At 37.4% G+C, this 288,358-nt stretch overlaps 1 protein-coding gene and 2 long non-coding RNA genes across 12 annotated transcripts; 2 read left to right on the plus strand and 1 right to left on the minus strand.

Moving 5' to 3' along the window:
- The first annotated feature begins 4,773 nt into the window (after positions 1 to 4,773).
- On the plus strand, positions 4,774 to 208,143 carry sall1a (spalt-like transcription factor 1a). Of its 10 annotated transcripts, none has more exons than XM_073859047.1 (6): positions 4,774 to 4,871; positions 4,959 to 5,011; positions 10,911 to 11,053; positions 47,575 to 47,722; positions 202,638 to 206,047; positions 207,096 to 208,143. In XM_073859047.1, exons 4-6 carry the CDS (start codon positions 47,674 to 47,676, stop codon positions 207,534 to 207,536), a joined length of 3,900 nt encoding a protein of 1,299 aa, XP_073715148.1. In that variant the 5' UTR covers positions 4,774 to 4,871; positions 4,959 to 5,011; positions 10,911 to 11,053; positions 47,575 to 47,673; the 3' UTR covers positions 207,537 to 208,143. The 10 variants fall into 10 exon arrangements, with proteins under 10 accessions (XP_073715148.1, XP_055061675.2, XP_055061716.2 ...); XM_055205741.2 differs by lacking the exon at positions 10,911 to 11,053 and adding an exon at positions 45,954 to 46,005 and having other exon boundaries at positions 4,796 to 4,871; XM_055205673.2 differs by adding an exon at positions 45,954 to 46,005 and having other exon boundaries at positions 4,798 to 5,011; positions 10,911 to 10,992.
- LOC129445489 (uncharacterized) lies at positions 20,026 to 22,031 on the minus strand. Its single transcript, XR_012360282.1, has 3 exons — positions 21,750 to 22,031; positions 20,464 to 20,523; positions 20,026 to 20,340 (listed from the first exon to the last, which is right to left on the minus strand). It is a non-coding gene; the product is annotated as an uncharacterized lncRNA (long non-coding RNA).
- Positions 71,752 to 78,292, plus strand: LOC141352919 (uncharacterized). Its single transcript, XR_012359976.1, has 2 exons — positions 71,752 to 73,164; positions 77,746 to 78,292. It is a non-coding gene; the product is annotated as an uncharacterized lncRNA (long non-coding RNA).
- Positions 208,144 to 288,358: the final 80,215 nt, after the last annotated feature.

Consider the following 288,358-nt stretch of genomic DNA (forward strand, 5'->3'; position numbering starts at 1 on the left):
TTGACACGGACACTACATCCATATTTTTTTATTTTTACAGTCTATGGCTCCCACACCCAAAACGAGCATTGCGTAGCTGGCCATGCTACAACGCCACAGAACAAACTCACTAAAGTAGAACAGGATACTGAATGGCGTTCGTCCCGGACTTGTATAGATGAATGGCTGTGCCCGAAAAGGCGGGCTTGAATGCCATTGGTCTGTGATTTTCAAAGACGTGAACCAATAGGAATCAGAGAATGCTCGTTCCTGTTATCTCAGGGAACCGGGGTTACTGAAGTAACCTTATTGTTTTTTGTTTGTTTGTTTTTTTGCTTTCGTTTTTTGTTATTGATTATTTCAAAACTTTAAAGTGCACCTATTTCATTGCTAAAAACAATGTCAATTTGTGTATTTGGTATAATACAATGTGTTTGCATGTTTTATGGTTAAAAAACACATTATTTTCCACATACCATAAATTTTTGCAGCTCTTCCTCAAATGCTTTGATTTTGTACAAAACTCATCGATCTAAAAAGCTCTGTGTCCCTGATTGGCCAGCTAATCTGTACGTTGTGATTGGACCGAATCCCTCTGACATTAGCCGGAAATGTGACGTTCCTAACCATGTTTGAAAGATTCGCTCACAATGCAAAGCTAACAGGAGTTAACTTACGAGCTGTGAGTCCAAGTGGGAGAAATTATGATAATAACCGTCGAGTCCACGTTAACCGGCCCAGGAAGTAAATTGTTGCTCACATCATCATTTACCTAGGGGTTTGTACCTTTCACATATCGTTAACATGTACTAAAACACACCTACACACCAAAGGAAATGTAAAATCGTGAATCGGACCATAGTTGCTTAAAAGCAGTTGACTTCAGTTGGATTTTTACTTTATAGTACTTTTAAAAATGTGCATTGTTGCAAGCTTTTACCAAATTGTTTTACACCTTGAAATAACTGTATTAAATGTTGGTTAAATATAATGGTACAAAATATATGCCTTTTTAATAATCATAAATACACTGTAAAATCTAAAAGTTAACTCAACTCAAACCATTTAAGTAAACCGGTTCCATTAGTTTTAAAACACATACATTTGAGTAGTGTGAACTTAAACAAATTGAATCATATGCAGATATGCACTTATATTTAAGTTCACACTACTTAAATATAAGTGCATAATTGCACATGACTCAAGTTCACAGTACTTAAATGTATGTGTTTGAAAACTTAAATGGCCTAATGCAACCGGTTTACTTAAATGGTTTGAGTTAAGTTAACTGTTAGGCTTTACAGTTCCACAGTAAGCAAGTCATAGGTGACTGTAAAAACCTCCACAATGTGTGGGATAGTTCTCCTCTTGCCAGTAAATATAGTAATGTTAAATTGGCTATAATATTTGTGATTGTTTTAACCAAACTACATTTTTATTTAAAAATCTATAAGGTCCTTCTCATGTTGTTTGCAGTGGTAAATGTAAGCAATGTGTCTTTTGTTGGTAAATTGCATTCCTGGAAACAATGTAATGTTGCTCACATTAGTTAAAGCGTAACTAAACCCTGGTCAGAGCCTGACTCCACCCACTGGCAATATTTGAAAAATGCAAGAAAAGTGGGCAGATCCCAACGGAGATAGACGGGACGAACCAAGCTTGTACCAAGTGAGATCGTAACAAGGGCGTGGTGAGCTTGAACCTGCTTACGTCACGAGTTATTTTTTTGGACCCAACATCCAATAGGAAAATTCAACTGCAGTAGCCACCGTTCAACTTGAGGAGGGCAGCACTCAGACGTTTTTACACCATATATTGTAGTATTGAAACACTTTATATCCAAATGTCAAAAAACTTACTAAAATCAATGAACAGCACTAATAAAGCATCATTCTTACAGATCATTAACTAAAAAAGTTGGATTTGGGTTTAGTTACTCTTTAATATATCAATACATTTTTGTCAGTTGGCATACAGTCATTGTCCTTTGATGTGATGCTGAAAAATCGGAGCAAGATCTGTAAAACTGGAACTGGCACACATATCCCTAACCCTCATCCCAACTTTCTTTTTCAGTTTGTATTGTAACTGAATACATCATACACTCTTAAAACAAAGAAGGAACACAATACCATAGATAGAAGGAATACTTTTGACTGTATGGTTCTATAAAGAACCTTAAACATCCACAGAACCTTTCATATTATAATGCAGATTTTATATGCATTTTGCACTGTGCTCAATCGTAAAGCTTTCATTGGAAAATACTGAGTAATGGCTCCATCCTGTGGTGGTCTGTAGTATTAATAGAAGGAAATAGGAAATAGTAGGTATTCTGTTTTTAATTAGATTTTTTGTGAGGTTGTTTGTGCACACATTTGTATGTTTATTTGGTATTTACACCGTTTGAATCTGTTTTGCTGAAGGTCTGACTCATATATAAAGAGACATTCGATTTAAGGTTTGGTTGATGTATGTTTTATATAATTAAAAAAAATCTATTTTATAGTTTTTAGTTTATTGTAAATAAGCTCTCATATAGCCATACTGCAGGGTCTGTTGTAAACTAAAACCTGTATTTAATTATTAAACATTTCCTTTGATAACATGTTGCCCTGTCAGTGCTCACTACTCAACCATGATGTTTACCACAAATAATGGCAAATCAAAGTCTGGGAGTCCCACACGTTGCATAAATATTTAAACATGTTTGCAATCTAGTTGTTATTAGCAGTCAATGGGCCTTTTAAAGTCCAATTAAAGTGAGTTTAGATGTTTTTGCTTTTATTGTGTAGTTTAGCAAACTGAACAACTATTTTGCTAAGTATACAGTCAGTAGTTACTGGACAAATGACATTTATTACAATATTACTTAAAGGTTGCTATCTAAAAGCTGTATTTTAGTAAATTCTTTAGGGAGAAACCAAAGTAAAAATGCATTTACCTTCAATTGGAGGAAATTCATCTTGATATGTATATGTGAATTTTAACATATAACCATATAGACTTATCAGCTAAGGTATATTTATTATATACTGTAGGCACAAGCAATGAAGCCTCAGTCTGATACACATAAACAAACCCCATGATCTGCTGTTATCAAAAGAACCAGACGAATCCTCTAATCCAGAATACTTCCATGAAAATACTTAAATGCTGACCTTAGGGAGACAGATTACCAGGGTTTGCATTTCAAATCTCCTTTCTCACGAGGCCCTTCAATTACTAGAGATGGAAAACAATCTCAAACTAATGAGGGGGAGGTTTTCCAGGCCCCACACATCAAACTAAATGCACAGGGATGGTAGGATTATTCATGTTCTAATTGGCAAGAGATTAATTAAAACTGTTTACCCCACCATGAAGAATGCTTTTTTCTTGTGCATGTTTTAAGCCATTTACTGTACACCATAAAACAATTGAATCAAGGCAAATCCACCAGATTAAAGTAAAACATCGAAAAGTAGATTTTCTTCACTATTTGGTCTAATTTAGCCATTTAAAGTATTAATAAATAGGTTCAAAATATTTTTAAATATCCAAGTTTTGTCTAATCTGTTCAAACTTTGGATCGATAGTGTATGCTTAATAAAACAAAACTCTTGAGATAAACTCTTAACATTTTGGTCTTATTGCACCAACATTGCAATTGTAAACTTAGATTGTTTGTTTGTTTGTTTGTTGCTGTTATAGGTAATATTTATTTATATATAAAAACAACAGCAAAATGGTTGTATACCATGTGCTAAACTATGTAAGTATGGCATTACACTGCAAAAAATTACTTTTTTTACTTAGTATTTTTGTCTTGTTTTCAGTAGAAATATCTAAAAATTCTTAAATCAAGATGTATTTTCTTGATGAGCAAAACGACCTGAGAAAATAAGTCTAGTTTTTAAACAAAAACTATAGTGAATTTGTGCTTAAACAAGCAAAATTATCTGCCAATGGGGTTTATTTTTAGATTTTTTTTTCTCACCCCATTGCCAGATATTTTTGCTTGTTATAAGTTTAAATTTACTTAAATTGTATATTTTTTGTCTATAAACTAGACTTATTTTCTTAGATCATTTTGCTCATCAAGAAAAAGCATTTTTTTCATATTTCTACTGAAAACAAGACAAAAATACTAAGTAAAAAAGTTATTTTTGCAGTGTATCAAGTGAAGCAGGTGTGGTGTGACTGATTTTTCATGTAATATGTTACATTTTTAAACTCTGCTCAAAGAAAAACCTATTCACTTTATTTTTTAAATAATTTATATTACAGTATTAGTTTATATGTGTTAAACTACTATTACAATAAACAAGGCAGGTAGAAAGAAAATTGACAAGAGTAACATGAGAGTAGAGAGTGAGTTTATTAAAGGTCTTTAGGTTTATATTTACTCCGTGAAAAAGTTAAAGCTTTGACTTTATCATTACTGTTTAAAGTAAGAAAGTGCAGTGCCTGTGCACCTGATAGTCTTATATTTCACCAAATAAAACATTGATGCAGCCTCTAAAGGTGCCATCCTTCTTACGAGCCAATTCTCAGACAATAGCACTTTGTGGGTAATTTGTTTCAGCCAAGATTTATGGCATTGTAAATATTTAAAATCAAATTTGGCAAAAAGACAGAGATGAATGTCATACCCTAGGGGTGCTGTGGAAGCCTCTCTCTCTCTCTTGCTCGCTCGCTCTCTCTCTTGCTCGCTCGCTCCATCCCATTCAGCCACCCATGCTGTAATATCTTGAAATCCTGTTGTCGCGCTAAAGCGCTTTTACTCTTGATTACCTCTAGGTGGCAGCACAGCCTAAACACTGGTGTAGCAGGGCCTTGTCCTGGCATGTACTGTAAAGTCAGACGGGGAAGACGTCGTCCAAACAGACCAACTGTGCGCGTTTATGTGTGTAAGTGTGAGAGGGCTACCACATTCTCAGCATTGTTGTTGTATGTGTTGGAAGATGCTGAAACTATAAACACACATCATCAAACAGGAACTTTACCCGAAAATCGAGACGCTACAGACTACAGAGAAAACCAGCTTTAGGTAAATATACATGGCCTGTTAATGAGGTTAACGGGATAGTTAACCCAAAAATGAAGATTTTGCCATCATTTTCTCACTCTCATGTTGTTACAAACCTGTATAAATGTCTTTGTTTTAATGAACACAAAGAAAGATATTTTGAGGAACGTTTGTAAACAAACCAATTATGAGCCTCACTCACTACCATAGTAGGCAAAAAGAGTACTATGGAAGTTGATGGGTTCTCAGTTCCCAAGCATTACTTTTCACCCGCATAAATTGACTTTTCAGTCGGGTGATTGGGTAAATAACCCAAAACCGCATTATGATATCGTCCAGTGGGTTGTAACACTAGAGGAATGGTTATATTAAGACCAGACAGTGGCTTAATGGCAGCTATAGGTGTTTTAAAATCAGTTGTGTTTGATGTATGGCCACAGAAATACTTCCTCATCTATCTCAGGCCAATAGTAAATGCTGAGTTTTGGGGCTTGCCCCCTGGCCTGCTATGATGGATGACCTGTGTGGAGATGGAGGATAATGGTAGTGTATGAGTAATGTGCATCACAGGCTGAGTGCACTGTAAACCTGTGCAGTTTCTGTATGTGTTATACTATGTGGTGACCAGCACACACATACACCTCAATAGAGACTGAACTAAAGTGAGACGGTCTCGTGTTGGGATGAGTAAAATGGCTCCTTTATGTTATAAATCAGAAGTCTCCTCTGTGTGTCTTTGTTGTGTATTCCCTTAATGAAAGTTGCATGTGTGTTTTTAGTGGTGAAGAATGTACCTGTGGCTGCTTCAATATTTAATATGTCATAACAGCTTTGTTGAGAAAAAAGTTCACATAGATGCTGGAAATATGTTACTGCATGCTTATCTCTGTTCATTTTTGCCTTTCGAAACCATGGCCTGTTGATATCGACTTATTAAATGTATTGATTTGTGTTAATGTTTTCAATAATGGGTTTTTAATAATATCCGACTATAACTTTTACTCTCCTCATAGCCTAAAAAACACTTATTATTATAACACAGCAAATGCTTCTCTCTTATCTCAAGGACTTTGCCACAGGGGGAGCCATGCTGTATATACTGTCATTTTCTACTTATATACCTACTCGCTTAAAAATGATTTACCAAAAGTGCAACTCGGGCAAGATTAAATGGTTCCATGATGTGTTAGGCATTTGGTAAACAAGAGTGTTAAGGAGGGGATGGCACGTGTTTGACTCCCGCGGAGTGGGCACACTGCACTGAAGACCAGGCTTGGCTCTGCCCCCTGTAATTAAACTCAGCCTGGAGCTCTAGCAGGGCCATGTTGGAGACATTAAGGCGTATGACGTGGTAATCAAACTGCATAAGGCCTTGTGATTAAAAGTGTGCCTGCGTGTCTTTAAATGCACTTTGGTTTGAGCCTTTCGAATTATGCATACTGTATATAGTGTATACTAAAAAAATCCAAGCGGCTGATTAAAGGAACAAGTATAAGGTGCCATTTTTTTGTGTTCCGCTGCCCAATATGGCAAGAGTCTTAAAGCAGCATGGAAATTGCATCTTGCGAAAGCAAGTGGCTCACCTTTTTGAAATCTAATTTGTTTTATAAATTGTCTAATAATAAGCTTTCCTTTGATTTACTTGGTAGAGCAATATTTTAGCTGAACAAAGATCTTCAGTTCGATTTTTAGACAACGCACAGTCTTTTTGGAGAAAATTGCCTACAAAATGTAAATGTAAAAACGAGCAGCATTCTGGTGGTTGTGTGTTCTCATCAGAGTGACCATAATGAAGACAGTACTGTTTAATTTTTTAATTAGTGATAGACGTCTTAAATTTTACTTTGTGTAGGAATTCAGATGCAAAACCCTGTAAGTGTGTCTGACATGTTTTCTTGTAAATGAGCTGTTTTATTAGGCTTTTATGTTTAGGTTTAATAATTTCACTTTAATAGTAATAGAAAGGTTATAAGTCAATAATTGAAATGCCTTATTTTCACAAATGTCACTTTAGTCATTTAATTGACAAATTTTACTTTTTTGCTACAAAACCCTCTAAATGCATGAAACAAAGCAAAAACCTCAACTTAAAAGAAAACGTCTTTGGACAAGACATACTAAACAGTTTCAAAATCACTAGAGGCGTGAATAAAAACATTTCAAATAATGAGTATCAAAATTGTAAAAATTAAGAAACAGAATGACATGTCCTTCATCCAATTCCTCTGTCGTGCACTTAGAGGACTTTGCTGAAAAGTAGCATTTTTTGGTATTTGATGAATATATATATATATATATATATATATATATATGCGCATTAAGAGCATGCAGGTAATATCATTAACTCATTTTTTTAGACAAAATTTCATTACCAATATGTCTAAATGTACACCCTAAAAATGCTGGGTTATTTTAAACCCAGCGTTGTGTCCTAAGGGGATGAGCTCAGTCCCTTGGGTTGTAATTTTACCTATGCTGGGTTGTTTTAACAAATTTTTGGGTTAAATATAACCATTTTCTGGGTTAATTTAACCCAACGTCTGGGCTTGTCCCTGTGTTGAAAATAACTCAGCTTTTTTTTAAGAGTGTACTGTATACTCACTGGGCTCAACATAAAGGACTGCCCGATGGCCCGGGGCCAGTGTGAGAGATGCTCAGGCCAGTAAACAGTATTGTCACTTGCCCGATCGGGCCAGTGCTTTACTTTCCGTCACTAAAATATATTTTCTGCATGTGGCCGTTTGTCTGTATGTATTCTTATACAATGTTACCGTCGAGACAATGTCATGAGGTTTGTCCTCTCTAATGGTTGTTGTGGACCCTGTTGCACATGTAATGTTACGTCAACTGGTAGAGCAAAATACATTAAGACGACAGCGCCATCAAATTATAAGGCCAAACAAAAACGTAATATTTTAACATCTTGGAAAGCAGACGTTTAACTGGGGTAAAACACAAAAGAAATTATGCAATGTTTTGCAGTTTACCATCAGTTTTGAGGTAAAGCAGACAAGTTGGGAGCCATTTTTGTTAGAACAAGCAAGTAACGTAAACAAAACATTGCGTGCATGGTGTCTAAAAGGGTTGCCTTTGGTCCACTGCCATCTGGTCCACTGAACCTAATGGCGAGACGTATGAATGAAGACAATTTTAAGCGCATCGGCAGACATATCGACACAGCCTATTAATAACACTGTTTTATTAACATTGGTTCATTATCTTCCATAATAAGAGGGCGCTGCCATCTTAATGTCTTTTTGCTCTACCAGTTGACGTAACAGTTAAATCCTGATATATCTGCAACTATTTATCATGATAAGAGTATTGTGAAATTTCAGAATTAGAGTTTACATTTAAAAGTGTCAATTGTCTTAACAAATGATGAATACAATGCATATGTATACAATTATATTTGACTTTTAAAATATAATTTAAAAAAAATTTGTGGGGCCAGTAAAAATTTTGTCCGGGCAAGTAAAAACCTAAACCAACTGGCTCGACCTGGCAAGTATAAAAAAATTATTTGTGTTGAATCCTGCTCGTAGCCTTATTTTATGATGTTAGCCTATGTTTAATGTATTTTGTTTTTCCTTTCCGAATTAAAACGGTTTAAATGAAATGGAGATAATTGAGTGGCAATGAGAGGGTGATGTAACAATTAAAGTATATCTTTAAATGATTTTTTTTTTTTGCTAAATCTGATAAATTTAAGAGACAAAAGAAAACTTAATTTATCACTTGTGACCCTGCCTGTGAAAACCCAGCTAAAAAGTTTTTTTTTGTGATTTACAGTTTTTCTTTTTACTTAATGTAAAAGCATTCTGTGAAATATACACCCTTGATATCTGTAATATTGACTGAGTATGAGGTCATGTCAAAGATTGAAAACAACTCGGACTGATTATTCTCATAATTAGATTGAGAATTTAGCCTGGATTTTACAGACAGGATCACGTTTATTTAATAAAGGAATTCTATGTTGTCTATGCAGATCAGTCAGATTTACAAGTAGTTTTACAAGTTTACTTAAAAGTAGTTTGGCAGAAATTAAAAGTTTGACCTTAAATTAAGACAAACACTAAAAGGACACCTTAATATAGTTCTGATATTTTAAGTGGTAACATTTCTTAAAGAATATTAACGACTGCTAAAAGTATAAACCAAAACACTTAATACCATACGTTTGATTTGACAAATCCTAGCACATATGACTAATGCTGTACGGACATGCAGTTACTCAGTCACACACACACACACACACACACACACACACACACACACACACACACACACACACACACACACACACACACACACACTCTCTCTCATGTGTTAGTTTGTGTGTGATGTAGCAATCCTTCTTCTGCAGATAAAATCAGAGAGGGCACACACACACATTTACCCAGACGACCTCGTCTTTGAGTCGAGAACGCTTTATTAAAGCAGTTTGTGACACAGGACACAGGAAATGGATGCCAGACACGATAGTTCCCTGACCTTATTATGACCTCTGTACTGGCCTCTGAACGTCTCTATAAGTGTGTGTGATTCTAAGGTGTGATTTATTATTTATGTATCGGATGACTCTTCACACATGTTGTATGTTTGTAGCGCAAAATGAATTTTTACATTTATTCATTTAACAGACACTTTTATTCAAAGCGATTTAAGGATGAGGAAGCACTCAACATTGTGCTTTATTATTTTTAAGCAACATTAATAACTGTGTAAGTTATTGGAAAAAATCCAAACATTTTGCCCAAACTTTGTCAATACTTCTGGTTACAATTGTAGCTTATTGCAGCTTAAATATATAGATTACATACAGTATCACAATAAAGCAGGTTAGCTATTTACAGTAGTTTCTTTTTATTCAGTTTTTATTTATATTATTTCACAAAGGACAAAAGAGAAAAGACATTGTCATTGATGGCTCTGAAACCAAATGAAAACGAATACGGTGATGCAGTGATTGTAATGGGAATGTATTTTCTTTAACGTCCTTTTTGAGAATGAGCTGTTTTATTGCGTGCGAGTGGCCGATGAGCAGGCTCCAGTCTCAGAGTCTCCAGTAAGGGGACGAGAGGTCAGGACGGTCTCTTCGTGCATCACTTTGCGAGCCGAGCGCAGAATAAAAAGCAAATATACTCGATTTCCTCTCTAAACTCACAGTATCAAAACATATGCTCTGTTTTTCTGTCTTCTTTAAGTATGTTAGTGCTGGTGAATGTGAACATGGATGAGAAAAGAGGGCTGAAGGGGGAAAGAGAAAGACGAGTGAAGGAAAAGAGGAAAAGGTGAGAGAAATCGAGGGAGGAGGCTTTTAAAGCTCTCCGTCGCATCTCTCCTCTTATCTTAATAAGTAATGAGACTGCCATCGGCTGACAATGAAGTATTCTCAGAATAGTTGTAATGTATGGATGTGAATAGAGCGGCCAGGCAGTGATATATAGAGTAAACAGGGATGGAAACAAGTGAGATATTAATGACCCGTTTCCCTGCCAGTTAATGTGGGAGTTACCTGATTACTGGTAAGGGAGGGGCTGGTGGTTGGAGGGTCATGGATGGCTGGAAGGTGAGATGGAGAAGTTAAGAGAGCCCAGGTTCTGTCTGTCGTTGTGTATACACGCAGGGATACCCGATCTTCCCCATCCCGCTCGGTTTAACTCGCTTTTCCACGGTCCATATAAAACCTTTCATGGAACAATATACTTACATTACCTGCAATTAGCATGAGCTGTTCATCATTACTCCTGTGATCTGCTCGAGTATGACAGTTGGACACAGTGAAAAGCACTGTGGGATGTAAAGTAGATTGAGCAGATGTTTGTTGGTATTCATTAGCCATAGTCTAACTGAAAATAATCAGATGTTTGCTGCTAAACACATTACTTAAAATATATGTTACTCTCTCCCCCAGGGTGTACGCCGGAGCATTACGCCTTCAGATGTGTACTCTGTAAAGCCCTCAAAAGAAGAACCTGGGGGTCTTGGTGGTCGAGGTGGGCAGCCGTTTTACAAATGTTTTTGAAAACTGGGTGGCCAAAGCAGGAAGTGAATGAGGTAGGCAAGCTGTTGGTATCACGACAGTCAGTAGAAGCACAGCACTGGAGGAAGAATGCGACCAGAGCGATTGTGAGGGAAAGTTGGTAAAACAGAATTCAGAAATCATATTTTCAAAACAAAAAGCTTTTCATTAGAGTGATGTCATTTTCTAATCTTATTTTATGTTATTGTCAAGTCTAACTGCTCTCAGCAGTGATAAACTTTTTGACAGGAGGTATAGTTGACATTCTTGACATTATGTCATATAATGTGTGTGAGTGTAGCATTGGTCATGTATGCCACAGGAGGGCAGCAGTGTGACAGGTTGCACGAATGTGTTTATTAACTTTGCTCCATTTTAACCTGCCTGTATACTTGTGTCCCACATTCAAACACATTCTGACTGTTACTTACCACTACAGAATATTTTATATATATATATATAGGGGTGGGCGATATGACCAAAATCTTCTATCACGATAGGATTAATTTTATATCATGATAACGATATGTATCACGGTAGAGGTTTTTTTATGTTTTATAAGGTTTAAATCTTTAATACCATAGAAATGTTCATACTTCTCACAAAAAACATATACAAGCATAGAAAGAAGATAAAAAGCAAACAAAACTCAAGCTCTCTGAAGATAAACAGTCATATAAGAATGATAATAAATAATTATGCATGTATGTATAAGCTTATACATATTTTTATTTAAGGTAGAAAAGTGATTTAATCAGGAGCAGTGAGAGATTTTCTCTCAATGCTGTTTGATTAACACGAGTGACAGACGGGAGCAAAATTAGGTAACTTCCCCTTTAAGACCAACGTCCAGATCCAATACACTGTCACACATGCGCTTTCTGTTTTAGCTGTTTACTTTCTCTTAAGACCTGACTGGTCGTGTTTATGAGGATGCTTGCAAAGACGGGAATTTTGACGCATATATGTATTTAAGGCCAATAAAGCGGGAAAAATGCTCGCGAGCTTAATGAGCAGCAGTCGCGCGACTTGCGCGTTCCTCACAGACAGAAAAAGCAGCGGCTGCGCGACTTGTCCGCTCCTGACACACAGAAAGAACGCACGCATACAGATCTGTTGTCTGTGTTTCAATGGCTTAAAATAACTTGTTTTAAAACTGCAGTGCTTTAATACGTGTACAAACGTTACGTTTTCGCGACCACGCGCACAGGAGCGTGTCGTGGGCACGTAACCTCGATAGAAACGATAGTCCAAAATCTCTACCGGTTGACAATTTTCTACCGGTTAATTATGTCTACCGGTTTATCGCCCACCCCTATATATATATATATATATATATATATATATATCCATGTATTAATAATTATTTTTTTATTATTTTAAGTAATAATTGACGACGAGCCATTAAATGATTCATGTGTATTAGTAAAAAAAAAAATGGAGTCAATTATTCCACTTATACCTCGATTCCCACAAACATTGCTCTGGTAGTTATTTTAAGACATTTGATAGGTCAGGTGTGCGGTTATCAAAAATAATGCATACCCGTGGAACAGATCTCAACTAATCGGAATAAAGCATTCAAAAGCCCTGTGGTATAAATACCAATATTTGAAATATTTGCTTATTCTGTAAGTGATTCCCAGACCTTTTGGACCACACACTTCCACCTTACTTTTGACAGCACCCCATCATGCTCTCACCATAACTTAATCATGGCCTGTTTTAGCTGTTATAGACAATACATTTGGGCATAATGATGCACATTTTGTTTTTAGGAAATATTCCCTTTTTCGTTATAGACAGTGCATATTGTTTAAAGTCAAAGGACATGAATGTGTGCATAAAGTGCAATCAGTCGGTACTAATAGTTTTACTCGTTTTAAATGATTAAATTAATTTATTTTTAGATTGTACCCGAAAGTGTGTAAAAAGATGTGAGGAAAATGTTAGCTAGCGTAATCATGGAAAATATATATAAACTTTGACATTTAATAGATTCAATTACAACTCTTTACTTAGTGATACAATGTTTATGAAATCTGCTTTGATGGAATTATTTTGGGTCTCTCACTAGAACCTTTATCGTCCTTAGTAGTAAAACAAGCTTACACCTGCCTTAATTTGATCAGCTTCTCCTAGCACTTAACTAACCAATAACCATATATAAACGCACCCAACGAAACAATTCTTCAACCTTCTGCTTTGCTATTTGACTTCTCTAGCTGTTTACTATTCTGGTTTACTATTAAAATAGTTTTTTGGCATTGCTAATATTGTGGTTCCTCAATGATAAATTGCTTACATTTTTCCTCATTTGTAAGCCGCTTCGGATAAAAGCATCTGCTGAATGAATAAATGTAAATGTAATTTGTTTTCAGAAAATATGCTGACGACACAGATGTAACCAGTAGAACCATTTACATCGTATTGAAATATTGACAAAACAGTACAGCGGTTTTTGCATTCATAGGTCCAAGAATTACACTTTGGTTTAGAATTGCATGCATAATACATTTTTATAGATATTTATTTTGTTTTGTGTTATTTAAGTATTTATTTCCATAATTGATGCATTGGGTTTGGTGTTATTTTATATAAGAATAATGCTTTGCCATGCATCCTTTGTGCTACTGATGAAATAAGAAATAATCATGCCATGAGAGGAACTGTAATTTGTTTGAACAGCAGCAGTCAATAATACTTTTTGTCAATAAAACATTGACGCATAATATCGAGCAACCATGTCAAGCCGTTAAACTTATGAGCCAAACTTTTTTTTGCATTGTATGTACTCCAGGAGTGTGTCTTCTACGGTTTAGGAACCGCCCATATACAGTATAGCTGGATTGCTGTATTGGTCTCATGTGGAATATGGAACATGAGGCTCTGAACAACACTGACAATCTGGATTGAAAAGTTCCGTTCTGTAATAACAGTGGCACACGGGATGCCTGGAAATGCCATTCAAGCACTGTAGAGGTCAATAGTTACAATAACTTTCTCTGTGAAAAAGAAGAAAGAGGAAAAAAGAGCAAAGAGACTTGGCCGCACTATCACAAATTGCTTCCAGATTCTTTCTCAAAGCAAATTATTTCTGAAATTGAGTGCAGACTCTAACACTGTTCCTGCGGAATCAAACGGAGCACTTTGAAGTGCGGGGTACAGATTCGTCTATGGAATTGGAGAGCTACGCAAGCCCTTAAAGTTCTGCCTCATTTGCACTATCATTCGCTTACCCTCCTTAACTCCTCAGTGTAGTTTGCTTTCATTTTCAACAACAAAGGGAAGATCAGGCATGATTTTTGATCATGGAAAATTTGTGGAATGCTATAAAAATTGCTCCCACTTTTTCCTGCCATTCTACGTGAAGGTGGAATATTCACTGCATATTTGGGTGGATTGTCTGATAAAGCGCTATCTTATCAAAGGTACAGAAAGAGCCGTTAGCGCAAGTTGTTTTCTAAGGACAGACTTAAAGCATTCCACATGATAACCGCTACATGCAAGAAAGTCTTTGTGTATGTGTGTGTGTATTTTTGGGGGTTGGTGGGACATCTATATGTCTTCACATGCCCCTTGATGGAAAATGAATTGAAAACGGCATGTTTCTTACAATAGTTTGCTCTGTGCGTTCTTGGAATTTGTCAGATTTAATTTCAAGAGAATTTAATGTGCATGACTGATTAGGTTACATGATAACCACATCTAATAGATTATCTTTTCAGAGGTATGGTACAAGTTTACATTAGGGTTGTCACGATTATGAAATTTGGCTGACGGTTAATTGTTTAATAAATTGTGACGATTAATTGGCTGTTTTAGAGCTTTGACATTTAACTCTCATACATTTTTTTAAATAATTTTTTACACATTGTTGTGATTATTTGAATTAAATATTTTGCAAGGTTTACCTGGCAGTAAATATTAATACACATAACACATATTTAAAAGTAAGTATTTAATTAAAATATATTTCAAAAACTGAAATAAAATCCCTACATTTTAAATTGCTGCTTTGGAGATGTATGTTTTACTTGGCAATTCATACTGCTTATCAAAGTTTTGCAGCATTTCTTTAAATGCTGTTTTTACATTATATTCTATTATATTAAATGATTACACTGTCAGTCAAGGAGCGCCATTAGATACTGTCTCATTTATACAGGTGCTGCAGCTCCGCCTTGTGTTTTTTAAAGAGATATGCAATCATTGCGGTGATCTGAAATTATTGCGATGAGGTCAAACAATCGCGATGAGACAATTATTTAATCATTGTGACAGCCCTAGTTTACATAAACTGATTACAGGGATAGTTCACACAAAAATTAAAATTCTGTTATCATTTACATACCCCGATCTTGTAATAGACCTGTATGAGTTTCTTTATTTTTTTTTAAACATAAAGGAAGATATTTTGATAAATGATGATAAGCAGTTGATGGTTCCCATTTACTTCAATAGTATTTGTTTTTTTTCCTACTATAAAAGTCAATGTGTACCGTTACAATTATTTGTCAAAATATCTTCTTTTCATTCAACAGAATAAAGAAACTCATACAGGTTTAAAGGTGCAGTGTGTAATTTTTAGAAGGATCTCTTGACAGAAATGCAAAATAATATACAAAACTATATGATCAGGGGTGTATAAAGACCTTTTTATAGACCTTTTGTGAGTCGACATCACAGTTACGTCACGCGCGCATGTGGTGGCAGAAAAACAGTGGAAATGAATGAGACACGAGTGAAACGAACAATATAACTCACTAAAAAATGTTTTGTGCTGTTGAGTGTCAGAATAGGAATGCCAAAATAGATGACCTTTATTTTTATAGTATACCGTCATCGAAGACACCATTTGAAGATAAACGTAGGTGTTTATGGTTGCAATAAGCCCCCAACCGGACAGACTAGAGTGATGAAATCATTTGGAAATCTTTTAATAATTTGAATATAAAATAATTAGAGAAGATATCCGGTGTTCTGTCGAAGTCTGATCCCTCTTTGTGTTTCTTATAGCGTTTTCATCACGTTACGTTTATAATTTATTTAGAAAGATTAAAGATTTGAATTAGTTCATAATATCAATAATATTACCATTTATTAAAGTTTTCATATTTTTTCGTTTTCTATTACTACTTTTTACCTTATGTCTTAGCCTATGTCTTCTTCCTGTTTGTTCTAAATTATGATGTTTACTAATAAATATATAAACATAGCACACACACACACACACACGATGTAAAGTGTTAATAATATATAAACAGGCCTATACAAATTAATTTGTATGTAAACATAATGGGGCGGTTTCCCGAACAGGGATTAGACTAGTCCTAGACTAAAACATTTTTAAGAGCTGTCCAAACTGATAACAACTTGCACTGACATATCCTAAAATACATCAGTGCTCTTTGTTTCACCTCAAAATGCACACAGGTAATGTTTTTAGTAAAGCATGTTTGTTAAAACTAGTTATTTTTCCAAATTAATCTAAGGCCTAGTCCTGGATTAAGCTAATCCCTGTCCGGGAAACCACCCCAATAGTTTTAGAACAAACACGTAGGCTATAAATATAAGGAAGAAATTGAAAACAGGAAAATGATGAAATATTTAATAAATGATATTATACAGAATACATGATAGTATTGCTCTTATAAGTACGTCAGCGATTCATACTGTAAAAATAATTGATTTACCAATAAAGAACAATATATACACATTACATACATGCACATAATTAGTAGCCAAGCCATTTAAACTTTTAATTTATTAAAAAAAATAAACGTAACTTGGTGAAAACGTTATAAGAAACATTCTTAAGAGAAATATAGGGGAAACAGACTTCTACAGAACACCAGATCCATAAAAATCACAGTTTAACGCTAAAACAGTTCACACAGCTATTGAGAAGCATTCACTTTCTGCCACCAGTTGGGCTCCGCCCACAAAAAACGTCATCTCTGCTTTTATCTACATACACAGAGGGTCTCCCTACGTGGAAGTCACCATTTTGTGCCGCCATGTTTCTACAGAAGCCCTTAATGGACAACTTTTTTTTACTAAGTTGTCTCCATCGATAAAAATTTTTTTACGGTGGCGGCTACCGTAGCTTCTCTGTGAGTTTCAGAAGCGAGGGGTGAGCAGTGGACTGAGCCGTTGGTTGCAATTTTCAACCTCACCACTAGAAGCCGCTAAAATTTACACACTGCACCTTTAAAACAACATGAGGCTGAATAAATGAATTTCTATTTTTTGTTTTCCCCAAGTAAAACGACTAAGTTTTGTACTTGAATAGTTTAGGCTTCTGTTCTTTCTTTCTTTTTTTACTTTCTTTCTTTGATACTCTTCTAAATACTGTACTGTACCACATCAAGGATGTGTTTAGCAGGACGCTTTTTTTTTCATCACATGGTAGCGACCCTAACTGCCTGAGAGTAACAGTGGAAAAACAAATTTAAGGGTGCTAAAAAAGGCAACACGGCACCCTAGCTTTAGCAAACATCTAAAGAGGGGGAATCATCTGTGTTTGTGTTTTAGTGTTTTATCTCCTCTGAATACAAACAGCAAAGTTGCTAACTCCACACACAGTGCTGTCTACTCCCACATAACGATATTTAGGCTTGTTTTTGCTGTTATGCCCGCAGACGTTTTTGCATCATCAAGTTGATGCACATTAAAAAGGAAGAACTTAATCAAATAACAACAGCCCAGTTTGTTCACCCGCGTGGGTCGTACACATTTCAGCCGTAATATCCTGCTCCAGGGTCACGAAATCTCGGAAGATCACACTCCTGCCCTGTGTGGTTCCCGTGGCTGAAATGAAAAGCAAATATTAATAACAGCTGGCGCTGGGGAGTTTAACAACTAATTTCTCCTCGCTACTATAGTAAATATATTTAAATGCTGAACAGACATTTTGAAAAGCTGATTATATGGTTGGGAGTCATTATAGAGGTTTCGAATAGAAGAGCGAAATCAGTGTTCCTTATATCGGAAAATCATGTTTACATTGGGATGACTTGTGAGCCCCCGAAAGAAAACAATTTGTACCGGTTTGGACCAATGTAATACAACAGTTTATCTTCTCTGTGTTTTCCCAAGTCATTTTGACACATTTTGGAAGAAAGATGACCAGCTCCCCGTAAAGATGTAACCAGGCAGCTCTAAGCCATAATCTCGGAGGGCGTAAAGTGGGTTAGTATTGGACTGTCTTTATGAGAGAGAGTAGGGACAGGGAGCAGTATGTAATCTTGGATCCAATAGATGGTCCTCACTTCAGTGCTCCCACATTACTACACCAATTACTATGTCTATGTGTGTGTTATTAATGGAGATAACCTGCCGGATTGAGAGCGCTCCATATTACCCAATCTGTCTGTGTCCATGGAGACAGAATTAACCCCGCCGAGGTTGAGCGGGTCAAAGAGTCAGAATAACCACTAACCACTTTCATTGCTGATACATGGATGCGAGTGTGTGTGCCTGTTGAACACTGACCCCTGTCACCCCTTGGCCTTAGCACGCAATTGGCAATCATTAACAAAAGGGAACAATTATGGTAATGGCATACAGCAAAAGCCTGTACGACTGCAATAAATGCATTTCGCGAGGGTTAATGTTGCAGTACGATTAATGACAGGTCATGCCCACATTCGTCACTTTTATTCGTGTTGACTTGTAAGAGTTTGATCCATATGCATTTGTTAATTCGTACCCATTACCACTGCTAAATAGCTTATGTTTTTTTATGAATGGTTTAATACAACATTTGGCGACATCGAAGAGGCCTTTCTAGATTTCACTTCTCTTATATATGCCAGTCACTCTCCTTTTGTCTGTTCTGCGTATAACATACCAGTTAATAGAGTGACCGGATTGGCTATAACAAGGTTTATTCATATTAGCATGGCAATGGAGTCCCCACCCTGTCAGCAGGCTTTGAGTTATTATGTTCACTCTCTCCCTTTGCGGTTTTTAAGTTTTGCCATCCAGGTTTAAAAACATATTGGTGTTTATGCAATGCACTCTATAATGATCCATCATATGGTTAGAGTGTGTGTAAATGGCTGTGTGTGTGCGCGCGCTTGCCCCGCAACACATAAATAAGAAGCAATAGGACCATCTGCTTGAATTTCTCTCTATCTCCCAGGAGATACCCATCTGCTTTTACATTATCCATTACAGTTCACACACACATACACACACTACCCCCTTACTGTGACTGGCAACATCACAGCTCTGCTAACACCCCACAACCTCCCAGACACCCTCTATCTCTCACACACACATAAACACATACATACAAATCACTCTATCTTCCCTATTTGAGAACACGACACTCGTCTCACCCTCCCTGTATGTGGAACATGTTCATTTGAAAGCAGATGTCTGGCTTCCTGCTGGCATGCTTAGTGAATTTTCTCTCTTGCCAAGAAAGGTTTAAATGAGATAAAAGTAAAAGCCATTGTGGTGTTATTTTGCAGTAGTCAGATTTGAGGTGTCACCTATATCAGCACACTGTTTACAATGTTTTCAAAACTGTATTTGCACACGTCTTGATTAAAGAAAAGTTATTTTTAGTTTTTCAAATGAGAATTCTACCTGCAGGGTACAGGATTAACATTTGCCAAGCACTGCAAAATAGTTAATGGTGAAGTTGATAGAAACTTTACTATGAACTGCAAATCATACCGAGCATGCTTTAAAGGTGCAGTGTGTAATTTTTAGAAGGATCTCTTGACAGAAATACTAAATAATATACAAAACTATATTATCAGGGGTGTATAAAGACCTTTTTATAATGAACCGTTATGTGTTTATTACCTTAGAATGAGACGTTTTATCTTCATACACCGAGGGTCCCCTTACGTGGAAGCGCCATTTTGTGCAGCCATGTTTCTACAGAAGCCCTTAACGGACAAACTTTTTTACTAAGTTGTCTAAAACTATGACATGTTTGTCCGGTGGCAGCTACCGTAGCTTCTCTATGTGCAGGGCCGTTTGAAGGAATTTGGGGGCCCCAAGCAAAATGGACATGGAGGCCCCCCCACACGCACGCAAAGCCTACAGGAACCACAGCATAGCCATACAGTTTAAGGTTTACAGTTTAATGTTTATTTACACAGTTTGGTGGGAATTCAATAGTGATTTGCACTGTTTTTTTTTCTAACAATATGACAGCACACACTTATCAGTTTAAACTTTGGGCTGTGCATGATTTTAGCTATAATTATAGAGCTTGTGGTACCTTGTGCTATAGAGGAAACATCAGCACTGAGAAGTGATGCATCTGTTGATGTTGAGGATGACGTTGATGGTGTAGCTGGGAAAATAATTTTAAAAAAAATCTGAAATTACCTGTTAAGTACATTTCACCATTTCACTGTTAGCATATTGAAAGAGGTCACTATAAACAGCTCAGCTCAGTGAGAGAAATTCACTCTACCTTCATCAGTGGATGTATCTTTAGGAAGAGCCTGCGCGCTGAGAAATTTAAGCAAAGCACCTTGAGAGAGAAAGAAAAGATGGTAACACTTTATAATAACAATCAGAAGATTGATAGTTAATTAATCTTTAATTGTCATTTAGCTGTTAGCAAACAGTCTTTTTACTGTTAACAAACAATGAAATTATAATTAAATGACTAATTATTAGTAGTGTTGTAAATTAACAGTTTATTGTAACACACATATCTATCATATAATATATTAGGTATCGGGTAATGATTAAAAATGCTTGTAGATCTTTAAGAAACCATTTTTAAAACATCTATAAACATTACATAGATAGACGGACCAAATATTCCTAACACTTTGTTAAGGGTTACTAACTTTGTTGGTTTGTAAACTGTCTATAAACATAGACAAAGTTGCAACAAATGACTATAATACTTTGTTAAATAGTTAATAAACAGTACCAGTGAAACATGTGAGTTGTCCTGATACTGTACTTGTAACAGTGTAAACATTGCTACACAGAATAAAGTAACTGTTCAAAATCTGTTGGTAACTAATGTCATATTTGCATAAACTGTCACTACTGTATATCCTGACACTAGCACATTAAGATAAGCTATGAAAAAATAATGTTCCTCTGCCTCTTTCTGGTAAATAACGTATAGATTGTTTACAAAGTATTTATTAAGTGAAACGATCGGTTTGCTAACAGTTAAATGACAATAACTAAAGATTAAATAACTAACAATTTACCATCTATTAATGATGGTTATTATAAAGTGTTACCGAAAAGATATTTTAGCAATAGCATTTCCATATTTTGATATTTATAAGGGATGCGGCTGCTTTCACAACTACCAATGCTTAAAAACTTCCCAAGCTATTGTTTGATGCACAGAATTTATCGTGTCGTTTTCCTAACCCCATTTGGTAGATACATTATTTTGTTAAATAGATTATCATGGTGTGGAATAGTTCGTTTCATTAGCACTTTCATTTAAACCTATTACTAAGCTACATCAACGTCATGGAATTAAACAGCGATTTTGAAACAGATCTGCGTCTTCCTTATCTCGTTAAAAAACATATTACAGTATATAACCATATTCCGTTTGTTCGAGAAAAAAGTTGACTAACTGTTCGTTACAAGCAGCATTTGCCATCAGGCAGGTATAGCTAACATAAACAGACTTTTGCTACTGCCTACCTGCTGCAAAATTACATCATTTGCACAAGAGAAGTAGAGCTATTTCATCCAATGTAAATTATTACTTACCACTATCTTGTTTTTTCTTATACTCCTCTTCCTTTCTTTATTGGCTTCCAGAAGCATAAATCCGCTTCATGATGACTGCCGAAGTTTTGTATTTTGCCGGTAGCAGAGATCACATGGTTGGCTGGCTGCCTATTGTCAGCGACTAGTACTGAGAGGGGGCCCTCTTGAGGGGGATTCCGATAATAACAGTGTCATTGCACTTTACTGCATTGCATTGACTATCAAAGGGACACAGTTTGTCGTTGCATTTATTCTCAACCAGTCGTTGTCTTGGGGCCCCAGAAAATTCCGGGGCCCCAGGCAATTGCTTGGTTTGCCTGCCTTGTCGCGACGGGCCTGTCTATGTGTTAAAAAACAAGAGGTGAGCAGTAGACTATCGAGTTGATTGCAATTTGCAAACTCACAACTAGATGCTGCAAATTTACACACTGCACCTTTAACTGTTAGATCCAATCAAAGGCATAACTGTCTACTAAAGAAAACATCTGTTGGAACTCACAATGTATTTTACCCAGTTCATGCTTTAAATAAATACAGTATCAAATATGTTTCAGCCACATGGAGAGAAAATTGAGTTCTGTAGTATTTTTCCTCTCCAGAACTGCATGTGGCTAAGCAAACAATGCAATGCTTTTAAAATGAAAATTCTGTATACTGTAAGAAAGCAAAATCCTGTTTTGCACTCAATCTTGTTTTTGTGAAGTTTAACATCTTTCCCAGGTGACTATGCAGTGACCTGCGCTGTTTGTCAAAATATAGTTTCATGGCCGATACGAAATATTAAAGGGGATATTTCACAAGACTTTTTTAAGATGTCAAATAAACCTTTGGTGTCCTTAGAGTACGTATGTGAAGTTCCAGCTTAAAATATCATATAGATCATTTATAATAGCATGTTAAAATTGTCACTTTGTAGGTGTGAGCAAAAATTTGGGTGTGCCTTTAACATGCAAATGAGCTGATCTTTGCACTAAATCGCAGTGGCGTGGTTGGATAGTCCAGATTAGGGATGTTAACAATTAATCGTTATTTGATTAATTGTCGATAAGATTTAAATCGATAAAACTTAACGACTGACGGAAAAGCAAGCACGTTTGTGCAGCGCCTGCGCAAAGCACATACAGCCGGTGAAAAAAATGAAACAAGCGCGCAGAAGTTAAACTAACAATGATCACAGTGATGCTCGATGCCAAACACACATCTGGGCTTTTTAACCTCATGCCAGACGAGGCTGGCTGCTAACGCAAGGAAATGGCATCATCAGTGGATCTGAGAGAGTCAGATGCAGAAAATGTAAATATGGTTAGGAAACTGAAAGCAAAGACTTCAGGGAAGCAACCATGATTAGCATAGCCAAGCTGCTATATACAGGGAAGGAGAAGAGAAGCTGTTTTTAATAAACAGATTAAAATGGTATCTTAAATTTTAACAAGAAACTAAAATGTAAACTGTAAATGACTGTCGTTATACTTTGAAAGTCCGCAACATATATTATTGATCATTATTATTGACTGTCTGAGGCGCTACACGCTAGCCAAGTTGACTGTTGCGGGTTTTCTAATGGAAGGTTGAAATCTTCATAATATTAGCACCTAAAGAAAAGTGCCCTTCGTGTGCTTCTTGAATATAATTACAACAAACGGTGTATCAACGACACAGAAAGTGAGGTGAACAACTAGAAAAATAACACTTGATGATAATGAAACTTTTATTTTGTCATGGATGCACAGACTTTCATCCGACTGTGCGGAGTGCCTGTTATGAGCAGGATACTGTGTCTATTAGGGGTGTAACGGTACGCAAAAATCACGGTTCGGTGCGTACCCTGGTTTTGAGGCCACGGTTCGTTTCATTTTCGGTACAGTAAGGGGAAAATGCAAACATTAAACTGCAGGTTCTTTACTATAAACTTTTTTACAATTCGTTTACACTTTTTAAACAATTTTTATTAAAATATAATATATAAAATATATATAAAATGAAAAAAATAATAAATAAAATACTACTGCAAAGTTCTTTTTTACATTATTTTATAACAGTAGGTAACTCTTTTCTTAACCTTCTCTTAAACTTTTTCTACTTAAACCTTGCACTAAACTAACAAATTCAATTCCTGAATGCATTTATGAACTATTAGCCAACATTTTTGCCACCAAACATTTTCTGTTTTGATTTATTTTGGATTGTTTAACTCACAGTATTGAATTGGCTATGTACCATCTCTGTATAAAAATAATATTACTGCTCTATGTGTAACTGCATAGCAAGCAACATGATGATATACTTATTATACACTCATTTTGAGATTAGTGAGTTGCATACATAGCCATCTTTGATCTTTTGCACGTTTCTCCTAAGCTTTGCTTGTGTTGTCAATGTAAGCTGTGATTTAAAATAACAAACCCCTCCGCAGCTGAGTAACAGCTGAGTAAGCCCAGGTTACAGCTCTTCTCGGTCCCGACCAGCTGATCGCATTGGGACATTGATATGATTGACGTGAGGTGCAGATGAAAAATCTGATCAAGCATTCCTTATTCTCGCTGTCACAGAAAGCGCGTCTCATGATTGCGTAGCAACGAAAGATGTGCATCCTCTCACTCACTTTTGAAAGAACAAAACAGCGCGTTGACACGCGTTTAACATGCGCTTTTACACACGACACGTAAACGTTTACATCAATAATCAAACGAATATACAACTAAGTAAATAAAAACCTTCTGCGGGCCGAATTATGTTATATGTTTGACAGAAGACTTGCGCTGAACACGGAGACTTCCGCCACTTAATATGTTCGTGTGAAAACCCACGTATTATGTTCCGCACAGGCGCACATAAAAGATTGCATGCGGCCTTTCGGTGCACGTGTGCACCGTGCCGAAAGCCCTGAACCGAAACGGTCCGATACGAATACATGTACCGTTACACCCCTAGTGTCTATTAGTCATTATATTTTTGATTACGAGATTAAATTGATTATTTTTATTAAAACACCAACTACATTTACTTATTTTACAATCCCACTAGCATGTTATTTAGACAAAATAAAATCTTTGAGAGAAGCTGGCTTTTTGATGCACACTTTCATGTCTGTATTTGCACTATTACAGTTAACGAATTTTCTATTGATTGATCGTTAATTTAAACGATCATCGAATATGGGAAAATGCATAAATTGACATCCCTAGTCTAGATGAAGGGGCGGTATTATCCTTTTTTGACATCACAAGCCAAATTTCAATAACCTATTTTTCACATAGGAGAATGGTTTACCAAAACTAATTTACTGGGTTGAACTTTTTCACATTTTCTAGTTTGATAAAAGCACTGGGGACCCAATTATAGCACTTAAACATATAAAAAGGCAGTTTTTCATGATATGTCCCCTTTAAAGGCAAACAAATTTTCTAAATTTACTTGCCATTGCCAGGTTTTGTCATAAAGTAAATTTTGGATTCTGTGTGTTGCCTGTAAATGAATGTGCATGTGGGGAAGTACTGTAAATATCAGTAGACTGTGACTCCCATTCTAAAGGACACGGGTACTTTTCAAAGGAGTTCATGAGCAGTTCAGAATTTGTGTGGAAACAGCAGTTCTTTACAACACTTCTCACAGATCCCCTACATCTAACTTATCTCAGCAAGCCAATAATCCCCTTTTCTCCATCCCTGCTTCTCCACGTAGATCAATCCCAGATCGAAACATCAAATAGAACCGTGCTCTCTTTCTTCATTTTTAGCCTTCTTTCCATTCCCCCCTGCCTTTCCAAAAAACACAAAAATCACTTACTAGGTGGTATTAGACAGGCTTGCAAAAGTGTCATTACCAGAGGGACCGCGGGAAAGAGAGGCAAGATAGATCCCTGTCAGTTTGTGGAATATTTCCCGTGCACTAAGACCCCACGTTAAGAGCATGGAATTATTGATAATACCGTTTTCTCCGGACCGTCCTGCTGCCCGGGGACTTGGAGGAGAGCAATCCACCCGAGAGCTCTTTCATGTCCATCTGTGCAGCAGAACAAAGCGAGGATTAAAGCTCTGTCTTTTATCCAGTGGTGGAGGTGTCGGGAGGTAGGCATCCGGAAAAGAGGTTGCAGTGCCACAGAGAGTGTCTGGGATAAAGTGGCACAGCAGAGCCCATAGATACCGCGAGATCCGGGCCCCCAGTGGCATTGGCGGATGGTTGAGTGAGGAGCCTTTAAGACATTCTCAGACAGATTATAAACACGCCAGAGTGGTGTTATCTGGAATACAGGCCTTTCAAATTTTTACATGGGGGATATTTACATGTTACAAATGAGGAAAGTAGTTTAATTTCAACGGATGACCCAACACAATCTCACAAGAACTCATATGTATTTAACAAGATGGCCTCTAATTTGTATGAATTAGTATGATCTATTTTTTTTTTTTATTTGCCTGTACCCCTGGGACACTTTTTCTAGTAATCATGCATTTTTGTGCAATTTACATCATATTATGTCATACAAATTGGCCACCATAAATACTCGCCTAAAGAATTATTAGGAACATCATACTAATACTGTGTTTGACCCCCCTTTGTCTTCAGAACTGCCTTAATTCTACGTGGCATTGATTCAACAAGGTGCTGAAAGCATTCTTTAGAAATGTTGGCCCATATTGATAGGACAGCATCTTGCAGTTGATGGAGATTTGTGGGATGCACATCCAGGGCACGAAGCTCCCATTTCACCACATCCCAAGGATGCTCTATTGGGTTGAGATCTGGTGACTGTGGGGGCCATTTTAGTGCAGTGAACTCATTGTCATGTTCAAGAAACCAATTTGAAATTATTCAAGTTTTGTGACATGGTGCATTATTCTGCTGGAAGTATCCATCAGAGGATGAGTACATGGTGGTCATAAAGGGATATACATGGTAAGAAACAATGCTCAGGTAGGCCGTGGCATTAAAACGATGCCCAATTGGCACTAAGGGGCCTAAAGTGTGGCAAGAAAACATCCCCTACACCATTACACCACCACCACCAGCCTGCAAAGTGGTAACAAGGCACGATGGATCCATGTTCTCATTCTGTTTACGCCAAATTCTGACTCTACCATCTGAATGTCCCAACAGAAATCGAGACTTAGCAGACTAGTCAACATTTTCCCAGTCTTCAACTGTCCAATTTTGGTGAGCTTGTGCAAGTTGTAGCCCTTTTTTTCTTATTTGTAGTGTAGATGAGTGGTACCCAGTGGGGTCTTCTGCTGTTGTAAGCCCATCCGTCTCAAGGTTGTGCGCGTTGTTGCTTCACAAATGCTTTGCTGCATACCTCTATTGTAACGAGTGGTTATTTCAGTCAAAGTTGCTCTTCTATCAGCTTGAATCAGTCGGCCCATTCTCCTCTGACATTTAGCATCAACAAGGCATTTTCGCCCATAGGAATGCCGCATACTTGATGTTTTTCCCTTTTCACACCATTCTTGGTAAACCCTAGAAATGGTTGTGCATGAAAATTCCAGTAACTGAGCAGATTGTGGCACCAACAACCACGCTCAAAATTGCTTAAATCACATTTCTTTACCATTCTGACATTCAGTTTGGAGTTCAGGAGATTGTCTTGACCAGGACCACACCCCTAAATGCATTGAAGCAACAGCCATGTGATTGGTTGATTAGAAAATTGCATTCATGAGAAATTGAACAGGTGTTCCTAATAATCCTACTGTACGTACAATTTCTTTTGAGGTTGGGTTGGATGACATAACAGATTCAGAAATAAATTTTACAATTATTACGTTTAAGCTGTCATAAGTACAGCTGTCATAGTATTTGTGATACCACAGATATTAAAACAAATAAGTTCTGTTTGCACATGTGGCTTAGAAAAACTTAGTATGCATTTAAATTTTGAGTTCAAGAAAAACAGCAGGCAACCAGCAACAGAGCAACCTCTATATTATTAAACGTTCAATTAAACTATCTCACGCTTTCAAGCTGTTTACAGGTGTCAGTAGTCAAAGGTCAGCACAAACCTACGTCTTGATACCTACTTAAGTTAAGTGTACACTGTATGCCCAAAGCTAAAAACATTATTTAGACCTTTGCTGACATACGTTTCGGCTTAAGTCTGTTTGTCTCGTCAGTCAGCAAGCATTGATGAAGTAAATCGATTAAAAAGGCAAATCCCGGCCTGATTCAGAGTGGAAGCACAGATATGGAGGAAATCATGCTTCATCCATACGGGTGGTTCATAAGTAGATTACCTTTCGTAATTCGTTTTGTTACAGCAGTCAATAAGCGCCCGATGCAAATGTGGTTCATTTGTATCTGAATTGATGTCCTGTCCCCATTAGCTTATGCCTTTAATGCATTCTGCTACATTAGTGAATAGACCTTAGCCGGATTAATCACAAGTTCATTGGGATCATTTGCTTTCCCGCTGCCTAATCGAATCTCTGACATTGGTAATAAGGGCAAATCTCACCTGTCTCCTCAGCCTTTCACAAACAAACAAGACTGATTCTGACTGCCGACTCCCTATCCGTTTCCATTATTCCCCTCCAACAACATTTTAACATTGATTTTTGACACACAGACACAAAGAATGATATCAGAGTATGACTTCGGCGATTCCCGCAGCTGTTTGTCATTGTTTGCGTTGTCGTTGTTAATTTTGAATTTGATATTCAGGTGGACATGCGCTGCCCGGAGTTGAAGTAGCACTTAGTGTCTCTTATCAGACTCTCTTGCCGTGAGTGTTATAATTAATGACTTTTATGTCTGGAGAATAAAAACCTCTAAATAGGTTGCTCCCACATTATTTATTTAGGGCTAATTAATTAAAGTGGACCTGTATTGAATTCAACAAGGCATAAGGGGAAAAAAGAGAAAGGGGGAGAAACAAAATTAGAAAGAGGAAGAAGGGCTGAGGTCCTTTACTTTACAGAACAGGTGCATCTCGGATTGTAGAGGTGGTGTGACTTTCCTGCAGCACTTCCAATGGTGGTTTCAAAAACAACTGAGAAGTTGTTTTTGGACTTTATTCAGAAGTCTAGTCTGTTAATATGTCTCCTATTTGCATTTTTATATAAAAAATGATATTAGCAGTTAATAAAGGTTCCTAAAAGCTTTTTTGTCTAGCGCCTTTTATATCCACAGAATTGTTTTGTTGCACAAACACGTAAGAAAGAAATGCTTACTTTAGGAACCTAAAGATCGTCAATGCGGGCTCTTGACAGGAACTGCATGTTTGAACCAATTTGGACTGTGAATATTTACAACAGGACAGATTGACCCAATCGGCACGCAATACATCGCTAATACGCCAATTTGCGGCTGCGTGTTGAGATGCGTGTGGTGAATTATTTGGGTCATTTCAGTGCGTGATTTGGACTAAGCAGCTGAATCAATGCGTCTCTCTCTGATGCTCTTTGTGAGGTCTGCTCACTAATGGCAGTTATAATGGCCATGCAGCGGAGCCACGCGACAGTGTTTTATGCGTTATGGTCATGCTCGGTGGATGCTTTTGGGCAAGGGGAGAGTGTGTCTAGAATAAAAAGACCTGCGTATTGTAACTCACAAGACCATAAAGAACATGACCAGGAATAACTACAAAATAAACCTCATGCTTCTTGCCCCGTTACCCACCACAGACCATTGTAGTACAAATCAGAGTCTAAGATCAATGACCATATTGTCAGGTAGGATTTTGTAGATTTTCCACAGAAGAATTTCCTCCTTGGAATTACAGAAAGGAAATCCATAATCCATACCCCTGCTATTTGGTTTCAGCCATGAATATCTTTCACTGTATGATTGTGTTAGTCCTCACTTTTCAATATTTTTATTAAGATTTTTTATAATATTATTACTGAAATGCCCTACTTGATTAAATGTGAAATAGAAACCCCTGCAGAATTTAATCTGACTGATCCTAGCATGCTTTACTGTTGTCTTTGGCAGCTTTGCTTTAGGGACAATTTAAGAATTTATTGTTTATTATTCTTATTTCTTGCTCTTTTATGCGTTTATAATTCTGTTTACCGGATTTACGTGTGTCTGAGGGTGTGTGCACTCCAAACAAAAATCAGAGATTTTCTTAATATCTAAATTATTTCTCCTAGACATAAATGACATTACTGTAAATGAAGAGCGAAAGGAATTGTTTAAGTCTCCTGCCACTCAGAAAACTCACAAATGTCTCAATTGAGATCTTTGCACACTGTAGTCGGTAATCTTCGTATATGTTTTTTCGTATTCATTATCCTACAAATTTGTCACGCACACAAACCTTGCACACTGTGTGTGATGCGATGCGAATCATTTCATTAGTTGCGAAAGAATTCGCAAAACAATACAAAATGTGAATGAATCCTGTATGACTTTAATTTGACTAGCATGTGATTCAATATAAGATCTTTAAATGTTTTGTATATAAATATCAGTTATTTCCTATATTTTCTACTTATAACATACACCATTGCATACTGTTATCATATAGAACTCATATAAGATTTCTTACAATATTTATATATGACCCAAAAGTCCCTTACAAGTTTTATGTGTGCTTTAGTATGAAAGTGGCCATAATCGGTCTGATTTTGTATAGGACACATATTGGACTTACATGAAACAATGAACCGATTTAAGGAAGAAAGATATATGTTTGTTGGATATGAACCATACATTTATTTTTCATATAGGCTTGCATTACCACTATTCCCTGTGAATGGATGAATAGCAACAAGCTATCGTTTAGCTAACTTAAGCATGGCAGCTTTCCTAATTGCTTCTTGTTCCGTGTGTGTGTGTGTGTGTGTGTTAAAGGAAAACATCACAGTTTTTCAATGTTTTACTATGTTCTTACCTCAACTTAGATGAATTAATACATACTTATCTTTATTCAATGCTAGCACTTTTAATCTTTGTACAGCGCCTCGTGAATGTGTTAGCGTTTAGCCTAGCCTCATTAATTCCTATGGCTCCAAACAGGGATGAATTTAGAAGTCACCAAACACTTCCATGTTTTCCTTATTTAAAGACTGTTAAATGAATACAGTAGTTACACAAGTAATAAAACTTTTGTTTGGAGCCATAGGAATGAATGGTGCTAGGCTAAATGCCAACACATTCAAGAAGCGCTGTACAAAGATTAAAAGTGCATGCATTGAAAAAAGATAAGTAGGCCTATGCATTAATTCATCTAAGTTGAGGTAAGAACATATAGTAAAATATTGAAAAACTGTGGTGTTTTCCTTTAACTATACTGGAATGAGTTAACTGCAGAGGTCACATTTCGAGTGTGGATTACCATACCTGAAAATCATGGCACTTTGTATATGTCTTTATACTCCGTCTCTTTGTTTGTCATACTTTGAGCTGCGTGATGATGTGGATCAACTTTAAGCGCTATTCTTGATGTTGGCGTTCACTTGTAAAGTGGCTCTGATGTCAAAACGCCTCTCAAAATTCAAAATGCTTGCTACGGATGCGAAAAAACACAAATCACGAACTTGATCAGTTTTTTTATGACAAACAAAAGTTTTGGAGGCAGTCTGTAAACGTGATTGACACAACATGTGGTGGTATTTATTTTTTAACATGCAGAAATTTTGGACGGGTATTTCGGACCCAATGTGCAAAGATCTTTAGTGTTTCAGAAAAGACCTCAACAGTGTCACAATCTGAGTTCAGATTGACCAAGTCTGCAAACAAAAATCTAATTTATTATAGATTTCAAACATTTCTCATCAGATTTACCAAAATCCAAGATTATTTTAACTACTTGATAGAATCTACATTCATTTCAAAGCTCCGTACTCTTAAAGCATTTTAACAATTGTCTCATTTGTTTCTTTTTTATTTATCCTAAATTTAAGATAAAAACATCTGAGACTGAGTTGATACATAAATTAAACACAACTAAAATCTCCGTCAAATCTCCTGAGCATTAAAACAGTAAGCGCTGAACGATACATTTTTCCTCTGGGCAAAAGGCTTTGTATTTAGTGATTTCGTGTTTTTATGGGCGGGGTGTTATCTCATCTAATGTATCTGTTCATGTCATGTGGTTTCAGGCCGTTATGCTGTGTGCGTGTGGTATCTTTGTAACCAACAACATCCCTAACAACAGCTTCCATTGTAAAAGAAGCCATTGCCCATAACCCACCAATCAGTGCTGTGGGTTCCCTTTGTTTTAAAACCAGTCGACCATCTCCCTTCTCTCTGGCCTGCGTGCCTTCCACATCCATCAGCGTAATGGAGGCATGGGAGAACCTCACAGACCAGGAGCAAAAGAGGAGACGTGCAAAGAAAACAAGACCACTTCCACCCTCTAAAAATCACCATAAATAACTGCTACTCAAATGATGTCATAGTTAAGTGTTTGGTGTTGTGTTTACACACCAGCGTGACTCTCTGACACATGCACATAGACATACACACACAGTAATGTATACTTGATGAAAGATGGTACCAGAAAATCTTGACGCTAATGCATCAGTGAAAAAATATTTGAAATTATTAGTCATCTTTACACACACAGACAGGCATGCATGTGTGCACACATATCCAAACACACACTGTGTAGGCGTTACTGCCAAGCCCTGCTCGTGACATTAATACAAAGGCATACTCAATGGAAATATATGTTTAATTTCTTTGAAAGATATATGAGGGAAGAATGGAGATGTCTCAGTTCTGAGGGAAAATGAAGAAAATGATAATGAGACATATTAATGATGGTTGACTTTGACTGGAGCTATGTATAATTCATAATAATTGATTGCCCTGTTTTTAAGGAATACCTTTTCCCATGAAAAATGATCCCATTAGCGAGTGTTTAATCCAATCAAAGCTGTCAAAACACACAGGTTCAATCCCGTGTCTCACTCTGTTCATCGTCATAAGCGCCTTAGATTGATCACCCTCATTTCACCGTTGCATTTGGATGTGACATTTCATTCATAATTTTGGCGTATTCCCCTGTCGTATCGAAAAAGCTGGTCTGATCCATTTTTCCCATTTTGCTAGCTTGAGGGAGATGTTAGCTAAATCACTTGGAAATCAATCTGAAGATATATTTTCATGAAGGAAGCTTCTATTCATTTGAAATCTGCTGATCCTTTGACTGGCTTAAAAGGATTTATAACTTTCAGGCCATTCCGAGTTGAATTATTTACCGCTTAAGGTAGCTGCAGTGCTTCCTTTTTTTTATCAAAATAATGTTGAAAAACACGACCCCCATGTTGAAAAATTGAAAAGTGGAGTCTTTCTTTAAAATTGTGGCCTCGTAAATCTCACATAGTGACCTAATGTTTCTGGTTTCAGAGAGTAATCATCAAACATTTTTCCATTTCTCTATGTTGCCTGTGTGTGTGTGTGTGTGTGTGTGTGTGTGTGTGTGTGTGTGTTTGCACTTAGGCCTTTGTCTTTATTGCCTTTGATTGCACTCTTCCTTTCTATCAAATCCTACCCGTGCTGTCTTTTAACAATGCAGCCTATAGTTCATGCACACTCTGTGATCAATACCTGTTACGAGAGGTGTGGGAATGTAATAACACTGTGATTCATGTGTTTTAGGGTCCAGCTTTATTTACTATTCCCCATCTATCTCTTTTGTTCGGTGCCTGTGTTTTAGATCGCTACAAAATTGATTGGCACACAAGATAATCAGGCACGTATGATCAGATGGAAACAAATGCTGCCCTGTTCATCAGCCTATATTGGGAGCAAATTACAGCTTAGTCCTGACCTTTGAGCTTTAAATTTTTGACATGGACATGTTTGGTCAACTGGGATGATGTGTTTTTGTATCTCAGTTAATCTAGTGCGCCATTGCACACCGCCTCTAGACTGACAGCAGGAATAAAATACGCAGTTTACATGCGGTTTAATATTGCTAATAAATTTTAAATCCTGTTTCTGAGCCAAACAGGACTCGGAATGGTTTTAACCCGTTTACCTCGTCCTCCATTACAGTTGAAAATCACTACTTATTTGATTGACTCCAGATCACATCATATTAGAACATTGCAATAATGCTGTGTTTGTTTTTAGGTCAATCATCTTGGCACCTGCGATGAGGCGGCGTTGCGTCGGATTACGGCCGTGAGTTATGGTATAGTTTGCGCAAAGATTTGTGACTCTTGCGCATGGCACTCTGTCCGACCGGGCAGTTCTGATAAATAAGAATCGAATTTAGTAGCGGCTTTGACACGTTGATTGATAAAAAAGCTCATGGCTAAAGCCTCCCCTCTCTCCCATCTTATTCAGCTCGCGTCAAATGGTTTAAAAATCAATACCGGCCTTGTACACAAGCATCTGTGTCGGTGCTCTGGGGAGGGGGAAAAAGGAAAGAAAAGAAAAGCAGGGAAAGAAAAACACCTGCTCTCACCATGATGATTACTAATTTTTCCTGTCAGAGATGTTTGAAGACAAAATAATCATTGTGCGTATGGTTTGAGGGCAGGAGAGATTATTGTGTGATCCATTCAGATATCCGGTGAGAGAGGAAATCGCCCCAAAGCAGATGGATTGAGCTGTTGGGTAATACGTCAGAGAGCTGAGAGAATAACTCAATGAATAGACACAATAAAAAACGCACAAACACACAGTTTTATTACTGTGAGAAACTGATGCTTTTTTACAATTGAAAAAGTGAGATGAGCAACATGATAATACTTAGGACTAAGTCAGAACCACAAGAGCATTTGAGAAGGATTCTGTGCCATTAGTGTGCCTTGGTAATGATTAGAAAGAAGCGAGTCATTTAAAGAGCACCAATAGTCTGATTCGCGATTTTACATTTCCTTTGGTGTGTAAGTGTGTATTAGTACATGTTAATGACATGCAAAAGGTACATACCCCAAAGTAAAGGATGATGCGTCTCCAACGTAAATCTCTTTTCTTGGACTACAACAAACACACAGATTGTAGGCAACAGTTTACTTCCTAGGATTGGTGATGTTGAAAAGACCGACATTATCATAATTCATCCCGCTTCGGACTCAGCCTGTAAATTAACTCCTGTTAGCATTGCTCGCGAATCTTTCAAACGTGGTAAAGAGCGTCACATTTCCCGCTGATAAAATGGGTGCTCTTTAAATGAAGTTTTGTGTTTTCATGTTTTTTTTTTTTCTTTTATAGTTTCATTAACCATTGTTAGTCAAGAATCCATAAGCTGGAATGATTGCCTTTCTTTACCATCCTTCTCTTTAATTGTGTAATGCAATATCTGGTATAACTGTACACCAGTACAATACATACAGTACAGGCCATTGTCATTAGACATGCTTATTGTCCTTTTGTACTAGCAGGATTGGGATTTAACCCTAAAAACTGTTTGTATCTGTATACTGCTTGATGACAAATATGGCCTGTTGAACTGAAGAGGTCTTTTGTAGTCCAGTCAAACAGCAGCGTCCCCTTCTCTCACAGCTGGACTTGGGTCCTCGGGGGCCAGTGGATTAGGTGCCTGTGGATAGAGAGGGGAGCTATGCTTTATTTGTGAATCTAATGGATGGGCCTGTCTAAAAGAGAATTGCTGCAGTCAGGAGTGACTTAATGGTATAGGTAATTTAGTTTTGACAGTGGAAAACTGACAAGGCCTTTTTTAAAGTGACATTTCGCAGTTTTTCAACCTTCATAATATATTTGCAAGACCCTTGTGATAGTACATCGACTTAAAATAGGTTTAATGACATGTCTACCATAGCCTGACGGGGTCTGTATCGCTTTTACTCCTACTTTTAAACTTGGTTTTGGGTAGTAACCCAAGCACAAAAACGGACTACAAAATTCGACTGCTTTACTGCATACGTCACTTCCTCCACTTCCTCAAATTCGGACGTGAGAGCGCAACTATTAATTTTCCTGGTGTTTTTGCCATGGCCGAAGCAGCAACTAAGAAAAAGAAACCCAAGGTTTTGTTGGAGGAGACCAGAAAGAGAAAACGGGAGAGTGACAGAATTAAAGGAAGGACGAGGATCAATATCGAACCAGCGTTCACTTGCTGGCATGAACTAATGGAGGAGGAGTTCCTGACCGATGCTGACTTGGCCGTCATGCTTTTTGGATATATAAGTCCTGTCTGGGACCCGAACACAATTTTTTTTTACGTGAATTTTGCTGAAGGCTATTTGGGGAGTGTAGAGAGTGACTTATATCACGTGACTCTGTGGCACCATCTGTCACCTGCCTACACCGTTATGACTGGCTTGTAAACTTGAGCTACGCGATCTTTTGGCGTTTGAAAAAAATGTAACCCATGAAATTATATTTATATGAGATGCTGGAACCAACGTGATCTCACAAAGTTCCGTGGGATAGTCACAGAATTTTTTGCTATTTTTTCCGTGGCATTCTCGCGGATCTCTGCACTTTCCCGTGGCCCTGCCACGGACTTTCCTTTCCGTGGCATTCTCACGGATTGGTGACTCAACTGCTTTTTCCTATTTTCAAACCATTGTCGTTTTGGTTTAGGGTTAGATTTGCTGTTTGCGTTAGTATGTCACTTTATGTATTGGTTTATACTATTTTTTTATGATGTATTAATTTATATTTTTTAAACTTTAAAAAATTGTCGCCTGGCGTTAGGGTTAGAGTTGGGTTTGGGTAGGGATGTCATTTAATGTAAATCTAACCCTAAACCGAAGCGACAATGGTAAGAAAATAGGACAAAATAGTTGAGTAACCAATCCATAAGTATGCCATGGAAAAGAAAGTCCGTGGCAGGGCCATGGAAAAATGCGGAGATCTGTGAGAATGCCACGGAAAAATTAGCAAAAAATTCTGTGACTATGCCACGGAAATTTGTGAGATCAGGTTGGCTGTAAGGCGCACCGCAGAATTTGTGACCTAAAGAGTTGTCTTCTTTTCCTTTGCGACAGTGCTGCACCGTTTCTGGCCTCTAGGGGTGCTAGATGTGAAAAATGCATGTCTAGTGCCCCCTAGTGGCCAAAAAGTTCTGCGTTGTGCCTTTAAATAAAAGGCTTTTTACTATAGAAATGCAACTTTATGATTAAATGATTGCGTAATTTGGACTACTCTGGCCTCTGAGTAAGAGTTTACTGCTGTATCTACTAGTAGGTCTGGTCTTCTTTTCTGCATCCTTCTTTGAACTCGATTGCCAACTTTTTTGCCCAAGATGGAATAGATTCAAAGCTGAGACCGTTTTGTGTTTGTCTTTGTCCTCTGCCCATGCTCCATAAATAACTTTGATGATGTTTATGAAAAGTAATGGGTATTTATGAGAGTCTCTTAAAGCTTTGAAACTGGGGGAACGTAGAGGGAGACCCAACCATTGCAATGATTTTATTGAAATAAAAGTTGAAACCTCTTGGGATATTACAGTTAACCTGTCTACACTGCAGGGCTGTGTCGTAAAACATGCGCCCGCCGCACACTTGCATGTAGACTCCTGCAACCTTTAATGGAAAACTGAGATGTTCATAGAGAGTGTTTATCAGACTGTCTGTCTGTGCCCCGAGGACAACCCTTCACCGAAACACTATACACATCATAACGCTGTCCCGTCCCTTGTATGGAGCTCGTCCAACTCCTAATGGCTCAGAAATATTTATTTATTATCCACTCACTGCTGGAATGGAAACTAAATTGCACTCGTGTGATGCAGCTTTGCGCATTAAGTTCCACAAACATGGTAATGAAAAATGAAAAGCATATTTAGCTATAATTGCCACTTGGGAGATTTGCCAGATTGTGTTTCCTAAGTAAATGCTAAGAGAATGTAATGACTGCTTACAATTTACCACAAACCAAATCAATGCCTTGGAGGATCAGCTGTCATAAAATGTAACAGACAGAACTGTTCAAGAGTTGGTGTGTATGTTCACGCTTGGACAGAGAGCCAGCAACAAGATAAAAAAACAAAACTTTTATAAAAAATGAACCAGGAAGTCCCTTCTCACTCAGCACTTAATTAGCCTGAAGTAAAATGGTGCATTAAATAAAATGCCCTCTTTATTATAATAATTGCAGAATTTCCCCTGCAGCACATGTGTGTTTGTTTTAGGGAAATGGCCTTATCATTTTTGGAGGCTATTTTTGCAGCTGTCTGAGCAAAGTGCAAATAAAAGAAAGAGGAGGGGGCATTTTGTGAATGGGGGAGATTTCTATATCCAAATGTGGCAAGACAAAAAGGCACTTTAATAAAACTTTTTCACAGGGTAGTGTTGGGCGATATTGAGATCTTGAGCCTGTGAGATCAATGAGTTTACTTATTTATTTATTTGTTCATGTTTTACTAATTTATTACTTGATCACTTGATTTGATGGAAAAAAAAAGCCAGGGCAACACTGTCATGACTGCAACCTTTTTCAAATTGATGCCATTAATCCGAGCGCGGAAAAGCCCAGGCGCTCTAAAATTTCTTGCGTGCCAGGGAGTGGGAAAAACACACTTGCTGGTTTTAACCACAGACTGTAAAAATAGATGGACGTAGTGTCCTTGACTTCACCCATAGGTTTCTGAAGATCGTTTTTGAAGCTTAAAGTAGACGGTGTCTTCCGTCGCCATCTTGGCCGCACATCACTCGCGGATATCCGAACATGGGTAAAGAGGCGAGACGTGGGTGAAGCTGAGGTGACTGGTTGCTGAAACCACGCCCGCCTAGGTCGACTTCAGTGACATCACTGGCTGTGTAACCGTCACTCAAGTGGCCACACCCTGAATTATGCAGAACTTTAGGCTTAATATAATTTAAATGGATGAGTTACAAAAAAATCACCCCCCTCACAATTGTCATGAAGGGCAAAATTAGCTATACAGACCAAAAACACTTTTTGTACCAGGCTGTAAACATATTTTTTCCTATTGTAAAGTTGGCCAATTTAACATGGAGGTCTATGGGAATTGACTCCCTTTTGGAGCCTGCCTCTAGCGGCCAGTCGATGAATTGCAGTTTAAATCACTTTCGTATTGGCTTCATCAGAGAGATCGAAAGGTTGCCCCTCGGTTTTAACCCTCTGCGCGCTAACAACCTCTCTAGTACAAGGAAATGTCAGAGCCACCCGTATTACAATAATAACCATTGCCAACTATGGTCATAAAAGCCTGCCCATGGCGATATGTCTGACGTTCGTCGATACTATCGTCCATCGGCACAAACCTATAACAGGGTCTGATCTACTTTTTGTATTTGACATTGTAATTAGACTTACAGATTTTCTGAAATAGAATAATACAGTGGTTTTAATAAGTGATACACCGTGGCCTTCTAAAAGTTGAACTTTTGGAAGTTCTGTCCAATAGACAAAAATACTTGTCTCTCTTTGTAGGCAAATGAGGACTCCTGGCTTAGGAATTATAAGCCTGATTCTTGGTGGTAGATATGGCTTTATTTCCTGTAGCAGGATAACAATGACTTATCCATAGCTGCAGGGACGCCCATTCCTCACCCAGTGACATCATCATTTATCATCAGAATTCTGGATCTCTCAGTGTGGAGTGCTGAAAGACTCCATCATGATTTCCGAAACATCTGAGTCCCACTGTATTCATCTGCACAGCCTAATGCTGCTCACTATTAATGAAAAAATAACATATCAAAGAATACAAATGAGTGCTATAGGACTGCAAGTGCTTCAGAAATGGAGAGATAATTAGACTGTCCACCGCAGATTGATGGATGCGCGGTAATTGCCTTTGTGTTATTATTTCTGCTCCAGACAAAAAGAAAACGTACTTCTCTTGTCTTCCCACTATTGAAATTCATTAATCTCATTAATGTGTGGAATTAATATCATTTTATCAGACATTCCAGAACTGCTTGATGTGTGTGCAGCTACGCTTACAATCCAGAGACTGATCAATCAAGAGCTGCCCGCATCTGTGTTTGTGTGGATGTGCGATCGTACGAATGTGTGTTTATCGGCTTTGGCAGCTCTGTGCCAGTTTGTAAACAGATGAGTGTGTTTTATATCTCAAACATGTTTTGTGTATGATTTCTTGTTAATTCATGAAGGCCTACAGTATGCAAAGAATTACATTAGCACTGATTACAGCTGTCTGAAAAACATCTGCTGTGAATACACCTGTTTGGCATGCATACATAATGGCATATGCAGGTGCTGGGATGTGTGAATTAGTTTGCTACTGTAACTTCAATTTTTTTCTATGTAGTTAATTTCAAGAACAGTTTGAGAGGCTGTGAATAGAATAATAGATGTAATATATTGGGGTGCACCGATAAATGCAGATATACACTAATAATACATGGCCGATAACTATTCTAAATCGCACAGCCGATATTATTCACAGCTATTTCATGTACTATGACTTTTGATCAGTAAGTCCTTATCGATCTGAAATCACTGTTAGTTGGAGTCGTTTATAACATGCATTTGAAAAAACAACACTTGTCAAACATAATTATTTTACATATTCTTTATTATCATGAAAATACCCGAAAAGATTTGAAGTACAGCGATATAAATATATAACCTTAAGCCATTTCCTGGAGCTGCTTGTCATAGCTGCATGTATGGTTCTTCGTTTACAGCACATATTGAGTTTCTGGACGAGAGCGCTCCCTGGCAAATGGATGTAGCGGCATTTCACAATAATCCATTGAGAAGCATGGCAAGCATCATCGGCCGATATATTGGTTCACCCCTAATATATATTGCACAGGTGTGCATTATTTTCCAATAATGGATGGGACTTTGGAAAATAATGCACACCCGTTATACTTTAAATAGTATACCCGTTATGCATTATTTTTTAAATAATTCAAGGGACTGGAGTCAATTATTCCGCTTATACCATGGTACTGTAACCACAGACATTGCTCTGGTGGTTAAGACATTTGACAGGTCAGGTGTGCGGTTATTGAAAAATAATGCATACCCTGTTGAACATTTTTCAATCACTCAGAATTAAGCAGAAAAGCCCTGTGGTATACAGTAACAAAAATAGAAATAAATGTAATATATAGGCTACGATAAATCTGTACATGTACTGAATACATGTGCTTGTACTTCAGTTTGTATTCTAACTTTATTATAAAATCTAATCTAATAATTTGTTATTCACATTTTCACAAGTTAAATAACTAAATAAAAAAAGTAATGTACATTAAGTATCATATAATGGAGACATTAAGTCAGGTTAGATTGGTTTTCTTATATGGCATGCAGACACATATTGTGCCAACACACAGCAGTCCTTTTGTTCTCCTAACACAAAAATCAGTTTCTCATTGTTTGATAGATTTTCTTCTTTGTCTGTTTATGTAGTTTATTTTTGATAGATTTTTGATTAATGATTTTTATTTTTTGATTGTCTTAATATCCACGTACTTTCTGCATTTTGTTAGAAAGTGCAGCTCTGTCGGGATTTGATTTTGGTCACAGTGTGGACAAAACTTCTCTTCCTTCGTCAGCCATAGTTTTCCGTGTCTGCCATCTCTATAGTGAGTTTGTTTATCTGGTCAAGATGGATCTCACTTTTTGATCTGTCCATTTGTAAAGATATTCTGCCATTCTGTAACCCTATTTAGGGCCAAATAACATTGCATTTTACTTTGTTGTTGTGTTTGAGTTTTCTTTTTTCCAATTATCTTTTTATTGATTTTTAACATTTAAAAAGAGAGAAATAAAGAAATAAAATGAAAAGAAATAAAAATGAATAAATAGTAATGATAAAAAAACAGAAAAAGAATACAGCAAATTAAATCAAGTCAGTCCATGGTCACAGATCACGATTCATTTTTTAAAGTTATGTAAACATGCCAAACCCTGTTATGACATGGCAGCATGACATGGCAGCGTCAGAGGTCCATAAGCGGTTTCTATATCCTTCGGAAGGCATCTCCCTTATTTTTTAGGTTGTTCCAGTTTTAAAGTTTGTGTTTGATTTTTCCAATGACTGAATCAATTTTCTTTGATTTGTGTTATAATTTGGTTAACTTGAATAAGTTGATCAGTATTGTTGTTCAGATCATCAGTGTTATTATGAGTATCAGTAGATGTTAATGAGACATCAGGAAGCTCTAAATTAGTTCAAAGATGGAATTTGTTTCTTTACCCTGGCTCTTATTTCACCGCTTTATGGGAGTGAGGGGGTAGGTGTTTGTAGAATTTCATTGCCCATTTTTGAACTTTTATTATTAGTGGATATTTACGTGGACTTTTATTATTAGTGGATTAGTCAGCTCTCCATACACTGTTTGTTGTGTGCTGGTGCACTTAAAGGATGTTTTTACAAAGTTCTGTATGCAGGATCTTAATTGGGTGTTTTTCCCATTTGCTGAAATCTTGATTTGGATTTGTCTATGAGCCCCACACCTCACTGATACGGAGGGCATTCGGTTCAATCAATGATTCTAATATTTCCAGGCAAATTTTAATACGGGTCTCTATAAAGATTGACGTTTTTTGACCCCAGTTTATTCACTAAAAACAGTGAAAGTTTCCTGTAGATGTGATTTTTAAACCTAGGTATAGTTGTTGTTTGATGTTTGAGTTATGTGGTTAGTTCCTAAGTAAATATGTGTTGTGTTCCCTGGGATCTAGATCTTTTCTTGAAGGTGATCATTTTATTTTTGTTAAGGTTGACTGTCAGGGCCCAGGTCTGAGAGTATTGTTCTAGCAGGTTCAGATTCTGCTGTAAGCCGTGTATAGTGGGTGACAGCAGAAACAGATCATCAGTATACAGTAAAGATTTGATATCTGATTAGTGTAGGGTGAGACCAGGCACTGATAATCGCTCCAGACTGGTTGTCAGTTCATTAATGTAATCAAGCAATGTTGGTCCTAAACAGCAACCTTGTCTCATTCCAAACTCCTGAGAAAGGTATTTTGTTCTTTTTGTTTTGGTTTTCACTCTTCATTTACTTTCAGTGTACATTGAATTGATAAGGTCATAGGTTTTACCTCCTTTACCACTTTCAATGAGTTTATAAAATAAACCTTGGTTCCAGATTGAATCAAATGCTTTTTAAAGTCAATAAAGCGTGCACATATTTAGCCTTTTTTCGATTATAATATGTAGATGTGATCTGATTTGGTAACAATGCAATCTGACTTCTACTCAAGACATTTTGTGTTGACATCTACAAATCTACCGTTTTTTTAAAATACAGAATAACTTTCAGGGAAGTAAAGGCACTCAGAACTAGGGATGCACTGCAAGGAAAATTCTTGGCCGAAGCCGAATAAAATGAAAAACTGAGTTGAAGGCCGAATACCCAACAACCGAACAATTTTTATTTAATTTTTCATTTTCCTAATTATTTAGCCAATTTCCTCACCATTGCACAAGTTACATTCAGAATGTCCTTTTTAATATATTTATTTCACATTATTTAACAATAGTTTTTTTTTAACATTCCAGCAGTCATTATAGGGTCTTTTTACACCTGGTCAATTCTCTGATCAAATAGCTATAGATAGACTGTTCCATTTATATTCCACCACATAAATGAGTCTTGGCTTTTATTATTAATTCGATCTATTCCATTCCTGCGCAAAATGCAAATAATCTATTCATAACTATGCCTTAAGAAACTTGCAACAATGCTTATATGGCACTGTATGCTTATATGGCACTGTATGTTAAGCAGCGGATGTACGCCTGCGTGCGCGGTAAAGCACGAGCAAAGGGAAAGAGAGAGATGGCAGCAAGATTGACAGGAGATCATGACAGAAGAAAAAGTGTTTATTATTATTGTTAATAAACGTTTTATTTCTCATTTAATATAAGCGTGTTTGTCACTATAGGACTTTACTGGTTTTAGGAAGTTTTTATTACATCCTGCTGATGCTTTTTGTTGTTCTATGACATGAGATGAAAAGTTAAAGTCTCTCGTTCTCCGTGCTTGTGCATTTAGCAGATACCCAGTATTGCCACCACCGTGTCTTTCTTATACACTACGTGGTGTTCAGGATGTCTTGATTTTAAATGATAAATGAAACTTGTAGTGCTGTATGTTTCTCGTCTTTTTCGGACACTTGCTTTTACCAACTTATCTTTGATCCTTGATTTTTTAATCTTTTGCCAATTCTATTTTTTTGTGCCTGTGTGTGTTTAAATCCTATCGTGGTGGTTCTGCATTGAATGATAAGTTTGTGCTGGGAGGACAGCTCCCAGTGAAGGCCATGATAAGAGAAGCGTGTCATGGTAGATGTTTGGTAGATATACTTTAGAGTGACACTTTAACACCAGTTCAGGATGTATTCTTATTCCATCACTACTTCTATTGAACATGGGCAGGTATAAGATGAAAATGCACCTGTTAATGTGACTAGTGACTGGTGAAACATTTCCTGGTATGCAGGTGAATAATTGAATTTTTTTTAATATTACATAAAAAGCATGTTTTGTATAAAGCATATGTATTGCATTTGACCTTTTTAACTTTGCTTGAGCATATCCAAATCCATAACAATTAAAAAACGTCCAGTGTTTTAGAGGGATAGGATAGGTGGTGTGGTTGATCTCTTTATCCATGTCACAAGATATGCTGTCGGTTTCTCATTGCTCTTCCAGTGGTAACACACAGGGCGCTGGACGCAGCTCTATCACAGCGACACAGGCTGATTGAGTGCCGTGACTGCAGGCCATATCTCGCATGTCAGCGGTCACAGCCCAGCTCCTGTGATTTAGTGCAGAAAAGCATGTCAGGTGAAGCGGGATTGTGAGGGTGTGTGGTGTCAAACAGGCCTTGGGTTGTAAGTTATTTCAGGGATAGCTGAGGTATGGTGAAGAATAAAAGCGAGCGTCTGTTTATCCATTGTGTCAGGGCCGTCTGATTTATAAGTCATTAATACAGGATTTCAACAAACGTGCTGTAGATTTTGCAGCTGGAAAGTTCTGAAAGTGCTAAATCGTCAAAAGGTAGTAAAAGTAAAGTCAATTTCCACAGATTATAAAAGTTTTTTAATTTCTGTCATATGATGTTGTAGCTGCAAGTGTGTACTATATACAAATTAATTTGTCATAAGTATAATGGTAAAGACGGCTTGTAATGGTACTATAACTGTTTCAACAGTTTTAATTTCTTAATGGGGACATAATGGATGCCAGGGGATCTTAGCGATGTCATATTCTGTCCTCGGGCAGGTGTTTCAGTTTGTGAATGAGAGGAAATGGGATCTTTACACCCAATTTGAAGCGAAGTGAGTGTGCGTTTACATGGAGGATATCCCATGACCCCGGTGTAATGACTTGCAGACTACAGGTGGGCTTGCTCCTGTGTGGCACTTATGGTTCATATAAACACACTTTATCACATGCCAGAAGGCTCTTCATAGGACTGGGAAGTGCTTACCAAAATGTGTGCCAGACTATTTCAGGCACAATATTAAAAGATGCTTCTATTCAAATCATTGATTACAAATGACACAGATAGTTTTATTTCAGGCTAAAGGTTAACTTGTATATGTGGAGTCTATTACAGCCAGCACAAACTGCTTTGGTGGCCAGAAGATCAAACTGCCGTTAGCCTAACTGTGTCACCACAACATGAACTGGCACAAGGCTACTGTAAGCATACTAATAATTTAATAATAATAATTCACCCTCTGTGAGTTCAGGCTTTCTCAGTGTTTTGAGCACTAGCACCACCAAGATCATTAAGTTGATTTCTAGGGGCACACATACTGACAAAAGCATATACTCTGAATGCACTGTAAAATACTTTGTATAAATCTGTGTAATCTATGTGGTGCGGAGTGTATCCCTGGCATGTGACCACATTAGCAGGAAATGCATTTTTTCTTTGAACATAAAATTGAATTTGTAACGTAGTCACTTTGAGCGTTTATAATTACAGAAATAAGTTGCAAACCACAGTGGATTTTTATTGTATACTAATTTACCAAACAGTAATTGTAAGAGATGCCCTGTCTTGGACTTTTACTTGGTTACATTTACTGTCCTCTTCTTTTTCCTCCTTTCTTTTCCTGATCATGTGTTGGCCATGTGAGGTGTAGTTTGGCGGGCGTGGCAGGGGCCTGCGGTATTCCTGCGCTGTGACTACAAAAGGGAAACATGGCAAGCAGTGTAAGCCAGCACTGAAAACAGCTGTTCACGCATCCTTTCTCCTTTTAATGACACTTCCGCGGCTGCCCACGGGCAGCTCAGGCTCTCAGTACAACAGCTACTTTTTCCCCCAAGTATGAACGCTGTCTGTGTTTAATTGTTGGCAGATTTGGTTTCCCTGTCTCCCTCTTACTGTATGCTCTCTTTTTTTCTCTCTCTCACTTCTTCCAATGTAGCCATGGGGATGGTTGAGGGTGTCTCAGACCGAAAAACAGAGACAGAACTTTGGTAATGTGTTTCAATCCTAAGTACATAATCTTGCTCTCCTCTCAGATCCTTAAAGCATTGGGGAACTTGCCCGAAACCAAATCAAATATTTCAGTGTATCGTGAGCAAATCTGTTTATGTGTCCTATAAAGCCCATAATAACTGTATTTATGCTGTTTTTATACTGCACTGAATTTATACTGCACGTATCCACAAACATTATTATAAAATATACAGAATATTAAAGCTAACAATGGCAATTGGCATGCTATTATTAACATTTTTGCGGTGGGCACAATCAAGATTTAGGGTAAAATTTATATAATTGTATAATGAAAAGCATGTACCTTAGGTCTTTTTAAAGGGTGCTGCCCCACTGACAGCTAGGGTACATATTTTGACTTTTTTCTAACAATGTAGGTCCTCAAGGTATGGTAATCTACCCAAAATTGTATTCTGTTTTGTATTCCTGTAAAGGAACCAAACGAAAACTTGGGGTACAGCCTTATTGACAGAAAAGGTACAGTTTTGTACCTTTATTTCTGACAGTGTAGGGGTGCACCGATAAATGCCAATATACACTAATAATACGTGGCCGATAACTATTGCACAGCCGACATTATTCACAGCTATTTCATGTGCTATGGCATTTGATTAGTAAGTCCTTATTGGTCTGAAATTACTGTAAGTTTAAGTCGTTTATAACATGCATTTGAAAAAGCAACACTCGTCAAACATAATCATTATACATACTCTTTATTATCATGAAAATACCTGAAAAGGTTTGAAGAACAGCAATATAAATTTATCCTTAAGCCATTTCATGGAGCTGCGTGTCATCATAGATATGTATAAAGGCTAAATGTCTTCCCCGCGCCGCTGGCCAAATGAGTGGAACTTCCACTTTTGGCGGCCATCTTTACCACAGGCAGCTCGCTCACTTGTAGCATTGAGTTTTAATGGTGCAGGTACTTTTAAATGACCATAACTTGCTTAATTTTCTACCGATTTTCAAACGGTTTGGTTTGTTATAAACGTCAAAGATGTACCTATGACACTGCATACTTATACTAAAAAAATCATGAAACATGTTAAAGCATCCATAATTATATCCACGTTAATAACATTTGTAAGAAACCAAACCGTTTGAAAATTGGTAGAAAATGTAGCAAGTTATGGTAATTTAAAAGTACCTGCACCATTAAAACACAATTCTACGAGTGAGCGAGCTGCCTGTGGTAAGATGGCCACCAGGTGATGACTTTATAGACTCCGCCGTAACACATCTAGTCTTTATACATATATGCGTGTCATAGCTGCGTGTGTATAGTTACTCGTCTGCAGTATATGCACAAGAGCGCCCTCTGGCTTTTGGATGTAGCGGCATTTCACAGTAATTCATTGAAAAGCATAGCAAGCATCATCGGCCGATAATCGGTGCACCCCTAGATAATAGCCACACTAAGAAATGATTATCACAGGCTAGAAGGGCTTATTGGATGGGCTACTGTAGGTTGTGATTTCGCAAAGTTCATGTCGCTGATGTTAAAAAAGAGAAAGTTGATGACCAGTTCCATTTTTCATGTTTAGGGGTGCCAGTTACGACCATCTCGAAGTAGCCAGTAATGGAGCAGTGTACAGTACCAGCAGTCTGAAAGACACATCAGCAGTATACTGTAAGACATCTGTATGGAGCTTCAAAGTTGGACAAAGGAGTTTGGCAGGTCACGGCTACAAGGTACGTTTAATACTTGGTTAAGGGTCAAGGTTTGAGGTTCCCACATTACAGTTTGAGCTTGGAGAAAAAAGGTCAGCAGCTGTCTCTAAAGGATGCCAAAGATGGGAACATTTACCATTTACCATGGAGGATGAATTCAGGATGACACCAGAAGTGCGGCTCTGAACACTAGTGACCCAGAGGTACAGTGCAAGCCTGGGTGATAAAGTAGTTGAACCTTGGAGGAAAGGGGAGGGAAAATTAGTAGGGGTTTAAATCGGACAGTTTATTACGATGCAATACGATATGTGATACGGTTTTGCCGGTACATCGAACGCTTCTTCGCTCTGATTACGATTTGAATCCGATTTGATTCATTTATCGATATTTCTATATTACGTGCCTACTAAAGCCATTACATTTTTCCTTACAAATGCAACCAAAATATATAATACAGACATTTAATTAAACTCTTTGAAAATGGCACAATCTCTGTCCAAATTGAAACATTTACAACAGCAAACAAATACACTTTTATTAAATAAAGACAAATGAATAATGATGGGCAAAATGTCACATAAAATCAATCATAATTGTTTATGATGAAATAGAACGGTTTTGACTGAAATGTGGACATATGATGCTTGCCCCAGAATTTTCGGGTGTTTGTTGTATGACCCCCCACCTCTACAATGGGTTTATAGGAGCACTGGAACAATCCTTCCTAAAATGCATTAAACTTTCATTTACAAAGACGTGAAACTCACGAGTGGTCAGGGTTGTTCACTGATATGCTCACACAAAAATCGCTGCAAAAGATGCTTTAAGTGTAAAATACCGAACTTGTCCTTTAAAGATTTATTCTGTCACACAACATCAGATCTAACAGTCAAACAAGTGCTGCAGTGGTCTCCTTTGAGAGATTTTTCTTAAACTGATCAACATGTCAGGAAAGAGAAGACTGCATTTTGCATGAACAGTATAACCTGCAGTGTTGCTGCATTGCATTGACTTGTTGATGTTAGCAGATGGAAAAACAAGTAATGCACGCTTTGGTGGAAATGCATAGATAGACGTTGCATCAAGGATTAAGGATGTGGAGAGTGTCAAAATAAACTTCCCTTAAATTGTTTTTTTTTTTATGTGTGGCATCGATGCATCAGGTCTTTACAAATAAAAATTATGTATTGATCCATATCCATACCATACCCCTAACAATTCGGTCATCCTACAGTTAGAGACTCTGCAGTGTTCTTGTGGTGATCTTGTTGACATTGAATTGTAGATATGGCATTGCTTTATAAATTCAAAGTTTGATGTGGAACATGCTCCCTTAATCATTTCATATTAGCTACCGCTGTATGTGTCAGGCTGTCTGCTTGGACACATCTGGTATATGTCCAGCCTTTGAAGACTTTATCATATGAATGAGTTAAATCTGCCTATTCCAGCTTTTAATTGGAGGTCATTAATCATGAAGCTCATCCTGCAGTTAACAGACCTATGTTCAGGTTCCTGAAGGTTTACCCTGGCTTATATATGCATGCACGTGTGGCTCGGCCCTGCTGTGCTGTTTCCCATCTGCCTTACAAAGTTATTCATTTGTAATGATTAATGCACGTTTAGTTTTTATCCCTTGCTAATTTTAAAGCACCCTTCGAACCTCTAATAAATTTACCATCTTTACAGCCATCATGAAAGTCAGAGTTCCTGATCATAGATTGCAGAAACCAGCAATTACCCTCCATAATGAGCAGTGCCACGTTAGAGGTGATGCGTCCTTAAATTTATTATTTCAAATCATTATGCATCGCATTAACGCATTTAACAAAGCCTCGTTTTAATTCTTTGGTATAAATTTAAGAGTTCAGGCCAATATCATGACCCTCAACTCAGCACAATAGATCCCTTAAGCAGATAATCCATAGGGGTTGATTTGCGAGTCATCATGGGGTGAATTAAACCCAATCATGCCTGAATTAATCATTTCTACACTTCTACAATATACTACTGGACCTTGCCTTAAACATTTAAGGCCAGTAAAGACAGCAAAGTTGATCTATAGCGAATGAAAAATGAGTGTACACTACAGGGTTATTTTTAACACAGTGTTTGATCAAAAAGGGACAAACCTAGTGATGCACCGAAATGAAAATTCTTGGCCGAAACCGAAAACCGAAAAAAGGAAACCAAGGCCGAAAAACCGAAACCGAAACACCGAAATAAATTATTATGCCAATTATTAGTACAATTGCATTTATGGCTATCACTGTGTGCTAACTTTACTAGGGGTGTGTGACGGATAAAAAAACTCACAGTTCAGATCACATTACAGTTTTTGAGGCACAGATCAGATTATTTTTCGGATTAGCAAAAAGCAGGTGGGAAAAATCTAATAAACAATAAAGAAATTGCAAACATTTATAAAAGAGAACAAAGTTGTACATTAATAAGGTCTGAAATTAGCATTAGGTACAGAAATCAAATTAAATTAATCATAACACAATAAATTAAATATATTATTATTTTTTAGAGCTATTTGTCTCTTTGTCATGGGTTGTTTGATCAACATTAATGACACAGACTTCAGTAGGTTAATCTGACTGTAATCTATACAGACATAAACAAATGTTTTTATTAGAAAAAGAATACTGTGAAGAGAATTTTGTTTATATGTGCCCTGTCAATAACACAGAGAATTTATGTTTGCTTGTTTTTTTTTTAAACGCGTCTCTATTCAAATTATTACTCTAGTGCAGCACTGATTTGGAGACATTTACAGTACATTAAAACATTAGGATAGGTGAAGAAAAGAAAGCGATCCACCATTGCAAACACAGTTTAGAACAAACAAGAAGACAACAAAGAACAGGAATCAAACAATATGGTAACAAACATGCTCCACAGCTTTCTGTTTATGGATGAAATAAAATTAAAGAAGAAAAACGATAGTATGTGTGCAAATGCTGTCTATTTCCTTTGTATAATTGTTTGTAGTGGAGTGTCCTGTCTAAATATTTTCACGCGCATGCGATGTTGTACGCGGACTGTACGCGCACTGTCCGTGCGGTCTCAAATTTTGGGCTGCCTGATGACGAAAATGATGGCGCCCATACGCGGACGTCCCTAGTATACTTTCGGCTTTAAGGGCACAAACGCATGCATATACAGAGACTGATGGTGAATCCCAAACAGCGCAACAGTCCCTCCACATAAAAACGTTACGTTGTGTTTCATTGCTTTATTCGCCAAATGTATGTTAATGGATTACAGTAAGAGACACATAGCGCGACTCTCTCTAAAGTTTACACATCAAGACATTCTTAATCTTTGCAGATGCGTGCAAACAGCTGGACCCTGAGTGAAACCTGCTTGAGCACGAAGGGGAGGGGTGGGAGACGACTGATCACCGTGAAGGCTGAGTGAAACCCGAGCGCTCGCGCACAGATGAAAGGGGCGCGGTTGACATTCATTTTCGGTTTACATTTTCGGCTGGATTTTTTATTTCGGCCCGAAACCGATAATGCCATTTTCGGCCGAAATTTTCGGTGACCGAAATTTCGGTGCACCCCTAGACAAACCCAACCCATTGGGTTGTAATTTATCCTATGCTGGGTTGTTTCAACCCATTGTTGGGTGCAATATAAACATTTATCCCCTATTTCACAGACAAGACTTAAGGCTAGTCCTAGACTAAAATTCAATTCAATTTTATTTATATAGTGCTTTTCAAAATAGTTAATTGTTTCAAAGCAGCTTTACATTAATAGATGTATGAAAAGCATAGAAACATTAGCATAGTAACAATGTAACGAACAGTAAAGTAGTTAAGCCAAAGGTGGCGGTCTCTCCAGGGGATGAAAAAAACCCTAGGAGAAAAACACTCCTGGCTAGTCCAGGGGGAAAACTCCTAGGAGGGAAAAAACCCTTGAGAGAGATACATATATATATTTATGTATATAAATACTATCGGGGTATGTGAACGGGTAAGCGAATTAAACTGGTTTCGCCGGTGGTCGCTGGTCAGGCATCGGCTGGGCATCTCGTAGCAGGACGGTCAGTAGATCAGCGGTGTGATGACCTTTACGGTTGCAGGAACTGGGTCTGTTTGTCTCATTGTCCTCAGGGTCGAGGACGAGACAGGGAGAGAGAAACAGAATCCTATTAGCGTAGGGGCTGTTCACATGTAATGCAAGTGTCATACAGTATAGTGGTTTAAGGCCCAATCCCAATTCTACCCCTTACCCCTTCCCCTTTCCCCTTCCCCTTTGTTTCGCGCGTTCACGTGAAGGGGTAGGGGTGTCTCAATTCTCTTTTGGCTGAAGGGGAAGGGGTAGGGGTAAGGGCCAGATAGCCCTTCAAACAAAGATTTTTCAGGACCACACTTCAGACGAAGGGGTATGATAAATTTCCAATATGGCCCATAAATTTAAGTATTTTTGGACATTAAAAAGTATTTTAATAACAAATAATCACTTGTTTTATGTTGCCTTTAATCTTGTGTTCATGTATACGGTATGTTCTCAGAAAAAAGATTTGTAAAAATCGCCATGAAAAAAAGTTTGCTAATGTTATTGACTTATATTTTTGATTTATAATGTTATTGACTTATACAACATATATTATTTTAATAATTTCTTGTAATATTACATTTTATTGTATTATTACATCGGAGCATCTATGACGTAGGAGCTAGCAACGACTAATGATGACGTGTAACGGTCTAGTAGTGGTGTCCCATTTCTTAGGGGAATATTTTCAGCCCTACCCCTTGACTCTGTTTCAAGGGGCAAAGGGAAGGGGTAGGCGTAGGGGTAAGGGCAAGGGGGAGGGGTATAAAATAGAATTGGGATTGGGCCTAAGTCAGCTCGGTTCCAGACAGGCTAACTATTGCAGCATAAGTATATTACCAAATATCAGGTATGTTTGAGCTTTCCCAACTAAAATTAGCTTACAATGACAGATCTCAAAATATTCCAGTGCCATTGTTTTGTCTCAAGATAAACCCCAGTAATGTCTTTTTCTAAGACATGCTTATAAAAGACGCTTAGTCCTGACTTTAGCTAAGCCTTGTCTGTGAAACCGAGCCTTAGTTAGTTCATTTAAGCCAACAACTGGGTTTGTCGCTTTTTGACCCAATGTTGGGTTGAAAATAACCCAGCATTTTTAGAGTGTGACTTTATAGTGAATGTACTGTATTGTAATATTTCAGCAATAGAAACCCTATGGGGCGGTTTCCCGGACAGGGTTTAGATTAATCCAGCACTACGCCTTGGCTATATTACAGGCTCGGACTGGCCATAGCGAGGACCGGGAGAATTCCCGGAGGGCAGCTCTGTTTTTTTGGCCACGAGGGTCGGTGTTCTCATGCCACCGGGTTGAAGGTTGCTGTCCCTAGGCTGCCAGTAGCTACTTATCCAGCCCCATTCGCGTAATTTGCGATTGGAGATGTCCCTGCCGCTTCATGCCCAAGTTGATTGTGTCCCAAATCCCGCTTTCTTGTGCTTTTCAAAGCGCTCAGCTGTGTACACCAGTTTTGTTTCAGACACTTGATGTGAACAGCCTCTAAAAGTAAAAGGATCTACAAATCATTTCGTAGATGTAACAATGAATCGTCTATGAATACCCTAACAGAGTAACAACAATTTATTTGCTGCAAAAGCAAAGTTTATTGGGAAAAAGTAAGTTTCATATGAATATCTCAATTAAAACAATAATTTGAAAGTCCATTATATATTTGTTCTTTTTGACACAAGATAGGCCTACCTTACGTTATTTGACAATATACATGATCTAAGTAATAAAAATTAAGATAAGCATTTTTATTTTTTCATCTGTTTCCCCTGCATACTTGATAACATGCTTGTGTATTGTATATAAGGGGTTTCCAAAGTTTTTCAACCCAACAGGTAATCTCATGACCCCCATTAAAAAAAATAGAAATATAGGGGGAAAGACAAAGACATTAGTTCCCTTTCAGTAGTTTTTGAATAAGTTTAATTGAATAATATTAAAATAACTTATGGTAGGGCTGCACGATTATGGCAAAAATCATAATTGTTTGATTTGCACTGAATTGGAAATTATATACAACCCCAAAACAGAAAAAGTTGGGATACTGCAGAAATTGTGAGTAAAAAAGTAATGGAATAATTTACAAATCTCATAAACTTATATTTTATTCACAGTAGAATACAGATAACATATCAAATGTTGAAAGTGAGATATTTTGAAATGTCATGCCAAATATTGGCTTATTTTGGATTTCATGAGAGCTACACATTCCAAAAAAAGTTGGGACAGGTAGCAATAAGAGGCCAGAAAATTTTAATGTACATATAAGGAACAGTTGAAAGACCAATTTGCAACTTATTAGGTCAATTGGCAACATGATTGGGTATAAAAAGAGCCTCTCAGAGTGGCAGTGTCTCTCAGAGGTCAAGATGGGCAGAGAATCACCAATTCGCCCCATGCTGCGGCGAAAAAGAGTTTTCTGAGTTTCTTAGAGAAAAATTGCAAAGAGATTGAAGTTATCATCCTCTACAGTGCATAATATCATCCAAAGATTCAGAGAATCTGGAACAATCTCTGTGCGTAAGGGTCAAGAAGCGAAAACCATACCGGATGCCGGTGATCTTCGGCCCCTTAGACGGCACTGCATCACATACAGGAATGCTACTGTAATGGAAATCATAACATGGGCTCTGGAATACTTCCAGAAAACATTGTCAGTGAACACAATCCACCGTGTCATTCGCTGTTGCCAGCTAAAACTCTATAGGTCAAAAATGAAGCCATATCTAAACATGATCCAGAAGCACAGGCGTTTTCCCTGGGCAAGGCTCATTTAAAATGGACTTTGGCAAAGTGAAAAACTGTTCTGTGGTCCAACGAATCAAAATATGAAGTTCTTTTTTTGAAAACTGGGACGCCATTTCATCCGGACTAAAGAGGACAATGACAACCCAAGTTGTTATTAGCCCTCAGTTCAGAAGCCTGCATCTCTGATGGTTTGGGGCTGTATGAATGCGTGTGGCATGGGCAGCTTACACATCTGGAAAGGCACCATCAATGCTGAAAGGTTTATCCAAGTTCTAGATCCATATGATCCCATTCAGACGTCGTCTCTTTCAGGGAAGACCTTGCATTTTTCAACATGACAATGCCAGACCACATACTGCATCACGTACAACATCATGACAGCTTGGTAGAAGGATCCGGACACTGAAATGGCCAGCCTGCAGTCCAGATCTTTCCCCCACAGAAAACATTCAGCGAATCATAAAGAGGAAGATGCGACAAAGAAGACCTAAGACAGTTGAGCAACTAGAAGTCTGCATTAGACAAGAATAGGACAACATTCCTATTCCTAAACATTGGGCTTCCTCCAGCTGTTCCTTATATGTACATTTAACTTTTCTGGCCTCTTATTGCTACCTGTCCCAACTTTTATTGGAATGTGTAGCTCTCATGAAATCCAAAATGAGCCAATATTTGGCATGACATTTCAAAATGTGTCACTTTCAACATTTGATTTGTTATCTATACTCTATTGTGAATAAAATATAAGTTTATGAGATTTGTAAATTAGTCCATTCCTTTTTTACTAACAATTTCTACTGTGTCCCAACTTTTTCTGTTTTGGGGTTGTATTTGCTGCAGAGAATAGTGCACTATTGCAGACTTATGTAGACTACTAAGGATTTAATGATGATATTATTTGAATATAGTCAGTCGTGAACTAAAGTGGGCCAGTCTAAGGCATGAAACGTCAGGGCTGAAAATGAGGCCCACTCCGGCCCTGCTATATTAGGATATTTAAGTCATATTTACAAACATACCTTACAAAAAACAATACTGGTGTGCATCTTGAGACAAAACAATGACACTGATGTATGTTAAGATATGTCATTACAAGGTGTTTTTTTAAATTAAACATCCATTGTAGTCTGGATATGCCCTGTCCGGGAAACTGCCCCTATAAGTTTAGAACTGAGTTTAAAGAGATACCTTTATAAAACTTTTTTTTATTACTAAATACAGTGCAACGGTAAAATGGTACAGTATGACTGTCTAACTGATTTCAGTGTTATTACAAGTTCATGTGTTTAAGACAGGATGACCTGCACTCATTTTTAAAATGTGTTGCGTTTCAATAATACCAGCAAATGAATTATTTGACTTAGTTAGTTAATGCATAGTGCCCCAGCTACACTTAGTCAGGTAGCTAATGGTAAGGTAACAGCAGTGTAATGTTTAGAATGTAATTATGAAAAGAGTCATCAATCATCTTAAGTTCACAATTCTCACCCGATAAAGTGTCACCCCGTCCGCTGAAGAGATTTTGGAAATTAAAAAATTTGAAATAACATTCCCTCAATGACTCCTTTTCACGCGCTGCTTTGATCTGACGTTATCCAGTTGGAATGTGGGAAATATTATGGTTATGAATACCTCCTCTTATTACTAACCCAGAGCGTTTCTAATGTGTGAGGTGGTGCATAGCTCTGGCCTTGTCTTTCTCTTCAGGTGGTCAGCCAAGGGTCATTTCTCATGCCGGCTAAGCAGATACCTGCCCATTATTTGCTTTCAATTACCGTTATGAACTGTGCAAAGAAAACATATGCCATATATTGAATAAACCTAACAGCAGCTGTCATGCCATGCGACGAATAAACCGGTCCAGAAAAAAATCTAAATATAAGAAACATCGCGCAAGGAAATCTAAAATTAAGATAATTAGTTGATTTTAAAATACTGAACCATTACAAGGAAATGTGTCACAGAAGTGATGAGAAGACATTAATCATGAGCTGAAACACACACACACACACACACACACACACACACACACACACACACACACACACACACGCTGCACTACAGAGCTGTTACAGCATGCACAAACTTAGCACACTGAACTCCTTTGAGATCTTTATTATGGTTTTTCACGCACATTTTAATTTAAGCTCTGCATGCTTTGGCTACATGATCATACCATCTTGGACAGACTGCACATTGAGAAATTTTGGGGGTCTGGACACCAGCATGTGACTGTAGTAATTAAGGTGCTACTTTAGGTGTGTGTGCGTATGCGTGCCGTGTTTGTGTACAGGTCTGGCTGTATGTCGAATTTTTTTCATGAATATAGAGATAAACCAACTTGTGAGGTGGTTTATGTATAAATCAGGCTCATTTATAATGTTTTAAATAAAAATAAAGGCATAGATTTAGATTGAAAATATCATTCGTATTGTACATTATGCAAATACTGTAATTCAAGTCTGGGATGCTCTAACTAATACACTGGAACAAACCTGTGTGTGTGTTTTGGGAGGTTGCAGGCTCTTGTGTAGAAAGAGACAATTTTTGCTGAACAGGTACAGTAGTTAAAGTAAAGAGTATTTGATTTATAAATAATCTTAATTATATAACATATAGTAATGTTTAATAACATAAGGATCGTGAAGATGACCACTAGCAGATGATGACCACATCTGGCTGAGCATTGTCTGTGTGTGTACGTGTAAATAATGGGGGTTTGAGAAATTAAGAAAAAGAGAGATGGCCAAGTGTGTGTGTTTAGGAGCTTGAGAGTTCATTTTGGGGTTAATTTTCCATTCATTTTTCATTTTTGTGATCATTTCTAATCACTGGGCTGATGAGAGCAGCCTCCGGGCAGTTTGATAACTGTTATTGCATACTGAATAGCCTCCATTTTTAAACAGAGGATGTTATGATAGCTGAGGTCAAATGGAGGGGTCACTCTTCATTCAGATAAAAGAAGAAGGAAATGACACGTTAATGGCCGCTGCCTGTCACGGTGGTCCTCACAGTGAGTCATCCAGCTGTTGCTTGGGTCAAGCAGAGGATTATGGGTAAAGGATTAAATATTATTAATGCCCCCGTTTTTGCTGTGGATCTGTGTGACAAACAGTACAAGTTGCTTTTGTTTGTGTGGAATGACATCCAGTATGTAAGCGTCAGCAGCAAACATTGCCTTTAGCTTAAATATGTAATGCAATAATTGCAATTTAAATCTATTAATTCATGGTTAGGGTATACAATAATAGTGTTGTCATGGACAGTTTTTTTCCCCTAAAGGAATGAGGGACGTTAATTCAGTTAAATTTAGGTTTTAAAGGATTAGTCCATTTTCTTAAAAAAAATCCAGATTATTTACTCACCACAATGTCATCCAACATGTTGATGTCGTTCCATGTTCAGTCGAGAAGAAACCACGCTTCTTGAGGAAAACATTCCAGGGCCCCTCTCATTCTAATGGACTTTAATGGACCCCAATACTTAACAGCTTTAATGCAGTTTAAAATTGCAGTTTCAAAGGACTCTAACCGATCCCAAACGAGGCATAAGGGTCTTATCTAGCGAAATGATGGTCATTTTTGGCAATAAAAATAAAAATAAGCACTTTTAAACCACAACTTCTCGTCTTCCTCCGGTAGTGTGACGTGCCAGGGTGACCTCATGTAATATGTCATCACGTCAAGAGGTCACGGATGACATATCGAAACTACGCCTCAGTGTTTACAAGTGTGGAGAGAGAGGACCTTTCCGACGTTGTTGTATGTGGAATGATATTAATTAATGTCTTTGTGTCAGTTTATTATTTAAAATGGTCAGCAAATGTGCGTTTCATATATGTAACACGTGACCTTTCTACATCATTACGCAATTACGTGAGGTCGCGCTGGCCCGTCACACAGCCGGAGGAAGACTAGAAGTTGTGGTAAAAGTGCATATTTTTTATTTTTCTTGCCAAAAATGACAATCGTTTCGCTAGATAAAACCCTTATGCCTCGTTTGAGATCATTTAGAGTCCTTTGAAGCTGCGTTGAAACTGCAATTTTAAACTGCATTAAACCTAATAAGTGTTGGGGTCCATTAAAATGTTTTTCTCAAAAAACATAATTTCTTTTCGACTGAACAAAGAAAGACATCAACATTTTGAATGACATGGTGGTGAGTAAATTATCTGGATTTTTTTTTAAGAAAATGGACTAATCCTTTAAAGCATTAGGGTTAATAAAATGTATGCCCATCATGGGCTGTGTGCTGCCAGACCTCTCTCGAGTCCATATCGACACATGTGCTCCATGCGTGCCTACACACGCACAGATGTACATACACAAACAAACATGCTCACAGCTTACAGCCCTGCCTGTTACCTGTCCCATATGCACAGCCAAATGAAAGGCTTGAGTTTGGATTTGGTTTGTTGTATACGCAGTCTTTAATAATGCCAGCTTACCAAACGTACACTCTTAGCACAGCCTGCTAACACTCCTCTAGCCTTCTCCAGGCAGCGGCCACAGACATACCATAATAATCATCATCCCGTGTCCCGGCCTACGGGGTGCGTTTCCCCTGCCTCCCTGGTCTATGATGTGTTGAGTGCCGTCCTAATCAAAAATCAATGCCCCCACTTGAGTGGTTCGGCCTGGTCTCATGTCAGCCGCTTATGTAATCTGATAATATCAATCATAACTGCGTCGGAGGCCATCCGTTCAGTTCCCACTGCTCTGGGGTCAGTGGGGGGGAAGTCATGTCTCCAGAGCCATCAATTATTGCTTATTATGGGCTGCGGCTCAGGCAGAGAGCAGAGGAGCTTCTCCTCCATAAATAATATTAACAGCCTCACCCCCATCAATCAATAGCTGTATAGTTGTACAGCTGCAGAGTTAATGGATGTTCTATCTCGCTGTCACCTTTCTTTCTCTCTTTCTTTTTTTCTTTCCTCTTTCTTTCTTTCTTTCTTTCTTTCTTTCTTTCTTTCTTTCTTTCTTTCTTTCTTTCTTTCTTTCTTTCTTTCTTTCTTTCTTTCTTTCTTTCTTTCTCTCTTTCTCTCTTTCTCTCTCTCTTTTTCTTTTTTCTTTCTTTCCTTCCTTCTGACCTCTTTTTCTTTTTTCATTCTTTCATTTTTTCTTTCTTTCCTTCCATCCCTTTCTTTATTTTTTCTTTCTTTCTTTCTCACCTATTGCTCTTCATCCATCCATCTCTCTCTCTGCCATCCATCCATCCATCCATCTCTCTCTCTCTGTTTCACTTCCCCCTCAGCCGAGATCAATGTATGTGGCTCCGAAGTTGTTCTGGAGATGGGTAAACTGGGTAAATCAAACCCCTCCACTGACTGTGACGGTAATAGCAGATGATCAGAAAGGAGGATGATCGGAGTTCCTTTCTTTCTTAGACAGTCAGTCTGTCTCTTTCCTTCTAAATCTTTCTCTCTGGTCACCTCATCATCAATGTTGGTGTCTTTCTGGGGGAGTTCACCAACAATTGTGTTTGATGATAGCACTGTTGACTCTATGCATTTTTAGAGTCTTGTTCTGCACTCTTAAAAATAAAGGGCTTGCGTTAAAAGGTTATAAATTGTCTGAAAATTATTTTTCACTGCAAAGAACCTTATTTGAAACAGAATGGTCTTTTGGATGTTAAAGGTTCTTTATGGAACCATTCAGCCAGCAATGGTTCTTCAAGGGTCTTGTGAAGTAGGGGAGAACTGGGGCAAAAGTAACGTGGGATTGAAATAGCAAAACGATTTTCTCAGAGCTCTGATAACATTTGCATCCCAAACTATGACAGCATCTTAGGCACAAAACCCTTGACAGACATGACAAATATTGCGTTATTTACTCACTGTTTTCCGCGATCCAGAAAGGTGTTTTCAACCATTTTAAGTAAATTCCTCAAGTAGTCTTTTTTTCTTATAACACGTTTTGTTTTTCTTTTTATTTGTTAAAGACTGATCAATCTACAGGTTATTTAGTGCTCTAACACATCGTGGAGTTTGACCTCTCTGAGTTTTTCAAAATAAAGGTAATCGGGTTTAAATGCAAGGAGGTCCTTTCGGGACGAAAGTAACACTTGTTACTTTTGTCTTGCTGCTAATGCTGTTGTATATGTTTAAAATTTATATTATTCTAATTTGATTTAATTTCATTTTTATAGTGTTCATTTTCTGTTAATTTTTTTTATTCTCAACAATTTAAGTTTGCACTGTTGGTTGCTTGTGAAACATTTGATAAAACTGAAATGTAAAATTAAAATATGATTTAATTATTTTTAACAAAGATAAATGACAAAATATGTTTGCAGTTACATATGAACAAGGTCATCGTCATGTATATTTAATAAAAACACATGTAGCACAAAAATCTGTCTTGTTTTGTTTTGTTACTTTTGACCCACCTGTGTGTTACTTTCGTCCCTCCAGGTGGGGTCGAAAGTAACAATTCACTACTTATGTTTTAAGTGAAATTATACTGAAGTCGTTTTACATTTTTTCAAAATTCCACGTGGTATTGATAGACCACACTTGTGAGTTATGGACCACAGCAAAAATATATCTCTGCTTATAACCAGTGTTGGGTGTAACTAGTTACTAAGTAATAAGTTACTGTAATTTAATTACTTTTCCCTTGAAAAAGTAAAGTGAGGGATTACTCTTATTTTTATTGTAATCTAATTACAGTTACTTCTGATGTAACTTAATACTGTGTATGGACTGTAAAACAATTATGTATACTAAAATACAATAGTGGATTTAACATGGTTTTAGTTTACAATTCTCACTATTAACTGGTTGATTCATATTAATGAGATGTTGGCTGTTTATTAATACTTAATTGCACATATTAATGCCTGATTCTGCAAAACCTTATTCTACATCCTTAACCCTCCCCACTCCTACCAATACTTAAAATTAACAACTACTTTAGCATTAATAAGCAGTAGTTGGAGTATATTGAGGCAAAAGTAGTTAATAGTTAGTTAATAGAGAAAATTTGACCCTAAAGTGGGACCAGAATAATTGATATACTTTCATTTATTATTTCTTTGAGCCATTTCAAGCCTATCCTTGTATCATGTACTAATAGGATTTAGAAAGTAATTAGTAATAAGTAATTAAATACTTTTTGAAGAGAGTAATTTGTAAAGTAATCTAATTACATGGTTGAAGATGTATTTAGTAACTAGTAATTAATTACTTTTTTTGAGTAACTTACCCAACACTGCTTATAACATTATCTTAATTAAGTTTTTTTCATAATTAAGTTTTTCTGAAAAATTTTACTTTCGCCCCTGCTCTCCCCTACCTTTATTTTTAAGAGTGTGTTTTCTAGGTTGCGGTGAGTTCAGAAAACGAACCCAATAAATATAAATGAGCTAGAAAAGGTTCTTCACATCAGTTTCATGGAAAAACAATTTCAAGTTCCCCATAGAACCTTTCAGTCAGGTTCCTAAAAAATGTCTTTCTTATCTTTTCAGTAGAAATTTTTCCACTACAACAAACCAGAACAGTCTCCGGTTCATCAGGTGTTAGAGGGCCTATATTATACAAATTGGACAAGTGTGTTAACAATGTGTGAGCACAATCACCCTACAATGATAAAAGTCCCACCATTCCTCCTTTTTTAATCCCTATTTTAAAAAAGTCTCATTAGACATGCTGTTTTGATTATTTTGGTAATGTGATGTCACACTGACAAAGCCCTGCCCACAGCCACTGACTGACTGGTTAACTTTACCCAAAAGCTTTTCTATAGCGCTTTTCCATTTCATAGGACCCCACGTTTTGGTTTGGGTCGGGTCAGCCTACTTTTGGGAGCTTTTCCACTGTGTTCAGTTCTAGTACCCGATACTTTTTTCAGAACCACCTCGGTCGGGGTTCCAAGCGACCCGAGCTGATACCAAAATGTGATGCGAAAACCCTGTAGATCACTGATTGGTCTGAGAGAATCATCACAACCAGCGTCATCGCTATAATGTAAAGATTAGCTTTACCTTCATGCTAGCTTGCACTGTCTCGAGTAAAACTGTTGTCATCTGTGCTCTGCTATAAGTTCCCAAACTCCCTTTTAGCAATGAAAAACATTCACAAATTGTAAATCAGGAACACCATAAAAAAAATCCAGACCTGCAGTTTGTGGTGGCACATTTGCGGCACGCACGTTCGCATATATGCTTAAATGCAGCTTAAATGAGGTTCAGCGGAGCGCGTCGACCAACACCACGGGTGTTTGTACAGAAACTGACAGAGGTAGTGATAAACGCTATGTGTAAACATCTATTTGTGGTGGTCAATTTTAATTTTGTAGTGGCCTTAAACTTCACAGACACAATCTAGACACGCCTGAGACTTTATATTACATCTTGTAAAAATGGGCATAACAATTTCGATCTTTAAAGGTTCTGTTTGAACCATACAAAATGTTATTTCTATGGCATCATGTAGCACCTTTATTTTTAAGAGTGTAGCACACTTTACTAGAACTGTATAATATTGCTCCACTGCTCCAGTCCAAGCACTGGAAGTGCATTTATCTACAAAGCACGTATAGGTTATTTTTCTTACAGTGACTTATATATGTGACAGATATGTCAACTGTATCGCAGATGGTTTGAAAATAAGTCATTCATCAGCAAAAGTGTTGCTAATGTTTAGTGGATTTACTTAAAATTCTCTTTTCGGTGGATCAGTATAGTGTTGGGCCCATGTTTATGGTCAATGAGCTGTAACACTAAAAGGAAATGTCAGAAATGGATGTCATGGAGAATAATTATGGGGAATTAATGAGTCACTAAAATCCCCATCATCTCCTTTCCTGTTGGTGCCTGCTGAAATGGTGCGAGGCCTTGCGTGTGTGTGCGAGGCCCTGCGTGCATGTGTGTGTGTGTGTGTGTGTGTGTGTGTAAGTAAGCTTGTGAGTCAACCTAGCACGCACAGCAAGAGCCACGATATCAGGCAGGTGTGACTTGAAGGTGTTTTATGTATGTATGATGGAAGAGGCGGAACGAGTGTGTGTTTGATAAATGCTTTTTTTTTATTTAAAGAGATTGAGAGAGAGCTCTAGATTACAGGGTTACAGGATAAAATAATAATTACGAGTGTATATCATCTCATGTACAGTTCAACATTTTCCTGGATACATTTTTATCATGTGAATGACAAGAAAATGAGACACACACACAAACATCGCTGCTAAACAAACCAACCTCACCAGCAAATTTTTTTCCCATGGCTATGCTGCTCTGCCACTAAGACCAGCACCAAACTAGCAAGGTCTAGCAAAAAACACTTTTAAAGGTCCCGTTTTTTTCTGTGTTTTTGAAGCTTTGATTGTGTTTACAGTGCGCAATGTAACTAGCCTGGCTCCGCCCTCCTACGTGCTTACGTTTAATTTTCATTTCGCTTCAGTACTACGTCTGGGACTGCTGTGTAGAGTTTCGTTTTCTCCTGCAAAAATGTGCAGGTCCAATCAGCGAACAGAGGGGGGTGGCTAAGAACGATGACGTAGAGGTCGTGCGTCAGTTTGAGTTGTAGTTCAGTAATGGCAGCGGAGATTGACGAGAGACAAGCTATTCGGTCCGTTGTTGCAAAACTGCCGAATATACAGAAGTTAAAGCCGGAGCAAGAACAATGTTTGCTAAGTTTTGTTGGTTTGATCATTCGGACTTGTTGTTTCTGGCTGGTTTCAGCCCATGACATACGTCACGACCAAACAGCGATTGGTTATGGCAGATTCAGAGGGACTCTGGGCAGATCCAATAGTTTTAAACTTAAACAGAGGACCCTCCTTAACGGAAGTAACGCTTTGCAATGGAGCGTGACCAGACTCTCTGTACAAATGAAATGAATGTACGAGAGTCTGGTTGGACCAGGCTACAATATAGCATGTATATGTTTCACATGTAAAAGTAGTAGTATTTTTCACACAATTTACTTATCTGTATAGCGCTATTTTCACTGTCCTAAAAACGTGCTGATGTCTTCCTTGTTCTACGAAGTCCCTCCTTCAGAAATACGTATTGCTGTTAGCTTAGCTGGCGACTGATGTATTCCTGTGGGCGGAGTTTAGTAAAAAACTGTTCTAGTGACGTCATTAAAGCAGGAAGTAGAGGGCTGTAGTCCAATTCGGGCTGTAGACCAAATTCTGTTAAAGAAAATATATCGCATGGCAGTGAACTTTGAGCTTTATCATTTTACGGGTATTATTTATGCTATTATAGCAACATTACACACTAACTAGGGTTTAAAAAATAGGATCAGGAAGAACGTGACCTTTAACCAGTATTGTTATTCATAAACTAGCTTCAGGAGGGATTATATGGATTGTCTTTTCCAAGTCACATTACATACAAGGCAAAATTAATCTTGGCTGTTGTGACGCACATTCGTAGATGCAGACATTATTTAATGAACAGTAGTTCATAGAGATTTTTATTTCAATTTCATGTTTAATAAAAAAAATTCTGCAGCCATTCATGGCATTATTATAATTTTTTACCATGCTGTTACAAGCCTCTTTATATTTTCTATTACCTTTTTTTTATTCGGTCTGTCTGTCTGTCTTTCTGTCTGCCTGTGTTCTGCCATCTTCATGCCCATGTCAAGTATATTAGCTCACCGGGGCCCTCGGCAGTGCTTTCAAAGACAGATGACCTCTTACTGACTTGCTCACATCAAAGCCAGATCAGCTAACCCAGACTACGCATCCCTGTACCAGCAATTTGTTTAACAGGGTAGGGCTTTTGAGAGAAAGAAGGGAAACTGGGAAGACAAAGTGCAAGACGAATGTGTGTGCGCGCACGTGTGTGCAGGATGCCCTTCTAACCTAAAGCACATATTCCCAGCATGGTCCTCCAGTATCCTTTCTGTTTCGCAGGATCTGTATGGATTTGGATTGTCATTTATGTTGAGCCTCCTGGATTAGACCATGGCCACTACTTTGCTCCCAGGAAAGGTGAATTCATTAGAAGTGGTTTCTCAAGGCAGATGGGCTGTGTGTATTTACTGAGTGTCAGGCCGGTGTGAATAATGAGACCTAAACTATTAATGTCTAAAATCTGTGACAGAAGATTATGCTCTCTCTCTCTGTCTCTCTCTCTCTCTCTGTCTGTCTCGGTCAGACGTTTGATTCTCCTTTTGAATAAATAAGGGTTGGACAAGGAAGGACACAAAATTGCATTCATAATTAATGAAAGGCACATTAGTGCTTAGACGGTGTGATCCATAAAAGCAGGAGCAAAAATTAGAGAGAGAGAAAGAAAGGGAGACACATAGCATGTATACAAGAAGAGCAGTGAAAGTGTCTGAGTTCCCACTGGCGGTTTCCAATCCATATCTGGAGCCAGTGATGTTCAGATGAAGAGGTGTTTGTCAGTCGTCTGTCGACTCCAGTCTCTGTGCCTCCAGTGTGCCATATGAGCCCATATTGACTTACATCAACTCTTCTGGTGGCTCAGTCACTGCATCTACAGGCAGCCTGTCGGACTACCCTAGACTTATTTTTGTCTACACATTATATTTACTATGTAAACTTTTTGGCTCTTTTTTAGTATGTCAAAATTATACAGAATGCAAAATTCCTTTTAATCTGTGAAATAAATGTGATTTTAATAACAATATTCATCTTATAATCAAAATTAGACGGCTTGTTATATAATCCTCTGTGTCAGCGTTCATAGTCACATCACAAAGTGTGTAATACATAGTCAGCCACTAGCAATCAGTGTCTGCAACATCTACAGTAGATGGAAATCTAGACATTAGTAATCACCGCAGGCTTCTAGATGAGAATACAGTGTAAAGCCTCGTCCTGTATTTACGTCTGCACTCGTTACAGCTGGCTGAGAGCTGTCAGCTGAAGATGTATGACTGGGGATTTCAAATGGACATAATTTCATGCTGAAGATGGAAACTGTTATTGTTGTTTGATTGTCGAACATTTTTGGGGCAGGCGTATAATGCCTTTCTGCGGACGAGGGGTCAATTTAAGTCCCGGTTATTTATGTGCTCAGGAAAATGATGTTTTGAAATCTGCCTCCTCTTTAAACACTGTAAACAAAGGTTATCAATCATAAACGTTGACAGCTGTAATTGTTACCAGAGCACCGGAGGATGCTGATGACCATAATGCAGTTTTCAGCATACATTACAGTACACGTCTGTATATGTACAGCAAAGCTGGATGTAAAGACTTTTAAATGTAATGGTTTAAATCTTCAAAGCAAAGTATAATAGTATGAATGATGAAAGCTATCAGGAGTCTTTGACTACATTTAAATACAGTAAGAATGCTTAATCATTTCTTTTTTAGCTTATTATATTTAAAGGGACACTTCACGCTACAGACCTATTACAGATCAGTGGGTGGGACTAAACGAAACGAAAATATACGGACACAGACGGGATAAAACGATCAGCCACCATCTTTATGCTAAGCTAAGCTAACAGACGTTGTGGGGCGAGCCAGACTTCACGTTACAATAATAGCGGAAGGTAATCGATATGATATGGAAGAGGGTGATTTCGCAAGCATGATGCTCTAATCCGCTGTTTGTGGCACCTTTATGAGCCACAATACAGCAAAGAGCTGAGGCAGATGGAGGAACAGAAGCCCGAGGAGTAGGCTGGGGCTTCGGCTGCGTAGAGGAGCCCGGGGAAGACGCCGCAACCCTCGGCCTCTGCTGCGTAGAGAAGCCCGGACTGGCTTAAGCTTGGACGGACTAGTAATGCCTGTACTCTCGCTGTGTGCTTTCTATATAACATTTCCGCATCAGATCAGGATGTGGACGTTTGTTTGGTTAATGGTCCCGGGCAAGAGAGGTACTTTGCTCGTGTTTATTTTACAGACGTGTTTCGGCTTACAAACACAAGCGCTGCCCAGCGCGTCTGTGGAGTATATATTTTGTGCGGTGGATGCTTTGAGTGCAGGATGCAGCATTTTCTTTTTTGGGAATATACATGTTTGTCCAAGCACTCTTTTAAAAATATATCAGAAACTTAATGAAGCTTGCTTCTACCCAAGCTTCGTACCGTATATGGACAGCGGCGTCATGGATACATATTTTAGAATCCTAAACTGAAATATCAGTCAAAGCCTGCAGGGATAAACAGACGTCTGACTATAAAGTGAGTGTTTCTATTGTCTTTGTTATACTAACGTGCCATTTATGTACACAATAGCATATCTGAGCGGTGTTCCGATTAATGGGAATGGCTTGCAAAGCTTTGCATTGTGGGAGTTGTAGTTTTCTCAACAAATGCGCCCTAAAGTCACATTTCTGTCTGTTCTCGGTCAAATAGGCACAAAATTCTAAATTTGTTACATTTAGACTACAAATATAACCCACTTTCAATAAAGATGAATGTTTCTACTGGTGAAATGGCCCTTTAATCAAAAATGGCGATGCCTACACAGTGAGAGTGAGAGGCATGAGGATATATAAATGAATTGCTTTCAATTGTTATGATCATGTTGACAAATCTTACAAAATAAAATATATTTTTGCTATCAGATGCATTAAAAGGGTTGCATATTTTGTTTTTTTACCTTGCACGTTTCTTCCTTTGGGCAGGTTTATTAAAACTATCAGCTGTCATTTTCTCTTTACCAGCTTCCTCATTCCCTCCCACAAAATTCTGTCTTTCTGGATCACTTTTTTCTAAAGCATCTTTAGTCCCTGATTGGCTATTGCTCCTTATTGATCATGTTGCGGATAATGTTCCACGCTAACTCAACTCTCGGTATGTGTGTTTGTGTGTGTGTTTTTCTGCAGTTAAAATCATTTTTACTGTTGTCATGAGCCTTGCTAACCCTAAACACTTGATCAAACTTTTCTGAATGGCCTTTTATGTGAGGTTATATCAATACCATCCAGGCCCCAGAGAGATGGCGATGATCTGTGTTTGTGTGTGTATATAAGAAAGTGAATAATGTGCTTATGTGTGTGTGCTCTTACCATTATTGAACAGACGAGTGTGGATTTTTATGGAGCCTGAGGGCCTCTGTATTGACCTGTGGCTGACATCCACTTTTTACTTTCATAACATAATCAGCGTTTGACATATGATTATAATAACTCCAATTCCCTTTAATGCATATACTCTACCAACAAATTGATTTTTTTCCAGGCCTTCCAAACAATTACATAAATATGTGTGGCATAATTAGTTTACACGTTACTGAATTACTGACAGATTAGACGTGAAAACCCACAATTCATACAAAAGCACATAACTGCCAAAGAGGAAATTAATATGGATTCAAACCCTCCTTAGAGACTCATGCACACACACACACAGTGAGAAAAAAAGATCTGGCTCTGGTTTAAACTGGATATAGAGAATCTTAAGAAACTTAAGATAGGGAGTGTGTGTGCGTGTGCGCGTGCATGCATGCATGCATGCTTGCGTGTGTATGCGTGTTTTGGGGGTGTGTGATATAATAAAGGGGAAAAAGAGCAAAAATCTTGGGTAATGGGAATTGTGGGGAAAAACACTGTTTGCTGCTGGTTTCCAGTTTCCTACTGAATCTTTTAATCTGGGTAATGTAGGTCATAATGAGATCAGCATATTAATAGAGAGAGAGAGAGAGAGAGAGAGAGAGAGAGAGAGAGATGCAATTAAAGGCAAAGCGAAAAGAACAGATGAAGATTTTCATGTCCAAATCTGTTCAAATTGAAAACTTTGAAAAAAGTGTTGCCAATCTTTATCTTACATTTATTCAGAATTAATAATTGATATTGTACTGAAACAAATACGGATAAAATGTCACTCACTCAAATCTAGCCTGATAACAAAGATAAAAACCGCATTACGCATAACCAGTGTTGGGGAAAGTTACTTTTAAAAGTAATGCATTACAATATTAAGTTACTTCCAAAAAAGTAACTAATTGCGTTACTTAGTTACTTTTCATGGAAAGTAATGCTTGCCTTACCTTTTAGTTACTTTTGTGCTACTTTTTCTTGGCTGAGGCTTGATCTCTTTCAGGCCTTGCAGGTGTTCTGCATTCAGAAATTGCATATTTCCATCTCAAAAATGTTGACCTCTAACCTGCAATCTCAGTTTCTGACTCAAACTGTTCCCACACAGGCGTGTACGCATTGAGTGCATAATGTGACTATGTTTAGTTTAATTCAGTACATATTTTTTTTATCGAATTTATTATACTAAAAAAGTAACTTGCATTACTTTTTTTTAAAAAGTAACTCAAATATTAATGTGTACATTTATAAAGTAATGCGTTACTTTACTCGTTAATTCAGAAAAGTAATATTATTAAGTAATGCACGTTACTAGTAATGCGTTACCCCCAACACTGATTGTAACATCTACAGTAAGTTGCTTCTCCGGTCTTCTGCAAATATACTTCTACACACACAGTGTTTCCTTGTTGTTCCTTGTTGCCTGGATCTTCCTGACCTTTGCTGGTGGTATTGATCCAACTTCTTCCCCGGCCTTCTCCGTTCGGACTAACACATATAATTGCTATTGGGTTCCAATGACCCTCTCTGCATGTCTGGGGATGCTTTACTGCTGATATAAATCAATTCACACTCACAGAAACAATATGTGGCCATTACTGCTGACGAGGGTTTGAAAAGGCTGCAGAGGGAGAGAGGCTTCAATAAAGGATGATTAGAGCACACAGATCTATGCCGGAGGAAGTGATAGTAAGCAAAAAGCAAGCAGAAGACAAGCAAAAGTCAATCATTCTTGATTTTAGCTTCCGTGCGTGAGCAAATGTGATTGAACTGAAGTTGTTTTGAATTAATGTTAAGATAAACATCTAGGCCTTGTGTTTGATCTTTTCCAATAAGCAAACGGCTTTCAAGATATATTGCTACAGTGAAGGGAATGAAGACGACTTATGAACTTGTTTGTAAAGCACTTTGAAGTTTAAGTTATTACAAGTTAATGTGTTAAGGTTTACCACTGTAAGGTTTGATGAATATGGCGCCCACGTTGTAGCATCCCAACAGGTGCGACTGTTGGAAAGAGAAAAATATTTTTGTTTACACTGTAGATGCATCGTACCCCCTCCCTTTTGCTTGCATATCTCTCACTCTTCCATATGTAAAAAGGCCTCTAATATATTTATAAAAGGCGTTAGGCTGTGAAAACACAGCCTTGGAAAGCGTTCGCATAATTATTTTGCATAATTATTATGCATGTAATTTATACCACATTCTTTTAAAAGTTTTTCGTTGTCGTCAGTGTAACCTTTTTTCAAGTAGCATAAATTATAACGTATGTGCTAATGTTTTTTTCTTGCGGTTAAATATGTGTTATGGGAATTCAAAACGATTTTCACTTCTTACCTAATTATGTCACATTTCAGTTATTGTTTTTGAGCATATGAAGAAAATGTAGAGAAGTGTTAATTTGTTCAAAATCATTTTGTCATTTACTGCGAAAAGTTGAATTCTTTATGAGGAATAATAATGTAAAGGGACATTTCACAAGACTTTAAGATGTAAAATGAATCTTTGCTGTCTCCGGAGTACGTACGTGAAGTCCTAGCTAAAAATACCATATAGATAATTTATTATATATGTTAAAATTGTCACTTTGTAGGTGTGAGCAAAAAAGTGCCGTTTTTGGGTGTGTCCCTTTAAATGCAAATGAGCTGATCTCTGTACTAAATGGCAGTGCCGTGGTTGGATAGTGTGGAATAAGGGGTGGTATTATTATATTAAGATCCCCTTCTGACATCAGAAAATGAGCTAAATTTCAATTAACTATTTTTTTCACATGCTTGCAGAAAATCGTTTACCAAAACTAAGTTATTGAGTTGATCTTTTACACATTTTCTAAGTTAATAGAAGCACTTGGACCAAATTATAGCACTTAAATTTGGAAAAAAATCAGATTTTCATGATACGTTCCCTTTAATATAAATGCTAGGATTTTTGGATACATATCGGGTTGGTAATTTCTGATGAGTTTAATGGATTGGTCTGCAGGACCCAGATTTTATTTTAGACATCAAGTAGCCCAACATAGATAAGGTCAATTTTTTATCTTGTATAGTTTTTTTTTTGCTAGTTTGTGATTTCATGCACCTGACCATAACAGCATCTGTCTACTGTGTCTCCCTGTGTTAGATAAGCTTTTCTTTTCAGCTTTTTTTCTTTGGATTTAATTCTTTTGGATTTATGATGTTTTTTTTTTCTTCTGTTTGCTAAATTTTGTATGCATAGAATTAGTTTTATATTTCTCAAATTGATCAACTCACATTTTTAAAGAGGAGTTTGCTTATATTAGTTGATTGCTCTGATGTCTACCTTATGTGTAACACACAAACACACACAAACGCACAGAGTATAAGATACCTGCAAGCAGTTTCAGTTTTCATGTGTGTGCCACTTGCACGGAAAGTTCTCACGTTCAGAAATGAATTGATTTATTCATTGTTCTGTTCTCTACATGAAAACATTCTGAGCGTTCTGACGTCACCGATTCTCTTATTTTTGAACAGCGCACCTCCTTATTAGCCATGACAACACCATTACCGTCGTATTTTCAATAATTAATCATTCAGGTTTTTAATATTTCTCCTCCATTCATTCTTTTCAATAGCACCTTAATGGTTTGGGGCTGTTGCAGGTTTAGAGTCGCTCTTGTACCTGTCCACAGAGCGTTCTGGGTGTTTACACAGCTGCCGGGTGACTTGCTGTCCTCTTGCAGGCCATAGGACCTGGACCCAAATATTTCATTTCCCAACTAAAACACACACACACACACACACACACATGCCCAACACACACATGCACACAAACGGTGATGAATGTGTAATCACGCTGATTAAGTTGTTATTAGAGGGCAGGAGATCCTCTGTAGGAAATGGGGGTGAGACACACAGATGATTATTTACATCCCTCTATACTAACCACAGCTGGAACAGAGAGGGGGCCGGGAAAGAAATATGAATGAACAGCTTGATGGGATCTAGATACGTTTTCTGTGTTCGGTGAGTACCGAGTATCATTTGATGCAATCACTGTAAAGTTTATTTGGTTTCTGATTCTTTTTTTTCGGGGATTGTTCACACTTTTTCTGTCCTTTTTTATCGCTCCCCCCTCTCATTGCATCTGTTTTCTCTGTGCCTTTTGCTTTCCAGCAGGTGGTGCTCCTGCATCTCAACTATGCATTTTTTTAAGCGCAGAGATAGTATTATAGAGCTTTCCGGTGCTCACCATCATACTCGTATCAAGTACAGTACACCTTTCTCTGAGTGGGGATAAAGTAATAAAGAAAAAAGTTCTGTTTCGTTTCTAACGTAAAGTTTGTTTAAATAAGAAGAGATTTTCAGTCCTAATGAAAGGAGAAAAGAAATTTTTTTTTTACTGTAATTACTGTCTGCAGTTCATGTAGTGATTTTCTGACTTTTGCTCTTTCTCGCTCGCTCTGTCTCTCTCTTTCTCTCTGTTTCTGTGAGATCCTCAGCGGTGTGTAATGCAGCAGTAGTTCTTTTACATTAACGCCAGAAAAGAGATAGAAACTGAAAGAGAGCGAGAAGAGCGAGAGAGAGAGAGAGAAGCAGAAAAAGACAGGCGAAAGAAATAGTTGTTGGTCTCAGAGACAGTGAGGGTCCGGTGGAGCAGTGATGCAGATGGAAGCAGCAGTATCATGGAGTTCTCAGTATGTAGAGGTGTGTATATAATGTATAGATTTAGTATCTTTACTGGTTATCATGCATTCAGTACGTTCCAGCTATACTTCTTGATGTTAGTATGAGGCTGTCTAGTCATTTATTTAATTGATGATGTTAGTTTTAGTAATTTTATTGTGGTTATAATTAGTAATGTATTAAGAAATATAACAATTTGGATGTTTAAATCGCATGCTATTAATAATTGTGGCTTTAGGCCGCTAGGTTGTTTTTTAAATGTTTGAGTGTGTATGCATAAATGATGATGGTTGAACAAGAATTTATAGTATGGTCGACTAAAACATAAAAAATAACAGAAGAATTCTCTCTCTCTCCGTTTCTCTCCCTGTATGTCTCTCTCTCTCTCTCTCTCTCTCTCTGTATGTCTCTCTCTCTCTCTGTCTTTCTGCCTGTATGTCTCTCCGTCACACACACACAGACAGGCAGCTACGTTGGTAGGTTTGACCTGTCACATGTCTCTTTACAAATGGGTTTAAAAAATATACATCCTTAATCTCATCATTTACATTCTTAGTACTGTACAAATATAACAATATATTTGTCATTAAGGGGGCGTGTACACCAAAGCTTTAACGTTGATGGCTGGCGTATGTTTTCAATTGTTTCCAATGGAAGCAATACGTTTTTAAAAAAAGCCAGCAGTTGGCATTTTATTCTGCGCTGAAAGCCGGCTCTCTGCGTTTTTTCCGTGCGCAGCATTGAGCGCCTAGAGAAAATATTCAACTTAGGATGAAAAGGGCAGCTCGTCAATGTCAGATTTCACACGGCCGTCCAATTTCAGTGGAGAAGGGGCGGGACAAATATCACAACAACCAACCGGTGCATCGTACAACGACTGATAAACAAAGCAGAAGTACCACAGTGACCAAAGCGCTCGGCTGAAAAAAGCTGGCAGTCGGCTTCTGCCTGGCGTTTTCAGCCGCGTTTAAAAGCTTTGGTGTGCACAGCCCCTAACACTTTAAGTTCTTGAATTCTAATAAATTTGTTCCTGTGCAGATCTGGCATTTGCTAAAGAAAACCCACGCTCAAATTTAATTGATTTCATTACAATAACGTCATGCCTTTGTGTCTGTGCGTGTGTGTAAGACAACTGTTATAACCTTACCTTTGACATTCACCTGCATGCTGCCAATGACTTGAGCAGGTTTAACAACAATTCTCCGAAGAAACCCTCTTCACAGTTTGGCTGTCTTAGTGTTGATTGTGTGGCTGTTCTGTCACCAGGTTTCTCTTAGCTAATGGAGTGTATCTTTGGAACACTGCAACTGTATTTTAAAGTTACAATTAGGGGGAAGTTGTCATTACACACTACAGTCATTTTCAGGAAGTTAATTGGAAGAGATTCCTAAACTTATCTTGGCTCGTCCTGTAGTGAAAACGGTATTCAACGGACTAATTTTCCTGTCTTAAACTGTGTGTTCAGGTGTGCTGGAAGTCGTATAACCGAGGGGACATGCTAGACACGCATGTCAGTAGCTTTGTCTAGATTTGGTTGTCACAAGCCTCCAGTCATGAGTTTTCTATCTTAATTATCTTGTATACCAGATTCCACAGCCATATTAAATCTGGGGTGGGGGGTCTCTTATTGAAGGAAAGATCTCAAGTAATCCAATTGTGCAATTAGAAAAAGAACAGGGGGTGAAGAGAAGCAGTGGGTGAGGATCTTGGCCCCTACCATTGACCTTTGACCCCAACATGAGCTGAGCTAATGTCTTGTACAAGATGAGACTCACACATAGACGAATGGTGACAGTTATTAAAAATATCTTAGAAATACAAAAAAAGTTACATTTAAGCAAATAATTAATCATAACATAGGTGTTATTTTTTATTTTTCAAATATTTTATACATTTTAATATTTATTTTGTGTAAATATTTCATATGACATATGGTATTTATTAATATGTATACTTACAAATTGTAGTGCTTTTTTAAACAATTCTTAATAATCAATAATTTAAGCATTGAAATAATACATTTTACAGTTTTGCATTTGAGAGATTACTTTACACTAAATTAAAATATCACACATATATAAAATGTCATGAGAAATATCCTGTATATGTAATCGCAAAGTAATACAAGTATGTAGCTTACAGAAAAAATGTTAATGCATATTTGAATTATTCTGTATAATAACATGAAATTTATATTATGAACATTATTTAGATTATAATTATTTTAATTAAAACTTATAAGATCCAGATTTCTTTATTGCTTTGTCTATCTGTAACCTTTCACATACATACAAAAGCTATAGGATTGCAATAATCCTATACAATCTTTGAGCTCATCACAGGGGTCCATTTGTGGTAATTGTGTTAGACAAAATTTTTTGTGTTAGACTATACGGAGTACTATATGTTTACGTTTCACACGTTCATCTTAAAGTGCCCAACAAACTGACCTGCTTTGCCCAATTTTCAAAATATATTCTTCAAATTATTTAACATTTGATGTAATGTAGGTGAACAACACATAAATTACATAGTTGATTCAGTTACAGATTTTGTGGTGGCATTTATGAAAAAATTGTGTAATGTATTTTTTATTGGATGGCTTTTGTTAGTTTATATATTTTTCATTTAGTGTTTTTTGGATTATCATTTTATAATTCTATGATTATAAAAACCCTATAATTATGTTAATAAATTCAACACAAAAATATGTGTATATGTCTGTCTGGGTTGTATCAGAACACTCCAAATACTCATAACATTTGAATCAAAAACATGTTTGTATCAAGATAATAAGAAATTTAACCCCTAAAAATGTTGGGTTAATTTCAGCCATCTAATTGCTGCAGGGTCGTTTTTATTGCTTACTGTCTGCTATGTCTGTTTTAGTACATTAAAATCCAACGTAAGCCAACATGTGTGTAAAGCTGCTGTGGGCTGAGGTCAATACGATAATTGTTAAAGATTACTGTACCGTAAAAACCGAACCCCTTAAATATCATGTGATATTTATTTGAGGGACCAGAATTACTAAAATTTCAGTTGAAATGCCAAATAAACGCTTACCCTCTTGACTTGCGCTCATTTATTTGAAAAAGGATCAGGTGAGGTCTAGGTTTCACTGTTTAAGTCTGGTTTACATTTGGGCTCTTGTTTGTACGCGGCTGTGTCTTAAAGAGCAGACCATCTCCCACCCTGCTTACACACATTCTCTTACTGGGCTACTACAGCATTTCTGTACCTGACACTGCCAAGTTTCCCTGCTGAGAGTTCTGTTAGCCCCTAACCAGCATTTAGGTTAATCTATTATTAGTAAGGTTCATTTTCTGAAAAAATCAGACCTGCTAGTATAAGAGATTATAAAATAGCATTTTTACTTCTTTAAAATAATTACCTATACCTCTTTTTGTCGATATTATACAATTATGCTTATATATATTATTATGTGTATAAAAATCACACATTTTTTATATGCTTTTGCTGTATTTAAAGTGTAAAAATATATCCTCGGATTTATACACACATATTTTTCAAAAATTAATGTTTAAAAAGAAATTACAAACGCACCAAAAAGCTTCCCGCTTGCAGGAATAGGCGCCCGCTTGCTTTCTATTTCTCTGTGCTGATGCATCTATGAAAACTATTGCAGGACAAATAGTGTTTACTGGAGACTAACCCTGACATCTGTTGCCCCTAATGCCCAACAGACCAAACAATATGGTTTCAAATAAGATTATGATCGGTGAATAAGCCTTATCTGTGTAATTCAAAATATATATATTGACTTAAATATGCTTTGTAGATGTAAGTAGATTAGGTAATCTGGAGTCCCTATCTGCTCTCAGGTCTGTCCTGGTGGGGGGGCAATGTTATAATCCTATGGAATAATCCTATGATTTCTACAAGCTGTTTTCTGTTATTAAATGTTGAGTGTCTGAGTTGATTTAATGTCATATTAATCCCGTTACCCACCATTTGCTGTCTGCAACACAGGAAATAGACACGTGCTTGTTTAATGCATGTCTGCATGCCCAGTAATTAATGTAGTTATTAATTCAAGGCAAGCATTGCCCTGTTCGATGCAGATATACTAATCTGAATGTATTATTACTGACGCACATGTTATAAAGGTCAAAATCAAACAGAGGTTAAGACGAGATTAAGTTTATGGTGTAGCTTGAGTCATAGTCGATATCTTACAGTATGTGTATTTATTTGTTTTACTAAATACATTTTACAATTTTACATTATTTCTATTTTGTTTAATTATCGTTATAGTTTTCTTTTGCTTTTAACACAAAAATAATATATTAATAATCATGATAATAAAGAATTATTAATAATAATGATTAATTATTACTGTCACACTTGTGCAATGTTTTTGCTAAATTTAAATATATATATATATTTTTTAATATATAATCTAATCATATATGATATAAGTGATTAATGCAAATATTACATTTATAATATTTAATATTTTATTTTATTTAATTCTTGACTTTTTAGAGATGGAAACAAATAAAATGTCTTGCTTTAGTGCCTGTCGTTGCAGCATTTTACTGTAATTAAATGCTGACCTTTCTGTCTTTAACTTCACAGTGACGGCTTTGCTTTGGACATTACAAGAACCAAATCCATCAGGTGGCCAATGGAATTGTCCTAATTGGTTTTTACAATCATACCTTGTTTAATATAATTGGACTGTCATACAAGGCTTATCCTGGTTGTTATGCTTGGCTATTTTTACTTTGTTTATTGTAAGTCAATTCTGTTCCTGGAAGATCCCTTTAATGCCCCGACTTGCATGTCCAATATTATTAGGTGCTATGAGTTCAGCTTGTGCAAATCACTTAATGCATAAGTCGGTAAGAGGCTCTGTGCTGGCAGGTCAGACCGAAGGTACAGCAGATTAATATTTGATCATGCAGGGTTTGTAATCACAGCTGATTGATCCTTCAGCTGAGTGCACTGGCAATTATCATAATTGTTGCCCACCGTACTGACCTCTCGCTTTGCCTCCCGCTCGTCTTCCTCTGCTCTCCTCTTATCCCGGGCCGTGGGTTGAGAGTGTGTGCCGGCATACCCGGATTCCTGTACAATACTGTGCGCGTTTGAGTGAATAAAGCAGGAGAATGGTGCATAAGAATTGTCAGAGGGGACATTTCCTTGTCTAAGATGATGACTGTGTGTGTTTGTGTGTGTGTGGGTGTGTGTATGTGTGCACGTGTCCACAGGGGCATTGGGAAGTGGTTTGCTTGTTTTAGTGTTTCCGAGGACACACACATGCTCTATCCGGGCAGCGTTCGGAGTTAATCCCCACTCAGCCACGCTCCACGCTCACACTCCCGCTGTGAGACACACATACTGCGCAATCACACAGAAACATGCAAGAGGTGCATAAGATAGACCAGTGTCTGTATGCAAGACGTGGGATCAAGTTATGGGATTTGTTTTATATATGTTTTAATGATTTGTCTGTTTATTTTATTATTTATTAAGCCATATGGTGCATAACCTTTTAAAATAAAGGCTGTATGTTATCTCAGAAATTAATATTGTGGATTTAATATGTTCAAACATCACGTCAAGCAGTGCTCTAAAATATTTTCACTTCATTTGCCAGCCTTCTGAATGTGATCTTTAAAGGTGCTCTATTTTATTTTATTTATTTATTTATTTTATTTATGTGCACATCTAAAATTAACTGTTAGTATACTGACATAAAATACAAGTGTCACAGATGCAGCATGAGCCCGAAGCAAAAGTTTTTTCCTACTTTGTACAAATGCACTCATGATTGTTTTTCTGTGAGCGAATATGCAATGTTGGTCATGTGAACAGCTTTTGGTCTGTATAAATATCATATATATATATATATATATATATATATAACTATATATCACATATAACTACATAATTCAGAACTGTTGTACTTTTTTATATAAAACTTTTTATTTTGGGAAAAATGTGTGGTGCACCTTTAAAAAAACCCTCTTTGTCTACATGGAATGTTTTTCGAGTTTGTCTGCCTTTGAAGCTGATGGGTATAAGTGCCAGTGAACGTGTGAGGCGGGCACTGCTGTGCCACACTGTGTGAGTACTTCCTGTGCCATGTTTTGTGAATGTCTGCTTTTTCAGTACGACCCAGTGGACGGGCAGGAAGAGATTTTGAATGCCAATGCGCTCCTTGTGAAAGGATCCAGCGGAGGAGATGTGACTTCAGTTCTGAGGTATGAAGCACTCTGTTTGTCCCTGTGTGTGCTTCCGTAATGCACAATTAGATGAAAGACTGACTGAAGACCGATGAAGTTTTGCCAAAAAGGTCAATGCCGCACAGGCTTACCGTAGCCCGCGTGCATGTACGGCCTTGTAGAAGTAAAATAATTCATGGGCACGAGGCGTTTTTCTTAAGCATCATTATTTAGCTTGGTCATAAATATTGTATTGTGTGTTTTTTATATTATTTACACTCACCTGTGTGTCTATATTTTATCATAAATATTCAGCCTTGCAAACTTGTACTGTATACCTAAATTCTTATACGACTTTTGTTTGATTTACTACTGTAGTAAAAAATTGAGCTGTATGCTGTTCATATTTTTAATAAAACAACTTTTTATCTTAGTCTTTGTGTTTGGATTATCATTGTCCTGGTCTCTCTGATTAAGTTATTTGCTGTCAGATAATTTGTCATAAAACATGTTTTCAAGAAAGTCAGTCTCCCTTCGAGAGAGTCATCTGTCTATACACACACACAGGCACACACGCAGTCGCAAGACGCAGGACACACTGCGAGATGGGTTGCCATTAATCTGCTGTGACTGGGGGAAATAGTGTCTTTGTAATGAGTATTAGGTGTGCATCTACATGAATTAAAGCTAAATGAGTGTCTGATTGATCACCAGTACCAAATGACACAGAGCATCATTATGCTTTAACAGTGACTGTATCATATCGGGATGATTAAAACGCTCAGCTTGTCTAAAGAGCATGTTATTGTAAACAAAGGAGAAATGTGCTTAAAAAAAGTATTTTGCCGTTTGGAAATGGTAGTGAAGTGACAATTTTTGATAACGTTGTAAATCCATTTTTTGATTCTTGTATCATGTGTGTCTTTTTATCACATGGATATTATTAATACCTCAGATACACCAATTTCAGCATTTTATTGCAATTTAGTTACAATAGGTGTTAATATTGTTTTTTTATTTACTTGACTTCTGTTAGCAGGTGTTTCTGTTTATCCTGTACTGAAAAACTATTAATTTAAAAAACATAAATTATTTTACATATTATTATTTATATTTTAACATGCTGTTTCCCATAATAGCATCAAAATTAACTGATTTATTCTATTTAAAAATAATATTTAATATGACAACAACTACATATCGACAAAAGTAATTTAAAAACGGTACATAATTCTTTCAGATGTTCATGCGAAGCTCCATCTAAATCACTGTATCGGTGAGAGAAACAAGAAACTCTGTTTTCTCCGTAATCATTGGCATTCTGACAGACCAGTTAGCATATGTAGTCCACGTTTGATGTTTCAGCCAAATTCTCTCAGGTGTTTTCATGAACAGTCAGGCATTTTTTGGTCCAAACGTTTTGTCTGGAACCACCTATAGCACTCCAGCTTCTGTTACTTCATAAAGTCCAGGCAAGCTGAACCAGCCGATGAGCTGTGCTGTATTGTGATGTATTAGACCTCCAGTGTAGGAGGTCTGGAGCTTTACTGGAAACTACGGACACACCGCATCTGTAACTTGCAAATCCAATTGTTGGAGATGTACAATTAGGCACAAGATCTTTTTTAAACCGGCGCTTTGTTTAAAGAGATAAAATGAAAATAAGGCCCATGGCAGACACTGTAATTTTCTAAAGCCCATTAGGACACGAATCCAGAAGGGCAGACAATTTAGTACATATCTAGATGCCGACTGTGAGAGGTATAAGGTCCCGTCACTTCATGTTCTGACATATTTACTGTACCTGGACACATTAATGCTCCGCTATAAGAACGGATACCATAATTATTCTGTCTTGCTCCCTGTTGGGCTAATTGTTCTAAAAACCATAATTAACAGCCATCAAGACGCAACCCCTTTTCCAACTTCCTAAAACTCATTTAAAGCCTCATCCCTGTACAGTACACACACACTTTTACACTTTATCTCTACATCTTTATTTCTCAGATTACACTTTCCAGTAGCCATCTCCTACCTTTTGAAAGACCAATGCCTCATCTCACAAACCAATTTTAATCTTTTAGATGCTCTAAACATATTTAATTATGAAGAGATCTAAAACAGTGTATTCATTTTCAAAATTTGATGATTTTTTTTATTTTAATCAGCAATATCCAAGATTTTGTGATTTTAATGTGTCACATTGTTTTTGATGAGTAGACCTACAGATGGTTGAGTTGTTTTATTTTAAAATCAAATCAGACACTGTATTTGTAGTGAATTTCTAAAAAAGTAAATAATGCATAAATAAATAATGAATTCATTTAGCAAATTTTGTTTAGTGCTTTTTATTGAACACTAATAAGTGGAAGCGATGCCATAACAGAATCATTTTCTGTCAACTTTTTAGTCAAAGTTTCTTATTTTTAAAATCCTGTCATTATAGGTTGTTACAAACCTATATACATTTTTTGTTCTGCTGAACACAGAAATATATTTGTAATCAAGCATTAAGCAGGAGCATCACTGACTTCCATAGTGGGAAAAATAATACTATGAAAGTCAATGGTGCTCCAAATCTGTTTAGATATAAACATTGCACAAAATGTCTTCCTATGTGTTCAGCAGAACAAAGAAACGTATACAGATCAGTAACAACTTGAGGGTTGAGTAAATGATGACATAATTTAAATTTTTGGGTGAACTACAGGTATGCCCTTAAAGGGTTTCTATGGAATGATAGTCCAACAAAGACCCTTTTGGGAACCTTTATGTTTAAGAGTTTATCATGTATAATTATGAAATAATTTAATAATAATTATATACTTTATATAGTAATATACTTTATAGTCAAAAAAGAATGAAGTCAGGATGAATAAAAGCAGAGGTCTTGTTCGATGCCTTCACTCATTTCGTCCTGCTTTTGCTCACTTTAAATTATTCAGTGCTTTAGGTTTTTTGTCAGCAACTGTGCGTTTCCCAATGACGATATTCTGGCTGTGCTAATCGTTTCCTAGCATCTGCCGTTTTATGACTGACATAGCAATAAGCAGATTGTCCTGATATTTATGCCTTGTGCGGCTTAGAGAGATAATTAAAGTATATAAATTAATCAAGTGCAATTAATTAGGAGCTTTATGTTGGCAGCGGTACATCTTCGCATGTATAATTTATATTTATTGATTTGTTTGCTTTCATTAGCCTATGAGATAACAGTTGAAATGCATTAGCGAAGAGGGAAATGCAGAATTAGAATGAGGAGTGCGGGCGGCAGGCGAATCGTGTGGTCGGTTAGTAATTGATAGATCAGCGGCCGCTCAATGCTAATACGCTGCAGTGTTAACTGTCATAAGTGCGCGCGATCGATGACTGATATTTTCCCCCATATCTGCTCCTTGATTAATGATGTTTTTGAAAGCAGCAACCTGGTTAATGGTAAGTTGATAGGCATGCTAAATTTACTGTTTAATCAGCTTGTGGATTTATAGTGGCAGTACAGCAAGGATAGCCGGTCTGAAGAGTGCCGTGATGCTCGAGAAGAGCATTTGCACCAGTCAGCAGCCTGTATAAGCATTTAGGACTGCGCTGGTTTTGCATTGACCCTACTGCTATCATTTTTTAAAAACCTGTTGAGAACGGTAGAACTCATTTAGATGGAGAAAAGGATATTGCTTTGTGTCTCTAAATCATTAAAAACTTTAAAATTATACAAAGAAGAAAACTGTGTGGAAGGCCTCCCCTCAAACATAGTTTTGTAAAAAAGACAAAGTGTCTTATGTTGCTGTTGGCTCTACATTTAAGTGACAAATGTCCCATGTGTCTGGTCAGAGGTCGTTGTCATGGTAACCTGCAGTAAGACAGATGATGGTGCCTTAGGCCTCATTGTCCTAATTGCCCAGGTAGAATGCATGCGTTCCTCTCTTCCTTTCTGTATTGATTGTATGTTTTTGATAAAGAAATCCAAATATGCATCCATTCACCTGATCATATAAGGTATATAATAATAATAATAATAATAATAATAAAACAAGAAAATTATTAGTATTGTGATACTCTTGTATCCTTGACTTATATTGTATTTTTTCCCCAGCGCAAATAAATGTTTAATGAAGCTGAATATGGATGGTGTTGATGAGTTTTGTATGAATAATACAGAAACCTATCTGTTTGGCCATCAGTAACACAACCCTTTTAACCTTTCCTCTCCGGCACGAGAGCAGAAAGGTTACCCTGAGAACAGCTGGACTTGTTGGGTGCGATGCGGCCCTGCATCTGTCCTGTATCAAAATGTGAGTGTATGTGGGTGGCTGAATAGTATAAGAGACCATATTGACAATACTAGAGCTAGCTGTTTTTTTTTAAATCCGTCATGGGCTATCAGGTTTCCCACTATGGACCCCCCGGGATTAACGTGGCTTCCACTTTTTTTTACGGCCGTGGAAGTCGCCGTCTGAAACCAACCAGGGGGTCAAATCAATCAGAGTATTTATGACTCCGAAATGTGACACTGTTTCTTAAATGCTATTGTTCCTGTTTGAATTAGCCTTAAAGGTGAATGCGCACGTGTGTGTGTGTGTGTGTGTGTGTATAGATTCTTTTGACTGTGTGTGTCAGCGTCTCTGTTTGTGTGTGCCTGGCAGAGTCTGAAGAAGATGCTTTATGGCCATTGCACCAAATTGTCTTTTCCCCCGTCTCACCCCTTGTAAACAAAGATGGGTTAATACATTCTTTTGATGACAGTTTTATGGAAAGCTTTTAGTCCTTGAGTATGTATCATATTTACTGTAAGTATACTTCAACTACAAAGGCATGTCAGAGGCTCATAAATTGACTCAGGGGGGTTGTTACACACAGCTAGTCATTTATTCAAATATAGTACGCAAGTATGATTGTTATCTTACTGGCCCATAACATGAAACCCTTGTGTTTTGCTGTATCATATCAAAACAAGGAATTGCACAGTGACTCCTCTCGCCACAGGAAATGATGCAACAACGTTACTCCACAATAACTGGCTTATTTGCAGCTAGATGGTATTAGACTAAAGTTCTCATCCTGTCTTAATTAAAAACAGATCTTAGAGAAAAGGTGAACAAGGCCATCAAGTTCTTTGCTGTCATGTAAGACATTTCACCGTACTGTACTTTAGTCTTTTCATTAACTTATCTTTTTTGTACAATTTGCATTTACATGACATTTACATATATGCATTTAACAGACACTTATATTTATTTCAAATCAACTTACGTTGCATTCAAGGTTAAATATTTTATATTAGAAAATGTATTTACCCAAGATTTTGTGCTGCTAATGCAACAAAGCTACAGGACTTAATCTTGGTCTGACTTTAAATACACTGTCTACATGTGCTGGATTAATTAGAATAAATCCTTTGTTTCTTTATGTTACATGTAAAGTAGGATTCACATGGAAAAACAGGTGGAAAATAATAGAGCCAGAAGAAGAAAATAGAAAAACAGTAGACAAAAGAGAGAGAGATAGAGAGAGCTACAGCCCAGGGGCGCTGTGTGAGGATGATTTTGAGCGGCCCTTGGAGCTTATTGAAGGAAAGGCAGTCTGACAACTCATCAATGTTCTCTGCCACTGCACTAAACTAATGAAAGTGCTATTTGATCTCAGCCTGAAAAGGTTCAATAACACTCCTGCTATCATTTAAGTTCCAGACCCCATCCAAATCTGTCTCCAGATCCCCAGATATCAAGCCAATACTTGACTGAATAATCTGTATTTGTAACAATCACAACGTAAGTGTGAGGCTAATTAGAAAAAAATAGTATTTAATTGTGTATCTTATATTTTATATTATTACACTGTAAAAAAATCTTGTTGCACTTAAATTAAGTTTAATCAACTTAATTTACAATTCTTTTTTTAACTTTCTTGAGTAAGGAGTTGCTATAAATTATTAAAATTCAAGTTATTTAAACTTTATTTTTATAATTTATAGCAACTCCTCACTAGTCAAAAAAGTTTATTCATTGTAATTGATTAAACTTAAAAATTTAAGTGCAACAAGGAATTTTTACAGTGCATGAGATTTTGGCACTCAGTAAAACCTTTTGCAAGTAGATGTCACAGTTATGTTTATATTTAGAAGAGTTAAAGATTTAAATTAGTTTATAATATCATGATTTATTAAATATTTCATAATTTTTCACTTTTCTATTACTTCTTTTTACCTCATATCTTAGCCTATCTTCTTCCTGTTTGTTCTAAAATTATAATGTATGAATAAATATAGCACACACACACACACACACACACACACACGATGTAAAATGTTATTAATATATAAACAGTCCCATACAAATACATTTTTATGTAAACATAACAGTTTTATAATAGTTTTAGAGCAAACACGTATGCTATAAATATAAGGAAGAAATAATAGAAAACATGAAAATTATGAAATATTTAATAAATGATATTATAAAGAATACATATTATTGCTTTTATATGTAATTTAGCGATTCACACTGTAAAAATAATTGATTTACCAATAAAGAACATTACATACATGCACACATACATATCAGTACCCAAGCCATTTAAACTTTTAATTTATCTAAAAAATAAACGTAATGTGGTGAAAACGCTATAAGAAACATTACATTAAAGAGAAACATAGGGGAAACAGACATCGACAGAACACCAGATCCATAAAAATCACAGTTTAACGCTAAAACACTTTACATCGCTACTGCAGAGCATTCACTTTCTGCCACCAGTTGGGCTCCGCCCTCAAAAAACGTCATCTCTGTTTGCAAACACGCAAAAGGTCTGTAGACACTAACTACTACTGATAGATGCTAACCAGTGATGCGCGGGTTGATCCGCGGTTACGATATTCGGGTCGCGGTCAGTCGGGTCGTTTGAAATAAAGATGCCAATTAACTATTTTAAACAATTACTACTTTTAAAAAATGCGGGCCAGGAAGCGGGTCGAGTACAATATATATTTATTTTTTTTTTTGCAGTCCGAGTTGCGGGTGGGTTAGTTGAACACGTCGGTCGGGTGCGGGTTGTTTATACATAGACCTGCCCATCACTAACTACCTCTCTGCCTCTGAAAATATTTAATGTTTTAAGCCTCATCACTCAATGCATACAATACCATTTACTAAATGTCATCCCAAGGATTTTAGAAGTAAATAATGTGTGCGAGTGCAGTTTTGGCCTTGTCTGGTAGTTTTCCTCTAATTTCTCTTATCTATGCATCATAGATCACATTCATAATCTTGTCTTCTGCTCTTGATGGCTAACACGCTAAGTTTTTCCACACGGATGCATATAGAAAACAAAATGTTTTAAGTGGATGAGTACAGGCCACCCGGTTGTTAAGAGAAAGAGACACTCAAAAGCTTTCTTAAGAAAATCAAAGGAACGGAGAGAGAGAGAGAGAGAGAGAGGGAGACTAAGATCTGGCCTAACTCTGGTCCAAGGAAACGGGTGATGCGTCATCACCATACCTCAGTGCTGCGAATGAAAACAGCCCCATGCCTGCACTTGAACTGAAGTGTTTCAAGGTTATGCTAACCGAAACATGGTGAAGTAATAACATAAACAGCATGATAACCAACCGTGCGGGAGATTTCTGTCAAAACTCATGTTCATAGCTGCCTTTTTTCACAGCTCTAATGTTTGGAACGACCAATATTTTTATTTCAGAGGTTTGTTTGACATTCTTTTGGTTGCATGTTCGTAAACATAATCTCCTCATATTTGATGTTTTAGATAATAAGTTATTGCTGCACAAGCCTCTCATATTTGATTTAACACCCAGTTGATAAGAAATGTTTGGGACTACAAGAGCTCTCGTTAACTTTTATAATGTATAATATTTTGTTGTTTGCAAGTTCCGATTTGTGTTGTCACCCCACAAAAGAAAAAGAGGAAAGTGGTGTGATAGATAGAAAGTGAGAGGGAAATAAGAAGATGTACTGTAGTTACGTGATGTCTGTTGAAGTGTTTTATTCAATAGTTTATTCTATTGACAATTGTATTTCCAAAGTGAAATAGTAATGAAAGGCTTGCGTGTTTATAAGTTTCATATATTTCTTCTTCATTGATCCACAGCACATGTGTCTTAACAGAGTCGGAACACACACAGAACACATATCCCAGGAGACGATCTCAGATGCTTGCTGTCTTATTAACCAGTCGCAATTCAGGACCCCCGTTCGCCACCCCCATTAACTCAGTCAAGGTCAATCCGGCAAATCTACTGGTCACAGATGAGGACCAGGCCAACGCACTGATAACTGACCTGCCCCTTTCCGTCCGGGTCAGTGGTGTTGAGCGGAAAGGTCGTCTGCCGGTTGACGCCGAGAAGCTTAACAAATGAACTTGGCCCGCTGGCGTTGGGGGTTCCGCCATCCTCGTTTACGCCGGCCTGTCCTGAGAGATGGGATTGTGTGATGCCGAGATTGTTTCCTCGATTAGGCAGTGGCAGAAAGAGAGAGAGAGATCTCTGGATCTGTAGTTCTGTCCTCACGGAATCAGCTCCATTCTTCCGACCTCTTGGAAAACAATACCCAGCTGTCCCTCTCTACTTTGATCAGCCAAATGAAAGATGCTGGCATTTCTTATAGAGTGGAGATTGCTTATCGATCTATATCAAAATATTCATGTTAATCTGTGGGCAGACTGAGCGTATTTTCAGGCCAGGTTAGCAATCAGTGGTAGCTGGTCTGTCTGAGGCAATTGGCAGAGCCATGGAAGATAATCAGACTGGGGTCCAGCAGTCAAATGCACTTTGCTGTTTAAATTTAGACCCCTGACAGTGATGGAGGAGTCCACAGAAAGGTGTTGACAAACCAAATTGTTTGTTCCAGCATTATTTTGCCAGAGATCAAGTCCAGAGTAATGTTCTGTGGATTTGTTCATTACAGGGGCTAGCTATTGAAAGGGATGGGATACAGAGGAGGGGGGTCAAGAGTAGCCCTAGCAATGAGTGTATTTGTGTGGGTGTTTGTGTTTGTGTGGCTGGCTGTGACAAATATGAGACTAAACAGTTTGAAAGGCTAAGGAGGACATGAGCTCACTTTGTTGTGTGCAAAGATGCCATATGCGCAGTTTGAAAGGTGTTATGAGAAAAAAAAAATTAAACACATAGAGATAAATTTAGTAAACCAAGGTTTTATGAATGACAATATAGAAACAATATGGGGCAAGTTACTTCACTAAACATACAGAATCCACTTTACACCGGGTGTTAAATGCAAGAACAATTCTCTTTTTTAAATTATACATTGTTTTTTATAGACTGACCCTTATTCACAAAGCACAAAGTTTCAGATTAAGCTATTTTGTATCATTTTTATTTTATTAGTGGATTTCACTGTTGCCTCACAAAAAGAAGGTCCATAGTTTAAGCCTTGGCTGTGTTGGGAGGTCTTTGTGAGGGGTTTGTATGTACTTCTTGTGTCAGTGTGGGCTTACTTTGGGTACTCTGGGTTTTCTCCCACAGTCCAAAGACATTCAGGTTAGGTAAACTGGAGAAGCCAAATTGTCCTTGTGTATAAAACTTGTGTAAAGGCGGTTTCAGCAGTAATAACATAAACAAACGGCTTTAACACACGTAACTTCCCGAAAACGTCCACAAAGAATCAATAACAATAGAGTCCTTTCAAAGTAGTTTGTTTAATAAATAACAGGTAGATTACCTTAGTTCAAATCATAATTAAAGCGTATAAAAAACTACACTGAGCTAACATTACCGTGTTACTGAGTAAATGCAGATCAGCTGCCAAACCTCCCTTCACATAGCGTTCATCCATGATCGCCGTTCCCTTGACTTTAGGAAAACAAAACATTTGTTGTTTTCAATTAGGTATTTGTTCCAGAGTTCAGTTTAGCCACTAGCGAGACCATTAAACAAACAAGCTGTGTCCCAATTCAAAGGCTGCAACCTTCTAAGGACATATTCTACGATATTCTGACGATTTCGTCACAGCAGCATGAGTTAAGGGGTCGTGCACACCAAAGCTTTTACACCTGTGGGCAGCGCATGTTTTCAATAGTTTCCAATGGAAGCGTGGCGTTTTTCAAAAAAGGCCACAGCCTAGCGTTTTTTTCGTGCTGAAAGCCGGCGCTCGGCGGTTTTTCGCACGTTCAGTGCTGAACGGCGAGAGTTGAAAAAGATTCAACTTTGGGTGAAAAGCTCCGCTCATCAGTGTCAGTTCTCACACGGCCGTCCAATCACAGTGGAGGAGGGGCAGGACAAGCATCACAACAACCAACCAGCGCCAGTTTTCAGCGCGGAAGAAAACCGCTAGCTGCTGGCTTTCATTGGAAACAATTGAAAACATGCGCCAGCCACGGGTGTAAAAGCTTTGGTGTGCACGCCCCACTAGGGTTGTGCCGATAGACGATAGTATCGTGTATCGACGATCTTCAGACATATCGCCAATGACAGGTTTTCATGGCAATAGTCATAACGATAGTTGGCGAATGGTTAATATTATTATTATTATCATCATAGTTTTACATTAACACCCACATTGCATGCTTTTCCTCGCACGAGGGTTTGTGGGCTTCACTTTACGCGGAGGGCTTGTAAAGAGAGAATTCCTTCTTGCACGTACCTGCACCTAATGCGCGCGTCTTGGACTCCTTCTAGCACCCGCGTCATGACCAGCTGCGCTTCTTTCTGTTTAACGTGCATGCGCTCTCGCGTCTGTCCGAAGTCTAAACATAAACTAAAGTAGTAATCCTTATGTCTTTGTTCAGTTTAATGCGTTTCATGCGAGCTGAGGCAAACTTTACTTTTTGTTTAAAATATGACCCGCTGCATGGCGCCTCTCTCACTCTCGCGTACGTGCAGAGAGCTGCGCTCTGTCTGAAGTCAGATCACTATGTATTAATCCTGTTTATGATATGCATTTCAAGGAGGTTGTAGCAATACATCCGTGTTTAATATATGATTGTGTTTAAAATATGATCGCGTTCCGCTGGACCGATGCGTTTTAAAAGGCTCATCTGAGAGCACCACTGATTGACACGTGTAGCCTTCTGAAACAGCACTAAACAAATGCATTGAATTGTTTGTATGTGCGCGCACTTGTGTGCATGCGCAGATGCATGTTTTTACAGTTATTAAGTAATCATGGTTTGGGTTTTAATGACGCGCTCGCATTAATGGCATCAGTTTTAAGAAGGTTGCGAAGGTTGTCATGACGGTGTTGCTCTTGTTCTTTTTTGTCCACCCATCAAGTGACTTGTTATAATGAGTAAAAAAATAACAAATAAAAATGAGTAAACTACTGCCCCGCACCCCGATACTATCGTGTATCGCCGATCTCACAGGCTGACGATAGGACGATCTCAAAATGGGGCATATCGCCCAACACTACGCCCCACACATCCCAATTAGAAGGATGCTTAAATTGAAGCCTCAAAATGTCCTGTGTTTCTCTGTGCTGTTAGGGATAGAATGGATAGATTCTTCACAGCCTAGGCAATCCCGAGATTCATTGCGCGCCGGTAACGGCTGGATATTTTAAAAAAAAATTAAAACCTTTATTAAATCAAAGTGTTTATTTTGCAGAAACAAGGTTTTTGTCACTGTATTACAAGTTATGTTTTGTATTAATATTATTCTGTTTATGTTGATTAGGTTGATTAATTTGATATATGCTGTTGGTTAGTTTAAGCTACATCAACGTGTCATATTTTCTAAAAATATATATATATATTTTTCTGGTTCCATATTTATTTTAATAAGTCAGAATAGTTTCCGCTGTGTTCTGCTGACAGGCACAGTGGTCGCGTGCAGCAGGTGACGCAAATTATGGGTCCTTCGAAGGCTAGGCTCTTATTTCAATTCTCTTCACGAACTTTAGAGGCTGCCACCTTCAAAGACCAAGTGCTCGCCTTTTAAGGTCGTGTCCTTAGAAGGTCACAGCCCTGGAATTGGGACACAGAGCTACAGAGACCGGAAGTTAAGTTCCGTCCAGACGCATAACTGCGACAATGCGTGTGCGTCCAATAAAACTGTATACTATAGACGGTTTCAGCAGTAACAACATAAACAAGCGGCTTTCATGGAAAACACGTAACTTCCGCTAAACTCTGGAAAAAGAATAAATTACAACAAAATCAGTTTAAAGTAGTTTATTAATATAACAAGCAAAATAAACAACACATAGATTACATAGGAAACCAAACATTTGTTATTTTAGACGATGTATTTGTTTAAGAGTTCAGTTTCAGCAACTAGTCAGACCATTAAACAACCAGAAAACGAAAATAAAGTTCGGACCAGACGCGTAATCGTATCACCGCATGTGCATCCGATGAAACCGTCTACAGGTACTGTAGAATGTATGGGTTAACTTTTTCTTCCCATTAATATAGCTAAATGCTGGTATGACATTATAAAATAATAAATAAGTAAATATACTGTAAGATCTTTGTATCTCATCAAGCGATTCAAAAAAGGTTTGTTATGTTTACCACTCTTGTCTAGATATTTGTATCCTAGATTACAACAGATTATGTATCCTGATTTTCTCTCACGAGCTGGATTATGCCCCGCCCTCAGCCGTGACGAACAGTACGGTAAATCTGCCACAGTTCGATAATACTGTCATGCAATTATTGCTCTAAAGAATCTGTGAAGAGCCAGCAGTGCCAGAAAGCAGAAGCTAATCCTGCTGAAGGCCAAAGGCTAACAACTAGCGCCATATGGCTGTACACGCATAATGACGAGCGTCCTGCTTTTAGGTCAGTCATACAGAAGTATTAGTGTCAGGTGCAGATTAATGCAGCGATGTTCCTTCACCCACAGGAAAAAAAAAACATTATCTACCTGATTCTGGCATATCTCCATGTTAGTCTGACACCGGTACAGCTGTTTTTAGCGCTAATGCTAAATCTTGAATTGTAAGCCCTGATATGGCAAGACTTAAAACCAATGCTGTTGTTGTTGTTGCTGTAGTTTATGTCTTGTGGAAAAGTGTGCCGGGGGATTATTTGTGTGGTTGTTTATTTTAAAGCAAGGCATTCCAGTTAAACATGATAAACAATTCACTTAAAAAGCAGTAAAAATTTCCAGGCCACCATTGCGGTGCTGTGATATGCCATATCAGCTAATCAGGCTTCACATTTTTATTTCACCACTGTTAAACATATCTCTTTAATGTCCTATTTTTATAATTATTATGAGTATTCATACTGGAAAACATTAACGCAAGCTTTAATATATTGTAGTTTTATACAATTACCTTTTTCACATTTTCCATTTATTGTGATATCTTAAAAGCATATTGCTCATTCTGTAATATCTCATTATGCTTCATTTATACCAGATTCTCTGCTAGAGCAAAAAGCAGAAGTGGATTTTGTCTTATGCCTGGTATCACACAGAACTGCTTAAAGGGATAGTTCACCCCAAACTTTTGTTGTTCTGATGTACACAAAGCAAGATATTTTAAGAAATGTTTGTAACCAAACCTTTCGTGGACCCTATTTACTTCCATAGTATTATTTTTCCTACGATGGATGTGAATGGGGTCCACAAACAGTTTGGTTACAAACATTTCTCAAAATATCTTCCTTTGTGTTCATCAAAACAAAGAAATTTATACAGGTTTGTAACAACACAAGGGTGAGTAAATGATTCTGGTCCAGATTTGACTAACAAATTAATTTCTGTATTGTTAAAAAGTTGAATATGTGTAACCCTGTCTGTAAAAACCCAGCTAAAGTGTATTTTGTTTTACAAAAAATCATCCTACATAATGTAAAGAACATTGTGTAAAGATATAAAAAGACTGATATCTTTAATATTGACACTCTTAGACAAAAGGTACAAAAGCTGTCACTGGGACACTATCTTTTAAAAAGGCCCTAATTATGCACCATTTAGGTACAGATATCTATACATTTGGGATCAATATGTACCTTTGAAGAACTAATATGCACTCTTTAGGTACAAAGGAAAGGGTACAGCCACAGTGACAGCTTTTGTACTTTTATTTCTCAGAATGTAAGGTCATATCATAAATGGAACTTAAAGTGAAACCAATTTGTGAAATCAAATTTTAATGCTCTAATCTCAAAATAAGACAACATGATCTCACGCAAAGTCATGTTATAGTCACGAAAATTTTAATCAATTAATTCGTGTCCATGGCCAGAAATGCAGCTTTTTTCGTGTCTTGAGCACGAAAGTCTTTTTCGTGAGACACAATGTCTAGTTTTTCGTGTCCGTGGCACGATTTTCTATTTTGTGTCATTTTTATGTATTGTTTTATGTATTTCCCTATTTTTAAAAATTTTGGGGTTTGGATGTACTAGTACGAGTTAGGTTTAGAGTTGGGGTTTGGGTTAGGATTTCTAAAAATGTAACAGAAAGTGATTCTAACCCCAAGCGACAATGTAAAGAAAATAGGAAAAAAACAATGAGAATACAATACATAAAATGAAACGAAAAAGAAAGTCGTGCAACGGACACGAAAAACTATTTATAGAAATTCATGCACGAAAAAGACATTCGTGCTCAAGGCACGAAAAAAGCTGAATTTCGTGTTATGGACACAAATAAATTTATCAAATTTTGCATGACTACAACACGACTTTCTGTAAGATCAGTCTGAAATAAGATTATGAGACCTTGGTCTGGGTTTCAGAGGCAGGGTCACATTTGTGTTACATTTTCTTGCCTACACTGTTAAAACAACTTGGTTTTGCAAGTCAATTCAACCTACTATTTTAAGTTTTGACCTGTGAAAAGTTGACATGACTTATAAAAACAAGTTGAAATTGTTAAACTTATTTTTTTTTAAATATAAAAATTCTTTGTCATTATGGTGCCTTTAATTTCATATAAAATGTACATGTTACACTATACAGTGCCCTCCATAAGTATTGGGACAGTAAAATGCTTTGTTGGCTGTGGAGACAAGACATTTCTAGGAGGAATATAAGGCAAAAGTACAGAAGTAATGTTACATTTTATTAACATGTTTCAACACATGCATGCTTTACCAACAAAAAACGACAACCTTTCATTCTGACTTGTGTGTGTTGTCACCAAATGCAAGACTCCGACTGCATAAGCAATGAATCAAACTCATACCACACATTCACTGCTTTTCATTTGTGAACAAAATTGTGTTTGTTAAACAGATGAAAATATAATGTGACATTCTGTACTTTTGTCTCATATTCACCTTTTAGACATTTCTTGACACCACAGCAAACAGAGCAATTTTGCCCTAATTGTCCCAATGCGTATGGAGGTCCCTGTATTATAATGCATAAACAACAGTAGGAAATTATGTATTGTATACATAAGCAATATAAAAAAATCTATTTAGTGCACTTTTACTGAAAGCTTTTGTTCTATGTAATCTCTAAATATAATGTATTGTACACGCAGTTTTATGCCTGATGTTAACACAGGCAGATGAGGGTGGCGTACAAACACACTCACAAACACGCATATACAGATGGGCATGCTCAGGATATTAGGTGTCAACAGCCTGTTTCTTTGTCACCTTATGTGCTCAAGTGCATCTGTGTGTATGTGTGCCTGTGAATGTGCATGTGCATGTGTGGCAATGTGAGGTGAGACTGATTCTCAGGAGCAACTGTGTGTGATAACAGATGGATATGCTTTTGCATACATGTAAATACCGCAGTGAGCTAACATACCTCTGTACAGATGGTGAACCATAATAAAAAATTAACTATAAGCCCACTTGCTTACAAATGTCCCGATGGTTTATACTGTATGTTTGATCAATGTTCATAGTTCTCATAATTATTAGGCACGTGTAGTGTATGAATACAGAAAATGTATGATCAGATGCGATGCACTTACTGTACTGTGTGCTGGATAAGTGCAGTTTGGTTTGGGTGTGGGGAGAGGGTTGCGTGCCAGGGTAAATGAATGGGTGTCTTGGTGAATATTTTGATGTGGACGACACACACACTTAAATACCACACAATTCATCATCACAACATCCCACAAACATGCAGGTCACATCATCTTCATGCAACATGTTCAATTACCCTCATGTAGCGCACAAACTGCACATACACACCTCTAATCTATAAACCCCACGTATACTGCACATCTTCAACAACATTGAATCCAACTCTGCTACATAAATAGCAACAAAAAAATCTGTTTATGTGTTAAACAACTTTAAATAGTTAATATTAGTTTTGGAAATGAGATGGTAAGAAGGTTAAAGGTTAGGAAACAACATATCTTCCAGTGTAGATGGAGAACAGATAGTATAGATAAAAAGGTTAAGTCCTCAGACATTGGCTTGGAATAAATTATTTTTATTCAATTTGGCATTGCATTTCCTGTGTACCCTCATTAGATATTCAGATTGGAGGTTTGCCAGTGGCTGGCACTGATCTTTCATGTAAATGAATATTTAACAACATGTTCCAAAAAAAGCTTCAAGATGAAGAACGATACCTCTAGGAAGTGTTGTTCATTAAATGTGTAACTTTTCTTCCATGCACACACACACACACACACACACACACACACACACACACACACACACACTACTAAAAAATTATCTCTCTCTTTCCCTCTCCTTCTTTCTCTCTCTCCCTCTTTCTCTCTCTCCCTCCTCTGACAGCATTTGAAGTGAAAATTGGCAGAGTTCTTTACACATTTCCGTGTCTTTTCGCCATTTCCTAAGAATTTCCAGAGTCTTGTGTGATGCCTGCCTCCCAGCTATTCTGCATATGTTAAGAGTTAACCACAAAATACCAAATGCAATGAAAGATGCAGCTAAACAGGTTAGACACGGCAATCTGTTTGATGTTTACTAACCGTAATGCCGTCTTAAAATTTGATAATGTACATAATTATGCATCATTTAAGATTTACTGGAAATGAACAGTGTGGAACATTATTTCACAAATATTTTAAGCAATTACACGTGATATAGAAAAGAGCAACCAAGCAGCAAATAGACCTTTAATGTATTCATTTTTTTTTTACGATGACTGATTTGCTCTGATAGTAAAGTGTTGGGCGAAATAATAAAGTGTCAAGTGATGCAATCTGTCATCTTGTTTTTGATATCTTTAAACTAATGAGGCATTTCACGTAGTTACATCATTTCCTGTAATGCACTGTCATGTTGGCATGATTACTGGGCTTTTGGATTATTGATAGACGAATTAAGGTAGGGGAGAGACAAAGTAAAGCCTGTACTAAAACACTGCCGCACTGATAGACTGTGCATTCGATGTCTGATAGATTTTAGCATTCAACAGGTACAGTGCACACACACACACACACACATACTTTGACCCACACTGCCCTGAGACCTGTCTGCGACACACACACACACACTTTTCATATTACCGATTATTCTGACAATTAGTCATCAGGATATTCCTCTCTTATACTGTGATTAAACACATTCAAATCTGTACCAGACATGCTATTAGTGAACTCTGTATTTGTGTGTGTATTAACTAAAAAAGAGAGAGAAAGAGAGATCTGGAGTCACGCCTCAGAATATGGCTGCCTTTGATATCCACCAGTTCCGTTTGCAAGACCTTATCTGCCTCTATGAAGAATTATATCAGCGTATGAATCTCGAGCTTTAATCACGTTAACCTGCGATAGGACCTTCATTGCATAATGAGTTTATGGGGTTTTTAATAGACCTTGGAGGATTACTTTTTGTTCTTCCTCTCCTGTGCAGCGCCTTCCAGGCTTATCTATTTATTACATGCAGAAGGTTAAACAAACAAAGTTTCTTTTTTCTTCTCATTTGGTGTTAATACAGACTTGTAATGGTATTAGTTTCATTGATTATGTGTTGCGTGTAAGGCCGTGTTTAGTGAGCTGTGCGCTTGGTGTACAGCAGAGTGTGTACACTTATAAAATGGCTTTGTTAATGCAGTAACATGGAAATGGTTTTATTAAAGTCAAACATATTATTATGACCGCATCAGCTTGATTACAGTACATTAGATGACGGTAGAATGCGTTTTTAAGAGCTGGATAACATCTATAATGTAACAATTACCAACTTTTAGCATATAGTGCAGCGTCGACTGCGTGTTTGTTGTAGTGTGTGTTTAAATTGCTGCGTTTTTATGATGCAGGTTGTCGTGTGTTTTTCAATGCGGTGTTAATGGTGCTGTGCGCAGACATGTGGTGCATGCTTTTTATTAAACATTTTTAATGTGCCATGGCTCATAGCTGGCAGCATTTCCCAGCTCAGTATGGCTGGCTTGTGTGGATGCCATGCATTTGATGCCAGGCCTCCTCATTTCCTATCAGTGGTTGTTGGGGTGTTTCCGCTGTGTGTGCGCTTGCGTTTGTGTGCGTGTGTATGTGTGTGTTTGGCAGTGTAATGTTTTTGGTAATACTTGAGAAAGGAAACCAAAGCAATATGCTTGACTTGGACCATCTAAGCACACTCAGACTGATAGAGGAAAAAGTTGTAGCACATCTAATGACCTCGCAGGAAACGTTGTGTCGCAAAACTTTAAAAGGGATGTTCCTGAGAGGGTGATGTTGAGGTCTGCTGCGAATCGTTTGAATGACGGCTTATTCACCGGCTGATCTCGGAGCAGGTTGAGTCTGTGTCATTATGCGATTTGGTAGAATAAAACAGGAGTTCAAGAAGACTTTCGGTTTTTTAGATGCTACGCTTTCATCGTGTAGATCCCACAGATTTTCGTTTTCAAGTCTGACAGGATCTAGTTGGAATGGATCCATCTACCTGTTAAAGCAGTCCTTAATTCAGTACGGGAGAGCGGGGCACAACCTAACGCTTTTTGGTTTTGGCTCAATCATTCAAAAAATATTGGATTTTGATTATATTTTTACACAAGCAACACACACATCTCTGCTACAAATGAACATTTGAAGTTTGTTTCTAGTACTTACCATTCTTGAATTACACCAAACATGACAGAAGTGCAAACGTTAAAACTTACCCCATAGGCGGGGTTAATTGTAACAGGCAGGGGGTTAGTTGTAACACTTGCTAAAATTAAGTTTGCAGGCAAATAATTCAATACTATTTTGTCTATATACTTGAAGTGGATATCGTTTATATATCTGTCTAAAAACACACTGTATACATTTATACAGCCCTTTTCTTACGATAGTTCAATTATAAATGAATACAAATGTCTAAATATGTGAGAAAAATCAGCACAAATATGACAAAACATTTTTATATGTGACCCACTCTACAGTTTCAAAATCAATGTCTGGTAATGAGCATCATCTGAGTTTAGCCATTTATTTCATTATGATTTCAATCTTTGACGTGACCTTATTCAATCAATATTAAAGATATGAACAAAAATCGATTTGACACACGATTTTTGACAGGCACATTTATTTTGTTGGCAGCCAGCAATCATTCGTGTGTAGCCTTTTTAAAACAACGGCGAGGATTACGCTAACGTTAGCGGTTTTCATATTGTAAGTGCTGAAGGGTTAGTTGTAACACAGTGTTACAATTAACCCCGCTGGGCCTAATTTTTTGCAAGCCCACCAAAACAAGAGCTGCAGACATAGTTCAAAACGATGCTGTGTTTTAGTCAACAAGACACTGATTAACTCTTTTGCCGCCATTGACGAGATAACTCCCCAAATAACTCTTTCACCGCCAGCGTTTTTTAAAAAAGTTGCCAGCCAGCGCCAGCGTTTTTCATGATTTTCACCAAAGTTTAATGCCTTCCAGAAAATGTTCTTCTTCAAATATTAAAACATACAATATACCACATGAAAGAACAGACCCTCTGCTTTCAAACAAGAAGGAAACGTTTCATCCTACCTTCAGCAGTTCTTTTGCAATCGGCTTTTGAATGTGGGTGGGTTTCTGCAAGGGCACCACATTTTGAGCAAAAAGCAGAGATAATTCCGTTTTTGTGACGGACTTTTCATAGAGATCCCATTCAGAGTGATCTTTAAAACAGACACGGACATGCAGCAGCTTGCCATAGGGCAATACTTCCGGTTTTAAAAAGTTGCTGAAGGGCGCCACCTAGTGGATAATAGCGGTATTGCGGAAAGACGGAAATACTCGTCATTGGCGGGGAAGCGTTTTCTCTTGATTGACGAGATATCTCGTCAATGGCGGGGAAAGAGTTAAGAGAAAACGCTTCCCTGCCAATGACGGGAATTTCCGGCTTTCTGCAGTACCGCTATTATTATTACTTCCGCAACTTATACAAACCGGAAGTAGCGCCTCACGTGAAAGAGAAAGAACTCTGTGTATGTTTTGAGGATCGCTCTGCATCTGCGTCCTTCACAAAAAATGGAATTATCTCAGCTTTTTGATTAAAATTAGGTGTTTTTGAAAAAACCTACCCATATTTGAGAGGTGATAAAAAAACTAATAAAGGTAGGATGAAACGTTTTTTTTTTTTTTTTTTTAAAAAACAGGGTATGTTCTTTCATTTGTTATATTGTTTGTTTTAATATTTTAATAAGAACATTTTCTGGAAGGCATTAAACTTTAGTGATAATCATGAATAATGCTGGCTGGCAACTTAAAAAAAAAAAACTGCTGGCGAGGAAAGAGTTAATATGACATAGCATTGGATTTGGTATCTTAGACGCCCAACTTAGAAACCGAAAAAAAAACATAGGATGAAAAAATTTCCTTACATGCCACCAAAACGCTCGTTCATCAATAACTCTCTGGAAAAACATTATACATTTCCAATAATTTGCGGGAGATTGTCTTTTGGCAGCATGAAAATATACCGGGAAAAACAAAATGCCCAACCTTGTGCAGTAAACAGTCCGTGTTACGACTAACCTCGTGTTAGTTTTTGCCCCACGCACCCCTACTTCTAGAGGAAGCATTTCTTTGACCTGTCTGGTGTAAAGGCACCCATTTAAAGTGGCCTTGCCATGTATATGGTGAAACCATAATCTTCTAATACATTTAACTCCTTAAAAGCGATATAATATATTGTGTCACAATTAAGCGAAGGCAGATTGCTGCAGTCTTACAGATCAACACTCAGGCATATTGTCATTAGATTAATGTTTCTTCTCGGCACAGCGGCCCTGCTTCTCCCCCCGGTGCCTCTCTTGCTGTGAAATATGTTTAATAAGTGCATAATTATGACATCTGTTAGCCTCATTGTACCTTTCAGTGGGAAGTGAATCACAGGAATAACAGGTTTAAGCATGTGTTAACACTACGATGGCATGTTTAATTGAAATATGACTGGGGAGCAATGAAGATTAAATTAACCCTGAAGATAATCGCCTCGCACAAAGATAATTGAGTCGCAATCATCCTGGCTGTGCAGTGAAGAATAGGAAAAAGAGGACGAGGGAGAGATGGAGAGTGGGGGGGGAGGCATAAATAATCAGGGATTTCTCCATCAGAAATAAGCCTGTTTCTCGCTAATAGAAGAACGATGATTTCAGTCGTCAGATTAAAGTGTGATTAATCAAAGAGTTAATCCTGCATTTGAGCGGGAATGAAGAAAAGCATATGTCGGTTTTATGTAATTATGTTGCGCAGAGAACGTCAAGGGCTTTTTGAGATCTCCTCATCATCTTTGCATTTGAAGATGAGTTATCCGATTGGAAATGGTTCTGTCCCACCCTCTTGGTCTCTGTCTCTCTGTACCCACTCAATATAGCACAGGAGGGCCTGTGTTTTTCGAGCAGCATTTGGTCAAAGCACAAGTGGCTGTGATGGTTGAAAAGAGTTTGGAGAGGCACTACATCATAGCTGATGCTCTTTGACGCCCAGGTCCCAGACATTCCTGTTCACGTGTACTGTAAATAACTCATCTTTACATTTTTAAGTTACTTTGAACTTATACCACAGGTCTGTTGAATGCTGTATTCTGATTGGCTAAGAAATGTTCTGATAACCGCACACCTAACTTGTCAAATGTCTTAAAAATAGGCACCAGAGCAATGTTTGTGGTAACCGTGGTATAAGAGCAATAATTGACTCCGGTCCTTTTAATTATTTAAAAATAATGCACACCCACATTATTGCACCTTGGGTGTGAATTATTTTCTTATAATTCAATGGCCCATCGTCAATTATTCCTTACTTAGTATATTCTCTCACCCTCAGTCTAGACACTATCTACATATTTCAGGTCACATCACAGAATTTACTCTATTTACACATGCTATCAACAAGATGGAAGATAATATCGATTTTTTTGGCCTTTTTAGTTTAAATCTCATTTATACATTTATCTTTATGGCAGTGTAAATATTACAATGTCAAACTGCACTTTTGCCAGTAAGAAATGCTTATAATGTACAAATCCGTAAGTGCCATGCGTTCATACAGTAATTCATTACGATCGTCCCCGACAACATGACGCATCTCCTGCAAGCATTAGCGTTTCAAGCTGACTCTCGACGAATTGAATTCCTTGGGCAGATTGCTAAAGATATATAGACAAGCTGGGTCAGAAAAATCATTCTATAAAGGTCAAAGGTCACATTTTATTGGCCGAACACACAACTATAAATGAATTAAAGGGCTCACACGCATTGTGGAGTACTGAATATTATCACGGTGTGTTTTCTGTGTCGAGTGGTTATGTTAATGTCTCATCTGTCTGAGCAGAAAAACTGGCAGCAGTAAACTGGCTAATCTTTTACTATTCCGCAGTCACATTTTCACAGCCTGTTTCTGTCTCTCTGGCTCATGCATTAATTAGCAGTATTGATTGTCCGGACATTTCTGTGGAGATGAAAATCATAAACACCAGGACAAAGGAGGACACAGCCTCACTGTCAAGACTCATAATCCCTGAGAGTCTGATTAGACCTTACAGATATACATATATATGCCCACCAATGCTCATGTACTGTATACCCATAGACAGAGCACACCGAGTAGGAAATAAAGACCGGGCACAGTCTCTCACACGCACAAATGGAAAAGAGGGGAGTTATCAGCGAATCGACTGCTTCCTATTGATGTGAATGTCATTATCTGTAGATTGGCTCTGAATTAGAAGAATGGCCACTCCAAGCCCATGTCCTCTGGGCTGAGCTGCATATGGAAGACATTAGAGCGCTGTCATTAGGCCAGGCTGACCAGGTCAAGACCGTTTCTCTGTACACTCAACAGACTCTAATTGACTGAATTGCTGGAATGTTAAAATGAGAACATAGATAGATAGATAGATAGATAGATAGATAGATAGATAGATAGATAGATAGATAGATAGATAGATAGATAGATAGATAGATAGATAGATAGATAGATAGATAGATAGATAGATAGATAGATAGATAGATAGATAGATGTTTTTTAAAGGTGCAGTGTGTAATTTTTAGAAGGATCTCTTGACAGAAATGCAAAGTAATATACAAAACTATATTATCAGGGGTGTATAAAGACCTTTTTAATAATTAACTGTTATGTTTTCATTACCTTAGAATGAGACGTTTAATCTACATACACAGAGGGTCCCCTTACGTGGAAGTCGCCATTTTGTGCCGTCATGTTTCTACAGAAGCCCTTAACTTTTTTTACTAAGTTTTCTCCGTCAATTACATGTTTTTCCAGTGGCGGGTACCATAGCTTCTCTATGCGTTTCAAAACGAGGGGTGAGAAGTGGACTGAGCCGTTGGTTGCAATTTGCAACCTCACCACTGGGTGCCGCTAAAATTTACACCCTGCACCTTTAATGTGATGATCTAAAATGCTGTGCAACACAGTGGTCAGTGGTGCATTTCCGCAGAGACAGAAAGCCATCACAGAGTTCACGCCTTATATGCGTCATCCGAGACATTGTACAGAATCATAAAAGCAGTCCAAACATTGTCCCGTTACCATGGCACCCTGACATACACACTTCTGTGTCCTTTTTGAAGTCACTCCCTCAGGGGGGATTCACTGCTCTGCATGGAAGTGTCCGCCAAGAAGCAGCAAAGACTAAGCCCTGTTCCCAGGAGCAAGGCCTCGGAGGCTGAGCAGACACGGCCACGCTCTCCCCTCTATGGCTGGGAACCAAAACGATAGCAGCAAATCAGTGTTTGTTCAGCTTCTCCGCAAATATCCCGTGTGCAGATTAGTCAGGTTTCAGGAAATAGCGGCGCGTCCACACTCGGAGCATAGCACGGTGGCTGTCCATTGCTCTCCAGAGTGCTTGCGCTAAACACGCTAATAAATTTAACATGTCCGGCTTTGTTTTGGTTTCATTAGAGCTAATCTCCAGCGCAGAACGGAGAGTGTGTTTACTCTACAGGCACTGATGGATGGCTATAGCTGGCTCTCTCTTCTCCTTGCATTTCTATAACTATAATGAATGAAAGACCGCCATTGTTAGAAGAAACTAGCGTCAAATATCTATATATTATATTATATTGTATTATATTATATTATATTATATTATATTATATTATATTATATTATATTATATTATATTATATTATATTATATTATATTATATTATATTATATTATATTATATTATATTATATTATATTGATCAGTTCTTTTGACCTTTTTAATACTACAATCTGAACTGTATATCTATGTATTAAAGGCACTGTCTGCTGTAAGGTACGCAAGAAATTATTTGTGTCTATGCTGGAATATATCTGATTAGTGAAGTTAGGCAGTAGATGAGATTTGAGTATTTTTGTGTCTGTGCTTATTTATTATAATGAACACAAATCCATTAACAGTAAAATTTTAATCAGTCCTGGTTGCTCTTGCCTAATGTTCATAATGAGAACATGTCTCAAGTAAAAGGCTATTGATTGTTTTCCTGTTTGATGCTTGTAATGATTAGTTTAATGACTTCAGTCTTTGGAAAAATTGTGTAGTATTCCCTGTGTTTGTTTAGCATATCACCCGTGTGTTTAAAATTGATAACAATTTCTAGTTTCTCCATTTAAAACAAACATGCAATTAAATCAGTAGATGAGCAAATAATCTCTACAACAAAATATCTCACGATCACAAAATGTACACCACCTGTTTGAACGGTCAATGTTATGTGAGGGTCACATGATGTCTTGTTTGATTGGCTAGGGTCAAACAGAATCTGACTTGATTGGCTGAGGCGATGGGTCAGACTGTGCCACGTGGCCTTTGTGCTAACTTTTAAAAATGTTCAGGAAGTTCGCTTCACCCTTTACAGCCTGGGACATTTCCTACTGCAGGAGTTAAGCACTCTGGACAGGAAGCTATTCACTTCAGCTGTAAGATCTTCGTAATGAGTGTCTAACTGGAACCAGATTGCCAGAGAGCGGGACAGAGAGAGAAATAAAAGTGTAACTGAGAACGAGCTTTGGGTCTAAACCCCTTTTCATCCTTTCTCCAGAGTCTTTTTTGACACGGGAGCAATAAAAATTGCCGGGAGATCATTTTTTAGTGTAGTCAAGAGAATAAAAAAGGGATGAAAACAACTTACAGATCTTGCTTGAGCTGCACTGTGTAATGTTTGTGTTTAAACAGAAGAAAGGTTAAGAGGGGAACACGGGCAAGAAAGTCAAGTGGTCCCAGAGGAATCTGATTTGTTTGTTTCCTTTCTAATAGTTTTCCACTATACAGGACATATAACAGACAAATAAAGTTCAGATCAACACAGAAAGAGAGAGATGACAATATTAAAGAAGTTGTTTTATTTATATGCCTTTACTTAGCTAAAGGTCGCTTCACATAGTGCTATACAATACATTTGCACATCCACATCCACAATACAAACACATAAGGCCAGATTTAGCCTCATTATCCAAAGTACACATTTAAAAAAGAAATGTTTTTAGCTGAGTCTTGAAGGTAGGCAAGAATGATATATTACGAAGTGTATGGGGTAGTGAATTCCATAATTTTGGAGCATTAACACTAAATGACCTACCACTTACAGTGGACAGCTAAAAACGAGGAATGGACAAAAGACCAAGCTCGGAAGATTTGAGTGACCGGGTAGGAGAGGAGAAGTAGAGTAGGTCAGACAGGTATGACCATTTAACGCCTTAAATGTTAGAATTAATATCTTAAAGTGAATACGTAATGCCACAGGTAGCCAAGATTGTGCAGTAGAGGAGTAATGTGAGCAAAACGCCTAGTGGAGGTGAGAACTCTTGCTGCTGAGTTTTGAACATACTGTAACCTTGCTATTAGTTTTTTTGGCAGACCAAGAAATAGAGCATTGCAATAATCCAGACGTGATTTGATCAATGCATGAATTAAGATTTCAGCAGAAATGAGTAAGAGAAGATCAAAAACTTGCAATATTATGAAGAAGGGAAAAAAATGTTAACGACAGAAGAAATATGAGAGGTAATAGAGATGAGTCAAATAAGACACCAAGATTACAGACATATGAAGAAGGCTTAACTTTAACCCTGTCAATTTCAAAGCACAGGTCAATTTTTTGACTAAGGTAGCAGGACCAATAATCAACATTTAAATTTAGTTATTATTAATTTTAAGAAAATTCAAGCACGTCCAATGCTTGATATCCCTGATACATGCAGTGAGTAAGTCAGACAGGGATAGCCTATCAGAGTGGGTGGTAAGGTAGATTTAAATGTCATCAGCATAGCAATGAAATTGAAGTCCATGGATGTGTACGATGTCACCAAGTGGAGAAATATAAATGATGAACAGAAGTGGACCCAGAATCGAACCTTGAGGAACACCCTTTGAGACTGGAGCAGTGGCACATTTATACCCTTGTATGGTGATATAATATTTTCTGTCGCTGATGTAGGAAAGAGCTGAACCAGTGATACCCATTTCAGAAAGGTGAGAGATGAGTATTTCACGGCAGACCCTGTCAAATGCAGAGTTTAGAATCAAGATATTTATTAACCCAGAATCCACAGACAGAAAAATTTAATTAGCCACACAAAGAAGAGCAAAATGCTGACTGAAAAGATTCAAAAAGGCCATTTTCGTTTAAGTAAGGTCTCAATTGTGAAGCCACAACAATTAGGGATGTCATATGCACAGTCTAACTGAAGCTTTTAAGCTTTTAAAGGACACACTATCTTTAGATATTAAGTCTTTTTCTGCTTTTAACAATTGATACAATTACAATTTTTACAGCTTTACAGGGTATTTATGTTTCATTAATATGACATCCCTATTAATTTATCGAAAATTATACTAAATAGATAATAATATAATATATAATAATTTCAATTTCTGAATTAGAGCTTAAAGCGAAACATGTCTAGGTTATATTATGTAATACAACAACATAAAAAAGTTACAATAAGGTTGTATTTGTTAACAATGTGTTAACGCATTAGCTAACTATCAATGAACAATACTTATACATCATTTATTAATCTTAGTTCATGTTAATTTCGGCATTTACATATATATTTACAAAATCAAGTAATGTAACATTAATTAATGCACCATAAACTAACATAAATAACTGTATTGACAATAACTAACATTACCAAGAATTAATACATGCAGAAAAACTATATTGTTGAATGATTATTAACATTAGTTAATGCATTTACTAATGTTTACTAATTCAACCTTATTGTAAAGTGTTACCAAATGTTAAGCAGTTAAAGGTAATCATTTATTATAACTTCGTAAATACAATAAGGTCACACAAAGCTTTTTAATGAGGTCAAATTCCAAGTAAGGCATTTTCAAAAATAGTCTCAAGAATGACTGTAAAAAACATATATTATTTATTTATATTTATAAACATATAAAATTTTGTAAAACTTCTTTTTAGCAGAAGTCACTGACTATATAAAATATAGTATTAATACAATAGGTATTTTCAAACCTGGAAAACCCTGTATTAAATCATTGTTTGAAGATATGACCAGAAAGATTAAAGTACTGGAGAAACCACAACTGTGTCTTTGAGTCACAAAGTAATTGTGTCTGTGTGTGTGTGTGTGTGTGTGTGTGTGTGTGTGTGTGTGTGTGTGTGTGTGTGTGTGTGTGTGTGTGTGTGTGTGTGTTTAAATTAACTGTGAACCGAGACCACCGGAAGGTGTGTGGTGTATGTCGCCCCCCAGCATACTCGATGAAGCCAAAAGTCTCTCTTTCAAAAAAATCTGACCGCTTTTTTCCCTAATATGCCACCCTGTCTGTCTGTCTGGTTTGAGGTGACACACTTCAGTACTTTAGTTTCACGGCATTTGGTCCCTAGCTCTACCTCCAAACCCCCCCACCAGCTTTCTCTCTCTTCGAGGATTTAAACAAACCCAGTCAGAAGTAATTAGTGAGGAGTGAGAACAGCACAGGGAGAACTGGCTCATGCTAACTTTGTTCAGCTGCTACCCGCTGTGAGGAGGCCTCCTCTAAATGATTCGCTCAATAACCATCAGAAACACCCGCACGATGGGGGGGGGGGGGTGCAGAAGGCCGACGGAAGGGGCAGGTAAGTGAGGTCTGAACTGACCACTGTTGTTTCAGGAAGTGGCATTATCAAAGCACAAGAAGCACTTTATTGCACGCGTCCATGTTTGTGAACTTTACGTGCCATGTATTAAAGCGGAGATTTCACAAGACTTTTTAAGATGTCAAATAAATCTTTGGTGTCCCCAGAGTACATATGTAAAGTTTTAGCTCAAAATATCATATAGATAATTTATTATAGCGTGTTAAAATTGCCTCTTTGTAGGTGTGAGCAAAGATGTGCCATTTTGGGTGTGTCCTTTAACATGCAAATGAGTTGATCTCTGAACGTGGTTGAATAGTGCAGATTAAGGGGCGGTATTATCCTCTTCTGACATCACAAGGGGAGCCAATTTTCAATTACCTATTTTTTACATGCTTTCAGAGAATGGTTTACCGAAACTAAGTTACTGGGTTGATCTTTATCACATTTTCTAGATTAATAGAAGCACTGGGGACCCAATCATAGCACTTAAACATGTAAGAAGTCAGATTTTTATGACATGTCCTATTTAAAAGGTTGCCTTTTTGAACTGAAATATGGAATCAAGGCCATTTCACAGTAGACAGCTGGCTTCTTTCATTAGCATTATATGCAAAGGTATTTACAGCCAGATACACAATTATACACAGACACTTTCGCCCGGTCTCACAGACAAGGCTTAAGACTAGTCCACAGACTAAAAAACATTCTTGAGCTGTCCCGACTGAAAATAACTTGCCCTGACCAAACTTAAAATATGCCAGTGCCATTAATTGGTCTTAGGGGCCAGTCACACCAAAAGCGTTTATGGCAGTTGCAGGCGCCTGTTTTGAATGATATTCTATGGGCAGGGCCCGTTTGCGTGCTGTTTATGCGCGCCGAGCGCCTTGCGGTTTTTTGCCGCCTGCCCCGCACGCGTTTTTGAAGGAGCGCTTTTGGTGTGACTGGCCCCTTAAGATACACACCATTAACATCTTTTCTAAGGCATGTTTATAAAAGCATCATAATTTAACTAAGGCCTAGTCCTGGCTTTAGCTAAGCCTTGTCTGTGAAAACAGACCTGTGAGTACTAGCTTAGTCTTGCTTAGTCAAGTAGTCAACTACTTCAGCCACTAGTCAACACTGTCAGAAGCAATCGACTTCTCGTGTGTGCATAAACCACAGTGGCAGGTGGACATTAACAGCGAATTGTGTCTATTATAAACTTTTCAACCAACTAAAAAAAGATCCAATTTGTTCTTGTTTTACTGTTGAAAACTTGTTAAATATTAAGTGAAGACTCGAATGCTTCAAGTTCCTGTTACATTTTTTTTTTTTTATTAATATGTACACAGATATTTTTCACTACGAAAGACGCAAGACGATGTTAAAGGATTAGTCAATTTTCTTAAAAAAAAAAAAGATAATTTACTCTACCCCATTTCATCCAAAATGTTGTATGAAGAATGAAGAAATTGTTTTTTTTTTTTTTTTTTTTTTGAGAAAAACATTCCAGGAATTTTCTAATTTTAATGGACTTTAATGGACCCCAACACTTTACAGTTTTGATGCAGTTTAAAATTGCAGTTTCAAAGGACTTTAAACGATCTAAAACGAGACATAAGGGTCTTATCTAGCAAAACGATTGTCACCTTTGGCAAGAAAAATAAAAAATATGCACTTTTAAACCACAACTTCTCGTCTTCCTCCGATCCAGCGCGACCTCACGAAATACGTCATCACATCAAGAGGTCACAGATAATGTATCGAAACTATGCCCCAGTGTTTACAAGTGTGGAGAAAGAGGACCGTTCCAACATTTTTGTATGTCAAATGATACAAATGAATGTCTTTTTGTCCGCTTATTGTTTGAAATGGTCCGCAAATGTGCATTTCATATATCTAACACGTGACCTTTCCACGGCATTACACAATTACGCGAGTTGTTGTTTAAAAGTGCATTTTTTTTCTTGCCAAAAATGCTAGATAAGACTCTTATGCCTCGTTTGAGATCTTTTAGAGTCCTTTGAAACTGCAATTTTAAACTGCATTAAAACTGTTAAGTTTTGGGGTCAATTAAAGTCCATTAAAATTAGAAAAATCCTGGAATGTTTTCCACAGAAAACATAATTTCTTCTCGACTGAACAGAGAAAAAACATCAACATTTTGGATGACATGGTGGCGAGTAAATTAACTGGATTTTTTTTTTTAAGAAAATGGACTAATCCTTTAAGTTATTTAGTTGTGTGTCAATCTGTTTACTTTCTTTTTTCAGTCTTAAATATAACATTTTATTTGTTAAAGTAGTAATTCTTTATGTATTTAATAAAAAAATAATTTTATATTAATAAACATAATTACTTTATACTGTAACATAAACACACGAGTATTAAAATATATTGAGCAGATATCCATTGTCATGCAACCTCCAGTGAGTGGATTCTGTGGCAGGTACTAGAGAAGAGATGTATAACATGCATCTCATTTAAGAAAGAGGAAAATAAGAATTAGGAGTATGTGGAAGTGCGCTGAAGAAAAAGCAACAGTACGATAAAGAATAAAGAACTGTAATGAATGAATGAAGGATGTTATGTGTGTGAATGTGTGTGTGTGAGAGAGAAGAGAGTGTGAGTTCTTGAAACTCTTTGATGTAGTGTGCGTATTGTCTTGGCCGTTCTGCTACTGCAAGGCTTCCAGCAGATGGGCCCTTTGTAAATGGAAAATAAAAATCCAATAAAAATGGTAATTATATAAAATGCATCACATTGCTGACAGGCTCTACAGAGGGGTCCTGTAGTTTGGAGTTAGTCCAAAGATTGACAAATACGTCTCTCTCTTTTTCCTCTCTCTCTTTCTTTCTTACTCTCTTTCTCTCAACACAAGTCATAACACAGTGAGAGACGTTAAGAGAATGCAGAACAAATTATTGCACCACCCCCCTTGGCCACTTTGGCTCGTTGTCTTAGAGACTCATTGAAAAACGAAATGAAAAAACATCGCCGCAGCTTGGACATGCAGCACTTGTTACTGAAATACTACAGGCGGATTAATATGCCATAACTAATTGCTCTGGGGAACGCGCAAGTCTGAACCAGAACAGACACACGGAGGAAAATCACTGATATTTGACACCTCACACTAACTCCCGTACACATGTACATGCAAACAAATGAGAGAGAGCTTGACTGTGATGGGCAGTTAATGATCCATAAGGGGAATCGTGGAAATATCAAAGACTTCACACATCTCCTTTATCTGGAGTTTGTTCATTACTCTTTCCTTTTAATAATGTCTCAGACTTCAGATGGTGCTTTAAAGGTGTGATTTGTGTGGTCATGGGTCAAAGATGACAAACAATAAATGCAAGCCAACAATGTGCTAGCAACCTCAACTGTATGATGTGACACTCTCAGATATAAAAGTAGAGATACATTCTAATTTGCTCTTTTGTTAAAAAGAGATTGTTTCACGCTGCCAGCCGTTTAAACAAGACCGTTGGAAGTTCGGTGTGTCATCCTAAACCAACGCAGTTTATCACCAGCTATATATTTTTTTCTCTTCTGCTCTTTTCATTTAATGTCATCTCTATGGGAACCGACAGCACCCTGGAAATAATTTTCAAAACAGCGTATCTGTTGAAAGGGGCCGATTGGGGGTGAAATATGTCTTTGGCACAGAACAGGACATGGTGGCAGGGTCTGCAACAGTGCTGATGCATTAATAACCAGAGCTCCAGGAGGGGAGAGGGGGCCCTGCCCACCCGGCCCACACACCAGAGGTCTTTGTCAGAGTAGGGCCATTATAAAAACTGCCCCTTTATTGGTTCTTCAGCCACGTATTGCCGTGCCACAATACATGTATCCTGTGCCTTTCTTAGTTTTTAATGTGTGAGAGAGGGGTAGATTTCTCAGACGGTGGAGGGAGACGCTCAACAAACAGAAAGACAGAGAGAAACTCCACAGACCTGGTGGCACCACCTAAGTTTACTTTATCAGTGGCCTCTCTCGTTGTAAAACCCTTTTTGTTATTAAACTACATCTCGTCTGCCTCCCAGCAACTCCACAACCTCATTTACAGGGCTAAACATAATTATGATGTATTCAAAAATGTATCTTGACATCATCAAACTTGCCCACCTCCATCCAGTTTGTCAGCCCAAACTGTATTGCTCTTGCAGTTACAAAAACGTGTAAATCAAACAGATGTTATGATGGGCAGAGGCAAGCACAGCTGCTTTAGAGGCTGTGCGCGTCTCTGTGTGGATGGGTTATAAAAGCTCACCTGGGCTCTGTTTTAGGCTTGGTTTTAGTGGCACAGACGTGGACTGGCATCTGGGAGCCTTATTTCCCACTCTTGTGAGGATGTGTCTCTTGGCGTCGTTCACTTCAAGCCCACTTGTGACAAGAGGACCTCCTTATGAGTTTGCCAGCAGAAGACTGTGAGATCTGATTGTGGCAGATGAATACAATTGTAATCGCGTTCATGTAGTACTGTAGTAATTATATTTTAAGCTAGGTTCTTGTTTTATTTCATGTATTACACTAAGTATTAATGGTGGCTGATGATATTATTGGATACTTAAATTAGTTATTTTAAAAGTATCTTAACAAATATCTTATGTATGAATTGTACAATTGTGTCTGCGGTGAGGTTATCTATTTATATTATTTATTTGATTTTTCTTTCTTCACCGAGAGCAGAGATGATGGTGAAATGAATACCCACATCAGAATTGCATTTTATGTAAATTTGACGGGTTTCGCCAAACAATTGGGATGCATACAGTATAGTTTGGACAATGCTTTCATACCCGGTGCAAATCAGTCACCCCATTATAGGTTTTATTGTAACAAATTGTAATATTTTAGTTTAAAACACTGCTGCAGTGTATTCAGCTTGTAAACCCTAAAAAGATCTTGAGTTGACCAGCTCATTGATTCATCCGCTCTCTTCTGAGATGTGGCTCTCTAGTAAGGAACTCCACCTCTAACCTTACCAAGCCTACCTGTGACCCTGCTGGTCTTTAGGGAATTAACCAACCCTGCAGGTCACAGTGGAAGAGACTTTATATATTGGTTTCTGTTACAATTTAGGCTTCGTCTTTCACGGGTCAAGTGTTACTGAAACCATCTGAGAAGAACTGGATGTAGAACCTGAGCTTTAACAACTCCACTTCAAAACTGAATCACATTTATTTAAAGAGCATCTATTTTAGGTGCTCACTATTTCCTTTGTTGTGTAAGTGCATATTAGTACACGTAAATCTCTTTTCTTGGACTACAACAAACACGCAAATTGTAACAGTTTTCTTCTTGGGATTGGTGATGTAGACAAGACCGACATTATCATTAATCCTCCCGCTTGGACTCAGCCTGTAAGTTAACTTCTGTTAGCATTGCATGTGTGCGCGAATCTTTCAAACATGGTAATGAGTGTCACATTTCCGGCTGACTTCAGAGGAATTCGGCCAGTCACGATGTGCAGATTAGCTGGCCAATCAGGACATGACGCTAGACTTGTCGCGATAGTCGGTGAAACTGTGATTACCGGTGCTTCAGCCTCTCACCAGTGAGATCACTTGCCCACCGCAACATCGTTGTTCACCGTCGTTTTGATATTTTCTTGTAATTAAATTATTTAGTTTCATTAGAGAGAGCAAACAATAACAACTGAATGTGTCTGCTGCCTGAATTCAGTGGAGCTGAACACGTGTCACATCACAGTGCAGCAGGTGTCAGATTTAATTTATTCCTGTCAGAGTGTGCGAGGCGAGCTGACTGACCAGACAATGGCAGAAAGTCATCGGTTGCGGTCTGCCTGAAATTGAAGATATATACACCAATGCATGTAAGATCAAAGCTGTAAACATTATGAAAGACTCCTCCCACCCTGCTCTTCCTTCGGGACAGAGGTTGCGTAGCATCAGAACTAGAACATCAAGGTTAAAAAACAGCTTCTATCCAGACGCTGTGAGACTTTTTAACACTGCCAATGCTAGAATCTGATAAACTGAACTTGCTGTCCTGATTTTTTTGATTTTTTTGATTTATTTTTTTTAACCGGACCTCAGAAACTAATTTCGTTCCAGTTCATGTAAATGTTTTGGAATGACAATAAAAGAATCCTAATCCTCCTAGAAGCCATGCGCGTACTCATTTTTGTTATAATATATGATGCTTAAAGGAACAGTATGTAAGAAATTTATATAAATTAATCATAAAATTACCCTGATATGTCACTAGACATTAAGAAATCATTTTAATTTAAAATAATTATATCACTGACAACAGTGTTATGGCCAGGATATTTTCATTTAAAAAGTGGAGTTGCAGCCCTCAACTGATGTTTATGTTGTCATTTTGTGTATTGGGTGATTGCAGTACCAGTTTTAGCCACAAGTTTTGTTATTGCAATACCAGTTTTGACCACAATCCTACATACTGTTCCGTTAATATAAGCGAGATTGTTTTGTTGTTGTGTTTTTCATCTAGAAAAATAACAAACCCATCATTCAAGCAGCGCTTTATGGAGAAGTAGCTGGTTGCTCTGCTTGGGACTGGCGGGTTCTGTGAGAATTACCTGTGCACATTGACTTAAGCACTTAATTAAACCAGCTGTTGCACTCGCATTGCACTCAAATTCATACGTGATTTAACGCAGTTTACGCAAGCGCTGCATTTGAACAGTAGCGTAATTCAAAAGTGAAAGTAAAACGCGCACGTCTGCATGCGCATTTATAAGCCCCTCCCACCCGGTGATACCGGTTTGTCACGCGCTGATTAACCGGTGGGAAAATTCTATCGCCGCAGCAACCCTACATGGCGCTTTTCAAATCGATGAGTTTTGTACAAAATTTGTGCGTTTCAAGAAGAGTGAAATCTGGAGCTACAAAAATGTACGTTATGTGGAAAATAATGGGTTTTTTTAATCATAAATCACGCAAACACATTGTATTATACCAAATACACCAAATATCGTAAAATAGGTGCACTTTAAACTACAGTAGGCATGATAAACTGACAACTTGTGCTGATTTAGACTTTGAATCCAAAAGTAAAGACTTGAGTAGGAAATGTTTATGTAAATGTTGAATAATTAGATTATGTAGAAAAAATCTACCTTATATTGCACACAACGGTTATTGCAGTGCTATTATTTTTATACTTGTAGTGCTTAGATTTTAGTAAACATTATGTCTTCATTCTACTGTAACCACAGAAGTGTTTTGTTTAGCACAGGGCCAGACACAACAACACACACTTGCTTTGGTGTTCATCTTAGTCTATGTCTTAGCTGAGTGGTGCAAATATGTCACTAAAATTGTCACTACACTAAGGGTCCTATAAGGTGTTATATCGGAGTGTATGGCTTCATACACTAGGACATGCACTTCATCCTCTATTTGACACTAAATACATGAAGGGGATGTTGTTGCTGTCTTATTAATGTATCAAATAAAATTCATTCACCAAAATTGTTTAAACAACTATTCTTTTCTGGCCTCTATGGTTCTTGTAATAATAATGCTAAGCAGTTCTCACAGTAGATTATTGTCATTATCACTCATTTATTTGGATTATATAGTTCTATTAGGACATTACAGTGTTTGTACCATTGCATGATACGTTCATTAGTTCTTAATTTTGCATATCCCAACCAGTTGTGCTTGTTAGCATACTAACGTTATGCTATCCAGTCCTATTAGAGTAAACATGTTACGCTAATTAATTCTATTAGTGCATTAAGCAGCTATCAGTGTATTAACCTGACAACCTAACTCACTCTGGTAAAGTCTTAAAGATATTATTGTTTTATATTAACCAAATCTTAGTGTGTAGTGTGTTTTACCTGCTCACTATGGCTACAGAGTATCAGTTTATTAACATGTTATGCTAATCAGTTCTGTCCGTGTGTGTGCCGTGCATGTGAGAGTACAGCTGGTTTTAGTCTGTTCGCTTGAGTCAATTATGCATATAGACCAGGACTGTGCCACCCTGTCAGATCATATGATGAATGGACCAAGCTGACAAGATGCTGAGGAGCAAAGGCCTCTGTGATAATTGGATTATTTACACACAAAAGCTCAAGAGAACAGTCCACGTAACATGCCCACGGCTCTGCGCACATAGAGAGGAAGAGACTTATAAAGAGTTTAAAGACTTAGCGACTTTTAGCCAACTGTGTAAATTAATAATTGCAAATTATTTTTTAAAATATTATACATTTTAAGATATGATTTGTGGTAATATGTGTATTTAAATTATAATATATAAAAAAACACTTTATACAGACTGTTCTCACAGAAAGTCATGTTATAGTAAAAAAAATTGATTAATTTATTTGTGTCCATGGCACGAAATGAAGCTTTTTTCCTGCCTTGAGCACAAATGTCTTTTTCGTGTCACTCGGAAAACTTTCTATAAATAGTTGTTCGTGTCGGTTGCACGACTTTCTTTTTTGTTTCATTTTATGTATTGTTTTCTTATAGTTTTTTTTATGTTTTTTTACCATTGTCACTCGTGGTTGGGGTTTGAATCACTTTCTGATACATTTTTAGACATCCTTACCCCAACTACAGACGAGAATAGTTTTAAAGCGGAAGAAAAACTTGTAAAAACCAATATATAAAAATACATCCAAACCCCAAATCCAACCCCAAGTGATAAAAATAGGAAAAAAGTAACATAAAATAAAATAAAACGAAATAACACGAAAAAGAAAGTCATGCCACGGACACAAAAAAACGATTTATAGTGCGATACATGAAAAAGACATTCGTGCTCAAGGCACTAAAAAAGCTGAATTTTGTGCCATGGACACAAATAAATTAATCAAATATTTCGTGACTATAACATGACTTTCCGTGAGATCATGTTGCTTTATATTAGGTGGCTTTAACTACTATGTACTTGGCCATTTGATACAATTTGGTGCCTTGTAAATACATTTAAAGTACTGGCACTGCATTAATATATGTAGTTACACTGTAACTGTTACGCTTAACCATAACCCAAACCTGTCTCCAAAATCTATAACTCTAATCCTAACCCTAACCATGCCCTTACTCCTAAACAGATCTCAAACTCATTATATGTTATCTGTTATTTCGGCCTATGCTAGAGTAGGCCTATGCTTTTTGTACTTTTACAGTAAATCCATAGTCTTGCCGGTATTTAATGTTAGTACATAGTAGTTAAGGCCACTTAATATAAAGTGTGACCCAACAACATGAAAAATTATTTAGTAGTGCAATATTTTAGCACACAGGCCCTTACTTTTTTCATGAATTTATTGTCTTGGTTGTTTTAAGGCCCACATGTCCTCCTGCAGTACAGGGGGTTTATGCATGCATTGCATGTTCGATGCAATTCATTCAGCCCTGGGTTACCCCACACTACCTCGATTTTGTTGTCAAGCATCTCTGTTTTATTTAAGCCAATAAAAGTTTTTAACGCAGAGTGATTTTTAACATTGGATTAATATGTAAATGTCCACCTGGCTCCCTGTTCTATGCCAGCTCATATGATGTTTTTATGAGTTCGCTTTTGAAAATGAACAGAACTCCTGCAATATAAAGAGTGATGTATTAAAATGACAATGAACCAAGCTTGCCCTCGAAATCTTAAAATTGAACAGCTGGCTATTTTTAGCATTTCACATTAATATGATGGAATTCATGCACTGAATATACAGTTTGAGGAGACACTTAGCGAGTGTCCTGGGCCATTCAGAAGCCGATTCTTTTACACAGTCTCTCTCTGATGCCGGCAGGAGACTGAGATCATTGTAAATCTGTCTGTGGAGAGCCTGTCTGAGAGCAACTTGAAAAAATTCAGGAGGGTCTAGACAGAGTCCACAATGCTTTGCTGTAGCTTTGTCACACGATGCTTAAGTTCTTCTTCTGGCGATAAGACTAAACGCGCACGAGCCTTGATGTTATTTTTTCTTCCTAATTCAAAGGAATGGTCCCGCTGATGCATCACCTAATTACCTGCATACGTAACCATCCACCGAACAATTTTCTTGAAGGATATTTATCATCCACTGCTCCCAGGTACCGTAGGACCACAGATAGTGAGCGTGCTTACATGCTGTTTCTCTAAGTGCATAAATCCAATGGAAAATTCCTTAGGATTGTTTTTTATTAGGCCGAAGTTCCCAGGAGCACAGTGCCCAATAAAAGGCAAACCAGATAAAAGCGAGCGAGGGATTAGAGGAGGATGAAAGCTGTAAAATTTTCCATATTATATTGTGAACCGCTATGCTATGTTCCTCACCAAACACGAGAGGTCTCGAGCAAGAAGCGGCTCTTCTGGTGCTTGTGTTACCTTGCGTGCCATTTGAAATTCATTTGTTTGATCGGTGGAGAGGGGCAGGGAAGTCTTAAGCACAGATAAATAAGGCCCATTGTGACACAAAGGCAACCTGCCCGCATTAGCGCCCTTGGCCCGCCTCCCACCCTTCACTATTGCGTGTGTAGGAACCACATGGCGAGTCCTAGTGCCTCGTAAAGAGAAGGCAGAAGAGACATTGAAATATCTGAGCCCGGCAAAGATAAACAAACTGAGGTATTCATTGCACACTTTATGGGCTGTCCAAAGAATCCTGTCCTCTGTCAGAGCTAAAGGGGAGAAGAGCCAGCGTGCGTGTACGCATCAACTGTACTCGGCATCCTCACTGATATCCGCTCACGCAGGTCCTTTCTGATACCATAGTGAGGCGCGCACACATCAACATGCAATAAGTAGTTTAGTGACTGAATAGACAAATAGGCTGTACTTTTTTCCCCATTTAAGAATTGGTTTTCTCTGGCCTCCTCTATAGAACCATCTGGATCCCTCCTTTTCAGAGTTCTCCGCACTGCCCAGATGCTTCTATTGTAATGCCCTCCAAATCTTAATAAGCAGTTAAAATATTTACTGAGGCGCCTTTCTCTCCCACACCATTTCTTCCCTCAGCTTTTCTCTTTTTTATCGTTATTATTATTATTTATACCTTTTCAGGGACAAAAAATGGAGATGTCCACTAAATGTGATTGATTGGGCCTAAAAATGGCCATTATTGCCATTAAGACCCACATGTCAGCTGCTGCTTTTGTGCAGGCTGTATCTCTAAGCTAACCACTGATCCATGAGAGGAGGTGGGGGAAGAATGTACTGCCCTGAATGAAATGCCCATTTCTCTATGGATCCTGGTTGATTCAAAATACAGCTGCGAGGAGGAGGAGGAAACTTATAGAGAGAGCAAGGGAGAAAGAGAAAGAAAGGAGAAAGTTTAAGAAAGGGGGTAAAGAGTGAGACTTTTTCTTCAGCGTATACAAAAAAGCTTGCGACAAAAAGATTAATAACTCTGGCAAGCTAATCAAAATTCAACATGGTGATAAGCTTTGTGACTCTTTCCCTCGCCCTATCGTTTCACTGGTAATGTATTCATGTGTTTCACATGTAAGATGTAACTACGTTTTATCCACATGTATGAGTTGGCTGTTGGGCTTGTGTGCAGTATAATATAGTGTACAACAGCAGGTGTTCAGCATGTTGGTAACAAGAGCAAGCATACATTCAGCTCCACGTGGGGCCTGTACTGTGTGTGTGTGTGCATGTGTGTTTGTACCTGGAATAAAAGAAGAGTATTAAAAATAAGTCTGCTGAATAATGATAAAACCAACCATATTAATATCTAAATAGTCAAATCACATTAGTTATGTGTAATGTTACTTCAAACAAGTATTTACTTAAACAGTCTATGATAAAGTGCTCACTAAAGCTTTAAGATGCACTGTATATTGTGTACACTTAGTGCACATTCATTCTGTCCCGGTGATGTGACAGATATTTGCACAGCAGTTCTGGGCATGTTGTGTATATTGAGTGCACTTAACACATTTACCTAACATTTATCATTGTGATGACATGGGCAATGAACACAGATGAACGGTGCCATTTCTGACCTAATGAATCACAGTACACACAACCTCTAAGTTACACTTCCTTTGCACTAAGTGCTTGCACATTTTCACATCATGACACAAATATGGTGTGTGTTTGTGTGTGTGGTCAGTCTAAAAGCTCCTATTAAGAAATATGTTTTATGGGCATTGTTAAATAAAGGAAATAACATTTAAACAACTTGCCAAAAAAAAAATCTGATTTTTTGGTATTAATATTTAAGCCACCTCATTGTTTGATGTCTTTAAGACTTTTTGGGAGAACTTTTAGTCTTTGTATAATAAAAACACCCGCTGTATTATTTGTGTGTCAAGGTGACGCGTGGGCTTGCTTGGTAATTATTAATACGGATATTTCCCCTCTTTGTTTGCACTTTGAAATTTGTTTTTAAATTGTTTATTGGACTTTGAACTGTGCGTAAGATTAACTACACTCAATGTAATCAGGCAGTCGGTATTAAAGTTCACTAATACATACAACTGCAAACAGTTGTGTGTCTCTCTATGTTTCATTCCAAATAATCCCATTGTCATCTATAGGCTACTGCACACTGGATTGAGCAAAACCTGTGTATGTAATTTATTGTATGATCACTAAATTGTAATTATATCAGTTTTATTTAGTCTGATGATTTCAAACTAATTTAAAAAAAGTTGCATTGTAGTGGATGCATTTATCCACAGCATCTTAGAGTAGGCTTATGCTTTTTGTTAGGCCAGTTTAGTTTGATTAAGTTAAGCGTTTTACTCAATGGCCCGTGGATTATGACCTCTGTGACCCTCTAGCGCTCACTCACCCCTCCTTTATAGCAGCTCAAAAATAATTTCAGTCCTTTTATTGGTTACAACTACAACATTTTCTTCCATCTTTGCAGGAATTTGGTTTTCAGTCTATGTGAACTAAAAATTTCTGTCCAACCTCTCAACTTGAATTTTTGGAGCATATATAGCTTATCTGGTAGCCCAGATCATAGGTTTCATTTTGGAACACACAAACTGATAAAAAAATATGCACTGTTATTAGTCATTTTGTATTAACACATCTACCAAACGCATAAATGTAAATGGGTGATTCTCGCGAAATTAGACTTATGAGATGTCATGAAACATTTAATAAAAAAGCTATCAAATGCTTTCCAAATAAGAAGCATAAAGTTACAAACATCTCTTCATGTACTATTTTGCACATGATTTCAAATGACATCATACAAACCAATTTTGTTGTTTTTTCCACATTTAAGGGGAACATTTTCATTACCGCAACGTGTCCATGACTGGTTCTTTGGGTTCTTTGACAAGGAAATATTTATAATTAAAAAATAAAAAGCTTCAGTGCATGTTATACTATAAACATGTACAGTAAAGAAACATGTGGTATTTGGTGATCATTGGTAAATATAAGGAATATAAATGTGTCCAAGACAAATTTTCTCATCCTTCGCAACAATTTTCAATCATTGTTTAAGCCTTCAAGGAACTAACATTTTCAAAAGAATTAGTTGGAAGGGACATAATTGACTGTGACACTCAAGATGGCTACCAGGTAAGCAGTTCTTATTTTTTTCTCTCCAGATAAAAGTTAAAATTTTGTTTGTCATAGTACCTATACAACTTTTTAGTTCTCATTACCGAAACATGAGTTTGTAAATGCATATATTTAATGTAATATCATGTTGCGGTAATGATAATTTTTGATAATGATAATCTAAAAAATTAAAAAAATTCTATAGGAAATATTTTTAAAATACTCTAAAAATAATGGTTATAGTAAGTTTAGACCTTAATCGTATATCTGCAAAAAAGTGGCTTCAAGAGCTTTTAAATTTTTTTGATGTTGGACACCTTCTAAATCTGGATTTTGTGAGAATCACCCAAATGCAGTTGCCCTAACTCCTAGACCACAGATTCAACTACTATGGATTTATTTTCTGGCCTTTAACCCTCTGGGGTCCGACCATTTTGGGACACTCTCAGAGGTTCTGACATGCTCTTACATTTGGTCTTTTTTCAGTTGCTTTAAAACATAATAATGGGAAGTGTCTCATACCACTGCGTTCAGCACAAACTGGGCTAAAATATTATATGAGCTACATGTATGTACATGTTTGTATTTTTGAGAGAAAAATGTTTATGCATGGTTTTTAAAAAAGCAAAATTTTTAAGTCACTGATATAAGTCCACAAAACCCATACTAAACATGTTTTAACAAGACTTTCCTAAACATAATCTAGTAGTCTAGAGTTTTTTCTTTAAAATGATGTGACAATCACCATGCCTACTTATTCACATAAAACAATGTATTGATTTAGAAATTAAGACACTTTTTGTTTAGACGGGCTGTATGCGAGAAGGATTGATTGACAGCAAGCAAACAAAGGCTCGCATAATGAGCTGCATAATGAGGCAGGAATGTGAGAATGAACTACACTAAAGAATGTGAGGACAAATGTATACATGTTTGTTTGAGGTTTATTAAGTTAACAATATAATCAAAATAGAAATGATGGTTAGTAGGACATTTTAAGTTTATTTGGAAACATACCCTATTCTGGGGTAAATGTAATGTTCTGATTTTAAAGTGCATCTCCGACTATATGAAATCCATGCATAGTGCTGCCCCAAGAAATGAAAACATTTTTTAGTACCTGTGATGATTTTTACAAGATGTCCAGTAGTCCAGTGATCATCAATCAATCTGGTTTACTCGTCTGTCTTCCTTCTCTCTTTCACTCACTCCATTAATCCCAGCTGATGAGGTTTGAACTGTTTTAGTCTAATATCAGCAGATGCAAGCAATGCTGCTGTTGGGCAAAAATGTGCAGTATCACTACTGTAATTTGAGTTGTGGTCAGCTGTGTCAAAGATTAATCTATACATGCACTGTCAGCCACACACACACACACACACACACACACACAAATGGCGCTTTTCCATTGCATAGTACCCCACGGTTTGGTTTGTGTCGGGTCGAGTCAGCTTACTTTTGTGAGGTTTTTCACTGGGTGCAGTACGTTGTACCTGATACTTTTTTAGTACCACCTCGTTTGGGGTTCCAAGCGACCTGAGCTGATACCAAAACGTGAGGCGAAAACACTGTAGATGACTGATTGGTCTGAGAGAGAATCGTCACTACCAGCATCATCGTTATAATGGAAAATATTAGTTTTACTCTAGTGCTAGCTTGCGCTGTCTTGAGCAAATATGTTGTTGTCTGTGCTCTGCAATAAGTTCCCAAACTTCCTTTTAGCAATGAAAAACATCCACAGGTTCAGAATCATCACTGAGCGACACACACTCGTTTGATGGGCGTTCCTTGGCTGGTATCTAAAAGCGGTATCAAAAGTCACTTCAGGGGTATTGTTAAGTTACAAGAACAATGTTTTTGGATTTTAAAGTATTTTTCTCGATAAAAGTAACAAAATATATGAGATAAAATTTCAAACTTATTAGATATATACAGAAATATATACGCATTTTCGGCCATCTTGAATCATTTTCTTGACTCAAGCCACTGACCTACGTCACGTTGCCCCTTCACTCCGATTGGCAGTCGCTTTGTCACATCGCTAAGCATTTGCATAAAATTGCCTTCTTGTCTATTTTGGGCCCACCTTGCTCGTCGCAGCGGCGAGCTCCTCGCGTGTCGCTGGCAAACGGCCACTCCCATTGAAGATGGGGGTAACCGTTTTTTCCAGACTTGCAGTATGTGGTGGCACATTCGCTATGTGCATGTCCGCATATGCTTAAATGCAACTCAAATGAGGTTCAGTGGAGCGCATCGACTAACGCCACAGGTGTTTGTACAGAAACTGTCATGTGATAAACGGGATGTATAAACATCTATTTGTGGTGGTCAATTTTAATTTTGTGGCAGACTGAGAAATAAATGAATGTATGGAATGTAAAACAACGCTCTCACTTGTATGATGTCACAGCAGTAGGCAGCGCAAATATAACGGCACGCCTATAATCCCTCCCACTCTGAAGTGTTACTAAACTCAATGGAAAAGCTAACCAAGCCAAAGTGAGGTGAGCTGACCTGACCTGACCCAAACCAAACCGTGGGGTACTATGCAATGGAAATTCGTCAAAAGAAAAAAGGAATAAGAGGTCTTAAAATTACAGACAAACATTTTTCTAGATCAAATTTTTCATGATCATTTGTTTTCTTGATGAAGAATGAGAGACCCTTGTGTATTGCCCACTGTACGAACTGAATATCTGTCTTATGAAAACATCTGCAGATCTTCGTCAGTCAGACCTCCTTAGGAAGAGAAGCTTTAAACTGAATGTACATGGATGTGCTACAGTATAGAGACAGACTGTGATGGTGGTAGTGGTGGATTCTTCTCATTACATCATATCTTTACTCAGCTGGGGAAGTTTCAGAGGGCCACCCGCCTTTATTTACACCATTGGCTGCTGAGCTGCTCCACCAGAGAGGAGACTCCTACTCTACCTTCAATGAGACCTGCCTTGTATCTCCTCTCTATTACTCTTTTATTTTATCTCTTTCTTTCTCTCTCCCTTCCTCACTTTACCTCCCCTACTATCACTCTTCATCCCTGCTTAGTGAGTGTGTGTGCGCTCCTCGTCTCTCTTTGTTTCTGAGTATAGGCAGTAACAGTTTGTTTTAGTTATCTGACGTCGCTTCGCCGTCGCATGGAGGTTATCTTCTGTCTCTCTCCACGGATCGCATTACTGCCTGCACCGGGGCCTGACCCAACGCAGAGTTCACCTTAGAATCTGATTCTTATCATTACCTCTGTGATAAATAGAGCTGGCTTACTATGAGATTAGTCTCTTTTTCTTTCCCACACATACACGCACACGCCCCTCCCTCCCAGGGCTCGGCTGTCATCGTCGGGCTCTCCTAAGGAAGACGCACACTCCCTTCGGTTCCTCTTCAGATTTGGGGACTTTAGAGGGAAGACGGGGAAAAAAACACAGTCGTTCCCTGGTGTCCGCTCTCAGATCCTGCAGGCATCAACATAAAGCCTCGCTCGTTGCCACCGAGTCACACGACAAGTCGGGCTCTGACAAGTGATCTGAAGCCATCGATTTTTCACACGAAGATTATCACCTGCGTTTCTGAGAGAAGAAAGAGCGAGAGTTTGTTACTTTCTGATGCAAGGGGAAACTTGTCACATGTTCTCACAAAATGTCTATCATACTCCCCACAACTGCTTCTTTTAATTGTATCATTAGAATATTGTATTTTTTTGCATTTGCGAAGTCATCCATCTGCGTGCGCGTTAAAATATGTAGGAGATGTATTGGTTCTCTTTGACTGATCTGTCTTGGCTGAATCATTCTTCGTTGATTGATTGGTCTCTAAGCGCTCTCTTTCGCACACACACACAAACGCACACTACTCCATTCTGGCAAATATGGAATTCATCAATAACATTCCCTGCAGATCCCTCATCCTCGACGGGTCAAAGGTTAAACTGGAACCGTGATAAAAAGAGCTCAGGGGCAAGATTAGGGTCTGAAACTGTCGCGCACACTTACACGCGTGCACGCAAATGCCCCACACGCAGTTTTTTTCTCTCTTGTAGACGCGCGGCAGCTGGGTCCGCTCAGCTGGCAGTTTTAATACAAGGCTGATTGAGAGTGTGACTCTTCTGATGCATCTGTTTTATGAAACAAAGGTCATACTACCTGCCCAAGGTCCTGTCTGAGAAACAAAAAACACATGCACTCCCTTGTCTACACATGCTTTAGGTCTGTCTCTATCTCGTGCACACACACACACATATTAGAACAAACACTATGTTAGCCCTTTGAGATAAGCCAGCTGTTTTTGGCCACACACACACAATTTTAATGTATTTTTGTCTGTCTTTCTCGCTATCATTTTCTCCTATTGTGTCTGTCTAAGTACTGTATATGTTTGGCAACTCGCTGAACTGGGCCAGGCCCTTTGACCTCTGATGCCTCAGCCATATTTGGCCCAATTATTAGCCAAAATGACAAATTTGATGTCCTTTCAAAAACCTCCATGCAAAAGGCAGCATATCCCCATAGCGTATATGGCGAGTGACTAATAAGGGTGAACTGGTCCTTTAACGATGAAAGATACACCACACTGCTCCTTGGAGAACAATCATTCCCATAATCCCCTACTGTGTTGTGACCCTTTGCCCTCTCTACGGACACACGGTGGAGGGATCTATAAGTTGATTTGGGGGGCAGTAGTGACCAGCGGTGAGCAAAGCCGACCACTGTCGTTGTCTGGACATGAGTTGTGTTTGCTGGGCAAATATATTCCTGCCTGCTGGGGATCTAATCCCTTATTGAAGCAGTCCTGTTTTAACACTCAACTACTATGTGAAACACCATACAGAAAGCAAAAAATGATGCTTTGCGTGTGTGGGAGTCCTTTGAGCTTATTGGGCCAGTAATGTGCCAAACACCTGCTCTGATATATCTATAGGCTGCAGATCTGGTCCTGTCGTTTATTATTTTACACTTCTTCCAAATGGGCTGCTGTCTTTACAAGCAAGGTGATAATCCCACTTTTTATAGCTGTTAAGATTGCAAACTGCCCTGTGTTTGGAGTGTTAAACCCTTGACTGGTTTCTGGAAGACAGGAGATATCCGAACAGCAGTCGGTCAGGGCCTTCTGCAACTCTCTGCCAAACTGGATTAAGTCCTAACCTAATTTTTACTGCAGGATTCAGTACAGGAAACATGACCATGGTGGGACAGAGTGTTTTACTTGAATAAGACAAAATTGATATATTGTCAGCCAAATGTTCATTGTGAGATCTTTGCAACCACTTTGCGAGACGACTAACTGAATGCCATTGTTTATCTGCATGTTGTTTTTTTGTGTGAGGTCGTATATTGATGTTGCCTCTTATCACACCGACGCAGGTCAGTTTCATCTGAACAGCATTAAATGGAGTCTTTCATACGTGTACCTCAAATACAAACACGCTTCGTTCAAGGCCAAATTGTTTTCCATGAAAAACTGATAAAAAATGTGTTCATCACTGTGTAAACGTTGACCAGTATTTACATCTGCGAGGGGGGAAAATCCATTTTGGGTGGAAGGAGCAACGATTGATGACTTATGCTTGACAGGGTGTGGGAGGTGTAGTTCATTCGGTAGGGCTACTTGTTTAGTGTCTTTCTCTCGGTTTCTCTCTCTCACCATTCTTCTCTCTCTCTGTATGTGCATAGAGTAATATCACAGGTTACATTTATTAACCTTGCTGGTAGATGATTTCAAAGCTGCTCAAGGTCTATTGGACATACAGGAGAAACACAGATGGGAAAATTCCCAGAATTCCAGAAATGTTAGTAGGCACTTGCTTTATGAAAAATAACAGTTTAGTAAAACGTTTTGTAAAACAACACAACATAGGAAACGCACACAATGCCGTGCTGTCATTCAGTCATCAGATATTATAGTACAGTAATATTGTTTTGCCAGATGTTGATGTTGTTTTTCAGTTTTGCCCTCATATTTACAACAAGCTAGGTAATTATAGTGCATTTTCCAGGAAATGGTTTATTTGTCATCTAACTAAGTGAACTGACTCATAGCGCAGCATTTAAACAAGCAGCAATATAATAGTGTGATTCACATAACTTAGGGCATTTTTTTTTATGAAAATCCTGTTTTTGTTGCCCAAGTCTACATTTCAGACGTGTCCAAATATGTCTTTATATTATTATGTGTGCTTATATTCTGTATATTTGTTTGATTTAAATTAATCTAATGAACAAAAACCAAACAGAGAGTGGGTGATTCTCACGAAATCCAGACAGGTGTCAGCTTCAGATTTTTTTTTTTTAAAAGCCATTGAAGCCAATTTCTTTTGCACATATAAGATGAAGGTCTGAACTTATTATAACTATTACTTTTAGAGGATTTAAAACATATTTCCTATATAATTATTTACATTTTTTAGATTATCATTATAAAAAGTCATTACCGCAACATGATATTACATTAAAGGAACAGTATGTAGGATTGTGGCCAAAACTGGTATTGCAATCACAAAACTTGTGGCTAAAACTGGTACTGCAATCACACAACTGGTGGCCAATACACAACATGACAACATAAACATCAGTTGATGGCTGCAACTCCACTTTTTAAATGACAATATCCTGGCCGGACCACTGTTGTCATAAGTATTTGAAATGAAAATGATTTCTTAATGTCTAGTGACATATCAGGGCCATTTTATGATTAATTTATATAAAATGTCACAGTCAATTATGTCCCTTCCAACAATTTTTTTTTGAAAATGTTAGTTCTTTGATGGCTGAAACAACGATTGAAAATTGTTGCGGAGGATGAGAAAATTGATCTTGGACACATTTATATTCCTTATCATTGTCTCTACATTTACCAATGATCACCAAATACCACATGATTCTTTACTGTAAATGTTTATGGTATAACATGCACTATAAGCTTTTTATTTTTTAGATTTTTTAATTATAAATATTTCCATGACAAAGAACCCAAATCCAGTCATGGACACATTGCGGTAATGAAAATTTTCCCCTTAAATGTGGAAAAAAATTTGTTTGTATGATGTCATTTGAATGCTTCTTATTTTGATACTCTTACTTTGCATTTACTTTTTTTATCAAAATGTTTCATGACACCTCATTAGTCTAATTTCGTGAGAATCACCCGAGTGCTTGGTAAGTGCTTAGTATAAAGTACTGTGGTCTCACTCCATCCCAGGATGCCAGTGGTGGATCTATAGTAGCTATAGTCTTGTAGGTGTCAATGTCAGACAGAGGCTGGATGTTCAGGCCGTCTGTTCCCAGCTGAAGCTGAAGCAGACAGGTGTTCAGAACAGAAGCACAAAGGCTCTGCCATTGATGTCAACATGCTGGCACACAGAAATATCTATAAAATAGATTCCTCACAGGAGAAAACACATCAGGAGGTGTGGACAAAAAGGTAATCTATACAACAATGATGCTAAGGGAAAAGCACTGTTCCGCAGATATATTATTGTATGCATCAACTTAAGCTAATTTGTGCGAATGTGTTAAAGCAGTTGGAGTACGCCATAGCTTGAAAGCTAAAAGCCACAGAGCTATCACAGTTTTAACATTGCACTGTGTTTGTATGTGTGGAGGCGAATGTGTGTGTGTTTGTAGGCTATAGCGTGTCAGCAGAAAGACACAAAGCCAGATATCGTAGTCCTGGAGAATTTGCCACCCTCATAGAATAGCCACCCAACTATGTGAAATGAGTGTTTTCTGACGTAAAAAATGTCAGAAACTTTTTGGTATACACTGTTGCTTGTCTATTTAATTCAGTTAAATTTTCCTGAACTTAAGACATAAGTTTTGTTAAGTTTTTGTTAAAAAATGTTAAAAAAATATGTTTTTAGTAAGGCTTCCAGCTTAATTATAATTTGGTAAAATTATAATTATATTAATTATAAAAGGTAAAAATAATAATTCTGCACACGTCCTTATTTAGATAGCTAGGTATAGGCATTTAGGTACATGTGTGTATTGATACAAATTTCCCACATAATCACTTCTGCAGTTTTGATTAAATAAAGAAGGAGAGAGAGAGAGAGAGAGAGAGAGAGAGAGAGAGAGAGATGTTTTAAGAAAAGATAAAGCAGCAGTTTACAGCAAGCGATACTTTGCTTTATCCAGCATTGTATAATTTTAAACTAAGGAGTTAAGAAATTAGGAAAGAGAGAACGATAGAGAGAGAGAGAGAGAGAGTGTGAGAGAAAATAAATGTAGCTCGCTCTTTCCCAAGCATTTCTAAGATTCATTATGTGCATAACTTACTTAATAGCATTCCATTCATGCTGGCTAGGCGCTATGTCTTCCCTACATGCATTGCAAAGCCTTTATATTCTCTTGCAGTGAAGAAGAGGGGGATGAATGGAGGCAAGGAGGGAGGGAACAAGAGGGAATAAAAAAATGTTTTAGACGTTCAACATTTTCATACTTTTTTTGTTAAACAAGCTCCAAAAGTGGAAAAACGTACTATTTGATGTATTGTCCGCATATACACACACATGTGGATACATAGTAAACATAAGATGAAGGGTACATTAAGTTTTTTGAAAATTACACTTGTGGTGAAAAAAATGTCGTAATAAAGGGGATGCCACAGCAAACAGAGCTGATTAATCCCCAACTCCCTCCCTTTCTTTATTCTCTCCCCCTCTTACGCACACACACACCTCTGAATTGGTTGAAAATGATTCAACACAGGCTGTGGAGCTTTTGGCTGTGTTTAGAGCAAATGTAATTATGGTCTTGGGTAAGCGGCCTTCTTTACCCTGCCCCACACTTCACTACCTGATGATGTCATTGGCCTTTGTATGATCGTAGCAACTCTTCGAATCAACTGCTAGCTGTGACCTTTTCTTTTTCTAAAGTGCTTATCTTCCTTGCTTCCATTTCTTTCCTTTTTCTCTCTACCATTTATCTTAAGCGAAGTCTTTAAATAGTATATTAGGCCTCCGGTGTTGTCCTCTTTCAATCTGGTTGAGCACTTGATGTATTTCTTCTTTTTAATGACCTGATAATTTTAATCTCTTTAGCCTGGCTCAGAGGTTTGTTATCATTATGCATGTATTTTTAAACTGCAACCAAAAAATGTTATTGTATATTGACTTTGCAAAGGAGTACAAAATAAAAAGTAGTCTAGCATTTATATAGTGTGTAAGTGCATTTTGTTGCCATTATAAATTTCTAAGTACATCAAAGGAATGCAGAAATCTGGTAAACAAATGTTGTGACTATTGGTGTGTTAGTCTGGAGAGATTTAAAGAGCGTCTGCCTGTTCAGTCAGCGGTTAAAACACATCACACACATCTGCCCATTAAACCAGCGGTTCAGCCATATCACACACATGCTTGAAACTACATTCCAACCAATCTTGATAAAACATAAGCAGTGTAGATCAAAATAACAGAAAAACAGAGAATCAACAATGCAAATTATTCCAGAAAATATATTTATCATTGAAATTAAAACATATTTTAATTATTAAGTAGTATTGACTCTGTTTTCAGATGTGTTAAAACTGTTGAAACATTTAATGCAGTCATAGTACAAGGCTATCTTATTAAAGTGATCTTACAAACATGGCAATACTTCAATATTTCCAACTTGCATGGTGGTGTCCAAGATAGTCATGTAATCTACAAAAACTTTCTTCATTGAGATGCTTTTCAGGTGAGCAGCTTTATTTCTTATCAGTGCTCATTACACTCTAAAAAATATTGGGTTGTTTTTAACCCTGGACTGGGTAACTATAGGACAGAACACATTTCTGGGTTAAAGTGACCCAAATAATGGGTTGTTTTAACCCAACTGCTGGGTTGTTTCAACATGGTTGAGTAACAATAACCCAGCAGTTGGGTTAAAACAACCCATTATTTGGGTCAATTTAACCCAGAAATGTGTTCTGTCCTATAGTTACCCAGCCCTGGGTTAAATATTTTTTAGAGTGTAAGCAACATGATCTAATTGAGAATACGTGTATTTTTATGTAAAGTGTGATTGCACCACACATACATTTACTTACGTTTGTATACACACTGAAACATATAATATCTACATGTTGACTGGACTAATTATTTACGTATTAATAACTTTACAGACCTGTCCTATTCATAAATATTAAAATTGCAGGTATTAATGTTTCTAACTCATATTAATGACATGTTTTCATATTTTTCCTAATAGGTTCCTGACTTTCAGAGAATTACACAGTATTAAACAAGACTACACTTTAAAACCTTAAAATGAATAACATTTCTATAATAATTTAACCATTTTGTTATATTTAGTTGGTTTGCCATGACACAAAAAGGTGTTTTCTCCTATTCTCCTATGCCAATATAATTACACCAAAACACAACATAAATTCACAAAAGATGTTAATTTTATTAATTTGCTGTAATCCACATCTTTAAAATTCATACGATTGCGAGAAGCAGATCCAAATTTAGCCCTTTATCCAACGATCTTGATTCCAGTTCTCAGCAGCTACCGGAAACGTCAAATCTTGCGTTTATTATGAATCTGAATTCAAATTTTGCGCCTCAAGAAGCTTTTCGACACATTTATGGCAGTGATATCAAATAATTTTAACTACTTTTGGTACTGCTAAAACTTCGCAATAAATAAAGTATTGTGATTACACTTGCTGTCTGTTATGCTTTTTATTTCTAATACTATTATTTCTAATAGAACATGATTTTAATAAACTGTTTTGAGTAGGGCTGTATATTGTTACTATTGTTACAAAAAATAAAGAAATTAAAATAATACATTTTATTTTTTCTTTATCTTTATGGTTTGAAAAATGAGTAAATGGTTTAGGTTTTGTAGCTTTTAAAACGTAATAATGCTATGATTAAGTGTTGCAAATACGTATATGTTGTACATTTCAGCATCTATTTAAATGTTAAAAAAAGTTTTGTGTTTTTGAAAGTTACTTATTAATACTACGTATTAACAGTGAGACCATGCTGCTATCTCTTTAGCCTTGTCCATCTCAGAATAAGTTATAAAAGACCTCCAACATTACTAATTTGGCTTAAAGTTTATAATTGATACTATTATCAGAGGGCTTCTATTCTTGCCTGTTGAATCGTTTGTGAGCAGGAGAAGGCAAACAGCTTTCAGCGCAATTCATAACTTAAAAAGCCAGTTATATACCCTCTATACACCTGTTGTCTTTCTGTTATCCTCCTCTTATGCACCCCTTTATGTTTTCTTTTTTATTAAACATTTTTGCTATAATATGAGATATTTATGTATACAATAGAAATATAGATTATTTTTATGCATAAACTGACAGTAAATGTGTCTAATTTCTTGTACCTGAGATTATACATATATTTGCAGTAGCGATTTTCTATGGACAAAATTAAATAAAAATCTAAATGTCTAAATCTAAAAAAAAAAACAATTTTTAATGAAAAGTATACAGTAATACCTATAAAATAGGCATTTAAGACTTTTTTGTAAGCACATGGAGTGACAGCTGCTGGTCACAAGTTAAAAAGTAGCCTACATGACAGGTTGGGTTATCAATGATGCTTTGCCCTGTTGCTTATTTCCTTGTTATAAACTATGGAAAATGTGGTGTTTCTGTGTCCTCAGCAGACGCCAAATGAGAGGCTCTTGGGTTTTTAGCTGTGTAGCAGTACAGGATCAAAGACATCCTGCAACTCTGAGTTTAACATTTGATAGACATGACTCCTCCCCTTAATAAGCAGCCCGTTGTTTACTTCCTTTAAACTGTCTAGCTCTAGACAGGTGGACAGGAAGTTCATCTCCGCCTTTTAGTGGGATGACCTTTGAACTACCGGTAATGTGATGTTCAATCTCACTACCTGTCTCTCTCTCCCACTTTATTGACAGACAGACGGACAGTCATATAAGAGTAATATAAGCTGAATATAAATGGGACTTTACAATATGTGAAAATCCAGCCATGTCATTTTAAATAAAATCATGCTACATAATGTAAAGAACATTCTGTAAAAATATAACCTTGATATCTACTAACTGAGTAAGATTTAATTCATGGTGAAATTAATAGTTGAAATCAAACTTTGATGTTTGTTATCTCAGAATTGGATTTTGAGACATTAGCCTGGTTTCACAAACAGGGTCACATATAGAAAATGTAAAATATATAGAAATCATCGCAGTATAGTTTACATAGGCCTATGTGAATCTGTAATTAGAGTTCTCACATAGCACTAATCTGACACTTAATTTATGCCTCTTTTATCACCCTAAATGGGTGATCCAGATCCTTTGGTGACCACAACATCTGAACAATGCCATTAAAATATTTTCCCACAGCCCAATATAAAGGTCTTTCTAAAACCACCTACTTAATAATACGTGTGTAAAGTTGCGTGGCTGGCTTGAATGACTCATAGATTTGTTCACTGTTTTGAGCACATGTAGTACCAAATCATGCATTTCCCTTATCACACAACATAATACACATTATGCTCATGAAATATGAGAGTACACTGCATTCTTGTTATATGCAATCTGCGAGTGTTGTGTTTCTGGGAGTCATGCTCTGCAGGGTTACATGTTTGTAATGACTGGGGCAGGAATAAAGGGGCGTGTGTTTTGTGGTAGGCAAAATGTCGAGAACTGATGTTTAAAAAAAAAAAACATCCTGAAGTTTACGATGTTAGGGATTAACATATTTGGGAAAACTCAACCGGTCCGTTATCTTTGTGTGTGTAGAGCGAGTGAGTGAGGGAGAGAGAGAGAAAGAGAGATCCTTTGAGAGCCAGTGAAGCCAGGGAAAATTGTTTGTTGACTGCACAACAACAGTCGAATTTCAGCTGTCAACCTCTACCACACAGCCTGGAATTCCTTTGGGAAACAGATTAATAGTTTATTTTCATGGCAATTGCATTTAAAGAGAGAGAGAGAGAGAGAGGAAAACGAGCCAAAGTGGTTTTACTCAAATCTAGCTGTTGTCACCCTTAATTCACACTTTTTTCCCACCTATGAATATGCCTCATAATGCCTGCCGAATCCAGACATATCCCATGCATGGCTTAACATATGCTAATACATGTTTCTTTAGATGAACGCATTCTTTTAGTCTGTCCGTCAACGAGGAGGAGTTTTGTTACCCTCCATTCGAAAACTACATAATATATGGGAATGAACTCTGGGAAAAATTCACATGCCTTTAGAATAAGAAATGAATCGCTAGTCTAAATAGATTGCCATCAAGGGCACACTAGACAAAGCAGACTAAACAAAATTTCATTTTTGTTATACTTCCCCGTTTTTTGTTTGAAGCCATTTTAATAAGGCTATGATAAATATAAACAACACCCCGTTGAAAAGAAGCACCTCACGATATATAATAAAGCCTCAAGATTTGAGTACAAACGCTCTGGTAGCTACAATCCAGCGTTCCAGTATTAGTGCAAATGGTGGCGGTAATGACTGCAGCAATTTAAGACGTTTTGATTGTAAGAAAATGGTTAAAAGCTTTGTCTCGGATGTCTTTGGACTTTTAAGAGTGCACATGTTCTACTTGAATATTTTTGTGTCATGTTAACTTTTAAAGGTGTTAAAAAAGCCCTTTAGAGGAGGTGATCGATAAGGTGTTTGGTCGTTTACTGTGCATTAGCAGCCACATTAGCCTGCAGTGGATTTATGAGGGGGTCCTATAAATGAGGAGTGAAATCAGCATTGTGGCCCGGGTATAAATATCTGTATAATGGTAACATTGTCCTATTGTTGATGTTGTATAATGGAGCCATTATCGATAATGTGTGTGCGTGTTTGTGCTCGGTATGGGCTGGTTTTGTCAATGCTCAGGGAAGCGTACATTTTACAACCGTAATCGAGGGCCTATTCACGTGATGTAAAATATAATCATTTTATTTTCTGCATGCATATTATATGTCTACATCATTGTGTGTGTGTTGCGTATGAAGAGTAAAGAGTTCTTGTCTGAAGTGATCATTCTGTCACTGCATCTGCAGGATTTGCTCTCTGCAGATAGACAAATGGTCAAGTTGAGCTTTCTGTCATTCTAAGAATTTGTGTTAGCCTTAAGTGTTATCCTTCCACTCTTCCCTGCATTTCTGTCTCTTATTTATTGAAGGCGGCGAGAGCGGCAGAAATCCTTTCTCTCACATAGACATCGGTTATATTACACAGCGCATCACTCATGTAGATGGCTTGGGTCAGGGGGGTTTGTGTTGTGCCGGATGATGAAAAGGACATTTTAAATCTATCACAATGAAAAAGCGCTCGCTTAAATCACAACACATTGTGAGCACAGACTTAACAAAAGAAAGACTTTAACAGAACTGTAGATTAAGGATGAAAATCCTTTATAAGCCAATTGTGTGTTAGTGTAATTCTTTGAAGGACATGCGGAAACCAATCCTCTCTCTCTCTCTCTGCTTGTAAAACCCTCTTTTGAGAATGAGACTTTCTGAGAGATAACCCTCTGAGCCTGCTCAGGTTAGAGCGATTGCACACTCAGCCTCACTCTCACATATGACATATGGTCCAGATTTCTATGAGGACTGGTCTTATTTCAGAATAATCTGGATTTATCAAAGAAGTTCTTAGCATTACTTACTGTATTGCTTAGAGCCAAGGTTATTTGTTTAATTTATGAGTCTAGTGTGAGTACATCTACATCAACAAACCAAATCAGTTTTATACATATATCCCATAATATTTTATTAGTTGTGTGGCATTTATTTATTATCATGTCATAACTTTACTTGTAATGGCATTTATATAGTAAATGCTTTTAGTGTAGATCAGGGGTCTCCAATGTGGGGCCCGCGGGCAGAGCTGGGCAGATTACTTATGAATTGTAATCCGTTACTGATTACGAAGTACATGGCAAAATTTGTATTCAGTAATATAATCTCTTAGATTACACATCGTTGGTAACGTAATCTGACTACTTTTGGATTACATTTAGATTACTTTTGACAAATCGTATTTGATTTCAAGTATATTGAGAGGGGAGAAATAAATTCAAATTTATTTCACCAACAAGAGTCTTAAAAACTCATTTTTAAAGTGCAATGCATGGACAGTGAATACAAAATACTAACACTGATTTACTTAAAAAAATGTAACCGGTTGTGTACCACCTATAACGCTAATTTTACAGAACGCAGTTGTAAAAGACTGAATTTAACACATAGATTCATTGTTTGGTTGAATTTATTGCTAGGGACAATTCACTGTTCCCTGGATATTGGTAGGGACATGTCCCTAGCGTCCCAACCCAAATCAATGCATTTGCATCCAGTGATCAAACAACGCTGATTGCTGCTCCATTTTGCATCTCTATCGTTGCTCCTGTACATTTCCACACCCCTCTGTAGTTCGGTTCATTTGGTCTGGACCAAAAGCAAAAAATTATAATTAAATAAAAATTATAATATAATTTTTAGCAGTTTTGGTTCCTTTTCACACCACACTGATTGCTCTGATCCGCACCAGTTGAAACGAACCAATGTGATAAGATCCACATCACTCATTTTGAACGTATTTCCTAAACTGCTTCTTGGTTGGTCAGAATCAATGTGCGCGAAATTCCAACGGAACCCCGGAAGTAAACAAAAAGAAGGAAAATACCGCAGATGCCATGGACAGACGGCTGCAAGCTGTAATTATGTCTCCGTGGTTGTTATACATAGTTTGTATACAGCACTCTAGACAAACCGTTCATTTTCAGAATGAATCGCGGATGCCGCTTGAAAACAATGCACTACAATGCACTACAAAACAATGCACTACAAACGGCGAAGACACTAAATTTCTGAGGCTCCGCCCGCACCTCCTCGCAACTCCAGGTATGTCCGCGATCTGTCATTGTGCTAAAATTGCTAATAGAAAATGTCAACAAACACCATCCGATAATGCACTGCGCAGCTGACTACGGGAGCTGGTTTAGTCCAAAATACGCAGTACTTTTGCAGTTAGGTCAGTTAGATATCGGATTGTGTTCTCACCACAAACGAACCGCTTCAAGGCGGTCTTGGTAAGCTTGTTTGGTCCGCCTTTTGTGTGTACCAGAGTTCGATTGCTGCATTCTCACCTGCCCAAACGAACCGCACCAACTGAGCAATTGAACTCGGGTACGATTCAACCGAACTAAACAAGGCAGGTGTGAAAGCACCCTAAGTGGTAAGTAAATTTATTATGAAAATGTAAAAAATATAGGAGATTTAAAAAATTGTGAAGATCATACTGCCATAGTGTGAATAATATGTAATCATGTAATCCATTAAAAAGTAACTGTAGTCTGATTACGAGTATTTTAAAATGTAGTTTAATCTAATTACAAGTACTTGTTTTTTGGAATCTGATTACGTAATCCAGATTACATGTAATCTGTTACTACCCAGCTCTGCCCTCGGGCACCAGGTACCCCGCACAGAGTCTATGAGGTGCCCGCCAAAGCACATTCTACTAATAGTCTCAATTGTAATATTTATGTAGGCTATTACATATTTTTTATATTAGCTTGGCTTGGTTTACGTATGTTAACATTTAAAAAAAATACTAAAACATATCAACAGGTAAAATCAAATAAAAGCGACAAGTAAAACCAACAAGTTTTGAGTGGACTATATCAAAAAATAGCCCTCCAGATTGTTTTATCCGTGTGGTAGCCCTTGCCCATAAAAAGGAGACCCCTGCTGTAGATGTTGTGCCCTATTTTCCCCTGTACGTTTTTATTTTTATAAAATATATTCAAAAATTTAGCAAGAAATAATGCTTTGTTAATGTATATATCGATAACCACAGTAAATACAGGTGGCATGTAATCACGTGCATAGCCCGAGTTCGTATGGAGCTCGTGAGCAGAGCTGAATCTTTCCCTACAGACACTTAAAGAGTTTGACCCGTTGAACTCCTCTGCAATGGGACTAATGCAGATTACAATGGGACAACCGCTGAGAGACTAGACCAGCTGTTCAGAGTCTCTCTCTCTCTCATTCGTTCTCTAGATGTGTGGAACACATTGCTTAACAATATTTTAGAGTATTATAGAAATTACAGAGCTAAGAAGAAACTACAGCAGTGAGTAATTAATAGGGAGCGGTGTGTTTGTGTGATGTGAGTGGGTTGGGAACGGTGGAAAGCAATAACTGGTTAGCATTTTCAAAGAACGCTCATTTTCTAGCATTCCACTACAACGTCATCTCCTGTAACTTGTTATTTTTTTAATCAGTTTTAATGGAATTTGATAAAAAGGACATCTTATTTGCTTGTATAAATGCCTCATAAAACCAGTAGGTTAATGCTTACAACCTGTGAGGTTCACAGTAATGAGATTTTATAATTTCCCTCTAAAACTGGGTATGTATGTGTGTGGGGGGATTTTAAAGCTGTGTAATTCATTATGCTTTGTCAGTGGATCGCTCAATGTATTGAATGTATTCTCTCTAAACTAACTGACTAGTATGGCAGAGACAGGCTGAATTACGCCAATAGGCCTCAGGATAGGAAGTTGGACTTGATTTACTACTTTGAATGCTGAGCCGAATCAATGTCCCAGCCCCACAAAACCCGAGCATTCCACCACTCAAATCATTGTTATAGCCCAGAAAAGGGAGATTATGCAGCCCTAATGGCTTTCCCTCTTTCGGTGTGTTTGTGTCAGTCTCAAATCATATTTAATGCCTGACTTCTTTCTGTGTTTCTTTCCATGTCCTTTTATTTTCGAATATGAAAAATGTCAAAGCGAGAGGATTTCACATCTGTCACTTCTCACTTAATTAGCGCAGACAAAACTCTGTGCCTTATTTCCAAATAACCTTTAAGCCCTGGCCTTTTATTTCAGTGAATGTTCATTTTTTCATTCATTTGTTTGTTTGACACTCTGCAGTAGTTGCCTGGGTATGTAGATGAGAAGTGTTGTGAATGTGTATTCTGTTCAGAAAGAGAGAGAGAGAGAGAGAGAGAGAGAGAGAGAGTCTGATTCTCTTCTCTTGAGTGGAGATGTCATTTATCCTGATCAACCAAGAAGGAACCCACGATTATATTTTCGCAACTACTACTGCATTCATTTGCAAATCACTCTCGTCCTGTTTCTCTCTCGCTCTGCCTTGCTCTCTTTCATCCCTGAAATACTTCTAATTTGTAATGAGAGCTGAGGGTAGCAAACAGTTGGCTTCCTTCCTGAGTAGCCGTTCCAATTCTCCTTTCACTCTCTCTTTCCTTATATCTTGTTAGACCTAAGATTTTTTTCTTCTTGCCAAATGATTATTTTTAAACATCTTATTTTTTATTTGTGGAGGCTAAAGTGCATCTGGCTGAACCATATATCCTACTATCCCTATCAGAAATATTCCCGCAATGATGTTCTGATTAGAGAGGAAGGCCCAGCTCGCCAGGACACAGAAGACTCACAGTAGCGCTGTGTTTTCTCAACCATCAGTTCAGCGCTCAGTGTGGCTGAGGCTGGCACAGTTGAATCATACACCGAAATTTGTGTGTGTGTGTGTGTGTGTGTGTGTGTGTGTGTGTGTGTGTGTGTGTGTGTGTGTGTGTGTGTGTGTGTGTGTGTGTGTGTGTGTGAACAAGTTATAAGATATGAATGAAACTACACTGATTTAAGAACTGTGAAGTTTCTTTCTAAAAGTGCATTGTCAATAAATATATTTTTTTGTCATCTCTTTCCACTTCACAAAATTAAACCTACACAGCAAAATTACCAGTGTTAAATCAACACTGCAGGTGTACATATGTGGACGACCAGGTCTGGTGTTACTCATATAAACACCAGCAGTGTTGATTTAACACTGCTAATTTTGCTGTGTATATTTACTTTGTCCTACATTAAATTTTCCTCTAATTTCTTTTAAACTACTACACTCTAAAAATGCTGGGGTTTTGGGTCAGAAAATGACGAACCCAACCAATATAGTGGAGAAACGAAGGAGACGTACGACGGATGATAATCTAAACAGAAAACTGTAGTTATAAAACAATAACAGTAAATCCAAACACACACGTAACATTTGACAATGGCTGCGTCCGAAAACGTAGGCAGCTGACTTGTTACCTTGCTGCCTTATGATGGTACATTCACATGGGGCGAAAGCGTTAACGCTTGACGGAAGGCTTGTCTGAAGCAGGGCCAACAGCCAATCACAGTGGCCGCAACCTATGCTCCGGTCTTCCATAAACGTAATTGGCTGCCTCTGCTATTTGCATAAGGTGATCTGATTGACTGACGCACGTGTTGCCGCTTGAAAAGTTGAGAAATTTTCAACTTCTGACAACTTCTGAGCACAGCACTGACCCAGGGCCAACGGATCCACAATTCAGTTCGGCAACGCATGACGTCACCCATTAAAAGTGAATGGGAAGTGTTAACGCTTACAACCCCGTGTGAACACACCGTGAGGCAATGACTTCGGAGGTTAGAAGGCAGCTCATAGAAACGCTTTCAGACATGCTTCAAAGGCGGCGTGTTTGAAATATAAACAGAGAGCGCCTTATTGTTGTTAAACAAAGAAATGCAATTAAAAGGTGTAAAAAGTGAAAATATACATTTGATACAAGCATAAATTTGTGCTCCAGGCGCTTTCTTGGCCACCATTTTAGTTTTTCGACCAATTAGATTCCCCATGCGTGCACATGCATAGAATTGTGTGACAAGATCTCAGGAGTCAGGAAGTAAACCTCACAATGAATTCATTCCTTGATCCTTTTTGCCTTGAAATGCTGCCTCAGAAGGCAGCAATTTAGAGTTTTCGGACGCACCCAATAACGGACCATGAAGGGAAACACAGGCAGAGTATATTTAAGGGAGTCAATGAGGGTAAGGGCTGGCAGGTAAGGATATTTTAAGACAAGACACAGGTGAGGGAGCGTGGAGGATCATGGGAAATTGAGTCTAGTGGGAGATGACTGGGAAAAGAGGGAAACAGGTAGACAGACTAAACGGGACTGTGACGATGTGAACAAAGCAAATAATATAAAAAAATATGGAACGGAAACCCATTATAAACCAATACAGTCACACAAACTCTGTGTCTCAGTGGAACAACGCATTTTGCATCTCTAACCTTTAGTCTGGGCTATTAGAACTGATCCATGTGGTAATTTTCTCTTTAATGAGCACCAGGCTCATTCTATCCATTGATTATGCAGAGCTAATATGTAACAGTGCAAATCGATGAAAAGTTCATTCACAATTTACCCATCACAGAGCAAAACTAATTAGTCCTGGTATGCTATATTAATATATACCAGCTTAACACGTATAGGGAAAAACTGAAACTAATGTATGGACCGCACAAAATGCATTACCAATGTTGTCCAGTATCGAATTGTGTTTACACTGTTAGAAAAAAAGGTACGAAACTGTACCTTTTCTGTCACTGATAAATATATACCTTAAAAATATTAAAGGAAAAATATTATACCTTAAGGACCTATTGTGTACCTTAAGGAAAAATCTTATTTATCTTATAAATCTTGTGGTGTAAATTGATACAAAGTAATTTTCTAAAATAAAACAAAATAAAAAAATGAGAAACTCGCCACACTCCTTTAAAGATACACAATACACTCTCAGAAATAAAGGTACAAAAGCTGTCATAAATTACCATTTAGGTACATATATGTATACATTTGATAACAATATGTATCTTTGAAGTACTAATATACTTTTTTTTAGGAACAAAGTTGTAGTTTTTGAAAGGGTACAGTCCCAGTGACAGCTTTTGTACCTTTATTTCTGCGAGTGTATTGCGTATCTTTAAAGGGGCCATGGCATGAAAATCTGACTTTTTCCATGTTTAAGTGCTATGACTGGGTCCCCAGTGCTTCTATCAACCTAGAAAATGTGAAAAAGATCAAACCAGTAACTTAGTATTGGTAAACCATTCTCTACAAGCACATGAAAAAAATAGGTCGTTGAAATTTGGCTCTCCTTATGATGTCATGGGAGCTCTTATTATAATAATGCCACCCCTTAATCTGCACTATTCAACCACAGCACTGCCATTTAGTGCAGAGAAAAGCACAATTGAGTTTTAATTGCAACAAACCACCATCATTTTGATCAGTGTTTGAATTTCATCCAACACATGCTTTTTAAAGGGCACCCAAAACGGCACATTTTTGATCACACATACAAAGTGGCAATTTAAACATGCTATAATAAATAATTTATATGGTATTTTGAGCTAAAACTTCACATATGTGCTCTGGGGACCCCAAAGATTTATTTGACATCTTAAAAAAGTCTTGTGCCATGGCCCCTTTAAAGGAGTGTGGTGAGTTTCTCATTTTTTTATTTTGTTTTATTTTAGAAAATTACTTTGTATCAATTTACACCACAACTCTACACCATATCATTCAAAAAATAATCATATATGATCTCTGCCTGTCCTTTCTTCCCTCTCAACTACTGTATAGTGCTACAATTAGTCTGTATCTTTGTTATTAATATTATTTAGGAAAAATTGTTAAATGCTCTCTGATTTGTAAGTTGCTTTAGATAAAAGCATTTGCTATATGAATTAATGTAAATATGAGTAGTATATAAAAAGCTTAAACACATCAGTATTTTTATTAGTAGTTCATATAATTTAATAAACAGTTGCATATAAATAAATAACAGCGGTGATGGCAAAACAACAGCTTTACATCTTTTCTCTCTCAAAACCTCTTTCTTTAATAAGTATTGGATATTGGTCGGTTGTGGTGTTGTGCACTTCTAAATAAACAGAACATTAAACCTGATTAGAAAAAAAATAGAAAAAAGTGCAAAAGACGTGTAATGAAACAAAGTGAGCAATCTGCGAAATTGGAACATTGTTCTTTGTGTGCAGTTACTTACTGTTTCCTTGAGCGATTGGAGTGGGGACTCAGCAAGTGTGTGTTGGGACGTCAAGCCTTTTCTCTAATTACAGAGCAAGAGCAATTACAGGAGAGAGAACGAGATGGAAAGGGAGAGAGAGAGAGCTAAATCTGTATATTATAAGCATGAATTGCTCCTCCTGATGTTACCTGGGCTTCCAGTGGTGAGAAGTGCAAATAATCCCATCAAAGGGAACAATGGCCCTCCACCTGCTGACATCCCTCCTCCCCGAGCCAATTACACACCGCTAAACGCATCACCCCTCGTCTTGTACCTCCTCGCACACTAAGGGCATCTCCTTCACTTCCGCACACACAAACTTTATCAAATGTTCTGCCTTCGTACTGTAATTATAATATTGCAAGGTTTTTTCTCTCTTGTGCCATTTGCTTACATGCTGTGTGTGTTAAGGTGAGTGTGAACATAAAAGTAAACTTGTCTGCCTTTGTGTGTTTTTCATATTGCTTCGATGATGTGACTCATTATCATGGATGTGGGCTGTTGCCGTGGTAATGAGCTGACCTTCAGGAGCGGAGGTTAAGCTCTTTCGCAGTTGAGTTGTCAACACAGCAGGTCCATTGTGTCTGGGGTGGCAACCACAGAAGCGACACAGTGTGTGTGTATGTGTATGTATCTGAGTGTCAGGGGCTAAATGTTTTATTTGTTGTGATTCACAGGCCACAGTGTGACCCACCATTCTTTCCGTCAAGTGTCCATTAAAAGTCCTTACTACATTTTTCCAGTGGCAACACACACACACACACAAATGATATGCATACAAGGCATAATTTTTTACAGTTGTTGATATTTTCTGTATTTATTAAAGCAATGAAAAAGAGTGTTTTAATGCACATTGTGGAGTACAATTATAAACAATTATTTTCTAAGTAATATAATTCATTTTCCTAACTATAGGCTTTTATAAGATTTGTAAGAAATGTAATCATGCATTAATATAGAATGTGCAATCAATGTCATTTAATGGCATTTTACAGGCGCTTTTACAAACGTCACAATTTTATCTGTGTCATTAACTTTTGTTTTGCTATCCTTGTGTTTCCATCATTTTTGGTAGACACGGTTGGAGCTCTTCACGCTTACAAAGCGTTTCTCTACAAAACTCAAATTCTTTTTGTGTGTGTATGTCTGCTGTCTAGACCATGACACAGTCACCCCCTACACCCCACCCCAGACTATAGTAAAAAGCTTCATTTATGGTGGGATAAGAATGGGGTCGTCTGTGACTCCCCTTATTAGACTTATGGGAAAAGTCTGAGTCTATGAGTGTGCGTGCGTGCTCGTATGTAAGAGGATTATAATAATATTTTCTAAAGGCGTTTTCACATAGACCTGTTACTTCAGACTTATAACACCTACTGCATACCACTTATCACCAAGATGATTTATTTGATCACATTTGTTTACCAAAAACGTATGTCTCATCTTGTGTGTCCTCATAATATTGTTTCGTTGCTAGCCAGGTTTGGGCTTGTTTTTGGACTTTAAGTATTGAGTGTTTCCTCTGCCTGTGTTTGAAGTCTTGTCTTCTGTCAGTCTCCCTGTCTGATGCTTCTGTCACACTCCAGTCAACCTATGAAGTATGCAATTAACAACAGACGTTACAATGTGTAAGATACACCCAGTACGAGTGACGTCCACACTTATGGTGCTTTTCCATTGAATAGTATGAGTCGGTACTCGATGCTCACTTTTGGGGTTTTTCACGGTGTAGTTTTTTTTTTCTTTTTTAGTACCATCTCGGTTGAGGTTTCAAGCAAGCTGTATTGATACTAAAACGTGATGTGTAAAGATGTCAGAGAGAATCATCACCACCAGCATCATTGCTAACTGCAAGATTAGCTCACCCTTGTGCGCCGTTGAGCAAACCAAGTGATGTCGTTGGCTGCGCTTAGTTGTACAATTTCTAAAACTCCTGACATAGCAGTGATGTCAAATATCAAGAACACCATTCCATCGATATGCTCTATTGCTACTTTGTTGAGCATTTGTTTGTATTACATTTACGATGATGTCACTGAAGTGCCGCAACTGTAGCAATAAATCTGTAATCTTACCCACTAAAACGACACTAAACTGCAATGGAAAAGCAAACCGTCCTAAAGCGAGCCGAGCCATGTTGTGCCAAGACAATGAAAAGCGACTTTTAACACTATTAAATCTGTCACACTAAGGCACTTTGTTAGACTAATCAACATTTAAAGTAAATTGTAAAACCTTTATTATATTTTGTTCAATATATGCACTTGCAGAGCTTTGAGAGTCATCCAAACACAGGTGGATTTTGAAAGGGTTTTTAGCACAGGAGGAAACATTGGCTCCGTCCAAATAACCACACTTGCTGTCTTTGCTCTTGACTGCTTAAATTACGTTTTCTTGTATTTGTATAGTGGGCGTGAAGATTAAGCGTGCATGTAGATTTATTCACCCAATGGACGTTCACGCTGCCAGCGAGAGCATAAAAAAACGCTCGAATGCATTCTCTGGAAATCTCTCAAGCGGAGGTTTCCACCTTCCGATTGGTTGGCGCCGAACGTTTCCGCCTTGCGATTGGTTGGCGCCGAACTGCGCCGTAGCTCATTACCATAAAGTAATGTTAATCCATGTCTACTTAAAATGTATATAAATTTTTTTTTCTTTAAATAAAATGAATTCATTTAAACTCTACAATTAACATTAACTGAATTTAAAGATTTTGTACACTTATCTGAAACTTTCAGAAGCATAATTCTTTGCACCTGTAAAGACTAATGTTAAACTAATGTTCAGGGGTTGTACATCTTTAAAATTAACAAAGTTCTTGAGAATCGTGATCTTAATTTTAGGCAAAAGAATCGTGATTCTCATTTTATACAGAATCGTGCATATAATAATACGAAACAATATCCAATCAGAAAGCTAGAGACGGAAGCAGTCATGGCGCAGCACAAAGGCCGATTCTCAATCCGTAGGTCGCATTTCCAGGCTGCATATACGTCATCAAGACTGTCTTATTTCAGAATATGTTCTAAAATTTACTATTATTTCTAGTATATCGTCTATTGTTGTAATATACTTATGACTTGCGAATGTAATGCTCAGTTAACTTGAATAAACCAGGCTTCATGACGTATGCAGCCTGCATATGCGACCTCCGCATTGAGAAACGGCCAAAGTGAAGTTGATGTGGACAGCAGGGATTGAGGATCAGCTTGTTGATTTGTGGCAACAGCACGAATGTTATACAACGTGTCTTGTAAAAATTATTCCAAGCTCTATCATTGAAATGTCTTCCTGCATATCGTCCGCCAGGATTTTTTATCCTCATGTGTGTGGTCTATCACATTTTTTAAATCTTATAAGATGTAAAAAATCTTCTGGTGTGTACCCAGCCTACGCCATCATGTCTCTTATCACATACTGTAAGTCCTAATTGTGAATATTTTTTTCTTTTTTCCTGATGAAACTCTAATAAGCATGCACAAACAAGTTCTCACTGTTTCTTCAGTGCTAAATGAGCCTATTGTCTTATGGCAGCTAGACCGTAATCTCTGCAGCTATTCCTGTCATGGCCGACAATTCGATAGGTTTTCACGCATGAGTTTTGCCAAGGGTTTGTATTTTTATTCTCTGTAAGCCAGCTGTAGTTTACAACTAATATCTAGTCTTCCTAGAGAGCTATACAAGTGAGAGTCATACAGGGATATCAGAGATGCAACTCAACTCACAGTCCAATATGATTTAGAGGAGAGAATAAGCCTTATATGGATACTTTTTGTTGAATGTAAATTATTAATATAATAAAACTACTGTTGATACATAGATTCATTACATTTTTAAAACCCAGGTTCCCACTTGCCGCTCAAATCCACTAGTTTTGCTTTTAATCTCTGCTTTGTTTGGTGATGCGCAGAACTGATTATTGTTCTCATTAAAGGTGTACAGTGTGATTCTAGGTGTGGCATGTTTTAAACTTTAATTGAAAGAGACAGCATACAAACACGGCACAAATGAGTTTGTTTACGCTGATATTTGCACATTTATGTTGCATCTCTGTGACAGTTTCCTTTGTGGTTTTAGTGTGCGTCAACAGTAGCAATCCCAACCCTCGTATAAAAATGTGTGCAACACACAGGTACGAGCTTAACATTAGCATCCTTGATCTCTCATAGTGTAACTTCATTTTTACACAACCATTTCCTTCCTGTATCTGAGCTTAAGAATTAGGTGAAATATTTATTGTTCTTTTGAGGCTTGAATGTAAACAATCTCTTTGTATATAAAATGAGTCACGCTTCCTCAAGGGGGTGTGGCTTTGCAAAATATAAATCTTAAGCCAGCCAGACTGTTTCTTAGTGTTGAAATCCCTCAGTGGATATTCTCACTATTAGTTGTATATAAACTTGAATGAGGTTTTGCTGGTGTTATTTTACATTTAAAGCTATATAAAAATATATATAAAAAGGCACTTATTTTGACAAGACACGTGATGCACAAGGTTCACATAACGCAACAAACACATATTTTGAAAACACGAGCAACACACATGACATGTCCTAGAGCAGTCACCAGCCGCCACTGGCGTTAATAATGCCAAGACTCAAAAGTGATCTTTCTCACGCTGACTGACACATCTGAAGCATGTGCACACAGACACGAGTGTGTGACCCCGATATATAGACATATCTACCCCAGAATTACAGTTAAAAATATCTGTTTTGACAAGAATTCACATAGATACAATCTGTTATGTCTTAAGTGAATGTTTGGTTAACTGTTGAGGAAAAATATCTGATGTGTAACGTTATATTAGATCCTTGCATTACTTTAGATCTTAAAGCTGTCTGTCTCTGTGTCAATCAAACATTAAAGAAAGAAAAAAGTTTAACATATGAAGAGTTTGATTCCAAAACGCAATAAATCAATAAAAAGTTTTTTTTTCAAAATGCTATAAATCTGTTGAATCAATATATAAATGTGCATTTATCTTTGTCATGTTATATTAATTTAGTTGACTAGTGGTATACACTGATTAAAAAAATAAACATTAATGGCATTTTTCAAAACACATACTTTGTCAAATTAAGAACACTGTCATTGCTAGTGTCATCCTTGGGACATCGTTGCTGAACTTTTTTTAAAAAAAAAAGATCAGCTGTGAAATGTTTTGGTTCTGCTTGATTTTCGTTGACTTCGAGTAAAATAATGGAAAGTTTTTCATAATATTCCCTGGGGTTAATGTGTTAGCATGACAGAAGCTTGATGCTGTCATGTGAGAACAAGCAACAGCCAACATTTTTCCGTCTCTCGAGTGACTCTCGCATAAATTATTAGATTTTGATGGCTTATACGTTTCTTTCCCATCACAGAAAACCACCAAAGGTTTAGCAATGCCATCAAAGTATTATTTTGTTTTTGTTTTTGTTTGTTGATCACGAATTACAAAGTAGATGAGGAAAACTGGGATTCCATGTATTCATTGCGCCGCGATTGTTGTTTACAATGCATGGAATGGTGCGCTGCAAAAAAGGAGGAGTTGCGTTTATTGCATTTTGGGAAAAAATGGAGAAAAAATGACAGAATAACATGGCGCATATTGATACTGATTTTGGCGGTAACTCTTTTTTTTAATTGTGTTTATCTCTATTGGAACCAAACTCTTCATATATTGATGTTGTTTTTTACTTTTTGTGTGCCAAATCTGTTAGTTCTACCATTGATTTAAAGGTATGAATGTGGTGAGTTTTGTGGTAATTTTTGATTTTTTTTTAAATGAACTTGGCTGACTCTATCAACTTCAAACAGGTGTAGTTCTGTCATGTTTTGTCAGATTCCAACAAATCGTGCATTGTTTTGAAGTTTTTTTATAGACAATGTCAAAATATAAAAAAAAATGAAAATTTGTTCATTCCGACTTGCCAGAAAGAAAAGGGTCTTCTGAAAGGAAAATTCATACAATCTCAGAAAAAAAGGTACAAAAGTTGTCACTGGGGCAGTACCCTTTCAAAAAGGTACACATTAAGAGTGCATATTAGTACTTTGAACTGCCAATATGTACCTTTAAAGGTACATATTTGTACCTAAATGGTACATATTAGGACCTTTTTTAAAGGGTACTGCCCCAGTGACAGCTTTGTACCTTTATTTTTGACAGTGTATACAAACAATCTCTGATGGTTCTGTTGAAAATATAAACAGGCTGGTGTAAACATACACTTGCATAAAGCATCTATATTTGTCCACACGCATGTTGATTAGAGTATTAAAAACTTGAAAAGTGTTAAATTAAGGTACATTTAGAACAAATTAAAATGTGGGATTAATTTGCGATTAATCGGGAGTTGACTCATGACAATCATGCGATTAATTTAGATTAAATATTTAACTCTATTGACAGTCCTAATAAAAATACATATGCTTCACAATCCAATAGAAGAACTGTTTTAGGCTAAATGGTTCTGTAAGCATTCAAAGATTATTAAAAGGTAAGAAGCACCTTTATAGGAAGATTGTACATGCAAATGAGAATGCCACTTTTATCCAAAAGGAGTTACAGTGCATTAAGTTATCCATTTTATCACCATGTCAGTATATACAAAGTATATATTATGTTGTGTATGTATACAGTCAAACCAAAATTTATTTAGACAGCTTCAACATTTCCAACATTATCCACATTTATTCACTATAGTTTAGATAATGGTGATAGAATATAAGAAGAAATATTGATATTTCACTGGTTTTGGCCATCCTTCTGTTAGACTGTCTCACAAATTTCAGCTGTTAATGTAAGTACACGATTAGATACCAATACCAATTTAAGTCAATCAATTACCATAATTTTGCAATTACGAATTAAAAAAAAAAACACTTAAGCAAAACATGGTCTGGTCAAAGTGTCTGAATCATTTGTATTATTTTTACTAGTAGTCCACTGTATGAAGAATATTGGGGTATGATATTTCACAGTTTACTTTTTTTTGCTGCCTTCAATTGACTATAGTGTCCTGCACCCACTAGTGAAAACATTATATCTAGGGTCTAAATAATTTTTTAATTGAATGTGTGTATGAATCTCTATAACGTCAAAAAGTCAGTTAAAGTACACTTTGTTTCCCAGTACATCAGTTTGTTTGTCTTCTGTCTTTTTCACTTTAGTCTTTTGTCTATTCCATCTCCATTAGGCAAGTGTAATCACCAAAAATGACATTAAAGTTTATGACATGTTATGTTTACCATTGCGGTTCCTGGAAGCAACATGTTTTCTTGGGGTTTTTGGGGCTGTCACGCACACTCAGGGTTGCTTTCTGTTCCTGCTCCAAATAAAATTCAACCAAACATGCTCCTATTTCTGATGTCCATCCACTGAAATGTCTTAACAATTTTGCTTGGTGTATTTAAAGTTGCATGTTTAGGTGTATTTTAAACCTACACTAAACCAAGCAGGCCAACACATTTCTTATAGATTTCCTTATATGTGTATTAAATAATGTATTTATTTATTTCCATTCATTTTGATTGCTAATTTCTCTGTCTCTATCAAAATCTGTCTATGTATATTGTAAAGACGTCCTTTAAGTTTTTCAAAGATGTTTTTTAACATCTATATATGTATCACCGCTACAATTTAGGGTTCCCATACCTTCAAAATTCTAATTTAATTTCTGGATATGATGAATGAGGAGGTTATGAGGTGCAGAGAGTCCAAAGTTACAGTGTTGTTATTTATCCTGTTATGTACTAAACTATGATTGGTACAAAACAAATATTAATCTATGTGTAGACTTTGCCCCTGTTTTCTGGAGCAAGCATAGCTTGACAAAGCCTGCATATGTCTTTGTATTCGTGTGTGTGTGTGTGTGTGTGTGTTTATGCTGATTTATTTCATACACCCTGTCTATGGTTTAGATGACCACCACCTCCTGCTTTTGTTACCCATGTGTGAATGTAGAAGCCTTTGACCGGTGCTGACAGAACACATTTCTTCTCCCCTCTTAATATGCACTCTCATACTTCATAACAAAAACTTAACTGTAGGCGAGAAATATCGAAGGACGTTGTTCACAGTGTACTGTCATTTTAATGTCACGTGGTGTCACGCTTGAGGTGAATTATCTAAAGCGTCTGTCGTGTACTGACACCTGCGTGAGATGTGGACCACCTTGCGCCTACATCATCCCAAAAACAAAAGTCGGAATCACTTTTTTTCCTTTAACCTGCTTAAACTGCCAAATAATTTTATGTTTATGTGTTCGACTGTGCAAAGTTATGAATAGAAATGTTGTTAGGCGAAGAGGTTGATGTATACTGTAGTCATGTACATTTTTATATTAACATGTTGCTCAGTTTTAACAGGTGTCAGGTTAAGTTTGGGTCTCACAGCATTCTAGCTCTCGACACAGAATTAGGTCAGACAATCATACAAAAGTCTTTCATTGTCTTTGACTGGTTATCGTGAACAAAAGATATTTGTTATTTTCAAAGAAATCTTTAAAAGGAACATAGATTTGGGTTTAGACCGATAGTTATGGTACATTTTCTTCTTCTCATGGGCTAAACACGCCTGGGAGCAGGTGTTTCACAGGATGCTGTCTCAATTCAGCCTTGGTTTTAAATTTCAGAGTGTTTGTTTTTCTTAAAACATTTCATCTTTCCATCCCTCCCAAATAGCCTGGAGGATGTCTGAAATGTTACTCCTGCGTCTGTGTTTGTTTTTCTATTTTGTTCTTTTGCAAAATGTCAACACGTAGTTTTGGTTTGATTTTCTGATCTCCTGTCTGTAATTGTAATATAATCGAATTGTTGCACTTTAAAACGATACTATCACAGCCGGGCAAACATTTCATAGTATTGTGCAGATAGTATTATCTGAAGACAGTATTATTTAACTGTATTTGTTTGACAGTTTATGTAGTTCATTGATGTTGTGTGTTGCTCTGTAAGCTTTTTGCTCTGATCAGAGTGAAATTCGGAGTAAGAGATATACTGGTGCAACATTTAATCATTTATAGTAAACATTGTGAGCAAACATCCATTCTGACAAGCTGTATAGAGCAAATCGATGTATGCTGTAATATTTGATTTCTGAGAATGGTGGGAGTTTGCTGGAACAACATAGAGGTGAAAGAGGTTATTATAAACTGTAAAGCTCTGATATTATGTGCTCTCAACATTGCTCCAACACCATAGAGGCTTTAGTCTGATGGTCATTTAAAGATGGACAAATGCACAAAGCTGTGACTTATAATCTGACTTGATTATAAACAAGGCTTTGAACCAGATTTTTTCCCCAATTGGTTCGCTCCGAACAGAAACAGTATTTTAACGTTTTTGGTTTTCGGTTCAACCCTAAAATTGACGTTCCTGAATCAGTTAGAACAAAAAATTAAGTTCCCGAACCGGTTAATAACGTTCCATGTCAGCTGTGGCACATACAAATAAGTAGGCTGATCATTAGGACGTTAAACTTAAATTATTAGTCGATGTAATTTTCCTTAAGTCTCTATCTTGTCATCGAACATTAAAAAATATGTATAAGCGGCTTTACTGTAATTCTGACATGCCTACATTTTTTGAGTTCACTTAAACACGCGCACACACAGACGGGGGACGAATACCAAACGGCGCTTCAGGAAGATGTCGTCGCTCCAAACATAAAGTGAAAATTACGTTGTTTTTCAGTGCTTTATTCCCCAAATGTATTTTAATGGACTACAGTATGAGACACAGTAGTGCAACTCTCTCTCAAATTTATACATCAAGAGTTCTGATCTTTGAAGGGCATTGGGATAATCACGTTTGATTGGAGTTGGACCGGACACATTCAACCACATGTGCGTGTGTGCGTACAGACAATTGCTCACTTTAGCGCCTTTTGTGGTTAAATTGTTTAAAATCACTTAAGTGTTAACATTTGCAAGCCTTTGAAATACGTGCAAATGATCAACTTTCACCCTATTTAAATTTCCGTATTAATCCGCGAATCGCAAGCGAGCCGAACCGTGGGTCGTGATCTATACGAATCAACTGCGATCCGTTACACCACTAATAAGTATTAAAAAACAAACATCTTGAGATACTTGCTGGTGGCAAGCTTTTCATTTTTCCGATAAGTCAACGACGACCCGAAGTGAACTTCACTGAGTATTGCACAGAAATCTTGTCGAACGAAAAAAATAACGGTATTAACCGGTTACCATTATTTTAAAAAAAGATTCTGTTCCAAAACATATATATTTTGAAAGTTTCTGGTTTCGTTTCTGTTCCTTGCAAAACTTCTGGTTTTCGTTTTCGTTCCGTGAACCGGTTCAAAGCCTTAATGTTATATCTCTTCAATCCTGCCCCCATTACACACAGTTTACAGTAGCTATAAGAAATGTCCGAGCAGATAAAAGTTGAACAAGCACTAAAGTATTGGATTTTAATTCATACAGTGAATGTGAACCAGCAAGGATATGGTTTCAGTTTTTATTTTATTAGACCATAGACATGTTTCAGCAATTTATATCTCATGTGCTTTATTCTGGGTCATCGTGCCCACCAGCTGGGAATTAATACTGATAAAGTCACCCTTCCTCATCCCTTCCTTTCCAAACAATTTTCTTTTTCCCATAATAGGAATGTAAGCAGTAAGCAGTGACAACATGTGCTGAGAATTTAGGATTCTGGTATTTCAGGTAGTCATGTGCAGTGTGAGCTTATTGGAAAGTACACACTGATGCATGCAGCAATACAGAGATTAAGCAATTTTTTTATTTACAAACAAAAGACTCATAAGCATGTGATGATGGTTTTATGAATGCTGGAAAATGAATTGCAGCTATTTCTATTTGCTTGTAAGGCATGACATAAGGAATACTGTTTCCGGGTCCAAGCCTGCACTTATTTCAATAGAAGATATTATTTAAACAGGCATTTATGAGCACTATTTGAAGAGTTTGGTTCCAAAACGCAATAAATCCATTTTGACAAATTTTTGGTAAAAACTTGTTTTCTATACCAAGAAAGTGACAAGATGAAAACCACTATTTTCTGTTACAAACTTTCACATAGCATCTTTATGTTATAAAAACATAAAAAAATCAAATCCATAACTTTTTTTCAAAGTTTTTTTTTTCAAAATGCTATAAATCTATTGAATCAAAAGATAAATGTGCATTCATCTTTGCCATGTTATATTCATTAAGTTGATTAAAAAATAAACATTAATGGCATTAACCAAAACACTTATTTTCTCATAATAAAAACACTGTCATTGCTGCGGTTATACTTGACGTTGTCGCTTAACATTTTTCACAGTGATCAGCTGTAAAATGTTTTGGTCCTGCTCGATTTTCGTTAACTGAGTAAAATTATGGAAAGTTTTTTATAAGATCCTCTGGGGTCAATGTGTTAGCACGAGAGAAGCTTGATGCTGTCGGGAAAACAAGCAAGAGATGTATTAGATGTTGATGGCTTACGTTTCTTTCCCGTCACAAAAAACCATCACAGGTTTATCAATGCCATTAAAGTATTATTTTGTTTTTGTTTGTTTGTTGATCACGAAGTACAAAGTAGATGAGGAAAACTAAGATTCCATGTATTCAACGCGCCGCCATTGTTTGTTTACAATGCGTGGAATGGTGTGCTGTGATTGGTTTAGCGGATTTATTGCATTCTGCAGAAAAGGAGGACTGGCATTTATTGCATTTTGGGACAAAAAGAGAGAAAAGATGACAGAATAACATGGCGGATATTGTATTTTGCCTAAAATTAAGAATTTACTTTTAAATACTGACCTGATATAATACTGATATTGGCAGTAACTCTTTTTTTTTATGGCGTTTATCGCGTTTTGGAACCAAACTCTTCATTTATTAATATTACACATTAAAGGGATTTTTTTATTAACTCAGCGTATACCGCAGTCTCCAGGCTCACAGAATCACTGAAAGTAATGTATTAATCATTTATTTAAAAAAAATCCATGGACATACATAAATCCATGTCTGGTCATCACTGTTATGGAGATAAAAATAGGATCTGGTGTTTTTTGTAGGTTTGCATTATGAGTCTAGATTAGCATAATTTACTTATTTTGAGATCGGTTGGACATGGAAGTGAAGCATGACGTCAGACTTAATTAGCAGATTAAAATGTGTCAGCACAGTGTAGTGGCCATATAGCATGATCTGCTATGAATGTCTTAATGTGTCAGAGTGTTGTCAGTTTTAACTGCGCTCAGCTTATGATTTCAGCTCTATAGACTTAGCAGCAGGTCAGAGAGTTACACGGAGTGATAAATCACTCAAAAAACACACACACACGAAGACTGCTGCTATTATAGGGACGGTTCTTGCAACATAATACAGTGTAGGCTTGTTAAAGGCAACCTCTCGTAAATCCAGAGTCATTTTTGCATTCTATGTATATTATATTAAGAGATGAAAATGATAAATTAAGCATTTTTTTTTTTTTAAGAAAATGAAATATGAATCTAAATCATTCTGATTAGAGAGGTTTTAATATTAGGTCTGTTGGGATGGGGGTTATTATGGGACAGAGCAAAAGTATTTTAGACATTCTTTTGGCTCCGTACATGATGAAATTGTTGTACTCAGCCTTGAGCAAAAACCTTGGGTACATTTCTTGAAGCTGTGTCACAATATTTTTCAATCATTGACCAATTTTTGGAACATTATGAGCACTTGTTTCAAACACTGGGAAACTCACAGAACAATATTATGAAGTACCGTTGATAGGAGATTTCACACAGTCTCTCTGAGGGAGCTGTAGCTGTGTGGGCTTGTGTAGCGTGTCTGCTTCTTAATGTACCATTCTGACAAATACATAAGTATGCTTACATAACCCTCAGTCTGACAGGATACTGTTTGCCTATATATACATACATATATATGTTACTGATTCCCTACACAAGTGTTATTAGTAATGACACAGCAGTGAGTCACTTTGCCCTCCCCAAATGTGAGTAACAACAAGCGTCAGTTACAGGAATGTAGACACACGCATACACAAGCACACAGGGAACCCACATCTTTTCATACATTCTCATTACTGAATCACTCAGCAGTATTTTACAGCAACAACTCCTGTCACTTGTAACAGCAACTTCCTGAGACATAAAAAAAAATAGAGGAAGAAGATAAAAGAGAACATTTTAAGCTTTGAATCGATACACATAGTTCAGATGCAGGGTAAACAAACTCATTTGCTTTGTTAATTGTTGAGATATTTTCCTTTAAATGCACACACTGTAAACATTGTTTATGGTACTGTTACTAAAGAAATCTCATAGACATACTGTTTTTCAGACTAATGATATTTCCCCCATAACTCTCACACAGACATTTTGAAATTGTTACGTTTGGAGTAAAGCATTGTTTGACCACTATGATATTTATTATTTTGATAAAAATACTTGATATTATTATTATGTCAATTTTGGGGCACGTTTGATGTTTCCAAAGATGTAGCAATCTCAAGAATGTCCAAACCTGTGCACACACACACACACATAAACACAACATTGCATAATCTAATGAAGCAACAATCTACTATTCATTAGTATATATTTTCTTTGGTTGCGTAAATATGATCTTTTCTCATTTTGATTTCAGATCACACATCAGTAAAAATGTCATCAAACTTTGTGTAATGAGTAATCTCCCCAGGCAGATTAACTCCGTCTGAATGTCTACTAAACCAGTATCAAAATAACTCATAGTGATCGCTCACAGAACAAAGACTGGCATTGTGCTACTGTGAAGGCTGTTCACATACTTCCTGTTATTGACGGCCCTGGCATGACCAATATTTACAGAAATGTTGTAGGTTAGACAGCACACAATTAAACTTGTCATAACACAACTCGTGCAAGAAAAAGATGGGAGGAGAGGTGCGAAGATGATGTCAGCCGGCAAAGAGAGAGAGAGAGGGAATATCTGTAAACAGCTGTTATGCTTGGACAGTCCCCTCTCATTTGTGTGTGTATCTGTTTTCTGTGTGTTGGACAAAAGATCGGAGTTTAATGGGTCAGAAACTCAGTGGTTTATGACGAGGCATGTCTGTGGCACTATTAATCTGTCAATTTCAGCTCTTTGAAGTTGATCTGCTTTTTCAAAAAAAAAAAAAAACATTGCCCTGTTATGTTACAAATTTGAATTATTGCAGGGATACAAGTAGGAAACTTTATCCTGCTGTGTGTCGGTGTACAGACCACGGTTGACTTTTTACTCTGAAAGTTGTGTGTTTGGATTTGGGCTGTTGGATTGAGCTCCTTTTTAAACAGAAAACTTAACAGTTAGTGTAAAAAAAAGATAGATCAGCATTAAATAGTTATTTTGTATAGTGGTAAATGCCCCAGGTTTTGTGTAGTTCCTTGACTCTGCTGGCAATGCCTAGATCAGAAAATGTTGACTCAATGCATTTTAAGTTACTTTAATGAAATTGCCGGCTAAACAGATGTAACTGACCAAATTGTAATGCAAGTCATGAGTTTATGCAAATGCATATATATATATATATATATATAAGGACAAGAAGAGTAACATGCAGAGATGCAGAAAGCAAACAAGACAGAAAAGTTCAGCTTAAAGGATTAGTTAATTTTCTTTAAAAAATCCAGATAATTTACTCACCACCATGTCATCCAAAATGTTGATGTCTTTCTTTGTTCAGTCTAAAAGAAATTATGTTTTTTGAAGAAAACATTACAGGGTTTTTCTCTGGACTTTAATGGACACCAACACGTAACAGTTTTAATGGAGTTTCAAAGGACTCTAAATGATCCCAACAGAGGCATAAGGGTCTTATCTAGGAAACGATTGTCATTTTTGACAAGAAAAATAAAAAATATGCACTTTTAAACCACAATTTCTTGTCTATCTCCGGTCCTGTGACGCGGCAGCGCGACCTCACGTCATTGCGTAATGCCGTGGAAAGGTCACGTGTTACATATATGAAACGCACATTTGCGAACCATGTTAAACAATAAACTGACACAAAGACATTAATTAGGATCATACAACACACAACAACATCGGAACAGTCCTCTTTCTCCACACTTGTAAACACTGGGGCGTAGTTTTGCATACGTCCTCTGTGACCTCTTGACATGATGACCAAAGATATACAGTATTTTCTTGTCAAAATTGACAATAGTTTCGCTAGATAAGACCCTTATGCCTCGTTTGGGTTCGTTTAGAGTCTTTTAAAACTCTGTTGAAACGGCAATTTTAAACTGCATTAAAACTGTTACGTGTTGGGGTCTATTAAAGTCCATTCAATTTTTAAAAATCCTGGAATGTTTTCCTCAAAAAACATAATTTCTTCTCGACTGAACAAAGAAAGACTTCAACATTTTGGATGACATGGTGTTGAGTAAATTATTTGGATTTTTTTAAGAAAATTGGCTAATCCTTTAACATCCTGTTCAGTCCCATGGTAGTCGCATAATACTTGGATTATTATGATGACATGTTAGGATAAAGTTACAAGTTACATGGCGACGTCATTCTATATTCTTACTATATGATTTTATTAGATAACTGGTGTCTTTAGATTAAGTGTAAGTTCTTGAGAGAGCAATAACATGTTTTCTTTCTCTTCTTTCGCTTTTTTCTCAAGAGGGGGAGGTTTTTGGTCTTTCTTTCTTTTCGTCCTTCTTTCCTCCCTCTTTTCTAAAAAGCCAGTTGTCAGTGCATCATATAAAAGAAGATATACAAGCGATTCACATGCTAATGTTGAGACTGGTTTAAAGAGGACGTAGAGGAGAAGAGGGGGAAAGTGCTATTGATGGAGAAATGGGAAGGGGGGCAAGAGCTATGGGAGGAGGAGTATGAGTTTGCTGCTGTAGAGACAGAGAAGTATTTGTGTGTGTGTGCATTTGACGCAGACCTCTATGTATCAGCGCTACAGAATAATACCATAAAAAGAACCCTTACCTCATCTGCCTGGTACAGCCAGGACATAAATAAAGTGAATGAACAATACAGTCAGTACTGGCCTGCCCCTCAGCTGTGCCACTGTACCAACAGAGCAGAGAGATTAATACGCTCGGCTTAATATCATAAAGGGAGCTAAAGCGAAAGCAGTGTAAAATAAAGAGAGGGAAAGAAATGAAAAAACTTTGGTTTACTGTGTTGCAATTTGCATAAATTAGTGTGGTTTGTGTAGTTTAAACCCTGGTCTTTGTTGTGCTTTGTTATACATTAACAGTGCCCTCTACTAATATTGGCACTCTCAGTAAATATGAGCAAAAAAGGATGTTAAAAATATTGTTTAACTCTTTTCTTTTTCTTTTTTTTCTCAAAATATTAATACATAAAACCCTGATCCCACTGAAATAAAAAATTGCAAGCACAACAGTATTATTATAAAAACTTTTCTATGTGTGCCACAATTATTGGCACCCTACTTTGTGCTGTCTTTGATAATGGCTGATAAGATTACAGAATACATGGCAAGGGATCTGAGATCATTTCTCCATACAAAATCTCTCCAGATCCCTTTGATTTTGAGATCCACATTGGTGGACTCTCCTCATCAGTTCACCCCACAAGATTTAAGAAGTCCATCATTTCAGTGTTTTTGTAGCCAATATTAAGTACAAGGTCCCACTAAGGCACAAAAGATCTCCATACTGTCTGGCAAGTCAAACTAGTGCATCAACAGGTGCCTGTGTATCAGTGGCGACCGGTGACTTCTTTTTTTGACAGCGCTCGATACGAAGTTCGTCACAACATGTATCTAGCCCGTCATATGTGTGCTTCGTCATTTCAAAATATGTGTTCTGAGCGTTGAGTGATCCTATGTGCATCCACTGTTTTGTCAAAACAAGTGCCTGTTGCAGAAGCGTCCAAAGAGTTAATGATAAAAGAGATGCTCGCGTTTGCCAGATACTCGCATAATCTCATGCTTAATCAGAGTTTACTGTTAAGGGAGTGTCTTGCATGGATTTTTTTAACATGAGCGTCTTTTTTATTATAAACGTTTTTCCCGTATGTGCAGCAGGCACTTATTTTGACAAAACACGTGATGCACATGGTTCACATGACGCCACAAACACATATTTTGAAAACACGAGCAACACATTTGACACTCCGAACACGTATTTTGAATTTGCGCCCCTCGGAAGAGCAGTCACGAGCCGCCACTGCTGTGTATTGCATACACATTGATTTGTGTTGAGGTGGACTTTGGGAGGATAATAAAATGAACATAAAAAATTGTGATATGCATTTAGTTCCAAAATATTTTAGCAAATTTTGTAGATAATGATTTGCTTTTTCTTAAAAATTTGAGTGACTTTAGTTATTAAAGCAATGATGCTAAATGAAATCCTGTAATGTGAAGACAGTATTAAAATAACAGTCACCCATAGCGGGAGCTCATTTGATAATGGATGTAAAAGTGTAGTCCCACTTGTGTGAAGCTAGAGGAACTTAGGAAATGAAACACCCAAAAGAAACTTTGTCTTTGCTTAGTCATTCACGTTCAAATGTAATACATCAACAGATTAGTCAGACCGATCATGTTGCTAGCTGCCATTCAACGGTGTCCTCGTAACATTCAACACAAAAAAGAAACCAAAGAGTTACTCTCAGAGCAAGCGTACTGTATCTAGTTTTTTACATTACAATTTATTAATCATTTATAAAAGCGTAGTCACAAGGATTCAGTTAAAGGTGACTAGCTACAGAAATTCATTTTTACATTTCACAAATGATCTAGAGTAAGTACACTCTAAAAAAACAAACGGTGCTATATAGCACCAAAACTGTTGATTTGAATCGTAACATTAGAAGAACCGTTTTTAGTGCCATATAGCACCGGGGAAGCACCGGTGAAGCACCTGTGTAGAACCATATAGGGGCCATATAGCACCACTGTAGCACCACATTTGGTTCTACATAGCACTATATGGTTCTACACAGGTGCTTCACCGGTGCTATATGGCACTAAAAACGGTTCTTCTATGATTACGAGCAAAGAACCACTTTTGGTGCTATATAGCACCGTTTGTTTTTAGAGTGTACATTGCTTTAATAAATTAATAAAGTATCAATGTTAGTTATAGTCATGTAATTATATATTTATGCAAATTAAAGATAACTAAATAAATAAATAAATAATTTGGGAAAAGTCTCCACATCTCAGTCCTTAAAAAAAATGTGTGCTTTATATTGATTATAAATAATTGCCACAATTTTTCAAATTATGTAAATGATATTTTAGCGGGATGTTTTTATGTGACGTAAACAATGTGAGAATTATGTCAAAATCTGTAGCAGCATTATCGTTTCTCTGCTGACCCCCACCCCATCCCCTATCCACCCTAAAAATCATTCTACATTCTCTTGAGTATTCAATTACATTTCTTCAGCTTCATGCTGAAAAACATTCTTTCCACTTTTACACACACACACACACATACACACACACACACACACACACACACACACACACACACACACACACACACACACACACACACACACTTATTCTCTGTCTTTCTTCAGGTGATGGGTCCAGTGTGTGGCCTGAGCCTTTCAAAGTAATTAACCCTCTCACATTCCTATTTCTCTCTTGCTTGCTCTCTCTCTCTCATTCTCTCTCTCTCTCTGTCTCTCTCTCTCTCTCTCTCTCTCTCTACTTCTCTCTCTCTCAGTCTTTGATCCTGTGAGCGGCTGCTGCAGGCTTCATTAAGTTGAGGTTCTTTTGTGTGGGGGACGCTAAGAGCTGCTTCACATCCTTCCTGTTTGCTCTGGTCATCATGTATCACAGAGTTGACATCCCAGTGAGAGAGAGAGAGAGAGCAAAGATACCCAACAGTACAACACATAAGCACACATGTTCACTGACAGCAGCTGACCGAGACAGAACAGAACAAATACATACACTGAATATTTTGTACTTTGTACTTTGAAATGTACTTTCATGTTTAATTATTTACACAATCTATCTTACTTTAAAATTTAGGTCTGTACAATTAAGATTTTAATACCTATGAAGATATATGGAGTGTACTCATCATGGCTATTGTTCAAATGTTTAAACCACTATTACTTAAAAAACCTTGCATACAAAATATTTTAAGAAAATTGAACTTAACATCTTGATATTTTGAATACAGAAAATATAAATATATTAATGTCAGTATGCTTTGCCTATGCAACTCTTTGGACAATCAATCAAATTGTCCTTAAGGTATGTTTGTATACGGTTGTTTTGTTAGTCTGAATGGATGAGTTTTAGTCAGTTGTTGGGACACACGGGTTTTGTGTTGCCGTGTGTCTGTTGCTAGGTGCCGGGGGGCACAAGGTTTCTCCTTTTTCCCTAATGAGTGTGGAGTGCTTCTCACTGGACACAGGCCAGATCCCGCTCCACACCTGGGGAAACCCAGACAGGCTGCTTGCCCCTATGCCAATACTGTACCTCTGTATTAACATACTCTTATTTTCTCTTTCTCTCTTTCACGCTCCGCACACTTTCCAGTGCTGCCTAAATACATATATTACACAGGCAATGGACATGTGATGTGTTCGCGGATCAGATGAATAAAGGCATAGATTAGTTAGTTAACAATACATTGCAGAAGAAGATGCATTGCACACATTAGATTACATTGTGTGTTTTCTGCTTCCATACTGTGCATGAAACAACTATGATTGACAAACACATTAGTAATTTACTCTTTGTATAGAGTGTATAAAGTCTTTTACTTGTGATATTTTATGTACACACATGCATTAGAGAACATGTTTTGCAGTTCACTAATAAGTCATACAGTTTTTCCTAAAATATAATTTGCCATGATCGTGTTGTGTTGCCTTTTTGTATTCTGTCTCTTGTACCCCTGCACCTGCGTGCGTGCGTGTGTTTGTAAGTAAGTGTTCAGATGCAGTACCAATTGAAGTTTCATGTTCCAGCTTTACCGTCTGCCTCCATCTAAATATGAGCTAGTAAATTATCTACTATTCTCACCGGAACATCTCCCATTAAATCAACTCACATTGTAATCTTTGTGTGTGTGTGTTTTCTCACACTCCTCCGCTGTCATATAGAGAGGATACCCCACTAATCATACACCCCCGATCTCACAGCCTCCCCAAAAACATACAGACGCACATGCGCTCACAATAACGCAAGGTGTGGGTCGACACCTCACAATTACTCGCTCTGTGTTTCCGAGAGGACGCTTGTGATTCGCACTAACCCTTGTACAGGAGCCTGAGCTCAAATTACAGCCTTGGCCCCTGTTCTGGGAACTTTATTTACTCTGCCACCTTTTCTTTTCTTTCTCCGTCAGTGACAGTCGACAACAAAACCTAATTAGGGCTTTCAGCCCAACGCCCATTAACAGCAACCCGATCCCTGCGCAGCACAGAAAAGACGAGGAAAATAATTATGACATTCCTGGTATTAAATCATTGGTTATGTCTTTATCTCTGCTGTGGAAATATGATTTGCTGCAAGTACAAATTGTGGGACCTGCTCTCTGTTTGCTCGCACTTAATTACAGCTGTGGTATTTACAGGAAGTCATTTTGTTCAAAGGCTTTTTGCCAATAGAAGCAGCATGTCTTTAGCTCCCGTAAGAGACCGCCACCGGCCAATGTGCTCATGTGACGCATGCGTTGGATTAATAGCAAGAAAAGATAAGAGTATTTGTATGCGTTTACGTGGTCATTTTGAGGTTTGAGATTTTGTGAGTGCAAAAATAAGCAAAAAAGCCCTGATCCAATAAACTGGAGAAAATGCGCAAACACATTACGGCCGTATTTGTGTATGATCTGGTCTGCACTTGTTCACTGCAAGTTTTAAAGAACGCAAGCCTGATTCAATAAAGCGATTTAGTGGCTCAGGTGCAGTTTACCCTCCAAAACATCAATCGCAGTCTACTCGGTGATCGTTATAGGAAAATATGCAAAGTTAATCCTGGTACAGCAACTATATCAAAGTTACAAATCCTGTAATATGCTAGTAATGCATAATCTACTCGATATGCAGATGCTTTTCATCTAAACTGATGGGCACAGACCCCCTGAAGCAAACTTGGGACGGGTGCTTGGCTCAAGGACACAATGGGGATAAAGCAGGACTGTGATCTCAGTAACTGTCCTTTTCCTCTGTCCTCCTTATTCGGAATTAAACCTGCAATTTTTGCATTAGCCATCCAGATCTGAATGATTAGGATAACACCATTTTGCAATTCACAAAATGCTAACCACATTTATATTAAACAATCTGGCAGGCACTGTGGCCCACTTACATTGTAAATTTGTAAATCTGGATCCGTTTATATAGTTGTTTTCCACAGCGAACCAATTGCGTATCATACATTGTTATTTATTGTGGTAGAGCTCCTCCTGGACACTTGCAGATCCGATTTAAATATTTGATTTTGTGTTGATTTTGTCAAAAATTAAGGTACAAAGCTGTCACTGGGGCAGTACCTTTTTAAAAAGGTCCTACTATGTATCATTTAGGTACAAATATGTATCTTTGAACTGCCAATATGTACCTATAAAGTACTAATATGCACTCTTTGGGTACAAAGGTGCACCGTTTTGAAAGGGTACTGTCCCAGTGACAACTTTTGTACCTTTATTTCTGAGAGTGTAAGGCTGAGAGACTTTTTTTTCTGCAGGTAAAGAGGAAGAGGTTTTTTTTATAGTGTACATGTCATAGTTATTAAAGTTTAAGTCTATGAGTGTGTGTGATGGTAAACGTTAGTCTGCCGAGTGTTAGTGTGTCTGAGAACATGTCGGGGGCAAAGGTGAGTCGAGCTAATCTGCTAATCCAATTGAGTGGCTGTGTACAATTCACAGCTTGAGCTTGTATTTCTTAAAACCATGCATGCACATTCAAAAATAAAATAAAATATGAACTGACCCACATATAAATAAGTGGCTAAACTACAGTTTTACAATACATTAATTGGAGTATGTGAATGTCTTGCTGTTTCTCTGTCATGTGCACGTTTGGCCCTTGAGACATTTGAGTGTTTGATGTCCGTGAGAGGATTATCAAAGGTGACTTTTGCAACCCTAGGGAATTTAGTCTTATAATTGGCAGAATTTATTAACCAATTAAAGTGCATCTTAAAGAGCGTCACTGGAGTTTTCACTGCTATTATTGGCCCTTGTGATCCGATCAGCTCAGAACATCACATACTCAATCTCTTATCAACATCCTGCACAACGCGACATCTCTCAACTTAATAACATCTTCGTTTAGCTCAGTCATGCTCAGCCACAAGAAATTTTACATCATTCTATAGCTTTATGGATTGCAAACACATGACTAGATCATTAATCAGTGGCGGCTGGTGACTGCTCATTCGAGGGGCGCTAATTCAAAATAAGTGTTCGGCGTGTCGTGTGTGGTTCCCTTTTTTAAAATATGTGTCCTGTGTGTCGAGAGATCCTGTGTGCATTACGTGTTTTGTCAAAATAAGTGCCTGCTGCACACGCATCAAAAGCGTTTATGATAAAAGAGACGCTCACGTTCACCAAATACACGAAAGACACCGCCTTAACAGTAAACTCTGATTACACATGAGATTATGGCTGCTACCCAGTCTCACGAGGTTTCGTGATATAGTCACGTCATTTTTTTTATTCTTTTTTCGTGATATTATCACGAATTTTCAATTTTTTTCGTGATCGTATAACGAATTCCTGTTTTCGTGTGATTATCACTTATTGGTTACTCAACTGCTTTTTCCTATTTTTAAACCATCGTCGCTTCGGTTTAGGGTTAGATTTGGTGCTTGCATTAGAATGTCTCTTTATATATGTCGCCTGGCGTTAGGGTTAGAGTTGGGTTTGGTTCGGGATGTAATTTTATGTAAATCTAAAGAAAATAGGACAAAACAGAAACAGGAATTCCTTAAACAGGAATTCGTTATACGATCAAGAAAAAGCACGGAAATTCGTGATAATATCATGAAAAAAGAATTTAAAAAATAAGTGACTATATAACGAAATTTCGTGAGACTGGATGATTATGCAAGTATCTGGCAAACGCGAGCGTCTCTTTTATCACAAACCCTTTAGACGCATCTGCAGCAGGCACTTATTTTGACACGACACGTGATTCACACGCGATCTCTCAAAGCGCAGAAAAAGAACCACACACATGACGGGCTACATACACGACGAACTTCGCATCATGCGCCCTCAAAAAAAAGAAGTCACCAGCCGCCACTGTCATTAATCATTTAAAAGAACTGAATTTGTTAGATTTTATTAGATTTTTATCTTATGTTTTAAAGTGTTTCATCCCTCTGGTGGCAAATTCATATTTTCATCAATGCACCACATCTGCAGGAAAAACAAGAGGCCATTCACTTTTTCCCTAGCTTCACCTCAGCCCTTAGGCTCTGGGTATATACATGTGTGTATGGTTATGTGTGTGTGTGTCTGGATAATTACAGGACGAGAGAGTTGCTCTTCCATGACGTAATGCACTTCATTAACATTGCAGAATTTAGTCATATTCACAAATGCTTCTGATTTCCCTCTTTTTCTTTTTCACGAAACACATTCTGATTTCTTAATTATTTGTGATCATCATGAATTCATCATAATGAGTCACGTATATACTTTTAAAGCTCCGGCTATATCAATATACAGTGCACTGAAAAAAATCTCTGATTTATGATATTTGTCCTTGTTAATTTAATTGTTTGTTGTAATTTTTCTCAGACAAGAAGAGATAAAAGAAATTGACAGAGTACTGAGAAAATTGACTTATTTACATTGTTTACTTCGCTCAGCACTCAAAGAGCTCTTAGGCAAACACACATTACAGTTACTGACAGGATGTGACACCAAACCAATCATCTCTCTGACACCTCTGTCCAGCGCATTGGCTCTCAGGGTGCCTCTGAAATTGACAGACACCTATGTGCGAGTACGGACAATGAAGCCGTGCCAAAGACAAATATACATGCAAGAGAGAAACAGATAGGTATAAAAAGAGAAGGAAGGGAAAAGGGTGAGAATCTGCAGAGGCAATATTTGACTTGGCCAGATGGCCACTGAATGTAGACCAATCACATCTGTAGCTATTTAGTTTGCTGCGAGACACCATGTTGGTGTGTGTGTGTGTGTGTGTGTGTGTGTGTGTGTGTAACTTGGATGGTTTCTTTTTCTTGTTAGATCATCAGTGTGTGATTGGCAATAGAAGATCATGACTAAACTCAACAGAGAGAAGTACAATATGATGACATCACACATGAAACAGGAGAGCATTGTTGTTATAAGGGCTGGAAATTATAGCTTTGAGTTTCAGGAGGACATATCAAAATAAGTGTCTGAATATATTTGAGCTGATGCGTGAGTATAACATGTAAAAACGAGATGGAGGATGTTTAACCCGCTATATAAGTTAAATATATGAGTCGGAAGTCATAAATGCGCTTTCATGGTCTCTCCCTCCATCTCAGCATCTCGTGGTGTGGTCTGTTGCATCACAACCCGTCCCCACTGTGTTCAGAAGCTGTGCTTTCTCAGCTGTTTAATATAAATTCTCAGTGAATATCTTTGTCCAGATGGTTTATTTTTACAAACAATACACACAGCCCACATTCCAGTACAGCACCCCTTCACTGTCAGACTACTCAAGCACACAGTGAGAAAGAGAGAGAGAGAGAGATGAGGGTACATTTAAAGACGGGTGCAGGATGAACAACAGATGGCTAGCTTACACAATAAAAATGATATATGCACTTGTACAGGTATGGATACATAACACACACATTCATATTCAGAGAGGGTATGTAGGCAGATACATTAGAGAAGAGGGTGCGTATGTAAGTAAGGTTTATTTTAAGATGAGGAGACAACAAATGAAATTTTTTGGGTTTAATTAATGATTGCTGATTAGAATCTGTTGTTACAAACAACTGTCAAAAACTTCTCTCTTTCCATGCATCTGTCCCATACAGAAACACACATGCACGCATCCTTGGTTTCCTGCGGGCCTCGATCCCATTCACTCTCTTCGAGACAAAAGACGCCCCTCCAGAGAGAAAAAAGAGGTAGGGGTACTTGGCCAGGATTACAGCCCAGTAAGAGAGCTCAGCCTGGGGTTCCCAACGCCCCTCAGCCCTCCCCTCCCCTGGAGCTCACTGAAGCGGGTGAGAAGAGAAGGAGAAGGTAGAAATCATCCAAAGTGGACGAATTATACAGACATGAACTTGGAATAGATGCTTGATTTTTTTATGTTTTTAATAACTTTTACAAAGGTAATTGATAAAAAAGTCCCATTTTATATTTTACCATACAGAACAGCATTGGTGGGGGAATCTGTTATAATAAAATATGAGCATAACACATTATTGGTGTGGTTTAGATTTATTCCATTGTTCATGCTTTAACCCTGTAAGTAATGTTTTGTCTTCTAACTTGTAAAATACACTTTAAAATCTGGTAACATTGCTTTAATTTAATTTCAAATATATTATATTAAGGGCACATATTATTTGGACATATGTGGCTGTGTGTGAACATAACCACCCCACAATGATCAAAATCCAACCTCTCCTCCTTTTATAATCCCCATTAAACCAAAGCAGTCTCGTTATACATGGTGTTTTGATTTTCTTGTTAATGTGATGTCACACAAACAAAGCCCCGCCTACTGCCACTGAGTAACTGATTAATTTTACCCAAAAGCTTTTCTAAATGTGTTTGTTAGCACATTGTAGCGCTAATGCGGCTAAGATTCTATTCTCAGACTGTATTCACAGGAATCCAATCTATTTTTAACCAAATGCGCACACTGTCTGTCGGTAAGGGAGTGAGGAGCTGTCATTTGCATTTATACAGTAAAGGTATACATGAAAGCAGCGCTGTTTGGCTCTCACCAAAATAGGGGCATTTTTGACATGTTGTAACAAATGATCTGTGGGGTATTTTGAGCTGAAATTTCACAGACACAATCTAGGCACACCTATTACATCTTGTAAAATGGGCATAATATGTGCCCTTTAACGTAAAACTTGACTTTATTAGGTTAGACCAAAAGGCTCCTCTTATGTAAAACAACAATTGCACATTGCTAATACCATTATGTACCTTGAAAACAGTTTATGTGGATCAAAGATGGATATCCAATACATTTACAACTGGAAGTCCATCACCTCTTGAAATTCACTCCATTAACTTTAGACTATTAGTTAAATGATAATAATATTTTTCAAATTAATAAAATAGAATAATATGGTTTGGTATTTAATAAGTTATGGCTTTGTTACAATGTTACTACATTTTATACGATGTATGTATATTTTTAGTCTTGTGTTGTTCACAGATTAAAGGTGCAGTGTGTAAATTTTAGAGACATCTAGTGGTGGTGAGGTTGAGAATTGCAACCAACGTCTCAGTCCACTACCCACCCTCGCTTTTGAAACACCTAGAGAAGCTACTGTTATCACCGTCGGAGACAACTTAGTGAAAAAAGTTTGTCCATTTAGGGCTTCTGTAGAAACATGGCGGCCCAAAATGGCAACTTCCATGTAAGAGGACCCTCTGTGTATGTAGATAAAAACTTCTTATTCTAAGGTAATAAACAAATAACGGTTCATTATAAAAAGGTCTTTATACACCCCTGATAATATAGTTTTGTATATTATTTTGCATTTCTGTCAAAAGATCCTTCTAAAAATTACACACTGGACCTTTAAATGGATTTGAAATGATGAACTCAATATTGTTATATTTTGTCATTCTATGGGTACCATGGGGCGATGAAGAGCCGTACAATGCAAGGTTATCCTTACATTGTCTTTGAAATAAGCATAATGTAAATCACTCTGGATAAAAACATCTGCTAAAATTTCTTCTGTAAAATACCAAAGTCTACTCTTAACCCCCTCCTTGACTCTTTCTCTCTTCTAACTTTAGTGGAAGTCTCTCTCTGACAAGTGCATAAAGGAAGAAATCAGTCGTGTTAATGAAGCGTAGGAAAAAACTGAATGAAAAAGTTCCACACTTCCATTTAGAACATAGCTGCAATTCCAGAGGTGAGGTCATCAACCTGAGACCACCGTCAATGAAGTTACAGGGATATTCGTTCCCAGGGAAACAGAAGTCGGTGGTAGAAGAAGCTATCGAGTTCACAAAGTATCCAATAACATCAGAGATATTTGTCAGAAGAAAGACAAGGGCATGAGACCAAAGAATATGAGTTCTGACATCTGTAGTCTTCTAAATGAGACTGCAGATGTTTATGGGTCCTAATAAAAGGATAGATGACTTTGGCCTTCTGGCTGCACTGTTACAGTACAGAAGCCAGTGGATGATGCTTTTTAAAGTCAGTCAGTGTTTTTCTATTTATGCAGTTACAACGTGAAGTGAACGTGATGGTCAAGTATTTCTCTGCTCAAAATGTGACCTCTGCATTTGACTCATCCCAGTGAGTACTAAGCATAAATGCATGCAAATCCACAGACACATAACATACACTAAGTCCCCCTCACACTCCCTGGACCTTCTCACTTAGTTTGCCCCCAGATTCTGATATCTGGCCCTTCGCTCTTGTCCAGGTTTGGCTCTTAACACCACTCGCTGGCTTCAACAAGAGAGTTGGTGCGCAGACACGAGCGCAGCAGCAGCCAGACGGACCTGTGTGATCCCAGTAATTGATGCCTTGCTCTGGGGATATATTTAATCACTACTACAAGCCTCTCGGAGGAAGAAATGGCCTTGTAAAAACTCGCTGACTATATCCCGAACCAACATGCGGGAATCAAAACTATGAAAAGGTTGGAGGTACATGCTACACCTCTTCCTACTACAAGCACATGCAGCCACACACACACACAACTCCTGAATATCAACACATTGTTCGCATACACACACACACACATATTCAGGCCAAAAAATCTGATTCCAGCTGCCCTAAAGCGGCCAGTTTTAGAGGCCTGTAATTATTAGCGCTTTAGATGTGGCTGGGTTGAGAAAAGCAGTAAATGAAGAGAAGAGGGGGTGCCAGCCCTAAAGCTGTGAGAAAACTGAAAACAAATGATCAACCCCTCCTCTTCTCGCCTCTATCCCCTTCCCTCACCCCCCACATACTACATGTGGAAACATGTGGGGATGAAAGCGCACATTATTACGTGTGTGTGTGTGAATATGAGCAAAATCCGGAAGACTTCCAATCACTAAATCGATTCCATTATGGTACGTCATCATAATCCTTCCCATGTCATAACTTCGGAAGTCGGAAGCTTGAAACTAAATGCAAATTGGAAACAGTGCAAGAGAGCGTTAGAGGAAGTGAGACAGGAAGACAGGTGCATTGGAATGCTACAAACACTGACACAGAGATAATTAGAAGAAGCTGTAAGCATATTTACATATTAGGAAGGTATGATTTCGAGTGTGTGTCTGTGAGAGACGGTGTGCGGATGACAGTACCTGGCCGTAACACTATTATGTCTGTTGTTCACTGTCTGGCCTGCCTGTCTGTAATCAAGTCTTTTAATGGTTCCAGCTAGTAATTGCACTGTATAGCCCCAAGATAGCAATCAAAGGACTCAAAGATGCTGGATTCTTCTCTTTTTCTTTCTCTCTCTCTTCCTTTTTTTCTCTCTATGTATTTTCTCTCTCTCTCTTCATATACATACAGACTGTATCCAGTCTCTCAATTTTCTACATAATTTCAACATTTTTCGCGAACTATGTAACAAAAGCATCTTGGCATCTGTTTCTTAGTGTTTGGAGGGGAAAAATCAATTCTAACTGAGCTAATGGCAAAATGGATATTTCTTTGAAGACTGGCCTGGCCCTCTACCCCTCCCTCTATCTTCTTAGCATTGTTTTCCTCTTATCTTTTCCCCATTACTAGCCCACACTAATGGCCCTTTTAAGTCTGCGGCCATCTGCATTTGCTAAAAAATTATGTAGTCTACATCTCAACTTAAATGCAATCATTCTGAGGTTCAGCATTTTTTTTCCACTGATCACAGTTGTTGAATCAAACATGCATGTTTGGACTTTGTACTTGGTGCTGTAATGGGGCACTCAAGTGCATCACTATTGTTAATAGACAGTATGTCAAAGCAGATGTCATTGGTTGATACTAATGATATAATATGATGCTGATATCTTAAAATATCTTGGACTGGCTGGCAGAACAATTGCTTTATCTGTACAACACCTCTTTATAACTTAAACTGTGTGTGATGTTGGGTGATGTTTTACCCATTATCACTCCACCCTTTCTCTCTTGCCCTTCCTTGTTTTGGTTTGGACCTGTCAAGGCTTTTGGGCTGCAAAAAATCTGCAATATTGTCACATTCACAAATAAAAATGGAAATATTCAAAGCGAAAAGGTAAGCCGAATGCATGTTTAATCCAGCATATCTTGCTTCCATAAGTACTGGTGCAAGCCATGTCAACGTTCTTCAATTCTCAGACAACACACATACTGCACAGAGTAGGCATATGCATTGAATGGGTTGGAGGATATACATTTGCGGGGCACAAGCTAACGCTTTTTGACTTTGGCTCTATCATTCAAAAAATATTTAAGTTCGATTAATAATTTTTTTACACAATCCTAGGGCTGGGTATTGGCAAGGGCCTCGCAATACGATACGTGTCGTGATACATGTGTCATGATACAATGTATCGTGGTACGATACAATACGTTGCATGTTGCGATACATTGCAATGCTTTTTCTTTTTTTAGCAAAAAATGTTAAAAAGAGCTGTTTTTTAAGCCAAAGTGCGACTACACGAAAGCTGCAGGTGTTTAAAATTTTCTGCTATTTTTCACTCCCGCTAACTTCTGAGACATTGGCCGTATATGACAGACAACTGGACAGCGACAACTACAGCAGTGGTGGAGGACGTTGTTTGACGCACACAGAGGGATTATTAAAATGTTAAAATATTGATAGTAGCAGGCCCGGTACTAGGCTTGCTGGACTGGGGGGGGCAGTCAGGATTTTTGGTGGGCAGCCATTTCTCGACTAAAATGATTCATACACTGAAATTATGGATGTTTCAATCCAATATTATTTTGCATATGTCTTATAATAAAAGGCCATTTATATGTCATTTTGCACGTTTAAATTTTAAAAGTAGATGCAATAAGATTAATGAATTATAATATTATAATGATTACACTTAATGTAGTTTTACACATTAAGTCACAGTTAATGAAATCAGGCAAGCAGGTGATATGAATACAAAGCTGAACATATATTTTATTAATGTTTACACTGCATTTAATCTATTATTTCACTTATAGATAAATTAAAGCCATTCTTATACCTACCCTACCCAACATATGCCTTTCTTCTAAATAAACACTAGTTAGGCACTTTATTTCCACTTCTCAAACATTTTCTTTATTAAAAATAATGTATTTTCAATGTGATTTATGTGATAAGATGTATTGTCATTAATTCCTGACCCTATCATGCTGCTGCAGCAACCTCAAATATCACAACAAAGAACAATGCTTTAAATAATCTATATTGAAACATCATGAAAGCAATTTGACATGCATGACAAATTCGTCAAAGCTTATCCTGTTTGCCTATAACAGCACCAGACAAAAGCACAAGCCCTAAAATACTGTAAGTGTGATTTGCGACGAGACCAAAGATAAATCACACTGCTTTGTTCATAACACAGCAAATCAGATATTATAACACCGTTATCATACAATTACACAGAAAGTGACAGGAGTGCAGACGTTACAACTAACCCCATAGGTGGGGTTAATTGTAACAAACAGAGGGTTTGTTGTAACACCTGCGAGGAAATTTTATAGGAAACACAAATAATTCACTAAAATTCTGTCTATATACTAAAGGTGGATATTGTTTATATATCTGCCTATAATAGATAGATATCCACACATTCATCCATCTATGATCCTTCATCTAACCATTCTTGTATTATGCATCAATGTATATACAGTAAATAGATTTTTTTTAAGGGCTGCACAATTAGGCAAAAAAAATCATACTTGTCCGTTATTTCCCCTGATATTGTATTAACCATTATCATTTTGATTAAAAGTAGTTACATTGTTTTCATTATCATTGTGTACATGTCATGAGACTTAATTGTAACACTGTGTTAATTAACCCCACTGTGTAAACATTTTTTCAATCCCAGCTATTAGTTACTAGTTGCTGACATGTTTCAAAATGGTGTTATGTTTTAGGTAACAAGATGCTGATTAAAATAATATAAGGTTGGTGACTTACACATCCAACTCAGAAATCGGAAAAAAAATAAGATGTACTCTTTGTTCAATATGCTAACCAAAACACATCAAACATTTTCACAAATTCACAAGAGATCAACTTCTGACAGTAAGAGAAAAAGACCAAAAGCACAGATGGCTCAGCCCTGTAAGTAGCCGTGTTACGATTAACCCTGTGTTACTTTGTGCCTGGCTCACCCCTGCTGTAAATTAATTTTTTTATATAAGCAATGTCAAGATGCATTAAAAAACTCACCACAAATTGTATTTAGTGTTTAAAAAAATTAGCAAGACACCATTTTCATTTTTACATATGTAGAATAAGAAAGAAAAGGGAGGCGGAGAAACAAAGAATCAGTGTTCTTGATCTTTGTGGATTGTTTTGGAAGTGTGCAGGTGCAGAACCAGGAAAAAGTTGCAGTCTTGCTTTGTGTGGCCTGTGTGTGTGTTTGTCCATTTACAGCGCAGCTGGTCGCTGTCTTCTTTTGCCCTGAACAGAATAATCACCACAGTCAGGTTATCATGACCCACTGAAAATGAACATAGTGCTCAAACAAAGCAAATGAGAGCATGCATAAACTCTTCTTTTTCTCTCTTCTCATGTCTTCTCTTTTCTCCTCCTAATTTTATTTTATTCGCATGCTCATAAACTGCGTATCCTTCTCCGGCATCTCCCAAAATTTTGCCTTTCTGTTTCTCTCTATCTATGAAATCTAGTTTATCTATCCACTCATCTCTCTTTCCAGTTTTCCTGTCTAATTTATCATGATAGAAGTTGAAAGTTGGAATAGTAATATTTGTTGTTATTTCACAGCAGGTCTTGTGATGAATGTGTACGAGAATCCAAACATTGAGATTCTGAGCATGATACTGGCACCAGACAACTTTATGTGGCCAAGGGCCATTTGCAAAGGATGGAGAATATTTAGGGAGGGAGAGTGGGATAAAAAAGACGTGGTGTGTATTTGAACAGGCATTTTGGTATTTAACATTCTGAAGAGGAAGATGAATTACAAAAACAAAAGTTAATATAAGTCAACACACAGCACTGTATATATCAGCACAAAGTGTGTGACATAAATGCTTACTAAACAGCAAAAAAGAGGAAGAAATGCTAAACATACACTTCATATCAATTTATAGAGAATATATTAAGAAAAGAGGTTTTTAAGAAAAACTACCCATCATGCACTTCGATAAAGATTGGTCCGATTTACCCTTTGCTTAATGTATCACCATATATACAGTGCTGTGCAAAAGTCTTGGGCCACCACCGCCAGACATGTTGTTTTGAAAGTTTCAATGTCCATCCATATTTGTTTTTCAATCTATTTTATTAAGATACAAACAGAAAATAAAGGAATATGTACAAAAAAATACAAAATTTTATTTTTAGGACTAAATATCTCCTTTAGGCATCGTCTGTGTTTAGCGTGACCTCTTTTGGGACTAAACACATCTTGAGTGTTTTTGAGCAGAATGAAGTAAAAGGCTAATTTCTTTAAAATTAGAAATTAGGATTTAATTTCATTTAGGTTTAAGAGATCTTGCAGTTTCCTGCTATTGCTCAAGTGGAAGGGGAGTTAACTTTAAAAACTTGACGCATCAGTTTACATTTTTACACAGTTTTTAATACTATATACACATCACTATAACGTAACATAAATCTAATTCTGGCATGGTGGCCTAAGACTTTTGTTTACTTTCAGTGCTATATGTTTAACTTTTTTTTTTAATCATGCTAGGTCATTTTTATAAAACGGGAGCAGTGAGGCTCTGGTTTTAGTAATGATATATTTTCATGTTTTTACATTGCCAAATAGTGCCGTTGTTGGTAAAGTGTCTTTTTGATAACTAAAGCATCATTTCCCCTTTAGATGGGAAGGTGAGGCGATTTAAATTATGTCCAGTGCCCCAAGCACATCTCAGCCTTACTAAAGACTCTAGAGTTAAAATCTGCTCTCTCATTTTCCCCTCTTTGCCTCGGAGGCTGTGTGTTGGTTCCTGTAGTATTAAGGCATGCACGCTCCCATGACTAAATTGTATAGTGTCATTTCCACCAGGGCTTATGATTAGAGGAAAAGGTCCTCAGTGTGTCAGATACTATCAGGCAGGAGAGACAGGGGTAAGACCCCCGCCTGGAGGGGATGTATATGTGTGTGTGCCGGGGGTGTGAATCCCAAAACAAAGTACCAAGTATCCGCTTTCATTTTGAGAACATTCTCTGCGATAAGATCAGAAAGAGGGGTGTGTTGGCGTTGTTGTGGTAGTAAATGTTTTACCTGTGTGATTTTGTAAAGAGGAGGATCTGGAGACAGTATCTGCGATTTACAGGTTTACGTGCTTATAAAACACACACACACGCACACAAAGAACTAGTCTGGACCATGGATACCAGTGATTTTACCCACCCAGCTAAGAACATATCAGACAGACACACACACAGATCAGTCTTTTCAATACACCACTGACTGAACCATCAATTAGCAGAGGGGTGTGATAGTGTGATTGTGTGCGAGTTTGGGAGGGGGGCTGGTTTATTAGGGACAATGAGAAGGACATGGAGAAGGGTGAGAGAGAGATAAGTTTGTAGGGTATTGTTTTATGACAGAGACCTGGATAAATGCCTTGTCTTTCGGTTAATGGAATAAAAGGCAGAATTATTCATTTGTTTTTCATATGTAGCCAGGACAGCTAGAGAACAATGGAATACAAGCCCCCTTTTTGCACCGCTGCCAAGCTACTGTACAGCACATCTAAATACAGCTCAATCAATCACTGTATGATAAGCCTCAATGAGAATTGCACACACACGAATGCAAGTGCACTTTCTAAAATGGGACCATATAGCATAAAAAGAAAATGCATATTTTCAATTTACAGTTTGCATATTAAAATTAGTCTGTCAATGTATAATTTGCATAATGTACAGGCCAAAAATGATTCAACTTTGAACAATTGACATTGTTGCCTTTATTCAAATATTTTAATAAATATGCATTCAAAATTTGATATGCATGTTGTGTGTTTGGAGTATAGTCTGCATGCTTAGGTTTGAGAAAAATAAAGGAGGCTTGGCAAAAATGAAATAGCCCAGAACAATCTCTACAATAAGAGTATCAACAAAAATAAGAGATAAAATAATAGTCATTGTATTCTTGATCACCTGTGATGCATTTCTTCATTAATTCAAATAAAACCCAGATTCTTTAATACGTTAAATGGTTTGCCAAATTAATTTGTCAATTAAAGGTAAAGCGGAGGATTTTCTCAAATTTTAGAAAAGAACCACCTTCTCCTTTTTTTTAAAAATGCAATTGCGCAACACTCCTGATTGACAACTAGGAGGACCAATAGTCTTGATGATCCATCCGGAAAAAGAAAATCATCTGCAATACCTTTAAATACCATAAATATTTAGTGTTTTGTCCATTTTGTTTGCACCTCATATTTTAATGGTTTAATCTAGCCTAAGGGCTCACTAAAAGCAAATATTGTATACATTTCCCTCCAGTCACCACTTTTGGCCACTATTGTAAATGTACTTGTGCACTGACACAATGAGAAAACAATTACCTAAAATCAACAATTAAAAACAAACTACATCTGGTGGTATGCTTTGGTATTAGTTTCAAATAATCTTCTGCACAACAATCTTTTAAAGAAAACTAAAACATGTTTGTACAAGGGATTATCAGGCCTGAAACAAATATATTTACAGCAATGTCAAGATCCGCTGATCTCTTATGTGCACGTATGTGGAGCAGCTACGTATGTTTTTCTGTTGCTAAGAGGATGAGTTTAATTTAGCTCAACAATAATTATACTGAAACAAGCCTGGCTGTGTTCCTAATCTGGGTTTCCAATCTGTACCTACATAGTCAGATTAAATGAATCTTCCATCTGTTTTTTTACATACACATTTAATACACATTTTCTTGAGAAGAAAACAAGAGTATTAGGATGCAAGCGCCGTTTGGAGTGGATGTTTACCAGATCAGGAGAGATTAATTCTGTAGTCTCTCTTTGGCACAGTCTGGAGGGGGCACTTTTCAAAGGATACAGAAACGCAACATTCCTGAAGTTCCTTGACCCAATAGCGCACACACGCAAATTCACTCATTAAAAAAACACATATATCGCTCTCAATACAGTGCCAATGACTTTATATGCAATCAGCTTGTATATTGCTTGGATGTGTTCTAAAAACCACAGCAGTGAATTAAGGCTTCAAATTGACAGAAGGATTAATCAAATGGATGATAAAACGAATGACATCATCACGTACCCATACTGATCCAGTCAGAATGCTATGTAAGACAGAACAAACTCTCCTGTTCTCTCTCTCTCTCTCTCTCTCTTTTTTTCTGTGTGTCTTTCACTAAACCGTTTAGTTTTATGTGTTTTCTTAATTGTAGGTGTCCTTGTAGCTTTGATTGTTCTCTGGACATTTGTTGTGCCTTTAGCTGACCACATCAGAGAGCTTTTTTAAAAGCTCTTATGCCCACTCACCCTCCTGTTACCTCTCCACTCACCTGTATTAAACACTGAGGAGAAGCCAAGAGGAAAAGAGAGAAATACTGTTTGCAGGTCACAAAAGATCAAAGAGGCTTCTTAAAGTGTTTTTCAACTTCTTAACTTTTCAGACTGCTTTAAGTGAGTACTTACAGGAGGTAACTTCTCAAACAAGCCTTTAGCAAATTATGCTACTCATACAAATTATTTTCTGATCATCCAGATGTACAGTGATGCAATTCTATCCTGGATCTTCAAAAACCATGAGACGTGCACAACAACTACAAATAAATCATTAGGGCTTTTCACACTGCGCTTAACCCTGGGTTATCTTCGTTGTAAACCCCACTTTTAAGGATCGTTTCACACTTGTAATTTAGAAATGGAGTTATCCCTGAAATTAACCCAGGCTTATAAAGCCCTGCTCGTCCAACAGGCAAAACAGGCGATTGCCTGGGGCCCCACGACAAGATGAGGGACCTCCAAGCATAAAAATGAGTTTGACTTTATACTAGGGCTGTCAAAAGATTATGTAAGGAATAATTGACGACGGGCCATTGAATTATAAGAAAATAATGCACACCAAGGTGGTAATGCGGCACGACGCGAAGGTGTGCATTATTTTCAAATAATTCAAAGGACAGGAGTCAATTATTCCGCTTATACCACGGTTACCACAAACATTGCTCTGGTGCCTATTTTTAAGACATTTGAAAAGATAGGTGTGCGGTTTACAGAAAAATAATCAACACCCATAGAACATTTCTCAGCCAATCAGAATGCAGCATTCAACAGACCCGTGGTATAATCACGATTAATCGCATCCAAAATAAAAGTTTGTGTTTACCTAACATATGTGTGTGTACTGTGTGTAAATATTATGTATATATAAATACACACACATTCAGGTATATATTTAAGAAATATTTGCATTTAAATACTGTATACATTTATATAGTTTATATTATATATGAATATAAATATTTTATATATAAAATTAACCAATTTTTCTTAAATATATACATAATTGGGTGTGTTTTTATATATAAATAATAAACACCGCACACACACATATGTTGGGTTGGCGCAGGCTTTTATTTTGGATGCGATTAATCGCGATTAATCTTTTGACAGCCCTACTTTATACAAATAAATGCCATCACCAACAATACAGGCAGCATATGCAGGAACTTTATTGATTAACATAGGGATCACAAAAAGGGTAGGTGAAAAAACCCACAGTGAGTTAATAACAGGTTAATAACTCTCCACCTAAAAAATCGACAGTAAAATGACATTAATACAAAACATTAGTGTAAATAAAGACTGAAAACATTACAAAATAGTAGTAGAGTGGTCTTATTTTTATAATGTTAATGATGCAATTGCGTTTGCGGAGGTGTGTGTCAAATACGTCTCATTGCGCATGCTTGGAAATGAAACGTCTAGGATTATGGGTAATGTAGTATTGTACGTAATGTTCATGTTACATCTTTTAATAAATGTAAAAAAACTAGACTTATTTTAGGGAGGTTGCGGTGCAGGCTCTGGCAAACTATGGCATTAAAACGGTAGGTCTATCTTTCAGGAACTGAAGAGAAAAAAGAGAAAAGCAGAGGAAGAAAAGCAATCTCAAAGTAAAAGTTTGTTCTGCTTTACATTGTTTAATGCATATGCTAATTTAAAAACATAAGAAAAATGTCTATCACTCTTTATAAATTAAACAAAAACTTGCTAAGATGCTAAAAAAATACTATATAAGGTTAAAAAACAGTATACAGAATACTATATCATGAATAATTCTATGAATAATTCGATAATTATTGTCCTAATAATTTGTGATAATTCTATGCTTCAAAACCCAACACACCACAATGTCATTTAAACAATTGAAGTTATATGATATAAATTGGTACATTGTTATACTATTTAAATCACGCAGATGGGTTGGTGGTGTCAGGCGTCAAAGCTATACATTTTATCAGACTTGTGAACTGACCTGAAAGTAATGCACATGTTTTATTTTGGACTTTTCTTTTTCATTTGGAGACAGAATGGTGTGTCTTCCCGGGCATAGCTGTCAATCAATTGTGACGTGTGTTACTGTGCAAATGGATGGCCTTTGATATCAAAGTTTCGCGAGAGCAGACTGCTCCGCATGCTTTCTAGTCGCTCTTGCTGTACTTTTATGTTTTTTTCTTGCGTATCGACCTGAGCAGTGTCATTAAAAACAAACGATCATCTGCAGTCAGGTGGTGAGGGCGCGGAGATGCGGGAATGGCAAAAAGAGACGTATAACATTTTGTTTCATCTCGTTTTGGTCAACGAAAATGAAGAGACATTTAAGCATAGTTTTTATTTTGTAAACCACTTTTAATCTACTTTTTATTCGTCAATAATATTGCATTATACATTTAATAATAGTCATCGTCACATGACCAGCATTCACATTACGTCTTGTCTCGTTTTCTTCACGTGATAAAGGTTCATTTACGAAATTTTGTTGACGAATTTTAGTTGACGAAATAAGCTCAGAAGCAGTGTTAGCCCTGCTTTTGTTGGGTTAACCCCACTTTGCGTTGCCAAAAAAACGTGTGGTGTGAAAGAAAACAGTGTTACGATGTTATGACTCCAATTAAACACAGCTGAAGCAGCTAATCAAGGTGTTTAGGGTTGCTTGATAATTACAGACAGGTGTGTAGTTGCGGGTTGGAGACACCTGACCTAGGGTTTAGGGATGCACAGTGTGAAATGTCAGATTATAAATACCCAGGGTTGTCTCTTAACCCTTGGTTAAGTATGAACAGTGTGAAACGTGAAACAGATAACCCAGGGTTTAGAATATCCCAGCGTTAACTATTTCCAGTATAAAAAGCTCTATTGAGGAACTCACAATGTATTCAATTAAGCTCAATGGCATGTCTTCTAAAAGCTTGTATATATTATTTCAACTAACAACTCTTTACCAAAATATTTGTTTAATATTTCTTATGTTTTTTGGTAACACTTCACTTGAAGGGGTGTTCATAAGACTGACATGACTCGTTTATAATCATGACATGACATGTGCTATGAACATGAAGGAGACTTCATTAAGTGTCATTCGTTCAATTATGTCATTTTTAATGCAAAGATGACATTGTTTGAGATTTCTTTGTTATGACAACTTGACAGTAACCAATACATCATAACTTTTCATGACAACTTGAAATTACCAAGACAAAATAACTGACCACTTTTTATCAATGAAAACAAATTGAACTTGTCATTTTAATGTCATTAAGTGTGAATACTGTGTCATATAGTTTTATAACAGGGTCATGAATATTTTTCTTGACCTCAACTACAGTGGTACAAATATAATTTGCCATTAAAATGTCATTAAGTGTTAAAACTCTGTAAGTTCATAATGATTTTTTAAAGTTTTCTCCATGTGTTTAACAAATAAAATCAATTAAAATAATTAAAATAATTTAATAATTAAAATGTATAAAGCTATATTTTATTTAATTTGGAGACCACTTCACCTAAAATTAAATGAAATAATGAAACAATAATGGGTAAAGACATCCAGCGTTGGGTCCATATCCATATGGGTCCATATGTCAAAAAATTTCAAAAAACCTCTGTGTGAGAAAAAACAAGTTGTGTTAGATGTCAATTTTTATGTATTGTGCACATACATAAAGTTAAGTATAATATTTTGACCTGTTTGTGGCATTTTGTTAAGGTATTTAAAACTATTTGACATAGTTTTAACACTTAATGACATTTAAATGACAGTTTAATGTAATGTTAACTCATAAAGCTAGGTAGTTTCTTACGTTTAATAATTATTCGCTATGTCTTGTTTGTGACAGATTTATGACAAGCTATGATGTATTGGTATATGTTAAGTTGTCATAACAAAGACAATTCAAACAATGTCATCTTTGCATTCAAAATTACATAATTGAACAAATGACACTTATTGACAGTTGTCATAAATGTGCATAAAATCTCTGTCATGTTTTTTTATTCAAATTAATAATATTGTTCTTATTGGATACCCAACTGCTAAGACATAATGAAAGGTGCAACACTTCCATATCCAGTGTCAAGAAGTTTTGAAACAATGTCTGTCAGCAAAAGAGTGTATAATTACTTTTGTTTGTTTATAGCAGATATAGATATTCTGTCAGACTCTCTGTCTCTTTGTCTATTCAGCTGTCTCGTTTATTACCTGTTTCACACATTATTTCTAAAGCTAATGTTTAACATGAGCCATAAATCTGCTTGGTCTTCCCAACAGTTTATTCTGTAAGCTGCTTGCTTTTGCTCCTGTTTTTAATGAGTGTGGCGAATCAGATATGTGCAATTGGCAACCCGTCCCGTCCTCATAGAGGAAGCTATTGTGTGTTCAACATAGGAAAGGAAAGTGAAAGAGTTTGAGAGCTGATGTCAACGATTTATGTGCTATAAGTTGCACATTGTATCTGACATTATCTAAGCATTTTATAGCTTGGATTTTCATGATTATGTAGCGTGTAGTTGAAATTGTGCGTACAGACCCCGACAGATTGTCCCCGTGTGTCTGTGATGAGTACGTAACTACTCTCTTGTGAAGCGAGCAGCTGTTGTGTTATAAAACTTTTTTTTTGCATTGACAGGCATAAATAGTTTGTTGGATTGGATGGCGTTTGAGCGCTGGTCTGACACTTCACTTCTATTCATTCACATGCACAAGATTAAAGTAAACATCAAATCGATTCACTTCCCGAAAACATATTCTTGGTTCAACTCTTATCTTTAGCAATTTAGTCTTCTTTTGAAATTACTTTCATCAATTACACGGCACTGATTAATGTTAACATAAATGGGCATAAATAACATTAGTATATAGTAACGTTACTATTTAGATGTTACTGTTATTATTATTTAGTAATAGAATGCCACAGAGATTTTATAGCCTATTTTTGTAGGTTTACACGGAAGTTAGCAGGACACTGGTTCCCACGCAAAAAATAAACATTTGGTTATCGCAAAAAAAGCACTGGCAAAAGTACAAAGCACGGTGAAAAATCATACAATTCACTTTATGAAGCAAGAAATGAATTTCACCTCATTACAAAACAACAGGAAGATATTACACACGAATATGCAAATATTCACACACACATAAAGGAAATGGTCGTTAAAAGCTGAAATAATTGGCCATGAAATATGTTGCCATTTTTTGTATCTTTCCACAGTTGCATGATGACAAAAGATGACACATTACATAAGTACAGTTATGACACATCCTCTTTGCTTGTGAAAGATTCACATTATTACAGTATTTACAGCTAAAGTCTCGTGTTATTCTCCACACACTTTACAGTTGATGTATTTGTGTTAAAGTGCGGCAATGACAATACGATCTCTCTGTATGTTCCCAAAAAAATAATGTATAGGTATGAAATTAAATCCTTCAGGAATTATGGAAGACATGGCAGCCAGAGGGTCAAAAAGTTGAAAAATGCTCAAAGAAATAAGACCTTAGTCAAAACACCACAAAGCTGTGTTTTACCTTTGTACGTGTTCTTTTTCTTTTCTTCTTAAGGGAAAGAAAGGTATGTGACAGACCACATTGCAGAAAATCAAAACTCCCTCAGGTAACCTACTTAGTCTGTCTCAAGAGCCTCTTACACAAATCTCCATCAGTAAGAGAGAGGGAGACACAGAGGGGGGATCATATCTCATCAGCGTGTGCTTCTTGGCATGTCTTGTTATCACTGTGCACAGATTTTGCATGATGTTGTTGAATAGTATGATCATTGACCCCATGCCACTGTAGGGATCAAAATGTCAGCTTGCGCATGTTTGTGGTCATGGTAATAATTCTGTGGCAGCCCTCCGGGGCAACTGAATTAAGAATGAAGAGAGAAAGAAAGAAAGAAAGAAATGTATGCATTTGCTTTGCACTTTTATTCTAAACAACTTGCAGTGTGTTCAATTACTGCTCAATTGCAATCTTATAGAAATAACAATTTATCCAACAGTTTAATGACAGATAGCGTAAGATCCTGCTGTGGGAGGATGTTGCGGGCATGGTGCCCACCCCTGGTCAACAGGACAAAGACATAAAATAGAAATGGTGATTGAAAGTGAACGTAATTACTGGCATATTTATTCAATGAATGAGTTGACCTTTACATCAGAGATGCATAATGATTATATGAGAGGAATGCACTGCGAGTCTTGCACATACTCCTACATTTCTCTTTAAGACTGTAGTTCAGATCTTTTACCCCACAGGAAGTTTCTTGCCTGTTTCCAGGAGTGGATGAATGAAAAGTATATACAAATGAGGTGAAAAGGGGACAAAAAGAATATAAAGAGAAATGGAGCGATGGGCCTTCTTTACACCGAGAGGTGGTTTGATAGAGGAGCATCTCTGTGCTCAAACACTCTGCACCCATCTCTCTTTCTTCCTCTCTCCCTCGCTTTGTCACTTAAAGAATGCTCTCCAGTGCTGGATTAATTAAACTCTAAACATTAAATATTGATTGATGCATTATCAGCGCCTCCCAGTCGCTTCCGCCCAGATTGATTTCCGACGTGATTTATTGTCATATTTGTAGAGTCATTTCACTTGATAACAAAGAGGAATTGCTGCTTGCAACCTCAGACCCCTCAGCCCCCCCCCCTCACCCGTACTTCCTTTACACCCCCCAACATCAGTCTCTTTATGCACTTTTCTCTCTCCTATTCTCTCTCTCTCCATTTGTTAGGTGTAAGATATGTCTGCACACAGCCTGTGTATATTATCATTATTCAAATTGAAATGATAAAACAGCGCATGACTGATGTTTTTCCTTTTTGTCCTGCTTGCCTATCATCACACTCTGAAATGAATCCACAGAGAAAAGGGCTGGTTAAATCAGCAGCTATAATTCATGGGAAGAGTCCTTACTTTTTTCTGTCTTTGAATAACACTAAAGGCTTAAGGGCTAAAGGTTAATGTGAGAAAAGTTTTGAATACATCTGAATGTTATGTAATGAATTTTTACTATCGGAACCATCTCAACTACTTGCATGATGTTTTTAATTTTAGCATTTGATTACATCTTATCACATTACTATTTACATACCTTATTTATTAGCACTGACTTTCTCTTAGTGTGACAATGTCAGGATTTTCTGATGCGTTGAATTTTATGCATAATGATATATTTCACTTTTTTACACACACTAATTTTGCCTCTCTGTCGAGTTGCATAAACGTGATATTTCATTTAATAAGGAACCACACAGCAAGTCAAAGTTACTTTGAGGATAAACACTCATCAAACTTCCCTTTATTTGTCTTTTGTCGATGTTATATATCTCATTCTATCGAACTGTTCTCTAAATACTCTAAATAAGTTTTCAAAAAAACATCAAGTCCCAATTTAGACATTAATGTGGACAGATATCACCATCAGAAGAATTTTATGCAATTTTCATAATATCGATGGGATGAGGCACTTTCAATTAGATGTGGTGTGAGAAAACATCCATTTTACTGTTAAAATCCAATTTTTCTCTTTTCCAGTGATCCCAGTGGTATTTTTAAACTCTTAAACACGATATAAATCTATTTGTTCATGACTTCTGAACAAACAAATACCTTGTTTATATAAGCATGTGTCTGTGTATTAAAAGGATTTTATTATTTACAGGTGCATTTGGTTATTATTTTCAGGTGCCTTTAACTCATGTTTATTGAATTTGGCGACATTGAATTTTGAGGGGTTTCTTAATTTGCAAAGTTTTTGGGTCAGAGGTTGGTGTAAGGTTGGTCCCTTACAAAAATTAACCATGGTTTTATTGTGGTTAAAGTGTAGTAACCATGGTTTTACTACACCAACAATGGTTTAACTATGGTTATGGTTTTCAAAACCATGGTTTTTTGTGGTTACCATGGTTTTACAACAGTAACCATGTTTTTTTTAACTGTAGTAAAACCATGTTTAATTTTCGTAAGGGGTGTAAAGACAACAGAGGAATGTTTTCGTGTTGTGTTTGTGACAGGAACTCTATTGTGACCCACGGGCTCTGTATACTTTCTCAATGTCCGCGTCCGTCTTGTGCACACACACGTCAAAAATTTAAAGAAAAGTATTGCAAATACAAGTTTGTTTAGAACAAACAACAAAAAAGCAAAGACAGGAGTCAAACATTATGGTGAAGGAAATGCTTTCTGTCCTGGAAAGAAATGAATATAAAAAAATGCTGTCTATTGCCATTGTATGTTGCTCATAATGGCTTAAAGTGCACCTATTTCATTGCTAAAACAAAGTTATTTTGTATATTTGGTATAATACAATGTGTTCGCGTGGTTTATGGTTAAAAAATTACATTATTTTCAACCTATTGTAGATTTTTGTAGCTCCAGATATCCCGTCTAACGCATTGATTTTGTGCAAAACTCATCGATCTGAAAAACACTGTGTCCCTGATTGGCCAGCTAATCTGTACATTGTGATTGGCCTTGATACGTCAGCCGGAAATGTAACGCTCCTTACCATTTTTGAAAGATCTGCTCACTATGCAATGCTGACAGGAGTTAACTTACAGGCTGTGAGTCCGAAGCGGGAGGAATTATGATAATGTCGGTCTTGTCTACATCACCAATCCCAGGAAGTAAACTGTTGCCTATAATCTGTGTGTTTGTTGTAGTTCATGAAAAAAAGAGATTTACGTTGAAAACGATAATTCATTTGATTGGTTACCTTGGGGTACATTTTGCATATCATTCACATGTACTACACACTTACATCAATCGGACGATAGTTGCTCTTTAATTGACATGGTGAAAAGGATCTTCACATTGCCAAAACATAAAACCATTAATCAAATAAACATTTTACAAACAAAGTTAAAAAAAAGGTATAGATTCGTAAAATACTTAGAATAAGAATAGAGTCCTGTCTTTTTGTGCAATGTTATACAGTGTTTGGGTTATTTCCTGGTCATGGTTCTGTTCCACTTGTTATCTTTTTCTCATGACATGACCTAACGTACGTTGAAGCTAGGTTTGAGCTTATTGAGTTTTTTCCCAGTATGAATGGTAGTTTGTTCTTTTGATGAATCTGGGTGGTTTGTAAATTGGGTGAAAATGTTTTGCTAATTTGTTTTTATTTTTGGCATGATGTTAAAAAGTGCAGTTCTGTTTCTACTTCACTTGTGCAGTGTGGACACAGTCTGGAGACACAGTCATCTTTTGATAACCAGGTTTGTCTGTGTCTATGATCACTGAGTCTGTACATGGTCAGTACTTTTCTTAGTTTAGGATCTTTTACTGTTGTCAGATATTTTGCCAATTTATATTCTCTGTTTAAAGACCGATAGCATTCTTGTGTACTTTGATTTGCTGTTGCTTCACTCCAACGTTTTAGATATTTTTCTTTTTGTGTGTGTTTTTTTATAATTTTACTTATTTTAATTGTGGGTTGGGGTTTAGTTTGATATGTTTTGGATTGTAAAGTCAGTTGTAAGTGAAGTTGAATGAAGCTGCTTTTCTCTGGGCTCAACTCTTGGTAGCTTAAGGCTTTGTAGTGGAGAGTTTATGTATCGCTGTTTTTTGTATTTTAATAAATAGTGCACAGTAAAAAAATGTTGTAGAAATACAGTATTACTGGCAGCTATTTGCAAGTAACTACTGTAGATTTAAATTTATGTTATGTACTGGCAACAGTTTGTTTAAAGTTAAATGAACATTAAACATTAACAAGTCTTTATCTTTACAGAATAAAACTAAAATAACAACCTCATGCGAAGCAATTTGAGTGTTGTAAAATAAACCGTGATCTATAAACAGAATAATAATAAACCATCACTCTCTAGGATAGATTGTCATCATCATGCTACTATTTAATATAATGTCAGAACTGATAAAGAAATGTATTACTTTTTTATTTGAACAGTTAATAAGCATTAGCTAGGGGGGTAAGTTAGGTACACTTAACAAATTACCGGTTTATGTAGAGAAATAATGCTGGTCCTTTTGAACAACCTTTGAGACAGATAAATCACTTTTCTCATTACTGATACAATCAATCTCTCTGGCTGCAAAGGTTATACATTACATTGCGTAATTGAATAATTAATATACCTAATCTCATTAACGGCAAAATTAAGGAACGAATTTTCATTTTCTTTATAAACCTGCCACTGAAAACCAATGAGATTCTTCTGCATAATTATATTTATCATAATTAGCGCATAGTAATGAGTGATTAACATACAATAATGGGTAAGAGAAGCTCTTTGTTCCTAATTGCCGAACATGTACTCTAGTTCATAGCTCTTTAGTATTTAATTGATGCCATTTTGTACATGATTAATCTCTCTAATTGGTGTTGAGTATTCCTGCGCTGTTTAATGTTAAAACATTTGAAATATATGTTTACTTTGCAATCAAATATTCACACACACAATCACATTACAGGAATTGCTATTACTTTTATTTTGTTCTAGGCATATTTAAAACACACACACACACACATATACAGTATAAAGGAAAACACACACTTTCTATTGTATTAGATTTAGCCTTCTCTGATCAATTGTATTGATCATCTCTGAAATGGCAGGAGGATCAATAGAGGCTTAATGCAAGTTTGCTGTCAAATCAGAGACTGTTAAAATCAAGAGAAAATCTTCAATAGACTGTCTGCTTCCTGTCACATACACCAGGAGATAACTGGACACAAAAGCAACACATACAGCACACACTGTATAGGTGGTAAAACAAAAATATAAAAAAAAACAATCACTAGGACTAAAATGATCTACTGTGTCCTGTACCACATGTACCATACGAATTGAATTGTTTAAATGATTGAATTGTTTGTGCTGGTATACGTAATCAGACCATAGAGTCTTAACAGAGATTTCCATGTTTTACATGTGTAATCTGTTTGACCATTTTGAAATATTGCAAAACTGTTTACAAATGACTGGATGTGCTGCTTGTATGCTGGTTAACATTTCAACATTGCAGTGCCTAAAAAAAGCCATAGCCATCATAACGGTCTTGATTGCTCTGTTGATTTAACACTGAAGGAGACTGATCTAGTGGTACCTCCTGTGGATGTTTGTCAGCTGTGTACGTTTGTTCTTGCAGGGCCACAGTTGGCTGTGACTCTAGAGGAGACTTTGTAAGTGCCTGGGCTCTTACTGTGAATATTAATGACAGAGAGAAAGAGAAAGGCAAGGAAAAAGAAACGGAGAGAAATAAGAGCATGAAATCTTAGAATGTGGGTGCGATAGAGGGAGAAAACTGATAAAGAAAAGAGGCAAAACTGGGGCAGAGAGGGTAAGAGGCCGAAGCACTTCCACTGCTCCCTGAAACCTGCACAAAGGACGAAAGGAAGCGATAGTGGGACATGTGGGAGGGAGCCAGCCAATGGAAAAGGAAGTAATAAAAACAACAGCAAACTTTCCTTCACAGGAACCTGGACATGTTTGTGTGTGGTCACTCATTGGTGTGGGTGTGTTTTGTGTGTGCACTGTGGCTGTTCAGTAGGTCAGTACCACACTTGTTTTGTGACATCACGCTATAAATAGAAACGCAATGGCCATTTAATAAAGAGAGAGAAAGACAGCAGAACTTTATTTTAAAGACATGTCATACTTGCTTTTTCCTTTTATTTCATTCTGTATGGGTGAGTGTGTTTTACAGTGTGGTCTTTGTGAATGAGACTGCTTAGTCTACTTTTCAAAGACCGACTCACATATTGCTTATCCTCTTTCAGTGGCAGTTTCTAACCACCGAAACCCCAGTTCCGTCTAATGTGTGTTATTGCTTATTTTAAAGAACAATTAAAAATGAAAAGCTTGAATTTAATGTAGTTTTTCCTTTGAAAGATGTGAATGAAAGACATCTTGAAACATTCATTTTTACATTTCTCACATTTAAAATTGCTGGTACGCGACATGTGCTGTACCTCTTCCTAAGTAAGACAATTATTCCAGAAATGTGCTGGAAATTTCCTAACCACTTGACAATAATAAAATCATATCATAATGTTGAAGACTGAAAAGCAAAGGAAATAGATGGTTTTTTCATTTGGCTTTGCAAAGCAGTCTAAAACCTATTTTTAACCTTTAAGTCTGTTACCACGGGTTTTACTTTATCTTTTCAAACTAAATTGAGTATTTTACCCATGTTTTAACCCTTACCCGTCTTACTGATCTAATCATGTGACTTCTGATAATACTGGCATATGATTAGCCCTGTAATCAGAATATTTTATCTCCTGTAAACTGGCTAACCCTGCTTTCGTGGATGTGTCTTTTTCGTGTGTGTGTGTGTGTGTGTGTGTGTGTGTGTGTGTGTGTGTGTGTGTGTGTGTATGTGTGTGTGTGTGTGTGTGTGTGTGTGTGTGTGTGTGTGTAGGTGATCATTAGGGGAGGGGTCTCAACTCAACTCCTGGGTATGCTACGTCATCTCTCGCCGGACAGTCTATGCTTCACATGAAGTTTTCTGTGTGTCTAAGTGTTGTCCTCCCGTGTCAAACATCTCCTTTCTTTTATACACCCAATTTACCTTCCAGATGTGTTTGAGTTTTGGTGAGTTGTTTACTAGACACAAGAAGTGTATTTACATGTTTTGCCTTGTTTTTCGCTTACAAAGAGTCAATGTTGCTTTTACTCACTGTGTTGAGTTACAGCCTTTCACCCACCTCTGAAAATAAGTATTATCTTTTGTTTAAGACTTTAATTTAATTGAATGAATGAATCATTATTACATGAGGATGTGAACTGTATAGTGTTGACATCATCAAAAGCAACGGGTAGAAGTTAAAACAAAATGTGGCATGATAATTCGTGAATCACTAAATTAACCGTTTCTCTCTCTCTCTCTCTCTCTCTCTCTCTCTCTCTCTCTCTCTCTCTCTCTCTCTCTCTCTTTCTCTCTCTCTCTCTCTCTCTCTCTCTCTCTCTCTCTCTCTCTCTCTCACACACACACACACACACACACACACACACACACACACACACACACAGACACACAGACCTCCTCTTCATGGCCATCCTCTTATGCTTGCTGGTAACTCGACACTAAAAAACACTTCTATCCCAAACACTTAGATACTTACAGAAAACATGTGTAATTAAACTTCAGGACATCTGAGCATGTGCAACAGCTTCATCTCTGTCCTTTCATTTGTGCTGTGGTGTTTTCTAGTAGGTATTTTGGGCATTTACAGTGGTGAAAACACTGGTAGTGGATGAATTCTTCTTTGTAACTCAGGAAGTCACTGAATTCTGTGTAATCTTTTTTTATTCTTTTTGTTAGTATACTGCTTAACTACCCGTTTCTTTTCTCTTGACAGTAACCAGACTGCAACAGTTACAGAGGTAAAGCCTATGTTGGGTAAAATGTTGGCTTTCAGCTTATGCGTGTGGTAGTGGAAGGGTGGGTTCACTAGAGGACAATGGTTTCACTCTGATCTCTTAATTAATGTGGTCTCCTATAGTGCCAGGCCAGGTATTGTGTTTAGTGCAATCAGTTTTTTCATTTTTATACCCATGCAAAAAGCTTTGTGCATCTTTTTCCCATTTCAATTTTCAATCATTTTAGAATGTTAAAAGTCTGCATGATGTCCATTTAAAAGGAGCAAATGAACTTAAAAAAAAATGCTACCTTATTTTGATTTGTTTCTTCTTGTTTGTCTTAAATTTTAGTTTGTTCTTATTTATTTTTAGTTAAGTTATACAAATCATGTTTAACATGTAAAATAATTATTTTAAAGGCATAGCCGAAATCAATAGAAGCAGCTCACTGTACTGTTAAATTTTATTATTTTAAATTGTGAGTTTACTTCAATCTTGATTTCATAAGTTTGTTAACATTCGATATAGGAAACTGAGATGAATAAACTATGTTATTTATTTGTAATATAAAACATTCACACCCTTAGGCCTGGAACTTAACACATTAGAAAAATGCCTCAGTGGCTGCAATAATCCGCGTCATCTGTTGATAACAGATGGTAGATGTCATCAGGAGACGACTGTCTCCCGCTTGACATTATCATCACGCCTGCCATGGAGACAAGAGCACAATTTACAACACAAGATATATTACACAACTGTGTCCACTTTCTAAATAGCGCACAAAATATAGCAGAACAAGAATAAGTAATAGGATAATTAAATAAAGTAAATAAAGTTTGATCCTCAATATTATTATTTTTTTTATTTTATTTTGCCCCGGCGTTAAAACTATGAACACTCCGTTTAACTTTGTATTCAGCCAAACGCGAGCACAAATGACTGAGGATAAACGGGGCTTAAAACAGTCCTGCGTCAACCTCAGGCAGAGTGTAAATCAGCCTGATAGAAGAGCAGCACTGATTTCCGCAAGAGCAAGCAATGAAGAGAAGAATCTTTCACCTTTACCTCAGCTGAAGATGCAGATAAAGTTTATTGTACCTGTTTCCTGTGACATAAAATTAGAGATTTAAATTTGTATACGGTTCTTTTTCACGCTCGGCACTGTTTCGACTTGATCGCATTTATTAGAGTGTGATCCAACTGTTTGTAATTTCCCACGCAGAGCATGTAGCGGTTCAGCCTCTTCACTGAAAGCTACGTGTTGAACTCTGCTACAAAAGGAGCTCTTTTAAAGAGATGAAAGACATAAAACGGTCTGTGGCGTTCACAAACACAAACCCAGGGTCTCTTGTTGAGACAAAAAATCATCCATACTGATTATGCTATTCAATTATGCGGTCAAACGCCCTCTGTTTCTGTAGAATGATCAATTATCGGTTGTCAGTGATAATGGTGAATGATGACCCCACGCGCTCCCGCTTCTATATGCTGCGTATCGATTTGCGCGTGACACCCAGAGTGAGCTCGAGCATCTGCGCTCTGGAAAGAGCCTTCTTGTTCTTTTCCTAATCTAGTGTAGACGTTATCTTTAATAATAATAATTATTATTATTATTCATATTTTCATATTTCTGATATGCGTCATTCATGTCCTCACGTCAATATCTAAAGTTGTGTTTGTGTGCACGATCTGTCACCTTAAAGAATATTTCCAAGCATTTATCACTCTTCCCAATTAGTCAGCGCATAATAGTGGAAGAGAGGGAGTGTTTGAGCGCTTTCACTTAACCCTTACCCCCGTTCTTGTGGTGCACCCCTGACTTCTCTCCAGTCACAGCCGAAATTTCTCGCCGTTAGTGTCATTCACGCGGTGATTGTGCGTGCGCGCGCGGGGAATCTCATTTATAGCGTCTCGCGCTCAGCTGAGCTGCAAATCAGCGTGTTTACAGCCCCGCACCAACACTCACATCAATTAACCCAGCATCGATCCTCTCGCCGGGGCATCACAATATTGCCCCCTCTTTCCACAGTTCGTATTCCCCCCATATGTTACGATATGATGTTCAAGTGGAGATGCTGACTTTTTTAACATAATATATCCTGTTATATGTGGTGGACTTGCTAAGAGAGAGAGATACAGAGAAAGAAAGAAAACAGGAAGGAAAGAAAGAAAGAAAGAAAGAAAGAAAGAAAGAAAGAAAGAAAGAAAGAAATTGTTAAGAAATTGTTAGTTTTGTTTATTTCGTTATGAAAAGCATAACGAAATAAGTTTTTGTCAATGTAATGCAAACAGGTGGAAACAGGTTTTAGGCCCGTGGTAACTCTATAGAAGAAATATAAAATAGCCCTAATCAAAACTTGAAAATAGCGCAATAGTCAGATGTCCTTTAAATGTAAGTAGAATATTGATTTCTCTCCGTAAATCATTTTTTTTTCTAACCAAAAGTACATGTCGTCCGTTTACCTCTCTCCCTCTTCTCCTCTCTTCTTTCATTAATAAGTAAATAACAGTCGCCTTAAGTATAGATAGCTGACGCTATAGGACCTGATCCATCTCGCCGGCAGCAGTTCGTTAAATATTCAGTGAGAAATAATGGCATCCCAGACATCAGCCATAGTAACGTTATTATCTTCATTTCTCAAAATCAGCTAGACTGATAGCTTCGTTTGTCTTTTCCAGGGCATAAATCTTCAGCTTTGCAGGTCGCTGCCGTGCGATCCGGGGGAAACATCTCTTCTTCAAAAAAGTCTTTATATATCCACTAACTCGAGTTGTTATTATTATTATTACTACAATAATAATAATAATTATTATTATTATATTGTTATTATTATGTACTTTTCGTTTAATGGATAATTTTAGACAGAATATTACATAGCAGTATAAAATATAGATTAATATTTGATACAGATTAATATGTTTTTAATTATCAAAATGCATTAAACTACGCATTATTCATAATATCCACGTATGTTTTACATATGTACTCTTACAATTTAAATATATAAATCGGAAAATAACCAACTAAAAATATTTTCACAGTAACTTTTGTTTTAAATCTATAACATATTTAATTAAAACTTTAACTTGCATTTATTTTTACATTGAAATCAGCGTCAGTTTAGCTATCTTAGCCTGCTTTATTCAAGTTACAAAAATATTTAAAATCTGGTGAGCAGTTTTTATGAAGGTTTCCAATGATGTTTAATTTTGTAGGAATTTTTAAAGTTAGTTATGTGAACTCTTTTCTCATGGACAGTCGTTAATAAACTAAACGTAAATATGCTTTGCGAAATTATTTTCTTAAAGGCTATATGAAATAGTCTCTCATCTGAAGAGGTTCGCTGTAAAGCACAAGGACTGTCTCAGTCTTTCGGGCGCGCAGCGAGAGAGTGAGAGTGGGAAAGAGAGGTGGGTGTGAGACTGAGAGGGACCGAGAGCGCGCGCTGTGATAGAACAGACCAGTGACCAATAGAATGACAGAGGGGCGGGGCTCGCGATTTCTCACCGTTGTGCATGGGCCCTTAAAGTTTGTTTGTTCGCTGAATGTGGCGTGTGATGAAAACGTGTTACTGATCCCGTTCGGCAATAATCAGATGAATCTGATTTGGGACATTTGATACATTCTTTGGACTTTCGAGACGCCGACAGTTGCCATTACGCACGAAACTCATTCAACCGACCTACTTTTTCCACCGTTGCCTTGAGGAGAGAACAACTAGGTTAGAAATGGTGTGCTTGTAGTCATACAAGGACTGAATTACAGCAACGTTAATGCCACTCACAAGCAAGGATACGCGATACGCGCGGAGAAGTCGAGCCGCGGAGAAGTCTGCTGGAAGAGATATCGGAGAGAGTTTGACCATCCGGACAGTTTTGGTGAATTGCAACTTCTGAGTTCCAGTTTGATAGCCTGAAAGATCAAAAGATACAGTTGGTGTCTTGAACGAGAAATTGACATTCCTGTAGTGGCCAAGTTAAGCTCTAACGTTGCCACCAGATGGTTGCTAAGAAGGGTTAAACTGTATCTAAAGGGAGTTGGAAAATCCAGCCTTTCTTCCACACGGATCAACTCATTGGGTGGGAGCAGCGAGAGAGACAAGAGTCCCCAGCAAATCAGCGGCTAATTGATTAAAGAGACTTCATTTGAATAGGGGGCTGGCGAGGTGCCAATCGCCTTTCAGAGGACCCCCCCTCCATGATTAATCGTGGGGCATTATTGATAATCATAACGGGACACATGCGCGGTGGATGGGCTCGATTTCCGTAATTTTGAGCAGATTTGATAGTATTTTTTATTCTTTCGTGGCTGATGCGTGAGCCAGCATGTCGCGGAGGAAACAAGCGAAGCCGCAGCATTTCCAGTCCGACTCGCAGCTGGTCCTAACCGAGCACAATGGTGAGTTCAACCCCTTTTTGCACTTTTGACTAAGTGGGATTTTATTATTGTTAGCTTTTAGTATTTACAGTCACTTCCTACATTGTTTTTTTGTTTCAAACAAGGAATTTGTCAATCATAATCTTCGATAGACTGCTGGGCGAAGTGCTCTATTATACAAGTCCACTTTGAAAGTTTTAGACTACTTGTGTTATAAAAAATAAAAAACAATAGCCTCACTAAAATATTAAAACAATATTTAACTTAGTTCTGGGACTGCTTTTAGGATTCATGAACGGTTTGAGGTAGCTTATTTTAGGTTGGTTTTAAAACTCTAAATGGAAGTAAGCGTAAAATAGTTGAAGATTGTTCTTTATTTTATAAGAAATGGCTAATTAAAGTTTTAAACTTTCACCAGTTTTATTTGGTAAATGTTAAAGGCCTTCGAATTAGTGTTGTTTTGGCCGGTTTATGTTGCCCACACAAGTGGGGATTCGAGTGGTTTTCGCTTCCCCCTCCTCCTATCGTCTGTAGGTTATAATATTGCATCTCTTCCTTTTAGCATCCCCCCAGACTTATTCTTTGCCTGAAAAACAATAAAAAATAATTCAGTTCAGTTTTTGTTAAATTCGTTTTTCACGAAAACAAATTTAAAGCAGCACACTGGGTAACTCTGCCGTCATCGAAAACTTTGTCAACATAAGCTCAGTTTGTGAAAAAACATCATCTGTGTTTTAGTGAACTTTCTGTTTAGTTGTGGGTGAACGCAAATCAAATTGACACAGCATTTAATAATTGTCGGATAGCTTTGCAAAATCACAATCATACCTAACCGGGATTTTGCTGATTTAGAGTCTTATAATAATAATTTTGTATCTAGCGATAGGGTACAGCACTATTCAAAACTTTGATTAAGATCTATATAAATGCGTCTTCTTTAAAATGCTTTTTAAAACTCAGGCTTCTAATAATCAGTTCGTGAGCATGACACTATGAAATGCAGTTTAGGAAACACACACATTGTCCCACACATGGGTAAACAGCTTTTATGCAGTACTTTGCCAGCTTTTAAATAATGCAATAACCAAATATCTTTAGTGTGATTCGGATTACACAAGATTGCATAATGTTAAAACATTTATTATTATTATTTTTTTTGGAACTGTGCAAAAACTAAAAATCTGATGATCCATTTTCTTTTTATACAGAAATCCAAAATCGTATCTTTATATTTTTATGTAGTCTTGAGCGTTGAAAAAAGCTTTTTCTGAAAGCAATGACGGTTTTGCAACATAGACCACGAATTTTGAGCATATATATCTACTTCTAAAACTGCATACATCGAAGGCCGCCTCATGTCCCATCGAGCTATAACAGAATTAAAATGGCATACTTTTGATCATTGACGTGCCTTATTTAAGCGCTAAAGCAGGGCATTTTGGAAAACGGTCTTATCTCTTGCTTAACTCTGCGTTTAGTAGGCTATCATGTTGCTGATTAGAATGGGACCTTTGAGGAGGTAAGGATTTTATTTCATATCGAAACCAGATCTAACACTTTTTTACATTTAACTTTTTATTAAACTTTAATCCGAATCCATTTCAGTCCAGGTTGAATTTAGTTGAAAAACACGCAATGAATTAACAGAATTGACATACTCCGTTAATACAAAAATAAAATAAAATATAGCATGTCGTTCCCATAATGTAAGACGAATTTAGTTAAGATACATATATAGATTTATACTGATATAGACTATAACAAAACTTTGCATGATAAAGGTCATCTAAGCTTTGTAGTTATTTTTTTATTGTATTCTAAATAAAACAAACCAAAACTGCTTTGCATTGCGGCTCATGAGCTTCTTTAGATATTCGCTGCTTTAGATCTCAAACTTTTTGTTTTTAATCAAATCAACAATGCGTTAGTGCAAAAGTGCATATTTAGGAGTAAAATATTTTTTTGTGTTGTCGTTAAAGCATAATTTTTCTAGGTCAAAAAAATCTTAATGTTAAACATTTTTGAATTGAAGAAAATGTGTTGTGCAGATGTCCTAAAGTATACAGTGCGGTCACTGGTTTTTAGAAAATAATAAGAAATGAACTCGCTTTTGCATAATATGCAGTTGTTTAGCGACTTGAAAATACATACGTTTATGTGATTACTGCTAGAATCTCAGAAAAGAAAAGAACACGGGTTTTCACATTCTGGATTTTCCCTTTCAAATTGAATAAAGAAGTGAATGGCAACTGGTGTCAGCTGACCAAGCAATAATAGATATCTTCCCTAAATACTGCTCTTTCACAGCAAGAGGTAAATGCCTAACCTGTAGTTCACCATTTCCGTATTGACTGCCATCACCTGGTCTTAAACATTGTATGTTTTTCCTTAATCCTTTGTGTGAGCCAGGCCCTAAAAAGTACGGATAAACTTCCCTTGCTGCCTTCTCACCTGAGAAAATTTTAAAGGAGAGAGCCCCTCTTTCTCCACATGGTAGGCAGCCAGTGTGAGGTATTAGAAGCGGTATTAATGAGAGACTAAGGCAACGAGTCTGTCCCTATTGGCCTGTCACTGAGGGTGGGATGTAGAGCTTTTTTAACCTTTGCCAGGCTCCCTCTGTGGGGAGGTGAAGAGATTTCAGGTCACAGTGTGTTCTTGTGTACCATGTCTCTGACCTCCACTGCAATGTGCAAGATCCAGCCACACCAGGGATCTTACTTTTTACTTTGGGGGGTGGGGTTGAGCATCAATGTGTCTGCTTTCCCCTTTCACCTCAGCAAATTTGCCACACTCCCACCCGGAGAGATTGGGTCCCCCTCCAAAACACACACAAGCACACAATGTGTTGTGCTTTGCAAACACTAGGGATTTAGTATCTTGTCCTTTTGCCAATGTTTATGTAGTGGAAGTTTAGGGAATTGGCTTCAATGTCCGTTATTTTTTATTCCCTTTTCTCATTTGTCCTTATGAGAGAATGTCATTGGAATTGGGGGTAAGGGGTTGGTGACCCACAGAAAAGACTTTCCCAGGCACACCATCTAGTGTTCAGTTGGAAGTTTTCTATGACTTGCGAGAGAAAGTGAGGGAGGGAAAGCAGGAAAGTTGAGGGCGGGTGAAAGACAGAGAGACACAAGGAGGTTGTGAGTGAACAGTAACTCACTCTTCGAAGTCACAACTAGCACGGCGCCTGCAGCTGAGCAAAGTAACGTAGACATTACAAATTACTCTGTTTATCTTCTCTTTTCTTTCAGTCACTCTTTTCTTTTATACTCACCCCATCACCAATCCTGTGACTCTACTTTCTTTGTCTTGACAAGATTTTTGACCATACTCTTTAGCTTGCTGATGATGACCCATAGCCATCACACTGTAGTCAACTGTTCGCATTAAAACTAGTTATAGCGCGCTAATCTACCGCTCAGCACACAGCCATGCACACTGCACAAAAGCTTTACAAACTAGTGTTGATTCTTGTTCTCGTATATGTGTGTGTGTGTGTGTGTGTGTGTGTGTGTGTAGAGTGACTATAGACACATTTGGCTTTTTCAGCTGCCATTGCACATTGTCTGTTAAGTCTAATAAAGTGCCAGAATATTAAAGCTTTTTGTGGAAAATGGTGAAATGTAGTTATAAAAATCAAGTTAGAGAAGCTTTAAAAACTTCAGTTTAAAACATTAAAATGCCAGTTTGTTGCATTTATTTTTATATGGTTGTTTGCATATGATTTATTGTTTTTTTAGATTTAAACTTGTTTGTATGCATGGGAAAGCACAATGTTTTTTGCTCAATTAAAATTGCTTTTAAGAATGCCTTTTTCTATTATTTTACAATGTCTTTGCATTGATATAACATAAAAATGTATTTCATCATTAAAAATATGATGACTAAGTCACATTACAATTAATATTGACATTAGTACTTGTAATGTTAGCTTAAATTTCGTATGAAAATTAATTTTTATGAAATATTAAAAAATGAATAATTGTCTATTGTTACATTTGAAAGGTCCACAATGTGATAGTGCTAATGCGCCTTTTGTATATAAGCTTATTGTTAACTAAGGATTTATTGTATTATTGTAAAATATTTTTTTCAGAATGTTGGCTATTTGGGTTTTTTCTAAAGATTTTTGTTTTTGCTCTTCTGTAATTTTTCATGCAGTTGTTGTTCTTGGTTAAAAATAATTAATTTTCTTCTGTAAGTATTGTAGATTTTGTGACCGTGAAAGTTGCGAGTGGTCACAACAGGATAAGATTTTTAGTACAGAACTTTGTCTGCAACAAGTTCTACCTAATTAATAGAAGTTAATGGAATTACGCGCCAAACTAGAATTATATTTACACGATTCACAAGTGACTGTCAGCGGGTATTATTAGTCAAACGTAGCAATTGGTTGTTTATAGTATTTTTTTTATATATTTTTTTAAATATTATTTTTAATATATATATATATATATATATATATATATATATATATATATATATAATTGTGTTTTAGTGTTGAAATAAGTGATGTGGTGTGATTTAAGCCTCAACTTTTCCATAGCATATCATTGAATTTAGTGTGGGGGTGAAAAGATTAGTCGGAAGGCAATCACTTTTTTACGCTTGTTAGCCTCACTTCAACAGACCTTTAATATTAAAACTTTTTCATCAAAAAGTTGACTTTTCCTGTCTGTGAAAAACATTTGTTGTGTGAGACACGGCTTTACTGTCATGGCAACTTTAACGTTATCTGATGTCCCAGCTCAGAGAGACACAGGGGGAAGATAATCCCTGAATTAAACAGGATCTGCTTTAGAGCCAGCCGTGATGAGCAGGCCGGGCCCTCGCCCCTCTCCCATGCTCTGACACTCCCATGCTGGGGAACAATGGGGAGCCATCCTGTCTCTCCACAGGGCTGGGACACACTTCTTGCAGGGGTTTCATTTGCAAATGAATCTCCACGCTGATGAAAATGTTGAGACCAAAGCCCCACAATGATTGGGATTCTTAGAGAATTGCAATTTGTAAATCAACTTGTATGTTAAACAGCATGATTTTTGAGGGACGAATGGGGGGGAGTTGAGAAAGAATGAGGAAACTGGAGACAGGCCACAGCCGTAGAAGAAGGGAGGGAGGGCACCAAATGTCTTGCTTATTTTTTCAAATGCATTTGGCACATTGAAGAGAGTGTCTTAAAATCTGTTTTGTAATGACATTTTAAATGGCGGTTTTTATGCATTGTATAGTTAATACATTTCAGTTTATTACTCTGTCAAAGTTTTAAAAATAGTATTTTTTTCTTGTTTGCAATTTCTTGATGTTCTTCATTGAACTGAATGTATTATTTATACAAATGCATTAAACATCCAGCACAACTGGATAGCTCAAAAATAATAAAAAATGTTTTATTTCACTTGTTAGAAATGTTTATATTGATCTGACCATTATTTTACATTATCTTGATAAGTGATTGATGAATGTGTCTAACAGTCCTATTGTATTCTATCAAATTCCAAACAGGGGGAAAACAATTTTATAAAGGCTTAGTTGTTCCTGTCAGGTCCTGATTGCAGCCTGACTGGATACAAATTAGTTTAGTGACAGGGATAACCCGTCCAAGATGCCTGCAGTTGGTTGAAAATGAGCAAAGTTGACAGCAAATTGAAAGTCTAATAAGTCCTTCAAGTGGTTGATTTGTACCTAGTGGACATGTAGACATTGAGGAGTATGAAATATTGGAAATCAATGACCCTCTATGAAATTTCATTAGGCCCTGTTGTTCTCAGTTCATAGTATTTTTATGTTTTGATGGATTATCTGAAGAAAATGATTACCTAATGTGGTTGAATTGATGGGACTTTGATACACATCTTCAAAGATCACTTTTAAGCAATATTGTAAAAGTGCTATTGATTTTGTTTCTTTTCTTATCCTATTTCATCATAGTTCTACATAGTGTGGAGATTTTTTTCTCTGTGTTATTTGGTATTTGTTCTCTCTTTATGGTTGTTGTTTGAACGTTTGAGGAGGATAAACATTAAACTGATTAACGGAAGATTAACAACAAAAGAATTTGAAGAGATAAAGCTGCTTCTTCAGATACAAACCTCTCTAATCACTAATCCCCCTGTTCACCCCCCACCTCTCTTATTTTTCTCTGCAGGGGACACAGAGGCCAATTTGGATGACTCCCCCAGCAAAGACTCGGGTGCTCATGTCTGTGGCAGATGTTGTGCAGAGTTCTTTGAACTATCGGATCTTGAACAACACCAGAAGAATTGTACTAAGAATCAATTAGTTCTAATTGTGAATGAAAATCCAGTGTCTCCGTCCGGAACCTTTTCCCCAGGCTCCTCTCCTCATAATCCTGATGAGCAGGTGAATGACACTTCTAATAACACAGAACAAGCAGAGTTGGCTGACCTTTTGGAGCAGAACATACTTGACAAAGAGGAGGCCATGGACACGGACGTGTCAGAAGCCTCAGCTACACATAATGATAGCAGCGGACGTATAGTGGGTGGCAGTCCACTCAGTGGTGCTGGAAGCAGCCATGGAACTCTGGGCAGCACTGGGTCCAATCTGGGAAACTCTGCCATTTCTGCCTCACTACCTCAGTTGGGCAACTTGACTGAGCTGGGCAATTTTTCGATGATCAACAGTAATGTCATTATTGAAAACCTACAGAGCACCAAAGTGGCTGTGGCTCAGTTCTCTCAAGAGACAAGATCAGCAGGAGGTCAGAGGGTGGCTGTGCCAGCCCTCATGGAGCAGCTTTTGGCTCTGCAGCAACAGCAAATTCATCAACTTCAGCTCATTGAACAGATCCGTCACCAGATTGTTCTGTTGGCTTCCCAGTCACCCGAGCTTCAAGTACCACCTAGTTCTTCCCCGGTTACTTCCGGTTCAGGTTCTAGCCCACTAACCACTCTTAGTTCTCATTTGTCTCAACAGTTGGCAGCTGCTGCAGGGTTAGCACAGAGCATAGCTAGCCAGTCTGCAAGCATTAGCAGTTTGAAACAAATGGCTAATGCCACGCAGCTACCTCAGAGCAATTCCAATGTGGGAGAGTCAGCTCAAAGCCTTGGAGCACCGGGGGCAGCTGCTCCAGTTAATGTCCAGTCCTCAGACAAGAGGCCAGGCAATACAGGAAGCTTGCATCCTCCAGTAGGAAACACGTCACTTGCAAAAACATCCACACCAGCCTTTGGGATAGGAAGCCTTTTGAACCCTGTGGCTAATACCCTTCTACCTCAGCCCCCACCAGGCAACTCAATGTTTTCCAGTGCACTGCCCAGTGTTGGTACCACAGCTGAGGATCTCAGCTCACTGGCTGCACTTGCTCAACAAAGAAAAGGCAAGCCACCCAATGTTGCATCATTTGAACCCAAAAGTAGCTCTGAGGATGCATTTTTCAAACATAAGTGCAGGTTTTGTGGCAAGGTGTTTGGTAGTGACAGTGCTCTGCAGATTCACCTACGCTCTCATACAGGTGAGAGGCCATACAAGTGCAACATTTGTGGGAATCGCTTTTCAACCCGTGGTAATTTGAAGGTTCATTTTCAGCGACATAAAGAGAAGTACCCACACATTCAGATGAACCCATATCCTGTTCCAGAGCATTTAGACAATATTCCAACCAGTACTGGCATTCCCTATGGAATGTCTATGCCCCCTGAGAAGCCAGTTACTAGCTGGCTAGATAGCAAGCCTGTACTCTCTACTCTGACCTCTTCTGTTGGTATGTTACTTCCGCCAACTATACCCAGTCTGCCTCCATTCATCAAAAAGGAAGAAAATAACTCATTGGCTATAAGCAGCCCATCTCATTCTGCTAAAAGTGACTCAGGTCCAGCTGACACCCTCACAAAAATCACAAATAATGTGTTGGAAGAAGGTGAGAGCACAACCCTGCCTACCTCAAATGAAAAAACTGAAGAAAACAACCAGTCCTCCTGTGTAACCTCTCATGTGAGCTCTGCAGGAGAGGGCACTATTGAGTACACCACCTCCAACAGCCCTCCAATGGCCACTAACCCTCTAATGCCCTTGATGTCAGAGCAGTTCAAAGCTAAGTTTCCTTTTGGAGGTCTACTTGATCCTTTGCAGGGCTCTGAAACATCGAAACTTCAGCAACTGGTTGAGAACATTGACAGAAAGGTGACAGACCCCAATGAGTGTGTGATCTGTCACCGTGTTCTTAGTTGCCAGAGTGCACTGAAGATGCACTACCGCACACACACTGGGGAGAGGCCTTTTAAATGTAAAGTGTGTGGTCGTGCCTTCACCACTAAGGGCAACCTGAAGACTCATTACAGTGTCCATCGAGCTATGCCACCACTGAGGGTCCAGCACTCTTGCCCTATTTGCCAGAAAAAGTTCACAAATGCTGTTGTACTGCAGCAACACATTCGAATGCACATGGGTGGCCAGATCCCCAACATTCCTCTTCCAGACAGTTACCCAGAATCCATGGGCTCTGATGCTGGCTCATTTGATGAGAGAAATTTTGATGATCTTGACAACTTTTCTGATGAAAACATGGAAGGAATTGAGGATGGACCAGACAGCAGCATCCCAGACACACCCAGGTCAGCTGATGCATCTCAAGACAGCCAGTGTTCATCCCCTTCTCCACATGAATCATCAGGCTTGGAGAATCATGAAAAGAGTGCCAACCAAGGAGAAGACGATGTGCACTGTGAACAAGAGAAATCGATGGAAAATGGATTCATGGAAGGAGACAGATACACAAATGACTCCTCTTCACTTGGAGGCGATATTGAAAGCCAAAGTGCCGGAAGTCCAGCTGTTTCTGAATCTACCTCTTCCATGCAAGCACTGTCACCCTCTAATGGTACTCTCCAACAACAAAAATCTCCAAGTCCGGAGGATCGGCAGCAGAGGGCATTGACATTGGAGCATATTAGTGCAGGTCTTATGCAGTCTCATTCTGCCAGTCCTGGAGCTCTGGATCTTACTTCAATTAACCCATCTAAAGATCCTCTTAGTATGCTTTTCCCCTTCCGTGAGCGAGGCATCATGAAGAATACAGCATGTGACATCTGTGGGAAGACGTTTGCCTGCCAGAGTGCCTTGGATATCCACTACCGAAGCCATACCAAAGAGAGACCATTCATTTGCACAGTATGCAACCGAGGCTTTTCCACCAAGGGGAACTTAAAGCAACATATGCTGACCCATCAGATGCGAGATTTGCCCTCCCAACTCTTTGAGCCCAGCAACAGCCTTGCATCGAGCCCAACTCCATCTCTTCTTTCTGTTGGACCATTGTCCTCCATGATGAAGACTGAGGTTAATGGCTTTCTACATAATATTCAACCTGAGGTAAAAGACTTGCCTTCAGCACTGGTAACCTCATCTGCTTCCACCTCTCCAGTACTCTCAGCTGCCCCACCACGGAGGACGCCTAAGCAGCACTACTGTAACACCTGTGGAAAAACATTTTCCTCGTCCAGTGCCCTACAAATCCATGAAAGAACCCATACTGGGGAGAAGCCGTTTGCTTGTACCATCTGTGGACGAGCATTTACCACCAAAGGAAATCTCAAGGTAATTAATACTTTATTTGGATGTATATATTGCATTTTTTAATATAAAGCTGTTAAAATGTGTACAGAAATAATGAACGGGAAGTGGAAATGTTGAGTCATCCCATTATTATGAATATTGGGCTAAAAGCTTGAGATTAGTGAAACGCAGCCAGGAATGCTTAAGTAAATAGGCTTTAACCACAGTAACCAACTTTAAACACCCATTGCAGTTGTTTGATTAGTTTTTTTCCCCAGTTTATCTCATAAGAATCATGGGTTTCTTTTCATCAAATTTTTAAAAAAATTCCGTCGGACAAACTTTATCTTGTTGGATTTATAATAATATGTTATTACAGCACTCGACACAGAACAGCGTAAATTTTCCGAATGGAATATGAATCTCAAACTAGAGTAAAATGTCCTCTGTACATATATATATAGTAATTTAGGCAAACATTCATTTTCATATGTGTAGTTTGTGGTATATCAAACATCAATATTCATTAATATGTTTAAACAAGTTGCTTTTTCTAGGCTTTAGATATTTTGTTATGTTATTGAAACTACTATTTTGATTGTGCTTGTGAATCACCAAATCCTTTCAGAGATGTGTAAATATTAAAAAGTTGAAAAGCATGAAAATATTCAGCCATTTAATTAATTACATTTGATTTGTTCGTTACTACACAAAAGGTTGCAACAATTATACAAAGCACTTTCAAACGTGGATGCATGCGTCAAGGACGAACTTGGGGCAAATGTCAGATACAATATAGTCCAGCACAATTAGACTGGACATTGCAATTTTCTCAGGACATACATGTCCACCACAGACCATTTGTTTTATATGGAGACCACCATTCTCACTTGGTCAATGTTAAAACATTTTACTCTTGTTTTAATAATTAGACACATGCTGCTTTCAGTGGGCCTATTTTGATACTAATTATTTCACTGCTTTCTCTTTTTCCATTGCATCATCTCACATGCTATTCATTTTAATGCTTCCAAAATTTAAACATTGTGGATTTTAAGTTTTTCTTCCATCTCTCACTCTCTCCCTTTAGGTGCATATGGGTACCCACATGTGGAACAGCGCCCCTGCTCGGCGTGGTCGCAGGCTTTCAGTAGATGGTCCAATGGCTTTCCTAGGCACCAACCCTGTGAAGTTTCCCGAGCTTTTCCAAAAAGACTTATCTGGTAGAGTTGGAAATGGAGACCCAACCAGCTTCTGGAATCAGTATGCTGCTGCATTCTCGAATGGCCTGGCTATGAAGACCAACGAGATCTCGGTTATCCAGAATGGGGGGCTGCCCCCTCCACTGTCAGGGAGTGTGGGTAATGGAGGCAGTTCACCGATCGGAGGCCTGACAGGCAGCATGGAAAAGCTTCACAACTCTGAGCTCAATCCTGCTCTGGCTGGACTTGAGAGAATGGCCAACACCGAAAATGGGACTCATTTCCGCTTCAATCGCTTCATGGAGGACAAGGAAATTGTGACCAACTAGAAAACAGTTTTTGTTGAACTCCTAAACAAACACATGCTCTTCAGTCGACAGACACGTATGTCCCCATATATGCGTAAATGAAAGAGGAAAGCAAGAAAAAAAACTGAATCGGCTTTTGCTTGCCATTAAGACTTTATGAAGAGAAGATTGAGAAGAACTCACTTTTTGTACAATGTACAATATGTTATAGTTTTACGGAGCTTATTTATTAGTGATTATAACCTTGCTCAAAAACCAAGTGGAAATATTAACAGTTACTTAGTTTTTATGTTATTTCTGTTTTATCAGCAGAGTCAATCTGTGTTTTAAAGTGTGCTTTTGAAAATGAGCTTTTCTTGGTAGAGAACTTCACCATGGCATTAAATTATTTTCTATCTGTAGTATGTGTTAACAAAACTTGATGTTCATGTAATGATTTAGAGCTTAAAAAGTGCAACGTAAGGCTGTAAATACTGTACACTTAACTGTGCTAGATGGTTTACAAGCTGTGTAGTAACTTCTATCTGAGGAATATCGACATTTCACGAATCCAGGGATACAGGTTAGCCCTTTTTTCTCATAGAAGTTAAAAAGAAAAAATAAATTTTCACCTCAGCCGTTTATTTTAGACCGTAGTGGTTTCTCATCTTGACTGTTGTTTCATTTTACTTTTACTGTGTTCAGTTTTGCTCTTGATTTGTGCTTATAGGATACAAAGCATAAATTGTTGTTAGATGACAACATAAAGAGCTTCACGTTTGGGTTATGAAATAAGAAAAAAAATCTAAATGCCTTGTGTGATTTTTGTTGGGCTTTTAAATTGCTGCTAAGTACTAGCGTCTTCGTTTGAAATCTACTGCACATCTTGTGTTGACGCAACATGTACCTGGTTTTTCGGATGTGGAGCAACTAATTCCTTTACAATTGTACATAGTCTTACTCGAAGACAAAGCCCATCTCGGCCAGGGGACAAATAATGATAGTGTTTTTATAAATATCTATATATATATATATGGACTGTTACATGCACTTTCCTGGAAAGTTGGAAGATCTTTTAGGGCCCAGTTTCTCTACAGTTTAATACTTACTAACAGCTATACTGTAATTCTTTACTCTAATAATCAAATACATCAGTTTTCCAAAAGAAATAATGTGTCGGTCTTTATGATTATTTTTACGTAATGTTTTTTGGGGTTTTCTCTTTTTTTGCAAACAAATGTTCGGCCAGTCCAAGTTCTGTTTTGAGCCCGCGGGACAATTTCTCAGTTGAATTAAACAAGTAAATACGTAAATCCAAAAAGTCGGTTAAATATTGAACGTGTCCGAGTGGTCCGTCCGGATGCAAATGCAATTACGGAGGCTTCATTAAAAAACATGCAGGTCCGCTGTAAGTCAGATTTCTGAGTTTATCATTCTGGCGGCTGACAGGTTTCAGCATCTTTAATTAAAGAATCGATCGTTTTAGAAGCCTCTTTCTTTCACCGTGTGTTTAGATAGATTGTTTAGTCATGCATTTCCTCATAAAGGAAACTTTTCATTTAAGATGTAAATTAAATTTACCATCCTACCCATCATTACCCATGTATTATTTTTCTAATCTCTGTTTTCTTTAAACCCAATCAAAGGCTTCGTTACGTTTTGTTTAAAATATGTTTTTATATTGTGCATAGAATTTCGATTTAGACATTATCCTAAATATTTTATTTTACACTTTTCAGTGTAATAACCTATATTAATTTATTATATTCATTTTGTGTTGCACAAATTAAAATGCGTTAACTTGCTTTTCCCTCGTCTTCAAGCATGCTTTATCTTGCCAGAATTTTTTATTTTTTTAAATGTTGCGATTTGTTTTAATATTGCATCATATTTTGCAGGACATGCGTCATTTATAAACTTGAATTTTAGCTATTTAAAATAAAATACTCCAAATATAAAATATTTTTTATCAACAGCTGCATTTAATTTAACACACCATTGCACTTCTTGCAATGTAGGATCTGTTAATTTGAGCCTTGCGTAATCATCCCACGCCCCCTTCTCTACGGATTTTTATAGCTGGCTAAATTCCCCAATATTTACAAGATCGGGATGCTAAATGACCCTTGCAAGCAGTCCGGGTGCGGTATAGGGCCCCCGCCCCTCTTAACCGGTGCTTTCTCTTTGAGCAGCCCATCTGCTGCGCGCGACCGACACTGTTTAAACAGCTCATCAGCTTCCGGATTCTTCTGAGAGAGTGCAATAGCTCAGCGCGAGCAGTTTATTGACACTATAGATGCGAAATCCTTCTGAACTGAGCTCTGGCATACAATGTTTAAAGAAAAACGATTTAAGCTTTCTTCATTTCCGGACACGTCTTCCTCTTATATCGTAATATATTTCGTAAAACATATTTATTTTCTGCATTTCTTGCGGCAATTATATTAAACGTTTAACATTTTATTTTCTTTATAATGTTGTTTCTCTTATTTCTTTACAGTTGTTGATAGGCTATTAAATATTATTCATTAATAATAATGTTTCCATTATTAATAACAATTAAAATGTTACCTACAGCACAGACTGAATAACAACAACTTTAATAATAATAATAATAACAATAACAACAATAATGATGATGATTATGATTGTTTTATTGTTATTAATTAATATCATTATTATTGTTATTAGGCTATTATCATTATCATCATTTTGTAAATTTTAATTCATATTTTAATTTAAGAATTTTTACATAACCCCAAATACAGCAGTTTCTTTTCTTATACGTCCTAAGAAAATGATAAATATGTATTTAGTTAAGCTTACATGTTTGAGTTTGAAGAATTCCACTCCAAATGTGTAATATTGCAGATGTTTTTTTTATAAATTAATTGAATTATATTTGTGGTTATCATCAATAATAATCATATTATTTATTATTATTATTATTATTATTATTATTATTATTATTATTATTATTATTATTATTATTATTATTATTTTTTTTTTTTTTTTTTTGCAGCTGTCTGGTAAGACAAGTCTTTTTCATTCATTTGTTTAGAAAACATTACAAATTCTGAAAGTTGGGCCTTAGGATTAAAGCAAGTGTGTGTCTGTGAATATATGTTTGTATAAGACAGAGAGCAAGATGTTATAATTATATCACAAAATATGATAAGAGCAGAGGAGAAGAAACATTTACAAACACGTATGCACTCATGAGTAGGCCTACATTTTTAACACATTTCATTGCCTGTGCATTTAACCCCAGACTGTTTGTTAAGTAGGCTATACTATAGTATTTAGAGTTTTAATCAAAGGCATTTGACACTGCAGGACATATGGTCAGTTTGTTGAGGCCCTTCATCTCAGAATCACCACCCCACAGTTAAGCAAAAATGACGTTTTAATTTTTATGTAATTATTTATATTTTATGCAATGCTGTATAATATGTATATTTATATTCTGTGTGCTATATAAAAATATAGTGCATCAAGGACATGTTTAAAGATTATCCTAAATGTAATATTTATAAACGTCAGCAATTTCTCTGCCCAATATTATTTACAGCAGAAGTGCATCTGTTCATTGATAGCTTTAAAATTATATAATGATCAGCCATAACTTTACATACTTTCACAGTAGTTAACCAGACCTTGTCCTATGTTGCGTTATACACAGTTACTGGAAAAAGGTAATAGAAGATTTAAATTTAATTCTGTTTATTTTTTTCTTTTTACACTTCTGCTGCAGTGTGTACAGTCATGGAGGTGTGGAGAGAGCGGGTTAATAATAAGGCAGGTGGCTGTTCTTTCAGTTTATCAAAGGAGAAGGTTATGAGATCTGACAGGATTCAGCTCTAAGTCTGAGCCTGAGGGTGGTGTCAGCACTGACCTCTTCACATAACAGACCCACCTCTGCTCTATACTCAACACACGCACACCCACCCACACACACTTAATGCTGGCGAGTGTATACTGGCTGTAGCCCTGGGGGCTCGCTATGACTCCCTGCTGTGTTCTGGTCTACGCTGGGGAGATCAAAGACACATTTGGGACAATTGAAGCACTGCTCCATCGAGCCGTCGCTCAGCACCACACCTGCCCACCTGTCAATCATTCCCAGGTGACAGGCGTGTGTGACAGTAGTGTGCCTTGTAGGAGCAAAGGATGCAATTAGGGCAATTAGCATCTTTTGTGCCTCACAGATGCACTGCTCATTTTGTTATTCATCCGATCATTGTCTACGTTATTAGTTTTGTCCTCTGTCTTCACTTTAATCCTGACTGCTCGAGAATTTCTCTCCTTCCCTTCCCTCGTTCTCATGGTTCATGGTTTCCTGAGGAAAAGGTCTCAGTCTCTGAAACGTGTACACAGCTGGCTGCAAGAGGACCTCCAGATTGCAAGAGCAAACATAGAGGACGATTTCTCAGCCTGTCTTTGTGTGTGTGTGTGTGTGTGTGTGTGTGTGTGTGTGTGTGTGTGTGTGTGTTATCATGGCAGAGTAATCAAAGTCAACATGGAAACATTCATCCATCCAAATCTAATTCACTAAAAAGTACTGCTTTCTCAATTTCTCTGTTTCTTTCTTTATTCCCTCACTTTCTCGTCCTTCTATATCTAGCCTATATCTCACGCTATCTTTCTCTCTCCCACCAAATCCTGAATTAGGGCTCTGTCTTCTGCTCTGTCTAGCCACAGGTCCCCTCTGCACAGTTTCCTTAGGTGGGACAGAGACCTGGACGCGATCCAAGTGTGCGAGTCATTTATCTGTCCACTCCTTCAGCTTTTCTCCTGGCACAAAACGACACACACACAGAGATATTGTATTACAGTTGCCATTGTCCTAAGACAGACAGGTGGGACTCTTACTGTGGGGTCTTAAAAAAAAGCCAGGCGGCAGTGGGCAGACATTGGGTGCGTACTTTATGGGAGCGCTCATGCCTGCAGAGCCATCCAAACAGTACAGTGGAATTGCAGAGCACGGGTGGGTGTACAGTAACGTCTTGTCAGAGCAATAATGGCTGTCTCAGGCTTGGTTTATCATCACTTCTAAAATTGCTGGTGGTTCTTTTGTCAGGGTTTTATTGCAGGAAGGTTATTTAGCTTCTTTCTGATGCTAATGTCTTAAATTTAAGGGGCTCGGTCTCCAAGTCTCAGAGCCGTAAGGGTGGTGACACTGTCCGTTATGAAAACGGTTCCCTCTGTTTCTCCCTCCTTTCTTTTTTCCCTTGTGAATAAAAGAACAGATCGCCTGCATTTGGACCCTCTGTGCTTCCAGTGCTTGAGTGTAATTTAATGTGCAGTTCCATTTTAAGATGAAGCCCATGTACTCTTGTGTGGTTTGTCTGTAGAATGGAGCCCAGATCGGTTTCCTCTTTTTAAGAGCAGTGGGAGATTAAGTAGGTTGATTGTGTTCCTTTCACCATCAGAATGAGGACTGGTAACCTTAGCCTGTACTGTCTACCATGGGGCTCAAAGACAGGTAGATGCTCACTCCTCTGTTAATGTCATCCCATAGATTACGTTTCCCCATCACCAAAGTGTCTTAAGATGCACTGTATAGGGACACACATTCCTCCATCCCCCCCATTCAGAATGACAACGAACTGTTGTCAGAAGGGAAGCAGACACATGCATGCATACTCTAAAGTTGGTTATTGACTACGGCATGTACGGTGTCCTCTGAGACTCTAACATAATTGAGTCAATTAAATAGTTAAATCTATATACTGTAGCAATGAACACACTATATATAAAATTATAAGAACATCTGACAGATCTTTTTTGCACCTTTTTTGCCTCCAAAAGATAATTTCATTTCATAATAATGGTTGCTCTGAGCACAACAAATATCAGATGAAGTTTTATCTGATTTTAACTTTAATATTTATTAGGTCCACCTTTTCCAGGAATTACAGCAGCACATCCCTCTGGCATATATACATATACATATACATATACATATACATATACATATACATATACATATACATATACATATACATATACACACAAATGTGCAGCATTTAATTTATTTCCTTATTCAATAATGTATGTGTTTTTTCTCCTTAAGCTTTACACGGAAATGTATGTATTCCAAAAGCTTAAAATATTTAAATTAAAATATTAAAATATTATTAGAATATTTTTGTGGTAAAATTATAATTTTGTATAAAATTATTTAATTAATAATTTAATTAAACTTTGCCTATCTATCACCATCTCCGTCTGAAACATAAAATTACACAGATTTGCTGCCATTATGAATGTAAATAAATCGACATTTACCGCAAAATCAACAGCAACAGCAAAATAAAAAAAAAGATAAATAATAAATCATATAAGCTTGTCGTTGTGAAGTGGGGTAAGGTAAGAAGATCTTTATAAACATAGATTTTTAATGTACCTTTTTGTTTGATTTTTAACCAAAAAATTATGAATTGCAGCTTAAAGGATTTGTCCATTTTTTTAAATTTTTTTTTAGATAATTTACTCACCACTATGTCATCCAAAATGTTTGATGTCTTCCTTTGTTCAGTCGAGAAGAAATTATGTTTTTTGAGAAAAAGCATTCCAGGATTTTTCTCATGTTAATGGACTTTTATGGACCCCAACACTTAACAGTTTTAATGCAGTTTAAAATTGCAGTTTCAAAGGACTCTAAATGATCTCAAACGAGGCCTAAGGGTTTTATCTAGCGAAACGATTGTAATTTTTGGCAAGAAAAATAAAAAATATGCATTTTTAAACCACAACTTCTTGTCTTCCTACAGTCGTGTGACGCGCCAGCGCTACCTCAGGTAATACGTCATAACGTCAAGAGGTCACGGAGGACATATGCGAAATTACCCCCAGTGTTTACAAGTGTGTTGAAAGAGGACCATTCCGACATTGTTGTATGTCAAATGATACTAATTAATGTCTTTGTGTCAGTTTATTGTTTAAAATGGTCCGCAAATGTGTGTTTCATATTATGTAACACTTGACCTTTTGACGTCACTACGCAATTACGTGAGGTTGCGCTGGCTCGTCACACAGCCGGAGGAAGACAAGAAGTTGTGGTTTAAAAATGCATTTTTTTTTGGGATTGTTTAGAGTCCTTTGAAACTGCAATTTTAAACTGCATTAAAACTATTAACTGTTGCGGTCCACTAAAGTCCATTAAAATGAAAAAAGTCCTGGAATGTTTTCCTCAAAAAAACATAATTTCTTCTTGGCTGCAAAAAAGAAAGACATCAACATTTTGGATGATATGGTGGTGAGCAAATTATCTGGATTTTTTTGTTTTAAGAAAATGGACTAATCTTTTAAGGTTATTCATATTTTATAATGTAAACAATAGAGAAACGCTACATCAGGAGTAGTAGTTTATATTTAGTTGTCTCTCTAGTTTTTGTTTTCTCTTTTGTTCTTGGAGGCACGGCTCATTTTAAAACTTGTCCTTTTTACATGTCCTATATTGTCTTTATCACTCATTATGACATCAATGCTCTCCCAGTCTTTCTTTATCTTCCACCTTCACTCCAGCCCTCCATGTTTACTCTTTTTGTTTCCTTTTGTCTGTCACATTTGTGTTCATATCATTCTTTTTATCTATGTAATGTTTTTCCCCAGTCCGTCTTCTTTTCTTTCCTCCTCGCTGTTGTGGTCTCGGGAGTAACGGCAAAGTTTTAATATTAACCTGTTGTGATGAGAGCCGTGAGGCAGAGCGATAGACCTCATAACCATGAATATGCATGTGCGCGCTCTAAATGGATAGTGAGCTCTGTCACCTCTGAACGGTAGATGAATAAAGATACAGGCCCTGATAGGTCGTTTTAGGACTTTCTCACAGGCGCCATTAAGTTTCCAGTGTTGCATTATGGGCCTGGAAATAGCCTGTAGTCATTTGACGCGATATCAGAGGTTCTTTCCAGTATGCCACACTTGACCCTGGTCAGGTTTAAAACGCCTGCATGGGAGCTCTGTGGTAATTGATGACCAAAAAAGATTTTATAAAGAAACATTTGTGGGTTTGATCTTGCTAAAGTCTTGCAAGAGTTTTGTTATAATACTTTCTGGCCTGCAGTGACTGTAACAAATGTCAACTAGTACATGTCAGAAGAATTTATGAAATAAAAGTGTTTTGAATTGATTAGTGTGCTTTTAACAGCTTACAATTATCTCAAAACAGATTGTACAGATTTTCCATTGTTGATAGGCCAAATTATAAATTATGGTCAAGGCTTTGTAACCAATACAGTATGTTTACATATTTAAGATATCTCGTTTTTTTCTGTAACTCTCATGAGGAAAAGAAGTCATGCATAATATTAATGAATAACCAGAATAAGGGGATAGTTTATGTGCGCTTGTTACTGTTATTTCTGCATGTGCAGCACAAAACATTTACTTATACAAATAGCGGCGGAGTCCACTCTGTAGTTTAAAGCCTCTTAGAGGCTTTTTTATTAGATAATCAATCCGTCCGTATTAAAACAACAGAGTAAACTTAGTGATTCTCATATACTTCATTATTGCAGCTATTTGACTGGGCAGCATATTTGAGCAAACTGCATGTCACAGACTATCAATACAACTCTAATCAGTGTAAGTTATGGGTGCTCTATAATGGCCAAATCTCCTGTGGTCAGTGGTCCACCTTATGATTGCTCTCCGTGCGTGTGTGTAATTTGAGTGGTGGAAGGAGAACGGGATGCTCAGCAGTTGCACGAACAATTTGATTATGTTGTTGAGTTCCTGTTAAATAGATTTGCTGAGGCATACATTTCATCATATGAAAGAACGAGAGCCAGATATAGTGCGTGTGCAGTACAGCGTGTGTTTGCGGTGGCATCTGTGATAGAGGGTTTATATCACTGTTTATTTCATTTCCAGTGTTTCACTTGTTAGTGATTTGACATGAAATACAACCCTTGAGCTGTTACAATGAAAACATTTTTGATAGTGTGGAAATGATAATGGTGTTTTGTCTTAGGCCACGGTAATGCGGGCGGCCTACCACAGGAGACTTACGCTGAGTGTGATCGTGACTTAAACAGCAATGAAAATAATAACAGTGGAGATCATTTTTAAGACCTGTAGATATGTTGTATTGGGGCACTGGCCCCTCAGTGGCACATAAAAGATACCTATGACTCTCTTTAGTGTCTTTCCTCAGCTGTTGAATTGTGACTCAGTCTGTATTAATGGCCTTTATTGGTTTACTGCACTATATTTCAGTCTTCAGTAGCCTTGCGAATATAAGACAGGTGTCATCTTCCCTGGCCATGGAGGCAGGTAGGCCTGACCCAGGTAAGATTATCCTCTCTACTCACCACATAACTCAAATCAGTCAGCGTTATCAGCCAGGAACCATATCATGAAACTTAACACACGAACATGTGACACTTACACCCGTAAAACATCTCCGATATTTAATATTCAACAGTTTCAATGGCTGGTGTTATTTACATCTCACTCAGTGATAGATGTAATGCAGGCTCTGAAATGCAGTTTAACGCAATTCACAAAATCACTTTTTTGGTGAAAAGCACAAATCTTGTAGGGAGTTGTCTTGGTTTTGAGACACAAATTCTTTTTTTTTTCTTGTTATAGATTATATATTAATGTAACTCTACACTCACTTCTACATTTCTGTAACATAACCCTAAAGTGATGTCAGATGGCAGTGATTAAATATGGATGGAGATTTGGTACATTTTCCTACAGGGAGAGAAAGAGAGCGCGAGCGACAGAAGAGAGAGAATAGGAAAAACTCTTGGTCTTTTTTTATCAGCCAGGAATCTCAGAGGTCCTGTCAGTGTCACCTGCATTCGTAACTAATGGACTTAAAATCAGCTCTACCTCCCAAGCTTTAATGAGTGTAAAGTTAATGAATTCCATCTCCTCCTCCACCTCCCTTTTCTCTCGTTCTCTCTCTCTCTCTCTCTCTCTTTCTGCTCTGTTTTTGCATGACAACATTTTCAGATTGCGCTTTGAGACAGATCAGTCCCTTGTTGGCAGTAATTGGGTGCTGGCCTGGGTTAATGCGCTCACCACCATTAATGAAAACGTTGAGCTGTAAGTGGAACTGTATGAAACGGAGAACGTTCTCAATAGCCTCCAAACAGTCACCAGGGTCCATTCTGCAGCGGGCCGGGCCCAGCTTTTATTGGAGTGAAGTGAAGCATGAATTCTGTGAGGGAAAGATGGAGCCAGTTATATTCAAAGCTGTAAGCCAGACGGCTGAATGAAATAACCTTTTTAAGATAAAGAGAATCTCTTGGGTGCGTCAGGTGAATAAAGGCCCACACAAAGTGTAAAGATGTAATGAAAGGCGTTTTTATTGTACACTTTAACACGCACACATTTGTGAAAATACAGTGCTCGATTAAACTTGTGCTCAAACTGATAACAAAAATACCTCCTGAACTTTCTGACATTTATGTTTTTATCCATTTAAATGCAATCCAGTGCAGTCAATTTAATAAGCAAATTTCCCTATAACACTAATGACAGCATTAAAGGGTTAGTCCATTTTCTTAATAAAATCCAGATAATTTACTCACCACCATGTCATCCAAAATGTTGATGTCTTTCTTTTTTCAGTCGAGAAGAAATTATGTTTTTGAAGAAAACATTCCAGGATTTTTCTCATTTGAATGGACTTTAATGGACCCCAACACGTAACAGTTTTAATGCAGTTTAAAATTGCAGTTTTAACAGAGTTTCAAAGGACTCTGAACAATCTCAAACGAGGCATAAGGGTCTTATCTAGCGAAACGATTGTTATAGCGAAACCGCAGCTTCTATCTATCTACAGTCCTGTGACGCGCCAGCAAAACCTCACGTAATTGCGTAATGACGTGGAAAGGTCACGTGTTACATAAATGAAATGCACATTTGCGAACCATTTTAAACAATAAACTGGCACAAACCCATTAATTAGTATCATTCCACATACAACAACGTTGGAACGGTCCTCTTTCTCCACACTTGTAAACACTGGGGCGTAGTTTCGTATTACGCGAGGTCGCGCTGGCACGTCACAGGACCGGAGATAGACGAGAAGTTGTAGTTTAAAAGTGCATAATTTTTATTTTTCTTGTCAAAAATGACAATCGTTTCGCTAGATAAGACCCTCTTTAAAACTCCGTTGAAACTGTAATTTTAAACTGCATTAAAACGGTTATGTGTTGGGGTCCATTAAAGTCCATTTAATGAGAAAAATCCTGGAATGTTTTCCTCAAAAAACATAATTTCTTCTCGATTGAACATAGAAAGATATCAACATTTTGGATGACATGGTGGTGAGTAAATTTTCTGGATTTTTTTTAAGAAAGTGGACTAATCCTTTAAGTGCTTTTGTTGTGTTTAACTCAAAGAGAAGATGAAGTGCATTATTATGGAGCAGTCAGATAGGCTGCGTTCATTAAGATTAAAAAATATTGTACACTACCTCTAGTGTCTGATTGGATCTGTCTGCTTGAATTGGTGACAATGTGTATTTGTGAGTACAAACCACACCACCAACAGACCATCAGTGGGGTCACCAATTCGGCATTGGTAACCATTGGCAACAGACCTTTTAATGAAAGTTAATCATGTACCCTGAGGTGAAGTAAAAAAAAGCTAAAATGTTTCTCAATCTGTTCCACTTTAAGTACTGAGCTGGGATTGGTTGATGAGGCCTGTTGCAGAATTTCCTGTTAACATTGTAGCTGCATTTGTACAAAAATTATGAAAAAACATGCAGTGTAAAATACAGATGACAACAGTCATTTCGAGCTTTTTCTAATTGTTGTCTTTCTTTTGACTTTTCTTTTTTTGCTTTATCCTCTTTATCTTTCTCTTATTAAACAGATTTTCTTTTAGGGTTTGCTTACATGAAGACACATCCTAACTGTTAAGTCAACTGTTTTTCAATCACTAACTATCAAACTGTGAGTGTAGCATTTAATACTTCATTTAATTGTGCTGTTTAATAGGAAAAAAGTTGCCACAGAAGCAAAACTACATAGTAGCTAAAATAATTGTAACACCGAGAGAGAGAGAGAGAGAGAGAGAGAGAGAGAGAGAGAGAGGGAGAGGGGAGATCTAATGAAGGGCTGGAGATGAACAGATTGCCTGGCAAGGAAGGGCAGTCTCACAGTGTGGATGTGACTGTCGTATCGACATATGCACAGAATCTGAAATCTGAATTTTAAATGTTGCAGAGCTGCTCACACTCTTTAGTGTCAAAGAAATGCCATCCTGTACAGCTGTCACATGACACCTCAGACCTCACACACACTCAGACACACACACACACACACACACGCACCATCAGCACACATACATACACAGTGCATACCTAGCTTGCGCATCCGCATGCTAAAAAATATACACGTCTGTGCACGGTCGTGGAGGAACTAGAAAACACCAGTCTTGCCAAATCACCACATCTTAGACACACATGCTGCACAATATTGTCGTTAAAAGAAAAGAGAAGGAACAAGAGAACATTTTTGCAATGATCAAGAAAATGAAACAACAAAAAAAATGAATTACAAGCAGTTATTGGATTAAAAAAATGATACCATAACAAACTATAATTTTCAGATTATTTTTTTTAGGTAATATTTTTAAGATTACTTTTGACTGTTATCACAGGCAAGAGTCAGAAAGTTTGTTTTGATTACACACATAAGTATTTACTTAAATGGAGACATGTTGTTAATATAAAACTAATTAAAAATACTGACTCTAACAGAAAGCATTTGAATTATTTTTTAATTATATTTAAATTAGAAAAATATTTAATGTTTAGTCAAGATTATTAACTTTTTTATATAACACGAGGACATGTCAATTTTCCCCAAAGTAAAATATTTTTTTTTGTAACTCATATAGTGATGATTATTTTTATTATGAGAACATACCTTCCTGTATCAGTATTTGGAACAATGCTGAGATGTGTTTGCACGTTATTTGCATAACGAAATGTAATGATTAATATAGAGATTTATATGAAACACCAAACTGAGTCTAAATTATAGTGCACCTGGTTAATTAGTAATGGGTGACACATTGGGTGACTGCATAGAGAACAGAGGAAACAAATTTGTGTGCGTGCGTGTTTGTGTGTGCGTCACATCCGCAAATGGTTTTGTGTTTGTGCCTATGTTTCATGAATGGATTTGTGTTTCTCTCTGTGTGTATGTGATAAGAATCTTTAACAAGTGTATTGAGGGTGGCTACACACTTACCACACATCCAGTCCCCTACTGAATCAGATCTGTCTCCGTTGTCAGAGCACATTAGATACAGGCCAACACACACACACACACGCATACGCATACACACTCTGCCATTAGCATTAGAAAATGGGCTATCAGCCGAAATGAGTGAGATGGAAAAGCAACCAAACACGTATGTGGGTACGAGAGTAAGAAGTGGTAAGCTCAACTTAACCATACAACACAAACACTGAAGTATCAACAAACACACCGCCCACAACATCATCTTGTTCATAAACACAAGAGGTGGTGTGAAAATCTTTAAAATGTTTGAGAGTGTAAAAGCATTAATTATCAACCAAGTTCTTGCTCTATTGCAATTGTTTAAAATCATTTGACTACACCACACTGAAACCGTTTGTGCTCCCTATGAAAGAACCCAAAGGCCTCCCTCCTTCCCTGCAGAGCCGAGCATTTTTCTGTGTCTTTCTGTGACTTTGGAACATAATTGAGTTTAAACACTCAATACAACATTAATTAGTTTAGCCTTCTGCTGGTGATACCACAGATAAGAGACTATGTAATTCATATTGATTGGAATATGCACATTGAATGCAACCTCTTAAGACAAGCCTCCTTTATTAAGCTAGCACAAAGAGCAGGTCATCATTTGTACAAAGAAAGATCGCTTTAGATTTTATCTTTCTCATAAAAAGATTTGATTGGGTTTTCTCTCTAAAGAACCCTCGCTGCCTATGTTATTCTACGTTGATTATATTACCTCTTAATTAGTTTGCATATTGAGTTGAACAGAGTTTATTGATTTCACCAGCTTTCATTTGCATTGCAAAATTCTACTAATCCAATATAATCTTATCCATAGCCACAGAGAGAATAATGACTTTCTTTCTGACAGTTTTCTTAGTTTTACCCCCACCCACTTACCCCACATTACTGTTTTATACGCATTGCATGTTTTACACACAATATTGCCTTTTAGTTATTAAGTTAAATGTAAATCTACGCTTCTTATCTTAACCAAATATCCCTTTTATGGCATTTCTTGTATATACTGTAGCTTCATTTCCAGTGATCTCACATTCTTCTTTAAAGGAATAGTCAATTTTCTTAAAAGAAAAATCCAGATGGTTTGCTCACCACCATGTCGTCCAGGATGTTGATGTCTTTCTTTGTTCAGTCGAGAAGAAGTTGTGTTTTTTGGGGAAAACATTGCAGGATTTTTCAAGTTTTGATGGACTTTGATGGAGCCCAACATTTAATACTTAACACTTAACAGTTTTTTTCAACGGAGTTTCAAAGGACTATAAACAATCCCAAACGAGGCATACGGGTCTTATCTAGCAAAACGATTGTCATTTTTGACAAGAAAAATAAAAAAATATGTACTTTTAAACAACAACTTTTCGTCTAGGTCCGGTCCAGCGCGACCTAACTTAAATGCGTAGTGACGTAGGAGGTCACGTGTTACATATATAAAACGCACATTTGCGGACCATTTTAAACAATAAACTGCCACAAAGACATTAATTAGTATCAGTTGACATACAACAACGTAGGAACGGTCCTCTTTCAAGACACTTGTAAACACTGGGGCGGAGTTTCGCATTCGTCCTCTGTGACCTCTTGACGTCATGACGTATTGCATAGGGTCAGCTGGCGCATCACGACCGGATCTAGACGAGAAGTTGTGCTATAAAAGTGTATATTTGTTATTTTTATTGTCAAAAATGACAATCGTTTCGCTAGATAAGACCCGTATGCCTCGTTTGGGATTGTTTGTGGTCCTTTGAAACTCTGTTGAAAAAAACTGTTAAGTGTTGAGTTAAGTATTAAATGTTAGGCTCTATTAAAGTCCATTAAAATTAGAAGAAATCCTGCTAATTATGTTTTCCTCAAAAAACATAATTTCTTCTCGACTGAACAAAGACAGACATCAACATTTTGGATGACATGGTGGTGAGTAAATTATCTGGATTTTTCTTAAGAAAATTGACTAATCCTTTAAGGTTTTTTTTTTTTAAAAAACACGTTTTTGTGGTGTCTAGTGTATGTATGTAATGTATATTCGCTTTTTGTATATATATCAATATCGCATGCATTTGCAATGTGTGTGTATGTGTGAGATGGCATTGGTTTTCATGTGCGTTTGTGTGCGTGTGAGACTCCTATGGAGAGGTTGATGAGAAGGTGTCAGGTCTGTAGATCTTGATCTCGCACACATTGCAGTGGCATGTTAAAATGTTAAACTATTCAGACTAATCAAACACAGACCTGAGCTAATGGTCTTCCTCTGGGAGCAGATCTGCCCTTCAGGGTCTCTCCGCTCTCTTTCTGTTTGTATCTGCAGCAGTATCATCACACACGCATGCACTTGTTTTTAAGTCACATCTAGCTGGCAGAGGTGTTTTCCCATGGATGATGGTGATCTCAGTCTGTGCGTTCCATCATTGGTCTTAATGTTCCAACTGTATGTGAGAATATGCAACTCCGGGCACTTTAATGTGTATATATGTGTGTGTGTGTCTGTGCCTTTGGTTTAGCCGGTGACTCATTCACCCCGGGTTGGATCAAAGGCTTTTAAATGGGCCGCACTGACTAGAAGGCAGAGCACAACATATCAGCACTTTGACTATCTCTACACACACGCATGTCTGACCTACTGCTATTGAATAACGGCATTGTTCGTCAAAGATTATAAATTTGAAATCTAGGGTAAGCTGTTTTTAGAAAATATTACTTATATATATTGTAGATTATATATTTAGGAAAATTTTCAATCTTATGTTATTTATTTTAATATGTGTCTGAAGATAAATTAAGGAATCTGTTCGTTTTACTGTAATGATGTGGAGGTCATTTGTATATGAAAAAAGCATGTTAAAGATCAAGTTTATGTATCTGGAAAAAGGCCGTGTAAATTAGTATGGCATTTGCAGGAAGTGGCTATGATAACACTGAAATTTCCAACTTAAAAGCTAACAAAGAGTATTAGTTTACAGTCACCATATGATGTAAGAATGTGCCACATTCACTTGCATGCAATACATTTCCACTGAAAAAAATTATTCGTACTCAATTTTTTAAGGTAAGTGGTCGCAATCAATTTATTTAAGCTACATTTAAACAAAAAAATATATATAAAAAGGCAAAACAAAACAAAAAACTTTTGTTTAAATGTAGCTTAAATAAATTGATTGCGACCACTTACCTTAAAAATATTGAGTAAATTGAATGAATCGTTTTTTTCAGTGCAGCTGCAACATTATTTCATACAACATTCTTATAGACCATTTCATCGGGCACACGTGCGTCTGGTCCGAGCTTTACTTCCGGTTTCTGTTTGTTTAATGGTCTGACTAGTTGCTGTAACTGAACTCTTAAACAAATATATTGTCGAAAATAACAAATGTTTTGCGTTCCTATGTAATTTATGTGTTGTTTATACTTGTTATATAAATAAACTACTTTGTTGTTATTTATTCTTCTCAGAGTTTACCGGAAGTTACGTGATAACCACGAAAGCCACTTGTTTATATTGTTACTGCTGAAACTGTCTATATATGGTGCAAAAATCATATCTCTTCTGGATCTATATTGTTTACAATGTATTTAATTCCACATATATGTGACATTGCCTGTGAAATCCAGATTACAGATTTAGAGCATCAAAGTCAATCACTGATTTCAGATTGATTTCAGTTTTTGGCCTTACTCAGTCAATATTAAAGATATCAGGATATCAATGTTCTTTATATTATGTAGGATGGTTTTATGTCAAAAAAGTAAGTCAAAATCAATGAATTTAGCTTTGTTTTCAGAGGCAGTGGCACATATTGTATAAATAGTAAAGTGTAAATCATTATAGACAATTCCAGTGTTTATTTCATTTGGCAGTTTTAAATAAATTGTACATTCTAGAAAACCCAGTCCTTGTAAAGTATAGGTTATCCCTTTAACTTTAAATGAAACAGCTTCCATATTTCCTTGGACCAGTCATAATAAAATGCCTAAATACTTTTCACAAAGGCCCCGCAGCCCGAGGGTGTCCACATTGTGCTGAACTCTGACCTTATCAGGTGAGAAGGCGTAAGTGACTTGTAAAGCATGTAAATGAAGACCTGTGCCCTGTGAGGGGTTACATTAGCCCCTGAGGACAGACGGAGAGGTGGGGGGCCTTGTCAGTGTGCAGGAAAGTCTTGTTCAGAAGAAGCTTGGATCACACTTTTCTACGCACTAGAGCCTTGTTTCTTGATTGATGCCTTTCTGTGCTGTGTGTTTGAGACTGTGGTTTAGCTGTGGGACAGGACAGTCTTGTTTATGACTCTGAAAGGAACACACAACTACTTTACCTATCTGTTTACAGTGATATAATGAATCAAAGAGGAGCTTACAATGGGACTTTCTTTTACAAAGGTTTTTTTATTTTTCTCTTTGTTCAATAAACTGAATTTCTCATAGTCCCAGTCTTAGGAAAATCAGCTATTAAACTTGTTTGCAAAAGTTTTAAAAGCAAATCCAAAAGCAAATGCATTTTTCCATAATTTGATTGCCATTTCACTGTGAACTATTTTTGTACAAATTATATTCGTACTGTGTCTGTGAGGTGATCAAAACAATATTAAATATAATACAAATAGATTATTAATAGCAGAAAGGTGTTGATAAAGAAGTCCTCTCTTATCTGCAAAAGAAAATATCTTTCATTCGTCCTCTCTGATCTCTTGTTGTCTGTCATCAGCATCCCAGCAGGCACTGAATGATTTATCGACAGGGTAAACACCGTATGAATCAGACCTAATCTAGTTATACAGTTTACAATGTTTGAGTAACTAAACAGCATGTGTGTATACACACTTTTCAGGAAAACTACTGCTCTGCAATCCGTAGAGAACTGGGAAAAGACATGTTGAAGGAAATCTCCCATGGCAGTGTCTTAATAATGAATTTAGAACTTAAAACACAGGATTGTATAAACTTTCCATTGCAGCATGTGACTGAAGATTTAGACATATCCTTGCAAAGCAACTAAAACAGGCCACAGCGCTGTTTAAAACTGTTTATGCAGGTCTGCATGTATTTTAGCGTAAAGATCAAGTTTTATTCCCAAAAAACAGAAAACTCGTGAAATAATTTAATCAATTTATTTCTATTTATCATTAATACATTTATTGTTATAATCATCATTATTAGTACTCTCAGAATAAAAGGAACGTGAAGGTTGACACTGGAGCGGTACCTTTTCAAAAATACACTTTTGTACCTAAAAGGTATTGCCACACTTAGAGGTAAATATTAGTACTTTAAAGGTACATATCTGTACCTAAATCTTTTTAAAAGATACGTTTGTACCTTTTTTTCTGAGAGTATACTTTATATATAAAAAATAATATTGTGAATATGAATATTATTGAGGTTTAACACCCCGGTACTTTATAATTACTTATATGTGCACAGGGGCAATTTTTTTTTTTTTTGGCATGTTTAAGTGCAGCTATTGTAAAAATGGCTGGCTTCCTGTTGCTCTGCTGAGCAAGTGGTTATATTCAGGCCTGAGGAAGGGGAATAGTTTAAATGCAGATGTTTTTCACTGTAAACACACCCATGAGACACCAAGAGTGAAAACGTACAGCAGACAGAACGACATGAGCACATTGAAAGTTACAGAGAAGTTAGGAACAATTCTATGATATAATACATGACACATAAAATAATCCCATTAGTGTTTGGATGACATAAAATAAAGATAAAATAAAAAAAAAAATATTTAAGAATTGAAAGAATTAAGATCAATTTATGTTCATAAAATGAAGACAATGAGTATGATACTGATTGATAACTTTTAGGTTGTTCACAAAATATGTCATTGTTCAAAACTAAAGAATAATGTAAAAAGACAAATAAGACAAAATAGTTATATTTTATTTTTCTAATATTTTCCCATTTAAATGAATAATAAAAATAAAATTAAAGTAGGATTTTATTTGAATAACACTCATGCTATGTATATCAGAGATAAATTATAGCAATACATATAAAAGTTCTTTAATATAAATAATTTGATTATATATTTACTATAAAACATAAAACACATGACACTTTAAATTATAATTTATAATTTTATTTGTTTACTTATTTTCATATTGATGATATATATATCATATTTACCTCATATCTATTGTATATTTTAATAATAAAAAATAAAATGCTGTTTCTAAAACTGTTATTTAGCACACTTATACTGAATTGCACATGTAAGTACCTTTAACGGTTATGTTTAGTGCATTGTGCATTAAGTAACCGCAGATGTTATTTACTAATACGCTTATGCCTTAAGGAGAAAAAAAGTGCTTTGAAACTATTGCAAAATGTATTCGGGCATAGAAAGCATTAGAACTGGAGGGAGGGTCAACTCCTCAAATCCTTTACACTTATTTAAATTTCTACATTTGTTCACCTCACTTTATAGTAATTAAAAACAACATGCCTTGATTTCCCAACCCCCACTCCCCCACCTTCATACACATGCCCATTAGGGAAATGTATCCATGCTAATTAATTAGGGGCATTATCTAATCTGTAAATCAGGCGTTGTGCTTTGGGGGGATCTTAAAAAATGAACATGCAGTTCTTCATAACTTTTAACAAAGTACACAGAATATTATGTCCTGCTGTTTACAATTATTTCCATCTTTTTTAGAATGAGTTTTACAACCATTGGCCCCAGGGTTTAATTTGTATTGTTTTGAGATGTCCTCTGATTACTGATGCCTCTTTAGACCTTTAAATATGTTTCATCAGATCTAATTGCTTCCATAGAGAGTCTCAGGGCAGACGTGAGAGAAAATGATGGGTTTATCAATAAAGTATGTTGTGACTTCGAGTGATGTAATAACTTTAATCATAAAATATAGTCTAATCTGTTGACTTAAATTATAAAATAATTTATACAAAGCTTTCATTTAACTAGACATCTGATGACACTATATTTGAAATAGTTTTTAAATATAATATAAAGTTCACTTTTAATTTTCCTTTATATGTATAGCATTCAGAATCACATGTATAATAAGCATATGGCACAGCAAGTTTTGTGTGACTTTTTCTTAACGTCCTCCTATTACTTCTCCGTCACTTTCCTCCCTTCATCTCACCACTCATTCTCCTTGATCAGCTCTCTTTTGTCCTCTCCCTCCCCTCCATTTTGTCAAGTGGTCATCAAGGGGTCAGCTGGGGTGATGTGAGGTTGTAAAATGGCCTGAGCCGTGCTGACCACAGAAAGAGAAGAGTTTAATCTCAGTGGTGCTGACCTCTGACTGCTGAGTCGAGGTTAATGTCAGTGCTGAGCCTCCAGCCCAGAGCTGCCAATACCACCATGATTATGACCAATCTGCCCCTCCTAATGCAATTATCAGATCAATCTCCCATTTTACTGAATAAATAACGAGGGAGAGATGGACAGAGGGATGAGAAATGAGAGCAACAGAGTAGTAAAATTAATATAAGGAACATATTTTAAAGACAGTAGGCATTTTTGAGTATTGACATGCTACTCCAGCATCTGAGGAAAAAAACATGTGTACACCATCAGAAAATATGGTCAAAAAATGGTCCCTAGCGGTCACTGGGGCGGTATCATCAGAAAGTACACATTTGTACCTAAATAATACCTCAGAGGCACATACTGGTGCCAAAGAGTACATATTATTAAAGGGTACTGCTCCAATGAAAGCTCTTTTACCATATTTTCTGATAGTATAGCTTCTGATAGTATAGCAGTGGCTCCCAAACTTTTTCAGCGTGCGGCCCCCCTTGTGTACGGCGCATTCCTTCGCGTCCCCCCAAAGAAAATTTGTGACAAAAAACTGTTCTAAAACTCAACATTTTAATAAAATAAAAAAAAACATTAAATTATACAAAAAAAATCTCGTGGGCCCCCTGGGGGCCCTGGCCCCACTTTGAAAACCACTGCTTTAGAGCAGTGATTCCCAAACTTTATTAAGAGTACATATACGACAATCGGAGCACCCCCTTCCCTAACCCTCTACGTTTATCTTTTCATTAGATTTTGCTGTTATGTTGACAAGGAGGTTAAGTGGGTAAAATTGAAAAATTATTTTACACTTTATAGGATATTACCTTATTTTGGCATTGTAAGCATATGTTTTTTTTTTCTTTTAAAATATGTTTTAATAAAATTATTAGTGGAACATATTAGTCATATTTATTTAAACTCAAAGCTTATCAGATCTCCCAGCCTACTATGAACTCTGGCGCCCCCGTTAGGGGGGCCTGGACCCCAGGTTGGTACCCACAGTTGGACACAGTATTACAGATGGCTTTTTTAGTGTACACACAGACTTTTCCCATTCATTGATGGTGTTCTGGAGCCTTCCGGATATTTTTGTTTCCATCCAGGATTTGGAACTTAAAAAGAAAAAACAAATTAGCATATAAAGAGATAAATGAGATAATGCTCATCAAAGAGGAGAGAAAAAGAACAAATAGGGAAAATCGTTATGGTGAGGTAGACCTTTCGAAATAAGTTTGGCGTAATACAGATGGTAATTTTTGATGCTAACTGTATGACTATCAGTTACAAACCTGAACCCTATAAATTTGTTTCTCTTGTACGCTGCGCTCACCAAAGTACACTGCAGAAGGAGAAAGAGAGAGAACAACGTTCCAAGTGACGCAACCAGACCGCGATCTCAAGTGAGAATTGGAGAGTAGTGATGACTGAGCCTTACACGATATTCAGCCGAGCTAAACCGACAAGGAAGTGACACGCCAGTCCCTCGTCATTTATTTACCTGTGGCTTTTTGTAGTTTGCTTCACAGTGTGCACCTGACACCCGATTCCCTTCTCCGTTTCTTTCTCTTCGTCTCCGTTGCTTCAGGCTTAGCTTTCCTCTTTCTCTCATCATCTAACTTTAATCAGGTAAATGGATGCATTTAAATGCTACTAATTTCAATCCATTAATCCATTCATTAAATTTGATCAAAACAGCAGTGTACAGTAAGTGATTGGAAGAAGACACAGAGTTATAAAATCTTTTCTGAGCTTAAGTGTATACAGCCAAGGTAAGATGTTGCCCGCAGGTTTAACTGCCCCTCTGTACATGGAGAAATGTAAGGATTGATAGGCTTATAAATCCATAGAGATGGTAGGCTTAAGCGGGTTTGAGTCTTCTGGAGGGTCTATTATTGGTAGTCGAGTGTGGTAGGTGGCCAGCTGCGGACAGTAACGCTGCACTCTGAGGAAGATAACATCTGGAGATCAGGTTAAGGACTGTGAGAGTGAAGGAGAGAGAGATGCCAGGATGAGGTAGTGTTTAAGAGCTGCAACAGGTGGCCGCTGGCAAGACTATACGTGTGTGTGTGTGCCTGTAGAAATATGTGTGTATGTTTTTAATGAATCACGAGTGTGTATTTGACCCTCTTTTCATCTGGTATCTTCCACTGATTGCAGGAAACACTACTTAAGGTGGCCAGACAGATTCACCCAAGTATCCGTTGGTATGGAAACATTATATTCATTCGAGAACTGTTGCGGGATTATATCTTATCTAAAACCAAATGATCAAGAACCGTGCATTATTTTTATATTTACTCGTACATAAAAGCATTTACCGCCCCATATTTACTTTCACTTCTTATTGGTCATTTTTTTGTCCTGCTTGACAAGACATTTTGATTGAATGTAGTCATCCTGAAAAAGGGTTTTATCTGATTTGTCTGTAGTTTCTACGGATGGACTGTTTGGGTTGGTGTGGAAACACGTCTTTCCGTTGATAGTGTTGAAGTCTGCTTGCCCTGTGAGTCACACTGTTTCCATCGACTTTATCGGTGCAATGACAGAACCCAGCACTGAAATTCAGACTTTCTCAGGACCTCACACACATGCACGCACTCAAACACAGAACGGCATACATAGATACATATGCAGACATTGACGTGCACACACACAGACTCAGAGATAACAGGCGCATAAATTGCTGCTGTTCTGCAAGGCTGCTGAGCTCAAACTTCTGCTGAAGTGTGTGTGTGTGTGTTTGTATGCGTGCGTGTGTATGCGTGGTAGTGACAACGTATGGGTGTGTGGAAGAGTGAGCTACTTTATCTGTGTCTTTTAAAGGAAAACATCACAGTTTTTCAATATTTTACTGTTCTTACCTTAACTTAGACGAATTAAAGGGATAGTTCGGCCAAAAATGATATTAAACCCATGATTTACTCACCCCCAAGCTGTCCGAGTTGCATATGTCCATCGTTTTTCAGACAAACACATTTTCGGATATTTTAGAAAATGTTTTAGATCTTTCAGTTAATTAAATGTGAAATCACAGGGTCCACGATCTTCAAGTCCAAAAAAAGTGCGTCCATCCTTCACAAAATAAATCCAAACGGCTCCAGGATGATAAACAAAGGTCTTCTGTGCCGGTAATCCGTGCGGTGTTGTTGTAGAAATATCCATATTTAAAACTTTATTAACGAAAATAACTACCTTCCGGTAGCGCCGCCATCTTAAGTCGGGATCGCATTCAAGCACACCGAGCCGCGCAGCTCAGCGTCGCACAGCTCCGCTTCGAGTTGCGTCTAGGAGCAACTCGGAGGTAATGTAAAACGGAAGGTCACACTTAAATAGCGCGAGCTTCGTCGGACCCCGTAGCGTCTACATTTCAATTAACTGCAAAGATATATGTTAGCAGCCAATGTTAATCCTTAAAATGATTTGGGACAAATATGATGTTATGTCTGAATGTTAAACTATGTGAGTGGACAGCTGTGTGGCGCGACATGGGATTTGGCCGAACAACTTAATACATGAGTCACAGCTGGGCGACTTACGGACAGCGCGCCACCTGTTAGCGGCGCCGGTGTGCGTATACTCATAGAAAGCAATGTGTTCGATTTTTTTAGAATGGACGCTGCGCGGCGCTGAGCTGCGCGGCCCAAAAAACAACAAAATAGGAAGAATCCCCTTTAGTTTACTCCTCTTTCAATTCAGGAGAGAGTATTTAAAAAAAAACAAAGCAATGCTAGTGTACGCACTTATTCTTAGTGATATTTCATTTGACAAAGTAAATCGGAGGGCGGGGGCTTACAGAGCAGCAGCAGAGTAACCTCCGTACGCTGCGTAACAGCTCTGATCTTGAATGTCGGACGCGAGCTAAGATGAGCGGCGCTACCGGTATAGGTAGTCTATTTTCGTAACTATGGTAAGTTTCAATAAAATACTGGATATGTTCCCCTTAATGTCCAACAATCACCGAAATTACAGGATTTTACACATGAAACAAAAACTTTGTACATTATCATCCTGGAGCCGTTTGGATTTTTAGCTGCTTTCAGTTGACGCACTTTTATTTTGGACTTGAAGGTCGTGGTTTAGCCACCATGACTTCACATTTAATTAACTGAAAGATCTAAAACAGAATTTTCTAAAATATCTGATATCACATGTCTTTGTCAAGTGCATTAAAAATCGATGGAGATATGCAACTCGGACAGCTTGGGGGTGAGTAAATCACTTGGGTTTAATATCATTTTTGGCCGGAACTATCCCTTTAATACATATCTTTTTTTCAATGTAGGCACTTAATGTTTGTACAGCTAGTGGTCCGTGAATGTGTTAGCATTTACTGGTCTAGTCCCATTCATTCCTTATGCTGCGTTTACACCAACCACGTTTCAGACCTCAAAATCGCGTCTACCACGCCTAGTTTGCCGCTTGAACAGTTTGAATGCATTCGCGCCTCTTTTGTGGCTTCTAAATTCATCCCTGTTTGGATCCTATGGAATTAATGGGGCTAGGCTAAATGCTAACACATTCACAACGCGATGTTCAAAGATTAAGTGTAGGCATTGAAAAAAGATAGGTATGTATTAATTAGTCTACGTTGATGTTAGAACATAATAAAATATTGAAAAACGGTGATGTTTCCCTTTAACTAAAGAAGAGCGAATCATTTTATACCACTATTTGTAAACATCATTTTATTATTATGGGTTTTAAAGAAGTGGTGCTACAATATCCGTAAACGTATACGAATGAAATGAAATGGGAAATATTAGCAGGACTTTGATATTTTTAAATGAGGGACAAACTTTTGAGGTTGAATTTATTAAACAGATTGCAACTAGGCCACAAATCTAAGGGAATTGTCGACATGACAAAAACATTCTGGCTTGGAGGAACAACTGATGGCAGCAACCAAGCAGCGGGATGAGAGGAGAATCTAAAACGAAAGCAGCTGTATGCAGAGATGGAAACTTTAAGCGGAGAAGAGGGCAGGAAGGGGGTGTTGAATTTTCATGAATGAAAAGAGAGAAAGAAAAGTAGGGGGATTAAGGTGTTTATATACAGTATGCGTGAGAGAGAATGTGTTTGTGCGTGTGTACCTGGTAATCATCACGCTTTTGGGACCAAATGTCCCCACAAAGATATGAATACCAGTTAAGTTTAGTTTAGTTCAAAGTTACAGAAATCCTTACAGAATAAAACTAAAATAACAGCCTTATGCAAAGCATTCTGGGAACCACAATCTGAAAGAAAAAACAGAAAAAGGTTGAAGAGGATTTCTGAGGATAACAGCACGAGGCACGTTATTTTATAGTTTTATTGTGTAAAGATTTTGACTTGTTAATGTTTAATGTTCATTTATTTTAAACAAACTGTAGCCAGTAAATAACATAAATTTAATTCTACAGTAACTTAATGGCAAACAGCTGCATAACTACAGCAAATTTTACAGTGTTCTTTACGTTCCTTGGAATATATATATGCAATATCACACAGCCATCGGGGCTGGTGTATCTGAACACCAAATTCTATTAATCTTATAATGTTTACATTGTAAGCGTAAAGCGTAAAGCCGCACAGAATAAGTTATATTTTCATTGATTTTGTGGAAAGCTATACACTTAAATGAAATACCCTCAAACAAATCTCATAAGGGGGTTTCTATAAATTGCTGAAATTATTTTATTGATTCTTACAACATTTGTGAAGAGAGAATTGAAGCTTGTTAATTAAATAGGAAGTTGTGTGTATACTCTTACTCACACTTCATCTTTAACATGTTAGAGGAGACTGGAGCATATGTCAAGGTGAGGGGAATATCAAGTGCTTGGCTTTGTCCTACTGTCACCTCTATGAATAATCACATAAAACCAAAATTACAACCAACATTTTTATTACACACAAAAGTAATAAAAAAGCACAAACTACATATTGTCAACTTCTTTACGGCTAACACAAAATACCAAATTATGTCTTCCAAATGATTACCAAATTACCAAATGACAGTATGTCGAACGTCATGTATCCAAACCGGAAAACTGGGTTGATCGTTTCCGGTTGCCAGCATGTGCTATCGTAGTTTTTTTATTGTTATTCGTAGTATTATTATTTGTTTTATGTTCTTTTTTATTCTAATATCTGCATGTATGTGAAAAGAAAATGTCTTTGTCAAAAGCTAAAAAGTTTTTAAAAAAGGTAGTACATCTTCTTTTACTTAGGTTTAAGATGTTGGACACTAGACATTGGTTATACTTGTCTTTGGTAGCTCATCCTTGCTCCTGAAGGCTTCATGTATGAAAACAGCACCAAGTCAGTATAGAGCACACAAAACTGGAATCGATCTACTATGTTTAACAGAAATGTGGAAGTAAGTTGCACATATACTCTATTCAAAATGCAAGATCCCAGGCAATTGTAAGAAACTTTACAGACAGGAAGATAAGTATTCTTATTACAGTTATTTCATTATTATGTTAACTCTTAACTTCATTTTACCAAATGAAGTAATATGTATTTTTGGTTTGTAACAGGGTCTGAATATCTCAACATGATCTCATGGCAAGTCGTGTTATTGTCACGAAAAATGTGATTAATTTATTCATGTCCATGGCATGAAATTCAACTTTTTTTTGTCTTTTTCATGTCAGTCGCATACATTTCTATAACTAGTTTTTCGTGTCTGTGGCACAAATTTCTTTTTGTGTCATTTTATGAATTGTTTTCTCATTTTTTTAAACATTGTCGCTTGAGGTTGGTGTTAGATTTGGGTATTAGGTTAGGATGTACTTTTATGTATTGGTTTCTACATGTTTTTCATCCGCTTTTAAAACTATTTTCACCTGGAGTTGGGGTTAAAGTTGGGGTTTGGGTTAGGATGTCTAAAAATGTAACAGAAAGTGATTGTGAACCCCAAGCGACAATGGTAAGAAAATAGGAAAAAAACAATGAGAAAACATTACATAAAATGCCATGAAAAAGAAAGTCGTGCCACGGACACGAAAAACTATTTATAGAAGTTGGTGCAACTGACACGTAAAAGACATTCATGCTCAAGGCACAAAAAAGCTGAATTCCGTGCCATGGACACGAATAAATTAATCACACTTTTTGTGACTGTAATGGGCGTTTCACACGGTACGCGGCAAACGACCAAATTGCCACGCGGCTACCGCTTTTCTCATATAGTGGAAGCGTTTTGTGCAGCATTTAGTGCAAATATGTTTATCTTTAATGCCGTCTGCCGTGAAGAGCCATGTTCGCGGAAGGGGCATAATTTGGGTGCACAAGCAAGGTGTGTGGGTCGACTCCACTTCACTTCTGTAACCGCCCGTTTTGCCGCTTTCCGCACATCTTCTATTGACAATGAACTAAACACTGTGCACCGTGTGAAATGGCCATAACACGACTTTCAGTCTGGAATATCTTTTTTAATGTATTGAAAATTTAGAACTTCCTAACTGCACTATGGAGTCTTCAAATCAAAAGTTTTCAGTTTGCTTATTTTGAAAAAGTTTTGTTTATGCTATGGCATCTATGGAATTCAGACTCTTGACTTCTCTAGCATAGGTAAATGCATCTGGCTATCCCCATCATGCAGCAATACCCTGCTCCCGTATCCAGGACACGTCCAGAGTGATGTAATATCAGTCGGCGTGGTAACGGACACGGGTAGAACAGCGGATGGGCGATCTAGTGACTCTTTATTATGCAGTCCTCTTTTTTTGGACCAAGCTATGGAATGGACCATTAAACAGCACACAACAAACAGGCCATGGGTCAGAACAGTAGTTGCGGAGGGTTCGTGACCTCTGAGTGTTCAGCAGAGATAAAATAACAGCCATGCTAGAAGAAATAGATCAGTTGAATTCTATCTCCAGCTAGTAAGGACAACATTCAAAAGAAATGTTTTTACACCCTAAAATGACATGCTGTGGCCTATAGTGCCCAACTGCAGACACTTAGATGTGTCGGTGTTTAAACACCCTGATAAACACTTGCTGTGCAGTCACTCTAGGGTGCTTCAGGCTTTACCTGTCATGTTTAACACAGTCCCGCTGTGTTGATGTAACTAGCATAATTCGGCATGAGAAATTGTGCACACAAGCTGCCTCAAACTGTGAGAGATCAGTGCGTATAGTGTATATGTGTGGGTAATAGCCCCACAGAGATCATTGTATGTTCACGGATGAAGCCCACTGACATGGGGCCATCAGTGAGTATGATGGGCAGTATAAGATATGAGCCCTGACAAGCGCGGCCGTCACGGGTTATGACTGCTGGAGGGGGCAAGATTGTGTTTAAGGAAGAAAAAGGGTGCGAGTGTGAGAATGCATCCGGCACACGTGGTGAGCTCGTGCTACATTATCCGGCTGATTGAGTTATGACAGCTGTGTTTCGCTCAGGGAATCTCTCTCTCTCTCTTTCTCTCTTTCTCTCTCTCTCTCTCTCTCTCTCTCTCTCTCTCTCTCTCTCTCTCTCTCCATCCCAGTTGATGATGATGAAGAGATCACTTTAAACAACAATCTCCATAATATTTCATGCTCAGTAAGCACCCAGAGGCTGCCGGCTCACTTCTCCATCAATTGATTTGATTCACTGTCGGGCTTCCTGTGCATACACATGCACACACATCTATGCTAACACTCAGCCCTGAAGATAAATGGCAGGTTAGATGAAAATAATATGTATGTCCATAGGAAATGGAAGAGGTGTGACTGTGTATTTGTGTGTGTGTCAGAGAAAATGGGTGGTGGGAGGTTATTCTATATCTAGACTAGAAGATCACAGGAAGCATTGAGATGAATTATATCTGTCACACCTCACCCCGCTATAGCCCGCCCTTTATTCTTTAATTCATCAATGTGTGAGAAATATCACAATGGGATACAGACACACAGAGCTTTGTGTTTAGCTTAAAAGGGTGTCAGTTTTGTTAACATGATCAGCGGTAAGCAGTTTAATTTGTACTGATGAAATACTTTGTTTTCACGTTCGTTCTTAAAGGTACAGCAAGCATTTATTTTATCGGTATGAATGTGGAGAATGTCCCAGGATATCAATGTATACTGAAATATTACATGTGTTTCTGTGACAGGCCTACAAACCAAAAAGTGACTACGCTGTTAGATTTTAGTTTTGGGTGCTTGTTGTCGGTCAACCGTGTTTACAGCTTAGAGTGTGGTAGTTGAAGCAGATCATTCAGGTTTATTTCCATATTCAGTTTCATAAGCAGTTTGCAGTGGTTGCTTTTTTATGTGAGAACCCAGTTTGCTACCGTAACTTTTAACAATTTTCTGCTGTTCTCTAATTACATCGCTCTTAACAGTACAACAGTATCTATGTAGGACAGCGCTTTGGAAAGGGGGTGTGAGCTTTGGAGGTTAGGTTTGACGCAAGTTACACGCAAGTAAAACATCACATGTGGCCTTTTTAAGCTAATTAAGACTAAGTATTGTCTTTTTTCTGTTTTTAATTCTTCCCTGCTTTCCTTTTACTTACGGACATGTGACTGAAACAAAAGGCAAACTTTAAAGTAGAAATAAGAGTTTTATAACACCCTGGATGAAAAAGTGCACTGGAAGTGTCAAGACGGTGTGTTATTTGTGTAAATGTATATCTGAGTCTGCATACATTTTGGTTTGTATGTGCAGAAGTGTTTCTAGACTCTCGGGATATTTTTCTTGTTAAACAATGTACTAATGAGTCCACTGGAGACTGCCTTCACTGGAAATGGGAGAGAGAAAATGTGCGATAGGATAGGACTATGGTAGGATTAAGTATCTCTTAAAAGATCTACTTTCAGACTCTGTTATCAAACCACTAGGTTGTATTAATTAAGCCTAATGTAGGGATGGGTTATTGGAACAATCTCTCACTCTCCTGCACACACTCATTATGCATTTACACAGGCATTACGTCCGCATACCTCCACATAACACATAGCACCGATGTCTGCATACATATACAGACATGTTGCTCCTAAATGTATAATCAGTTGCACAGCTGAAACATGCTGTTTTAATCATAATATTAAGTAATAGCAGGTCTGTGCAGCAGTGTTCTGGTTGATCGGAGGGGAGCTGGTATCAGTCAGCCCTCAAGCGAAGCTCTGCTTTGATGTCCTGGAACATGTTTCCTGGTACGGGAAAGGGATCATTTTAAATCCTCTCTCATCACTCTTTGCTGGGTCATCACTGATGATCTTTTTTTGTGTGTGTGCATGTTTCCTACGGCATATTTTTTAGTTTATGCCTGTTATTTTATTTTACAAATTATAAGGTATAAACTTCTATCTGAACACTGTGGGGTGGTTTTCCGGACAGGGCTTATTCTAGTACTAAATTAAAATGTTTGAGCTGCCCTAATTTAAAAACATCTTGTAGTTACATATCTCAACATATATTACTGCCATTGCTTTGTCTTAAGATGCACACAAGTATTTTTTTGTTTGTAAAAACTACATAAATGTCTTAATATAAAAAGCCTAGTCCTGTCTTAAAGGGATAACATTTTTGAAGACATGATTGTACGGTTTCTGTGCAAACATCATAATATACTGTAGAGTAGTTATGGTCGCAATCATAAAACAACTATACATTTAGCACTACCTCTGCTGAAATAAAAATATATATTCTTAAAGCTTTCTATGCTGTTAGAAGTCATAAATTAATAATACAACAATACAAAGTATACACTCTGAAAATGGTTGGGTTATTTTTAACCCATTTTCTGTAAAAATTTAACAGATCACACCGCTGGGTTGAAATTGACCCAATGCTGGGTTGTTATAACACAACAACAACCAAACATTGTGTAATGTTTTACCCAGCAGAGTGTTCTGTTCAATATTTATCCAGAATGGGTTGAAAATAACCCAGCCCTTTTTATATTGTAAATCACAAAGTATAAAATATTTTATTAATATTTATGTTTATCATGGTAAATGTTGTAAAAAAAGAAAAAAGTCCATATGTGTTTTCAAGACCATAATCACATGTTTTTGTACTCATATTATAATCAAAACTAAGGGATGCTGGAAGAATTGTTAAAGGGAACAACATTGTGTTTTTAATATGTACATTAACTAAGCAATTCCAATGTTATGGATGTGACATTTTCAGGCAAAAATTAATATGGAATGTATCAGAGAATGTTTCTACTACAGTCTTAAAACTGCTGGGTTATTTTCAACCTGGCATTGGGTCGAAAAGGTAATTTAGCCCATGCTGGGTTGTTTTAACCTAAATGCTGGGTTATTTTAACCCATTGTTGGGTCAAATATAAACACTTTTTAGCTGCTGGGCTCGTCCCTTTTTGACCCAATGCTGGGTTTAAAATATCCAGCATTTTTTAAATTGAACCATCTGTTTATGTTTTCATAAACATTATGTCCAGACATCAAAATAATTATGAGTCTCATGTGTTTTCTGTTTTAGATGAGGGAAATCTACATGTGTTATGGATGTGACAAAAAATCTGGGAGGCAACATAGCTTGTATGAATTCTGTATATAAAACTGCAAAAATGTTTGGAAAATGTCATAGCCCTTCCGAGCTTATACGGTTTACTTCCTTCATGCCCAAAGAACGTGCATCCATCCTTCACAAAAATAATCAACAGAACCAATAATATGCAACAAATGGAAAAAACAAAACATTTGTTTAATTTTCGTGTGCACATTTATGAGAAAAAAACAACATAATGGATTTGACAAAAATCTGTGCTATCTAACTGAGAAAATGTTTAAACTTAAATAGAGACCTTGCATGGGTATTTAAGCCAGTATTGACATCTGAGATATTAATATGGGTAAAAACTTTTGGTTAAAACTTGCTCACATGCTTCTCCAGAACTCAGTTTAAACTTCTACGCATTAATACTATCATTGTGTGCATGTTTGTGTATTTTCTTTGTGAATGTTTTTTGTGAATTAATGTTTAGTATAAACACTTGTATGAGAATAGATTATGTAAATTATTCTAGGAAACTTGGTTGGTTCTAGCGAGAACACTGTGGATTTCACATACATTTTAGAGTTAGTGCAGAGAGAGAGCTGGCAGGGATGCCCCGCTGCCCTGGCATTCACCCTCAGACTGAATGGTTAAGGCATGGGTAGTTTGCCAATGTTGTGTCAAAGTTGTGCCAACATTTGTATCAGATGTAAGCCAACTGTGCCACTTATTGGTGGTTTCTGATGTTAGCTTCCAATCGCAGACCAAGACGGGCCAAATGAAATAAAACAGCTGTAATTGGCATATATGTTCACGGTTGGCTGGATCCATGCTGTTACAGGGCAACACTGCTTGTCCTCTTTTTTATAATGTCAGATTTCAGATGACTAACAAGTGCTCACCAGACTAAAATAAGTAAGTAAAGCTTCAGTTCACCTTAAAACTATTTTTAATCATTTACACTTATGCTGTTCAAACCTGTTTACAACCTCAGTATCAATTCACTTTTATTATACTGTATGAGAAAGAGCGTTGTCAGCATTCATTCATTTTAAGGTGAACCATCACTTTAATGGTTGATGTTTAAATGCTTTAATGATTATATAAAGTAAGGCCATGCTGATCCCATTCAAAATTATTTTCATAATAATAATAATAAAGACAAAAAAGTGTACTTTAAACAATGCAACCATAACGTTTGGTTGTGTTGCTCTTTTGCCATTGTGTGAATGTAAATGTGTTAATGGTAATCTTTAGCTTCTTCTGTGGCTGTCACTGTTGGATGTATTGATTCCCAACATGAGTCAACACACAAGACAGCATGCCACAGATGAGCCTCTCTCTCTTTCTTATTCTGTCTCGCTCTATTCTTCATGCTTATTATACCAATTATTGGTAACAGAGAAACGTTTCACTTTTTTGACTGCCTGCTGTGTGATTTGAGCAGATCAATACCTCTGATCAGAGTTGCTTCTTCTGCATGCAGTAGAGGGTCCAATCAGCATCTTGTAAAGAGGTTCAGGCGTCAGATGGGTGAAACCAATTTGTTTACATATAAAAGCAAAGTGTTTTACACCATGATAAACACCTAATGTAGTGAATTTACTATACTATGTTATGAACGGAGAAATCATACGTTGTGGACAAATGATGAGAAGTAAGACCCACAAGAGAACCAAGATGTCTGTTGCACATGTCTCAGTATTGTTTAATAGCTAGGCAAAACACTGTGAAAGTCATTACTGTGTCTGACCTTCATACTAGGCATACTATTTGAATGAAGACCCAAAGTAGCGACGGACAATGTCCGCATGAACTGAACGTCCAGCGTAGATTGAGCTTTGCATTCAAGCTTTGTTGTTTTCCCCGGTAATTTGATTGACAGGTTGTTTATCATGCAGCTGGGGCTGACACTTTTAAAGCTTGAGGGTGCGCATGTGTTTGTGCATGCGTCTGTTGTGGGGGGTGCAGATTGGATGCCCCCCATCCAGAAGCAGCTGACCCCTCCGGGTCGTCACGACTTAAGTAAGAGTGAAGTTGCTTAAACAGAAGAGCTCTGGTCAGAGGGGCCCGGGCCCGAACCCACAGCTGCACAGATCTCCTCCTCTGTTCGGGCCTGTCTGTGATCCTTTAAGAATCCATACATATTGATTCAGACTGATAATAAACAATTTGATTAGCCTTCTTCTATAGGCTGTCAGTCCAATCAGTCTCCGCGAACCATCCGAGTGGAAGAGGAGGGGGAAGGAATGAGGGAGATAGAGAGATGGAAAGAAAGAGAGCGGTTTAAAGCTGGAAAGGACGGATGGAAGGTACGTGGCCCATGGGCGAGAAGAAGGGAGGGCAGAAAAAAGGATCCTGGTGTGATTAGGCGTCAGCATGTGGTGAATTGGACAGGACAGCTGAGCTGCCTGGTTATTAACTCCCTCAGAAAATTCTCAGGCCCTTGCGAGCGCGCCTGAATACTGCCATCTGGATCGATAAGCAATCTCCGCTGTGTACTGAGCAACTGCACCTTTCATTTGTCTCCTGCGGTCCCTCTCTCTTACTCTTGCCCCTCGCAATTGAACAGGTGTATTGTCCAGTGAAGAGAGAAACTTCTCCCCTCTTCCCATATCTATTTCTGCCTGTCCATCACTCAGATTTGGTCTTTGCGTCTCTTATTCGTTGACTGTCTAGCCTCTCGCTGTCTCTTCACATTCCCTCTCTCTAGTTTACCTTCAGCTGGGTCTCTATCGCAACTAACATAATGACCCTGGGGGAGAAAGAGCAACTGCCTCTCTGTGTCCCATCACTCCCCAGCACTGGCAGGTTTTCTAGAGGACGACAGACCTGCAGTCAAGGGAGGCCGAAAGGGGGATGGGGTTTGATGCTTGACAGGAGTAGCAGATGTCATGACCAGAGCTCCACCTTAGCCCTGAAAGGACAAGCATTTGGCTGACACTAGAGAGGAGAAAATTAGAAAATGGGAATTGAACATGTTCTGCTAAACATCAAGGACGCCTTTAATAGAATGATATAGCACACAGAGAAACGCACCTGTGTATGGACCCGTTTGTGGATTTAATAGACACTTAAACTCTCATTTATGTTTGCAGAATGGGATCTGTGCGTTGCTTAAAGCATCCAGATATATAGGCAATCGGCAGAGCTAAAGCTTTAGGCACAGTTGGTAAATGCGTCTGTTTGTTTAGCGCCAGCCTGCTTCTATTGGGTTGTGCATCTGGACTGAAAAGATGAATGTCTATACTGATTGTGTGTGCAGATTGACCAGGCCTTGAGCTGATCACTTTGAGTGATTCTGCAGATCATTGATTGGGTGGATGGATCTATTGATGAGTCAGGCAGCTGATGGAGAAGATGAGATGAAAATTCATCCTCTTACAGCACACTTTTACATGGACCCACTTAAAGGCACATTCCACTTTTTTTGAAAATATGCTCATTTTCTAGCTCCCCTAGAGTTAAACATTTGCTTCTTACCGCTTTGAAATCCATTCAGCTGATCTCCAGGTCTGGTGCTAGCACTTTTAGCATAGCTTAGCATAATCCATTGAATCTGATTAGACCATTAGCATCGCGCTAGGAACTATACTCTCAAACTGGCGTAATAATCAAGGACTTTCCTGATGTAACATGGCAGCAGCAGGCGTAGTGATATTACGCACTGCCCGAAAATAGTCCCCTGCTATAGAGGAGATGCATTGATGTCACTTTTCCACGTGACCACGCCGGAACTCGCCCCGTCGAGTGGCAAACGTTTAACAAAATGGCTGGTTTTCATAAAATGCAGCAGTTACATTTTCCAAGGATCTGTGCTTTATTAGGATGTTTGTATTGGGAAAATTTTACTTCACTACATTCTAAAGCATAGAATCATACTGTGTATTCTTTAATATTGCATATTAAAATTGATTTAATTCCTAATTACATTAAAATTGTGCCCTTTTACTTCAGTAAAAGTATGTTAATGTACTTAAATATTAAATGTAAAACAAAAACTTGTATTTATGAAATGCAACAGAGTAAAAATTATGATAATATGCTTTGGAATGTATGTTTTCCAAAGAAAAACATGGATAAAATACAGATACTTTAAGTAGAAAGTAAAACCTCTGCTTGATAGTGACCCAGGCAACTTGTCAACCCACCTGTTGTCTGTGGACGTTGGCATGAACGATCTATTTACTTCTCCTTTTGGTGTTTTTTGGCAGTCTGAAAAATGATAGCTCCGAATTCTTGTTAATCTGTTAGTACAGTCTATGGCACAACAGCTTTTTCCCATTTAGATGCGTTTTCCCAGTGTTTTTGCTAATTTCACACTGTACATGAATATGTCACATGCATACCCTCTATTGAAAGTAACCAAGGGGACTATTTTCAGGCAGTGTGTAATATCACTACGCCTGCTGCAGCCATGTTACAGCAGCAAAGTCCTTGATTATTACGCCAGAATGAGAGTATAGTTCCTAACCAAATCTGCCTTGAAAATCGCAGCTTTTAATTTACTGTTGGTCTTAGTACACGATGTAACTACAGAAGAGTCAAGTTTTAAAAAGGAAAAATATCTAAACTCTTTGGTTATTTTTAGCACGATGCTAATGGTCTAATCAGATTCAATGGATTATGCTAAGCTATGCTAAAAGTGGGAGTGCCAGACCCAGAGATCAGCTGAAAGGATTCCCAAAAGGTAAGAATCAAATGTTTAACTCTAGGGGAGCTGGAAAATAGGCATATTTTCCAAAAAAAGTGGATTGTCCCTTTAACCAGTAAGATTTAAAAAATATACACTGTAAAAAAGTAGCTGTAATTATGCAGCCGGTTGCCTTACTGTAGAAGATAAAGACTGAAAATATTTCATGTTCATTTAACTTTGAACAAACTATTGCCAGTAAATAACATAGATGTAAAATCTAATTCCCAGTAATACTGTAATTTCTAAGAATTTTTTTACAGTGTAAATATTCCTATTCACCCTATTAAGGTTTACTTTGCTTATCTGTGGCTCATTCAGTAACATTCATACTAACATTTCCAGCGTCACCAAAACAGTCATCTTATATTCTTGTGTCACTAGAATTGAAAACAGACAAATATTTGTCTACTAATGGGTATCCAAAACATCAACAAACTAGAAAACTGACCAATTCGGTCACACACCCACACTAAGAATGTACTTGCCATACACAGACAGTATGCATTAATGCACACAGCACTCAAACATCACAGACATAATAGGAAAAGCAAGTCATACTTTTAATCACTTTTGAACTGCAGCCATGTGGGTGTGTGTTTGTCTATGTGGAAACAGATTACGCCGTACGCCTCTGAACTTCCTGCACAATGATGAATAATATGTGTTGTCCTGAGATATTTTATGAAGGAATGTCATAGCTACTTTAAGAGTTATACAACTAAAAATATTTTATAACCATAATTCATGCCATTGGCAATTCATTCCGGTAACTTCAATACAGGCTGAACATATGTGTAATTGCAACTGTAATTGAAGTAATTTTATGGTGATTTCATTGCATCACTCATAGGGGTGGTTTCCCGGACAGGGATTAGCTTAAGCCAGGACTAGACCTTTAGTTTAACAAACATGCTTTACTAAAAACACTACTTGTGTGGATTTAGAGGCAAACAAAGGGCACTGATGTATTTTAAGATATGTCAGTGCAAGTTGTTTTCAGTTTGGACAACTCTTACATTTATTTTAGTCTAGAACTAGTCTAATCCCTGCCTGGGAAACCGCCCCATAGAGTTTGTTTATATTGTGAACATGAAGGTGATCCCAAGACTTAAAATCCAAGTAAGTGTCGTTTTGTTTTTTGGGTAAACATCTGTTGCTCTCGCTCTTAGGTGAGTTTCCTGGTGATGTTTCACTTGATTTCAGCAGCATGCATGTCTCTGTGCCTACCTCTATTCCTTCAAGGTCATTTCTAACCTGAAATCTATAAACCTCTGAATGGGCCAAGTTATATGAATTCTTACTATTTAATGAGCAAGTTAAAATATTTCCATTTCACACTGGCACTTTTAAAATGATCCCACAATCTACTGAGAGGAGAGAATGAAATTACTAACCAATTACTGCTATCTCTCTCTCTTTCTTGCTCTTTCTCTCTCTTTAGCTCTCTCTCGCTCGCTCTCTCACACTCTCAGTCTGGCCGTCTGTCTCATTCAATCGCACCCTGGCTTGTGGCATGCAGTTCTCTTGTCTGTTTCTTTCAAATGCAGAATGCTTGAGACAGGTTGATATTGTTGCTAAGCCTTCAGCTGATGCAGTTGTGCAGGTTGAATGGTTTAGATCCAACAGTCTTTGTCTCTGTTTTCCTATCAATAAAAAGATCTAATTCACTGACACTGGATATTTCTTCATAAGGCCTAAGGCTCAGTAAACTAAATAAACAAACATACTTTGAGGAGATAGAGAGAGAGTGACAGTGATGTTAATGCGTCACTAGGTGAGCTGCCTCCTGAAGTTGGTCACCTATCACCACCTGTCATCCACACCTCATATCAAACACACACATGTACTCACTTATGTTTTTCCTTGCCGACGCCTCCAAAAGGTGCTAACATGCCCTAACCCAGTGAACTTCTCAGGAAGATACTTCTGACGCTCTTTACATTTTCCCTCTGGACCTGTCTCGCTGTTTGGGGCTTTGATACAAATCAGATGGGACTGCATGCGGTTCGTCTGAATCTACTTTCCACCTGTTCGTGATCTATTATTAGAGTCCATGACACCTGCTGTCGAGAGGTAAAAGTTCAAGGTAAAGTTTGATGAAAATTGGCCTCCGGTCAAACACCACTTCGGAGACGACTGCTCTAGGAAAGCCCTTTTGGAAAATATTTTGATTCTTTTATTCAATTTCAACACCGATTATCTAGATTTTGGCTGTGTTGCGTTAAATCAAAACTGTGTAATGGCAATGTGCTGTATTTGCCTGCCTTTAAGCACACAGAGGAGAGGCAATAGATTCTGCTCTCTCGGCCGCGTCTTGAGAAAGTGCATATGTAGGCATCATACAAATTAGAATTCATTTGATGACTTATGGATTTAAATTTGCAACAAGTTTGATTGAGGATGATTCACTGGCCTGGACCGGATCCATCCAGCTCTTGGCCCATTGTGTCCCTTGATTGATTTTTAAGTTAGTGGGAAGCAATCGGTAAGCACCACCCAATCAAGGCCTACGAACATAGCGCAGATTAGACAATTTGTGGTAATCAATGAAAATATTCCATGATTTGCTAGCACTCAATCGGCACCGTAAATCAAGACCGTAATGCCTGGGTTAGTTAGCGATAAAACAAGAGTCCCTGACAGGACAAACTATAATGGATGAATTAGAGGGGCAGGTCAGGAAGTGTATGTGTGTGGGGGGGGGTGTAATAAGACTGATATACAGGCTATATAGCCACCAGATCCCGGCACCCGCATCGGAGCTGTCAACTGCTAATGGGTTAGCAAAAGTACAGGTATTTATCATCTGCTTCCGTCCACATATTTATTCATTTATTTAGTAGTCTGATGCAGAATCATCATTTTCAATGTTTAGTATCCTGCCATTGCACACACACACAAACCTACAGTTCCCTCCTCTGTTCCACATCATTTCCTGCTGAGCGCTATGAGAAAATTACAGTCATAAGTGAGACAATCAATTAAATGTTGTTTAGGTCAGTTATTACTTGCAGTATGTATACATGTTAATTGCCTTGTACATATTGCAAGTTATCTATTAAACATTTAACAGTGTTTCAGAGCTTATTTAGACTGATTCATTATTTGTTACGACAGGAGTCTCCTGACCTTGTATAGAGTTCGTACTGCTGTTTTCCATAAAACAAAAGCATACAGAGGCCAGTAAGTGTGTAAACTTTACACCCAAACATCAAGAGGCCTCCGTATTAGAGCATCCGAGTCCCATGTTGGACGATTGCAGGTTAGAGAAGGACGGGTTACAGTGGTGCCGTGACCTGGATGGAAGTCATTCTTTGACCTTTAAGAGGTGCTCTAGCGACAGTTGCTAGGCATTTAGCCCCTTGTTTGAGCACCCGATTCCCATGTCGGACTGACCACGTATTCGAGTAGAGCCAGTTACATCAAGATCATATTAGTTACTTTCATAGTGCTGCAGCATGAACAAACGGTTACTTTTGTGGTTTATTGTTAAAGCTCACGTTACACATGCTGTTTCTGCATTTGTGATGTTAATCTGGAGTACCTATAGAGTACTATTACATCCTTTTTATCTCTAAAGAGTCTTTAGTTTAATCAGATTTATTAAAGAAAGATTAGCTTTACAGAATCTTTCCGATAATGTATGAAAAAATGAAGAAGGAGGAGTTACTACCGCGGGAGGAGCGAGTACGAGTCATGCAACACTATAACACTGTGTTTGTAATATGTAATATGGACGCGCCCATTTCCAACATAAGACAGAAGTCTTACTTACCGCGTGCAACTCGTCATGACCATGGTAGCGCATCAAACATATACGCAAAACTCTGCTGCTTCCGGGGGAAGTGCCCATATAAAGAAGTGATACGTATAGAAAACCACTGAAACGTCAGCTGGACCTGTAATCGAAAAAAACTTTCAGAAACTTGTACGAACCCTGGCGAAGTACATTCGGCACAGAAATACTCTGTAACACAACCAACTGCTTTTTTGACACTTTGCCTACGTTTAGCATGAGGAAACAACTCTATAACTGTGGTAATAAGTCAGAATGCATGAAATACCATTGAACCCCTTTAAAGGATTTGTCCATTTTCTAAAAAAAATCCAGATAATTTACTCACCACCATGTCATCCAAAATGTTGATGTCTTTCTTTGTTCAGTCGAGAAGAAATTATTTTTGAGGAAAACATTCCAGTATTTTTTCTCATTTTAATGGACCCCAACACTTAACAGTTTTAATGCAGTTTAAAATTGCAGTTTCAAAGGACTCTAAACAATCTCAAACGAGACATAAGGGTCTTATCTAGTGATACAATTGTCATTTTTGGCAAGAAAAATAAAAAAGATGCACTTTCAAACCACAACTTCTTATCTTCCTCCTGTCCTGTGATGCGCCAGCGCGACCTCATGTAATATGTCATCACGTCAAGAGGTCACGTATGCGAAACTACGCCCCAGTGTTTACAAGTGTGGAGAAGGAGGAACGTACTGACATTGTTGTATGTCGAATGATACTAATTAATGTCTTTGTGTCAGTTTATTGTTTAAAATGGTCCGCAAATGTGCGTTTCATATATGTAACACGTGACCTTTCAACATCATTACGCAATTACTTGAGATCGCGCTGGCTCATCACACAGCCAGAGGATCAAGACAAGTTGTGGATTAAAAGAGCATATTTTTTATTTTTCTTGCCAAAAATGACAATTGTTTCACTAGATAAGACCCTTATGCCTCGTTTGGGATCATTTAGAGTCCTTTGAAGCTGCATTGAAACTGCAATTTTAAACTGCATTAAAACTGTTAAGTGTTGGGGTCCATTAAAGTCCATTAAAATGAGAAAAGTCCTGGACTGTTTCCCTCAAAAAAACATAATTTATTCTTGACTGAACAAAGAAAGAAATTAACATTTTGGATGACATGGTGGTGAGTAAATTATCTGGATTTTTTTCCAGAAAATTTACTAATCCTTTAAGCAATGGGGCACAATACGTTTGCAAGGTCAGAATGAACACTATGCTTCACTTTTTTAAATAATTGGGCATTAATAACAACAATCACGACTTACAATGAAACAAATCAATCAGGGCTGGGTTTCCCGATAACGATTGAACTTAGCACTTAAGAGCGCTTTCTACGAGCTACTTTACGAACATTCGTTGTTCATTTACGTGCGTATCCCAAAGATGCACGTATAACGATTGCTCGCAGTTGGGTTTTAAGTGCTACTTACGAGTCGCTATCCGTTTGTCAAGTGCTGAAATGTCACCAATAGAAGGACTCGAATTTTTAGCAGAAGCTTGTTTAGGCTAATTATTTTCAGCCGATGTGCACTAATATTTTTAATATTATTATTCATAATTGTTCAAAGACTTTTTTAAATGTTTTAATAATTTGCGCATAATGAAATATTATTTTCCGTATTTAGTTAGGAGTCGTCCCACTGCGAAATGCCCTCTGCATTTAATATTTTAGTTTAGATTATTATTATTATTTGTTTTTATTATCTATGTTAATTTATTATTGTGGATTATTGCATTGTACCGTAAATATTTATTTGGTTTCTTTAATTAGATGCCATTTCCCAAAAAATTTCACATTTTTTTTTAGATGCATCAATCGGTAGGAACCATTTATCAATTTGCTAGTACCAACTTTTACCAAAATACAAAAAAAAAATTTACCAACTTGTACCAAATACGTTTTCCTTCTTTATTAATTTATGTTTAGTCATTTAAATTTGATTTCTCATTTGAATTTTAAATATATTATATTATATATTTAATATAAAATAAACAAAGAAGAACACAATAAATAAATATACATTAAAAACATAACATTATCGTCATTGCAGGAGTGCAATTTGCTGGTTGTCTTGCAGGTGACCTTGTAACTCTGTTGTCTTACGATGCACTTATGAATGAACGATTACTTCAGAGCACTCGTAGATCTTCGATGATTTTCAAGTGCTACTTAAGTTACGAAGCTTTTGGGAAACGGCCCGTAATTTTAAGATGATTCGTACGATCGTTTTTACGATCAACTTAGCCTTATGATGCTTTTGGGAAACCCGGCCCAGGTCCAGTTAAAAACAAACCACAACAAGCTGCCTCTCCCACAAATAATGACATACAATGTCCACTACAATACCACAAAATGCCTCAATCCATGCGCCTGTACCTGAACCACCAACAATGTCCACAAATTCATGAGGATTTAATTGAAGCATTTCATTATTGTGTAATATGAGCTGAAAATAAAATATATAAATAGCAACATATAAAGATACATATAAATGTATCAAAAATTATTTCTTGTTTATATATTCATGTAAATATGTTCAAATGTTTACATTTCAAAAATAAATAAATTATTGAAATTGATACATTGAAAGAAATAAATGTATTCTACAAATAAATAAAAATCTAGACCATAGCAAATTATTGGTATTTGTTCCCATTTTGCCTAAACTAAAAAATGTTTAACATAGCTCTCATCACTTCTGCAATTTTTGTTTGTCTTTATGTTAATCATCTTGTGAAGCCTCACAGACCCACAGGTCGGTGTTTCCCCCGACTCTGTTAGAAAAGGTAAAACGAATCTCTTTGTGTTTATCTCATCTAGTTCTGGAAAGAGAAGGATATCTTACACTCTTTCTCTCTCGCCCACCTGGCCTGTTATGCTGTGTTCACTTGACAGGTGCTGGGTCTTTGTATTGTGCTGTAATGGCTTGACTAGACTGATGCTCCAACCGGCGACCTCTACCAGAACATTTGATTCTATCACCGAGGGTCAGACTGCTTTATCAGAGAAATTACCTAAAGTGTCTGTTATTTCATCATCCTGCCCGCCAATACATGCTATTCCTTTAATTTATACACCCCCAAAACAACTGCAGTCTCCATATATCACCCGCTCCTGCAAGAGGTAAAATATCACTCGCTCATCCGAGGCCAGGTGTAGAATCATTAACCTCTGCCATAGCAAGAGCAAGAGGCTATTATGGGATGGAGGCAATGCCCGTACAGAGAAAGAGAGAGAGGCTTTTGTGGCGTTTTCGAGCTGTCCTCAGACACTGGCACGCATCAATAAACTAACTTCCTACCCCCATAGGAAGCAACCAAACTCAGGAATGTGTCTATTTAAATAGGACTTTGACTTTGCCAAAACTTCTGGTGTATTTTTTGTTATTATTTAAACATGTATAGTACACTGTTTTCCAGATACAGTACTTTTTATTTTACGTTCAATTCTAGTAAATGTTTGGTCTGTGGGAAGTTAACCAAAGGACATCCTAACTTTGAAAACCAGTCCACATGGAGCACCCCTGAAAATCTGGAGGTCTGTTCCAGTGTGTTGTAACACTATTTAACAAGACCCCAGTGAGAATGCATTTCAGCGATCTGTCTGTAGCTGTAGTATGTTGATGTTACAGTAAGGGCTTGCCTGACTTTGCGTACCCTTGGAAAGCTTCTCTCTCCCTATGATCCAACATCTGAAGAGATGATAAAAACCCCTGGTAGCCTCAGAGCAGCTGCCTGGCTTAACATTGTCAAAAAGGTTTTTTATACTCCCCTCATCGTTTCAACCTCTGGTGTGTATTTTATTGAGCCGTTCTCATCCCTCCCAACTGCATAAGCTGTGTTCAAAATGTATTTCCCTGCTCATTAAAACGGACAGAGATGCACACAACATACAGCAGTTCTGAGAACGGATCAGGCTATGAATGTTCTCTGAACTCACCGTTGAGTTTTCACACAATTAACTTCAAGTTAAGTTATGTATAAAGATGTTGAGATGTAAAAGAAAATAGCGGAAGATTATGAACAGTTCATAGAAAAATCTATAGCACATAGTATATTTCACGAGTTGCTTTAGATATTTGTGACCATGTCTATAGGAAATCCAGACTAAAGTCTCATAATCTAAATATGAGATTATGCGCATCAAAGTTTTTAATTTCAATCTTTGACATGACCTTACCCAATCAATATGATTTCCAGTGTTGGGCAAGTTACTGAAAATTAGTAATTAGTTACAGTTCTAGTAACTTTTTTAAAAAGTAATTGAATTACTCTACCAGTTACTGTATATCAAAAGTAATAAGTTACTAGGGAAAGTAACTTTTAAGTTACTTGTATGTCTGCTATTTAAATATTAATATAAACAGTCAAACAATAAAATGATGGGCCACAGTGGGCGTCACTCTTTTGTTAGATTAAGTAAAGTATATTTTTGTTAGAAATTATCTTAATATGTAAGCTTACTTTATTTATGTATATCATTTAGACCATTTAGACAAATATTATGTATGTTTACATTGAAAATATATAATGTGTTAAAATTGTGTACTGTCTCTTTAAGAATTTGGGGGCTGTGAAGCTTGCGGGTAGTGCGTTCTTTGGAGTCGCACAATTTTCTTTACCGCATCCGTAACATTTAAAATTTAAGATGATATATTGTTTGTATATTTTTATGTTTGATTTAAATGATAAACAAGATTAAAGGAACATGCCCAGATTTTGGGGATTTAGCTTATTCACCGTATCTCCCAGAGTTAGATAAGTCCATACATACCTTCCTCATCTCCGTGCATGCTGTAACTCTGTCAGACGCAGCCCCCGCTAGCTTAGCTTAGCACAAAGACTGGAAGTGAATGGCTTCAGCTAGCATACTGCTCCCAATAAGATGAGAAAGGTATGCCTGGACTTATCTAACTCTGGGGGATACGGTGAATAAGCTAAATTTCTAAAATCTAGGCATGTTCCTTTAAAGTACGATATTTAAACAGAAAACGGAGTACGTGGATTGTTTTATCGGACGGACACAAAACTTATTGTGCACTCACACATACTGTACTATGGAGTTTTAACACGGTTGTACCGCGCAGGGTGCATATTTTACTGTAAAGCAACAATCGCGGATCGTTCTTTTCCATGAAAGCCGATGTAAACATCTGAGATTAACATTTCTCAGATTTATTACTTTTGTAGACTACAAATGCAAGTTGATGTCATACTGGGATTGCTTGGCAAAGATAATTTACAAACATGAGACTGGATGGACTTATGACTTACACACAATTTTTAAACAAAGGTATGTTGTCCCGTTTTGATTTTTCATGTTCATTCTATACGCACTTTCGGCCATGATGAAGCTTAATGATTCATTGCGCCACCCATCACGGTCCTGCGACATTAGATCAGACAGGTCTTGTCTGCAAGTGTTAATTTTTTACAAAATAGAGTAACGCGAGTAACGAACTCATTTAAATTTCAGTAATTGTAATTGATTAAAAAAATACTTCGTTACATGCTCATTACCCCTAAAATTAGTGGAATTACTCCCATCACTGATGATTTCAAGGTTATTTTTCACAGAATGTTTTTTTATAGAAAAAAATATGGCTTTAGCTGGGTTTTCATATTGGTTTTACAAGGAGAGCATGGGTTTATATTATTCAGTGTTTGGATGACTACCAACACTTAGTAGCAAATTAGTCACCATACACAAATTCATGTGTTGTTGAGGTAAAACAGTGAAAGTAAGTTGACACCAGGAAGTGCTCTCATGAGACCGCATTTTAAACATTGCACTTCTGGAATCCCATATGCTGAATACTTTATGTATGTCTTTAATGATGATGACTTGCTAAACTAAGCTTTAGGTGTAAAAATGCACCAGCACAAACCTTTTCCTTCAATAGATCAAGACCAAAGTCCCTAAGTGCCTTCGTAAGGGTACAGAAAGCTCCCGGTACACTTTACTGGCTGTTTTCATCTTATCTCCCATCATACAGAGCAAATATCAAAAATGTGATTTGAATGTCAGGGAAAATTATCCCTGAAGGACAAAGGAAGGTAAGAAAATGACAAACTCGTTCAACACCAGTTTTCTTTTATTGGAATCAAGCAAGCTTTCTCTCTCTCTCTCTTTCCAGTATTCCCTTATGTAAAGACCTCATGGCTTCAAGAGGAAAAGGGGGGAGAGAAAGCCCTCAGTTCTCCAGACAGAAGACTAACAGCCCAGAAGGTTAATTGAAGTCTGGGAGAGGGACTTTGGTGGCCTATCTTTAACAGGACGACCTATAAATGTTTAAATGTTTGATTTCTGCTTAGCTATAGAAAAATGGATCTCGTGATCTTTTTTTGCACGGTTAATGTCCTTGTACAAGGGCGTTGGACAGGTTATTGAGTTAGTGCACTAGATAAATCTGAACACGGGTCTTACATTAATCAACTAATGAACTAATGAAATTTGTAAAATCGGCGTGCTTCCTTTAGGGATCAGACGGGAGCATTATCAGGTGGCAGGAGGATTGTTTAGAACTTTGAAAAAATGCTCCGACTTGTAGCCGAGTCAACCGACCGCATTTTCATCCATCAACCTGAACCTACAGATATTTCAAAGACACGAAACTTCAGGCCTATCTGAAAATGAAATCTACAGAGCATCCTAAATCTTTAAAAACTAATTTAGTTAATGACTTACCGCTGGCGATTAAAAGCTCTGCCTCTAGTTATACCGGCCTACTGATCAAAGTGTTTCATGATTTACTTTGCAGTATTTGTGCGCCTCCGTGTTTGTGTGCCTGTGTGCGAGCGCGCACATAATCCGCCTTTTGCATCCTCGTCATTTGCGAGATAACCTTGTCATCGATCTGCAAAAAAATGCCTGCAGATGAAACGTGCATTCTTGAGTTCTCTTAATCAAGAAGCCTATTGATTATATGACTAATGATGGGCCATTAAGATATGGCTGAAATGAATGGTCTGTCGTATCATACTGAGCTCTCAGCTAATAGGATGTTTCAATCAAGAGATGTTCATGATATCGCTTCTGTTACAACTGCTCTCTAATTTTATCTGTTCTTTAAGATAAGTTAATGTCCTTGTTATGTCTAGAATGCTATTGATTTGCCACTGCTTGGGTATTACGAAGCTATTTCATCTCTTTTCTACAGCACATAAAAGTATGATAAGCTCTGGTGTAGGGGGACAGAAGCAGTAGCTTTGTTATGCTAAAACAACTTAATAACTGACTGTCGCACACCCATAGTTCGCAATAACATTTTCATAGTTAGACTGTGATATTATTGATGTACAGTACAGTATGTTGATTGGAAATCAAAATTCATACATAGTAAAAGAATGGAACGTAAGAATGGAAAGAGAACAGCAGGGTTCACTTTATGTGCAATTTGCATCTGCTCTTAAGAGTTTTATTTTTTCTTAGCATTTTGAGCTTGTACATTAAGAATTTAGCTAAAAATGATATTTTTTATTGTTTATTTACTTTAGATTCAATCCAAGAATACAGCTTGTGTTTGTCTTTTGTTATGTTCTGCCTTGTTTTCTTGTGCATGTTTCTCTGTTTTGCACACTATAAAATTAACATTCTTAAATTCCTCTTACAATAAAAAACGCTGTTTTTAACCCACAGTTGGGTCAAATATGGACATTTTTAGGTTCATTTAAACCAATAGTTGGGTTTATACTAATCTAGTTGACAGTGTTTGTGGTGTGGTATCTCATTGAAGGATTTCATAGTGTGGTGGTTCTCTTCAGTGTGTATTCCCGATCTCCATGTGAGATCCTGGAGATTCACTTCTTGCTCGGTGCCCCCACTCTACGAGGAAACCACTCTGGTTTTGTCATTCTTACTCCCACTACTTGAATTGTGACGTGATGTACGACATGTGTCGATTCATATTTTTTTTACTTTGGAATATTTTATGCACTGTTATTATTATTATTATTATTATTATTATTATTATTATTATCAACTAATAATATAGTAATTATTATTATTATTATTATTATTATTATTATTATTGTTAATAATAATAATAATAATAATAATAATACTTTTATTATTATTGTTATTGTTATTATTATTATTATTATATTGAAAAAGCAAAAGTGCGTATGTCTGCTCTGACGTGGCGCTAAGCACTTTTTCACATCAAAGACAGCTTTTATAAATATGGACTTTGCCATTGATTTTTGCATACGCACATTTTATAAATCTGTCCGTGCGCAGGCTTTCTAAACAGTGTTGGGGAAAGTTACTTTTTAAAGTGAATTACAATATTACGTTACTCCCCGAAAAAGTAACTAATTGCGTTATTTTTCATGGAAAGTAATGATTACGTTACTTTTAAGTTACTTTTGCATTACATTTCCTTACTTGGCTAAGGCTTGATCTCTTTCAGGCCTTGCAGGTTTTTTATGATCGCAAAAATGTCACGCTCTGGCCTGCAATCTCCGTTTTTGACTCAAACTGTTCCCGCTCAGGCGCACAGAGTGCATAAGTCTAATATTAATATGTTCAGTTTAATTCAGTACATTATTTTATTTTTAAATTTAATTAATTAAACTGAAAAGTAGCTTGCATTACTTTTTATAATAATAAAAAGTATTATTATTATTATTATTATTACTGTTGTTATTATTCTTATTCATAATAATAATAATAACAACAGCAATAATAATAAAAATAATACTTATTATTATTATTATTATTATTATTATTATTATTATTTAATAAAAATCAAGCTGGAGATTACATGCAGTATAATCTCGGGTTAACGGTAACAAAAGTATTTTTATTATTACCCTTTGCCTTTATTCACCAAATTAGATCTTCGATTAGCAATGGTGTCATAAGTAAATCTGTCTTCCTCTTGTCTTTGCTTTTGTTTTTTATCTGAACTGCTGGACAAGGACATTATTTTTCCTAAACATACAGCCGGTGCTGAATTGCATTATTTAGATGCTTTGTTCACATCTGTGTGTGTGGATGACTGGGCCTCAGAGTGGTGTTGGGTTTCTCAGCACACAAAGGCCATAAGTGGTGTAAGTTTTGTTTAACAGAGAACTTCCAATAGCTTGCGGACAGGGTTCAGCTACATCCTGGCCAGAAGGGAAGCACGTTAAACATCCCAGGGGAAATGAATTTGTGTGTGTGAGCTTCAGTATTGAGGGAGGTCTCGGGCAGTCTCCACATGGTGTGTGGGGTGTGCATGATGCCGGTTGGTGATGTCCACTAAAAACATGATACCAGATGCCCTGTAGACCAGGTGTCAGACAGCCGTTACCCAGCATGATCGTGTGGACTGGGAAAAAATGTTCATATGATATTTGTTATCATGTGCATGAACCTATAAATCCAATCGAGAGTAAACTCTCTGAGAAAACGTAGTGGTTCAAGTCTTTCCAAACATCTCTCCTTGTTCTTATAACTTAAAATGAAGCCTTTCACTCATCATCCTTAACTGTGAAGGGAAGATTTAGATTTGTTAAACAATGACAAAACCAGAAAGATTACAATTCAGAACCTCCAGAACGAATGCTGACCCCCGTGTTTGGTGCAGCGCAGCACCTGTCTGGGCTTTGGCTCGGTTGTCTATTCTATCTCTATCTCTGCCATATCCTTGTCTGCAGCATCTCCCTCACTGTTCTGGGGGGTGCACGCCTGTAATGGCAGGTGCATAAACAAAGTGTGCGGCTTGTCAGACCTAATGGTGCAATGTTAAAACATGAGGCCTCTAGGGGTCCATATACCGTCGCACCCTCAGACCATCAAACCCCCTGTCCTCGCCCGGCATTATGATCAAAAGCTTCACCTTGCAGACGATGGTGGAGAGAGGCAGAGGAGGCATGAGGAAGAGTCCTCATTATGGCTCCGAGACATCCATTTGGGCATTTTTAATATGTGTATCCTATTAAGCTCTTTAAGTGCTTTTTGATAATTGTGCTTTGTACTTTTACAGCACTCCAGTCTATTCCCAGTTCAATTTCCTCTTTTATCGGACGTTTGAAATATTGATCTCTGACAGATAAAAGCAAACACTATAATCTTGCTCCGGCGAGAGTAAGAGAAAGAGAGAGAGAGAGTGGCAGCGCCGTAGGAATGCACTGGGGAGAGCTCTTCCCTCCGAACCCTCTTTGCTTTATTGCGTTTCTTTGTCAACAGAATTTGCTTACTGCTTACCACGACGCTTATGTAAAGCACCTGTTCACTGATGGGTCGTTGATATGACCATCTTCCTCAGCCTCATTTACCTCTCTCTCACACACATTCTCCGTCTCCCTTCATCCACCCCTCCTCTCCGCCTCCCTCGTCCCCCATCAAATCCCACACTCCCCCCTCGACATTTTGCGGAGCGGAGGGGCGGCAGAGGTGCTTTCGATGATTGCCACAGCTTAAACGGCTGTCAGGCCAACCTGAATAAGCATGATTTATCCCCGTAGTGCTTTATGGAAGTTAGTGTTTTCTGTTAACCTGAGCTCTCAAATGCAGCTCGCTGCCGCCTGGCCGTCACATTAACCTGAATCAATCACATCTTGATTTTTCCATAAAAGAAAAGCAAGCTGTAAATAACTGGGCGGACGTCGCACGGGGATGAATGCACGGCATGCCGTACGGCGAGTCGCCGCGGATGCCACTCAGCATTCCAGCGCAGGCTTATTACAGCGCTCTCTCTGATCCAGTTCCACCAGCAGGATAGAGCTTCACTATAGTGGAGGTTTGGTGGGTGGTGGGGGTTAGGTGTTCTCATCATGGTCACATAAGCTTGCAAGATTTGGACATATATTTTTTGTAGAGGGGTAAGCTTAATATGCAAATGTGTCTAAAACTATTTTGGGGTCTTTTCTGTGGCTTTTCTCTTTGATCTTTGCTTGTAAGAGTTTTGTGAAGCTTGTTTACCTCACTTGCATCCACATACTAAAAAAAGTTAATCTCTATGTACATTTTACAGTCACCCCAGTTGTGTTAAAATGATGTCTTGACGTTTAGGATACAGTAGGTATCTGTCACAGTTCTTCTCAGAGCACTGACCTACAGCAACTCTTCCATTTTTCTGCTGCCGTTTTCAGACTTTTAGCTTTCACAGACACTATTTAAGATTTACTGCAAACATTTGAGCATCCAGCTCACTGTATTGACTCACTTTGACAAGCGTAATCCTTCTCCTCTTTCTCGTCGTTTCCATCCCAAGATCAATCACTTCATCAATGCAACCTGACTGCTATGAAGTGCATGCGGGAGGTTCGATCTCTGCTCAGCACCCTTACAGACTCGCTATAATATAGAAATTGATTCATCTTCAAAGTTTTCTTAAGTGCTCGCCTTGGTGTCAGGGGATGTCACTGTTTTGTGTAAACAGAAGCTCTTTGTGTTTTGGGCCAGAGTGGAAATTCTGAGAAAACGGCTCACACAAATAGATCACAGCAAAGCTTCCCTGCAGATTTTAGTGTATGAGTTTTGTCTTTGTCTGAGATGGTCTGACCTTCAAATGTCATAAAGACTATTAAATGATAAACCTGGGGCCTCATTTATAAACAGTGTTGGGGGTAACGCATTACAAGTAATGCGCATTACGTAATAATATTACTTTTCTGAAGTAACGAGTAAAGTAATGCATTACTTTATAAATGTACAGATTAATATTTAGTTACTTTTTTTTGCGAGTTACTTTTCAGTTTAATTAATTCAATTTAGAAATAAAATAATGTACTGAATTAGATTGAACATATAAACGTAGAATTACGCATTCTGTGCACCTGAGTGGAAACAGTTTGAGTCAAAAACGGGGATGGCAGGCCAGAGCTTGATATTTTTGCGATCATAAAAAACACCCGAAAGACCTGAAAGAGATCAAGCCTCAGCCAAGTAAGAAAAAGTAACCCAAAAGTAACTTAAAAGTAACGTAATCATTACTTTCCATGAAAACTAACTAAGTAAACGCAATTAGTTACTTTTTTAGGGAGTAACTTAATATTGTAATGCATTACTTTTAAAAGTAACTTTCCCCAACACTGTTTATAAAGCATGCGTATACACAGATTTGATCATAAAGTGTGCGTACGCAAAAATCCACGGCAAAGTCCATATTTATAAAAAACTGTCTTTAACATGGAAAAGTGCTTAGCGACATGTCAGGGTCTGAGCAGACGTACGCACTTTTGCTTGTCTGATTGCTGCAGGTTTTCGGAAATATAAGCCATTCTTGCTACTCGAAATTGGATTTAAACATTGAAAAGCACTCTTTTATATGTCTACGACATTAGGCATTGTTTAAAGGCATCGATGAAATTGCTCAGATTGCTCATTTGCGATTTATACATTTCACATCTGAAAGAAAGGGGTACGCGCGTCTTCTGCACGTACGTTCGGTTTATGAATCACACGTACCCATTTTTTGATAAATGATCGTAAGATCAAATGTAGGATGGTTTCTATGTAGCATTTCATAAATGAGGCCCATGATTTCATTGTGTAATTAAAAAATAATTACTTTACTATTTATGAATATTTTTCATATCATATTTTTATTGCTTCAATGATCTTACGTTGTATGTCTACAGTAAGTGTGTTTATGCTGCAAAAGGTATAACTGTAAGTTTAAAGTTAAATAATTATTTTACAGTTATATTTACACTTTAGTATAGAATACCAACAATATTTCAACATTTTTACTTGTTACTCTTGTGTCAGTTTTAGTCCATTAATTGTCCAACATAACCAGTAACCTACAAATAACCAAAATATTTCCATACATACTTTATGGGACAGAGAGTATTAGACAGAGGAGGTGAGGGAGACCAGGAGAGCGATGAAAAAGCACCAGGCCCACTTTTGGTCATTCATTTTCTTCAATTCTGTTCAGTCCAGACAATAACTTATGGCTTTTCAAAACACCTCTGACATATTCATAGACCCACAGCTCAACCCAGAGAATCGGCACTGTCAATTTTACTTTAGACCCCTCTTTCATTCAAAGCCTACAACTGAAATGGACTCTCTCTCTCTCTCTCTCTCTCTCTCTCTCTCTCTCTCTCTCTCTCTCTCTCTCTCTCTCTCTCTCTCTCTCTCTCTCACAATCTGTCTTTCAATCTCTCTTTGTTTCTCTCACCTATAGGCCCCAGTTGATGAGTACACATGTCCCTTAAAAAACAATCTCCACGACAGGAAGGCACAGCTATATTCACAATATAGCCACATTTTGGACACTTGTTTCTACTAATATGCCTGGGTTAGCATTTGAAGAGAGTGTAAAGGAGTGAAGCTGCCGGTGATGGTGTTTTGGGAAGTGTAGTAATTACTGTTCGGACAGTGTCAGTGACCTCCAGGATTGCAGGATCTTGTCTCTTTTGTCTTGGTTGTGCCACTCTCTACACTGGCTGAAATTGTATCTATTCACTTTGGCTCCGTTAAAGAAAATGCTGCTAGTATTGGGAGCCAGTGAGGCGTGATAGTCAGGGCTTCTTCTCTCACCCAGCAAACACACACACATTTAAATGTGAGGTCCGTACAGAGCAGCTGGGCCATTGGGTATCAGAGGTCATGGTGTGTGTGATTGAGAGAGAAATAAGAAGAGAGAGTACGAGAAAGAGAGAGAACGAGAGAGAGAGAGCAGGCTGTGTGTATAATTTAATGATTATCAGGAGAATGCCATACCCCACCCAAGCTATTGACAGGTGTCAGGTGACATGTAGACCATGGAAGTATCTGTCAGCTGTCCCTCTCACTGTGTCTCGGGAGCTTTGCATTCACAAACACACACACAAACAACAGAGACCACACAGTCAAATTAGCAAATTTCATTTCATCAGCCACATTCGGTCAGCTCTTCCTCCCTAAAATTTGTATCCCTCATTTTTGCTGTTTTTCTCAGTGCTTAAGCCAATCCTGTGCAGTCTACGCTGTCCCCGCATCTGTGAGATCCATAAACATGCTTCCAGCATTGAAACACCCCAGCACTTTGGCCTAAAAGTTAGTGTGAGCGGTTAGCGCTTAGCGTCCACATTCTAATTGGTATTCTGCAGCGCTGCGGGAGGCTGTTCAGGATGTGGGAGAGTGAACCAGTGTTCGATCCTATAAGAACAAACACTCTGTTCCCTGCCCCGCTGTCAGAGCACAGCGATACGAAAGAGAACACGACCTGACATCGCGTACACACGAAAAGACAATCTCTCAAAACAAGTACACACTGTGGGATTTAAAACACATGTGTACCATTGGATATTAACTCTTGCCAATAGCCCTGATACATTTCTGCAATATACATTTGACACATTTTGATGTACGTTTGTTTGTATTTCGCCACTGAATGAAATGCTTTTTCCTGAATTTAGTAATAAGTCTTCTTCGTTTGTTTGTTTTTTATGTGCCCGTCAGTTCAAGGATACCTGTCACTCTAAATAGCTTTTTATAAGCAATGGTGACCATGAAGCACAGCACAAATTAAAGAATAATCCTTTAACCTTTACAGAGATCCTAATATGCATGGTGCAAATCAATAGCATTAGCTGCAACAAAATACATAAAATAAAATCAATGCTAATAAAGTGACATCAGTCATATAGTCTCATTCATTACCCCCAACCTCACCTCACCCTGTTGCACCATAATTCCCATAATTCTTTGCACCACCATATGCTCCAGCATGGATCTTTTTCATTACAAGTGGGGTCGGGTCAATTAACAGAGCTGTTAACACTCTTTAGCTTATATTCACACAACAGCCAGCTGTTATTACCTACTCTTACCTACTCTTAAACCCTACTCCATTCAAAATGCTGCTAATTTCAGAGAAGGTAATAAATAATATATGACGAAAATGAGATCTGAATTGAAAAAACAGAAAAAAATATTTTTATCCATTAATGTGGTGTTCGGTAACAACCATATCAACCACAAAACAAAAACGACATCTACATTTCTGTAAATTATCTAATATGTTATAAAAGCATGCTATAAACTTTCCAAAAAGCAGGTTATGTAAAATGCCATTAGTTCAAATGCAGTTTTGTTCATTTACTTGTTGTGTAATTATTTTGCTAAGGCATTTTGTTCCGGGAGCTTTTTTTTGTTTGTGTGTATAAGTGAGAGTCTATGTTTGTAGGAGAAAGTGTGTTTTTGTCAACCCTCATACCTGTGGGAACCCTGTGTAGCCCAGTGTGTTTCCTGCTCTTGAGTTTGAAGAGCTCTCCAGCTCGACCGTGGCCTCCGAAAATCATTAACACGCCTTTGTTTCTTAACGTCATCCTGCAAAGAAAGAGAATGAGTGAGAGAGAGGGAGAGAGAGAGAGAGAGAGGGGGTTTTATAGGAATATGAAGCAAGTAAAATGGGTAAGTGCTATATTTTAGAGTATTTAAATTTATATGTCCACTAAAGTGATTGTTTAATACTGATAAATGGTTTCTATTTTATAGTTTGACACATGGCTGACATAATTTGTTGTTTCACAAAATATTTTGAAGTCAAAATATTGTTTGTGTAATCTGTTTACTATTCTTACTTTTTCATTACACAAATTTCACCTAAACCTGGTAAACAGATAGTTAGTATAAAATAGTATAGTTAAAAAAAAATTAATATATTTTTGTGTTTTTAGCTCACTTACAGGTAAATTAGGTTTATATCCCTTGCAAGGAGAAACATCAGTGACCAGAAAGAATCCAAAGGCTGAATAGCAGGATGTGCAAGACTAAGTTATAAGTCATCATGAATAGGAAGGAATTACATTACAGTTCATGTGTACTTAACAATTCTTTGTTGACTTTACACATACTTTTTACAATTATAATTTTATACTGTTTTATTTTAGGAACAGACTCTTACGGTAAAGCCCCTCCTATTTTTGACAAAATTTAAGCAGAAAATCCACAACACACATGCACACAAACAAACGGGCACAAACATAGACTCTAGAGATTCTGTACCCCTCATGCCAGTCTTGCATAAACATACATACACTTTGAGAGTCATGCAAATCGCCCCTAGAAGGGAGGTCAACTAAGTGTAATTGTGCTCAAATTGGCCATGTATCCGCCCTGCCATTCCTCTGCCATTACTCCATTCACTACCTCTACAAAAAACCTCAACAAATCAAACTAACCCAACATAATACATAAATGAAATAAAAAAATGCAAAAAGCTAATACAAACTAATTTCTTTTCTCTCTTTTTTGGAGAATTATGCCATTTTCATCAGATTATTCTATTATTCTAGCTTTACACCTAAAGCTAAAAACAATATTAAATACATTATTAATGTGTCTGTTTTTAGGTAAAGCTGGCTTTTTCCCTTTTAGTTTCTATTTATGTTTTTTACTTTCCATAGTTCTTTTTAGAATAAGAACAATCATTTTAAATGAATAAAATGTAACTTTTTGACAAAAATGTAAATGTTTAAAATGAAACAGATAATTTAAAATAGTGTATATTAACCATCTGATATATATATATATATATATATATATATATATATATATATATATATATATATATATATATATATATATATATATATATATATATATATATATATATATATATATATAAAATCACATTTAAAACATATGTAAATAAACACAAATAAACCTATTTAAATTCATTGTAAAGTTCTGTTACCTTGAGACTTTACTGTGCCGAGAAAAAAAGTTTTTTTGTGAGAATAGAGATGGACTACACACTGAAGACATATCTTTTGACTCATTATAATCAAATCTCTCCATCTGCCGAGATTTAACTTTTTAAATAACGGAACTGTATGTCTAAAGCAAGAAGCACCCGATTCTTGGCTGTTCATGTGTGTTAACCTCGAGAAAACACGCAATACACGCAGTACAGTGAAAGTTATGCTGTGGACTGGAGTACAACGCCCCCTTGCGGCTGCTCCGCGCGCGTAAAAGGAGACGGCATTCACGAGCGCATTTCCACAGAGCTGCAGAAGAAGATAATTTATTATTTGATCAGCTATGACTGATACTTATGCAAATCTGACTTGCTGTAAAGAAAGATTCATTAATGTAGGCGACACGTGTTTTAATGATACTGTAGGCTAATGCAGATATGAGAGGAATTGCAGGTAATGCTTACAAGTTTTAATTTCAGCCCACATTTCAAATTCATATATCATACATTATAAAATGTTTCAACGTAGTATTGTTTGTTTAGAACGCAAAATATAAAAAATAAACGGTACCAATTATAAACCGTAACTAGTCTGTTGTTTACATCAGAACAGCTAAAAAGTAGCTGTGTGAAGGTTAGATTGAAATGTGCAGGATTTGAAGAGCGCGAGGCTCGCGCGTGGGGAAACAGCTGCATGAGAGCAAACGAAGAGTGCACGAGCTGCACTGGGTGATATTAAAGTATAATTTAAGCTTAAAGAAATAATATTAACTCCTACCACCAGATCTCTTCCTTCGCATCCAGGAAATAAGAACCCACTAGCTCTTACTTGATTGAAAATAGCACTCTCTTCATTAATACCTGCTTTTGCACACTTTGTGTGTGGAGAAAGGTAAACCGCATGTTTTGGCATATGAAAAGTAAAACGAGGGAACAGAGAAACAAGTATTACGGGTATTGAATTGTAGTTTAGAAATTTAAGAGACGTTACTTTTCCATGTTTTAGGAAATGATCTCAAGCTGTGTGCGCGCGTGCGTGCGTCCGTGTGTTCTCTTCCTCAACACAGTACATTTCTGAATATCTGGAAAGATCTGTGATGTACACAACATTGTAAGTACAGTAATTATGTAATAGTATTTATTAAATACAGACATTATGTTCTAATTGTGCAAAATTGGTTTGTTCAAAAAGATTTTCGTTTTTTATCTAATACTTTCCCTGATAACACACTTACCTGACAGTTGAAGCCTCAGCAAGTTTACTTCAGGTATGTGATGCTGTGTGAAAAAGGATACAAACACTGAACATCCATTTAAATATTTCTATAGTGTAATAATTACAAAAACATTAGCCTACCTGATGTTCCCAACAAAAAAATATTTTCATTATCACAAAGTAAATATACAGTAAAAACACAGCTTTTGTCATAGCCTTGTGACATACTGAACATTATAAAGATAGATCATCAAGTTATCCATCAACACCTATACTGGCTGTTACCATTGCATTATTTTAACATACTTTACACCCCTCCATCTATTTTAGACATACTCACACGTTTAAGCAAATTTCGCGCACACACACACACACACACACACACACACACACACACACACACACACACACACACACACACACACACACACACACACACACACACACACACACACACACACACACACACACACACACACATTCTGGTTTCCATGTTTTGTGGGGACATTCCATAGACGTAATGCATTTTATACTGTACAAACTGTATATTCTATTCCCCTTACCTACACCATTCCCTAACCCCAACCATCACAGAAACCCTTCTGCTACTTCACATTTTCAAGAAACATAATTTTGTTTGATTTATAAGCCTGTTTCCTCATGGGGACATCAAAATGTCCCCACAAGGTCACAAAAACACCGGTATTCCTATCTCTGTGGGGACAATTGGTCCCCACAACGTGATAATTACCAGGTACACACACACACACACACACACACACACACACACACACACACACACACACACACACAAACACAAACACAAACACACACACACACACACACACACACACACACACACACACACACACACACCCTTGTTAGGTGCGTAAATTATTTGAACACTGTACAAGGACCTGTTGACTGGAAATATGTGTATGTGTCACTTAAACCCCTACTCACTTAAAACACACACACACACACACACACGCACACACACACACACACTAAAGTGTCATGCCACTCACTGAGGTGGTCCGGCACTACAGACCCCACACAATTCTCTCTCTCTCTCTCTCTCTCTCTCTCTCTCTCTCTCTCTCTCTCTCTCTCTCTCTCTCTCTCTCTGAGTTAAACATAAACATAAAAGTGGATGTAGCTGATATTATATATATATGTGGGGGGGGGGTTAAAAGGATATGACAGGAAAATAAGAAAACTGTAAAGTATTATATAGATGAAGGGATGAAAGGATGAAAGTGGAGAGAAATAAGCTTTATAATGCTGCAAAAACAGCAGTCAATACTAAGCAAACCAGTAGCATAAGATGGTGAACATAAACACATCTGAAGTTGTAAATAACACATTTTATCCTTAGGAATTTGCCTGTTATTTTTGAGTGCAATCCACCAAAACATGCTAAATGTTCCCCTTTGTTTGTTATCCAGTATAGTGTCAACACATGCTGCGATCAGAAAGAAATGACCTTTTATGTTGTTTGTTTGATGTTATCTGAATGTTTCCCTCTCTTTGCATCTCATTCTCGCTCTCAGACCTCAGGCTATCAGAGCTGATGTATAAATAGCCAGACACTTCTGTAAAGAGAGACATTAGAGATTGTGGTTCGTGGTCCTTGTTTTTAAGCACATTTAGTCTCAATTGTTCCTTCTGGAAAGTCATTGTTGGCTATGGAAATGTATGACTTTCATCCGGGTGTGACTAAGAGACTAAAACATTTGGAACATCTATGGAAAGTGTTGCTCATTGTTCATGTTTGTATATGAGTTTAAGTAAACTGTAAAACATAATGTAAACTGTAAATCTAAAAACCCCATACTCGGCTTCATACTTCTATGTTTAAAAAAAATTGATACTCTTTGAATTCCTAGAGGTGCATTTTATGCTGAATAGCAGAACCCCAATGTATTTTACTGTATATACAGACAATCAGTCAACCATAAAAAAAACAAATAACCGTTTTTCATAGTTATGACTATAAAGTTCTTCAGAGTGCAGAGCACATATTTACACACTTACATGTGTGTGTCTGTGTTTATTCTTGCAGAGGAGTTGTTTGCTATTGTCATCTGTGCATGTGAGTACAAGCATGTGTATAGCTCTGTCTCAGTTTGTGTATCAGTCTGTCAAAGAGTGTGTTTATCTGTCCATCGCTATGTTTGCCTGATGTCTACTTCTGTCGGCTCTTGCTTCCTCTGTATCTCCCTGCCTTTGCCAAGGTTGCCTTCATTAAAATGCTGGCTCAAGTTTAGAGATGTTCTCTGTATTAGTGGTAATAGGCAAACAGTTAAGAGAAAAGCAAAGACAGCGAAGATGAAACAGAGCAAGATTGTGAGTGTGAGGGTAACTGAAGGCAGTGCTTAAATTTGTTCTTGGCCAATAAGTTAAGTGACTCACTGTTGTCATCAGTTGGCGATATTAGTGAAGAATGCTTCGTTTCTTGATTCATTGTGTGGGTGTGTGGTTTTCTGCTGACCTCTGCACCGGGGTCTTCTGGAGGAGTCATCTGCTAAAACAAGGCTAAAATCTAGTCGGGAGCCCCGTGGTTGTCATTTAACCCTGATCCACTGCCTCACACACATACACCATGTCCCTAGGTCTGAGGCCAGAAGAGACGGGCTATTGATTGTTAGCAATGAGAGAGCTAGCTGCCATTATACCATTACAGCCCTGACAGAAGAACTGCACTGCATTGATCTGCAGGCCAAGGCCCTCCTGCTGGTATTTATAGAGAAGAGAGAGAGAGAGAAACATCCTTACCCCATTCTTTTTTATCTTTCTCTCTTCCTCCCTCTTTCTCTTTTTGATGAGGTGTAATTGATTGTAAATGGGAATGTGTTTTCTACCTGACCCCAGTGCACTGTGGGTAAGATTGATTACATCTAGCGCAATTATGATTGATATGATTCAACTCCTAAACATATCATGCACTTAATGCTCACAAAATGTGTTTAAATGTTGTGTGCGTTTGTGTGCGTGCGTACATAGGTGTGTCTAAACTTGTGACAGCAAAATTTGTCCTGCTTAAATGAAACTTTAAAAAAAAATAAAAGAATTTAAATCATGAAAGGATGTTCTACTTTAAATCAAAGAATGTGATTAAAGGATAGAAAATATTATATCCTGAATGCCCATTACCAGAATCCTATACAGACAAGTTATTTTAGAGTTACTAATGCTTATGTGCGTCTAATATAAATTTGATACTTTGTCCGACCTACAGACTATTGTTTTTGTAGTTGGTATTGCTAATGTACAGTGATTAACCAGTTGATTAGATCATCTATCTACTTTTGACAAAGACCAGTGTCGTGTTTTAATGTAAACTCAATTTTAAACACGATTGAGGAATGTCAAGCTTTTATATGCAAATTTGAGCCGGCACAGAAGTCAGAAATAAATTAAGCATAACCATTAAAACCTATTTTTCTATTAGTGGCGGCTGTTGACTTCTTTTTTGAGGGCGCTCGATGCGAAGATCGTCACAACATAGCCCGTCATGTGTGTGGTTCCTAATTTCAAAATATGTGTTCTGTGCGTCGAGTGATTCTTTGTGCAACACGTGTCTTGTCTAAATTAGTGCCTGCTGCAGACGCGTCTAAAGGGTTTATGATAAAAGAGACGCCCGCGTTTGCCAGATACTTGCATAATCTCCTCCGTAATCAGAGTTTAGTGTTAAAGGGGCACTCCACTTTTTTTGAAAATAGGCTCATTTTCCAGCTCCCCTAGAGTTAAACAATTGATTTTTACCATTTTGGAATCCATTTAGCTGATCTCCAGGTCTGGCGGTACCACTTTTAGCATAGCTTAGCATAATCCATTAAATCGGATTAGACCAATATTTTTAAATATATTATTTAAAACTTGACTCTTCTGTAGTTCTGTAATGTTATTATGCAGCGCCCGAAAATAGTCCCCTTGGTTACTTTCAATAGCAGGGGACTATTTTCGGGCCCGGTGTAATATCATTGCGCCTGCATCCGTTACAAGTTGTTGATTATTACGCCAGAATGAGAGTATAGTTCCTAGCCATATTGGCCTAGAAAATTGTAATTTTCCGTTGGTCTTACAGTAGTACACAATGTAACTACATAAGAGTCAAGTTTTAAATAACAAAAATATCGAAAATCTTTGGTTATTTTAGAGTGCGATGAGCAGTCACGAGTCGCCACTGTTTTCTATTAAGTAAATAACTGCAATTTAGCATCTGAATAAAAAATTATAAAGTGTTTTTTGTGCCTTTCTTGTAAAACTGTAAATTCCCAAATTCATGGATAACAACAATTATATTTTAGAATACACTCTTAGAACGAATGTGTTAAAAACAACACATTAGTTTTGATTCTGTAATGGGTGAATTCTGGGACAACGCATTTAGTGTGTTGTCCCAGAATTCACCCATTACTGTGTTATTATTGAAACAACACATTTTGTGTTACTTTTAACACAACTTGTGTATATTTTAACACAAAATCAACACAAAATGACACATAATGTGTTAAAATCTTAACGCACAAAGATGTGTAAAAAATTAACATATCTTTCTAACGGCGCATTCACACGGGACCTAAGCGTGGACGCTTCCCATTCACTTTTAATGGATGACGTCAAGCGTTGGCGAACTGAATTGTGGATCCGTCGGAGCTGCATCACTGCCATTGCTCACGGCAGAAGTTGAACATTTCTCAACTTTTCAAGCGGCAACGCAAGCGTCAGCCAATCAGATTGCCTTATGCAAATAAGGTAAGGAAGACCCAGCCAATTGCGTTTATGGAAGACCGGAGCATGTGCTGCGGCCACTGTGATTGGCTGTTGGCCACGCTTCAGACAAGCCTTCCATCAAGCGTTAACGCTTTCGCCCCGTGAGTGTAGACATATACAGTGACTTAAGAGCTTACACATACTGTGCTGGGTTAACCATTACAGAAACATAAAATGATTTTGGAAATCACCAATATGTGTTAGTTTAGGACAGTTGTGGCACAAGCCTGGGTTGTTGTCTAATACATTTGTTTAGTACTGTACATTTTGTAATAATACCATGCATTCTTATGTAGGCCTACAGTGTTTATATATAACCTTTTATCACATTTGTATAGTGCCACAGGGATGATGTATTTTTATAGGCCAACTCTCAAAGTTAGCGGGACACTGGTTCCCTCACTAAAAAGCCCACTCGTTTTTCTCATAGACTTTTGGATTATTGCCAAAAATAAGCTCTGTGTTAAACAAACATTTATGACATGTCTTGTCCAACAAGATAACATTCACAGATGAACAAAACGTTTTTGAATGAGTCTAAATTTGTTTTTATTTCTAGTAAACACATTTAGATTTAAAAATCATAAAAGTTGTTCATCTGTGAAGATTACCTTAATGGACAAAATGTGTATGTGTCATAAACTTTTGCAACATCATCTCACAAAAAGTCGAAAAATTTGATTATTTTATTTGTGTCCATGTATAGCACAAAATTAAGCTTTTTTCGTGCTTTGAGCATCAGTCTGGATTTTTTGCAATAATCCAAAAGTCTTTGAGAAAAATAAATGGTCTTTTTAGCGAGGGAACCAGTCGTGTGTAACTTCCAGGGTTATGCCAAGACAAATACAGCACTCTATTGCTTTTAGTAATTTGTATTAACTTTGAAGCTGCTTTATAACAATGCAAAATTGTGAAAAGCGCTATATAAATACATTTGAACTAAGGTGAGGTGGACAGACACAACTACACATTAGCTGTCCCATAACAACACTGAAAGTTTACACATCCCAAGAATTTTGCCCAAAATATACCAATTAGGTCTTTTCTTAATGTCACAGTTAAAATCACAGTTAATAAATCCCACCTCCCCATCTACTTTTTTTCTGTGATGTAGCACATTTCACTTCAGCTTTACCAGTGTTGTGACAGCACACGCTGTGCCATGGTGAATATTTCAGTATGTGTAAAAGTTGAAGCAATCAGCACTGGTCTATACTCCTTGCTTAGCAGGAGGTGTTAAAAAGTATTGGCAGCTGACATAGCCTGACTTAATATCCATCTAAGTGATTCAATAGCTTCTGTTGGTTTCTTAACTGCTGTGTTTTTTCTTGTATTGATTTATGAGCTCATAAAGTATACAGTGAATTTCCACCCACCATGGGAGCTATTGAACCAGCCATTTGATATTTCATATCAGCTCGATACGATAATCACCCACAATTTGGCAACCTTTTTATGTGGAAATATAAGCTGAAGGTGTGGAGGTGTTTGAATAAGTGAGATATATTTGTATGTGGTTTGCTGCTTTCATTGCCTGCTTTGTGTCCAAAATGGCGCCTGCATGTTAAGCATTAGATGAATAACATCATTGTGGCCAACAACTACCATATTTGTTCCTGTCAATAACCTAGTGCATACCGCTGTCTATCAGTCCATCTCTTCATGTTTCATAATCAGTTGGGTTCTTTATCCTGTAATCCAGTTATTGTGGGAATTCATAATGAATTTTCTGAATTGTTTGCTATTTTATCACAGCGTGTAATTCATCCAATCATACCACAGAGTTTCCCTCTGTCTGTTAAAAGCAGAGAAAGAGCCTCTTTATATGACACGGTGATATTTCAGCTTGTCTCTGTGAGGAGAATTAAGTTAAGCATGTGGTTGAAATGGTTGGTTATGAGTGGAAGCATTACAGCAACAGGCTTTTAAAATCCATTCTGCTCTCTCTGATTAGATTTAGTGTTATCATCACTGCAGTGCTGAAATGACTGTAGCTTGTTCATATTTCTGAAGAAAAGCATAAATCCAGCTAATTGGAACCTGTCTGTTCCAGTTAAGGCTGATGAAGAAATATTGGCTGCAAACCACAAGTCATTTAAAACTTCTCTATAAGGTCGCACCGAGGGTCTCTCTCTGTGTTTCTCTCTTTCTTTCTTTCTGTCTGTCTGTCATCAGCTTCTATTAACACTAAACACCATCATGCCAGATTTCACAAACATTCTGAGCCAGAACCCTGCGAGTGAAGTCAACATTTACTATGCGAAATCATTGTCCCTAAGGGTTACATTACCCTCACGACAGAGTGTACAGCCACCAATGTAAAACTATCCCAATCTGGCAACACCGTTTCAGTGAACCAACCACTACAAAACTGCCAATCGTCTAGGTTGCCATTCACCCGAGCGTGAGCAAAGCTAAACTCCCCTTTTTGCCAGGGTTCCTAGCACCTGCAGAGCGGTGAAGTGTGTTGTAATTGTCGTTGTATAATGGCCTGTTTAACACTATGAATAGGAACAGTGCACCTGATGAAAACAATGAGCAAACCCAAGAGATTGAGTGTCTGCCAACACTAAACTCAACCATTCAAATTGTACACATATACAGTTACAGTTCACTCCACTGGACTGCATTAAACTAATGGCGTTCATTGATATGGCTCAAAATGGCGTTGTTTTTCAAAATATTCTTTAGAATAACCAATGGCTTGAGTGCCTAACATATGGCTCGGCAGATTACTAATTGAATATTTCGTCTCTCGTTTTGTGGATCACCTTTCTTGAGGGCAGCATACAACCTCTCGCATATTGCATATGTTATTCTGTCCATAAATTACATATGGCGTCACATGATATTATCAGTCGTAATCGTGAATAGGGAGGCAGTTGGCCATTAGTGCGGCATGATAAAGATGAGTGGATTAACTCATTGCATTTCGCAGGAGAGCGTGTGAAATGTATACAACGCACCCACCATATTTAAATAGAAAGAAATATACAGCAACATAAAGGTTTTAAGTGGATCATAGTGTAATTTGTTGTTTTATAATAATAAAAGTGGCTCAGTAAGAACCCTTTGCTTGTGTTTTATTGGTACAGCAGAAGGTGGGGGATTTGGTCCCATTTGCCTTTTCTGTAGCAGCATTTAATGAATCGCTTTATTTCTGAGATTTTGTTTGAATGGTTTCCTCAGATTAATATATATGTTAAAAGGGGGGAGCAATAAATGATTTTACTTTGCTTTTAATGCAAGAAGTGTAGCCTTAACCGTAACTCTGAAAGTAGCCCACTGTCTGAGGCTGTTTTATGATTATATCACAATGGTAAAGTTATGGTATGGCTGTATTGTTTTGGATTGCCTTTGATATCAGTGCTTTTATAATAAGTACAGGCTCCATTTGGGTCATTATGTTCTCTCTAATGCCTGTTCCTTTTGTCAAGATGTCCTGCAATACGTCTAGCGAGGCATGCTTTGTGTGAATAATTGAAGATATCAGAATTTTAGAAGTTAATAAGCCCAGCGTTTGCCCATGTTAGAGGCGTGCTTTGACAAATGCATTATATTTCCTTCTCCCTGATGCACTTACTATCTGTTACAGCTAATATAAATATGCAAATCTGCCTGTTGAACTTTACCGGGGCTGCTGTGATTCGTCTCTTTAAGATATTCATTTGCGTGGCCGGAGCGCCCATGCATCATGCCAGTGTCATTCTGAAAGCAAATATTAATCAATTTTGCGTGATGTATCCCTTCCCCCTCCGATTCCTGTTTCTTTGTTTGACTGTATTTTCTCCTCTTTTCTGCATTAGCTTGTATTACAATTTAAGAACGGGTTTTGTGTGTGACCCAACTATTGTTGTCTTTGGCCCACACGCAATACCGAATGATGACAGTGACATAATGAAATTGGTTATTCTGTGTGAATTGCTTATGAATATAATTAGGGTTAGCTGTGCCCCATATCATCACAAATAAAGAAAACATGTCTCTATTTGAACATGTACAAGTCAGACAGAATTACATGCAGTATACACTGTCAGATAAAAACTATAAAACTGTATCTTTTCTGGTGCTGGGTACCCATAGGTTTTGTGCCTTTACATGTATATTAAATATAATACAATGTTGTACCTTTTTGTGTACATTACTATACCTTAAAGGAGTAGTTCACCCCAAAAATGGTAACTATGGTAAAGTCGATGGGGGACCATTTTTGGGTGAATTTATTGGTTACCTTTAAAAGTACAGTTATTTTTGACTTTGGCTCTATCATTCAAAAAATATTTAAGTTAGATTAATAATTTTTATACAATCAACACACATCTCTGCTACAAATGAACACTTTAAGTTTGTTTGTGGGTTCTACCGTTATCGAACAATTACACACAAAGTGACAGGAGTGCAAATGTTACAACTTACCCCATAGGTGGGGTTAATTGTAACAAACAGAGGGTTTGTTGTAACACCTGCTAGAAAATTTGGTTTAAACTCAAATAATTATATAAAATTCTGTCTGTATACTAAAGGTGGATATTGTTTCTATATCTTCCTATAATAGTTAGATATCCACACATTCATCCATCCATTATCCTTTATTTAACCATTCTTGTATTGTGCATCAATGCATATACCGTACTTCCGGACTATAAGCCGCACCGGAGTATAAGCCGCATTCAAAAAATGCGTCATTAAGACCAAATAACAAGTCACAGTGGACTATACGTCGCGTTTATTTAGAAAATGATTTCACAAAATTCAAGCCGAAGAACAGACATTTAATCTGGAAAGGCAAGTTATTTACCTAAACAATAGCAGACAGAACAGCAGGCTGAATAGATGTCCGTTAAAGTAATATTATTAGTTATTTAAATGATAAACCATAGCATACAGAACTTACCTGGAAGGTTGAATAGGCTAAATTAACCGAACAAGCCAACTAGCGTAAAGTTCGCATACTCGTCATTCCACATTACTGAATCCATTGAATTACATAAATACATATAGTGAACTCTAGCGACTGTATACGGTAATGTTGTCTCTTGCCTCATAAATTTCAAAATTAATTCATACTGACTTACAAGGCGCACCTGACTATAAGACGCAGCACCAGCCAAGTTATGAAAAAAACGCAGCTTATAGACTGAAAAATACTGTATATAGGTTTTTTTGAAAAGGCTGCACAATCAAGACAAAAAATTATAATTGTGAGTTATTTCCCCTGATATTGTTATCATTATGATTAATGAAATTTACTTTGATTTCATTTCATTATCATTTTATACTTGAGGCTTAGTTGTAACACTAACCCTGCTGTGTAAAAAGGTTTTCAATCCCAGCTATCAGTTAGGAGTTTCTGACATGTTTCAAAATGGTGTTATGTTTTAGGTAACAAGACCATGATTAAAATAATATAAGATTGGATTTGGTGACTTACACACCCAACTCAGAAATCAAAAAAATATAAGATGAAGAAATTTACTTTTATGCCTCCAAAACACTCTTTGTTCAATATCTTAATCAAAACACATCAAAACTTTTCACAAATTTATAGGAGATCATCTTCTGTAAGAGACAAAGACCAAAATCACAGATTGCTCGGCCCTGTAGAAATATGTAAAGTGGCTGCGTTACAAATAACCCTGCGTTAATTCGTGCCCTGTTTTGTATACTCCTAACTTAACTGGTACAAAATTGTTCTTTAAAAGGAATATTCCATGTCATCCAAAATGTTGATGTCTTTCTTTGTTCAGTCCAGAAGAAATTATGTTTTTTGAGGAAAACATTGCAGGATTTTTCTCATTTTAATGGACTTTAATAGAGCTCAACATTTAATACTTAACTCAACACTTAACAGTTTTTTTCAACGGAGTTTCAAAGGTCTGTAAACGATCCAGAACGAGGCATTGGGGTCTTATCTAGTGAAACGATTGTCATTTTTGACAAGAAAAATAAAAAATATGCTCTTTTAAACCACAAAAATTGAATATTCCATAAGGTACACAATAGGTAAGGTTAGGAAACACAGAGACACCAGTTTCACATGTCCCTGGAATTGGAAATCTCCTAGAACAAAATGTATGACAGAAAATCACATTTCAGGGTCAAGTTTGGAGTGGGTCAGGGACTTTTACATTTCTTAACAACAAGTAATGCCCCTCTAGTGTAGGGGTTAGGTTATGGGTAGGGGTCATTTTCTGAAAATGATTGTTGACCCAGGAGCATGCCTTTGCAATATCAGGATGTGTCACAGTGACTACTGTATGACTTTCACTACTGTCAGGCTTCATCATAGCAGAGCACCACAACTCAATGCACTCAAACAGAACACACCGTCAATCTGGATTAAGACCGTCTAACTGTAAACATTCATAACAGTCATTTTTTTGTGATTTACTATTCCATAAAATCACCCTACCTGTACATGTAAAGAACAAACTTAAAAAATAAAAATAAAATAAAAATTTGTCCAGGCAAGCCTGCTCTCTCTCTCTCTCTCTCTCTCTCTCTCTCTCTCTCTCTCTTTCTCTCTCTCACACACACACACAAACACACGGCCCCTGTGGGATCCCCAGTCTGACAAACAATGATAAAGTAGTGCTCTTATTCCTCCGACACTGAGGAGATGCAGACCTCAAAACGCCTAACTAATAAACCCCGTCTGACTGCCACACACACAAATGTAATGTAAGAGATGTCTGTCTGTGTTTCTGTCAGGTTATTGTTTATTGAGGAATTGCATGTTTTCCTCAGCGCTGCTGGTGAATGAATAAAGAAGGTGAATGTCGGGCAAAACATTTTATTATTTTAAGATAAAGTAGCCTTATTTGCCCAAAATGCCCTAATATACTAATCTTTAAACAAGTGCTGGGAAAATCAGCATTCCCTTTTCAGACTGCTGGAAACATCGGCCCAGACGGGCAGTCCATCCCATCCAAACAAACAACTAATGTCAGGGTTTCGTTCAAATCGAGGCCGAAGTGAAAGAAGAAAGTTTGATTGCGCAAGAGACCTGCGAAGTAAGAGGGGAAAGATGAGCGGACGGACGGGTGGGGGTGCAGTCGCAAACAGGTCAAGCACGTAATATAAGAGCAAGATCCCGTCCGTCTCCATCACACAATAGCCTCCTTTCTCGTGTGCGGCCGAGCCTCTCTTCTCTTAATTACAGTCATATCACCTTGCCACCGTCTGTCCTTAACATATTCCTCTTTATTTGGAGTCCTTTATTTCTCATCTAATGGAATGTCAGCTCTCCGCTATTCCCTCTCCTCATCTCACGCCGATCAAAGTGACCTCTGCCTCGCCGTCGCTGAACAAATCAATACACGCACTGACAGAAAACCACACAACATATAATAAATGACAATCCGCACACGGACGGCCGTGCGCCATCCCAGAGCATATCTGACAAAAGCCTTTCATAGCAGTCATTCTGTCACAATGGCAGTGAGTTATGTTTAAAGGAGGATTGGCGGAGCGCTCGGCTCTGCGCAGGTGTGGATATTACAGGGCAGAGTTGGTTAAAGCGTCTCTCCTCAGCGTGAGAGCCCCTGTCCCGGCCCGGGGCTGACAGCACCAATGCCATTACAGTTGTAGCTGTTTATTGTGGTTGTCTTGCTGGGAGAGGTTCTATCCAAAGCAATTTTCCTCTTAAGGGGGCAAATTGCTGGCGGAAAATTGTATGTGCTGTCGCTCAGCCATGATTGGCAGGGTTTGGCAACTGCGAATATAAAGGAGAATGAAAGGATTTCATACGCAGAGTCGAGTGAAAGTGAGGGAGGGAGGGATGGATGGAAGGCGAACGAGAAAAAGCACAGTGCATATTAAAATGTGTTGTGAAAAACGAGTGTGAAATTTCACACAATTCTGAAAAAGACTGCTGTTCTTCCAGGTGGAGAGAGAGGAGCCAGGTGTTTGTGAAGACCTCATAGAACCAGTAAATCTCGTTCTCTATCGTTTTCTCTCTCTCTCTTTTTTTTCAAAGCGTGTGTGCGAGCTTTGTAGAGGATCAGGAGGATTTGTAACAGCTGGCATCATTCCAGTCACTTGAAACAAAGAGAGAGAGACAGAGTAGAAAAATTGTGATGTAGAAAAAGACAGACACTTGTTTTCAGCAAACTTGATAGCAGCAGTTAGCTTCGGTCGCTCTTAGGGGTAAAGTGCAAAACTAGTTGAGATGACTAAATTTAGTTCTTTGTTTCAATTACATTAATAGTGTTGGCAGCTCTGTTGTCAGCGGCTAATCAGTTTTGTTGTAAGAACAACAACTTTCTTTTTTTCTTTTATGCTCAGTTTCTTCTCCCCCTCTATCTCTTTCCCTCTCCAGCTCGTGATTCAGTCTCATCCATTAACTGTTATTGTTTTTCCTGAACATGACATTGATTCAATTTAACACCAATCAATTTCGAACGCTTCTGACATTCAGATCTGACCTTAAGGCAAACGACTCATGAACTATGATCGGAATTAAACTTTTGCTAATAAGGTGATCTCTCAACCTTGCCCAACAGCGATGTTCGCAAAAAATTAGATCAATTATTATAAAGCAAACAGACTCTAAGTTGATTACCCTGGCCTCGCTAATTTGTGTAATTAATAACCATGCCTGGACTAGAATAATAAGTTTAATAATCCATATCTACAAGCCAGTAATCAAATTGCAGGGGCAGGTCATCCGTTTAGATGGTAATGTCATAATCAATCCTGCCACACCGTACATGTTAATAAACATTGTTATGAATTGGTACAGTTCGAGCGCTGCGTGTGGGAGATGCCGGCCTCTTTGTGTTGTTATGTATGGCAATCGGCCGCGTGAAAATGGCAAATCTAATTAGGAATTCCGACCGGAGCGGCCGGGAACACTGCGAGCAGTAGACGGTATCGGAGCTGACAGCTGCCAGCCGGAACACTGAGTGTCGAAACAAAACCAGCATTCCGCGCCACAACGGGAATGACAGGAAAAAAGGATGTATCACAAACGAATAATTGCACTCTGCATGGCCTCTTGCCATATAGCACAATAGAGCTGCCAGCACAGGGAGAAGATGCTATTGTGTGTGTACAAGCACTCTTTATGAGTTTTACCTCAGAGTCTAGGGGACTCGTGTCATCTGCATGGCGATGAGGACTTGCATTCAGTCTTCCTCCGTAGGCCTTGTGTGGTCTTCTGCTTGTGCATTTTAAATATTGAATTCTATTTAAATAATATACTGTGTTAATAATAAGTGCACAGTATGGCGATTTATTACCTTTGTCTGTGAGTGTTTTAAGATTTTGTCGTCATGAGAGAGTTCTGACACTTTGGGGCTATTAGATCCAGGGCCGTGCACAGGGGGGTGGCCCGGTGGCTAGAGTCACTGCCTTTCTGCCTTCATCAGCTGAGGAGCCCTTCTCATCAACCGCCAACCCATCCAAATTATTTGGCTGTACGCCAATAATCTGGCTGCACGTTGACATGCTTATTATGCAGCTATTTGCCACAAGTTTTGGTTCAATTTTTGGTTTAATTTTTCAAAAAACTTGTTTGCATTCCATTTAATATCAATCAAACTGCAGTTGGTTTGTTTGAATTTAAGTTTGCCCTTGATAACTTAAAAATCCAGCCAAGTAGCACAATAAAAACATGATAACATATAATAATAAACGTGTTTTGACAAAAATTTTAAAAAGAGAGTTATCTCGTTTTGAAACCAAACTCTTCAAATATATGGACACAAAATATTGATTTGATATATGTTATCAGCTTTTTATACAAACCTTCCACAAGGAAACTTGTGTCCTAGCGTCTTTAAGCCAAGACGCGTTAAAAAATTCAAAGTTCAAATTAAAGCTGCAAGCAGCGATGGAAGGGCCCTCGCACGCATGTGCACCGCCACCCTATAGCCTTAGTAAAGCAGTGAACCAAGGGGATTTAAATTTAAGTGGGTATTCAGGTGGATATTCAAAGGAACTTTGATGTGCCACACCTCCTGTGTGCAGCAGGTGGCGCTATGACTGTAACTGATTGTTGTTATATTGATGTGTTCAGGCCAGGACCCTTGTAAAACATATGAAGTCTGTGACAGGTCGGACATTGTATGCCTGAGTTACAACAGCTTTCTCATGGTGAAACATCAAACTTTGCCAGGCCGTCACGGACACGTCCTTCAACGAAAAGTCAAGATCTTCACAATTTATCATGTTGAAGTCCTTAAGTTCAGACTGACCAAATATAATGATGATCTGAATATATTTTAATGAGCAGTAAGTGTTAAACATGGCATTTCCTGCTGCCAGCAGGTGGGCTATAACTTTTACTGAATATTGTCATGTTGATGTGTTCAGGCCAGGACACTTGCGAAACATGTGAAGCGTGTGTCATATTGGACGGTTTAAGCCTGAGTTAGAACAACTTCCTGTTTCATTGTGAAACACAGAATTTGGCAGGGAACCACAGACACACCCTCCAACAAAAACTCAAGATCTCCGCAATTTAGCATCGCAAAGGCCTTTACATGACACACACCAAATATGGTGATGATCTGATTAAATTTCTAGGAGGAGTTTGTTAAAGTATGAAGCCTGGAAATTACAAAATTTGCCCTCAAATTTCAGAGAAAATTCAAAATGGCTGACTTTCTGTCGGGTTTAGAGCTTTGCTCCAAGAGACTTTTTTCTAGGTCTTGGGGCGCTACATGATCCTACTGCATTTTGTATCTGTTCGTTTAATGTAGCTGGCTTGTTTAGGCTGTCAAAATTGCAATTAGTTTAGCCATACTTTGCCAGGCCGCCATGGGCACGCCCTTTAACGAAAAGTCAAGGTCGTCGCTATTTCTCATAATAAAAGGCCTCAAGATTAGTCTGACCAAATATGACGTTTATATAGTTAAATCTCTAAGAGCCATAAATCACAGCTTAAAACATGGTATTTCCTGCTGCCACTAGGTGGCGCTATGGCTGTTACTGAATATAATCATGGAAATGTGTTTAGGCCACGACCCTTATCAAATGTGTCAAGTCTGGGGCGGATCGGACAATGTATGCCTGAATTGCAACAGATTCCTGTTTCATGGCGAAACATCAGACTTTGCCAGGCCGCCACGGACAGCCCTTCAACGAAAATTTATCACCGCAAAGGGCTTAACATCAGTCTGACAAAATATGATGATGATTTGATTAAATCTCTAAGAGCAGTAAATCACGGCGTAAAACATGGCATTTCCTGCTACCTCTAGGTGGCGCTATGACTGAAGCTGAATATTGACATTGAAATGTGTTCAGGCCAAGACCCTTATCAAATATGTGATGCGTGGAGCACATTGAACATTGTATGCCTGAGTTATAACAACTTCCTGTTTAATGCAAAAATGGTGAAATTTGTCAGGCCGCCATGGACACACCCTCCAACGAAAAGTCAAAAGCTCCACAATTTAACATCGCAAAGGCCTTTAGATGATACTGACCAAATATGATGATGTTCTGATTCAATCTCTAGGAGGAGTTTGTTAAAGTTCGAAGCCTGTAAATGGCAACATTTGCACAGAAATCACAGAGAAAATTCAAAATGGCTGACTTCCTGTGGGGTTTAGAGCTTGGTTCCAAGGGACTTTTTTGTAGGTCTTGAGGTGATAGATGACCCTACCAAATTTCGTGTCTGTACGTTTTTCGTAGCGGGAAAGCTGTTCTCTTGAAATTTTGCAGGTGGCGCTGTAGAGTCATTTCTACACGGCCACTTCTAACGCCTGCACCACTTGTACATTTTCGTCACTTCTGACGCGTGTGCAAAGTTTCATGAGTTTTCGAGCATGTTTAGGCCCTCAAAAATGCGATTCATTTTGGAGAAGAAGAAGAAAAAGAAACTGAGCAAAAACAATAGGGCTTTGCACCCAATAGGGCTTTGCACCCACGGTGCAGGCCATTCTGGCCTGCTCCTCGGTGCTCGGGCCCTAATTAAGTATTTAATTATTAAATAATTAATAAGTTTTAAATTATCAGTGTTAAAATATCAGTGTTAAATTATCAGTATTAAATTTCCAGTGTTCAATTATTAGGGCCCGAGCACCGAGGAGCAGGCCAGAATGGCCTGCACCGTGGGTGCAAAGCCCTATTGTTTTTGCTCAGATTCTTTTGCTTTTTCTTCTCCGAAATGAATCGCATTTTTGAGGGCCTAAACATGCTCGAAAACTCATGAAACTTTGCACAGGCGTCAGAATTGACGAAAATTTACATGTGGTATAGGTGTCAGAAGTGGGCGTGTAGAAATGGCTCGATAGCGCCACCTGCAAAATTTCAAAAGAACAACCCTCCCGCTACGAAAAACGTACAGATACGAAATTTGGTAGGATCATCTATCACCCCAAGACATACAAAAAAGTCCCTTGGAACCAGGCTCTAAAACCCACAGGAAGTCGGCCATTTTGAATTTTCGCTGTGATTTCTGTGCAAATTTTGGCATTTCCAGGCTTCGTACTTTAACGAACTCCTCCTAGAGATTTAATCCGATCATCATCATATTTGGTCAGTATCATCTAAAGGCCTTTGCAATGCTAAATTGTGGAGCTTTTGACTTTTCGTTGGAGGGTGTGTCCGTGGCGGTCTGACAAATTCAGCGTTTTTGCCATGAAACAGGAAGTTGTTCTAACTCAGGCATAGAATGTCCAATCTGCCCCACACTTCACATTTTTGATAAGAGTCTTGGCCTGAACACATTTCAATGCCAATATTCAGCTTCAGTCCTAGCGCCACCTAGAGATAGCAGGAAATGCCTTGTTTTACGCTGTGATTTACTGTTCTCAGAGATTTAATCAAATCATTATCATATCTGGTGAGACTGATCTGAAGCCCTTTGCGATGATAAATTGCGAAGATCTTGACTTTTCCTTGAAGGGCGTGTCCGTGGCGGCCTCGCAAAGAGTGATGTTTTGACATGAAACAGGAAGCTGTTGTAATTCAGGCATACATTGTTCGATCTGCCCCAGACTTCACAAGTTTCATAAGGGTCCCGGCCTGAACACGTCAATATAACAATACTCAGGTACAGTCATAGCGCCACCTACTGCACACAGGTGTTGTGGCACATCAATTTTCCTTTGAATATCCACCTATATTTACCCACTTTAATTCATATCCCCCTGGTTCACTGTTTTTCTAATGCCATAGGGTAGCGGTGCACATGCGTGCGAGGGCCCTTCCATCGCTGCTTGCAGCTTTAATCAGTATTACATTTCCAGTGTTAAATTATCAGTGTTAAAATATCAGTGTTCAATTATCAGTATTACATTTCCAGTGTTAAATTATCAGTGTTAAAATATCAGTGTTAAATTATCAGTATTAAATTGTCAGTGTTAAATTATCACTGTTAAATTATTAGTGTTAAATTATTAGTGTTAAATTGCCAGTGTTAAATTGTCAGTGTTAAATTATTAGTGTTACATTATTAGTGTTAAATTATTAGTGTTAAATTCACAGTGTTACACTATCAGTGATAAATTTTTAGAAACATAAATTTTTAAAACATCTGTGTTAAATTGTTGACATAACTTATAAAATATTTTTAAGTTAAAGTAACATAAAATAAATGTTGATTTTGACAAAAATGCTACTTATTTTTTTTTTACATTGTTCCAGCACATTAACTAATTTTTTTATCAAATTTGGTATCCTTGATCTCAGGTTGAGAGGACACACCTTTTAGAGCACAACATGTGTGCTTTCTGTATTTCGAGAGATTAGTCAGTGTGGGATGGCCACGTGGCTAATTTAACATTGAATGAGCCACGTGGTCATTCAATGTTAAATTAATTTGTTTATCAATTTTATCCATAACAATAAGCCACCCAGCGTAAGATTACAGTAATCTTACGCTGGGTGGCTTATTGTTATGGATAAAATTGATAAACAAATTAATTACTGTAACAATTTACCTTAAAGCCGCTCTATGCATTTTCCCACTCTAGTACACCTCCGAAGATAATCAGGTAATGTTTCACAATTTTTCAGTGGTGTCAAAAGTATTCATATTCATTACTCAAGTAGAAGTATAGATACTAGGTTTTAAAAACACTTTTGTAGAAGTTGAAGTATCAACTCAAGCTTTTTACTCAAGTAAAAGTGAAAAAGTACTGGTTTCAAAACTACTTAAAGTATAAAAGTAAAAGTAATGTAAGGAAAAAATGTCATTACGGAAAAAAGCCTAGGCCGCACCACAGGGGCCTATTGTGCACTGCCCTATCTCCTCTAAAAACGTTTCTAAAGGCCATAATAACTATAGTGTTATATTAAAAATGTTAATGTAAAAAAAAATTGGGATGCACTAGGGCCAGGGGTAGGCAACGTCAGTCCTGGAGTGCCAATTTCCTGCAGATTTTAGCTCCAACCCTTATAAAACCTTGGCTGCCTGTAGTTTCAGGTGACTTTATAGACCTTTATTAGTTTGTTCAGGTCTGCTTGATTAGACCTGGAGCTAAACACTGCAGGACATCGGCACTCCATGTTGCCTACCCCTGCACTAGGCTATCTGTTTCAACCACATACGGTATATTCCCATTAAAAATGAACGCTTTTTAATACAATGCAAACAAATACATTAAAGCAGTGGTTCTCAAACTGGGGGTCGTGAGATGGTGCCAGGGGCCCCAGTTTTATAATATTTTATGAAATACATTACTTTATTATAAATTCTGTGTAACTAAACCTCAGAAAAATAAGGCTACTAAACAAAAGCAATACATTGTATAATTTAATATGTTTTGTTTAATACAAATTTTAAGTTTTAGAATGTTTATGTCATACATTTTCTTTGGGGGGCCGCGAAGGAATCCATTGTACACAAAAAAAACGCAAAAAAAAAGGTTTGATAACCACTGCATTAAAGAACCATATATGTGTACTACTGAGCATTAACATGTGTTCCATAGAGAGGAAGATATAATGACTAGTTGCCTATAAATATTGTAATGGTGCAAAAAGTCAAACTTCAGAGCAGTGCCGCTGCTGGCAAAACTTTTACAGCGGTGCCCTCTTTAGTTAAAAAACAACAAAATCACACACATCTATAGTATGTGTGAGAATACAAATACGCTATTGTTATCATTTATAATTGTATTTTGACAGCAACACAAACTACAATTATACAAATATGCAATTATATATTATAGCATATATGTCTGCATCTGTACTTGTGTAGCTAATGGACTTTAGTACACTTTACTTTAGTCAGTATAAATCCAAGCAATTTTGGAAGATTACTAAATGTATTTCTTGTAAGTAGAAACAGGTTTAAGGAAACAGCTGATGTCTATTAACAAAAGCAAAAGTTTGTATGTATGATTATTTGATTAATTTAACACTCAAGCATTCAGCTAAGTAGGTTTTGTTAATGCAAATAAAATTTAGGGTAGTTATTAGCATATACAAAACAACAATGTCTTTAGCATAGATATCTTTGCCATGCTTCAAAACGCAACGCAATGTCATTTAAGTTGAACAACTGAAGTGACATGATATAAATTGGTATTGTTACACTATTTAAATCACACAGATGGATTGGTGTCAGCAGCCAGCTATACATTTACACAGGCTTGTGAATGTGAACTGACCTGAAAGTGATGCGCGAGTTTTATTTCCTACTTTTCCATTTGAAGGCAGAATGCCGCGTTCTGTTACTGTACAAACGGATGGCGGATGATATCAAAACATCGCGAGAGCAAACTGCTCTGCATGCTTTCTAATCGCTCTCGCGGTTCTTCTATGTTTCTCTGTGCAGCGCTATCGAACAAACTTTTGATCATCTGCAGTCAGCTGGGGGGGCGGGGATTGCATACAAACCAATAGGGAGTCGGAATGGTGTATGTTTATACTTCTTATCCAACCACAATCGCATTCATCTGGATGACGCAATTTATCAAGATAGGTTTTTTTAACGATGTCAAGCCGGAGTGTAAAAAAAAGAAAACAAGCCGAAATTAAAAGAAGTAACGAGGCGATTTTTAAAATGTAAGGAGTAGAAAGTACAGATAATTGCGTGAAAATGTAAGGAGTAGAAGTAAAAAGTCGTCTGAAAAATTATTACTCCAGTAAAGTATAGATACCCAAAATATCTACTTAAGTAACGTAACGAAGTATTTGTACTTCGTTACTTGACACCTCTGCAATTTTTATACAAATATTAGGCTACTGCATAGTCTACTAAACTATAAACTACAGATGATGGTAATAGGATGATAAGAAGTTTATTCCAAGTGTAGAGACACAATGCATCTAATCAAGCTTGTGTGTATATATTTAGGGAGCCACGTGGTCATTCAATATTAAATTAATTTGTTTATCAATTTTATCCATAACAATTAGCCATTTAACAGTGTTAAATTATCAGTGTTAAATTTTCAGTGTTAAATTGTTAGTGTTAAATTTCCAGTGTTAAATTGTCAGTGTTAAATTTCCAGTGTTAAATTTCCAGTGTTAAATTATCAGTGTTACATTTTCAGTGTTAAGTTGTTAGTGTTAAATGTCCAGTGTTAAATTGTCAGTGTTAAATTTCCAGTGTTAAATTATCAGTGTTAAATTTTCAGTGTTAAATTGTTAGTGTTAAATTTCCAGTGTTAAATTATCTGTGTTAAATTTTTAGAAATGTAATGTTAAAAACATTAATTTTTAAAACATCAGTGTTAAATTGTTAACTTTTTTGTTTATGTTTATCAGTATTTAAATACCCGATTATCAGTATTAAATTATAATTTAATAATTAAGTATTAAATTATTAAATAATTATCAGTGTTAAATTGTCAGTGTTAAATTTTCAGTGTTAAAGTTCCAGTGTTAAATTATCAGTGTTAACTTGACAGTGTTAAATTCTGTAAATTTAATGTTAAAAACATTCATTTTTAAAACATCAGTGTTAAATTGTTGACATAACTTATAAAATCAAGTTAAATTGTTTAACTTATTTTTTTAAGTTAAAGTAACATAAAATAAATGTTGATTTTGACAAAAATGCTGCTTTTTTTACATTGTTCCAGCACATTAACTCATTTTTTAATCGAATTTGGTATCGTTGATCTCAGGTTGAGAGGACACACCTTTAAGAGCACAACATGTGTGCTTTCTGTATTTCGAGAGATTAGTCAGTGTGGGATGGCCACGTGGCTCATTTAACATTGAATGAGTCACGTGGTCATTCAATGTTAAATTAATTTGTTTATCAATTTTATCCATAACAATAAGCCACCCAGTGTAAGATTACTGTAAAAATTACTGTAACAATTTACCTTAAAGCCGATCTATGCATTTTCGGCATTTTTGTCAAACAGCGACCCCTAGAGTCGCTGGAGAATACTTGCAACTGTTGTAATTTCCCACTCTAGTACACCTCCGAAGATAATCATGTAATGTTTCACAATTTTTATACAAATATTAGGCTACTGCATACTGCTATAAACTACAGATGATGGTAATAGGATAATAAGAAGTTTATTCCAAGTGTAGAGACACAATGCATCTAATCAAGCTTGTGTGTATATATTTAGGGAGCCACGTGGTCATTCAATGTTAAATTAATTTGTTTATCAATTTTATCCATAACAATAAGCCGCGCAGCGTAAGATTACTGTAAAAATTACTGTAACAAATTTACCTTAATTCAAATCAATTAACTTTTTTGTTTATGTTTATCAGTATTAAAATACCCGATTATCAGTATTAAATTATAATTTAATAATTAAGTATTAAATTATTAATAAGTATTAAATGATCAGTGCTAAATTATCAGTGTTAAAATAACAGTGTTAAATTGTCAG

The sequence above is a fragment of the Misgurnus anguillicaudatus genome, chromosome 21 (assembly GCF_027580225.2).
Source record: "Misgurnus anguillicaudatus chromosome 21, ASM2758022v2, whole genome shotgun sequence".
Classification (NCBI taxonomy): Eukaryota; Metazoa; Chordata; class Actinopteri; order Cypriniformes; family Cobitidae; genus Misgurnus; species Misgurnus anguillicaudatus.

Excerpts from the sequence above, each read along its gene's own strand:
- sall1a (XM_055205657.2), top strand. The coding sequence starts at position 196,438 with ATGTCGCGGAGGAAACAAGCGAAGCCGCAGCATTTCCAGTCCGACTCG. Across the intron at positions 196,511-202,637 it reads GGTCCTAACCGAGCACAATG|GGGACACAGAGGCCAATTTG; the intron begins GTGAGTTCAACC and ends TTTTCTCTGCAG. Across the intron at positions 206,048-207,095 it reads CCACCAAAGGAAATCTCAAG|GTGCATATGGGTACCCACAT; the intron begins GTAATTAATACT and ends CTCTCCCTTTAG.